Here is a 288,358-nt window from a genome sequence, read left to right as displayed (position 1 = left end):
TATAAAATAATACTTATTTAACCCGAGTGATCATCAAAAGACCTTCAAAAGCGATACAGAAGGTTACATGGATGTAAAAACCTTAACCCTTTTAACGGTCAGGTTTTCTAAGTACTCAACCTAATAAAGACAATGCTGGAATTATGTTGATAAAATGGAAAATCTGTGTGTGTGTTTTTTAGGCCAGTTACCAAAAAGGTAAAGAAGAACCTCCTGTACTGTGTCTGCTTCTCCTTATGGGAAGCCGGTTTAGATAACTGGGAGTCAAACCTGATGAAAAAGATATTTGAATTTAATTAGCCACAGGAAGAGTGTGTCTAGGGCTATGTGTATACACTACATTAAGGAATGTAAACAAGAAAACTAGTACCTTGAGGAGGGAAATAATAGCTCTTAGTAACAGCATGAGAAGTCCCCTGGGTACATGGAACAAGTCAGACATATCAGGAAAAGACAAGATTACAGAATCAAGTTATACTGGAAGAAAACATTGCTTTTTCTAGACCTTCAAGATAAAACATTTCTGTGTCAGGCCACAACAGCAGAGTTAGAGCCAGAGGAAAAAAAGCTCCAGGAGTTGACAAAAATAAGGAGACAGTTATTCCAGCCAAGCCAAAAGATAGACCTTTTCAAAGGGAAACAGAACAGAAGGCAATGATGTATGACCTGCAAGTCACATGCGGTGAGGTACAGTAAAAGTTGAACTTCTGAGATATAAATCTGATGCACTGGGTTGTGAGTGGGGTTAGCCCTAGGGAAATGGTTAAATGGGGGATGGGGTCTGCATCACCTCCCCCCACTGAGGCTCTTGGGTCCACTGAACATTTACCCCCATCCCAAATTTAGAGGCATGCCGTGTTGGACAGAGCCTTGTACAATCAAATGATATTCTGCCTGGCTGGTGCAGTGGCAGGCGGATCACCTGAGGTCGGGAGTTTGAGACCAGCCTGGCCAACATGGTGAAACCCCATCTCTACTAGAAATACAAAAATTAGCCAGGCGTAGTGGCACACGCCTGTAATTCCAGCCACTCAGGAGACTGAAGGACGAGAATAAGAGGTGGAGGCAGGAGGCGGAGGTTGCAGTCAGCCGAGATCACACCACTGCACTCCAGCCTGGGTGACAGAGCGAGACACCAAGACACCGAGACACTGTCTCAAAAGAAAAAAACAAATGAACAAACAAAAGACCTCTTCTGCATGACCCAAGCTGAATCCTCCCCACTTGCAGCCCTACCCCCAGTTACCAGCCCCATAGGATGGAGACAAGGCCTTGAGGCAAAGGGTACCAACATGTGTGGGTCTCCTCAGGGCACACTCCTTATTTCGTCTGACCATGGTGTGTGTTTACAGTCTGGGGTGAAGATGTGCCCCTAGAAGCACTAATGGTGAGGTTTCAGGACTATTGCAACCTGGCCTTGCTCTAGGCTACAAAGTTACACCTTGAGGACAGCCATCAATCAAGACGCTAGAAGGGATCTACCCTGTCTCTAAAAAAAAAAAAGAATAGAAATATGTTAGCCAGGCATGATGGAGTGCGCCTGTAGTACCAGCTACTTGGGAGGCTGAGGTGGGAGGATAGCTTGAACCCAGGAGGTCAAGGCTGCAATGAGCTACTTGTGCCATTGCACTCCAGCCTGGGCAAGAGAGCAAGACCCTGTCTCAAAACACAACATCACTGAGAGAGAAAAATATCTGGACTTTTGCAACAGGAATAATACCATGGTATGCAGGGCTGCACACACAGAGAATGAGTCAAATGACCACAACAGGTTTTTTCATGGCAAGAAAGGGGCTACCTCAGAGGCAAACTCAAGGGTGACAGTTCCCCTTGAGCCCCACAGTTCAAGAAGGAGGGACCCCTCCCCTAGTTCCCAGGCTCTCAACTCCTCATGTGCTAGATCTGCCACTGTCTTGGCGTTTATGCAGCCTAGACTTCCTCTAGCATGGCCCCTCACCCTCAGGGAGATGGTCCAGGAGCAAGGCAGAGCATGGCCAAATGCACAGAGAAGGGTCCACTCCGTGAGGGTCAGGGAGTCAAGAAAGGCTTTGCTGGGAGAGGCACTGGTGTTGGCCTCCAGGGACAGGTGGGATTGGATGGGGAGAGACTGGCACAACAAGTTTGTTTTTTTTTTTTTCATGCCAACTACTTTGGTCAAACAAAACATTTTAGAAAAACATTTTGTGAACTGTTATCTGCTAGGCAGTGTGCTAAGTACTTTATATAAGTTGTCTCATTGGTTCTCACAACAACACTCTGAGGTAGGAGCGATTCCTTTTTTACCAGTGAGGGAACAGAGGCCCAGAGGAGTTAAGTTTGTCCAAGGCCACACAGCTAGTTAGTGATATAGCCAGGACTTGAAGTCCGGTTCCTGATGACACAGCTCATACTTTTAACACCTCAGTTAGATATAAGAGCGGTGGAGTGGACACCCCATTCCTGTGCCCTATACTTTTGTGAGTCCCCCAAGAAGGGCACAGAGGGCTCTCTGGGCTGCAGGGCTGCTGAGAGGTGATGAAGGCCACACCTCAGCCTCCAGCCAGACCTGCACCTCCAAATCGGAGGCATTTGGGCAGCAGTCTTGTTGCTGAGCCTCCAGGAAAGTAGGTCCACAATTCAAAAGCGGGCCTTGCAGACATAGAGTTATTCTGCCATTAGAGGGTCCCATGGCTGAATGAACTTGGCGACACTAGTTTGAACAAAGCTTATTAGGTTTACTTCCCACAGGACTTCCCAGAACCTGCATCTGCTAATGGGCCTTGTCAATCTCCAAGAGGACATAGAATAGTGTATTTCCCTACCTCCTCCGACCACCAGAGCCCTTCAAGCCATGTCCTTTCCTTAGGAGTACTTATTTCTTTTGGTTCTGCCTTTGAGTGGTATGTCAACCCCCTTAATAATTACAGCCAGCTGTGGGCGTGCTGGGGAGGATCACTTTAAGGCCAGAACCTTAAAGGGAAACCAGGCCCCCTGGGAGGATGTCATGCTGGCAGCAGTGGCTGGAGAGAAGCCCTTGAAGGAAAAGTGGAACTCAAGGAACCAGAGACAGGAATACCTGGGGAGTCTCCTTCATTGCATCTCTTCTGTCCCAGCACCCCTTCTCCAGCCTCCTTCTGGTGTCAGACTTGTGCACACCTTCCCTTCACTGTGGAAGGCCCTGCTGTGAGGAGCCACGCTTCAAAGAGGCCCTAACCTTTGCCTTTTCAGAGGTATTTGCATATTTAAACTTAGCTGGAACTGCGGACTGAGAGCCTTTGCCCTGCAAGCAGAGCAGCAGCTGAAAGGAAGGAAGGAGAGGCAGTCCTTGCAGGTGCTCTCAAAAGCCCTCTTCGCAGGCAACCAATGGTTTTCAATCCACTAACACAGCCCTTCTCAACCTGACTGTACATAAGACACACTTGAGACCCTTTAAAAACGACCTCTGACCCTGTAACCACCTCGAATTAAATTAGAATCTCTGGTCCCAAGAATCAGTAGTTTGTGAAATCTCCCCAAGTGATTCTAATGTGCTGCCAGGGAGGCAAACTGCTGCTAGAGCCCAGCTCCTCAAAATGCAGCCTGGGCCCAGCAGCCCCCAGGTGTGGTTAGCAATGCCTCCAGGCCTATTGAATCAGAGCCTGAATTTTAATGACCTCCCTGCCCCTTGACTCATATTCCCATTAGAGTTCTAGGGTCTTGTTACCATCACCTGTGTCAGCATCCAGCTGCAGTGGCAAGCGTGCTGGGGCACGCCTTAACCCTTTCTTGCCCCTTCCTACTGATCACCCCAGGAAGCTCGATGGCCCTTGCTCTGTGCCTTGGTTTCCTTGCCTGTTGTAAGGAACATGGCTGTGCTTTGGTCAAGGATAGACCGAGGTGGGATGTTTACATCCCACGTGACTCAGCATAGACCGCAGGCGTATAACTCTACTTGTTATCACAGCCATGTAGCTACAACATGGGAAGGCCAACACTTGGCTCTACGCCACTGTTGTCTGTAAAAGGTACAATTGCCCTGTTGACACTGCGCAGGTGCGCTGGTGCCCAGAGAAAGAGAGAGAGAGAGAGAGCCAGAGATGTCTGTTTTTGCAGAAGGATGGGGAAACCCGGGACACAGTTTGGTCCCCTTGTGCCCAAAGAGAGAAAGAGTTAAGCTGCCGACCCTGAAGGCAGGGGAGAGCTGACCATGCAGCTGTATGTGGTAGCTGCCAGCTCAAGCAGCCCAGACAAGGCAGACAGTGTGAGAAAGCTGTTGAAGTGAGCTGCTGCTGAATAAAATCATTCACCTGCCTACAGCCCCCCTGACTGTTCTTTCTGCTCATCCTCCCACTCCTTCTGGACCTCAACATGACCTTTGGCATAGTCATGAACTTGACATCTGTTATATGTAGACGTTGGACAAAGTGAGTCCTAGCTCTGCTGTCACCACCACCATCATCATCACCTCTCATTGAGGGCCTACTATGTGCAGCCAGGCTCTGAACTAGGTCTGTCCATGCTCTGCCTGAGTCTCTTCAGCTGTCCAGTGGGGACACAGGCATGCCTTGCTCAGCACTGTCCTCGTACACAGAGCTCATGGCACTGAGGCTGAACCATGCAGTGTGAACTGTGCACTTCCCAACCTTGCCCTTTTCCCTTTGTTACATCTTTCATTCAACATCTCGTGCTTCTACTGAAGGTCTTTGTTTCCCAGCAAATATTTTGCAAAAGACAAACAGAGCATTATTTCATGGTTTAAAGGGGCGACTATGAAAGTGCAAGGGCTATGAGTTTCAAGTGAATGTGGGAGTGTGCTCTAGGTCTCACATCCACTTGAAACCACCTCCCTGCCTTTAGCCCCATGGGAAAGAATGGCGGGAAGAGGGGATTGTCAACAATCCCCTAATGGTATGCTAATCATGAGCAATGAGTGACAATGTCAGGACACAGCCTCACAGAAGTCCCAATATAAAGATCTCAGTAGCCCTGATTCATGGAAAGCCCCCTCCCCCAGCATCCTTCAATTAAGTAGGATAAGCTTATCATAACCCAAACCCCAAGGTGGTCGTGCAAGCTGGTTGTAGACAGTTGCCCCTTTCTTCCCTACATCCAATCCAGCTTCCATAGGATTGAAGATTCCTTCTCTAGAACTCTTTACGGGCACATTGTAGGCTGAAAAGGTCACCCACTTTTTTCCACCTCCCTGATAGTCAGGGTGCCAGCTATGATCCAGGCCTTACTTATCAGGGATATGGGCAGGAGGGTTATTAATTCTGGAGCAAGTAATATAAAAGAGCAGGCACAGAGGAGGCCCCTTGGGCCCATGAGGTGGCTGAGGGGGGAATGGGATGACAGTTTGCGGTGACAGGTCATCTGGCATTGACAGGTATCCAACATGGGAGGTGGCCAGGCTGCCCTTGGTGAGATTCAGTGTCTGAAGCTGTGTGGTCCTCACCTCTCCTCATTCCTAGCAAATGATTTGTGCTTCTGGCTGCCTTGTCTTCCCTTGGTTCCCACCTGGTTTCTGAGCTTCACGCTTCAAATTTAAGGCAATTCTGTGAGCTACTCACCCTCCCCAAATACTTACTAGATTGCTTTTTCTGATTAAATCTGCCGAAACGAAGACTCTGACGGAAGCACACATTAACTGAGAAAGTGTATGAGAAAGCACTTTGTAAAGTACCTGGAAAATGTTCTTTGTCAATATCCAAGACCTCCCTCTAGGCAGAAAATCCTCATAGACACCTACCCTCTCCACCTGGCCCTGGTAGTGCCACAGCAACCCTCCTCCACCCTCTGGATCTGCAGGGCCAGGGCCCATAGATCTGTCTGCCCCGCTCTATTAATAAATACAATGTGATTGCTACTAGAGGCATGGTTTGCAGTAAGCTCTCCAAGGGATTAACATACTGTCTCAGGAAGGGTGAGTGACTTGGCACTGTTTCATGGAGCAGAGCTGGAGCTAGGACCCAGGCTTGCCATCCCCGGCACCAGTCCACCCCGAGGGGCCTCGACACAGACCTCGCACCAGGAAAGGCTTCAGCCTGTGGCAGGTTTAATAGCAGCGTAAAAATTATATGGTCTTTTGAATCACATTAGAGTTAATGTGCTGCGGTGGTAACTACCACATCAAAGTGGGTTTCACATTTCCACCTGCATGCACCATCAAGCACGTATCATCTTAAAATAAACCAGCCAGGTCCTTGGAAGCTGTGCCATGTAGTCCAGGGCCTGAAAGCCTGGAAATTTTGTGCCAGAGTAAGGGGAAGCCCAGATATGCCACTTCTAGCAATTATCCTTATAGATTTCTTCCCACACACATATGACCTGAGCATACACAGTTATTCATTGCCACAGGGAACATAGGGAAACAGTCTATGTATCCATCAGTAGGGGACTGGATAATGCTCACACAGCAATAGATTATCAACTGGAGTATCAATAGCTGTTTCTGCAGCTTAATACAAATACAGTCAGGCTGTGTTTGGCTGATATGGAAAGACCCTTGAATATATTGTGAGGTGAAAACAGCAAGTTACAAAACTAGGTATAGTAGCCGTCATTTATGCAGAGAAGAAGGGGCAAAGAAAATTATGACTGTACATGTATCTCTGGAGAATACAAGATACTGGAAGCTGAAATATTTGTGGTTTCTGGGGAGCTAAACCAGGTGGTTGAGAGAAAGAGTGGGAGGGAGAATTTTCACAGAATATCCTTTTGTTCCTTTCGAATCTGGAACTATGAGAATGTAATACCTGTTCAAATAAAAATAAATGCATGTGATCATTTGTGGGGTGTCTTTGGGGTTTGGTTTTGTTTTGTTTTTGCAAATGACATTTAAAAAAATAAAAATAAGAACAAAAATACATGGATTTCAGATGGCCAGATTTCAGCCCTCAGTTCGAGGGATATTTGGGGAACTGGGGACCCACTTGGATTTGCAGGCTGCTGTCTTGTGAGCAAATAGGAAAGTCAAGAGCGGAAGTCCTTTCCAGAGCCAGGGGAGCCCCTTACACACCCAATTCCAGGTGGGCCAGAACCACTGGTGGGGCACTCAACTGATCGGCACCCTGCCTCAGAGGAAGAAGGGCTTCAACAGAGCCCTGCAGGAAGCAGACAGAGGCACAGGAGCCCCCCGACTAGGAGGACCATGCTGGTGACCCTCTCCTGTTCACACAGCTGCACAGGGCATGGCTGGTTCTCCAAGAGCAGCAAGATAACCAGGAAGACACTGGCCAGAAAATATCACCATACCTAATAATCTACCATGTGGGTGATGTCATCTTTGGTTAGGGTGTTTCCCTGTCCTGAGACCCGCTTTCAAAATATACACCCCTTGACCATGGATGAAGGTGTATCCCACATACTATCTCTCCCAGTAGCTTATTAAATCTTTTCTCCCAGACAGGAGGAGTCCGGGTAACATGGTAGCCCCTGCAGTGGGTTGAATCGTGGTCCTCCCCAAAATTATATCCATCCACCTCAGGATGTTATCGTATTGAGAAAAAGGGTCTCTGCAGATGCAGTAAGGATCTCAAGGTGGGAACAGCCTGGATTCGAGTGGGTTCTAAATCCAATGACAGACGGGTGTAGTGGCTCACACCTGTAATCTCAGCACTTTGTGAGGCCGAGGCGGGTGGATCACCTGAGGACAGGAGCTTGAGACCTGCCTGGCCAACATGGCAAAACCCCGTTTCTATTAAAAACACAAAAATTAGCTGGGCATGGTGGCATGCGCCTGTAGTCCCAGCTACTTGGGAGGCCGAGGCAGGAGAATCTCTTGAACTCGGGAGGCAGAGGTTGCACTGAGTCAAGATCATGCCACTGCACTCCAGCCTGGGGGATAGGGTGAGACTCTATCTCAAAAAAAGAAGAAAAAAAAAGAGAGAGACAGGAAAGGAGGCACAGAGAGTAAAGGCATGTGATGCTGAAGGAGACTGGAGCAATATACCTGCAGGCTAGGGAGCCCCAAGGATTGGTGGAGCCACAGGGAGCTGGGAGATGGGAATGGAAAGAACCAGGCCTGCAGACACCTTAATTTTGAAGCTCTGGTCTCTACGGCTGAGAGAAAACAAGTTTCTGTCGTTGTGAGCCGCCTAATCTGTGGTATTTTGTTATGGCCGCCCCAAAACCTTTGCTGAGGAAGAAGAGGGTTCTTGGGGCACTGAGGGTCACTTCAAGGACTTCATAAATCAATTAAGGATTGCCCTGCTGCCACGTGGCCCTGGGAAGGGAGAATAGGGTGTCCTGTTTGGTTGCAGAAAAATGCCCAGGGAAGGCTGGGCCACACTTGTGGTCTGGGGCGGCTCCTTCCCAGTTCCCTGGGTGAGAGCCTTCCCTGCAGTTGCCCAGGGAATGTTTTTCTCCACCAGGGAAGGTGTGCGTTTTTCTGCACCGAGAAAGGTGTGTGGCCCTGTCGCTAGGAAACAGGGAGCCAGGCCTGTGGGCTCCCAGTCTGGAGCAAGGCAGATGGTGACAAGATTAAATAGTGCCTTTCATTTCAACATAGGAAATGTTTTCAATTCTCCTCTCTTCATGTCTCTAAAAAAAGGCAAGTGGCGGAAACGTCCCACTGGAAATTTATTAACAAAAGCCCAGCAGCCCAAAAAAGCCAACTTTTTTCTTTTCACACATCTCTCCAACCAGCCTAGAGGCACTTTGAGTGGAGGGCCCTGCCCCATTGCCAGGACCCTCCAGGCACCCCAGGGAGCCTCAGCCAATCCTCACAGCTACTCACAGAGGTAAGGCTTATTGCTATCCCATTTCATAGATGAGGAGACCAAGGCCTGCAGAACAAAGTAATTGGTTGGCAAGTTGGGAAGCTGGGATTTCAACCCATGCACAACAGTGCTATCCTGTGCTATACATGCCCTCATGATAATGTTTGTGAAAGTATTGGAAATGACGAGGACAGTACAAATCCAGAATCTCATCATGGTTAACAGGTCTCAGTCCATTCAGGCTGCTGTAACAGAATACCATGGCCTGGGTAGCTTAGAACCAACAAAATTGATTTCTCAGAGTTCTAGGGACTGCGAAGCCCAAGATCAAGGCACCAGCAGATTCAGTGTCTGGTGAGAGCCTGTAACCTGGTTCACAGATGGCTGTCTTTTCACTGTGTCCTCACATGGCGGAGGGAGGTGAGGGAGCTCTCTGGGGTCTCTTCTATAGGGCCACCAATTTCATTCATGAGGGCTCTGCCCTCGTGACCTAATCACCTCCCAAAGGCCTCACCTCAACAGCATCACCTTGGGGATTAGGTTTCAACATGTGAATTTGTGGGGGACACAGACAAACATTCAGTGTAAAGCATAACAGCACAGGACAGTGCAGGATGACCACAGTGAAGAGGAGACAGCTTTATTTTCAGCGCATATTAACTCTGGCAAGGAACTGACTGGGTTAGGAGAGATTAGACAGATGTGAAGATTAAGACACTGCATGTCAGAGCCCACCAGTTGGGTCAGTGTCTCCTGACTAGGCCATTTCTGGTACAGCTTCAGGCCCCACATGACCCAGTCTCCCAAGCTGCGCAGCCAATAGCAGTAACTGGCCAGAGCTAGCCAGGGCAAACACTCCCCAGCACAGTCTTCTAACTATTGTGTGCTTGTAGTAGACTAGAATGAAAAAGAACATTTCAGATCCCTAAGATACCTGGAGTCAAGTGCCCAGACTGAAGCTGGGTCACTGGGAGAAAGGTGGGCAAACACTAAGAAAAGGGGGAAGATTTGTGTTAGGTTTGAGATCCATCAGGTTGGAAGGTTACAGGGAGGAGGAGCTGGGCAGACATGTTCACAGATATGCCCTATTCTTCCCCAAACCCTACCTCCCTCAGTCCTAAAATAAGTACTACCTACAAGTGAATCATTCAAATAACAATAATCCCTTTGGTGTTTAAAACTTCTCTCTTATCCAAGTGGTTTCATAGTCATTGTCTCATGTGATGTTCAACTCAGTTCCAGGAGGTGAACACAGCAAGTGCTGCTCCTCTGTTCTGACCATGGAGAAAGTGAGTTTCAATCCACCTTCTTATCCCAGCCTCCAGGTCCCAGTCTTTTGGGGGTAGTGTCAATTCTTCCTTTGTAATAACACTTAAAACTCTGCCTCCTTTTCCATTTTTTTTTTTTTTTTTTTTTTTTTTTTCCTTTTTGAGACAGAGTCTAACTTTGTCACCAAGCCTGGAGTGCAGTGACATGATCTCAGCTCACTGCAACCTCCACCTTCCAGGTTGAAGTGATTCTCATCCCTCAGGCTTCCTAGTAGCTGGAACTACAGGCGCCCGCCACCACGCCCAGCTGATTTTTATAGTTTTAGTAGGGATAGGGTTTCAACATGTTGGCCAGGCTGGTCTTGAATTCCTGGCCTTGAGTGACCAGGCTGCCTCAGCCTCCCAAAGTGCTGGGATTACAGGCATGAGCCACACGCCCCACTCCTTTTCCATTCTTAATTCCAGTATCTTAATTCAGCTTCTCATAAGGTCAAGGCTCATGCCTCTGCCTTTAGTCTCTCCCCAGGCTGAGCTGTCTACATGCTGTCCCTAGATTATGCTTCCTGAAGCACCGCTTTCATCATCGTGACCATTGTAGCACTCACCATTGACCCTTAACAACCCATCAAAACTGAATGCCGCTGCCTGGCTTCCAAAGCCCTCTTAACTTTGATGTCACCCAACTCCAATGTGTATTACCTTTACTTTACTACATACACTTGCTGCTCCAGCCAATCCACTCTCCTCTCTGATTAACAATTCATGATGCCCGTTGCTGCCTCTATGCCTTTGCTCATGCTGTGCTCCCTCCTGGCTTGACTTCCCTTCATCCATGGACAACTCTCCAGTTGCTACTTATCTTTCAGGATACAGAGCAAATCAACCTCTTTCATTAAACAAATCCTAATTATCCCAGAGACTGTTCCCTCCTCTGAATTCATACTTATATACAGAGCATGACACCTGAGGCCTTGGTAGCCAGCTTCTAGGATGGCCCCCCAGTGATCCTCACCTCATGGGCCTCATACCACTGCAGAGGCCTCTCCCTCATTGAGTAGAGTCCATCTGTGTAACCAATAGGATGTAGAGCGAACTGAATTCCAAGGCTAGGTCATATAAGACATTGTGATTTCTAGTTTGTGCTCTCTTGCATTGCCTGCTCTGGAGGAATATAGCCACCGCGTCTGGAGGACACTTAGCTCTATGGCATTTATGTGGTGATGAACTGAGGCTGCTAGGCAGCAACCAGCACTAACCTGGCAGGCATGGGAGTGAGCCATCTTGGAAGTGGATGTTCCCCACCCCCAACATGATGCCTTCTGCTATGTTATGATGCAGCAAGAAGGCACTTGCCAGATGTAAGCCCCCTAATCTTGGACTTCCCAACCTCCAGAATTGTATTATAATAAATCTCTGTTCTTTATAAATTACCCAGTCTCAGGCATTCTGTTACAGTAGCACAAAACGGACTAAGACATACCCCTTCCTGTGACCAATAACCCCACCTCCACTTCCCAGCAACTCCCACTGATTCCAAGTGGTCCTGTTAACATCTGCTCAGAAGCTGTGCCTGACTTCTGTGTGCCTCACGAGGTAGGTAAGAATATCCATTGTTAGGCCAGGCATGGTGGCTCATGCCTGTAATGCCAACAGTTTGGGAGGCCGAGGCAGGTGGATCACTTGAGGTCAGGAGTTCAAGCCAGCGTGACCAACATGGTGAAACCCCATCTCTACTAAAAATACAAAATTAGCCGGGTGTGGTGGCACACGCCTATAATCCCAGCTACTTGGGAGGCCGAGGTAGCAGAATTGCTTGAACTCAGAAGGTGGACATTGCAGTGAGCCAAGATCATGTCATTGCACTCCAGCCTAGGCAACAAGAGTGAAACTCCATCTCAAAAAGAAAAGAAAACACACACACACGCACACACACACACACACACACAAGAATATCCATTGTTGCTCAATGCTGTGTGGCCAAGGCTAAGTCCAATGCCTAGGGCAGAGTAGGTGCTCAGTTAATATTGGATGAATGAATGCACAGTGATTAAGTGACCATATATCTTCCCTGGGCTTCTGAAGGCTAGGAAGTTCAAGAGTGAGGGGCTGCCATCTGGCAAGGGCCTTCTTTCTGTACCATCCCATGGTGAAACGCAGAAGGTCAAGAGAAGGCATGAGAGTGAACCCCTAGAGTCAAGTCCTTTTTATTTATTTTTATTTTTTATTTTATTATTATTTTTTTTGAGCGGAGTCTCGCTCTGTTGCTCAGGCTGGAATACAATGGCGTGATCTTGGCTCTGCCTCCCAGGTTCAAGCAATTCTCCTGCCTCAGCCTCCCGAGCAACTGGGATTACAGGCATCTGCCACCAGCCTGGCTAATTTTTGTATTTTTAGTAAAGACGGAGTTTCACCATGTTGGCCAGGCTGGTCTCGAACTCCTGATCTCAAGTGATCCGCCCGCCTCAGCCTCCCAAAGTGCTGGGATTACAGGCATGAGCCACTGCACCCAGCTCAAGTCCTTTTTATAATCAGCATTAATCCATTCATGAGGAACCCTCATGACCTAAACACATCCCACTTAAGCCCCACCTCCCAATATTGCTCCACTGGGGATTAAGTTTCCAACATATGATTTTTGGGAGACAAATTCAAACCATAGCGTTTCTGCAGGCCTTTACAAAGCCAGTAGGTCCAGTGCATGGTGCCCATAAAGAGGCACAGTGCCACCTGAGGCAGCTTTTCCAAAGCCTTCCAGGGTAGAAGGGGAGGCACCTGGCCATGGGAACTTCCACGTTGCCACAAAAGCCCTTGGGAGTCATCCTGACATGCTGCAGTGGTGAGCACCGTAGTGCTGGGCTCAGCATGGTAGATTCCACCTGCCACCTAGGCACTAAATATAGCCCATAACAAAGCCTTCTTTGCCTGGAACCTGCAGAGTTGGCTTAATTGGCTGGAATTGCTACAGAGAGAAGTTCTGTTAAAACGAATTGAGAACTGGCTTCTCCCCACAATTCTAGGATGCCGAGATTCATAATTAGACAATGGATCTTTCCTGCCAGCAACACAACATTGCTGGCCTTAGTCACTGATGAATCTTCCAGCTTGGTTGCTTCAGGTGTTGAGGAGAGGCCTGGTGTAGGTGTCCAGAGAATACTCGCATTTTCCAGTGTCCCAACAAAGTAGGACTTTTCTCCCCAGTGTTCTGTTCCTTAATTATGGACTGACTGTTTGTGTCCTCCCACTGGGACACATATGTTGAAGCCTTAACCCCCAGGGTGACTGTAATTGGAGACAGGGCCTCTAAGGAAGTAATTAAGGTTACATGAGGTTCTAAGAGTGGAGGTTAAATGAGGTTCTAAGGGTAGGGCTGTGATCTGATAGGATTTGCGTCCTTATGAGACCAGAGAGTTCACCCTGTCTCCTCACTTGCACAAGAAAGAGGCTATATGAGCCCACAACAAGATGGTGGCTGCCTACAAGCGAAGAGGAGAGGCCTCATAATAAATACTACCTTGCTGGCACCTTGGTCTTGGACTTCTAGCCTCCATAACTGTGAGAAATAAATTTCTGTTGGTTAAGCCACCAGACTATGGTATTTTGTTATGTCTGAGCTGACAAATATACTTAGCGCCTTCCTTATCTGGTCTTTGAACCAGCATTACCAAGTCCAACTCCGGGCTTCCCCAACCAGAGTCTGCACCGCAACAAGATGCCCAGATAATTCAGAAGCACTGCTTACGAAAAGGTGTTGGGCTCCTGGGAGGGTCTGATTGGGCTAGCAGTCATTTACCCTTCAATGTGAATCAGGGAGCCTAAGCAGAGGCGCTGAACACTTCAAGCTGGGAAAAGAGAATACTGTGGAACTAAAAATAGCTGGCCTTTCAGCTTTGCTAAAGAGGAGTCTTGCATGACTCGACTTATGGGTAGTCCAGGGCTCTGAACTCAGTTGGTCTAGCTGTGTATATATGGTGGTGGGAAAGTCTTTTAACGTCCTTCAGTTGATATAGGGATATGATCTGTCCCAAAGGAGGGGTAGTGATGCATCCTGCATTGTTGAAGAATTGATAACGGATTTAGACTTCTCTACTTTTCATATCCACATGCCTTGGGTAACTGTTGGCTTTGGAGAATTTAATTCCATTTACCAACTCTAATCAACTGATAATGGCCACTTGGAATGCTGCGCAGAGAAAGCGTCTAAGGCCTCCACTGGTATCAGTGAAAAATAGAACCTTGATGAGTTAGCAATGTTGGCCAAGAGCATGGGATGAGGGTTGGGGGACTACCTGGTATCTGTTAATTCCACTCTGAGGCAAAAGGCACTTACAATTGGTGCATTAAATAATTAACCAAGTAATTAGGTCTGATTCTGCCTATTATTATCATTTATTTATTTGCCTTTTTTTGGTCATCTATTTATATAAATAACATTCCCTGACTTTACTCATAAAGTGAAAATAAGCAAAAATAACTAGAAAAAATTTTGGAAAAGAAGAGTAAGTAGAGGGAATTAGCCCAACCAGAGAGTACCATAATTCACTGATTCCGTTTCCTGTTTGTTGTTGTTGTTGTTTTTACAATTAAACATCTCTGAAATTGAGGTGTGTCTTACATCCCTGTCATCGAGGTGACAGTCATGACGCAGTTGTCCTCACCTATCCATATACACAGCACTAGCCAAGATTGTTGGAAGCTTGGAAGAAGCCCTGGAGACAATAGTAGGGCACTCTTTAAATAAATGCTGTACCATCAAACTAGCACTCTTGAAGGCACAGAGAACAACGTTGTTTGGAAAAACAAGAACATCAATGGTCAGAATCAAAATAAAATTCAGAAGAGATAAGCTCTGAATTTGAAGAAATTTTAGGACTACTGTAACCAATTCATTTTGCTCACATTTTTAGGTTTTTGGTTTTTTTTTTTGAGACAGACTCTCGTTCTGTCGCCCAGGCTGGAGTGCAGTGGCGTGATCTTGGCTCACTGCAAGCTCCGACTCTTGGGTTTACGCCATTCTCCTGCCTCAGCCTCCCGAGTAGCTGGGACTACAGGTGCCCACCGCCACGCCTGGCTAATTTTTTTTGTATTTTTAGTAGAGATGGGGTTTCACCGTATTAGCCAGGATGGTCTCGATCTCCTGACCTCGTGATCCGCCCACCTCGACCTCCCAAAGTGCTGGGATTACAGGCTTGAGCCACCGCGCCCAGCCTTGTTTTTTGTTTTTAGCAGAGTCTTGCTCTGTCACCCAGGCTGGAGTGCAGTGGTGCAATCTCAGTTCGCTGCAACCTCTACCTCCCAGACTCAAGCGGTCCTCATGCCTCAACCTCAGCTGGCATTGCAGGTGCACACCACCAGGCCAGGCTAATTTTTGTATTTTCAGTAGATTACAGCTGGGATTACAGGTGTGAGTCAAAGTGCCCACCTTCATTTTGCTTACATGTTTAAATGTATGTCCAAGTGTCATATATGATCAACTTCTGTGTCTACATAAGTCTAAAGCTTATGTAAGTCTTATAGAAGTTTAAGTCTATAGGTTTATATACAGTTATTCAAGGAAGGTGTATTGGTAGAGACAGGAGTCCTCCTGTGTGTTCAAGGAACAGAAAGACCAGAGTGCCCAGCAAGAGTGGATTCATGGAAGAGGATAAAGATCCAAGAGTTAGCTGCGGACCATGTCAGGTAGGCTTTAGGGGCTTCTGTGGGACTTTGGGAACCACTGCAGGTTTTGCACAGAGGAGGACATGATCAGACTTACATTTTAAAAGCATCGTTCTGGCTGATGAGGGGAGAGTGGACCTGGGGTTAGGGGGTGAAATCAGGGATGCCACAGAAAGATGGGTTAGGAAGCTATTTCCATAGCCCAGGGGAGAGACAGATGATGGGACAGGGAGCTGGTTTAATTCTGGGTGTATTTGAGAACAGAGCTGACAGGACTTGATAGGCATGGATGTCGCAAAGAAGAGAGGAGTCAGCCGGGTGTGGTGGCTCATGCCTGTAATCCCAGAACTTTGGGAGCCTAAGACTGGCAGATCACCTGAGGTCAGGAGTTCGAGACCAGCCTGGCCAACATGGTGAAACCCTGTCTCTACTACAAATACAAAAATTAGCCAGGCATGGTGGCAGGTGCCTGTAATCCCAGCTACTTGGGAGGCTGAGGCAGGAGAATTGCTTGAACCTGGGATGGGGAGGTTGCAGTGAGCCGAGACTGCACCGCTGCACTCCAGCCTGGGCAACAAGAGCAAAATTCCATTTCGAAAAAAAAAAAAGAGAGAGAGAGGAGTCATCAGAGACATGGAGTCTTGACTCGAGCTATAGAGACAATGGAGCTACTGTTTCCTGAGAATTTTGTGGCGGCAGCAGGTTCTGGGGAGCAGCAGGAGTTTGGGTTAGGAAGTGTTATTTTCAAAATGTAGATTAAGCTTCCAAGTAGAGCCCCTGAGAGGACAGTGGCTCCATGAGTCTGTAGTTCAGGAGAGGGTGCCAGGCTACAGATACAAATGCCACATTAGTTTCAGCCCAAGCTGGTATGGAAGCCCTGAAGCCGATGAAATCAGCGTGGGACAGAGAAGGAAAATGTGTCATGATAGAACAGGAGTGGACACCATGACAAAGAGGAGGGGAGGGGAAGCCAGGAGAGGCCAGAAAAGGAGGCTGAGAAGGAGTGGCCAGAGACACAGGGGAGAGAGAGTGAGAGATCCATGGACCAGAACAGAAATCCCAGAAATAGGCTCAAATGCAGAAGTTATAGGAATGTAATGTGCAGGAAAGGCAGCATTTCAAACCAGGAAGGAATGAGGAATGATTCAATATATGGGGTTGCCCTCTGGGAAAAAAATGAAGTTAGATTAGTATACGTTTCAAATGTGTCCAGTATCTAAATGTAAAAATAAACAAAATTTAAAAGCACGTACTAGAAGAAACCATAAGAAAATGATTTTTAATCATCTTTTGTTGGTGTAAAATAACCCAGAAAGCTATAAAACAGTGGTACATGTGATTACATAACAAAGACTAGCTGCATGGCAAACTATCGTCAAAAAAGTCAATAGACAAAGGACAAATTGGGTAAAATATTTACGACTCATATAGGGCTAAGTGCCATCACATTTAGAGGTTCTATATCAACAATGATCATGATAATAACAAGAATGAAAGAACAATAAGCCAATAAAAAGATGGGTAAAGACTGTGCACCAACCACTCAAGGAAAGAGAAATACAACCAGCTTTAAGTCTCTGAAAAGATGCTCAAACCCACTCACAGTAAGAGAAATGCAAATTAAAACTACACAAGAAAGCAGCTTTCACCAACAATTTTTTTTTTTTTTTTTTAAGAAGGCAGACCACTCAGGCTGCATCTTCTCCGTCTTACTTTGCTGGAGGGAAATGAACGCCCATCAATGCCAAATGGCAATTGCAAAGTAACACCAAGACCAGCTTCACGTTCAGGAGAGAATGTGCCTCCTCCTGGTGGTTTTCGGTGCTCTACCTGCACAGAGAAACTTCTCTAGTTTCTTCTAGAACTTCTATAGAAATGATCCCTGAAAGTAAAGTCTTCAACTGAAGTGTGTTTTTTTTTAAAATTAAAGTCTTATAAAACATCATGTTGGGGAGAGTAAGGCTTCTCGTTCACTCCAGGTGGGGGTTATGTAAATTGTAAAATCACTGTGGAGGGCAGTTTGGGCAACAGCCATCAGGATTATAAACGGGCCAGGCGAGATGGCTCACACTTGTAATCCCAGAACTTTGTGTTTTTCTTTCTTTCTTTTGTTTTTTTTTTTGAGATGGAATCTTGCTTTGTCACCCAGGCTGGAGTGCAGTGGTGAGATCTCAGCTCACTGCAACCTCCCCTCCAGGTTCAAGCTATTCTTGTGCCTCAGCCTCCCAAGTAACTGGGATTACAGGCACATGCCACTGTGTCTGGCTTTTTAATATTTTTAATAGAGACAGGGTTTCACCATATTGGCCAGACGGGTCTTGAACTCCTGGCTTCAAGTGATCTGCCCACTACAGCCTCCCAAAATGCTGGAATTACAGCCTTGAACCACCTGCCTGGCCTAATCTCTGCACTTTGGGAGACCAAAACCAGAGGATATCTTGAGCCCAGGAGTTTGAGACCAGTCTGGGCAACATAGAGAGACCCCCATCTCTACAAAAAATTTAAAAATTAGCTGAGCATGATGGTGCATGCCTGTGGTCCCAGCTATTTGGGAGACTGAGGAGGGAGGATCTCTTGAGAGTTTGAAGAAGCAGTGAGCCATGATTGTGCCACTGCACTCCAGCCTGGGCAACAGAGAAAGACCCTGTCTCCAGAAACAAAACAAAACTACAAATGGACAGGTCTTTTGATGAAGCATTTCTCCTTCTAGTAATTTACCTGCCCAGGTAAGGAAGTGACACATGTATGAGGTTATTTGTTTTAGGATTTTGTTTGTTTTTAATAAATTCTATTTTGAAAAATCTGAACCTTACAGAAAAGTTGCCAATATGGTTCAAATAACTTTTTTTTTCCTGAATTATTTGAGAGTAAATTGCTGACCTCATACCCCTCACTGGGTAAATATTTTAGTGTATATTTCTTCCAAATAAGGCATTATCCTTTACAAACACAGCCATTAAAATCAGGAAACGGACAAATACGGTAAAGGAGAAAACTAGAATAAAACCTGGGGTGTTTAACTGGAATTGGGGCTACAAGTGTGAACTCATGATTTCCCATATGCAGTGAGATAGAAATAAATGTAGATATAAATGTGTGTGTGCACATGTGTGTTCCCCAGCTCTGTCCCCTGAGAACACCTATAAACAGTGACATCCTAGTAGCAGTGAGCACATCTAGGAACCAGGTCTTGGCTTTTGAATACCATTTTTCATAAAAGGAATGAGAGCTCCTTGGAGAAATGGCTGATTCCATGGCTAGATCAAGACAAGTATAAGATGAGCCCAGAATCTTTCTTTAAGATTATAATGATGTTTTGAAGCTACTACTAGTTCATTCAGTTCTTCACCAGTATTAAAATTATTTTTCCCGGCACTTTGGGAAGCCAAGGTGGGAGGATCGCTTGAGTCCAAGAGTTCGAGACCATCCCGGGCAATACCACAAGACCCCGTCTCTTTAAAAAATATAAAAAAATAAGATACACTGTTTTTAAAAAATAACAACACTTAACCGTAAACTTAGTGTTTACTATGTGTTAGGCACTTTTTGACATGATTTTGATTAATCCTTACAATAACTTTAAGAAGTAGATTATCCTACCTTATATGTAAGAAAACTGAGGCTTACCAGTAACTTGACCTAGTATAGCTGACCCATCTTGGATTCGTCACCTGCCTCACACTGACTTCCCTTTCCCAACTGTGTACCCCATCCTCCGGCGCCCCAGCAGCCTACCCTGTACCAGGTAACTGTACCCTGTAGCCTTAGCTGGTTGGCCAGCGAAGGAATTTTTTTTTTTGAGGCGGAGTTTTGTTCTCGTTGCTCAGGCTGGAGTGCAGTGGCAAAATCTTGGCTCACTGCAACCTCAACGTTTTGGGTTCAAGTGATTCTCCTGCCTCAGCCCCCCAAGTAGTTGGGATTACGGGCACCTGCCACCACGCCTGGCTAATGTTTGTATTTTTAGTAGAGACGGGGTTTCATCATGTTGGCCAGGCTGGTCTCGAACTCCTGGCCTCAGGTGATCCACCCGCTTCAGCCTCCCAGAGTGCTGGGATTACAGGTGTGAGCCACTGCACCTGGCCCGACCAAGGAATTTGATACTTGAACCAAGCTGGGTCAGTCTTGCGACAGACGAAGGTGTAAGACTTAAAACTAGAAGCCGGGCACAGTGGCTCACGCCTGTAATCCCAGCATTTTGGGAGGCCGAAGAGGGTGGATCACCTGAGGTCAGGAGTTCAAGACCAACATGGTGAAACCCCATCTCTACTAAAAAATACACAATTAGCCAGGGGTGGTGGTGCATGCCTGTAATCCCAGCTGTAATCTCAGCTACTCAGGAGGCTGAGGCAGGAGAATCACTTGAACCCAGGAGACGAATGTTGTGGTGAGCTGAGATTGTTCCATTGCACTTCAGCCTTGGCAACAAGAGCGAAACTCCGTCTCAAAAAAAAAAAAGGACTTTAAAGAATGAAAGAGAGACACAAAGAAATCATTGAGGTTGAGAAAGGTTAGTAGCAACACTCTGGAAAAAAGGCTGCTAACTCCTACTGCTGAGGCATGGTTGTCAACCCTTCCATGTGATCTGTAATAGTTAGTTTTATGTGTTAACTTGACTGGGCTATGAGATAGCTGGTAAAACATTATTTCTGGCTGTGTCTGTGAGAGTGTTTCCAGAAGAGATTAGCATTTGAATTGGCAGACTAAGAAAGATCTTCCTCACCAATGCAGGTAGGCACAATCAAATCTGCTGAGGGCCTGAATGGAATAAAAAAGCAGGGAAGGGCATATTTTCTTGCTGTCTGAGCTGAGACATCTAGGTTTGCCTGCTCTTGGGTATCTGTGCTCCTGATTCTTGGACCTTCTGACTGAGACTAGATCTTATATCCTACCCATCCCCTTCACCTCCCACCCCCACTCCCTAGTTCTCCAGCTTTGGGGTTTGGACTGGAATTGCACCACTGGCTTTCTTGGGCCTCCAGCTTACAGATGGCAGATCGTGAGATTCTTCAGCCTTCATAATTATGTGAGCCAATCCCTCCTGGTAAATCTCTCTCTCTCTCTCTCTCTCTCTCTCTCTCTCACTCTCTCTCTCTCTCTATCTCTATATATATCTATATATCTATTTATATATATTTCCATCCTGTGGATTCTGTTTTTCTGAAGAACCCTGACTAATACATTCTAATAAATTCCCCCTTTTTGGCTTAAGTTTGCCAGAATTCATTTCTATTGTTAGTAACCAAAGTAGCCTTAATGAATAAGCAAGAATCATACATGGTAGAGATGGGATTTGAACTTTGGACTCCAAAGTCCTGTTCTTTTTCAGTATACTACACCATCACTCCTGGAAACCATTTATTCACACTAACAAATATACATATCCAATATTCACAGCTCTCTAGTCTAACAAAGCTTTTAATGGGATAATTCCAGCCCCAAATCAGTGTGGTCATCTTGCTGGAGAGACCATTTGAAGAACCCACTGGGAGAGTGAGCCCTGTGGTGACACAGAGAGGCCCAGCTATCCCAGGTGAGATGTTCCTGCCATGATGGCAGACATGTGAGTGAAGCCATCTTGAATGTTTCTGCCCCAGATGCCATCTCACTGTGAACACCTGACAAGCAAGACCAGCAGAAGAACCATCCTGCTAAGCCCCAGGCAACTCACAGAATTACAAGAAATAAGATGGTTGTTGTTTTAAATCACTATGTTTTGGGATGGTTTGTTTTGCAGCAAAAGATAACTAAAATTGATGGCTTCTTTGGAAAGGTAGCATGTGAGATGAGAACTAAAAGACTGAGGGGAGGGGGCGCTGGGGGATGGCAAATCAAGGCAGAGGTGTCAGGAAGGAGCTTGGTACATCTGAGGAGCTGAAAAGGCCAGTGTGGCTCCAGCGTAGAGCAGTGGGGAGGGTGGTACCAGATCAGGGGAGAGAGATTATGCAGGACCCTGTGCATCTCAGAAGGAGCCTGGACTTTATCTAACTGCAACAGACACCATTGAAGGAATTTTTGTTTTTAAATTTTTTGTAGAGACGAAGTCTCACTGTGTTGCCCAGACTGGTCTTGAGCTCCTGGACTCAAATGATCCTCCCATCTCAGCCTTCCAAAGTGCTAGATTACAGATATGGGCCACCACGCCCAGCCCATTGAAGGATTTTAAGCAGGGGAATGACTTGGTCAGATGTTGAGTTTTCAGGTGTCTCTCTGGCTGTTGGGTGGGAGGATGGCAGGTAACATGGAAGCAGGAAGAGTAGTTAGAGGGCATTTGTAATAGTCCCATGAGAGATGATGGCAGCTTCAATGAGGGTGGTGGATATGACGGTGGAGAGGAATAGAGGAGTTCAATGAATATTTTGGAGGTGGAATAAACAGAACTTGGTGATGGATTGGATGTGAGGTGTGAATGAGAAGGAAATGCCAGGAATGACACCCAGATTCCTGACTTGACAACTGGGTGGAGGCTGGTGCCATTTACTGAGATGGGGAAAATGGTGGGAGGATAAGATTTGGGTTAGGGGGTCCAGATCAAGGGTTCACTTTTACACATATGAAGTTGGAGATGTCAGGGAGACAGCAAGTGGAGATGTGAGTAGGCAGCTGAATACCCAAGCTCTCATTTTAGAAAAGTGATCTGGGCTAGGCATATACACTTGAGAGTCATCAGCCTAAAGATGTTATTTAAAGTCATGAGAAGAAATGAGATTGCCTAGAGAGAGAGGAAGAAAAGAGTCTCCGCTAACATTAATGCCTCTGCTAACATTTGCCTGGCAAATCCTGAACATCATAGAACTTCCCTTAAGAGCCACAGGAAGCAAGTTCAAGGTGCTTCTACCTAACAGCTCTTTGGATATTTGATGACAAGGGGTATTGTCCACCTCTAGATTACACCTTCCAAGTTCCCTCTGTCATTCCTTGTAAGGCATAATTTAAAGTTCTTCACCATATGGGTCATTCTCCTCTTAAAGTTCCTTTTTTGAACTGAGTGTAATGCTCCAGCCCCAGGTAGAAAGGGACCAGCTGAGCCATTTATCACTATCCCCATTTAGTGATAAATAGTAAACAGGGGGCAGCATCAGGACAGCGAGGACAGATGAGTCCTGCTCAGTTGTTGCTAAGAGATTTTTCATTGCTTTTCCCATCCGTAGGAAAGGGCTAAGGATTTCAGAGAAAGCCTCATAAACAATTGAATGAGCTCAGGCACTCTGTTACTGCCTGACAGCCTCAGTGGCAGAGACCTAGATTGTTTCCCAGGGGAAAAAATAAATAGTGTAAAACTTTCAAGATGCGCCTGTCAAAGGGCTGCTTGTCTGCTTTACGGTGAGAGCTCAAGATGGATGGTTTGGGAACAGCCGAAACCTATAAACACAGAGCAGAAAAGTTCTTCATCTTTTGCTCATTTATTCCACGAACTTTTTCATTGCTGAGATGCCAAGGCCTAAATAAATACGCAAGCTATGCCATTGTTCCGCTCTGAGTCCCGGCTGGAATAGGAGACCTACGTTCTTCATTAATGCTGTTCAGATTCACAGGATGAATGCTCTGCTTTGGTTACTGCACATGGTGCCCAGAAATCTAAGGAACAAAAACTCATATATGTGTGTGTCTCATGTGTGCATTCACACACACACACACACACACACACACACACACACATCCCATGTACATATCCTAAGCCTTCCGGATGTGGAGTTTGAAAAGACGTGCTCAATATTACCCTGGCAAGAAAGGGTTCTTCATTTCTCACTTCCTTCTTTCCTTTCTCCCTGGAGTGGGTGAAGTATTTGCCAACATAGAGACTTGGTCTGCATAACAACGCAGAGATTCACCCAGGAGAGGCCCTCAGTGTTACTGAGACCCAGGTAGGTGCTCCCACTCTGAAGAGGGAGGGAGCACAGAGAGAGAACGGAGCCCCATGAGATGATCCGGTGTCTGTTCTGTCAAAGGCTTGGCCTTTCTTCTGGCCCTAGGGAGGGAGTGTGTATCATCATTCTAGAGCAGCGATTCTCAAAATGTGGTTCCCCCAGGCATCCCAGACCTCCTGAATGAGAAACTCCGGAGCAAGCTGTCTTTTAAGAAGCCTGGAGGTGATTCTGATGCAGGCTCATGCTACAGTCTACCAGTACGACTTTCTTTCTTGCAATACACTCTACCTTTATACTCTTTCAAGTATTGTGTGCATATAATTTTATATTTGGAAAATAAGGAGAAAATCTTATTTTTGTGACACAAACTGCAGGATATTTGGGGAAGATATGAAGAGAGGAGAACGTGGCATATTAAAATCCCAGAGATAGACTTTTGTGTTCACCAAAGTGGGGCAAGGGTTAAAAAATATTTCAAAACACTGATTTAGAGAAAAGAAAGGTCTCTCTGAGGCAGGAGACTCAGGTTATGGGGGGTTTATGCAGCAGGATGATGGGGTTCAGAACAGACTATCCCAATATGGCACTCTGGCATCGGAGGAAGCAGCAGAAACAAGAAGGTATCTCTGACCCTCTTCCTCCTAAAGCAGGCCATAAAAAAATTCCTTGATCTTGTTTTGAAGTAGGTGATAAGACTTTTGCATGAGGTGCCCATTCTATACCAACAAGAAAAGAATGTTCTTATCTCAGGGACACAGAGAAGATTTTGAACAGGCCTTGCTAAGTTCCCGCCAGTTTATTATCATTGGAATAGTAATAGTGTATTACCCACTTTGTCCACGTCTGCACGACTGGTCACTCTTTATCAAACCTTGGCATAAAAACACACAGGTTTTCCTGTTTCTTTAGGTGTTCATTTCTGAAGGCTCCTGTGTCATGTGAAACCTAGATATTAAATAAATGTGTATGCTTTTTTCTTGTTAATCTGTCTTTTACTATGGGTGCCTCAGCCATAAACCTGGTGATGGGTGAGGGAGAGAAATCTTTCCCCCCCAACAAGGGCCTGTGAGAGAAGATCAGGAGCTCACCATGCCCCATGAAGCCAGGTTTGGAACTGGCTTTTCTGAAAGTCTGTTGGTTTCCCAGCAGACCTCCTGAGAGAGTAGTGTGTGCATGTGGATGTGTGTATGCACCTGTGTGTGTGCAGGTGGGGGCTGGGCAGGAGAACAGGCGGTCATGGGGAACATTTCTCTCACACCACCCCTACCACAAGCTCCCAGTATCTGGCTCTCAGCCTGGGGGAGAGCTGGTCTGCAATAAACCAGAGACTTTAGAATGTAAAGGAGGTTGATTTCTAGTTTCCAGGGACTCCCAAGGTCCTTCCTGTGTGGCCTCCTCATTTGCAGTGGGTCTCAAATTCAGTAGAGCCCACCCCCAAGAGATTCTGATTACATTGGCTTGCTGTAGGGCCAAGAAATAGGCTTTTTTTTTTTTTTTTTTGAGACAGAGTCTCTCTCTGTCCCCCAGGCTGGAGTGCAGTGGTGTGATCTTGGCTCACTGAAACCCTCTGCCTCCCGGGTTCAAGCAATTCTCTTGTCTCAGCCTCCTGAGTAGCTGGGGCTACAGGTTCACACCACGACACCCAGCTAATTTTTGTATTTTTAGTAGAGATGGGGTTTCACCATATTGGCCAGGCCAGTCTCAGACTCCTGACCTCAGGTGATCCACCTGCCTCAGCCTCCCAAAGTGCTGGGATTACAGGTGTGAGCTACCGCGCCCAGCCAAAATCTGCATTTTAAACAAGACTCTTCCTTCCAAGTAATTCTAATACAGAAGCTTCATGGACTACAGCAAGGATATCAAGGCAGTTTTATTTTTGGTGATGGTGATGCTTGGGAGGAGGGGGGCGTGACACTGAGGAGTAGGGAAGGGAATGTTCTTGGTCATTGGAGCCCCGGAAGGGTCTCTTCTTCCAAATTCAACCAGTGACTAAGAAGCAGCAGTGAGGCAGAAGGGCAGCCTCGTTGAGAAGTGTCCACTGGACAGGGAGAAGCATTAGTTTGGGCAGAAAATGTCAGGTAGCTAGTTGATACTGGGGACCCTTGCAGGTCATCTGGTCAACCTGGTTGTCAGAGGCATGCTACCTGTTCTTTCTAGAAGGGAGACCTCACAAGGCCACACAGCTACTTCCACTGGTTAAGAAAGAAGCTTGGGAGAGTCTGTAGGGCAAACACACCCACTGAACATCTACCATTAGGTAGGAAAGGCATTTAGGCAACATGGGTAGACAGCTCGGTATAAAGGGGACCCATAAATCCTGCCAAGAGAGCCCTGTGGTGACGGAGGTGTTCTGGACCCGTGCTGTTCAGTGAGGCAGCCACCAGTCACATGTGGCTCGTGAGCACTTAAAATGTGGCTATTGTGGATGAGGAACTGGTTTTTAAACTTTATTTAATTTTAATTAATTTAAATTCAAGTTTAAATAGCCGCATGTGGCTGTGACTGCGGTGTTGGGTAGCCAGCCTTAGTGAGAATCTCACATTACCAACCACATCCCAGTGCTGGGATGGAGGCAGCTCTAGGTGACACGGTTGCTCTGTCTAGTCCTGAGGGAGGTCTGGCTGCTTTGTAAGTCACAGGCCAGGGATCTGAGGCTTCCTGACTCCTTCCAGCCTCTTCACTGCTCTGGGAGGATGTCTCCGAGTTATTTCACAGCAGCACTCCTGCTGCAGGGCTGTCAGCCTTGCCCAGTTCAAGGTCAAAGGCCCCGTCTGCGGCTTGAATACAAGCTCAGCTCTATAGCTCTGGAAGGATTACAGGGGAAAACCAGGGGCGAAGGAATCTCATGTCCCTAACTTGGAGCATAGGCAAGCTTCACAATTGTCCCCTCATACTGGTCTCCCATTTCCCACTTAAAAGATAAAAAGGAAGATAAAATGCCGGGCACGGTTGCTCACGCCTGTAATCCAAGTACTTTGGGAGTCTGAGGCAGGCAGATCACAAGGTCAGGAGATCGAGACCATCCTGGCTAACACGGTGAAACCCTGTCTCTACTAAAAATACAAAAAATTAGCCGGGTGTGGTGGCGGGTGCCTGTAGTCCCAGCTACTCAGGAGGCTGAAGCAGGAGAATGGCGTGAACCCAGGAGGCGGAGCTTGCAGTGAGCCGAGATCATGCCACTGCACTCCAGCCTGGGCGACAGAGTGAGACTCCATCTCAAAAAAAAAAAAAAAAAAAAAAAAAAGGAAGATAAAACATATAATAAAAGAAAGCTATTCTAAATGAGGACATTTTTAAAAAGCAAGAGCACAGATACTGTCAACATTCAATTGTGGGAAAACATAGGAACCCTCAGCTAGCCAAACAGGGCTGCCCCAAATGGTCCAGCAGAATCCCTGGGAATACAAATCCCTCCCACAGGCACCAATAACCTTCAATTATTTTGACACATTCAGTACCTCTCTGCCAAGGTTGACAAAAGACATCCAATCTCAGCTTCTGCCCAGGCTGCCCTGGGCAAGGCTGAAGGCCTGAGGCACCGGCCCCAACCTCCAGCCTGCCTGAGGCCAGGGCATCAATCAGGTGTAGGAGCAGATCTAGGGTAGGGGGCTAGGCTGGGCTGGGTGAGGGTCAAGACTCAGCTGAGGAAAAAGGGGGGCACTAACTCCAGCCCCAGGAAGATCTGGAAGGGTAGGAGGAGACCAAACAGTGATGCAAACCTCAGACTGGCTCCCTTGAAAGTGGGTCCCAGAGGGAGAGGAAGGCATGTGGCTGTTCTAAGCCTGAGTGGCCCCTTACCCAGCCCTCCAGGCAGGACATGGTTAGCCTGGGTCAGATCATAGAGCATCCACAGGTGTCATGGAAAGAGGTCTGCATTTCACCCTGTAGAAAATGGAATTTGCGAGAGTGTTAGGCAGATTTGTCAATGGCTGGCTTTTCAGGCGTCCTGAAGAGCTGTCTATGTCCTCCAGGGGCTGGCGGTCTGGATCTTCTCTGAACATTAGGAAAGACCTCGTCTCTGGGAAGACAATCTCCTGTATGGGCCATGGGTTACATTTGAGGGAGAGCAAGAACAAATTGAGGCCTTGGGGAAAAGCAGGTTGCTGAGAAGGTAGTAATAAATCTCGTTCCTCCCTCCCACTTCACACACCAGCCTGGCTGTCTAAAACAGAGAATGGTCACATCGGGCAGCTCTGAAGGTCAGAATGCTCTGGTTACTATGGTCCAGAATGATAACTGAGTGGCTATGGCCCTTAAGGTCAGAAGTAGAGCTTCTGATAGTCTAAGGATATAGAGTGGCAGAAGAGCTATGAACAGAGGTGTCTCTGCCATGTAACTTTGCAAAGGGTGGTGATAAGGGATGACAAAGCTCTTAAGCCCAAGGATCCAGCAAGAAGCAATCCTGACATTCTGAACTCCCAGCGCCCGCCTCCTCCTTCCCTCTCCTAGAGAGGCTGGGTGCTGCCAGGTCAGTGTTTCCGAGTGTGACTCATGTCTCAGCCGCCCTGCCTGGGACACTGGCAGCCACCCCCGCCCTTGCAGGCCTGCTTGAGACATGACTGCTCACTCCTTTTATTTATTCCCTGTTCCTCAACCACCTCGCCTCAGCCCACCCCGTGACTAATGGGTTCCCACCACCCACCCCAAGGCATGCTGAGAGGGCATCACCAGCACTGCAATTATCTGGATCATTCAGGCCCAAAGACTCTCTCCATCCCCAGCCCCCAGCACCAACTTTGCCCTGAAATTATCTGCATCACCCCAGCGATTCCAACGCATTGTCTACACGTGACATGAATCCACAGCCTCTGGTTTTAAAGGCCAGTGCTGGGCTGGCCAGTGATTCCTTCACACCAGCCATGTCACCAACTTCTCATGCCTCAGAAACATGGTCATTTTAGAGCTAATGGGATCTTAGAAATGACTTAAGCCAGTGATCCACACCAGAAGCACCAAGCATCTTTAAACATCCAGACATGTCCAGGCCACATCCCCAGAGATACCCCAGAACTAGCTCTAGACGTGTGTGTGTGCGTGCGTGTTTAAAACACCTCTGTCCTCCTGGTTGGGAACCTCTGCTGTGATTCCCCCCACCTGCCCATCTGACCCAGAGGGAGAAGTATCTTGCCCAAGGCTCAGGCTGATCAGTGGCAAAGCCAGGATTGGGTGTGCCTGCCTCCCTTCCATTGCGCACAGAAGGGCTTAACTCACTGGACAGGCATTCAAGTCTCCCGACCCCCTCAGCTTGCCCATCATCTATGTTCCTGAGCTCTCCCATCAGCCTTCTGGTTCTATCATTACTCCAGCAAGAAATTTCCTCACCACCCCTCATGTCCTTTTCCTCCCGGAAGCATCTCCATCCATTCCCCATCTCCATCCATCCCCAGTTCCCAGCCTAACTCACAGGGAGCCTTTTTTTTTTTTTAACACTGAGTCTCGCTCTGTTGCCCAGGCTGAAGTGCAGTGATACCATCTCGGCTCACTGCAACCTCTGTTTCGTGGGTTCAAACGATTCTCCCTGCTTCAGCCTCCCAAGTACCTGGGATTATAGGCATGCACCATCAGGCCTGACTGATTTTTGTATTTTTAGTAGAGACGGGGGTCTCACCATGTTGGCCAGGCTGGTCTCGAACTCCTGATCTCAGGTGATCCACCCGCCTTGGCCTCCCAAAGTGCTGGGATTACAGGCGTGAGCCACTGTGCCCAGCCCACTAAACCTTTTTTGTCCATGCCTGGGGCAAGTTGCCTCTGCCTGACAGTTCAGTTCGCCACAGCACTGTGACACTGACTCTAGGATTTTACAAGTTGTAAGTTTGTCTTTTTCTTTTGGAAGCTCTGGAAGGTCAGGGAGCCTTCCCCAACCTCTTGCCCACAGAGGTGCTAAGTGAATGTGGAGATGTGAGTTGATGTGACATTGTAATGTCCCACACCCAGAGGAAGGATGCTCACCTTTAGATGTTTCCTTTTGGATCTTTGCAATCTGGGCTCCCTTTACAGATTAAACACTGACATTTTCCATTTGTGTAAACATTCACAATGAGACAGGCCTCCAGGCAGGCCAGCGAGGACCAGGGACCGGTAAGTGCTAGGGTCCAAGGGAGGAGGCAATCTGTGCACTGCAGGCTGACCAACACCATTTGGGAGCACTAAGAGGTGATAAGCAAGGACAACTGGTGTCACCCAGCAGACCAGGAAACATCAAAGTTGTGATTTTAAAAACATTAGGGAGCCAACTAGGAGCGAGCTCCTTCTTTCTGCTAGTTTCATCTGCAAGAACACAGGCTGGAGACAAGTGAGGTTGTCAAGCGTGGATACCTAGGAGGGTGGATACTGGCTTGTGGGCTCCTGCCAACTCCTGCACACTTGAAAGGGCACTGCCAGTCCAGTGCACTGCCCAGCTGGGAGGGCAGGACTAGCCATCTGCCTACCCTCGAGGGGTGCAGGCAAATCTCTGTTGGTGGCAAAGGAGGGTTCAGCCCAGAAACCAGCCCTGACAAGGACTCTGTCCTCAGAAGTGCTTGTCCAGGAGAGTAGGTGAGGAGGTGGCTGGCCTCTGATGCAGCTGCAGGCAACTCAGTGGTGTGGGGTGGGCAGCTCCCTGCAGGGAGCTGCAATCCAAAGCAAAGCAGTCGTGACTGACAGTTCAGGGCAGCCCCAGGTAAACGTGGGTTGGGAGCAGCTGTGTGCTCAGGACCATATCTCTCTTCCACTCTCTGTGCTGCTGTGGTCACCAGGACTTCACTTACCTTAAAACTTGCCCTCTGCCTACAATGTCAGGCTCTTTTCTCCCTCCCTTGCTTCACTTCCTGGCATTTCCTTGCCTCCCCCACCCTCATGCCTATTGTCTTCTCCTCTTCCGCAGTGAATGCCTTCCAGTCCACTACACAAGCCTCTCTGGGACTCAGTGCTTTTGCTTTTATCATTTCCTCTACAGTAAACAGTACCCTTTCCCTGATACCTGGCGAACTCCTAGGCATGCCTCAAGACCCAGCTTAAATGTCACTTTCCTGGTGAAATGCTACCAGACTCCATGAGACAGAATGGGTTCCTCCATCTGTGCACTTGGCCTTGCTGTTTTATGGTGCTTATTGCATTGTTTGGTGACTTTTTGTTTACATGTCTCCTTTTTGTTCTCTTTTAGATAATGAGGTCCTTGAAGATTTATTTGCCTAAATCTACCATGGAACATAGTGTCTAGTACACAGAAGCTGTCAATAAATATTTGTTGAATGAATGAACGAATGAATACAAATTCCTTCACCCTCCACCTCCTGCTTCATAACCCTTAATGCTGTCCTCTTACGTGGAGACAAAATCAGTTCAGTGCACCACAGCATTCTACATGTTGTCTGTACACATCATAATTACCCCCATGTTTGGCATTATGGAGAAATGCAAAAATGTAAAAGAAAGTGTCTCCACCCTGAGTTCCAAAGAGTAAGTGAGGCAAGAACTCGGATGAAACCATGAAGGAGGCAGTGGGGACCACAGTGGCGTTCTGGATGAAGGGAGCTTTGCCTCCAGCAGGGAGAATCCAGGACTGTCTCCTGGGGGCATCAGGTCATGGTTGAGTCAGCTCTGAAGACTGGGTAGATTTTTTTTTTTTTTTTGAGATGGAGTCTTGCTCTTGTTGCCCAGGCTGGAGTGCAGTGGCGCGATCTCAGCTCACTGCAACCTCTGCCTTCTGGGTTCAAGCGATTCTCCCTGCCTCAGCCTCCCCAAGTAGCTGGGATTACAGGCATGCACCGCTACGCCCGGCTAATTTTTGTATTTTTAGCAGAGACGGGGTTTCACCATGTTGACCAAGATGTTCTCGGTCTCCTGACCTTGTGATCCACCTGCCTCAGCCTCGCAAAGTGCTGGGATTACAGGCGCTCATGCGCTGGTGGTTCACCACCACGCGCAGCCACGTGGGTAGATTTTTATAGACATAGGAGTAGGGGCAATGAGGATACGGAAAAAGGGCTTTACTGGTCCCAAAGGCAAACATGTTCAGGATGTGTTCAGAATGTAGCTGGAGCAAAGGTCACATGGAGGGGAACAGCAGAAGGTGAAGGTGGACAGGGCTTGTCCAAGGACAGCCAGGGTGTGGCTCTTGTCAGCAGGGTGGGTTCCAAAAGGTCTCCCTCAGAGCCAGGCAGCCACACTGCCTCTGAGGAGGCCCTGAAAGGGAGAGGCCTGCAAACTCACTCCAGCTGTCACAGCCCATGCAAGGGGTGAAGGAAGTGGAGCAGCGTGGGCCAGTTACGAAAACAGGGAATGTTTTAGAGTTTTCTTACCTCTCTACATTTCCTAAATCCCATACCTAGTAGGGACTTGGTCCAAGGGTGCCTCTTAATCCACCAGCCTCCAGTAAGATAAATTACAGAGCTTCTCCCACCTTCTCTCCCCTCAGTAGGTTGGGGCCTATGAATCTCTCAACCATGGGACAGGTAAATATTTCTTAGGCACCATCTACCTGAAAGATAGCAAGGGAAGAACGGTGGGAAATACGCGAGATTAGAGGCCACAGACCTCTAGTGATTAACCACATACGGCATGAAACACCCACAGAACCAAGCCAGGCCAGGGGTGGCAAGTGTTAGGTGAATACAGGGAGTGACTGATCTACCCTTTTTAGGGTGACTATATTAATTATTGTTCAAACTTGGCAAGGCACAGTGGCTCATGCCTGTAGTCCTACCACTTTGGGAGGCTAAGGTAGCTGTGAGCTCAAGACTAGTCTGGGCAACACAGTGAGACCCCATCTCCACAAAACAAAACAAAATATTGCTCAAACTGGAAAAGTGAAAGAGGGAACAATTAATAAATATTCTGTAACATAGGCATGAACAGGGGCTGTGCCTGCATCCAGGATGGGGTCATCCTATCCATAAGATTCTTATAATTCCAACATTTCCATCCCCAGACCAGTCTTGGCCCTGAGATCCAGATTCAGATTCAACTGCCTGCTGAGTATTCCATTTAAATGTCTTATAGGCCACTCAACTTCCATGCATCAAAAACTGCAGTCAGCACCTCCTTCACTCCCCACTCCTTCACCACTGGCTTCTCCTCTGTATTGCCCATCTGGAGAAACAGCACTGGCCTCTAGTCACGTGTTCCTGGCCAGACCCTGGGAGTTGTCCTGAATCCTCCCCACCTCACTACACCCAGGCAGTCACTCCAAAAGCTAGTCATTCTACGTCCTTCTGGCCCCTCTCACCTGTTCAGGCCTCCTTGTCTTTGTCCTGGACCATAGCTGGTTTTCCCTTCCATCCCTCCCTCAGGACCTCGAAAATCCCTCTTCATCATGGTAGCAGAGAGATCTTTAAAATGCACACAACTGGACGGGCGTGGTGGCTCACACATACCTGTAATCCTAGCACATTGGGAGGCTGAGGTGGGCAGATCACTTGAGGCCAGGAGTTCGAGACCAGCCTGGCCAACATGCTGAAACCCCAACTCTACTAAAAATACAAAAATTAGCTGGACATGGTTACGTTTACCTGTGATCCCAGCTGCTTGGGAGGCTGAAGCATGAGAATTGCTTGAACCTCCAGAGGCAGAGGTTGCAGTGAGCCAAGATCATGCCTCTGCACTCCAGCCTGGGTGATAGAGCAAGACTCTGTATCAAAATAAAATAAAATAAAATGCACAAAACTGCTCATGTTACTCCTCTCAGTCGCTCCCTGTATTATTAGTCTGTTCTTGCACTGCTATAAAGAAATACCTGAGACTGGGTAATTTACAGAGGTTTAACTGGTTCACAATTCCACAAGCTATACAGGAAACATGGCAGCATCTGCTGGGATTCTGGGGAGGCCTCAGGAAACACACAATCATGGCAGAAAGGGAAGGGGAAATCAGCAGTTCACATGGCCAGAGCGAGATGAAGAGAGGGGGGCGAGGAGGTGCCACACACTTTTAAACAACCAGATCTCACAAGACCTCACCATTATAAGAACAGCACCGAGAGGATGGTGCTAACCGCTTTATCAGAACTCTGCCCCCGTGATCCAATCACCTCCCACAAGGTCCCACCTCCAACGCTGGGGATTATAACTCAACATGAGATTTGGTGGAGACACAGATCTAAACCAGATCACTCCCCTTACACTTTGTCACTTTTGGGTTGTAGCTGAGACTTTTGGGAATCTCCCTAGTTCCAGGATCATCTCCACCTTCCCTCCCACACCCTGCTGGCCAGATCTATAACCTCCTTGAAGTTCTGTGCTGCCCACCCTCTGAGCCTTTGCTTACACTGACTGCTTTCTGCCTGTGACGTCCGTCTGCTCCTGGTTCCCCTCCAGCCACCCACTGGACCTCAGATAGTGCCCACTGTATGACCCACCTTGCCCTTTAAGGACTGGCCTTTCTGCCACTCCAGCCATTCATTTATTCAGCACAGTGTTAGGTGATGAGGGGTGACATACATAGAACCACATGGAGACAGCACATGTGGCAAAATGATCCTACTCAATCCATCTAGGTGAAAGAAATTTGGGTGTTGATTGTAAAGGTACACCATTCTTGCAACTTTTCTGTGGGTTTTAAGTTTTTCAAAATGGAAAATCAAGTAAAAAAATGAACAGACTCCAATTAGAAAAAGGGTAAAAGATCTGAATAGATATTTCTCAAAGGAAGATATACAAATGGCCAAAAGGTATAGGAAAATTTGCTGGACATCACTAATCATTGGGGAAATTCATATCAAAATCACAGTGAGGTATTATCTCTCACTTGTTAAAATGGTGTTATCAAAAAACAAAAGACAGCAAATGATGATGCAAATGTGGAGAAAGGGGAACCCTCCTACGCTATTGGTGGGAATGTAAATTAGTACAGCCATTATGGAAAACGGTATGGAGGTTTCTCAAAAAATTAAAAATAGAACTACCACATGATCCAGCAATCCCACTACTGGATATATATCCAAAGGAAAGGAAGTCAGTGTGTCAAAGAGATATGTGTGCTCCCAAGTTCATTGCAGCTCTACTCACAATAGCCAAGATATGGAATCAACCTAAGTGTCCATCAATGGACAAATGGATAAAGAAAATATGATACATATACACAATGAAATACTCTTCAGCCTTAGAAAAGAAAGAAATCCTGTCATTCATGGCAACAAGGATGAACCTAGAGAGCATTATGTTAAGTGAAATAAGCCATGCACAGAAAGACACATATCACATGATCTCACTCATATTTGGAATCTAAAGAAGTTGATCTCATAGAAGTAGAGAGTAGAATAGTGATCATTAGAAGTTTGGGAGGAGATGAGAGAGGCAGGGGCAGGGAAAAGTTGGTCAGTGAGTACAAAGTCACACTTAGAGAGAAGGGACAGGCTCACATCTAATAACATACTGAATGGGGAAAAACTGAAAGCTTTTCTTCTAAGATCTGGAACATGATAAGGATGCCCACTTTCACCACTGTTATTCAACATAGTACCTGGAAGTCCTAGCTAGAGCAATCAGACAAGAGAAAGAAATAAAGGGCATCCAAACTGGAAAGGAAGAAGTCAAACTATCCTTGTTTGCAGATGACAGGATCTTATATTTGGAAAAACCTAAAGACTCTGCCAAAAAACTATTAAAACTTGTGAACAAATTAAGTAAAGTTGCAGGATACAAAATCAACATACAAAAATCACTAGCATTTCTATATGCCAAAAGTAAACAATCTGAAAAAGAAATGAAAAAAGTAATTCCATTAAAAGGGCCACAAATAAAATTAAATAGCTAGGAATTAACCAAAGAAGTGAAAAATCTCTACAATGAAAACTCTAAAACACTGATGAAAGAAATTGAAAAGAACACCAAAAATGGAAAGATATTCCATGTTCACGAATTGAAAGAATCAATATTGTTAAAATGTCCACACTACCCAATCTACAGATTCAATGCAATCCCTATCAAAATACTGACATTCTTCACAGAAATAGAAAAAAAAAAAAAAAAATACACAAAAGACCCAGAATAGCCAAAGTTATCTTAAGCAAAAAGCAAAAACAAAAACAAACCCAAAAATCTGGAGGAATCACATTACCTGACTTTAAACTACACGACAGAGCTTTGTTAACCAGCATGGTACTGGCATAAAAACAAACATACAGACCAATGAAACAGAATAGAGAACCCAGAAACAAATCCACACACCGACAGTGAGCTCATTTTCAACAAAGGTGCCAAGAACACATACTGGGGAAAAGACAGTCCCTTCAATAAATGGTGCTGGGAAAACTGAATATCCAAATGCAGAAGACTGAAACTCAACCCCAATCTCTTGCCATATACAAAAATTAAATCAAAATGAATTAAAGACTTAAATCTAAGACATCAAACTATTAAACTACTACAAGAAAACATTGGGGAAGCTCTCCAGGACACTGGTCTGGGCAAACATTTCTTGAGTAATACCCCACAAGCATAGGCCACCAAATCAGAAATGGACAAATGGGATCACATCAAGTTAAAATGCTTCTGCATAGTGAAGGAAACAATCAACAAAGTGAAGAGACAACCCACAGAATGGGGGAAAATATTTGCAAACTACTCATCTGACAAGGTATTAATTACCAGAATATATAAGGAGATTAAACAACTTTATACGAAAAAAAACTAATTTAATCTGGCTAAAAAATGGGCAAAAAATTTGAATAGACATTTCTCAAAAGAAGACATACAATGGCAAACAGACATATGAAAAGGTGCTTCCCATCATTGATCATCAGAGAAATGCAAATCAAAGCTACAGTCAAATCAAAGCTACAGTGAGGCTGCGCTCAGTGGCTCACACCTATAATCCTAGCAGTTTGGGAGGCTGAGGCAGACGGATCACTTGAGGTCAGGAGTTCAAGACCAGCCTGACCAACATGGTGAAACCTGTCTCTACTAAAAATACAAAAATTAGCTGGGCGTGGTGGTGCACCTGTAATCCCAGCTACTCAGGAGGCTGAGTGAGGAGAATTATTGAACCCAGGAGGTGGAGGCTGCAGTGAGCTGAGATTGTGCCACTGCACTCCAGCCTGGGCAACAGAGTGAGACTCTGTCTCAAAACAAAATGGAAAAAACTACAACGAGATATCATCTCACCCCAGTTAAAATGGCTTTCATCCAAAGACAGGCAGTAATACATGCTGGAGAGGATGTAGAGAAAAGGAAACCCTCATGCACTGTTGGTGGAAATGTAAATTAGTATGACCACTATGGAGAACAGTTTGGAGGTTCTCCCAAAAACTAAAAATAGAGTTACCCTACAATCCAGCAATTCCACTACTGGGTATATACCCAATAAAAAGGAAATCAGTATATCAAAGACATATCTGCTCTCCCATATTTGTTGCTGCACTGTTCACAAGAGCCAAGATTTGGAAGCACCCTTGGTGTCTATCAACAGATGAATAGATAAAGAAAATGTGCTACATATACACAATAGAGTACTATTCAGTCATAAAAAAGAATTAATCCTGTCGTTTGCAACAACATGCATGGAACTAGAGATCATTATGGTAAGTGAAATAAGCCAAGTACAGGGAAAAAAAAAAGCATTGCATGTTCTCACTCATTTGTGGGATCTAAAAATCAAAACAATTGCACTCACTGATATAGGGAAGGGAAGGACGGTTACTAGAGGCTGGGAAGGCTAGTGGAGGGGGTATAGGGGATAGACCGGGATGATTAACGGGTACAGAAAAAAATAGAATGAATAAGACCTAGTAATTGATAGGAAAACAGTGTGACTATAGTCAATAATAATTTAACTGTACATTTAGAAATAACTAAAAGAGTATAATTGGATTGTATGTAACCCAAAGCATAAATGTTTGAGTTGATGGATACCCCATTTCCCATGATACGATTATAACGCATTGCATGTCTGTATCAAAATATCTTATGTACCCCATAAATATATACACCTATTATATACCCACAAAAATTAAAAATTTAAAAATTTAAACAACTAATTAAATAGAAGAAATAAGTTCTGGCATTCTATTGCACAGTAGGGTGACTATGGTTAACAATATTGTATTGTATATTTCAAAATAGCTAGAAGAAAGGATCTCAAATGTTCGTACCACAAAGAAATGATAAATGTATGAAGAAAAGGATATGCTAATTACCCTGATTTGAATTTTATACACTGTATACATGTATTAGAACATCACATTATACCCCATAAATATGTACAATAATTATATGTCAATAAAAATAAAATAAAATTTTAAAATGTTTAAATGAGTCCAGGAGCAGTGGCTCTTGTCTGTAATCCCAGCACTTTGGGAGGCTGAAGAGGGCAGATCAGAATTCGAGACCAGCCAGGCCAACATGGCGAAACCCCATCTCTACTAAAAATACAGAAAATTAGCTGGGCGTGGTGGCAGGCACTTGTAATCCCACTTACTTGAGAGGCTGAGGCAGGAGAATCGTTTGAACCCAGGAGACAGAGGTTGCAATGAGCCAAGATCGAGCCACTGCACTCCAGCCTGGGTGGCAGAGCAAGACTCTGTCTCAGGGGAAAAAAAAAAAAGGTTTAAATAAATAGAATATGGGTCTGCACAGAAATTCATTCAAATGTTAAGTTTATTGGAACCGATTGAGAGACCAGTATCCACTGAAATTCAGGGCCAGGGTTTGCTGTTACAGCTCCACACTTAACAGTAAATTTGCTGTAGTATTTAAATTTATTTATAAATTTAAACATGTATGTATTTGTTTTCTTTTCCTTTTTAAAAAAATTTCTCCCACTTGAAGAGCTGATATACATGTTTAATTTGGAAGAAAAGTTAGGATTAAAAAAAAATAAGTAGATAAAAGAAATACAAAATGGATTATACTACACACAGTTTTTGTTACTCCACAATATATTATAAACACCTTTTCACGTTAATAAATACGTTGGCATTGTAATAGCTGCATTACTTTCCATGGAATAGATCCTGCATGATTTATGTAACTCCAAGATTTTTTTCCCCTATACACACAAAAACAAGCTCCAGTTCCCTGATTCTGGCACCTTCCATGAGTCTAGCTCAAAAAGAAAAGTCAACTCCAATGCTGGCTTTTTGTTAAGAAAGGTAACATGTTGTTATTTGGGCTTCAAAGGAAAAAAATGAAAACTGACAGGTTAGAATTAATTGAGAAAAGCACCTCATCTCAAATGCCATGAGCACTTCAATAGATGGAGCCCAGTCTGCTCAGCAGTGCTGCCCTAGGAGGCCAACAGAGTTTCAGGCCACTCCTGGGCCACTGGCAAGATGGTGAGGAGCTAAAAATAGACCCAGAACTGAGCACTGAGACTTTCCTAAATTCATAGGCATAAATACTGCCCCAGAAGGACTCGCCTCTCCGACAGTTTCCAACCATGGCATGTCACACTGCCTAAAATTCTCAAGGATTATGATTTTGTAAAAGGCTTCTGTCGGGAAGTAGGCAGCTCTCTTGGGAGGAGGGCAGAGTGACTCTCCCATCAGGACAGAGTGGAGACAGCTGCAGCTTTGGAGTCAAATGGACTGGGGCTCGTTCCAGCTCTCCTCATCACCAGCTGTGTGACCTTGGGTCAATTCCTCAACCTCTCTGAGCTGCTGTGTTTTCATCTGTAACAAGGAGATAACAGGCCACTTCACAGAGTTATTGTAAGGATAAAATGGAATGTTGCCTGGAGCAGGGTATGGGAGGTGAACAAGTGGGGCGTATTACTATTACTGAGGACTTGAATTTGTTTCTCAGATTAGCCAGATGTGGTTTTGGGACAGCTGCGTTTTCATGGGGTTGGTGGTGTGCAGGAGAACTGTGCGGCAGAGCCCCCATGCATGACGCATGGAAAAGGAGGACAGGTCTGTACATCCAGGACCAACCAGGGCATTTAGGGTAGGATGAAGACGTGCTGGCATGTATCGGGATACCTCATTCATTGCCATAGCCTCAGCATTCACAGATGTAACATTCATAGAGTCAGATATTCTCTAGTCAACTCTGAAGGTTTGTGAACCTTTTATTTAAAGGTTTGTGACCTTTACTAATAACCTGCTGTTTTGCTGAGACATTAATCTGAAGCACATCAACTGTGAGTGAGACAGTGCATCTTATAGATTTCCCAGGGGTGGCCCCTAATGTGGCTTTGCAGAAGACATATTGAAAGCCTGGATTAGGGTTCAGGTCTATTAACCACCCTGACCCCAGAGGCCTGATCTCTGCCCAAGATCCCAGTGGGGCTCAACACACAGGTCCCCCCTTGTCCTGATGGTGACTAGGTTCCATCGAGGGCTTTTCAGGACTGGAATGACTGATGATGTGTTGGACCATCAACTGACTGTGCACAGACAACATAAATCCTGTTTAAATGGGTGCTGTGGAATGAAGCTGCTTTCACCTCTGTATTAGTTTTCTAGGGCTGCGGTAACAAAGCACCACAACGGGGTGGCTTAGAACAACAAAAATATATCATCTCCCAGTCCTGGAGGCTAGAAATCTGAAGTCACGATGTTGACAGGGCCATGCTCCCTCAGAAACCTGTAGGGGAGAATCCTTCCTTGCCTCTCTGGCTTCTGGTGCCTTTGGCATTCCTTGGCTTATAGAGAGATGTGTTGCTGCCACCTCTGCCTCCACTGTCAAATGGCTGTCTTTAGCCTGCATGACTCTGACCTCTTTTTTTATTTTATTTTGTTCTATTATTTATTTATTTATTTATTTATTGAGACAGAGTCTCGCTCTGTTGCCCAGGCTGGAGTGCAATGGCACGATCTTGGCTTACTGCAACCTCCACCCCCCAGGTTCAAGTGATTCTCCTGCCTCAGCCTCCTGAGTAGCTGGGATTACAGGCATGCACCACCAGGCCTGGGTAATTTTTACATTTTTAGTAGAGATGGGGTTTCTCCATGGTGGCCAGGCTGGTCTCAAATCTCCTGACTTCAGGTGATCCACCCACCTCGGCCTCCCAAAGTGCTGGGATTACAGCCATGAGCCATCATGCCCAGCCTGACCTCTTCTTTTAAAAATACCAGTCACATTAGGCTGGGCACAGTAGCTCACATCTGTAATCCCAGCACTTTGGGAGGCCAAGGTGGAGGACTGCTTGAGCCAGGAATTTGAGACCAGCCTGGACAACATAGCAAGACCCCATCTGTAAAAATTTTTTTTTAAATTAGCCAGTCGTCATGGTATGTCACAACAGTCTCAGCTACTCAGGAGGCTGAGATGGGAGGATCCCTTGAGCCCAGGAGTTCAAGGCTGCAGTGAGCTATGACCACACTACTACACTCCAGCCTGGGTGACAGGGTGAGACCATGCAAAAAAAAAAAAAAAATAGACACCACTCACATTAAATTAGGGACCATTCCTACTCCAGTGTGATCTCATCTTAACTAATTACATCCACGACAATGCTATTTCCAAGTGAGGTCACATTCTGAGGTACCAGGGGTTAGGACTTCAACATACCTTTTTGGAGGGAGATACAACTGAATCCATAAAAGCCTCCGAACTCATTTTGAGGCAAGCATTCTCTCTTCATGCCTGGGCTAAGATGAGAGAAACATCAGACATTCTCTCCACAGCCACAAGGAGAACTCCTAAGAGAACCTGGGCCCACCTCTTGTCTGTGCCCTCCAGCCTGTCTGAGGATGCATCAGAGGTGGGGGATGGAAACGGGCCCAGGGACACCCATGCGGATGGGCACCTCGCTCTCCCTACTCGGTCCATCCTCATGACTCTAGTCTTTATTATGCTACGTAGGGCACTCAGGGCGCTGGGATCCCAAAGTCTTCCCTATAAAACATTCAGTGAAGAAACAGAGAGAACAGAGGGAAGCCATGAACACCCCTCCTGGTTCAGATTGCTACAGCCCAGGCTATTTGGCCAGAGGAATGGCTTGAAGGGGACACAGCCCTACCTTCTTGCCCCATTTTGGGACTTCAGCTAGCTCTAGTGGTCTGCCAGGAGGAGAGGCAGGCGGGGACTTCCTGATCCAATTGCTCAGGTATGTTAGAAACGGAAAAGTGATGACAAAGCTCTTCACGCATTTCTTAATACATTTTAAAGTCCTTAACAAAACAAACGTCAGAGCCTGAATTGGCTCCCAGATGCTGGCCAAGGAACAAACCGGTTGGACAGTGTCCGGAGTCGGAGAGAGGACAGGCCAGGAGCAGGGTGAGTAAAGAGACTGCCCCTCACCTGGCACTAGGCAGCTTCTTAATGAGGTGCCTCTGGAACCTGGAGCTCCTGGAGCCCCCAGGCAGGGCAGGAGGGAGGGGCTCCTCTGCAAGAGCACTCCCTCCTCACCCAGCTGGTGCTTCCCTTCCCTTCCCCAGAAGCAGCACTGGGACACAGGCCTGTCAGCAAATTTTCCCTGGCACAGCTTGGGCCTCAGGCAATTTGGCACCCACTGAGATAGAGAAAGACAAGCACCGAAGCCTAGCCCCAACTCTCGCACCCGCTCAGGAAGAGAGCCAGTCTTGAAGTCACCTCCAGGGAGGCCATCGGCTCCAAGGCCAAAGAATGTGGCCTGTTGGGAGTAGAATTGAGGGGGGCTTTGCCTAACCCTCCCATCAGAGGTGTTTGGGAGGCAGTGGGTCACTCCCTCCTGGTGGAGATGGCCTCCCACGGCTTCTCCCCATCACTCAGCTCCCCAGCACAGCCCTTGCTTTCCCTCTGCCATTGGACACCCAGTGCAGATGCTGAGCAGACAGCTCAGAATTGAGTCTGCCGGCAGGGCTGCCAATGTAAACTCAGGACTTGGGGATAAGATTTATGGACCAAGAGGGGTTGGCCTTAGATAGAAAATAGAGACTGGGGTGAGGTGCAGTGGCCCCTGGTGGTATTGGTGAGAGATTGGAGAAGGAGTCTCCTCTAATGGTTTCTATTTTCTCCACGAAAAACAAGGCACCTGCAAGGGGCTGGAATGGAGAGGGAAAGTGGATGTGGGGGCTGGGTGGGAAGCTGTGCAGGAAAGGGAATTTCCTCAGGAGGCATGCAAGGCAAAAACTACCCCATGGTGTTGCCTGCACATTTGAGGCTTAGGGAAATAAACATCAAGTGAATTGGCCCAAATATAAGATTCTCTCTAGCAATGTTGGGCCTCTCAGGCACAGAATAGAGGAGACAAGGGCTTGTCAGAGTGGGAGGGAGGCAAACAAGTTGAGGGTGTTTGCAATAAAGTTATGACAAAGACGGATCGTGAACTCTAAGCCAGGGGGATGGTAGGGTCAGTATGATGTGACCCTGTGCCTGGGCCTTTGGCAAGACTTCCGGGACAGCCAAGTGTTATCTGCCCTATCCAGGTGCAATAAGCCAGCCCTCCCCCTCAGCACTATCAAACCCACACTGCTTGCCCCGCTCTCAAGTGGGGAGGGCACAGGCAAAATCAGACAACCACGTGCCTTGATCAGATGGAAGACTTTTACAAGTAATTTGTGACTAATAATAAAAAATTGAAACTTGGGAATCATTTTCTTTGACTGAGTCTGTTGAAGGTTATCTCTGTCATGTTACTTTATCTCACTTATGTCCAGCTAAGCTGTCTTGAATAGAGGAGAAATGACAAGTTGTGGCCAGCACAAGAGCATTGTGCAAAAACTGCAGTGCTGCTTTTCATGGACAGTCCCTAGTGAGTGATGCCTAAGTAGCTCTAGAAATATTTGTCCACATGAATGACAATGCTGTAGGGGTCTTTGTGCCCAGTAAATGGCTCACATCTGCGGCCCCATCTAATGAGCACTGCGGAACAGAGTCAGGGCTACACAAGTTCATATTCGGAGGTTGCCATGGAGACTCCTGGCCACCCACCACTCTCTCTTTTACTCTTCTTCCAAAGCAGCAGGTGTGGCCTACCAGGCTGCCCAGCTGCTGGATGTTTCCTAGCCTCCTTGTGTGGAGCCCCGTGACTATGTTTTAAGAAACAGTGAAGTGGTAGAAACGATGTGTGCCACTTCCAGGCCAATGTCTTAAGGCACAGTGTGTTTCCTCTACATTCTCTTTCCATTTCCCACAAACTGGAGCACAGAGGGGCCTGCAACCTGGCTTCAACCTGGGACAAAGTTGAAGGGATAATGAAGAACAAGATGGAAGAAAACTTGGGTCCCTCAATGACTAAGGGCAGCAAAGCTACCTGCCAACCAGTAACGCTTACCTTGACTGTATCTTAGATCAGTTGACTTGGAACAGACTCCCCAAGAGGTTTGTTGGGGAAAGCTCTCAGGAGCAGCACCTGTAAGTGGCAGGGCAGGAGAAACTGAACCACAGTGAAGTTGGGCAAGAGCCCTGCACTGATCCAGTGGGGAGTTCTAGATCTGGGATGGCCCTTCCAAGGTGTCCTAGGCTGAGGCAAGGGGATGGAAAATGTTTACGCCATACCTACTAGTCCTTTTTGGATGAAGGCTGCTCCCAAAAGGGGCACAACTTGGGTGAGGGAGTCCCCTTTATCCAAGGGCAATTCCCAGAGAGGGACTAAGCTAAGAGCCCTCAACAACCAATGTGCCCAGCAGCTGGGGAAATGGATGAAGAAAGGGTCTGGGTGGTACACCGCAACATCCACTGCAGACTGTCACCTAAGGGAGAAACTTTGGTCTTCTTTAAGCCACTGATTTATTGTAGGGTCTCTTTATTACAGCAGCTTCCCCCACTCCCATCTACTAAACCTCTCTGCTGGTTACAGGTACATATGCTGACCTCAACAGAGAGAAACTCCTTGAGATGGGCACTAACTCAAGTGGTTTGCAAAGTGTGGTCCCCTGATCGGCAGGGTTAGCATCACCCGGGAAATCATGAAGTTATAAATTTGACCCTTCCCTTTGGACCTACTGAGTCAGAAATTCTGGGGCTGGGGCCCAGCAATGTGTGTTTCAACAAGCTCCCTGACAAAACCCAAGATTGAGAACCACTACCTAGGTTTTCTCCTTTCTAGACTCAGAGCACCACCCACTGTACAGGGCACATGGTGGCCTTGAGGGTGGTTTGGAACAACCTCTCCTTGAAGCCCTGGAGCTGTGCATTAGGAGGCTCAGAGTCTGATGATGTTTCATCTACTGTCTGGATCCCATTCTTCCCTTCTGATACTATCAGCACCCTCCTCTCCTCTGCCTTGGAGGAGTGTAGGGCCATGAGATCCTCACTGCTTTGGGGCCAAGCAGACCTGGCTTCCAGTCCCAGCTGTGTCTACTCCCGGCTAACTGATCTTAGATAATTTGCTTGTCTGTGCCTCAGTTTCCTCATTTATACAATGAGGATAACCCCAACTATACATAGTTATTGTGAGACCAACGTGAGAAAATATACGTTTGTGTCTAATCCTGCCTGGTCCCCAGCAGCACTCCATTACCATAGCTAGCTTTGTCCTTCAATATCCTTCAGAGCTCACCTGGTTATTCCAATAAAAATTTCCAAGAATAGGTCTGGGACTCATTCACATTGCAAGGTAAATCACCAGAAACTCAAAGTACTGTGACCTTCCCATGGGAATTTGCATTTTAAACACAGCCCAAGGATCAGATTAGAACTATGTATATTTTTAAGTTGGGTGGTAGGGAGAGGAGGCTTCCTTCCTAGCCCCTGAAATTACACTGCACATCAGGCTCTCTCCCAGTCTGGACTCAAGGCCTTTGACCTTGAGAAGGCCTCATTCTAAAGTGCCCCTTTCAACAGAAAGCTTAGCGCACCATCTGGGTTTCAGCTGCTGGTGTTTACAGCTGTCAGATGAGCCTTGGGGCGCTGGGTGGCTCCCATTTCTACAGGGGTGGAGGAGGTGACACTTCTCTGTATTTGTTTCTTTCATCCGAAAGTGGAAAGTAATCTCTGAGACGTTTCACAGCCCAGATCTCAGGGTTCTCCAAGTTCAGCCTGACTCAGATAGAGAAACGGAAGAATTTTAAGGACACCACTGTAATCCGTCTGCCCCAAAAGATTATCCCTAACATGCTAGTTGAGGGCTGATGGTCTTCAACTTGGGAACAACGCCTTCCATTCTGCATTGAGAGTGCAGACACCCACAGGAGAAGGATCAAGTGACTTCTACTGACATCAGAGATGAAGTTACTGACTCACAGCAGGCCTTTCCTGAGAGTAGGTTCTGGTAGGTGGGAGCTCTGGGCAGCTGAAGAGGGAGAGGGCCCAGCTCAAATCAGTCACAAATTTGAGTTCTCTGATCATGTCTCAGCACCCAGTGCTATGTTGGTGTTTCATCCCAATTTTCACTTTTCTATGAGGTCTCCATTAATTCCATAAACCAGCTCTCTATATTCTGTGTTAGTGGCCAGTTACAGGAGGGATCCATCATACCCACCCAGATGGAATTCCCATACCCACAGACAGTCCACCCTCAACAGCACTGCTCGGAGATACTGTGTGCCTGAGAGGCTTGATGGATGCATTAAGAGGGTGAGGCTATAAAGCCTGTCCCCAGGGAAGCCCAGGGATCAACTGAGAATAGTCAATTCTGTCTTTAAGATCCTGCAGAGGACTCAGAACCTGATCTGTTCAATGTTCCAAACTGAGGAACCTGAAGCCCTGTGCTGAGCCAGTGCCACTTATGATTTTCTATATATGGACAGAAAGTTTTGTTTCGTCCAGGAGGAACCTCCTTCTTTTGGGTTCAAGCGACTCTTACACCTCAGCCTCCCAAGTAGCTGGGATCACAGGTGTGTGCCACCATGCCCGGCTAATTTTTGTATTTTTAGTAGAAATGGGGTTTTGCCATGTTGGCCAGGCTGGTTGGCCAGGCTGGTCTCAAACTCCTGGCCTCAAGCTCTCCATCCACCTTGACCTCCCAAAGTGCTGGGATTATAGCTGTGAACCACCACGCCCAGCCCAGACAGAGAGTTTTAGAACTCAGCAGTCTCTTTCTCATGCTATCTCATCTGGTCCACCTCCAGCCTGTGAGGATAGGTAGCCAGGCTTAGAGAGGCTAAGGGATTTGCCTCAGTTACATAGCTAGTAAGAGAGGAGTTGGGGCTTGTCCCCAGGTCTTGCATTTCCAAATCTGGTTTATTTTCCATTGCTCAAGGAGACAGCTGTAGCGACAAAGCCCAGAGCCCAACTGAAGGGTCCCATGGCCCCCACCAGAGAAGAAAAAAGAGAGAGCAGCTGGGCCAAGTATGACCCTGAGATCCAATGGAAAGTCTGCTGTATTTCTCCGGCGTTGGTGGTCCTTCTCCTTAGGTGCTACTCAGACATGCGTGTTGAGGTTGTACAATGGCTTTCTCTTATGGTTTGGGACCATTCATTATTTTTCCAAGGAGACAGAGGCCAGGAATTACATGAGCAATTTCCTCAAAGAAGGTACTTTGTATATTAAAAGTTCTCCATTAAAGACTCTGAGATGGACCAGGAGAAGAGAACCTTGATCTAGAAGAGAAATGGGCAGCATCTAGCCATGGAGGTCACAGACACAGGCCTGGGCCCTTAGAGAGGCTGGAGCCTGACCATCTCTAGAAACGCCCACTGGATGTTTCTGTAAGATCATGTGAGTGCCATGGCCCATCCAGTCCTCCTGGAAGGGGCTGGGAGGTGTGGATCACCTATTAAACAGCCAAGCACAAGTGACCCCTGAGTGTTCCTTTCCCTCTAAGTGTCTCTTCAGACCAGTCACGTCACCATTGCATGGAGGAAACTGAGGCAGCTTGGCAGGCTCATCTCCCTGTGATGTCAGAACTGGAGGTGGTAGACTCCTTAGGAGACCAGTTTTCAGAATAAAGGATGTCTTCTGTGTCTAGAAATGGCTCCCACTCCTTCCCTGCTCTCTGTGAGGCCTCACTTCCTTCCTCAAAGCCACACTGTGATGGTGGAGGGGTTTAGGGCCTGTGAGGTTTTGGCAGTAAGAGAAAAATTTCTAGGTTTGGTATAGAGTGAAAATTTTTATAGTGGAAAATTCTATTCCATGGCACCGTCTTACCTAATATATTAAACACCCTGGCTTTAACAGCTAGGACATGTGCTCTTTAGCTACTTCATGCCCACCTTCCACCCTTCCACCCACTCACCCTTAGAAAAAAGATCTTGCCTATTGTTTTCTCAAGAGAAGCTAGTTCACCATACCCAAAATGCTACAGTCTTAGTATCCCAATAAAGATCTTTAAATGTATTTTGGTAGCTGTTATTTAAACAATATGTTCAGTGGATAAAGACTTCCTTATTTTGCGTGCATATGGGACCATGTGTAAAAACAAAATGATTGATTTACACTCTATGTTGGATCCAAACAAGTCATGGCTAAATGATGGCATGATTTAGTGGAGAGCCACTGGTCCATCCCCTCAGTGGGAAGAGACCAGAAATATTTGAGAGATGGACACACTGGGTCAGGCCAACTCTCAGTTACAACAGGGCACCAAGCTGATCTTGGGTTCACATTTTCTGTCACTTAATGTTTCCTAAAAGACTGAGATGTCAGGTTCCCTCTTCTCTGCCTTCTGTGATCACATGAGGGGATATAATTCACCTTGACTTCCTTTTTTTTTCTTTTTTAGAATCGAGCTCTCACTCTGTCATCCAGGCTGGAGTACAGTGGTATGATCACAGTTCACTGCAGCCTCTGACTCCTGAGATCAAGCAATTCTCTCATCTTAGCCTGTTTGTGCCACAGGCACATACCACCTGGCTAATTTTTAAAACTTTTTCATAGAGACTGGGTCTTGTTATGTTGCCCATAGCAAGGTCTTGAACTCCTGGCCTCAAGTGATCTCCTGCCTCTGCCTCCAAAAGAGCTGGAATTACAGGTGTGAACCACTACACCTGGGCCTGACTTCTGAACCACCAGTTTTTTTTTGGTTTTTTTTTTTTTTTAGATGGAGTCTCACTCTGTCTCCCAGGCTGGAGTGCAGTGGCGGGATCTCGGCTCACTGCAACCGCCGCCTCCTGGGTTCAAGCTATTCTCCTGCCTCAGCCTCCGGTAGCTGGAACTACAGGTGCCCACTACCATGCCTGGCTAATTTTTGTAATTTTCGTAGAGACAGGGTTTCACCATGTTGGCCAGGCTGGTCTGGAACTCCTGACCTCAAGTGATCTGCCTTCCTTGGCCTCCCAAAGTGCCGGGATTACAGGCATAAGCCACCATGCTGGGCCTAGTATTTTGTTTTACTATCCTGTAACAGACACTGCTGATGCTTCCCATAAGCCCTAAACCTACCCTTGAGTATTTCTGAGCATCTCTTCCTCAACTTCTATGTGCCTTTACTATGAACACCCCATACCAGTGACTATCTTTTTTTTTTTTGAGATGGAGTCTCGCTCTGTAGCCCAGGCTGGAGTGCAGTGGTGCAATCTCGGCTCACTGCAACCCCTGCCTCCTGGTTCAAGCGATTTTCTTGCCTCAGCTTCCTGAGTAGCTGGGACTACAGGTGCCTGCCACCGCGCCTGGCTAATTTTTTGTATTTTTAGTAGAGACTGGGTTTCACCCTGTTAGCCAGGATGGTCTTGATCTCCTGACCTCGTGATCTGAACTTGTGATCTGCCCGCCTTGGCCCCCCAAAGTGCTGGGATTACAGGCGTGAGTCACCACGCCCAGCCACCAGTGACTGTCTTAAGAAGAAAACCTTTCAGTTACTGGAGATCGTTTTCTTAGGTGAAAGCACCTGGGAGTTTTATTCACCCCCTACCACCCTCCACCCCAGGGTAGGTCATAGCCAATGACAGACCAGTACAAAAGTGTGACATATTACAGTTTCTCAAAATGGCCACATCTTGGTCCCACATGTTCTTCTAGAACATTGTTGCTCCCCAACCAAGAGGAAGAGTCTATTTTCCCTCCTTTTGAAATTGGGTGGGACTTCGTGACTACTTCTGTGCAGAATGTGGTGGAAGCAATGCTATGTAGTTCATGAATCTAGGCCATAACAGGAGCTACTGCTTATACCTGCCGCTCTCGGGATGCATGGCCTTGGAACCCAGCCACCATGGTGATAACAGGAGATATTGCTTATACCTGCCTCTCTCAGGATGCATGCCCTTGGAACCCAGACACGATGGTGTGAGGAAGCCCAGGCCACGTGGAGACGGTATGTATAGATTTGCTGGCTAAGGGCCCCAGCTAAGGTCCCAACCCACAGCCAGGACCAGCTGCCAGGCCTGTGAGTGATTGTGCCTCCAGAGGACCCAGGCCCCAGCCTTCAAGCTGCTCCAGCTGGTATGGTGTGGGGCAGAAATGAGCTACCCCCACCAAGCTCCCCACAAATTGAAGACCCGTGAGAAAAATTAGTTGTTTTGAGCCACTATGTTTGGGGATGGTTTATTGCTCAGCAATTAATGCTTGACATAGACTTAGATACCTGGAAATGGGACACTACCATAATGAAACCCAAACAATGCAGCTTGGGACTGGGTGGCAGATGGAGGCTGGAAGCACCTTGATGAAGGGGTTAATGAAAACGTAAAGGGCCTCAAAGTGACAGTCAGGGGAATCCGATGGCCCTGGAGGACCACTACAATATTTCCAGCCCCCTATGAAGAAGTGGGGCTTTATTTCTCCTCCCCTTGAAATGGGGCAGGCCTCAATTTTGCTACATAAAGAGAGCAAAATTAATGCTGTTGTTGTTTTAAGCACTGTAGGGGAGGGGTAGGAAAAGACTATCTCATGAGGTGAATCTATTAATTACTCTCAACAAGCCTTTAAAAACACCAAATATTTTTATTTGGTGGATTAATAATGGATTATTCCTAAACTTAATTTAAAAAAAACTAGTAATATTATGATTTTTATTTGCATTTTTATATCCATAATTAATTCTTTTTTTGTTTTGTTTTGAGATGGAGTCTTGCTCTGTTGCCCAGGCTAGAGTGCAGTGGCTCAATCTCAGCTCACTGCAACCTCCACCTCCTGGGTTCAGGCAATTCTTCTGCCTCAGCCTCCCGAGTAGCTCGGATTACAGGAACATGCCGCCATGCCCAGCTAATTTTTGTATTTTTAGTCGAGACAAGGGTTTTACCATGTTGGCCAGGCTGGTCTTGAACTCCTGGCCTCAAGTGATCCCCCTGTCTTGGCCTCTCAAAGGGCTGGGATTCCAGGCGTGAGCCACCAAGCCTGGCCTATATCCAAAATTAATTGTAAACTTCCCCTGGGTTAAAGACTAACTCACTAAGAAAAAATACATATTTTTACCATTCCAAGAAATTGGGATTAACATTCCAAGCAAATTGGATGACCCTCTTGTTAGGCTGGGTTGCTCTGAGACCATATTTTTGGCTGGGTCATGAGATCTGGAGCTATAGACACCTAGGGAGGTTTTTCTCATGACAACAACAAATAACTTGAACCTGATTATGTTGTGCCTAAACTTTGTGATTCCCAGTTCAAACCCTCCAAATGGGGTGGTCTCAGAGCCTGTGCTCTGGGTTATATCTTCCTTACTTTCTTCATCTTCCCCAATTATCAAGCCTGATTTGAGTTTACAAAACCAGCCCCTCACCAGCAACCCAGATCCTTCCCCTCTACATTAGAAGTCCTCTGTTGACTGCTTAATACTACTCTGAATTCTTTTCATGCTTTTCCAATCTGGCGGGGCCACACCTCTTGAATATATTTAAATCCAATTGGATTCTGAACATCCTTCCCTGTCTGTATAGCTCCCATTGAGGTTACTTCAATGACAGATGGAAGGCACAAAGATGATCATTGTAGCATCATTTATAACAGCCTAACAATTTGCAACAAATAAAATGGCCAGGAAAGAAACTGTTGAATCTCAGATCACATTCAGGGTAAGGTGGCAAGAGGGGAAATACAAGGTGGGCTTGGTGCCAGGCACCTGTAGTCCCAACTACTCAGGAAGCTGAGGCAGGAGGAGCTTGAGCCCAGGAATTCAAGGCTGCAGTGAGCTATAAGGGTGCCAGCGCACTCCAGCCTGGGTAATAGAGCAAGACCCCGAAAAAAAAAAAAAAAAAGAGAGGAAATCAGTCACTTATGTAGGACTATGAAAGCCTAAGGAACAAGCCAGGGGGTGTGAGACCCCAAGCCAATACTGTACTTGGGATCTGTACATGCACACATGTACACCCACTGCTGACCACAGTGAAGCAAAGTCTGAAAGCTGCCTGGAAGGGGTGAACAGCCTGCATGTTGCATGTGCACAGTGGCATGTAGGACAGAGATGAAAAATTTACCTCATATTCATGCCCAGAATTTGAGATGCAGAGACTCAGCAAGTAGAATGGGCCTGCAAGCTGTGCCTCCCGCAAAGGGAAAGGCCTGATCAATTCATTCATACAGAGGGGTGGTGTGGCTATGGAATGTCTATCTAGAAAGCATTTAGGGAGGGCAATTTGTTGGAAGGAGGACGATGGCGTATTCGGGTGGAAACAGTGCTAGTATTATAAAGTGTAGTGCTTTTATTTTGAAATGGAGGCCAGTCGCAGTGACTCACGCCTATAATCCCAGCACTTTGGGAGGCTGAGGCGGGTGGATCACAAGGTCAGGGGTTCAAGACCAACCTGGCCAAGATGGTGAAACCCTGTCTCTACTAAAAACTATAAAAATTAGCCAGGTACGGTGGCAGGTGCCTGTAATCCCAGTTACTTGGGAAGCGGAGGCAGGAGAATCGCTTGAACCCCGGCGGCGGAGACTGCAGTGAGCCGAGATCATGCCACTGCACTCCAGCCTGGGCAACAGAGTGAGACTCTCTCTCAAAAAAAGAAAAAAATAAAATAAAGAAATGGAGCTGGTAGCTAACCACCCTCCCAGCCACCCCTTGGCACTGCCTCTACCTGACACTAAAAAAACACAGAGAGGGTAATGCCTTGCTCTACCAAAAAGACTCTCTAAAGGTAAAGGCAGGGACTGAAAATTGGATTTGATGGAGGGGGGTCCCTTGAGAGCAGAAAGTAATGTTCAAATATCTTACAACAAAATACGTTCTCCGGCTTAGTGAAATAGACATGCTGGCAAGAGTGACTGGGAATTTCTTTCCAGGTAAGAAACCTGAAAGGGAAAATTACCATTGGGCAGGCAGGACTTTCTAGAATGCCTAAGGGCTTGTCCCCCGTTCCACCGACTGCTGAGTCAGCAGAGGACCTTGTGTTTATTTAATTCTGTATCTCGCCAGCTGTGTCTGTATCAACACTAGCCCCAGACTTAGATTTAATCAGCCTTCACATTTATAGGTGATGCTTTTTGCTGAGAAGTTGAGAGCAAAGGAGAGAACAGAAAGAAAATTCAAGCTTCTGTGGAGGGATTCTACTAGCTGGAAAACCCCAATTCAGGGTGGTCCAACCTTAGAGGGAGTACAAGTCCCAAGTCCTGCAGAACAGGCATGGGGGAAGTACTCAAGTTCCAATGCTGATATTCTGACCTGGAGATGGCTGAGCGGGTGCTGGAATTCAGCTGGAGTAGTGGAGGCAGTCCGAGTCCTGCCTGCTAGGCCCTCTCTGCTGAAGGAGGCCAGATGCCCTGCCGGTGCAGGCAGTTCAGCCAGCGCTAGTGAGAGCCCACACGTGCCCAGCTCTGTGTCACGGGTTGTGTGTTTGGAGTAGGGTCTGGAAGAAAAGCAAGAAGACAGACAGACCTCATGAAATAGAGGCAATTCAAGGCTATGGGTCAAACTTAAAGCACTGGGGCAGGCAGTGGGATGCATTTTCTTCACCAATAGGCATCAGAAAACCTGGATTCCAGGCTGAGCAACACCACAGCTGAGGTCTCTATAACAAAAGAGATCAACAAGAGAAAAGGTTCATTCCATTTTGATACAGCCACTTGACACATAATTTTACACAACCCAGATAAGCTATCTCAAGTGCAGCATTAAAATGGAAGGGCCCAGTGAAAGAACTAGATACACAAGGCCACATATCATATGATTTCACTTCTTTGAGCTGTCCAGAATGGGCACATCCATAGAGACACAGGTAAATGCATGGTTATTAGGGGCTGGGGGAGGAGGTAACGGGGAGGGACTGCTTAATGGGTACAACGTTTCCTTTCGAAGCGATGAAAATGTTTTGGCATTAGATAGTGAGGATGCTTGTACGGCATTGGGATTATACTATTGCCACCAAATTATTCACTTAAAAAGGTTAAAATAGTAAATTTTACATAGTGTTTTTCTATAGTTTTTTTTTTTAATGGAAAGACCCACTTTCCTTGTTTGGTTGCCATTTGCTCCTGTGTGTCCTTGAAGGGAGCAACCTCTCTGTGCTTCAGTTCTCTTCCCCTGCAGCTCAAGGCTCTTACCCTGCCTATCCTCCAGGGCCATGGGAGGCCATGTGAGAGCAGGAAGGGTGTGGGCATGGGCTCAAAGCCCACCCACAACCTCACTCGCTGTGGGATGTGAGCAAGTTACCTGGGTTCTCTGAACCTCCGTGTTGGCATCTACAAATAGAGTTTCTGAGAGTCCAGACTTTTGCTGTTTGAGTTAGAACAACTTTTATGAGGAACCAACATGTACAAACCAAGCAAAAAAAAGTACAAGTGTGTGTGTATATGTGTCGTGTGTATGTGGTGTCTAGCATAGATAGCCTTACTAAAAGGGAGCTAATAGAGCTAATAAATAGAACTAATAACTAATAAATAACTAATAGAACTAATAAAAGTGAAAGCAAATTATAAAATAAAACCTCTGATTAACCCTAAGGAACAGAAGATGGTGAAGTCAGCCATAGTTGTCGGTAATAGAAAAATAGGATTCGCGCTGACGTTTAAGGAGAGGTGAGATTTGGGCAGGTGGGTGTGGGGAGGGACAGGACAGGGCATACACGAGAAAGGCTTAGAGGTAGGAGCGTGCTGGGGACCACAAGAAAACTGGACTGGCTGGAGCAGAGTACTTGGGATACACAGGGAAGGACCAGGTGTTGGGCTTTCTCGAACATGAGGCCAAGAGTTTGGAACTCATCCTGAGGGCTTGGAGGAGTCATGGATGGTTCTTTTTTTTTTTTTTTTTTTTTTTTTTTTTGAGATGAAGTCTTGCTCCGTTGCCCAGGCTGGAGTGCAATGGTGCAATCTCGGCTCACTGCAATCTCCACCTCCCAGGTTGAAGCAATTCTCCTATCTCACCCTCCCAAGTAGCTGGGATTGCAGGTGCTTGCCACCATGCCTCGCTAATTTTTTTGTATTTTTAGTAGAGGCTGGTTTCCAACTCCTAACCTCAAGTGATCCACCTGCCTCAGCTTCCCAAAGTGCTAGGATTACAGGAGTGAGCTGCTGTGCCCAGCCATGGATCGTTCCTGAATAGGAAAGCAAGATGATGGATATTGTAACAGAAGATAATGAATCTGGCCCATACTGTGCAGCAATGCTTAAAGATAAGAGTCTAGAGGCAAGGAGATGAGCCTGGCATCTATGGCTTTAACCCAGCATGAGATAATGGGGCATGGGGGAGGGGAGTAGACCAATCTTAGAAACACCCAGTGGAAGATTCACAGAAGTTCTTCTGGGCTCCAGACTCACCCTGCCACCACTACTTCTTGGCTTTTGGCATCAACAACATTGGTCTAGCTATTTCTCATCTGTGGGTGTGTTCCTGGAAAAAGTTATAGTAGTAGCCAAGAAAATGATTCAAGGGACACAAGCAGAGCTGCATTGACGAGCCCATGTCAGGAAGCACAATGCCGTGTGGGAGGAAGGAGCTGGCTCTCTGCAAGATTGGCTTGACGGGGTTCAGGGCATGCTACCCCCAAATATGGTATCTTGGCATTTGCAAAACGGTGGAAGTAGGAACATCACTTTCACCTTCCCCTCTTCTGCCCTGAAGCAGGCCATCTGATCTAGGAAGGATTTTTCTGACCCTCCCCTACAGCAGATCAGAAGACCCTCATGTGAGAGGTAAGGAGCATCCTCATTTCTGAAGACAAAGGGTCACAGAGGGGATCCAAACAAATGGGCCTTGCTAAGTTCCCCTAGTTTGTTCGCATTAGATCATACTTTTAATTCAATCATACTTCACCACCGTCATTCACTTCTTCATCAAACCTAGCATTAAAAATCCACAGGTTTTACTGTTTCTTTATGTCTTCATTTCCTTATGAACTGTAATCAGTTTCATGTAAAACTTACTAAATACTTTTATGCTTTTCTCTTGTTGATCTTTTCTCTTATTGATCTGATAGATCTCTTGTTGATCTATGTTTTGTTATAGGGACCTCAGCTGTGAACCTAGCAATGGGTGAAGAAAAGCTATTCCTCTGCTATAGGGTTAACCTTGCTTCTTGGAATTGGATGCCATAAAGCTCCAAGGCACTTGGGCTGCTCTTGCCGGTCTGTAGGATGGCAGTCAGAAAGGCTCATCATTCCCTGTGGCAGCCACAGGGTACTCCCTGGCAGGGAGAGTAGGCAGTTGCTGATACCATGTATTAATAAGGATCTCCATGACTCCAGCAAGTTGCCCCAGGAGAAAATTTTTGCTGTATCAGTCAATTGGGTAACTTTTTTTTTTTTTTTTTTGAGACAGAGTTTCACTCTTATTGCCCAGGCTGGAGTGCAATGGCATGATCTTGGCTCACCGCAACCTCTGCCTCCCAGGTTCAAGAGATTCTCCTACCTCAGCCTCCTGAGTAACTGGGATTACAAGCATGAGCCACCATGCCTGGCTAATTTTGTATTTTTAGTAGAGATGTAGTTTCTCCATGTAGATCAGGCTGGTCTCGAACTCCCAACCTCAGGTGATCAGCCCGCCTTGGCCTCCCAAAGTGCTGGCATTACAGGCATGAGCCACGGTGCCCGGCAGGTAACTATTGCAACATGCCTTGAGCCCACCCAGGAGGTGGTGATTCCACTCCAGGGTATGTGGGAGCACAGATATCCTACAGAGATGCATGCTGGAAACCACAAAACATTGTTGAGAGGATTCTTAATAAAGAACTCTCTGAATTCGGTAATAAGAAAACATGAAACCCAACTTTAAAAAATGAGCAGAAGATTTAGACAGACACTTCTTTAAAGAAGATAAACAGATGGCAAATAAACATATGAAAAGATGCTCAACATCACCAGTCATTGAGAAATGCAAATTTAAATCATGATGAGATATCATTACATACCTATTAGAATGGTTACAATTTAAAAGATGGACCATTCCAAGTGCTGGATAAAAACTGCAAAAAAGTGACTAGTACTTTTATATACTGCTGGTGGGAGTATAAAATAATACAATCACTTTGGAAAACAGTTTGATAGTTTCTTATAAAGTTGAACATACATCCGCCATAAGATTCCACATGGAACAACCCTAATGTCCATCAACTGGGGAATGGATAGACAAATTGTGGCACATCCATGGAATGAACTACTAGTCAACAATAAAAAGAAATGAACTACTAATATAAGCAACAATATGGATGAACCTCAAAACAATTATGCCAAATTTTAAAAGCGACACTAAAAAGACCACATACTATTCCATTCTAGAAAATGCAACGAATCTGTAGTTTGCTCAATGGTTGACTGAGGATAGGTAGGTAGGGACAGGCAGGCAGGAGGGAGGAATTACCAAGCACTACAAGGAAGCTTTTGGGGGAAGATGTTCACTATCTTGATGGTGGTGATTGTTTCGTGGGTACATATACACACATCAAAACTCATGAAATTGTGTACTTTACTTGTGTATAGTTTATTGAGTTTTGTTTGTCAATTACATCTCAATAAACCTGTACAGAAAAAACAAATCTCCAAGTTATCGGCATCCTATTCAGGGTAAAAGCCAAAGTCCTCATAGTGGTGAAGCAACATGGCTGACTCACCATTCACCATTCTGCTGCCTTCCCAGCTTCCAGCACAGTGCCTGGAACATAAAAAGAGCTAAACAGGTCTTTGTTAAATGATTGCCCAGCAGGACCCCAGTTAATAGTAGAGTTGTTTGATGAGTGTTGTTAAGAACAAGGAGGAGGAAGCACTGACCCCATTTCTCTGGCATCTGTGTGTCCTGGAAAAAAATAATAATAATTTTTTAAAAAGAGCAAGAAGGAACTCCTCAAATGATGAAACATGGAGTTACTGTATGACCCAGCAATTCCACTCCTGGGTATGTTCCCAAGGGAAAGGAAAAATATGCCCACACAAAAGCTTGCTCATGGTAGCCAAAAGGTAGAAACAACCCACATGCCTGCCCATTAACTGATGAATTGATAAATAAAACATAGTATATCCATACAGTGGAATATAATTTGGCCATAAAAAGGAATTAAGTACTGATGACACATGCCAAAACATAAATGAACCTTGAAAACATTGTTTAAGTGAAAGAAGGCAGTCATAAAAGGCCATATATGATATTATTCCATTCACATAAAATGTCCAGAATAAGTCTCTGTAGGGACAGAAAGTAGATTAGTTTTTGCTTAGGACTGGCACGCACTGGGGAGATGGACAGGTGACAGCTAAAGGATATACAATTTCTTTTTGGGAGTGATGATAATGTTCTAAAATTGTGGTAATGGTTGTATATATCTGTGAATATACCAGAGACCATTGAATCATACACTTTATTTTTTATTTATTATTATTTTTTTTTGAGGCAGAGTTTCACTATTGTTGCCCAGCCTAGAGTGCAATGGCATGATTTCGGCTCACTGCAACCTCCACCGCCCGGGTTCAAGTGATTCTCCTGTCTCAGCCTCCCGAGCAGCTGGGATTATAGGCGCCTGCTACCACGCCCGGCTAAGTTTTTGTATTTTTGGTAGAGATGCAGTTTCACCATGTTGGCCAGGGTGGTCTTGAACTCCTGACCTCAGGTGATCCGCCCACCTCAGCCTCCCAAAGTGCTGAGATTACAGGCATGAGCCACCGCTCCCAGATGAATCATACACTTTAAATGGGTAAACTGTACACTATGTAAGTTGTACCTCAATATAACTGTTTAGAAAGAGTAAGGTGGTATATGAGGGAAGGCAAGGCTCTTGCTCAGAGTTTGAGTGGAGAATGGTAACCCCTTTCTACGGTTAGTTCACTGGTATAGTTACGACCCCATCGAGCACCCCCTGAGAATGAGGTGGCTCAATTTATCCAGCAGAGGAGGGGCTAAGGGACCAGAGAGAGCCCTGGAATGGAGGAAGGACTTTTTCTCCGGGACAAGTAAATGAAAGCAGTTCCTCGTAGCTCTGCAGCCCATGACTGGGGCTCTGGCTGCTGCCTTGCACTGTATTGAGCGACATGACGTCCCCCACTTGCCTTTTAATGATAATACCTTCTATTTATACCAAACACCTCTCCTCCCAGGAGAATGCTATGTTTTCCCAACATTGATTCAGTAAGCCAGCCAGACTGAATTGAATTAAAATTCACAGCAGCCACTCACACAAGCCTATCCCTTTCCCCTGCCTGCCCCCTCCTTCGCGCACTGCTGTGACGCTCACAGCAAAGAAGTCAAGAAGGTTGGACTTCTACACATCTGTCCCACTGAGGGACCCTGCCCCCACCCCGCTCTAGGCCTTGGGGGCAGCAGGAGTGGGGGCTAAGGGCCCTTCTCTCATGGGAGAAATACAGTGCCAAAGAGAAGGGTCTTCATGTGTGATATCCTCCCTCTCTCCAGAAACATATCCACTTGAATCCATTAAAACTCAAAGGTGAGAACTGCTGATAAGGGGATATCAGGCACAAAAGAGAACTACACTGAGAGGGGCATTGGAGTCTTTTCTGATTTTTACTATCTACCACACAGGCAGCTGTCTATTTTGCCTAGGCCAAAGGGCAACACAGGCTCCTGGTCAGCACCAGTGGAGAGTTCTCCATTGTGCAGACCCCCGGCTCACTGTCAGGCTCTGTTAGCCCTTTCTCCTTAGTACAGATTCCGCTGGCTCTGGCCAGTCTATATTCCTGGCCATTCCATATTCCTGGCCTGAGGGACAGAACATCAGGGGCCCAAGGAAGAGCCAGCCCTGGTCTGATTGGATTGATGGATGAATGTCCTCAAATGCACACAGCCACACACACAGCACCTCACCTTCTCTGTGCCTCTGTCCTGCTCTGCCCATCTGGCAGAATGCCTGGGGGCCAGTGGGGTAAGCACAGTGCTGGGGCAGGAGTCTCCAGCACCCATCCCCACTCCTCACATGCCACACAGCATCGATGAGTCAATCAAGAGTAAAGCCTTTTTGTGGCACTGTGTGCCTGCCTTGTGCCACCTTCTGCAGAGAAGACCACATACCCTGTCCTGGCTGGGGAGATGCAGATGGCTTGAGAGAGGAGGGCCTCAGGGTACCTCCCAGGGCAGGGTGAAACCATATGGCCCAAATCCTCAGGGGCTGCAGAGCTTTACTCACAGACCCTGGATCTCAGGGTAGGAACTACTTAGGTGTCATTTCATCGCCTCCTGCCCCTACCCCATCCTCCTCTGTCGCCTTCCTTCCCTTGCCAACATCAGCAGCACTTAAAAAGCAGGAACACCACTGCCTAAGTCTTCTCCACACAGGGCCTTGACCCCCTCACTGCCCTTCATTATGCAGGCCCCCCTTGGTGTTGCCTGTCGTCAAGACCCGTTAGCCCACCAATAGCCATAGTAACCTCAGCTCCTTGAGAGGACACCTAGGGATGGGGTATGGAGCCCCAGGGATCACACAGCACCCATCTTTCAATAAGGCATTGAATGGCCCTTCAAAAAGCAGGGGTCCATGACATGAACAGGATGTTATTCAAACCACAGCCTGCCCCACTCCCACAGAAAGGGCCCAAGTGTTGGCCTCTATCATGTCATATTTAAAATACCAGTCAAAGAGCATAGATTTCCCATGTGAATGAACATTCAAAGTTTGGGCATTGAGACTCCTCTTGAAATTGTAGTTAGGAGGTTGTCATTTGCATCTTTTGGATTTATAAGGATTGGGCAATTATAATAGCAATAATAACAAAGCACCTTATTCTGTTATAGCATTTTTTGGTATACCAAGTACACTTACATATGTTGTGAAAAAGTGAACATTTGATTAAAATGATGAAATATTAGAGAGGGGCATTCTTAGGTGTATGTAATAGGTAGAGGGCAAGGCTCATGATAGCTCTGTGTGTGTGTGTGTGTGTATGTGTGTACAAGAAAGACACAGAAAAGACACCCCAAATGTTGCTCAGCACTCCTGCACAGCTGCTGCAACAGGCGTTGAGGGCACTTAGAATGCTGCTGTTGGTGTAGATGAAATGGGTGTCTCCAGGACCGGCATTTAAACAGGAAGCTGCCTAGCCCAGGCAGTCCTGAGGAGTCCAACATCATTAACGGCCAGTTGTGGTGAGCACACCTCATTGTCTCTCCATCAGTGGTAACTGCTTTATCTACTGGGACAGCCACAGGAAGACACTGGTGCTGATCATGAATGCCCTCCAGGAGCTGCCTGGCACACAGCAGTAAGCATGTGAGCTCTGAGAGATGAGAAGAGACACCAGGGCAGGTGGTCCGGATTATCTCCATGGCCTCTGCCAGCTGCAAAATCCTAGACTTTTATGAAGATTCAGAGAGATGGGGAAAGCTTGGGAGCAGGATGGAGTGAGATGTGCCCAGGACCAGAGACTGTCAATGTCATCATTTAATAGACCCCTCTCATTTGTCACTTGAGAAACTGAAACCCAGAGAGAGGAAGCGACTTGCTTAATGCCACATACTGGATAGGTGGCAGGTGAAGCCCAAGTGTCCTGGTCTTGGTTCTCTCTCCATGGTTACGCCTCATCTTGGTCTATTCAGGCTGCCATAACAAAATACCATAAACTGGGCAGCTTATAAACAACAGAAATTTACTTCTTACCATCCTGGAGGCTGGGAAGTCCAAGATCAAGGCACTGGCAGATTTGGTGTCTGGTGAGGGATCCCATTGTCATAGATGGAACCTTCTCACACGGTGGAAGAGGCAAGGCCACTCTCTGGGGCCTCTTTTATAAGGGCACTAGTCCCATTCAGGAGGTCTCCACCCTTGTGACTTAATGACCTCCCAAAGACCCCCCCTCCTAATACCATCAACTTGGGAGTTAGGATATCAACACATGAATTTTGAGGGGACACAAACATTCAGAGAATAGCACCTATACTTGGCATTCCCATACCTGCTGATGGGTGGAAAAGGCCATCCAAAGGCCCGGATCTATGGAGAGAGAGACCATCCCACAGCCTTGCCCCTACCTGAAATTCAGCCCAAACCAGCCAGTGACCTCTCAGCACTGCTCTGTCGGAGGCCATCGAGGCAGAAGGCACAGACAGAATGATTGACAGCTACTGGCCAGACAGGCCTCCCCCAGCAGCTGAAAAGGGGCTGTTTTGGGGGCAAAGCTGCTTAGCTGTGGTCATTCCTGGGCTATGGTTTGCACCATCACAGTCACCAGCCCACGACCAATTCAAAACGAGTGAGGGACATTCTGCTGGAGGCCCTGGGGACAGTAAAGGTTTCAGTCTTGGCATGTAACAACAGAATTTGTTCAGTCAAATGGGACAATAAAAAAGGAATTTGTGCTCAGATGCTGTGAAAGAGTCCGGCAGTTCTTCAAAAGGTTAAACACAGAATTATCATGTGATCCAGAAATTCCATTCCTAGATATACACCCCCCAAAATTGAAAACAGGTGTTCAGACAAATACTTGCATATGAATTCTCATAGCAGTGCTGTTCACAATAGCCGAGAGGTGGAAACAACATAAACATCCATCAACAGATGAATGAATAAACAAAATGTGGTATGTTGGTGAGGCATAGTGGCTTATTCTTGTAATCCCAGCACTCTGGGAGCTGAAAGCAGGAGGACTGCTTGAGGCCAGAAGTTCAAGACCAGCCTGGGCAACATAGAGAGACCCTTCTCTCTACAAAGAAAAAAAATTTTTTTTTATTAGGCAAGCTATGATCACCCCACTGCACTCCAGCCTGGGTAAGAGTGAGGCCCTGGCTCTAAATAAGTAAATAATGTGGTATGTCCACACAAAGGAATAATATTAAGCCATATGATATGGTTTGAATCCATGTTCTTACCAAATATCATGTCAAATTGTAATCCCCAAAATTGGAGATGGGGCCTGGTGGGAGGTGATTGAATCATCGGGGTGGATTTCTCATGAATGGTTTAGTACTATCTCCTTGGTACTGTCCTCACAGTAGTGAGTGAGTTCTCATGAAATCTGGTTTTTAAAAGTGTATAGCACCTTCCCCCTTACTCTCTCTGGCTCCTGCTCGGCCACATGAAGTGTTGGCTCCCCCTTCACCATCTGCCATGACTGTAAGTTTCCTGAGGCCTCCCCAGAAGCCAAGCAGATGCCAGCGTCATGTTTTCTGTACAGCCTGTGGAATCACGAGCCAATTAAACCTCTTTTCTTTATAAATTACCCAGTCTCAGGTATTTCTTTATAGCAACCCAAGAATGGACTAATACACCATACAAGGAAATGAAGTACTGACCCATGCTATAAGGTGGATAAACTTCTAAAACATTATGCTAAGTGAAAGAAGCCAGTCACAAAAGATCACATATTGTATGATTCTGTTTATGTGAAATATTCAGAATAGGTAAACTCATAGAAGTAGAAAGTAGACTGGTGGTTGCCAGGGTTGACGGGAGGCAGAATAGGGAGTAACCGCTAAATGAGCACAGGGTTTTATTCTGGGGTGATGAAAGTGTTTTGGAGCTAGAGGTGGTGTTTGCACAACATTGGGAATGTACTAGATATCACAGATTTGTTCACTTTAAGGTGGTTATTTTTTTTAAAAGGAATTTATGGGCTTCCATGACCCCCAAATCCAGGCACTTGAAGAATCTCATCAGGACTTGGTCTCTCTCCCTCCGTCCTTCAATGCTGCTCCCTTGGCAGGCTTGGCCACATGCTGGCTTCTGGACTTTCCATCAGACATTATCCCTAGAGCTAGTGATCCCCACTGAAGGAGAGCTTCACTTTTCCCAGTGGATTCATCAAAAGGCCCTAATTTGAGTCTTGTTTACCTGAGCCAGTCCCTGAGGTCAGGCAGGTAAAATGCTCTAACTGGTCAAGGTGGGTCTTGGTCTGACCCTGTGGCAAGGGTCAGGGGTGAGCATCATAGGATCTGCCTCATCTAAACCAGAGGGGCCGACAAAGGGCAGGAGGTGTTCCCAAAGGCAATGGAGTATGGGTGGGCAGAAATAGCCAATGTCCACTCCAGGACTCTGGAAAGTGTAGCTTCTCTTTCTCCCTCCCTCTTCTTGTGCTGAGATACTTTTGAAGGCTGCAACACGAGGGGAAGATGTGTTCCTTGGCATAGCCCTGATCTCCACTCATCTGTCCCAATGCCACCAGTGTCTCAGCCCCACTAACTACATGTTCCTTCCCCTCATTATGCCTCCTGAGGTCATCTAACTGTCCTTGCCATGCCAGAACGAGCTGGCCCTCTGGAATTTTATTTTGATGATGAATAATGATTTTGGATCAGGAGAATAGAACTGGTAAGAAAGAGAAACATGCCCCTTCCCTCATGGGGAGCTGCCATTTCTCTCACACTTGAATCCAAGCCCTCTTTTTCTAAGATCTCCTTCCACAATCACTGTGCCCACCCCAGGTCTTCCTTCCCAGGACTCCCTGAGCCCACACAAGTAGGACCACTGTAGTGTTGATTGTAGACTTGGTGATGGATTGACCAAAGGGGTATGCCTGGATGAAGTCTTTTATTCCAGAAGGCTTCTGTCCTCTGCAGTTGGCAATGACCCACCCCAGAGACCCCAGCCCCCATTCCCACTCAGTTCCTGGGCCTGGATGAACTAGCACAGCTGCTGAGCTTCTCAGGAAGCCAGGAGGTGGAGTGGGGTGGGGCAGGGAGAAGGTGGGTGCTAGGTCTTTTGTCTGGGCCCAAGTCGGCAGGCATGCAACTTGTACTAAGAATTTGCTGAGTCTCTCCAATGCGCTTTTTAAATAATTTGGGCTTGCCCCTACATCAGGGAAGTACTGAAGCCCTCTCCTACTTACTTGAAAATTTATTTAACTATCTCTGTTTAGCACTTTGCTTAAGAAACAGGGCACTTTTCTCTAGAGAACAGGGAGGTGATTTGAGGTCTTTTTGAATGTGAAAGGAATCCAGTGTGCCAGGAGGCAGATGAAGAATGTTTCATCTTCATTTGAAGAATGTGCTGAGCACTATGTGAGTGTCTGCCTCCAAGGGGTTCAGTCCAGCCAGGGAATAGGACCTGCAGCAGCAGAATCACTCTGCCTGGGAGAGCCGATGGTGTTCTAGCATTTCCTTCACTATGTTGACAAAGGACAAGGAGTTGAAGCCATCTTCACAGGGTTAACAAGAATTCTGGACAGAAATATTGTTATAATTAAGCATTAATCAGGCTGCACTTTGAAATGCATTCAAATGAAGAATGCAGCCTCAGGGAGTGCTCTGTAGGATGGAGGGGCTGGATAATGAGGCTGACCCCACTTCCTCCACTCCCTTCCCCACCAGTGCCTGACCCCTTAATCTGGCCCACATGGCCAGTTCACAAACATATGAAAATAGTCCATGTAATCTGTTTCCTCTCTGGGGGAAAAAAAACAAACAAAAACTGCACAACAGAAGGCTTTTCACAATCACAAATAACTCTTCTGTGAAATCCTACTAAATGCAGATTTAATTTTGTGTGCTGTGTCCTGCACTGGGAGCCTTTCAGCCCAAATTGCATGCTTGCATGGATTGCCCATCTCACTAACCACACAGCCCTGTGGGCTCTGTTTGCTGAATGGACTCTGGAGCCATGTGGCCTGAGTTCAAATTCCAGCTCTGCCATTTGCTAGTTGTGTAACCTTGGGCAAATTACCTGTGCCTTGATTTCCTCACATGTAAAAAGGGGTAACAGTAATCTACTTACAGGGTTGCTGTATAGACTCGATGGGTTAGTCTATCAACAGCACTTAAAATAGTGCTTGCTGTAAGAGTTAAAGAAAGAAGAGAGGAAACACAAAAAAGCAGCTCAACAGTCAAAGATAGATTTATTTTGGAGAATAAACCTGAGAGAGGCTTTCGGCCGATTTTGGTCAGGAGCACTCTCTCTGACAGACTAAGAGTATTTAAGGGTTCAGGGTGAGAGAGCTTATCACAGGCTTGGAATGTTTCTGTGTGGAGGAGAAGTTTATTGTGGGGTTGGAATGTCTCTGGTTGGAGGGGAGATTATCTTGGGGCTGACATCTCTCCGGTCAAAGGGGAGGTTATCTTGGGGCTGGCATGTCTTTGGTTGGGTAGGGGTTTCTCTTAGGGTTGGAATGTTTCTGGTCAGAGATGTCAGTTGTGGTTTATGGTCATACTGACATTAACCATTAGGCTGATGCCCTTTGGGTTGGATTTAGGCGGTTTTTGATCAAGGGGAAGTTTAAAATGGCACTGCTTGTCCAAGATGGCAATGCTCCTGCTCTGTCACTGGCAACATCGTGTGTGCTATGAAAATGTTAGCTTACCACAAATAATAACATCATGTGTCTATAATGGGGTTGAAATTATCTTTGTGTAACATGAGTGGAGATTTTCTTATTAATCCAAGGGAAACTACTTACAAAAGTTTTCATAGAGTAACCGGTTCCCCAACTCCATTTATTTTCTATCATATCTTAAGTTTATCAGCTGAAAATTCTCTGGTCACAAGCATGTTTAGGACACCTTGGGGTGGAGGAGTCACTATAATTTACACTTAATGATGTGTCTCAGTTCTCTGGGGGTTGAAGATGGGAACTTGCGTTAATTGTCTGAAGTGGAGTTGTCATAGGTGACTTCATTAATTGGGACTTGTCTTTGCCATTTTCTCCTGAAGTGGCCACAGTGGGGCCTTCAATGCTTGTATGTCCTATTGTTTTCCAATGTTCCAGGTAGACTGGGCTCTACTCAGGAAATAATGAGAGTAACAGGTACAAGCCTCACGCAGAGAAAGCCCAACACATTCTCTCTCCTTATCCAGCAGAAATAACCAACAGGTCAGAAGAGCCCAGCTCACCCCCTCAGCCCACACACTAGTGAGGGCAGGTCAGAAGCTTTTTTTCTCCATCAAAAGGTACCCCCACTGCCCCGCACCAGTTTTCATGATGAATAAATGAACTTGTGTGTGTGTTTGTGAAAAGCTTTGAAGAGTTATTTTTGTCACAGTCAAACTACATTCCTAATGATGCCTTTTCTCCTTGCTGGTTTCTCTTTTGCAGGGATTAGTCCAAGTTTGGTCTCTAGCAAGGTGGACAGATGGATGTATTAGAGATGACATCCACCAGCTCTAGACAGCTTCTCTCCCTGCAGAGTTTCTACTTCAGCAGGAAAAGGACAAACAGCAAAAGTAACAGACACCATCAATACAAGACTGCTAATTGGTGTTTGATTACAATTCAGATGTGGTCTGTGATTGAGTAAACACTTTCATTTAGATTATAATGGTTGCATATGGGGGAGTAGCTGAAGAATGACAAAAAGGGTCTGGGATAAAAGCAAATTAGAAAATAAGAAAAAGTATTTTATTATTCCTTCATCTTTTCATCATTTCTGTCAAAAGACAAAATTCAAAATGACAACAAATTTAGTTAAATGATCGAATTGGCTTTTGTTTATAATTCATGAACTGGGGTGACATCTCCTCTAAAAATTTAGAAAATTCCTACGATGAACTGAGCAGAGGAGGTGGTTTTATAGGCAGAAAAGGCTGAGAAAATCAGAAACTGGGAACAAAAAGTGGATTGGTTAGCACAAGTTACTTTAGGTTCCTTTCCTCAGGGTTAAAGAAGAGGGGACTTCCTTATCGTGAGGGCTAACACTGGCTTGTTTGGGGATTGGCTTATTATCTCTCTCTTTCTTCTGATTGCTTGCAAGGTAAGATAAACAATTTAGTTTCGGTTTGGTGATGTGGGACTTTAGGACAAGTGATTCCATTTTGGCTTGGTCTATAGGGGCCTAGTGCAGGAGCTCAGTCTCAATCAATGGCCTCCTATAAATTTTATTCAACATTTTAAAAATAAAAATACTCAAATAAAATTAATCTACCACAAAATTCACCATTATAACCATTTTACAGTATACAATTCCATTGCTTTTAGTATATTCACAATATTGGGCAACCATTGCCACTATCTAATTCTAGACTATTTTCATTACCCCAGAAAGAAACCTCATACCTTCCAGTTCCCTCCTCCCCCTATCCCCTGGCAACCACTAATCTATTTTCTGTCTCTACGTATTTGTATACTCTGGAAATTTCACAAAAATGGGAGCGTATAACATGTGACTTCTCCTTTCATCATCCCTTGGGCATTCACCATAGGCCAGGTACTATGAGACTATCTGCCCTCAAGAGGTTCAGTCCAGCCAGGGAAAAGGACCTGCAGCAGCTGAATTATCCTGCCCGGGACAGCCAATGGTGTTCTGGCATTTCCTTCACCACGTTGACAGAGGAAGAGGAATTGAAGCCATCCTCACAGGATTAACAAGAATTTGGGACAGAAATACTGTTATAACTAAGCATTAATTAGGCTGCACTTTGACCCACTTCTTTGTTGCTAAAAGTCTCCTAGCATAGGATACCTGACCACTTGCGTACCCATTGTTTCTATAAAGAGGATTTCTGATATTTGAATCATAAGGCTTTTTTTAAGGATCGCTTAGGATGTTTTTCAGATCCCAAATTCCAGCAAAATAGCTGATGCCAGCCAGTTTGAAGACTCCCACAAAGAAATGGAATTAGCATGAGAATACAGTTTCTTCATTTCCCTGTCCCATGACTTTGCCTTGCACTATTTGACCAATCAATGGTCTCCACACTTTGGCCCACTCCAAAACCCTTAAAAACCCTAGCCCCAAACTTCTCAGGGAGATGGATTTGAGGTTCCCTCTCATCTCTTTTCTGGGCAACTCTACAATTAAATCTCTTGTCTCTGCTGCAGCCCAGTATCTTGGTGTATTGCCTTGCTGCACACATCAGACAACAAACCTATTATGGTTACAGTTTTGCAGTAAAAAGAGAGAAGGGGATTCTAGGAATAGAGAATGGCAGAGATGGTGTATTGTTTGGGGAAGGCTGAGACGGTCCTTGGGGCTGAAGCATCAGATGCACAGGGAAGGCAGGAAGATTTTGGGGAGAAAGGAGATAAGGCAACAGGTCAGTTAGGTCAGAAAAGCAGAGCCTTGAGGGCTCCTTAAATGAGACTGGGATTGCTCCTGGCTCTGGGGAGCCAGGCAAAGGTCAATGTGTGTTTTAGGAAGGAAACCAGCCATGGAGGGTGGGTTCAGAGGGAAGACTGTCAAGTGGAGGAATAGGAGGATGCAACAGTCCAGGTTTGAAAAGGCTAGGCTTCCCACTCTTGCAGAGGCAGTGGGCTCAGGAAGCAGGAAACATCTATTTGAGAGGAATTTCTAAGACTGAATGAACAGTGTCAGGCCTCCGAGCCCAAGTTAAGTCATCATATCCCCTGTGACCTGCACATATACATCCAGATGGCCTGAAGCAACTGAAGATCCACAAAAGGAGTGAAAATAGCCAGTTCCTGCCTTAACTGATGACATTCCACCATTGTGATTTGTTCCTGCCCCACCCTAACTGATCAATTGACTTTTTGACAATACACCCTCCCCACCCTTGAGAAGGTACTTTGTAATGTCCTCCCCCACCCTTGCAATAATGTACTTTGTGATATTCTCCCACCCTTAAGAAGGTACTTTGTAATATTCTCCTGGCCCTTAAGAATATACTTTGCAAGATCCACCCCCTGCCGGCAAAACATTGCTCCCAATTCCACCACCCATCCCAAACATATAAGAACTAATGATAATCTCACCACCTTTTGCTGACTCTCTTTTCAGACTCAGCCTGTCTGCACCCAGGTGATTAGAAAGCTTTATTGGTCACACAAAGCCTATTTGGTGGTTTCTTCACACAGACGCGTGTGACATTTGGTGCCAAAGACCCAGGACAGGAGGATTCCTTTGGGAGACCGGTCCCCTGTCCTCGCTCTCACTCTGTGAGGCGATCCACCTATGACCTTGGGTCCACAGATCAGCCAGCCCAAGGAACATCTCACCAATTTCAAATCGGGTAAGCAGTCTTTTCACTCTCTTCTCCAACCTCTCTCGCTATCCCTCCACCCTTCAATCTCTTTCTTCCTTAATTTCAGTTCCTTTCTTTTTCTGGTAGAGACAGAGGAGACGCATTTTATCCACGAACCCAAAATTCCAGCACTGGTCATGGACTCAGGAAGACAGTCTTACCTTGGTGTTTAGTCACTGCGGGGATGCCTGCCTGATTATTCACCCACATTTCAGAGGTGTCTGATCACCACGGGGACACCTGCCTTGATCCTTCACCTTGGTGGCAAGCACCACCTCCCCTGGGTGGCAAGTACCACCATTCCCTCTGTGTCTCTACCCTCTCTTTTCTCTGGGCTTGCCTCTTTCGCTATGGGCAATCTTCCACCCTCCATTCCTCCTTCTTCTCCCTTAGCCTGTGTTCTCAAGAACCTAAAACCTCTTCAACTCTCGCCTCACCTAAAACCTAAGCATCTTATTTTCTTCTGCAATACTGCCTGGCCCCAATACAAACCTGATAATGGCTCTAAATGGCCAGAAAATGGCACTTTCTATTTCTCCATCCTACAAGACCTAGATAATTTTTGTTGAAAAGTGGACAAGTGGTCTGAGGTGCCTTACATCCAGGCATTTTTCACACTTTGTTCCCTCCCTAGTCTCTGTTTCCAATGCGACTCATCCCAAATCCTCCTTCTTTCCCTCCCACCTGTCCCTTCAGTACCAACCCCAAGCATCGCTAAGTCTTTTGAATCTTCCTTTTCTACCAACCCATCTGACCTCTACCCTCCTCCCCAGACTGCTCCTCCTCAGGTTGCTCCCTGCCAGGCTGAATCAGGCTTCAACTCTTCTTCAGCCTCTGCTGCCCCACCCTACAACCCTTCTATCATCTCTCCTCCCCACACCCAGCCTGGCTTACAATTTCATTCCATGACTAGCTCTCCCCCACCTGCCCAACAATTTCCTCTTAGAGAGGTGGCTGGAGCTGAAGGCACAGTCATGGTACATATGCCTTTTTCTCTATTAGACCTTTCTGAAATCAGCCAGCATTTAGGCTCTTTCTCATCAGACCCCATTAAACATACACAGGAATTCCAATATCTAACTCTGTCCTACAATTTAACCTGGAGTGACTTAAATGTCATCCTAACTTCTACTCTCTCCCCAGACGAACAGGAAAGAGTTCTTTCTCTAGCCCAGTCTCACACTGACAACTGCTGGCTTTATGAGCCAGGCCTCCAGGAGGCATTAGAGCAGTTCCCTGAGAAGATCCCCAATGGAACTACCAGGCAGATTCCCCAGGTATAGCTAGGTGAGATTACATGATTTCTTGCCTAGTTGAAGGGCTTAAAAAGGCAGCATACAAATCTGTTAATTATGACAAACTTAAAGAAACTACCCAAGGAAAGGATGAAAACCCAGCCCAATTCCTGACTTGTTTAGCAGCAACCCTGAGATGCTTTACAGCCTTGGACCCAGAAGGGCCAGAAGGCCATCTTATTCTCAATATGCATTTTATCACTCAATCCACTCCTGACATTAGAAAGAAACTCCAAAAGTTAGACTTCAGACCTCAAACCCCACAACAGAACCTAATTAACCTCGCCTTCAAGGTGTACAATAATAGAGAAGAGGCAGCCAAGTGGCAACGTATTTCTGAGTTGCAATTACTTGCCTCCGCTGTGAGGGAAACCCCAGCCGCATCTCCAGCACACAAGAACTTCAAAGTGCCTAAACCGCAGCAGCCAGGCATTTCTCCAGGGACTCCTCCCCCAGGATCTTGCTTCAAGTGCCAGAAATCTGGTCACTGGGCCAAGGATTGCCCACAGCCCAGGATTCCTCCTAAGCTGTATCCCATCTGTGTGGGACCCCGCTGGAAATTAGACTGTCCAATTTGCCTGGCAGCCACTCCCAGAGCCCCTAAAGCTCTGGCTGACTCCCTCCCAGATCTGCTTAGCTTAGTGGCTGAAGACTGACACTACCCAATCGCCTCGGAGGCCCCCTGGACCATCACAGATGCTGAGCTTCGGGTAACTCTCACAGTGGAGGGTAAGTCTGTCCCCCTTTTCTATTTTATTCCAGAAATATTTTAATACAATCATAGTACAGTTATGAAGTCACATTCAATCCACTGAATATATTCAGGGTATTAATAAAAATATTATACATCTTTATTCGCTACCTTAATATAATTAAAGTATTTGGTTCTTATAGATGACACTAATTACGATATTCATTCATATGTGCACTGCTAGTCAAACAACATGGAAATAAATTTATGGATTATGATAGTGGGGCTTCAGTCCTTTTTGATCTGAAGTCTAAGTTTCAAAAGTGAATGTTTTCTTTTTTAAATGCCACAATATTTGAATCCTAGAAAGAATAGGCAACTAATTTAAGGCAAGATATCGAAACTTGCACAACTTTAATTTGAAAAAAGAAATGATCAAAGATCATACATGCCTTAGCATTTAGATACCTATAGATTCATATAAAGGCAGTAATAAAAATATCAGTGCAAGTTCTACATTGGGTTCCTCAGTAGAGAAAATAATAGGTTCTTTGAGTGAACCATTATCTTCAAATCCCAAAACACTGGCAAGAAGAAATAATTCTTCTGATGCAGGAAAACATGTAGCATAATTGTTTTTAATCAATAAAGGTGAGTAAAAAAATTGTGATTATCACGAGGTCAGGAGATCGAGACCATCCTGGCTAACACAGTGAAACCCCGTCTCTACTAAAAAATACAAAAAAACTAGCCGGGTGAGGTGGTGGGCGCCTGTAGTCCCAGCTACTCGGGAGGCTGAGGCAGGAGAATGACCTGAACCCGGGAGGTGGAGCTTGCAGTGAGCTGAGATCCGGCCACTGCACTCCAGCCAGGGGGACAGAGTGAGACTCCATCTCAAAAAAAAAAAATTGTGATTATACATAAAAATTAGTATCTTGGCCAGTTTGTTAACCTTTTGTTTTTCAGATTTACTTTAATGTCAGCTTTTTAAAAATGCTTAAAAATCCAACTGATTTAAAATTGATTGACAGTAGTAGTACAAAGAGGCTCCCCTCTTTTTTATTTTTTTGGTATGGGCTGAAGATTAGCATTTTTTAAAGAAATAAACTCTATGTAAAATGTATGTGTGTTTGAATGAGTAAAGAAGGCACAAAATGAGTTAAAGAGAAAACATTACCACTTGTTCTGAACTCTTTTTTTTTTTTTTTTTTTTTCTTTTTTGAGAGAGTCTCACTGTTACCTAGGCTGGAGTGGAGTGGTGTGATCTTGGTTCACTGCAACCTCCACCTCCTGGGTTCAAGCAATTCTCCTGTCTCAGCCTCCCGAGTAGTTGGGATTACAGGCTTGCGCTACCACACCCGGCTAATTTTTGTATTTTTTAGTAGAGACAGGGTTTCACCATGTTGGTCAAGCTGGTCTCGAACTCCTGACCTCATGATCTACCCACCTCAGCCTCCCAAAGTGCTGGGATTACAGGCGTGAGCCACCACACTTGGCTGAACTCTTAACTGTACAGTATTATAATATACACTTTTAGATATGAATCCTTACAAGATTTCTTATAATGGAAGTGACAGCACATTTTTTAGCTCTCCTATAGTCCATCCCCTTTTTAGTTGATATGGGGGCTACCCACTCCACATTACCTTCTTTTCAAGGGCCTGTTTCCCTTGCCCCCATAACTGTTGTGGGTATTGACAGCCAGGCTTCGAAACCTCTTAAAACTCCCAAACTTCGGTGCCAACTTGGACAACATTCTTTTACGTACTCCTTTTTAGTTATTCCCACCTGCCCAGTTCCCTTATTAGGTCGAGATGTTTTAACAAAATTATCCGCTACCCTGACTATCCCTGGACTACAGCCACATCTCATTGCTACCCTTCTCCCCAACCCAAAGCCTCCTTTGCATCTTCCTCTTGTATCCCCCTAGCTTAACCCACAAGTATGGGACACCTCTACTCCCTCCCTGGCAAACAATCACATGCCCATTATCCCATTAAAACCTAATCACCCTTACCCTGCTCAATGCCAGTATCCCATCCCAGAACAGGCTTTAAGGGGATTGAAGCCTGTTATCATTCGCCTGCTACAGCATGGGCTTCTAAAGCCTATAAACTTTCCTTACAATTCCCCCATTTTACCTGTCCAAAAACCAGACAAGTCTTACAGGTTAGTTCAGGATCTGCATCTTATCAACCAAATTATTTTGCCTATCCACCTTGTGGTGCCCAGCTCGTACACTCTTTCCTCAATACTTTTCTCCACAACTCACTATTCCATTCTTGATCTTAAAGATGCTCTTTTCACTATTCCCCTGCACCCCTCATCCCAGCCTCTCTTTGCTTTTACCTGGACTGACCCTGACACCCATCAGTCTCAGCAGCTTACCTGGGCTGTACTGCCACAAGGCTTCAGGGACAGTCCTCATTACTTCAACCAAGCTCTTTCTCATGATTTACTTTCTTTTCACCCCTCTGCTTCTCACCTTATTCAATATATTGATGACCTTCTACTTTGTAGCCCCTCCTTTGAATCTTCTCAACAAGACACCCTCCTGCTCCTTCAACATTTATTCTCCAAGGGACATCAGGTATCCCCCTCCAAAGCTCAAATTTCTTCTCCATCCATTACTTACCTCAGCATAATTCTTCATGAAAACACACATGCTCTCCCTGCCAATCATGTCTGGCCGATCTCTCAAACCCCAACCCCTTCAAAAAAAAACAACAACTTCCTGGGCATGGTTGGATACTATCACCTTTGGATACCTGGTTTTGCCATCCTAACAAAACCATTATATAAACTCACAAAGGGAAACCTAGTTGACACCATAGATCCTAAATCCTTTTACCACTCTTCTTTCTGTTCCTTGAAGACAGCTTTAGGTACTGCTCCCACACTAGCTCTCCCTGACTCATCCCAACCGTTTTCATTACACACAGCCAAAGTGCAGGGCTGTGCAGTTGGGATTCTTACACAAGGACTGGGACTGCACCCTGTAGCCTTTCATCCAAACAACTTGACCTTACCGTTTTAGGCTGGCCATCATGTCTCCGTGCAGCGGCTGCTGCCACCCTAATACTTTTAGAGGCCCTCAAAATCACAAACTATGCTCAACTCACTCTCTACAGTTCTCATAACTTCCAAAATCTATTTTCTTCCTCATACCTGACACATATAGTTTCTGCTCCCTGGCTCCTTCAGCTATACTCACTTTGTTGAGTCTCCCACAATTATCATTGTTCCTGACCCAGACTTCAATCCGGCCTCACACATTATTCCAGGTACCACATCTGACCCCCATCACTGTATCTCTCGGACCCACCTTACATTCACTCCACTTCCCCATATTTCCTTCTTTCCTGTTCCTCACCCTGATCACACTTGGTTTATTGATGGCAGTTCCACCAGGCCTAATCGCCACTCACCAGCAAAGGTAGGCTATGCTATAGTATCTTCCACATCTATCATTGAGGCTACTGCTCTACCCCCATCTACTACCTCTCAGCAAGCTGAATTCATTGCTTTAACTCAGGCCCTCACTCTTGCAAAGGGACTATGTGTCAATATTTATACTGTAAATACTGTCATATACTGTCATATCTAAATATGCCTTCCATATCCTGTATCACCATGCTGTTATATGGGCTGAAAGAGGTTTCCTCACTACACAAGTGTCCTCCATCATTAATGCCTCTTTAATAAAAACTCTTCTCAAGGCCACTTTACTTCCACAGGAAGCTGGAGTCTTTCACTGCAAGGGCCATCAAAAGGTACCAGATCCCATTGCTCAGGGCAATGCTTATGCTGGTAAGGTAGCTAAAGAAGCAGCTAGTGTTCCAACTTCTGTCCCTCATGGCCAGTTTTTCTCCTCATTGGTCACTCCCACCTACTCTCCACGGAAACTTCCATCTGTCAGTCTCTTCCCACACAAGGCAAATGGTTCTTGGACCAAGGAAAATATCTCCAGTTTCACAGGCCCATTCTATTCTGTCATCATTTCATAACCTCTTCCATGTAGGTTACAAGCCGCTAGCCCACCTCTTAGAACCTCTCACTTCCTTTCTTTTGTGGAAATCTATCCTCAAGGAAATCATTTCTCAGTGTTCCATCTGCTATTCTAGTACTCCTCAGGGATTGTTCAGTGAACACCCGCCCCCCACACACACACCTTCCCTACACGTCAAGCTCAGGGATTTGCCCCTGCCCAGGACTGGCAAATTGACTTTACTCACATGCCTTGAGTCAGGAAACTAAAATACCTCTTGGTCTGGGTAGACACTTCCACTGGATAGGTAGAGGCCTTTCCCACAGGGTCTAAGAAGGCCACCATGGTCATTTCTTACCTTCTGTCAGACATAATTCCTCAGTTTGGCCTTCCCACCTCCATACATTCCAATAATGGACCGGCCTTTATTATTCAAATCACCCAAGCAGTTTCTCAGGCTCTTGGTATTCAGTGGAACCTTCATACCCCTTACCGTCCTCAATCTTCAGGAAAGGTAGAATGGACTAATGGTCTTTTAAAGACACATCTCACCAAGGTCAGCCTCCAATTTTAAAAGGACTGGACAGTACTTTTACCTCTTGCCCTTCTCAGAATTAGAGCCTGTTCTCAAGATGCTACAGGGTACAGTCCATTTGAACTTTTATATGGACACACTTTCTTGCTTGGCCCCAACCTCATCCCAGACACCAGCCCTCTAGGCAACTATCTTCCAGTCATCCAGCAGGCTAGATAGGAAATTCGCCAGGCTGCTAATCTACTCCAGATTCCCAGCCATATGAAGACACCCTAGCTGGACGATCAGTTCTTGTTAAGAATCTGATCCCTCAAACTCTACAACCTCAATGGACTGGACCCTACTTAGGCATCTATAGTACCCCAACTGCTGTCCTCCTACAGGACCCTCCCCATTGGGTTCACCATTCCGGAATAAAGCTGTGCTCATCAGCCAGCCAGCCTGATCTTTCTTCTTCCTCCTGGAAGTCGCAAGTACTCTCCCCTACTTCCCTTAAACTCACTCGCATTTCTGAAGAGCAGTAATAACCCTTATGAGCCGAATACATCCTTTCATTCTATTAAGTCTATTCGTCCTTACCCTACTTTTTGCAACAGGGCTTTACGCAGTCACCCCCACTACTTGGACTGCACCCCAAAAACTTGTCATCCCTACTAGCTTCTGTCTAGTCATACTCCTATTCACCATTCTCAACTATTCGTAAATGCCACACTTTTCCTCCAAACCATCATAACTGGTATCTCCTAGTTTTACCTCAAACCGCCACCCCTAAGTCTCTCTTGAAGTGGATAGAAGATCTTCAGTGGCAAGGTACACTCCAATTCTTCTATCCTGATGAAGTCCTTTTTTTTGACTTTTCTACTCACTCTTATCCTTGCCCCCATTCTCCAGTCACTCTCTACCTCTCCCTAGTTACCTCTAGCATACTATCAATCTCACCCACTCTCTCCTCACTGCCTCCAATCCTTCTCTAGTAAAGAATTGTTGGCTATGAGTTTCCCTTTCTTCCTGCTCTTACGCAGCTGTCCCCACTCTACAAGCCGACTGGGCTACCTCTCCTGTCTTCCTGTAACCCCAAACCTCCTTTAATAGCCCTCATCTTTACCCACCTGAGGAACTTCTTTACTTTCTAGACAGATTTGGTGAGAAATCCCCAGACATTTTGCACCAAGAAGCTGCCACACTTCTCCGCATCTACTTACAGCACCTTTCTCCTTATGTCAATTCCACCCTCCTCCCATATTGGACCTCTAACCACACAAACAACTATCCCTGCTGCCGCTCCTCTCCCTCTACGCAGTTGCACCATCAATTACAACCTCTGACGGCTGCTGCCCTTGCTGGATCTCTAGGATTTTGGGTGCAGGACTCCTCTTTCAGTACACCCTCTCACCTTTTCACTTTACCTTTCCAGTTCTGCCTGACACAAGGTCTCTTCTTTTTATGTGGCTCTTCCACCTACATGTGCCTACCTGCCAACTGGATGGGCACATGTACTCTAGTCTTCCTTACCACCAAAATCCAGTTTGCAGATGGGAATGAACAACTGCTTGTCCCCTCATGACACCAACACAACAAAAAAGAGTCATCCCACTAATCCCTATACTTGTGGGTCTAGGACCTTCTGCCTCTACTATTGCACTTGGAACTGGAATAGCAGGCATATCAACCTCTGTCACAACATTCCACAGCCTCTCTAATGACTTCTCCGCTAGCATTACAGATATGTTACAAACTTTATCTGTCCTCCAAGCCCAGATTGACTCTTTAGCTGCAGTTGTCCTCCAGAACTGCTAAGGCCTCAATTTACTCACTGCTGAAAAAGGAGGACTCTGTATATTTTTAAATGAAGAGTGTTGTTTTTACCTAAATCAATCTACCCTGGTGTATAACAACATAAAAAAAACTCAAGGATAGAGCCCCAAAACTTGCCAACCAAGCAAATAATTATGCTGAACCCCCTTGGACACTCTCTAATTGGATGTCCTGGGTACTCCCCTCTTAGCCCTTTAATACCTATTTTTCTTCTTCTTTTATTTGGACCTTGTGTCTTCTGTTTAGTTTCTCAATTCATACAAAACCGCATCCAGGCCATCAGCAATCATTCTATACGACATATGCTCCTTCTAACAACCCCACAATATCACGCCTTACCCCAAAATCTTTCTTCAGTTTGATCTCTCCCATTCTAGGTTCCCACGTCACCCCAATCCCACTTGAAGCAGCCTTGAGAAACGTCACCCATTATCTCTCCATACCACTCCCAACAATTTTCGCCACCCCAACACTTCACCACTATTTTGATTTGTTTTTCTTATTAATATAAAAAGACAGGGATGTCAGGCCTCTGAGCCCAAGCTAAGTCATCATATACCCTGTGACCTGCACGTATACATCCAGATGGCCTGAAGCAACTGAAGATCCACAAAAGAAGTGAAAATACTCAGTTCCTTCCTTAACTGATGACATTCCACCATTGTGATTTGTTCCTGCCCCACCCTAACTGATCAATTGACTTTTTGACAATACACCCTCCCCACCCTTGAGAAGGTACTTTGTAATATCCTCCCCTTGCGATAATGTGCTTTGTGATATTCCCCCGCCCTGAAGAAGGTACTTTGTAATATTCTCCTGGCCCTTAAGAATGTACTTTGTAAGATCCACCACCCCTGCCGGCAAAACATTGCTCCCAACTCCACCCCATCCCAAACCTGTAAGAACTAATGATAATCCCACCACCTTTTGCTGACTCTCTTTTCGGACTCAGCCCGCTTGCACCCAGGTGATTAAAAAGCTTTATTGGTCACACAAAGCCTGTTTGGTGGTCTCTTCACAACGACGCGCGTGACAAACGGCAGTTGGGTATCCCTAGATGGGGCAAGCGCAAGAGAGAGGGAGTCAGGGCTCTGAACAGGCTTCTCTTGATGTACAGTAAGACCTTGAGTGAGGCAGAAGTAGCTGGTGAGTCCATCACCCTCTGCTTAGAACACCACAGCTTCCCCTTTTTCTTAGGAATTCTTATGGGGCTGTCAGAGGTGTTGCAACCAGAGAAACTCCATCTTGAATAGGAGCTGCATAAAATGAGGCTGAATCCTAGTGGGCAACATTCCCAGACAGTTAGGCATTCTAAGTCACAGGTTGAGGTAGGAGATCGGCACAAGATACAGGTCATAAAGACCTTGCTGGTAAAACAGCATGCAGTAAAGAAGCTGGCTAAAACTCACCAAAACCAAGATGGCGACAACAGTGACCTCTGGTCGTCCTCAATGCTACGTTCCCACCAATGCCCTGACAGTTTACAAATGCCATGGCAACATCAGGAAGTTACCCTATATGGTCTAAAACGGATAGCATACAATCAAGAAATAACCATAAAAATGGGCAACCAGCAGCCCCCAGGGCTGCTCTGTCTATGGAGTAGCCATTCTTTATTCTTTTACTTTCTTAATAAACTTACTTTCACTTTAGTCTATGAACTCGCTCTGAATTCTTTCTTGCATGAGATCCAAGAACCCTCTCTTGGGATCTGGATTGGGATCACTTTCCAGTAACAGGGCTTCCAAAGCCCTGTAGGATCAGGCCTCTGCCCAGCGCAAAATGCCCTCACAGTGGTCTTCCACAGTTCTCTCCTTCTGCCAACAGACTTGGCATGCCATTCCAAGCTGCACAGCTGCCCTCTGTCATTCACTCACTCTCTTCCTGGTCAATGCCTACCTGTCTCAGCCCTGCCTAGGTCAAATATCCCCATATGCATCTCCTGAAACAACATAGTTCTTCATAGCCATTGTCACCATGGTCATTTTTTGTTGACTTGTGTAACTTTTGATCCTGAAGCTCAATGAAGGCAGAAACCACGTCAATTTTGGCTCTTGTATCCAGCACCTAGCCACATATCTGGCATTTAATTGGTGTTCCGTAATACTTGATGGAGAAAGAAATTAGCAAACCAAACTGGAATCCTGCCAATGAGCCTGGAGCCCTTTGTGATGTAGCTTCTGTTAAGAGAATTGGGAAGAGAGGAGAGAGTCATTCAAATCCTGGCGTTTTCACTCGGTGGGGCCTCCTCCACCATAGCCTGAGGTTTTCTCCTGATAAAATCTGCTTATGAAGAATGCCAAGGATGGCTATAGCCTATCCCAGCATGAATCCTGCAAGTGCTTTGGCTGACTTATTACCTTCAGGTTACAGTATATTATGCTTTTTAAGTATAACATAATGAGGGCTCATACAATGAGACAACCACATGCAGATTGTAATCAATGTCTGAGAATGCATTTATTTAGCACTTTTCCTCCTGCTCAATATGCATGGAAAGATTTGAACTTTGCAACAAACCTTTCTTGAGCTGTTCTCTTCTCCAGCTTTTGTCTTCTGTCTCCCCTTTCATTCTCCATCTCCATCTGACAATTCTCCTCCAACTGTTCTACTATAAGGCTCTGAATTCTACTATAAGGCTGAACATTCTGAACAGAAAGGCCTGCATATTCAATAAAAGCCCCAAGGAACTTGCATGCAGGAGGGTCCAATACTATAAGGAGCTAGAATATTATCCACTTCAAGGCCAGCCAGCCCAGGGGATTGTTGGGTTGATGGAGACTGCAAATGCACTACTAAGTGAATGCCTCTGACTTCCCTTCAGGGCCTTAGCTTCCTTATCTGCTATTCCAACAGCCCCTAATGGTACTCCCACTCTCCCTCCTACCCAGTCATTAATATAAAGGCAATTTTAAATGAGTTAGGATCCTAAATAGCACAGTGCCTGGCACAGAATAGAGGTTTAAAAGTCGACGTGGGCAGATCACAAGGTCAGGAGATCGAGACCATCCTGGCTAACATGGTGAAACCCTGTCTCTACTAAAACATACAAAAAATTAGCCAGGCATTGTGGCAGGTGCCTATAGTCCCAGCTACTTGGGAGGCTGAGGCAGGAGAATGACGTGAACCCGGGAGGCAGAGCTTGCAGTGAGCCGAGATCACACCACTGCACTCCAGCCTGGGCAACAAAGCGAGACTCCATCTCGAAAAATAAATAAATAAATAAATAAATAAATAAATAAATAAATAAATAGTTATATAGGAGGAAGGAAGGGAGGGAGGGAGAAAAAGGGAAGCTGACTGACCACATTCATGTGCTCAACTATAAAGAAGACCTTCTATTCACAAGAAACATTCCTCCCTGTAGAAGCCCTATTGACCCATGTAATACCTGGAAAGCCATCCCCAAGACTCTTTTCCCCATCCCATCCCCAAACCTAATTCCACCAATGCTACCCCTCCAGACATTATCCCCTACTACACACCCCTCCTCCAATTTCCCCACTCACCAATGCTCATTTCTGGGCTATTACCAAGTAAAACAGTCACCCTCAGTTTGCTACGCATTTCTTTACATCAAACATCATGTTCTATGCTGTGATCCATTTTCAGCATTGCAGTTTTAATTAATGTCTAATGAACAAATCTCACCTTTGCATGTTTCACAACCCACAGACAAGTTAATAAATGAGAATGGTTTCATTATAAAAATCATTGCTTCCATAATCTATCTACTTCCAATGCCACCTTCCATTCTTTCCTCCTCTGGGTTTTATCCCCTTTTTAGAGTTGCCTAGCTAAAACAAATGCTCTAACTTTCTGAAAAGATCAGTTCAATATTCGTAGATTCCTGACTCATTCAAATGATGAAATATTAGCTATGGCAACCCTCCAGTATCTTTCTCCTAAGCCTTCCTCCCTTGCTTTGTTTTCACTCTTGGTTCTGACAGCCTATTGGTTTTGGATTAGAAAGTTATTCATATTTCATCTCTCCCAACTGCAAGAATATAGAGGAACCAAGTGGAAGGAAAAATCCCACAGGAAAGTCAATCATGATGAGAATACAAGGTACAAATACCTGAGAGAAGAGGGGAGATTGGGAGATGAGACGAAAAAATTGAAGCAAATGAAGGTCAGGCCTGTTGATGGTCTCACCACGTTTGAAGGTCTAAATTCCAATCTCAGACTCATTCAAGCAGGAACTTGTTCCTCCACACTGTGGCTTCCATCCTCAAAGTCACCTCATGATTCAAGAAGGCAGCTGGAGTTCCAGTCATCACATCTATATTCCAGGAAGCACGACTGAGGAAGGGGAAATGGTGGAAGGGCAAAAGGGCCCCCCTTCCTGTGGAATTAGCTTTCTTTTATGCAGCCTTCCTGGAAGTCCCACATAATATTTTGCTAGAATTAAAAAATACAGTCTCACCTTATAAGGGAGAATGGAAAATAGGGTCTTGTAACTGGTCACAGTGACATCTCAAATAAAATGAGTGTTCTATTGCTAAAAAAAAAAAAAAGATGTTGAACAGATATTTGAGTGGGAACTAGAAGTCTCATTGAGAAGCCAAACTCAAACACTTGCTGATATTTTAATAGGAGAAAAAAAAGAGTGATGAACTAAAGACAGAAGAGGGAAGAATAGGAAATCTTAAGAATCCAGCAATACCTACCAATGTGAAATTCAGCTAAAACTTTATTTTAGAGTACACTATGCCAACAAATGATATTTCACATGTATTTATTGACATGAAAGTAATATAAATTCCATGTTTATTGAACAGTCTCAGGTACCTTGAACAGTACTTGGCACATAGTAGGTTTAAATCAAAAGATGTCTTGAAAGATACATGATGTTAAATAAAAAAGTAAGTTTAAAGTAGTATGTAAAATATCCTATAACTTTACTAAAATCAAATATGTGTATGTATATGTAGATAGATAGATAGAGCCAGCCAACTAGGCAGTAAGATCATTAAAATGACTGATAACAGTAATTTTCTCTGCATAATATGATAGAATTGGGGTAATTTTTATTTTCTTATTTTTAGCTTTCGTGAATTTTCCAATTATTCTAAGTTAATTAGGCATTACTTTATATAGTTTTTAAAAGTCATATCAGAATTTAATTATGCATTACTTTATATAGTTTTTAAAAGTCATATCAGAATTTAATTATGCATTACTTATACAGTCTTAACAAGTTATATCAAAATCCATTTGAGACAAAAATCAATACATGTATAGCCTTTCCTAGAGAACAAAAAAATCTGGATTAGATTTTAAAATAAGAAAGAATTGAAATAGATATTTAAAAAACATTTTTTTTAAATCACTTCTTAATAAAGAGTGATTCAGCATTAGAAGACAGGGCTCCATAGAGACATTCAGACAAGGAACCCACAACTTTCTGGACAAGAGGATTAGGAAATAAGGAGTTGCCCTCAAAGCTTTAAGGCTCCTCTTCACTCTGGGATTCTTGTCTTCATTTCCAAACTCCCTGTCAACAGGCAGCAATTAGTGGCTTCATTAATCTTCAAATATTATGGTGACTTAAAGATGACATAGTGCATTCTTTACAAAGACAGATGTGGCAACTGAGTCCAGGGAGGTTTTAATACCAGAGCCCCCAACTTTGCACCCAATATGTTCCTCATTTGTTTTCCTTTTCCCCTGCAGACATAGCTTATGCCTTTCAGTGTGGCCATGTTTGTGGGGAAACAAAGTTTGCCATAAAATTGGCTTCATTAAGCCAGAGTCCACAGACATTATATATCTGACTCTCATTTTAGAAGGAAAAACTCACCTTTGAGTTTCACAGGATCAGTTAGTCTATGTCCTAAAGTTGTACTGAGAGGCTGAGAGGACACCAATGGAGGTCCTGGATTATGAGAAACAGACTCTTCCCTCTCCTCTCACCCATACTCAACATTAGCCCACCATAGTTCCTTGAATGCAATATGTTTTTTCTGGCTTCTATACGTGCACCCAGGTCAATACTCCTGGTTGGGGTGTTCCCTCCTTTTCAGTCAATCCAAACCTTACCCATCCTTTAGGACTTGCCCCCATTCTTCCTGATATCCAAAGCTTCCTCTGACTCCTGCAGCCCTTGTTACAGGCTCCCTTCTCTGACCTTCTGTGACCAGTACCACACAGTCAGCTCCTAACTGTATCTGCTATGTCATAGTCCTTATTGCTTCATACATGTGCATCTTATCACCTCAGCCAGACTCTAAGCTCTTGCAGGGAGAGTAAGGTTCATCACACACACACACACACACACACACACACAGATTATAGCACACTGCTTTATACCTGGTAGGTTCTCAATAAATATCTGTTCATCAGTTATTTGGAAATAACCAGAAAACAGCTGAACAATCACAAATTTTTAACAAGTTGAGTTATAAGACAGTCTCATGACACAACTATATGCTGTTTACAAGAAACTAACTTAAGATCTAAGGACAAATGGGTTGAAAATGAAAGAATGGAAAAAGATATTCCATGCAAATAGTAACCAAAAGAGACCTGGGTGGCTATACTAATATTAGAAAAAATGGACTCTAAGTCAAAAATTGTTGTAGGCGAGTTGCAGTGGATCATGCTTGTAATCCTAGCACTTTGAGAGACCAAGCCTGCACAACATAGTGAGACCCTATCTCTACAAAAAATAAGAAAATTAGCCAGGCATGGTGGTACATGTCTGTAGTCCCAGCTTCTTGGGAGGGTGAGGTGAGAGGATTGCTTGAGCCCAGGAGTTTTAGGTTGCAGTGAGCTATAATTGTGCCACTGCACTTCTGCCTGGATAACAGAGTGAGACCCTGTCTCAAAAAGAAAATTTATTATAAGAGACAAAAAAGGATATCATATACAGATGCTCCTCAAATTATGATAGGGTTACATCCAAATTTAATTTCATTATTTTCTCTATAGCACAGGTAAATTGTTTCCAATTTTCCCATTTTTTTATTTTAAAGAAATTACTTTCCTTGGGATAAATTCTTTTCTATTTCCACCATTAGTTGAAAATATCCTAAGTCTAAAATGTATATTAGCTTACAATTGGGCAAAATAGTCTAACACAAAGCTTATTTTATAATAAAGTGTTGAATATCTTATGTAATTTACTGAGTACTACACATTAAGTGAAAAGTGCAATGGTTTTACACCATCGTAAAGTCAAAAAGTTGTAAGTCAAACCATTGTAAATCAGATACCATCTCTATTAACAAAAGGGTAAATCCATCAAGAAGCTATAACAATTGTAACATATATACAGCAAGCAACAGAGCCTCAAAATATATGACAGCAGCACTGACATAATTGAAGGGAGAACTAGAGAGTTTTACTCTTGTAGTTGCAGACCTCAATATTTCACCTTCAATAATGGATAGAACATCTAGACACAAGAGCAATATGAAAACAGAGGCATGTTACCCATGTTTTTTTCCAGTCCAACAGGAACCCTGTCCTCCAAATGCCAATGGAAAGAAAAGGAGGACAGTATTGTAAGTGCTATTACAAATGTTATGGTTAAGTGCTGCTGTACATTTGAGACATGTCTTGCCTATCACCACTCAAGATGCACTTCATCATAAGGAACCACTTCAGGCGCCAAGGCTACTGTCTTCTCAGGTCACAAGTCCAGAGTCAACACTTGTCTTCAAATCCCACACAGTTCTAGAGAGATTGAACTACAGGGCATCCAGTATCAGTTACATCCTGTGTCACCAAAACACGTAGACCCTTGTCTAAGCCTCCAGTCAGACTCCTGCTTCCCCAGAATAATTTTATTTCAAGGGGCCTTTCTTCCAGCTCCTGGGCTGTGGCCAGACTCTCCCCATGCTTTCCTCAACAAGACTCCTTGACCTTAAATTCACAGAAGACAAATCACATGTCTTTCTCTTCCATTCTGGAAGGCCCTGGGTAAAACTGGTTCACTTCTTCCCAGCTACCAGCTCTGTGAAACATGGCATGACAAAACATGTGTCAAATGACTTAAAACATAAAAGGTTTTATTAAAACTTAATTCCAGGAAAATGGGGGGAGGAGGGCTATTGTATCTATACTACTAAGAAGGCAATTCAACTGACCCTTCACGGGATAGAGATAACCATCTTCTCCATACTAAAAAAAAAAAAAAAAGTATCCATTACACAGCTAATTGTCAATAAGTAATGCAGACAATGAGTACTAGAGGAATTCTGAGAACAAGAAGATCAAAGAGGTTTGAAGGCAACCAGAACATTTTGGATCTGCTACTACTTGAAATGCAAAACTTGTCACCAAAATTTTACCACCACAGATTAATTTTTAAGAGAAAGTATTTTGGAGCAAACTCCTTTATTCAAATTTAATTTCATAATTTTCTCTGTAACACAACTAAACTGTTTTAAATTTTCTCACTTCTAAAAGAAATTATTTTCCTTGGGATAAATTTCTATTTCCATTTTTTTGGATAAAGATTATCTTAATTCATATTTTTGTTTGTTTTTAGACGGAGTCTTGCTCTGTCACCCAAGCTAGAGTACAATGGTGCAGTGGCGCCATCTCAGCTCACAGCAACCTCTGACTCCCGGGTTCAAGCGATTCCTCTGCCTCAGCCTCCCAAGTAGCTGGGATTACAGGTGCCTGCCACCACACCCAGCTAATTTTTTTGTATTTTTAGTAGAGACAGGGTTTCACCGTATTAGCCAGGATGGTCTCGTTCTCCTGACCTCATGATCCACCTGCCTTAGCCTCCCAAAGTGCTGGGATTACAGGTGTGAGCCACCACGCTCAGCCCATTGTATTTGTTTTTTAACAGCTTTACTGAGATGTAACTCACATATCATACAATTCATTCATTTAAAGTGTACAATTTAATGCTTTTTAGTATATTTACAGAGCTGTCCAATCATCACCACAATTAACTTTAGAACATTTTTATCACTTCCAAAAGAAACCCCATCCCCATTAGCAGACACTCCCATTCTCCTGAACTCCCACCCCTAAGCAACCACTAAGTTGTTTTGTCTTTATAGATTTGTCTATTCTGGACATTTTATACAAATGGAATCGTACAATATGTGGTCCTTTGTGACTGGTTTCTTTCACTTAGTATATTTTCAAGATTTATGCACATTGTAGTATATATTAGTACTTCATTCCTTCTTATTGCCAAATATGTCATTGTATAAATATACTACATTTTATTTATTATTAATCAGATAATGGACTTACAGGTTGACCACTTTCTACTTTTTGGCTGTTATGAATGGTGCTGCTATGAATATTCATGTACAAGTTTTTGTGAAGGTACATTTTTGTTTATCTCCTTGGGTATATACCTAGGAGTGGAGTTGCCAATTGGTTCCATTTGACTTTACCTAATTTTCTTGGCTAACAGTCCTATATTGTGCTTGTGTGTGTGTGTATATATATACATATGGCAGAAAGACACAGAGACGGAAAAGAAAAAGAGAGGCTGTACTTGTTTGCATGTCTTATCTGAAATTTTTGCATGCATAGCAGATTCAATAACCATAGAGTTGAAAAGATGGCATCAAAATCATTGGCTTAAAATATCCTACAAAGGGAAAACTTTCTGGAAAAAATGTATAACCTGAGTTGAGCTGGTTTTTTTTAAAAAGAGCTGGAGAGGAGAAGAGAGAAGATAGTGCTGCAGTAGGGGCCACAGCACAAGTAAAGGCCTGGTGATTGGGCTGGATATAGAGTACTTGGAGAATAAGTAAAAGTTAGTAGATGAGGCTAGAATGATTTGTTAGGAATCACCTCATCAAGGTCTTTGAATGGCAGCCTCAAGGGTTTAAAAACTACATTTTTAGGCCGGGCGCTGTGGCTCACACCTGTAATCCCAGCACTTTGGGAGGCCGAGGCTGGCGGATCACAAGGTCAGGAGATCGAGACAATCCTGGCTAACACGGTGAAACCCTGTCTCTACTAAAAGTATAAAAAATTAGCCGGGCTCGGTGGCAGGCGCCTGTAGTCCCAGCTACTCGGGAGGCTGAGGCAGGAGAATGACGTGAACTCGGGAGGCGGAGCTTGCAGTGAGCTGAGATCCGGCCACTGCACTCCGGCCTGGGCTACAGAGCGAGACTCCGTCTCAAAAAAAAAAAAAAAAAAAAAAAACCTACATTTTTATAGCTTTAGGGGAGCCATTGGAGACTATGGTTTAAATACGTCAATCACATGATCAGATCAGATGGGCATGATTACAGCAATGACTGGCAGGTGCAGGCAGGCTGTACCTAAATGGGGAGACACGAAGCAAGCCCTCCTCCTTAGGAGTCTATTGCAGCAATTCAGGACTGAGGTAAAGGCTCTGAGCATAGCCAGCTGGAAGTCAGTAGCTTAAATATTGATTTAGTGGGCAAAAGCTGCATTCATCACGGGGCTGGTTCCCTAAAAACCCCGTGCGTATGTGCAGGGAACTCATCATTTCCCTATTACATAAATTGATTAGGTCATTCGGAGCCGAGATTGATGCCAGAGATTTACTGCTAATCAAGCTAGAATAGCAAGTTGGAGGACAAGACAGGCCTTCTGCCAACTGGGCAAGGAACTGGTCCCAGAAGCAGAGAACACTGCAGCGAAGCACCCTGTGTTTGCTTGGGGAGTCTGAGCAAAGATAGCCTCTGAGAGGCCTGGCAATGCCCTTCAGTTACATCTGGAGTCTCCAGGGCAACTCCTAGAATGACACTTCTCAGGGCTTCTGTCAAGAGCTGACCAGCCAAGTGGAATCCAGCCCCAAAGGTCCATGACAGGGCTGTCCTCACTGTGTGCTGAAGCTGTAAGAGTGGAGGTACTGGGGGAACAGGGCCTAGGGCAGCATCTGTGGAGAGTCCAGGGGAGCCAAAGCCTTGGAGGAAGAGTTTACTGTTTTGGCAATAATAACAATAGTCTGCAATAACAAAAATTTGTGTTTGTATACACCTTCTACAGTGCTCTAGAAAAAAGGGAGGTTGAGCTTTCTTGGTGGATAAGATATTCTCCCTCTCACACAAAGACACCCTAGCCCCATTCTAAGAAGAGCCCTGCAAAACTAGCCACATGCCATCCAGTGCCAGGAAGCCTGGTTCTGACATGGTGGTGGTGGAGTTTCTACCCATCTGTCCCTAACACAGAGGGAAGTGTACTTGGCTCCATCTATAAACTGAGGCAGCATATCTGGGAAGAACCAAATCTCCAGAGCACCCTGGTTTGGGACAGTCAACATCCCAAGTCAGATGTCTTTCAGCTTTCACAGCTCTCCTGTCTGCAGCCCACTTCTCATTCTGCGACCGGCCCTAGTTTCGAAGGCGTGAAATGCTCAGTGAGTAGTGGAGGGAACACTTTTAATACTATGACCCGTAATTGACGCTGCTGCCACCACTTTTGGTTGACCTTAGCCCCTAACTGGAAATGGGTGGGGGGGGGGGCAGGGGGCAGGGATCTGCTTTTTGCCACCGCTCACCCACCTGGGATATCTAAGTATAGTCACCATTATTATTATTATTTGCTGCCATCACATCATCACCAGGGTCTTGCTTCCCGCAGTCCATAGTAAGGGGGAGGACAGGGAAGGAACCGGCTGCCCGAAGAGGATGATTTTCCACCTGTACTGAGGGTGTTCCTCGCCAGAACTTTTGTGGCACCGGCAAAGCCGGCTTGTGTCCAGCAGAGAAGCACCCGCAGCCGCGCGGGGCATCCGTCGTCTTTTTCTGCCGCGGTGGGGCATAGGAGGGCAACCATTTGCCCGGGGTGTTCCATAGCACACCGTTCCCCGCGCCGGCCTCAGGGGAGCTGCTAGTGAGCTTCCCCTACACCTCCTCTATTCCTCTACTCTCTGCCGCAGCCAGGGTCTTATTCCCCGCCCCGGGCTAGAGGAGTCGGTGAGCTGGGGTGGCGAAAGGAGCCCGGCAGTCAGCCGGGCCTGGGCTCTTTTTCCCGGTGGCACCTTGGTCCCCCACCCGCGCTTGACTCCTCCCCCGTCTCTATTCCGCAGCGTCCCCGCCCTGTCAGCAGCCTGCTTCAGCGACCGCACCTGCCTCGGGTGGCGGGTAGGGGGTACACGCGGGAGGTAAAAAGGAAAACAGGGAGGGTTTGGGGTGCACAGCGCACCGGGGTGAGCAGCCTTGCCCGCGCCTCGGACCCCTGCAGCCCTAGCTGCGCCCGCCCGCGGCTGCGGCACCGATGCGCTGTCCGCGGTGCTGACGCCGGCCGCCGCTCGGTCGGGAGGGGGAGCAAAAGCCCTCGTTCCCGGGTCGCCCGGAGCCCAGCGACCGCCTCTCCCCGATTCCCCGTTTCCAATGGAACCCGCTGCGTCCTGGCGCTGCGGTTCGATCCAGGGCAAAGGAGTGAACGAAGGTAACTTAAACTTCGGACTAACGCCCGAGAACCCAGTGTCCGCGATTCGCGTCGCGCGGCCTCCAGCCCTGGAGACCTCAGAGCACCACCAAGTTGAACAAAGTTTCACCGCGGCATGAGATAAGAGAGGGATTCCAGAGGCGAAGCGCAGAGAGGAGCAAGACGAGGTTTCCCGGCGAGGTGGTAGCTCGCACCGCAGTCGGACACCTGCTCCGGTGCCCCGCATTAGTGCCGCCGGAGCCACCGGGAGGCGTCGCGGCAGCCCAACTCTCCACCTCCTCCCTCCTGTCCCTACTCACCCCTCCCCAACACCCCGCCCCGGGCGCCAGTGACTCCGCCTCTCCCTGCCGGGCGGCTCTTCGGCTGGAGCTGAGAAAGGAGCGCTTTCCCGGACTCGGCTCGGCTCCGAGGCTCCGAAGCCGACGCCGCCAGCTCAGCCCCGGGGTCGGGAGCAGGACTGCCAGCAGAGCCCGCACCTAGGAGCCGCCGAGCCCGAACGCCTCATGGGACGCCCCCGGGGGCTCTCTCCCCGCCCTGCTGCCGCGTCCCGGTCCTAGGCGCCCGGGCTCCACGGCCCACCCCGCCCGCAGCCCGCGGCCTGTCTGGAGAGGAGTATGAGGCCCGGGGCCCCGCGGACGCCGGCCACCGGGCGGCAGGGGCCTAGCTGCGAAGCCCCGCGCCCGAGGGCGGCGGGTAAGGAGCCGCGGGAGCCGGCGAGGCGTCGGGGCGCGGAGAGGAGCGCCCCTGCCCGGGCACCCGCTGGGCCACGGGACTCGCGTGTGGCCTGAGTGCCGGGGAGGAGGCGGAGGCGCCCCTCCGTCCGGGCTTTGGGAAGGCGGCGAGGGGCTCCGCGGCGGCCCCGGACCCCTGGCCACCATCCTCACGCTCCTGCTCCCGCCGGGGGGATGTCGCGGCCCGGGCCCCGAGCGCCGCCCCGGCCCCGGGGCTGAGCTCCGGACCATGTCCTCCCGCAGCCCCCGGCCCCCGCCCCGCCGTAGCCGCCGCCGCCTGCCGCGCCCCTCCTGCTGCTGCTGCTGCTGCCGCCGCTCGCACCTCAACGAGGACACCGGCCGCTTCGTGCTGCTGGCGGCGCTCATCGGCCTCTACCTGGTGGCGGGTGCCACAGTCTTTTCCGCGCTGGAGAGCCCCGGCGAGGCGGAGGCGCGGGCGCGCTGGGGCGCCACGCTGCGCAACTTCAGCGCTGCGCACGGCGTGGCCGAGCCGGAGCTGCGCGCCTTCCTCCGGCACTACGAGGCCGCGCTGGCCGCCGGCGTCCGCGCCGACGCGCTGCGCCCGCGCTGGGACTTCCCCGGCGCTTTCTACTTCGTGGGCACCGTGGTGTCAACCATAGGTGAGCGGCGCGCCCCCCCCGCGCGTCTTTCCTCTCTGTGCCTTTCACCTGCCGCCCTTTTCACTGCTCGGCCGCTCGGTCAGCGTCCCTCGGCTCTCCCTTCCCTTCTAATGTCCCTTTGCTTACTTTTGTCTCGCCCTCTCTTCTCCGCCGGACCCCGTTCTCTCTCTGTCTCCCTCTCGGCTTTCAGTGAGGGAGGAAAGCCCACCTCTGGCGCTCACCCCGCGGTGGCTTGCCTGGCAGTGTGGCCTAATGGGGGAGAATCCGGGCCGCCTGCGCTCCAACACTGGCCGGCTCCGTGACCTGACCTCTGTGAGCCTCCGTTTTCTCCTCTAAGAATACGTGCCAAGGGCTACCGGTTCTTTCCTATTTTCCACCCACAACCCCCGGGCCTCAGTTTCCTCTCCAGGATGATCTCAAAAGCCCCTTCTCTCTCCACCCTCAGCGCTTTTATTTCTTTTCATAGTCTCCCCCCTTTCTTCTTTTACCCTGTGTTTTCCTCCTCAGTGGCCTCTAACTCCTTTACCCTGGAGAGGGTGACCACTTGCCCCAGAATCACTTTCCCTAGATCTCCTTCCCACCTGCTTCTCCTACAATCTATACCGCCCCTTATCCACCCCCCAAAGTAAAACCCGTTAGCCTGAGGCCAGGACTTCAGCTGCTGTTCTGCCTCCCTTCCTTGTGTTCTCCCCCAACTCCCAGCCCCTTCTCCAATTTCTTGACCGTTTCTTTGTTCCCTTGCCACTTTTTCCAGCCATTAGTGGTACCAAGGGGAAGCTGGGAGCAGTGATAGTTCCCCTATTCTCTCCATCATGTCTTCTCCCTTTTTTTGGATATAAACAGTTCACGTTTTCTCAACCTTATGAAGAATGCTGTGTAAAGAGTCCTTCAAGCCCCCGCCCCTTTCTGTGTGGCCAGACTGCTGCCTCTGAGCTCCTGTGGAGAAATTCTGGAGCCACCCCTGCTCTCCATCCACCCCTTCATTCCTCTTTCTTCCTCTCCTTTCACTCGCTTTTCCCATCCCCCACTTTCCCTGGGTGTCATGTGAAACAAAGCCCCCCACCACCACCACTCACCTGTATAGAGTGCAGCAGAAATGCATGCTTATCACCTTGACAAGGCTTTGTGTGTCCCCAACTCCTGCTTTGAATCCCAGGATGGAAGAAGGCACTTGGCTGGTCACACCTCTAGTCACCCCAAGGCACTGTCTCCTGTGCAGTTTTGGAGGAGGGGGTTGAATTTGCTGGGCTTGAGAAGTGAGGGATTTCATAGACACACGTTCTGGAGTGGTTTGGTATGCCAGTTCAGATACAGAGGCATGGACTGTAACTGACCAGGATAAGCCATAGCAGATGGCTGGTTGGAGGCAGGGAGAGAGGCTGCCTCCATGTGCAGCATATGAGCAGCTAGAGATGTCTCTCTAAGTGTATATGTATAGTCTATGAAAGCACTTCCTTGCCTTCAATGATTTTTCATGTGTCATGCTTGATCTGATTATTTTAAATAGAAAAGGCAAATATGGCCCCCATCCAAGGCACACACAAATTGGATAAAAATATCCTTTAAAAAGCTATATCATGTTGTTATGGTGATAGAAGATATAAAATGACCCCCTCAAAAATCCCCTTTTAAGAGCTGCATCAAGTTGCTATAGCAACTAGAGTTTTTTTTTTTTTTTTTAAATGCTTTAAAAGTACTAAGGATGCTTAGTCCTGGAGGATGACATCATGCATCCATAGCTCATTGTTGACTTGTGCTCTTCCTCTTGTAAACACACCCTTTCCCTTTCTTCCACCTGGAGGCACCTGTGTACATATTGGGTGGCCACAACACTTTTTCCCAGTGACATGTTCTGACTTCCTAACGGAACCCACAGGCTAAAGGGAAAGCTGTTGGCAGTGTCCCTTTCCTTTTTAGGCCAGAGTCCATCCAAATAAAGCCCCATTCCAGTGGCCTGTGGTCTCTGTGCCTCTCTAATGGGCTCCATCAATCTGTCGTTCGGTACCCCTTTGGAGGCACTGATTCTGAGCCCAGCCACAGCTTCTAAAGCTTCTCTTTCAGTAATTTACACAAAATCAAGTCAGTGTGTTGGGAAATTGTTCCATGCCCCAGCCTTTAGTCTACTGGCAGGATTGGCTGTTCCTTAGTCAAGTGGAAAGGAACTATATTCTCTTTCTTGATTTGTGTTTTCAGATGTAGGCAAGCAATGTAGGAGGGCTACACTGAAGCATGTGGTTATGTTACGAGTGACCCAGCACGTTGCTTCCAAAATCTGCGGGGAAACATTCAAACCAGCCCGTGTACAGCCCTGGGTTGAAACAGCCCTCTGTGGGGATGCCAAGACAGCCCTACAGTGCTGGTTATTGCCGCTGCTGGGATATTCTGGGGTCAGTGGTTCAAATTGGTCACTTCCATCAGTCAGATAAGTTCTGCCGAATCCCCAAGTAGCGTATTGGCATTTCAGCTTTCTCTTTGCAAAATGCATTTGGATGAGGTTTAAGTAAAGATCTCCACAGGTCAGTTTCTCTTCTGCTTACATAGTTCCTTCCTTTTAAATGGCCTGAATCTTCAGAGACCATCATTATTATTATTGATGCTTTTATGGGTTCAACAGATCAGGGAGCCAAAGCTCAGTCCACAAAAAATGGGCAGTCAGAATTCTTTATCTGCTTCTTTATCCAGTGAAGAGGACAATTAGTATGTACTCTGTTTTATTTGATGAGTTTCACAGTGTATATGGCTCATACAGGGCTGTGGAATTCAGGGGAACAAAATGATTTGGTTTAGTTATTTATACTGCCTAATCGAAAGGACATATGTATGTGTGTGTGTGTGTGTGTTGTGTAGACCCAGATATATGGTTCATCTAGACTTTAGTATAGGAAATCTTTCCTTCCATTCATTCCATAACATGATTGTGTGTATCCGGCTGTATTTTGAAAGGTTAAAGCTTATGCTACATGGCAGAAATTAAGGCATATCCCAACATGGGCAGCTGGATCGCAGCATTTATGAGCAACATATCTTGGCCATCCTCACTGAAGATGATTAGAACAAGAAGGGGACCTTTGGTCCAATCTCATGTAGCACAGGGTTAGGGGACTTGTCAGTGGTCACACAGTTAATGAGGGGTTCAGCTAGGTCCAGAAACCAAGTTGTGCAATATCCACCAATTTCATGCATATAATTGGTGGGAACGTTCTTGTTTGAGATTGAAGTATTTAATAATGTCTGTCTATCTGAGTGTAAGAGTGTGTGTGTGTGTGTGTGTGTGTGTGTCCAGGGCAGGGACTAGTCTGCTGGTCTATTGGTCACGTCATCAACTGATTAAGTCCAGAGAAAACTTGAAGGATAAGACAGATGTTACAGACCAGACAAGTTAGAAGCATCTGGCAAGTCTTAAATAGCTAGACAGGCAAGAGCCAGCCTAAAGGGCAGAGATGGGGTACTAGCAAGTAGGAGAGCTTCTGGCAAACTGTGGTCTAAGGACAGAAGTCACTTTCTTTCTGCCCTTTTTTGCACCAGTGTGTGTATGTGTGTGGGCACGTGCACGGGCACGTGCACACACACACTCTTGAGAGCACATGTGTATAGAGGAGGGGAAGAAGGAACAGGAATGGGCTTTCACCTGGTGAAAGACGTAATGACATGTTTAGGTATGGCTGTGTGTACTCAAGGTTACATGGAACAGCACGATGAAGTAGAATGTTTGTCCTGACATTTGGTTTGAACAGGGCCCCATATCCACAGCTGGGCAGTTTGCAATCGTGTAGATACACGTGTGTCTACACAGTGCAATACCAGTGGAAAATTTTGCCTGTGATTATTCAGCAGCCGTTCAGGCTGTGTAGAAAGTTAATCTGAATAGCTCAAGCGAAATAAAAATCCACTTTGTAGTCTAAATTATTCATACTGATTGCTTACACAGAACTGAAATCCTAGGTAATTATTATTTCTCCCATTTATGCTATGTGACATATTCCCTAGGGGTTGAAATCAAGTTTGCTTTAATGTGAATGTATTCATTTATTCATTCCCCCAATTAATAAACATCTAAGACAAACATCACTCATCATAGATGCATGTGTGACCTCTGGCATGTTGTCTGCACCTCCTGTGATTGTATGAACTCCTGAAGATACCATCTTGTGTTCTTTTAGCACGAAACAATGTTCTTGAAGACAGTATTCCAGCTCAAAGATATTCCAAACAATCCAAAGAGAATTAACCCATCACCTTACATCCTAAAGGATGTTTATCAGTTAACTTTGAAAAGATTAAATGGAAACTCTCCACTGGGGTTTTAATTATGCATCTGCTGTCAGATTTACACATAGGAAAGAACATATTTTAAAATCTTTCTCAAATGGCAGCTTGATATAAACAGAAATATTTTTGCTTCCTTTTATTAGGTTTTCTGGCAGCGTTTTTTAGCCATAAAGCTAAAATCATGCCGCTGTAGACGGGATGGTGTAGGTATAAGAGTTGTCACTTTTGGCACTGCATAATTTAGCTTGCTACTTTCAGAATTAGGCACACTTAATTATTCAGCCACGAGATTAGTAACAAGTCCTAACTTTTTCCCTCTTTTTCAACATGGATTTTTAAAAACTCTTTTTGCTACTAAGGAAACTAAGACATTAAAAGCCCAAAATGTCACTACCACATTTACATTCAACTTTCTTCTAATATGTATGTAATCCAGCTGGAGATAGTTTTGATATCTGGAATGAAATACATTATCCAGAAGGAGAGGTGCACCCTTCCTTGCGTATTTCTGTCATCAACTTTTTTTTTAAAGAGACACAGTCTTTACTCCATTGCCCAGGCTCTAGTACAGAGGTGCGAATACAGCTTACCATAGTCTCAACCTCCTGGGTACAAGCAATCTTTCCACCACAGCCTCCCCAGAAGCTGGGACTACAGATACACATCACCACACCCTGGCTAATTTTTTTTTTTTTTTTTAAGAGACAGAGCCTCAATACATTGCCCAGGCTGATGTCAAACTCCCGGGCTCAAGCAGTCCTGCTATCCCAGCCTTTCAATGTGCTGAGATTACAACCGGGAGCCACCATGCCCAGTCTCATCAACTATTTTTTATTGAAAGATGGTGCTATGACAGCTTTGAAGGACATTTAGGAAGAAAATATCTTCTTAAATTTGAAACTCTGAGTGGAGAGCAAGAAATGTATTACCATTCACTGCTCCATCCTCAGCACCCAGCATCAGACCTAGCCCATAGTAAACAATAATTATTTACTGTATGAATAAGAGAACAAGTCATTCATGATACCACTGCACTAACACAACTCTTCATGTTTGCACATTCCCCTGCAGTTCCTTGTCATGCCTTTTGTAGGAAAGAGGAAGGAAACTAACTGATGTGTACTGAGTTGCTTCTGTTTTATTAACATTTTGTTACTGATGTTGTTTCTGTGTTTCCACATAGGCTGATTTTAGTGGGTGCATAATATTCCATCTAGTTGATGTTCTGTAATTTACTGCCCCTATTGCTGGATAGCTGGGTGTTTCCCAGTTTGGGGCTATTTTGAGTAATGCCACAGTGATCATCTTTATGCAAGATGACCTTTTCTTTCTGTGATATCTCCTTGGGATGACTTCCAGCTGGTGAAATTGCTGAGTCAGTGGGTACTGCTGTCTTCACGGTGCTTGTGGCCAGCCCCTTTGGAGTGAGAGACTGTCTGGTCTCTTTGTATCTGAGCCTATGCCTCTATAAAGTCTAGCAGCAATTGGACAGTTATCCAGCTAATTGCTCCATGGAAAGGGGCCACACATCCACTTGGTTTTCTCCAGGATTGCACTCAGTTCCAGGAGCTGAGCTGCCTCCCGAACAAGGCTGTGTCATTAGTGTCTTCAACCTCCCTTGTTTTAATGAGAGCAGCTTCCTTTGGGAAGTTCTGGGTGAGTGGAGAAAGGTAAGAAGAAAAAATAGGTGGGGGCACTGCCAGGTCATCAAAAACTGAGACAAGAAAGGTACCTGGACCCCCCTGTTCTCCCCTGGACTCCCAGGAATGGTCTGCCGCTATTCCTGGGCCAAGCCAGCTGAGAGAGAATGTATTTCCACTCAGTCTTGACTATGCCCAAGGGCCCCAGCATTGAACAGCTCAGAATTGTGCCTAATGGAGCAAAGGTACACTCCTAGAGTATTCTAGCTGGAAGCACCACAAAGATCCTTCAGAACTTTCCCCAGGCATGTGGACCATTTTGTCAACAAAAGTCAACAATCAGCCCATTATAGCAAATAGGAGCAGAGCTGCTGTAATTGGGGGTGGGGCCTGGAGTCCGGACCAGTGGGCCTTTCCTCAGATGACACCCGCTCCCTGAAGTCTTCTCTGAGGAGCCCTAGAGCATCTCCAAGACCAGCCTGAAGAGGTGAATTTAACCTCGTTCCTCATTTTACACAAAGCTCAGAGAGGAAGAGAGGTTGCCCAAGTTACCCAGCAAGTCAGGGGGGGATTCGCTGAGAGCTTGAGCTCTCATCCTCCCTGGAAGAGTTATATCAATATTGCCAAGGGTAGGTGTATCTCTCCCACCCTCCCACACCCTTTCTTACACACATAATTCTCACTCTCACAAATAGCACACACGAACACACACACACACTCCTCACATAGACAGGTAGAGAATCCAGCACAGTTCTGAGAGGGCACCAAGGCTTCCCAGAAGGGGTGAGTGTTGCGCTGCACACAGAGGGGAGGAGCTGGAGAGAAGGGTGGGCATCTGAGGAGCAGAATGCAGGCTGAGTGACTTGTTGGGGGGCTTCGGGTAAAAAGTCCTGCTTGATCTGGAGATGGTGGTGGTAGCCTTGGGTGAGTATTCAGTAAGTGTCCCCATCGCTGACACCTGGAGCAGTACTCCCTTGCCTTGCTTGGCTGCCTCAGATTCAGAGGATCTTGGAAACAACAAAAGGTCACCGGTCTATTCCTGTGGTCACCCCCAGCTCTGGAGTCCTCCCCAAGCTTTCTGGCCCTTCCATTTTTTCTGTCCAGTTCCACTGACTTTCCAGGGTCTGGGGCTCTGCATGGGGTCACCAGCCAGCAACCCAGAAAGTGTGTGGAGCCCAAGGTGGGTGCTTTGGGCAGAGTCCAGCCCTGATCATCACCAAAGTTTTTTAGGAGACACGGTCATACTCTCTGCAGAGCTTCTACACAGGGAGAGTTGGCGAGGAGCAGTGGGTGGAGGGACTTGAAACTGCAAGAAGCATAGCACTTTCCAAGAGGTTCGGGAGGTGCTGGTAGAAAATGAAGAAGGATACTGAAGCCCCTTGTCTCTCACCGCAAGCCAACTCTTGGCCGCCACCACTGCTGTGAGACTCTAGCCCCCGGAAGTTCTACCCCAAACCCTGCCATTCCCTAGCCACCTACCAGGTGACTCTAGGTCCCCTCTTCAGGCAGCCACTGGCTATGGTGGAGAATGCTCTGGACTCTCTCTGTGAGTGCTGCCTCCTCCCTGTGCTTGGCCAACCCCAAACTCAGGGCTAAGTTCCTGGCTTACTAGCAGGTCAGTAGTAATTGAGTTCTGGGGTTTCTCCTCCATCTGCTTCCTCCAGATCCCGGAGGATCTCATTCCAAGGTGACCTCAGGATGAAGCATCCAGAACCTTGTAATTGCAGATTTTACAATGTTCAAACACAGTGTCTTTATACTCACAGCAACAGATGTTACAGACCAGGAAGGTAGGGTAACATGCAGCAGTGCTTCTCAAACTGTAAGGTGCCTGGGAATCACCTGGGAATCTGCTTACCATGTAGTTTCTGTTGAGAAGGTCTGGGGTGGGATCTGACAGTCTGCATTCCTCGTGAGCTCCTGGCCATGCCTATGCTGATGCGCTTGGAGTCATTAGGGTAGAGAACAGCGGTGAGTCAGGCACTAGGAGTCTAGACCTGACTCTGCCACTAACTGGCTGCGTGGCTTTAGGCAGGACGTATCACCATTCAGTGCCTCAGTTTCTCCCTTACTAAAAGAAGGGAATGCCCAAGGTCCTTTGAGCCCCTTCTTAGCTCAGATGTTCTTATATCTGGGAAGACTATTGGTTCATATCCTTCCCGTATAGTTTAGTGTAGACTCTAAACACACCAGCACTGCAGCCAGCCTGCTTGCCTGGATTTACGTCCTGATTCTAACATATTCAAAACGTGTGGTCTCGGTGAGTGGATATACTTCTCCTTGCCTCAGTTGCCTCCTCTCTAAAGTGAAGACCATGCTGGTTCTTACCCCATGGGGTTACTTTAAAGACTGAAGGCTCTAACCCATGGGTGCAGTGCCTGGTAACCCTGAGTAGCATCTGCTCCCCAGATCTCGGCAACCCTGTTGGCGAGCCCTGCCCTGCCTCTCTGTGCAGGAGGGGAGGCCGAGGCACGTTTCCTTCCCTGTAGCCCACCCGGCCACACCACCCTGTGCATGGTCCAGTCCTCTGGGCCTCAGCCCCCCTGCAGTGTGGCACCTGCTGCAGTCTGGTTGGTCACTGCGTCTCGGGTGTGTTGTTGTGTCCTATGCTGTTACATAACTGGCCTGGAAGGGAACTTTTGAAAATGCATTTTCTTTGGGTCCTTAACTAGAATATCTTAATCATCCCTCATAGGCACAGTGCTCTTTAATCATCGTCAAGGACATAATTGGTGGATAACTGAATGAATGATTGAGTGGTGAGTTAGACCAGTGACATCAAGTGCTTCTCTGCCCCCCACACCGAGAGCAGAGCCCTGGGCAGTCACACCGCTGCCACCCTCCTTGTTTTCCAGGTGTGCTGGGGCCTCTTGGCAGTGCTTAGGCTGAGGAGGAGGTCATGGAGCTGAAGAATAGCAGGGAAGCCGGATGCTGGCTGAGGCCAGGTCCCGCCACACTTCTCTGGGTGGGTCCAGTGTCATGGCTGCTGTGTGGAGGTCGCTAAAGGAAGGCACTGCAGCAAATAGCCCCATGTGTGGGTGCTAGGCTGCTGCTCCCTGCATCCCGGGGCTACCATGGCTCCCTGCTGGGTGGAGAAAGCACCAGGACCCCCTTCCTAGACAGAAGCCTCCTGGGGCAGGACAGGATCTGGGGCCAGGGGAGGCCGCAGAGCCCACCAGCATCTCCCCTCTCCAAACTCTCCATCATGCCAGCAGCCAGTGCCTTTGTTCTAGGGAGTAAGGGGGATAATGGAGGCGTTGTTGGTCTCCCTAATTGACTCCCCTCCCTGCCACATGTCATGTTTGCCAGTTCACTGTGTTTTTATCTGCATTTACTCAGTAAGCTCCCAAAAATCCTAGGACAGCAAAGAAAATTATATCCCATTTCACAGATGACAGGCTCAGAGAGGTTAAGCAACTTTCTTGGCATCACACAGCAAGTCACTCAAGGCAGAATAGAGGATCTGGGGCTCCTGACTGCTCAAGATCTTCTCTGCTGTCTCTGAATTGTGCAGTTCCACAGATGGGGAAGAACCACAGCCCAGTCTGGGGTCTGCAGTGTTGTGTGGGTGGAGGAGGAGGATGAAGAGGCATCAGTGAGAGCTGAAGCACAGTTTGGGGACTCTGGGATTTGGCTGTGCTGTGCTTCTGGCAGTGTCAGTGGCTACACTAAAGCGAGGGCTGCCTGCTTCCTATCCTTCGCCACCTAGTACCTCTTTGTGAAGGAGGCTGCCAACCAGATGGGAGAGGGTAGAGCACGTGCTTCCCACAGAGCTCACCAGAACTCTGAGAACTTGTTGAAGAGGACTGAGCTCTCGCCCAGACCTGAGAACCCTCAGTCTTGCACTGGAAATAGCTGCAGTGGGCATGAACAGGCGGGACAGAAAACTAAAAAAACAGGAGGGCCTCCTTTAAGCACACCAGCAAGGAAAGCCTGGGGACATGGCCAGCTCAGAACTCGCCTCCTGAAGGATGGTTGGCTTGAGGGAGACTCTGCCTAAGGTCATGTCCTGGGACAGACCCTGCCCAGACCTTGCACTGAGCACCTGCCAGTGCTACCCTCCTCTCTAGCCATCCTTAACTTCTGTCCCCCTTACCTCGCACTTTAAGCCTCTAGGATGTTGCATATGCTGTTCTCTTCACCTGGAATGCCCTTCCCTTCCTCCCTATTTTCTACCAGGTGAAATCGGTCTTCAAGATCCAGCTCAAATGGTGCCACTAGAGAGGGACCTACTGTGAAGTCCCTCTTACTGCCCTCAGACCTATGACAATTAATTTGTTTCTATGCCAGCTTCCCCAGCTGCGAAGTAAGCCACTGTTCAGTGGGATAAAATGTGTCTAAAGCTGGCCCAGGACCCAGCACATAGTAGGTACGCAGAAAACTTACTTTCTTCTTTCTCCACCTCAGAAGCTACATCTTAGTAGTGCTTGTCTCTGTTACAATTAATAATATGATAATAACCATAATGGCAGCAGCTATGTATTGAATGACTACTTTGAAGTGCAGCAAAGAGGTAATTTCTGTCAATCATGGAGCATAATACTTGGCACAAAGTAGGTGATTAATCAACATATGTTGAGTGGATGGAATGAATGAGTAACTGAAAACCCTGGACTGCTGGAAATTAACGACAAAAAATAAAAACTGAGCAAGCTGGGCCCAGGCCAGGTTCTCAGAACCTCCCAGGGCCTCCCTGCCGGGCTCCCCAACCTTGCAGCTGGAGGGGCTGGCTGTGCATGAGCCCCTCTGCTGGGCCGTTGCTTTAATGCTCTCTCAGTGGCTGGCAGGTGTGCAGCAGGGCAGCCAGCTCATTCTGGAGCTCTTCTCCCTGGCAGTGCTGTTTCCGTGGCTCTCTGAGTCAGCTGGGTCCTTGTCCTGACCCTGCCCTGGACTGAAACCAAACTAGACAATTCTAAGCCTCAGCGCTTGTTATCTGCAGAAGGCAGTAGGAAAAGTTCAGTCCTGAACTAGGAGGGCTTCTGGTCCTAGTTTTCCCATTGACTCAGATTTCCTATCTGGCCCTGGCCTTGGCCACATCTCTTAGCCATAAGGAGGCCCTGCTCAATTCCACCTCTCAGTCCAGTGGTTCTACCTTTTCTCTTCACCTGCCCAGGACACATTCCTTAGAAACTGGATGTTGCTTCACAAATTTGACGGAAGTTTAATCAGTAATGAAATGCAATTCCACAAACCAGGAAAAGCCACCCCCACCCACACAGCCCAGCACCATCACAATGCCTCCAAAAATACTTGGGGAAGCTTTTATTGGAATCAGTTGTCCCAGCTTTCTGGAAAGTTTCAGTTGAGATAAACGCAAACTCCGAATCGCACTCCGCGTGACTCCTCTCTAATCCTTTCCAAATGGCCATGATCTCCTTCCCTGCTGCCAAGTGTTCTGAATTCTGAGCGTCTCGTGTGAGCCTGTTTAGCTGCTAACACCAGAACCTGCCAGGGATTCTGCAGGGACAGCCCAGGTGCGAGAGGGAAAGGTAGACACGGGCCTCTGCCTGTGCTGAGTGTGTTGGCACTTCCTAGGGGCAGGGTGCATTTTGGAGGCCATGCAGGTTTGGATTGTTGGGTTCTCTTCTAAAATGGAAGGTGGGGAAGGAAAGCTGAGATCACATGGGAGCTAATTCTGAAGGTCTGGCAGCCTCAGTGGCAGGCAGGGAAGAGGTCCTTGCCTGTGTCAGTGCAGAAGTGGGACTGCAGGGCCTGCCCCTGCCAGCACCCTCTTTGTCACTCCCCACACTTCCTGCTGATTTGGCATGGAATCACTTGTGTGACTGTGTGCTTAGTATCTGCTTCTCTTGCCAGATTCTGGGTTCCTGGAAGATGAGAACTCTATCTCTTCCATTCCCCTCCATGTCTCCAGTGCCTGGCACAGGGCATGGCACATGGGAGGGGCTACAGAAACATTTTCCGAATCAATGTAAATTTGAATGAATGGCTGTTTCCAAGATTCCCAACTCTACCTAGGTACCTGTTTTATAAAAAGTAAAATATGATGATCAGATGATGACCTGCTTTGTAAAAGAAAGCTTTGCTTCTCAAAGGGATTCATTCCAAAGCTTCTGTAAGCAGCAACATACCCCATTATATTTACAGAGAGATGTAACTTGTAATCAATGTCAGGAACGCAGCAGCTGCATGAAGTCCACCTTACTGCCATTTCTACCTTCACAGTCCCCAAATCCCTAAGGCATCTCAGTCCCTAACATCAAATTAGTGAGCAATATACATGACCCGGAAGGCAATTCAGAAGAGTATATAACAAGAGCTGAAGTGAGTCGTACACCTGTACTGATTGGAGTTGTTCAGGCCCCTTGGCACAGTCAAGCAGAGATTGGATTGTATGCCTAACAGACGGAAATTGCCTTACAAAGCTCCTTGATGTGCATTGTTCAGCCGGGCAGGTATGCATTATTCATGTATCCATTTTAAGAATGAAGAAATCTGCATTGCCAAGTGACAATTTGCAGTACAATGTAACGGTTAGGGAGAGAATGCTGGGGGCCCTGGTCTTGGGTTTGAATTTTAGCTTGTCTTGGTCTGTTTTCTGCTTCCATAACAGAATATCACAGACTGGGTAATTTATTTTAAAAAAAAAAAAAAAAAAAAAGTTTATTTAACTCACACTTCTGGAGACTGGGAAGTTTATGATAGAGGACTCCAGCATCTGGCAAGAGTCATCCATGTGGAAGGCATCACATGGTGAGCAAGTGCGGGACAAAATCAGCCCAAACTCATCCTTTTATCAGGAGCCCGCTCCTCCAATAACCAACCCACCCCAGTGATGATGACGTTAATCCATTCATAAGAACAGAGCCCACATGACCCAATTGCCTCTTAAAGTTCTCACCTTTTAAAAGTCTTACAATAGCCATTGGATTTCAACATAAGTTTTGGAGGAGACATTCAAACCATAGCAAGCTCTGTCATTGGGGTTGCCAGCATGCATCTCCTGCCCATTTACTGAAGTCTGCCTCACTGAGTTCCTCTCCAGCATTCTCCAGCCTCCCACAGATGATGCATCCAAGAACTGGGCTCCTTAACCATCTCATCTATAACCATATTTCTTTCCATCCCACCCCAGCAGGTCATTTGGTTATATCTGTGTCCTTGCTATTACTAGTAACTGCATTACTTTCAAAGTTTTTGACTCCAGACATCTCACCTCTGACCACTACCTCCCATGCTTCCAGCTCCCATCCTTTGATCTCACCCTATATGGGTGAGATCATAATCCTTTGGCTGTAAGACCTATAGGTCCTTTACACTCCCACTCTTATTTTTCCACCACCTTCTTTGAGCCTGCATTTCTTTTTTAACCCAGCTTGGATTCATTCCCTTTTCAGAGACCCTTAACTTCCTTGCCCCTCTCTCCCTATGTTGTACTCCTGTTAAAATACCAACTTTCCACTTACTTTTCATCTGCCCCCAAGCAGCTGAATATGGCTAAGAAACTATGCAGAGATGCTGACTGGTCCAACTTTAAATTAGTGACCCTTAGTACCAGCTGGACACTCCACACTGGCAGCACCCCCCCATCCCATTGTACTTCCTACTGTGTCCTCCGCTTATCCTCCCTCTTCTCACTTTTAGCCTCCCATTCCCCTCACTCTCTGCTAATTACCTTTTTTTCACACTCCATTGAGGAAATAATCAGAAGGGGACTTTCTTATCTTCACACCCCTAAATCCACCCACCATGTGGAGCTGCTTTCTCTCCTGTGACAGTGGATGAAGTGCCCACTTACAAATGCCAGTTTCACTGGGTCTCACTTCCTCTAACTTCCTCCTGGACTTAGTTCCTGCCATTACCCACTCCCCATGCATTGTTAATTTATATTCTATCGGTATGCAAACATATATATTCTTCCTTAATAGACCCTGCATCACCCTCCTGCTACTTTCCCATTTCTCTGCCCTCCTTTACAGGAAACCTTCTCAGAAGAGTAGTCAACATCTCCCTCACCTGCCCTTCTCCCCTGGATCCACATCAATCAGGAGTCCAGCTCCACTTTTCCAGTAATTATGTGATTGTAAAGTGCCTAGTGGCCCCCTTCCTAAAAAATCCAGTGATGACTTCCCTGTCCTCAGCATCTCAGCAACATTTGACATAGCTGACCATTTATCCTCAAACTCCTCTTTTCTCTTGGCTTCCAGAACATCATGCTGTCCTGGATCCTCACTGGCTGCTTTCCTTGGTCCTTTTTGCTGGATCTTCTCTATGTGACCTCTCAGTGTGAGAGGGCCCCATGCTCAGTCTTCACTCTGGACTGTCTCCAAACAATCTCTCACCTGTAGAGGAAAAGCTTTTCCCCTACATTTTCTTAGTTTCAGTGACTAGGGCCCTGAATTAAAAGACAGATTAACAGGAGAAAAGGTTTATTGGATATACATATGGAGGCCTTCATAGAAAAGTAATAACCTAAAAAGAAGTTATATACCGTTTTAACAAAGAGTGATAAACTGTGAAGTAATGATGAGATAAAAGGAGTTTGGACTTCTAGAAGTGGTAAATTATGGGAAGATAAATATAGGGGGGAAACTAATGGAGAATACGGTTTGGTTTTAGAAAGGTTTGTTATGCAGACTCAATCTCGTGCAATCTCTGGAGTGATAATGGGGTCCCCAGTGATTAAGAGTACAGAGAAGCAAAGGAGGACACCTTGGCAAAGGGAAATTTATGTCCTGCCTTTAGGCAGATAGGGGAGGATAAGGAGCTTTCTCTGCATCTGCTGCTTCCAAATTGCCTGCAGCTCAAAACAATCCTTATGCCAAAGTGACATATTTAGGGATGGCATACTCTGATCCCTTCACACCCTTTGGCTTTAAACCCATTTATCTATTGATGAATAACCCATCTTCTACACTAAGCTTCAGAGTCATGGGTCCAACTGCCCACTTGGCATCTTCACATGGATATTCAATATGTATCAAAACTTTTAAAAGCCCAAAATAGAACTCCTGATTCCTGCTGTATCCCACTCTTGACTATTCCCCTCACAAGCTGTTCCTGCTCCTTGGTACGCTGCTCCATGAGTCTTCATCTCAATAAATGTCATCCATATAAAGAGTTGTCCTGATTCCTCCTTTTTTCCTAAACTTTCATATCCAATTCATTATCAACTCTTGTCAGCTCAATCTGCAAAATACATTCTGATTCCATCCACTTGTCTCCCTGCCCATCACTACCAGTCTACTCCAACTGTTACCATCATTTCTTGCTGGGGCAACTAAGTTAGTGTTCTAACCAATCCTCTAACTTTCTCTATGCTCCTTGACAATCTGTTCTTCACACACAGCCAAAGAGATCTTTATAAGTGGAAGTCAGGCCAAGTCCTTTGCTTGTTTGAAATCCTTCAGTGACTTCCTGTTGCACAAAATCTGACTCTTCACCATGACATTCAAGGCCCTGCATAATCTGGCCCTGTCCTCCCTTAGCCTCACTGGTACTGCTTTCCCCTTCACTCAATGTACTACAGCCACACTGGACTTACCAGACCTCTGGGCATTTGCACTTGCTGTTCCTGCTGCCTGGCGCACTACTCTGTGAGTCATAGCATGGCTGACTTCTCTTAACCACATTCAAGCCTCATGTCTAAAGCTAAAACGTCACCCTTGAGGAGCCTTCCCTGGTCCCCCTGATTATAGTAGTGTCCCCCACTAACCCCTAGTGGCTGTCCCTCACACTATTCTGCCTTATCGTCCTTAGAACATGTACCATTTTTGGAAATCATCCTGTTCATGAACAAATACGTGTTTATGTGTTTGTTTGTTGCCTGACCTCTGCTCAATCCCTGCTCCATGAGACCAGGGTTCTTGTCTCTCTTGTCCACTATGATATTCCCATTGCCTAGCACAGTACCTTGTGTTTGTTGAATAGATGAACTTCCAAAGCTTCCATTTTAACATTTATAAAATGGGAATCATAATAACACCTGTATCCTGTGGTGGTTGGGAGAATTATATGAGACAGTGAATGCAGGTGCTTAGTCTTGCCCTGGTATTTCATAAGCACTCTAATGTGGGCCTATGTTTTTATTAATAGATAATCTGACTGAGTTCACATGTAAGTGGCAAAGCTAAACCCTGAGCTGAGTTCTCTGACCCCAGATCTTTTGTTCTTTCTAGTATGTCTGATGCCACCTCTCAGGTTGCAGGGTAGGCAGGTTTGAAAGAATAGTGTGAATGAGGTCAGGACCAGCCTGCCTTTAGCAAGTTAAGGAACAGTGACAGGTGAAACTGCTTCAATAGGTTAAGGTCATATTGGAGGGCTTTGAAAGCCAGGTGGAAACATTTAGACTTGGTATGGGGGCAACAGGAATCCACTGGAGTTGCTGAACAGGGGTGTAATGTGATCATGACTGTTTTAGAAGAAGATTCTGGTGCTTTAGTCACTATATAGTTATGCCATTAAGTCAGGCAATCTCGTTAGTCTAAATTGTTAGTCTCTAGACTGCCTTCAAACAACCAGATAATTGTGAAGTCCCTTGTTTTGGCTGTTCACCTCAAACATTAAATCAGTCCATTATCAACTGTCTCTTCACTTTATCAAGGGCTTACCACTGTATTTCTGCCTGGGTGACAGAGTGAAATCCTGTGTCCACCCCCTCCAAAAAAAAAAAAAAAAAAAAAGTGTATATCTCTATCAGTGATAAATCACTGAGGAATATGTGCTTAGTTTGTACATTCAGCTCTGAACTGCTATGTGATTCCAAACTCATTCAGGAGGACTGCCAACGTGAACTGTTTCTTTATGCACTCTAAGTGGTTCATAATCTATGAGTTATAATTTTATTTTATAACTACTGGTGTTCACACTTTAAACAAAGAGCAGAATTTGTCACATTAGACTGAAGAGCTATGCCCTCTCGCAATGAGGTCTACCTCACAGGGTCGTGGGGAGGACCCTTGCACAGCCTTAGAACCAGTAAATGTTTGCTCATTTGTTTATATAGCAGTTCAGGATGCTGAATATTTGTGGCAGGATGAATTGGGTAGAGGGGACTAGAGATAGGGACTGGGGAATCACGTGGCCTTTGGAAAGGAGCAAAAGAAAAGGGGTAAGAGATATTTGCAGGAGCCAAAGACAGAATTTGGTTATTGGCACTCAACAAGACTTAACATGACCTCTGCTGACCTTGGGTCTTCTTACTCTCTATTCCCCCCTCATTCCTTGACATCATGCCCACACGGGAAGATCTAGGGAAAGGGGCTGACCAGGGGCCTGGGGATTTCTTTTCTGGTTTTGTTTGTTTGTTTGTTTTTTGGGTTTGTTTTTTTTTTTTTGCGCGAGGGGAGCCAGAGTCTCACTCTGTCATCCAGGCTGGAGTGCAGTGGTGCAATCCCTGCTCACTGCAACCTCTGCCTCCCGGGTTCAAGTGATTCTTGTGCCTCAGCCTCCCAAGTAGCTGGGATTACAGACATGCACCACCATGTCCAGCTAATTTTTGTATTTTTAGTAGAGATGGGGTTTCATCATGTTGGCCAGGCTGGTCTTGAACTCCTGGCCTCAAGTAATCTACCCACCTCAGCCTCCCAAAGTGTTGGGATTACAGGCATGAGCCGCCATGCCCTACAGGGCCCTGGGGTTTCTAACAATGCTATCTGGAGATTTGTGGGCATGTCTCATAATGGGGGGAAGGCAGTTGAAGATGCTGCAGCCACACAGGAAGTGGGGAATGAAGCAGGCTGAGGCTGGAGGAAGATGCTTGTCCCCCAAAGCTGGACTCAGCAGGGCAGCCCTCCCCTCACTACTCAGAGATTGCTGAGGGCAGCCTCCTGTGCCCTGCAGGTGGGAAAGGCAGTACCGGTTGGTGGGGGCAGGGGTGCAGCAGAGGTTGGTGTGTAGCAATGACCTTAATTCATAGCATTTTTGTCCCTAGAGTCCCCTTGACTTCCATCTACATTCTTGCTTTATTTCTTTTTTAATGTTTTTTCCATAAAACTTATTCTTTTATAGCTGTAAAGGGCATCCTAGCTGCAGACTCGGAGCCTGTATGCTGATAAATTCTATCTCAGTTTCTGAGCTTCCCCCCACCACACCCCGTCCCCAGGGCCGAACAAGAAGGAAGGAGGTGATGCAGGCCCTTCAGGAAGAGGCCTAGCTCCTCTGGGTTGCAGGATTGAATGAGCCAGTATCTACAAGGCCCTGGTTCTACTCCCTTGTACCTTGTAATGTTTCCAGGCTTTCTCTGTAATGCCGCTGTAGTGAGACACATGTCATTCAGAACTCCATGTAGCCCCCTAGATTTATGCACCGGGCAGCCTGTGGCTAGAACTGAATCTTAAACCAATAATCTGCCTTCCCCAGGACTAGCACCAAAATATTTTTATGTGTCAAGGAGTCTAGAACTGGAGAGCTCCAGAAAAACATGGTGCTGTGCGGGGTAGGGGGTAATATTGATTTCACACACTGTATTTTCCAGAACACTTAGCAGGCCCTGTATTCTAATTTGGCATCCAGAAACCATGATCCCCATTCATCCATTTATTCAACAAATATTTCTTGAGCGCCCCACTATGTGCCAGCAACTTAAAATCCCCAGGGATACAGCAGTGAAAAAGTAGACAAAGTCCCTACTGTATGAAGCTAACATTCTAGTTGGGGGAGATAGACAATAAACATACAAATAAGTGTCAGGTGGTGGTAAATGCTGCAAAAAGAACAAAACCAGGCTGAGAATAAAGTGTTGGAAGTAGGGTGGTCTGAAAGGGTCTCTTGGATGATGTGACCCCTGAGTGGAGGCTTGGAATGAAGTAAGGGAGTGAGCCGTGTGGCTGCCTGGAGGAAGAGGGCTCCAGCCAGTGCCAAGGTCCCTTAGGAGGAGCTTGCAGGGTTTGCTGGAGGAGCCGGAAGGAGGCCAGTGTGTTTGGAGGAGGGGCAAGTGAGAGTTAGAATGTGACGTCAGAGCAGTAGCCAGAGACTAGGTCATGCAGGGTCTCCAGGCCACAGCAAGACCTTTGGGTTTTACTCTGAGTGAAATGGGGAGCCACAGGAGAGTTTTGAGAAGAAGCATGATTAGATCCTGAGGCAAAACTTAGGTTAAAATAAGCGGGGAGACAAAAGAGGCGTGACATGATCTGATTTATAAGATCACTCATTGCTGTTCAAAAAAACTGTACAGGGGAAATATAGAAGTGTGGGGACTCGTTAGCAGGCTTTTGAAATATTCCACGTGAGAAATGATGATGACTTGGACTAGGGCATGTTTGGTGGAGCCAGTGAGAAGTGATTATATCTTTCAGAATATCTTTCAGAAAAGAAATGCATATTTACTGAAGTGTGGGGTTTTTTCATTGTTTTGTTTTCCTGTTTCTTTTAGCACCTTAAAGATTGTTTTCTGGCTTGCAGTTTCTGATAAGAAGTTTGTGGCCAGGTGTGGTGGCTCACACCTGTAATCCCAACACTTTGGGAGGCCAAAGTGGGCAGGTCACTTGAGGTCAGCACTTTGAGACCAGCCTAGCCAGCATGGTGAAACCCCATCTCTACGAAAAGTACAAAAATTAGTCGGCCATGGTGGTGCATGCTTGTAATCCCAGATGGGAGGCTGAGGCAGGAGAATCACTTGAACCTGGGAGACAGAGGTTGCAGAGAGCCAAGATCGTGCCACCGCACTCCAGCCTGGGTGACAGAATAAGACTCCATCTCAAAAAGAAAAAAAAAGAAGTCTGTGAATATTTTTATCTCTGTCTATAAGTAATTGTGTCTCCTTTCTTTGGCTGCTGTTAAAGTTTCTCTTCATTCCTGACTCTCAACAAGTTGATTTTGATGTGCCTTTGTGTAGTTTCCCTTGTGTTTATGGAGCTCCTTGGAGCTGTGTGTTTATAAATTTTCTCAAATTTGGAAAGATTTTGACATTATTGCTTCAAATATTATTTTTGCTACCCTATCCTCTCTTTTTGAACTCCAGTTGCACATATGTTAGTCTTAATTTACATTGTTCTGCAGGTAGCTGAGACTCTTTTCAATCTTTTTTTAGTTACAGTGCTTTATTTTGAATAGTTCTATTGCTGTGTCTTCAAGTTCAACCTTTTTCAGCAGTCTCCAGTATGTTGTTAACTCTATTCAGTGAACCTTTCATTTCAGACATTATATTTTTCATCTCTAGAAATTCTACTTGGTTTTTAAAAAATTTTCCCATTTTTCTCATCGTTATGTTTCTCCTTTAAATCTTGAGCATATGTTACATATTTTAACAGATATTTAAATGCCTTTACTAATTCCATAATCTCTGGCATTTCTGGGTCTGTTTCTATTGACTATTTTTCTCTTATTTGTGGGTCACATCTTCCTGCTTCTTTGCATATCTGATTTTGTATTTGAGATCAGAACATTATGAACTTTACATTGTTGATGCTTGTTTTGTACTCTTTCAAGCAGGGTTGGACTTTGTTCTGCCAGATAGTTCTTCATAGATCAGTTGATATTTCCCAGATTTGTTTTTAAGCTTTTTAAAGGCAGGTCTAAAGGAGTCTTTTCTCTACAACTAGATGAGCCACACTATTAAAGAATAACCTTTCTAGGGTCTCTACTGAATGCCTTGTGGATTCAGTGAAACCTTTCCACCTTTGACTGGTAGGGACTCAGGTGGTTCCTGGCTTTGTGAGGGCTCTGGAAATTTTTGGTTTACAGCTCTCTGGAAGTTATTTCCTGGAAGTTGTTTTTCTTGGTCTTGTTTTTTTCTATGTTTTACCCTATACCTGCATAGATTGTTATTCAGACCTTTGTGAATAACAGAGAGGGACCCCTAGTAGATTTCTGGAGTTCTTTTTCATGATAGTTCCTTCCTCTCCAGTACTTCACAGTAGTTCTAGCAGTTAAGCAGTGACAGCTGCTTTATCCTCCGTGAACTTGAATTTCTCCCCTCAATTCAGCAAGAGTGCTGGGCTCTGTCTGGACCTCTCCCACTCCCATGGCTGTCTGAAAACTGCCACCGGGCAAAAACTAGGGCTTTTGAAGGGCTCACCTTGTTTGTTTCCCTTCTCTCAGGGACCATATCCTGAACTACCTGTTTTCCAGTGTCTGAAAATAATTATCTCATAGACTTTGTCCAGTTTCCTGGTTGATTATGATCTGAGGGAAGTCTGGATTCAGCTACGCCCTCGTGCCTGAAGCAAAAGTCAGTGGGTAGAATCTGGATAAGTGTTGACAGTAGGGTGGCATGATTTGTTCCTGGATCAGATGTAGGGTGTGAGAGAAAGTAAAAGAATAAAAAAGGACTCTAAGACTTTTGCCCTTAGCAACTGCAAGGGTGGATTTGCCATTTACTGAGATAGGGAAGGCTGAAGTAGAATCAAGGAGGGGCTGATTGGGAGGGAGAATCAAGAGCTTTGTTTTGGAAATGTTAATTTTGAAATGACTTTTCCACTTCCAAGCCAAATGCCAGCTAGACAGTGGATAGGCAAGTCTAGAACTCAAGGGACAGGTTGGCTTTGAGATACAAATTTGGGATTTGCCAGCCTATAGACCACTGGTTCTTAACCCTGGCTAAAACAATGTTATCATCACTGAAGAAGATACCTGCGAGTGGGTAATTTATAAAGAAAGGAAGATTAATAGGCTTTCAGTTCTGCAAGCTACAGGAAGCTTGGCAGGAGAGGCGTCAGGGAACTTACAATCATGTCAGGAGGCAAAGAGGAAGCAGACAGGTCCTTCATGGCTGCAGCAGTAGGGAGAGAGCGAAGGAGAAGGTGCTACACACTTTTAAACAACCAGATCTCATGAGAACTTACTATCACGAGAACAGCAAGGGGGAAATACACCCCCATGTTCCGATCACTTCCCACCAGGCCCCTCCTCCAACACTGGGGATTATAATTCAACATGAGTTTTGGGCAGGGACACAAATCCAAACCATATCAACTCTAATATGTAGCCAGGAGAGAGAACCACTCATATGTGTTAGGAGTTTGAGACCAGCCTGGCCAACATGGTGAAACCCCATCTGTACTAAAAATACAAATTAGCCAGGTATGGTGGCAGATGCCTGTAATCCTAGCTATTTGGGAGGCTGAGGCAGAGACTCATTTGAAACAGTGAGGCAGAAGTTGCAGTGAGCCAAGATCGTGCTACTGCACTCCAGCCTGGGCAACAGAGTGAGACTCCATCTCAAAAATAAATAAATAAATAAAGCCCTGCCAATATCAGCTAGGGGGCTCTGGAAGCTAAGGTAGGAGGATCACTTGAGGCCAGGAGTTCAAGGTTGCAGTGAGCTATGATTGTGCCATTGCACCGCAGCCTGGGCAATAGAGCCAGACCCAGACGCAAAAAGAAAAGATCTCCTAGAAGAGTGGTTCTCAACCCTGGATGCATATTCATTACCTGGGAGTTTTTAAGCCTTGATGCCCAGGTTGTGCCCTAACCAGTTGTATCATTCTCTCTGGAAGTGGGGGCTTACGAATTAGCATTTTGTAAAACTCCTCATGAGAGTAATTTCAATTGCTGTCAAAGTTGGAACCACAGTGTCCTAGGCGTGATCGTGGGAGCCAGAAGAAAAGAGATCTGAAGATTGAGCTGCAGTGCCCTTGAAGATGAAGGAGGCTGAGCTAGGAGGAGATGCAAGAGAGGGCTTGCAGGCTTTCCTCAAATGTCTGAATTGTGGCTGTCTACTCACATTTAAGAATTAAAAATAGAAAATTGGACTGGAAGCTTGGTGTGCCTAGGCGGGGCTTATGGACTGTGGGCTTTCTTTTTGGGTCAGGGGTTGGGCAGCCAGCCACTATCTATATGGCCTTTCCCACACCCAAGTCTCTTCAGGGTTCTTCCGGGCAGTTCCCCTGCTTCCCCTTCTCAGCTGTACTCCCTCTGAGCTGTGGGTTTCTCCACCTGCCTTCATCAATTACAGCTCTCTCAAGCTGTCCGTCTTGCACCAGCATGCTGAAACTTCTCGGGCCCTTCCACTGTAAACCCTCTGCCCATTCCCTGTGTTGTTGCTAGTTTATACCTTTATGTCCTTTTACCATCATTTAAATAGGGCCTTAAGAGGGAGAGTAGACAAATTGAGGTAATTAAATAATCATCTTGAACCAGAAGTCTCCCAACTATTTTTTTTTCCACTGAGAGTCTCCCTCTGTCACCCAGGCTGGAGTGCAGTGGCATGATCACAGCTCACTGCAGCCTCAACCTCCCTGGCTCAGAAGATCCTCCCACCTCAGCCTACCCGGTAGCTGGGACTACAGGTGCTCACTACCACACCTGTCTAATTTTTGTAGTTTTCATAGAGACAGGGTTTTGCCATTTTGCTCAGACTGCTCCCAACTTTTTAAACGTGAGGATCGCTTTAAATGCGAGGAATATTTTCACAGCACCTATATGATGGAAGTTACATATACTTTCAGTATCCATTAATTAATAGGGAAAATGCATATTGACACACACAGTCCTCTGGATTAATTCAGTAGCACTTCTAAGTGCATCTTCATCAGAAAACCATTTACATATTTTTGGAAAGTAATAGCATAACCATGTAAGAGAACGTTAAGGTTGCAAACAACCATTGATGACCAAGTAGGTTGATATGCCTTTGCAATAACTGCAGAGTTCCCAAAGGATTCCAAGCCAGATCATTGGGAGACACAGTTCTAGACCCTAAGAAGCCACTGGAGGTTTTTGAATAAGAGAGAGGGTGTTACTGAAGAACTTATGACACTTGCTTCATTTACAGCTTTTCCCTGTCCATAGTTGCCTCTTCGGAAGGTTAGTGCTGGATGGGTTCCTCCCTGAGGGAGAGAGCATGTAGATGATACTGGCTGCCCCAGCCCTGAGCAAATTATTTGAGAAGAAAAAAAAAAAAAAGCTTAAGTGCAATTCAGTGTTGGCTTTATATTCCACGACCTCCTCTTCTCTTTTTTTCTTATCTACTCTCTTTAGAAATTCTGTTCCTTGCTGTCCATCCCTTAGCACAAATGGCTTGCATTTCGAGGTGGTCATGCTATTAGCACTATGCTGAGCATTTTACACACTTCATCTCATTTAATCCTCATCAGCATCCTGTGGAGGTGAGCACAGTTCACATCTCATTTACAGATGAGGAAATTGAGGCAAAAAGAGGTTAAATGGCTGTCTCAGATCAAAAAGCCAGCAAGTGACAGAGCTGAGATTCTAGCCCAGGTGTCCCTGACTCCACAACTAGTCCCCCTACTCCCCACAAAATTGGTGCTGCACAAATGATGAGGAATTGAGAGACATATGAGCTACTTATGAATGACTGAATTGGGAAAAGACATCCATCTGTGTCCAGGCTTCCCAAAGGGTCCACTCTCTGGCAGCAGCCTTCCTGGTTTCTTTCAGGAGAAGCCACTTTGCATGTCAGTGATCCCCAGCCTTTCCATGCCCGAGTGTGGCTAATGCTGCCCTCACTGCAGCCTTTCCTCTAGCCAAACTAGTCAGCAAGACCCTGAATTGTCCCTCCGGTCTTCATTCATAGCATTCTCCCTGCATGGAGCATCCCTGCCTGTCCTGTCCCCTTCACATATCGAAGGCACACCCCCTCTGTGGAGCCCACCTTCATCATCCAGGCTTCATGGAGCCTTCTCCTTCGTTCGCCTTCTGCCAGTGATGATCTGACCTCCTAGCACCTTGCCATCTCCTCCCTTGTGTATGACTTCGCTCCCCACCCAGATGATGAGACCCTGCCTTTAAAAAATGATGACAAAACGAGTGGTCTTTAATTCACTCAAATAATAGATACTTCTTATAGAACATTTGAAAAAGAGAGAAGCATAAAAAAAGTGAGGGGAGAAAAGCCCTTAGCCTCATCACTAAAATAGTACTCCAGAGATTTTTTTGTCCTTGAGTCTGTTTTCTGGATGAATTTTGGGTTTTGTTTTTGTGTATTGGTATGTGATGTTGACATCAACTTTCTAAGCATCCCTCTTGTTGGATGCATAGTATTCCTCGGAGAGGATGTGCCATGGTTTGTCATAAGCGTGACTGCATCCTCCCCCACAGGACCTAGCCTGGGGGACCCACCCAGGAGGGCCCTGGTGAAGATTGTGTGAGTAATTGGGTTGTCTGCAGGGTAGGAAAAGGGTGGGTTACACCATGCGGTATTTAAGCTGCCAGGGGGCCATTTAGGAGGCTGGAAAATTACAGAGTGCTCATACTGAGCCTACATCTGCCAGAAAAGGGCACTTAAAACAAATCCCATGAAATTATAGCTTTTGCAGTCTATGAGTTAGACAGGAAAGTACACACGACCAGTGTGTTTCAGTAGGAACACCGGGAACAATGATGTTAGCCATCACTGGGGCCTGGGAAGGAAGGGTTTGAAAGAGAAAGGTCTTCCCAAGTGTGGTTCTCAGTAAACATTCTTTGTAATTCAGAGCTAATATGGTTTATGCCCTCAGCAGAGATGCCAGGGGTTCCCTTGCTGGAGGGACAGCTCTTCGAAAGGGAAGCGTTACAGGCTGAGGCTGTACCAAGCGTTGATATGGGAGGGTTTCTTTGGTGTAGCTTTATCCCTGAAACGCCACGTGTATGCCGAGGGGGAGTTGGGTAGTCCAAGGTGCTAGTGCTCGTGTGTCTGTGTGTCTGGCGTCAGGGTGAAAGGCTGTCTTTGTTGCTAATACTCTCTGCTGAAGCAGCAGTCACTCCAATAGAAACAGAGGAGACATGGGTGGTGGGCTTTCTAGAATGTTGGCCTTTGGGAGCCACCAAGAGTGGAGGGAAGGCAGGCCCTGGGTGCTTACCCCCACATCTGGGAGTCCCTGCTTCCAGGAGCAGTGACAGCTATCCTCCTGGCTCCTTGGTAGAAAGAACCTCAGTCCTCCTCCCATCAGTGGCAGAAGTAGCTATGAGGATTGAAGCTGGGTGGGCGATGTCTCAATCCTTGGCAGAAGGATGGGAAACAAAGACTTTAAACATGTTAAACATCCTTTTACAGATCTCCAGAATTATAGTGACAGCGGGGAGGAGGGAATGACCCATCCCCCATCCCCAGCTTGCTAGCCCAGCTCCCGGAAGATAAGCCTCTGGGCAGTGCCAGCCTGCATGACCGTCCTCATCCCCCACTCTGCCCTTTCTCCCAAAGAGCCAACAGAGCATATGTCTTGGAGAAGACACCCCGTCGCCTTCTAGGCTGTCCTGCCATAGAACAGGAGCGCCCAGCAATACAGCAGAGCTTCCCACAGGTTTCTGCAGTGTCGTCAGAGACCCGCAAGGAGGGTCAGCCTTTGTGGAGTCTCTGACTCAAATTCTGACATTCCCTCTATCACTTATTCACAAAGTGACCTTAGACTGCACTTTTCTGAGCCTCAGATTGTGCATCTAAAAACCGAGGATAGTGCTTACCTCACTAGGTGGTTGTGAAGAAATGTAAATAAACTGTGTGTGAAAATGATCTCTAAAACCAGAAGACCCCGCATAAGCCTCAGTGAGGAAAGCAACACAGTGTAGTAATCAGAGCTAAAAAAAAAAAAAAAAAAATAGTTGTCTATGCTTGTGGTGGTGGTTGTTGCTATTTATTGTGGTGATGGTGGTTGTGTCAGGGTCTGCAGTCTAATGCCCTGGTAGCTCCTTATTCACAGCTACATTGATACATCTGCTCAAGTAAATTAAAGTCCCCACCTCAAAAAATTCCTTTAAAAAGAACACGTTAGACAAGCACAGTAGTGCACACCTATAGTCCCAGCTACTCGGAGGCTGAGGTGGGAGGATCTCTTGAGCTCAGAGGTTTGAGGCTGTATCGTGCAATGATTGTGCCTGTGAGTAGCCACTGCACTCCAGCCTTGGGAACACAGCGAGGCCCCATCTCTAAACAAATTAATAAAAATAACTCATTCTCATGCCAGTGTGTGAATTGACCCATGTATTTGTTGACCCAGAAGTGTAAAATGTGTTTTCACTAGTCAGTGCGGAAAACCTGTAAGTTTCCCGTGTCTTTCTTGCTTGTCACTGTGCATGAGTGAGCTTCTCACACGCTCAAAGGCAGAAACTGTCTGAGTGCTCTCACCTGGCTTTGATACTCTCACCTCACGCCATCCCTGCTAAGGACCTTAAGGGTCACAGTGTGGCAGTGATTTCTCTGATAAAACAAAAATCTATGTACTGTGACCAGGGCCCAGGTGAAATATCTCATAGGCTCCTGAAAGCTCAACCTCGCTGCAAGACCCCAGAACAGGCCCAGGGTTGCTGGAACCCACCCCAGAGACCCTCCCCTCAGAGCTCCCATGAAGGGGAGCAAGAAGGGAGAATGGGTGGCAGAGGCATTTCACAGTTTATCTGAAAACTGAAAAAAAAAAAATTCCTTGTTGTTCTGTTTATTGAGCACCTAGTATTGCACTGAATCTCAGACTAGGACTGTGACTTGTTTGCAAAGGCTCCAGTCCCTGGGCTGTGCACGTGCCAGGGTGCTTGTGAGGAGCAGTCGGTCTCCGCGTCTGAGCATCCTCAGGAAGACCAGGCTGTGCGCCTGGGCCCAAGCCCGGTGTGGAGTGAGGAGAGCTGCGTCAGAGAGAGCCTCGACAGAAGTGGTATGATGAGAACCTGGAGGAGCCCAGCAGGCCTGATGGAAGCAGCTGGTTCCTTGGCTGCCCCCACCCGCCCAGGAGGTTATTTCTCTGGGTATAAACAGCCCCCTGCAGTTAGCAGGATAAATATAAACACAGCCTCCTGATCAGGGCTCAGAAACCAAGCTTTGCATCCTGGGCTCCCTGCTGCCGCCACTGCTGCTGCTGCTACAGAAAACAGAATGAGCCAGGGTGCAGCCACGTGGGGCTTCTGCAGCCAAGCAAACAGGCGGCCCCAGTCTCCTCCAGCTGCCATAACAAAGTACCACGGACTGGGGGACTTACACAATGGAAATGTATTTTCTCACAATTCTGGAGGCCAGCAGTCTAAGATCAAGGGGCTGGCAGGGTTGGTTTCTTCTGAGGACTCTCTCCTTGGCTTGCAGACAACCACCTTCTCTGTGTCTTCCCATGGTTTTCCTTGTGTAGGTCTGTGTCTTAATATTCTCTTCCTATAAGGACACCAGCCAGATTGGATTAGGGCTCACCCTAATGGCCTCATTTTACCTTGATTCCCTTTTTTAAAAAGTCCTTTCTACCAATGCAGTCACATTCTGAGGTACTGGAGTGTTAGGATCTCAACATGCATATTTATGGGGCATACAGTTCAGCCCAGAATAGGGTCCCGGGAGGTCACCGAGACCATCTCCCTGCCTTCAGACTGAAACTCATCAGAACATTCCTAGAGGGAGGAGAGTCGGCCCAAATTTTAAAGACCACCTTAAGGGAAGATATTTCATATATTTGGTGTGGCTTGGTGATTTTTAGAAATTGCTGTTGCTGGTGACTAAAAGCCAGCTTGCTTCCACAAAGGATTTGAATGAATATAAGTGCTGAAACTAGAATAACTGAACCACAAGCTCTAAGAGTGTAGGACCGTGTCCTAGCACAGCGCTTACCATAGCAGGCTCCTAACGGGCTTCCTGTGGACAAGAGGAGGACGAGGGAAAGAGAGAGGGTTGAAGGAAGCTAAAAATCATTGGAAAAGGGTGAGGGATGTATCAGGTACTGGGATGCAGCTCTACAGCAATGAATGGTCACAGTGGCTCTGTACTTCCCATTGGAACACTCAAAATGGGCAATAGGGCACTCAGGGTTCAATAAAAGGCAGCAAGTCACAAGCGCCCTCAGGAAACAAGCACCTCAGATTCTGAATTCTAGGAGGAAGGAATCTCACAGATCGATCTTATTGATGTAGAGACAGGGTCTCACTCTGTTGCCGAGGCTGGAGCGCAGTGGTAGAATCACAGCTCGCTGCAACCTTGACCTCCTGGGCTCAAACAATCCTGCCTCAGCCCCCTGAGTAGCTGGAACTGCAGGTGTGACCCACCAAGCCCAGCTTTTTTTTTTTTTTAATTGTTTGTAGAGATGGAGTCTCACCATGTTGCCCAGGCTGGTCCCAAACTCCTGGCCTCAAGCAATCCTCCTGCCTTGGCCTCCCAAAGTGCTGGGATGACAGGCATGAGCCACCGTGCCCAGCCTAACAGGTCTTTAAAGAGAGACATGGGCAGTGATGGTTTTTCTTTGGTTTTGCAGAAGGCACAGGGAGAGTCTTCAAATGGATGCTTCCACTGTCCCTGCAGAAAGGCAGAAGACGGAGCACTAAATCTGAGTGAAGGCACTTCTGTGGGCAGTGAGGGCACTATCGTTCACCTGCTATTTTCTGATCACCCATTTTAATGTAGAGATGGCATTTGAGAAGTCTTTACTGCTATGGTTACTAGGGTCTCATTTCAAACCCTGAGGAGGTGAGCCCATGCCCTCTCACATCCTGGGCTGGACACTCAGCCCCCTGGCACAGTGACTACACCTCATGGCCGGCACAGAGTAGGGAAGTGAGTAGCTGTGAGTACACATGAGAGGGAGGGGGCTGACGCTGTTGTGAAACTTTAGCACCATTGCTTGTATCTTCCCCAAGGTAGGTCTGCCCGGCGAGGCCTTCTCCTCCCTGCTTCGCCCTTTATGGAGGCCTAACCTTAAGAAGGAGCCGAAGAAGCGTATTTAGTGTTTCCTCTGTGCCAAGCACTCTGCTAAGTCCACCAACTGTCCCCTCCCCTCTGATCCTCACAACCACCTATAAGGCAGTGTTATCTATTTGATAGATGAGGAAACTGAGGCATAGCGCGTAGCTTGCTGATAGCCACCAGTGAGTAGCAGGGGCTGGATCAACCTAAACCCTTGACTCCAGGGCTTGTGATTTAGCCACTGTACTCACACGTGGGCAAGACACACAGCCTCTCTGAGATAAAGAAAATGCAGTGTCTGCCCTGCTCCTGAGCACTTCAGCTGTGGATGTCCTTGGCCTCCCTGGGAAGAGCTTTAACCACAGCCTCCCCTACTTGCTTCCATTTCTTCCCCTTTTGGCTCCTTTTGCAGCCCTCCGCAGTCTGGCATCCGTGCAGTGGTGCCCCCTTCTGTCCTGCACAGAGCCAGCTTCCTCCCAGTTGCCAAATCCCAGTAGAACTGTTAGGTTACCATCTTACTAGATTCTTCCAGAAATTTCTGACCCCTTGCCCCCTCATTCCTTCCTTCCTGAATGGCCTCTAGCTTCAGCAACTTTATCCTCTCCTGTGCTGTGGCCTCCCTTTGGCCTCTCTTCCTTAGTCCCCTTTTGGCTACTCCCCTAGTCTGGGCCACCCCACCTGTTTGACCCACAGCCTCTGAACTAGACTCGCTGATCTCACCCCTGCAGTCTGTCCCCAGTACTGCAGCCAGAGACACACTTTTTTTTTTTTTTTTTTTTTTTTTTGAGATGGAGTCTCGCTCTGTTGCCAGGCTGGAGTGCAGTGTTGCGATCTCGGCTCACTGCAACCTCTGTCTCCAGGGTTCAAGCGATTCTCCTGCCTCAGCCCCCCGAGTAGCTGGGATTACAGGCATGCGCCACCATGCCCAGCTAATTTTTGTATTTTTAGTAGAAACGGGGTTTCACCGTGTTGGTCAGGCTGGTCTCAAACTCCTGACCTCAGGTGATCCACCCGCCTTGGCCTCCCAAAGTGCTGGGATTACAGGCGTGAGCCACCGCGCCTGGCAAATTTTGTTTTTGTTTTTGTTTACTACCACCTCCTACAGATTTTTAATAAACAGTCATTGATTGAGAGCATATAAACACTATGAACAAAACACAAACTGATAACAAGTGTTTCCCTTGTTATAACTGAAAGATTATAGGCTTGAGAGATGAGGTTGAGAAATGGGAGATATAAATTCTAGCTCACACTTGAGGAAGATTGACGTCATGCAAGCTACATTATTTATCCTGGATTCCATTTCCCTGTCTACAAAATGGGAGCAATGATGGTATTGTCTTTACTGGGTTATGGTGATGACCACGTTAAATAAGACAAAAAATTTGCTCCACATTGCTTGCAGCTATTAAAGATGTTGATGGGTGTTCCTTTAATCTAATTTCCTTTTAAAATTGCATGAGATTCTGCTGACAGAGAAAAAGAAGACAGTTATCAAATATATTCAGCATATCTGCTGTCACTTGAAATCTACTTGAATATTATATTTATTTTTCTTTTTGTAAAATCACTAGTTTATCTGTTTCTCCCTCACATTCAAATCAAATGAAAGTCTTGGTTTTTCTCATTTCAGGGACATTTATTCACCTAATCTTTGCCCTGAAAGTGTGCAGGAGGGATTTGCTGGCTAATCTCTTTGTCTAGTGTTTTCTCTGTCACCCAGGCTAGAGTGCAGTGGTGCAATCTAGGCTCACTGCAACCTCTGCCTCCTGGGTTCAAACGATTCTCCTGCCTCAGCCTTCCAAGTAACTGGGATTACAGGCGTGCACCACCATGCCCAGCTAATTTTTGTATTTTTAGTAGAGACAGAGTTTCACCATGTTGGCCAGGCTGGTCTCGAACTCCTGATCCACCTGCCTCGGCCTCCCAAAGTGCTGGTCTCAAGTGATCCACCTGCCCCAGCCTCCCAAAGTGCTGGGATTACAGACATAAGCCACCATGCCCAGTCCTTTTTCACTCTTTTCTTCTCTGTTTCCAGCCCCTCTGCCTCAGGGCCTTTGCTTGGGCTGTTGACTAGCCTGGAACACTCTTACCCACATCCTTTATCAAACATCCATTCCTTAACGAGGCCTCCCTGGACACACGCCACTTAAAACCATGACCTGCCTCCTCCCCACCCGCACACTCCTCACCCTCTTAGCCTGCTCTGTTTTTTATTTTTCCGTAGCACTTGCCACTTTCTCACAGGCCACATAATTGTTTGTGGTTTATTATTCTGTCTCCCATACTGAAATGTAAGCTTCTTGAGGACAGGGGACTTGGTCTGTTTAGATCACTGTTGAATCCCAAGGCCCTAGCACAGTTCCCAGCACATAGTAGGCCCTCAATAAATGTTTGTTGAATGAATGCGGCCTCCTTCAGAGACTCCTCTTCTGTCCTTTAGATACTGGAGCTCCTCAGGGGCCTTAATTCTCATACCACACGTGCTCCCTGGAAAGTCTTATCCACACGACACCTGAACCCTTGAATGCCAACCTGGACCTTGCAGACCTTGTGCCCGACTGCCTCCATCGCCTGGCTAAGGCATCTTCACTACTCAGTTCCAATGGCACCTGCCTGGGACACCCTCCCAAACCTCTTCTCTTACTTCCCGGAATCCCCTGATATCTCCCTCGCTGTCATTTTCATACGGCATTGTGGTCATTGAGTATGAGGACAGGGATCATATCTTATTCATTTTTATTTATAAATTTAAATAACAATGTTTGTTGGGGGTGAACTTACGATTTCAAAAGTAGCAGCTATCCCATTTGCACCACAGAAAATGTGAAATAATTATAAAAGCATATAGAATAAACTTAAAATCACAGCCAGGCGCGGTGGCTCACACTTGTAATCCCAGCACTTTGGGAGGCCGAGGTGGGCGGATCATGAGGTCAGGAGATAGAGACCATCTTGGCCAACATGGTGAAACCCCGTCTCTATTAAAAATATAAAAATTAGCTGGGTATGGTGGCAGGAGCCTGTAGTCCCAGCTACTCGGGAGGCTGAGACAGGAGAATCGCTTGAACCTGGGAGGCGGAGGTTGTAGTGAGCCAAGATCATGCCATTGCACTCCAGCCTGGGCGACAGAGTGAGATGCCATCTCAAAAAAAAAAAAAGGAAAATCACCCATATTTTCACAACTGAGCGGTGTGCTCCATGTATGGAATTAAGTACGCATGTGTGCACACATGCACATACATAGCCAAGTAAATTAGAACACTTGGAAAGGATTTCATTTACAAAAAATAATGAATGGCATCCAATAAAATGCTATTATGGGCTGCTGAGCACAGCAGCATTTTGAGAAAGATGGAGGCAGCCCCTGAGCACCGAGAGCTGGCCTGGCACTCACCGCAGGGCTGGGAGGATCTTCCACGGAGCATAAGCATTTCATAGAAGCCCTGATCAGGCAAGGACGCCTTATGTCCACGACAGAGTGAGAGAAAAAACCATTCACCCCATAAGCATGTCCAAACACAAACCAAAACAGGAACATCGTCCAAACCACAAAAACACCAAACATCCCTCATCTGGTTAGTATGAGCAACTGCTGCTTCTTGGCCAGTCACAGCTTGGCCTCGCTATGTCGTTCTCATAGCTAAGAATTAAGACACCCAGTCAGAGAAGTACTCCCGCTCTTTGGCAGTATCCCATCCAGAGTGAAACCTGCTTCCTTAAGCCCTCCCTAAATCACCTAACTCAAGAACTCAAGCCCAGCTCCAAAAATTAGCCCTCTGATACCCTCTGACTGAGGTGCCCCAGAAGCCATGGTGGCCGGGATTCCTCATTGCAGTGAGCCAGTAAGCTCAATGTGTTTGACTACCGGTGTGTTCCTGGAGGTCTGTGGGCAATCTTATTCATCATAGTCTTCCTTCCCCTGCCCTCATGCCTGGCACACAGCAGGTCTCAAAAACATGTTGACTTAACTGAAACTAACATGGAGACTATGTTTTTGGTAGGGTCTGCTGGTGATCACTGGACAAACTGCCAGTTCTGTTGGGAATTTAGCAGCTGCTCCCTGAGGACCTGCATTCTGGCGGGTGGCAGGAAGTCCAAGACATGGGCCATGTCCTCATTGGCAAGCTACTGTAGAAAAACACAAAGGGTTAAATCTCTGGGACAATAGGACAGGGGCTGTCACAAGACAGCACACAGTTAAATGCCTGGTGAGCTGAAAGTGCTGCCAGATGATGGAAAGTATTCAGACAGGTGAAGAGAAAAGGAAATAAGTCATTCCTGAACTTGAAAGGTGGGTCTGGGGAGCTCAGGGCAGCTGAGCCGGAGAGTGATCTGGACAGAGCTGTGCCTCAACACCACCCACTGGGACAGCGCGCAGAATGAGCCAAAAGGAGAATGTTTCCAGAAACCAGGGAGTCTGGGTCCCAGGTCACATGAAGGGAGGGGGACAATAGGCAAGGCAAGGAGGTGGCAGGAAGGTAGATTTGAAATTGGGCAGATCTGAGTTGCAATCCTGGTTGTGCCATTTTCTGTGACCCTGACCTTCAAGGTCATTAACGTCTCTGAACCTCAGCCTCCATCTCCTTCTATCGCACAGGGTCTGACACAAAGTCATGCCACAGATCCAGGGCGGGCGTTTTGGCCACAGCAAGTACCCTGGTGCAGTATGATTGATGCTCATCTCAGGGAAAAATCACAGTCGCACTCTCTGAACCTAAGGCTGAGTCAGGCCTCAAGAGGTGGAGTGGAAAGAGCTGTGGGTGTGGGACTGGGACCTGTGCTGCCTCACTTCTCTGAGCCTTGGTTTCCTCACCAGCATAATGACACCTCCAGGAGTCGCTCTGGGGATTACACCTGTGAAAGCACCAGCAAAGTGCTTGGTCTGGGATAGGGGCTCCATAAATTCAGTCCCCACCACCCCTCACTTCCTGTGTGTGGGCCATCAACCTCTCCATCTGTCTGTGGCAGCCGAGAGTGGAATGTGCCTTTAGTTTCAGCCCCACCCCCATTAGAGGAGGGGTGTGCCCTACCCACCCCTGCAGTGTGCTGCAGTGTGACTGTGTGCCGCAGTCCAGTGGCCACAGCCAGGTCCTGACAGAGACCCTTGTGCTTTGACATTTGGGGCTGGATGAAAAGAGAGAGAGACCCTTGTGCTGAGGTGCTGTGGGCAGCCCCTTTACCAGCCCATAGGGCCGGCGCATGTCAGGGACTAGCAGAGCAGACACACAGCTCCCCGTGGGCCTCTGGAGCACCTCCCTGGCTGCAGCTGTAAGCTGTGGGTTTGTTTTCATCATGGCTCCTCGTCTTTATTCCTCCTTTGAAGCAGCCAACCAGGCTGGCTTCTATGGGAAGGTCAAGCATGGGGACACCTCAGTTGGAGGGAGCCAGGCCCTTAAGGAGTGGCCTCGGTGCATTGAGTCGTCCCCGAGGGCTCTGAGTGCCCCCTCAGCCTGGGCACTGAGCATCCCCAAATGTGGTTTGTAGCTCCATGGAAAGGACGAGACTGCTTCTCCAGGTGTATAAAACCGAATTCATTGAGAGGGCTTGGAACGATCCACTTGAGAGCAGGATTCTTTGCTTTACAAACCACCAGAAACTTCCTTTTAAAATCTCCTCCTGTTGAGGTAAAGTGATTGAATTGACATTGTCTTGATGCTCTGAGCAGCTTTTCCCCATGGCCGGCCAGTCTGTCTCCCTTCTGAGAGGTGGTGTGACCCCGGAGCTCTTCCCCACACAAGCCCCACATGGGCGCCCCGAGGTGGGTGGGAGGAGTGAGAGACGGGGTAGGTGAGCAGAGCTTTCCTCATCTCATTGCTCCTCACGCCGGGGGCCGGGTTCATCTGTCACGTCTTTGTCCCATCAAAGGCCTCCCTTGGTCTTGGATTTAGTCTTCTCCCAAAATTCTGGGCTGAGATGAGGGCTCTGCTCTTTCTGTGGGGGGCAGAAGGGGCGGTGATCTCATCCCTGGAAAGGATTAGTCATCAGGGAGACAGGGACAGATCTTGGGGAGGGGGGGCTGGAGACGGGCTGTATGTAAATGAGTCATCTTCCCGCCAGCCCGGGGCCGAGCTTGACAGCTGCTCCCCAGGAGAGGTTGTTAAACGGGAGCTACCCGGAGGCAGGAGTGGTTAACTGGCTTTTAATAACTCATTTTGCTGAATGATTTCTGGTGAGGAGAGAAAACCTTAATCCCAGAGATAAAGCACAGAGTGGTGGGGAGGGGGGAGGTTTGAAGTCAGCCCCGCTCACAAGGAAGGCTGCGCCGAGGTACAAAGCCGATTCAAGGAAGCCACTTGCATTTGCTCACAGTTAACCAAAACCTCTCTAATGTGAGAAATCACTGGCCTGAGCCTGTGGGGTTCATCCTCTGTCCCTAGCTCCCCTCCTCCTGCCACCTCAGCTGTCCCCACCTCCCATCTTGCTGTCATCAAATGAAGAAAGTCACCTCAAAGGTCCCCAGAGAACAAGACAAAAGCAAGCAGAACAGGGGCAGAGGGCCATTTTCTCTGTGCCTGGCTGACCGGAGCCTCTCTGTCCTGATTGCCGCGCACCCAGTGCGAGAGGGGTGCACTGCACGCTCCCACCCCACACCTGGCTTTGGGGGGAAGAAAACCAAGAGCTTCTGTCCTCAGGGAGCCGTCCATCCAGCTCTGCAAATCAGACAAACCAGCAAGTGCCAACAAATACAGCAGCCCACGGTCTCAGCTGTTTCACAACAGCCCCATTTTAAAATTTCCCTCCCACACAAACACACTGTCACTTTGGGGACTGGAAAAGATGGTACCCAACCTCTAGCCGGGCCTCCTACCCAGCACAGGGGCCAGAGCTGGAAGTGAGCCCAGAGGTGAGGAGATGGGGGCCCAGCGAGGTAGGAGAACGGCGAGTCAATGGTAGAGCCAGGCTACGGGGGCATTTTCCTGCCATGGAAATCCGTATGTCATGTCGTGATTTGCCTATTCCTTGCCTGCTCCACCTGAGCCGCTTTGCTGTGAAATAAGGTCCATGCCTCACCCTTTGTGCTTCCCAGCTAAGCTTGGTGCTTTTGGGGAGCTCACTATGTCCCAGGCACTGTGGGATGCATGTCCTCATTTAATCCTCACAGTGACATTCAGAGGTAGGGCAGTAGGCTGGGCACAGTGGCTCACACCTGTAATCCCAGCACTTTGGGAGGCCGAGGCAGGCAGATCACCTGAGGTCAGGAGTTGGAGACCAGCCTGGCCAACATGGTGAAACCCCTTCTCTACTAAAAATGCAAAACTTAGCCGGGTGTGGTGGTGGGCACCTGTAGTCCCAGCTACTTAGGAGGCTGAGGCAGGAGAATGGCTTGAACCTGGGAGGTAGAGGTTGCAGTGAGCCGAGATCATGCCACTGCACTCCAGCCTGAGCGACAGAGTGAGACTGTCCCAAAAAAACAATAAATAAATAAATAAATAAATAAATAAATAAATAAGGTAGGGCATTGGGTCATTTTTAGCGGGAGAAGCGAGGGTCAGAGAAAGTAAGGAATGTGTCCGTGTCACCCCCTCAGCAGGCGGAGGCGCTAGAGCCTGACACCACCACCCCTGTTCCTAGTTCTGCTCTCAGCTCTCCAAGAGAGGCCCTTCCCAAGCCTGCAGGAGTGAAGACTTGCTGAGTTTGTCTTCTGAGCATGAGGCTTACCAGAGCCTAGAAGTTTCTACAGAGCAGGGCACAATGTCAGGTGCTAGGCTTGGATGCTGCCACCTAAAAGTGCCAGGCAATGCTCACTCCACAAAGCTCCTGTAGGGTCAGCTTGAGTCCAAGGTAGCTAGGAGGTGCTCCCAATGTTACCAGATGGAAGGCCTTGACTGTGAGTTGTCTGGGTTCTTGGCATATTAAACAAAGAATAGAAAAAACCTTACAAAGCAACGAAAGAATAAAGCAATGAAAAACAAAGCAACAAAAGAACGGTTGTCAGGTGTGGTGGTGGGTGCCTGTAGTCCCAGCTACTCTGGAGGCTGAGGCAGGAGGATCACTTGAGCCCAGGGGACAGAGGTTGCAGTGAGCCAAGATCATGCCACTGCACTCCAGCCTGGGTGACAGAGCAAGATCTTGTCTCAAAGAATACACTTAAAAGAAAAAAAAAAAAAAAAAGCAGTAATGAAAGCACAGATTTATTGAGTACATTCCACAGAGTGGGAGCCGACTTAAGCAGGTGGCCCAAGAGCCTCTCTATTGCGGTGCTCCCCAGGGTTTTTGTGGGTTTTTCATGCTGTTTACAAATGTGTTTATTGTTATGGCCGGGCGCGGTGGCTCAAGCCTGTAATCCCAGCACTTTGGGAGGCCGAGATGGGCGGATCACGAGGTCAGGAGATCGAGACCATCCTGGCTAACACGGTGAAACCCCGTCTCTACTAAAAATACAAAAAACTAGCCGGGCGAGGTGGCGGGTGCCTGTAGTCCCAGCTACTCAGGAGGCTGAGGCAGGAGAATGGCGTAAACCCGGGAGGCAGAGCTTGCAGTGAGCTGAGATCCGGCCACTGCACTCCAGTCCGGGCTACAGAGCAAGACTCCGTCTCAAAAAAAAAAAAAAAAAAAAAACACAAATGTGTTTATTGTTACTAGAATGTGTGCTCCAGAATTGTCAATGTTGTCTGCTTTGTTTAAAGCTGTATCCCTAATGCCTATGACAGCCTGCTATCATGTGCAAATAAATGTTTGTTGAATGAATGAATATTGTTTTTTGTTTTTTGGGGGTTTTTTTTGAGACGGAGTGTCACTCTGTCACCCAGGCTGGAGTACAGTGACGTGATCTCAGCTCACTGCAACCTCCGCCTCTCCCCAGGGTTTTTATAAAGCTAAAAGAATTTGCTAGCACCCCTAGGTGCCCTTTAGAGGCCTAGGGTTAGTTACACCCTATGAAGGACTGGCCCGTGACCAATCAGAGGCTGAAGTGACCGCCTGGCCCACAGTCAGAGGCTGAAGTGACAGCTTGGCCCACAGTCAGTCAGAGGCTGAAGTGGAAACTTCTGTCTTGTTATCACAGGAGTGAGGATGTGGCCTGCGTGCTGCCTAATCTTGCCTAGAACTGGCTGCACCCACTGTTCTTATGCCTTAACCTTTGGTTACCCCAATTCCCTGTTCTCCTGCCTCACCAGCATTGTCCCTTGCCTTCTTCCACAGATTCCCCTGCTCCGTCAGCCAGAGTCACTGGACGTTTTCTATGGACCAGGCTTCACCAGCAGGCTGAACCCCCTCACCCTGCCCAATGGCCCTGGGCACTGCACTCTCCCAGTAGGGGACACCTTTCCCAAGCCTAGGCCTCTGCTCCCTGTCAATCTCTTGAAATCCCACCTAATTTTTTTTTTTTTTTTTTTTTTTTAAAGACAGGGTCTTGCTATGTCACCCAGGCTGGAGTGCAATAGTGCAGTCATGGCTCACTGCAGCCTTGACCTCCAGAACTCAAGCCATCCTCTCACTTCAGCCTCCTGAGTAGCTAGGACCACAGGCACACACCACCACGCCCAGCTGATTTTCACATTTTTTGTAGAAATGGGGTCCCACTATGCTGCCCAGGCTGGTCTTAAACTCCTGGTTCCAGTGATCCATCTGCCTCAGCCTCCTAAAGTGCTGGGATTACAGGTGTGAGCCACCGTGCCTGGCCCCACCCAATTGTTAAGACTAAACACAAGTATCTCATCTTCCATATGTCCTTCCTAATCATTCCACCAGGAAGGCCTCAGCTCTGATGTTGACCTAAACTGGTCTGGATGTACTCGGGGATTGGGGATTGGGGATTGTTTTCAGTTCCCCAGGTGATTCTATTGTGGAGCCAGAATTGAGAATTTCTGCTCTTGCCAAAAGCAACCTACCTCTCCTTCTTCCAAACTCTTCTATATTTGCTGCTTTCCTTTACCACACTGCACGCTCCTTCCTCTAGTTTCAAATCTCTGCCATGTGCTTTGCTTTGACCTTGGGCAAGTTACTGAACTTCAATGTCTTTATCTGTTAAATGCAACTCAGTTAACTAATCTCACAACTGGGGACAATAATCATCCCTACTGTAGTTCATCAAATCTAAGACACTATTGGTTATAAACACACCATCATGGTATGTACCATTAAGAATTTAAAATACTGCCAAATAAACAGGCCATTGACTGTAAGATGCATGATATCAGAGATATTAACATGAGGTGAGAAAAGCTGTGGCTTGGAATCAATGAAAACACGGAGCCTCATGTAGTTGTTGTGAGGATTAAATGAATCGATATGCTTGCAGCACTTGGCACGGTGCGTGGAAATAGTGAGGCTCGATAAACAGCAGCGGTTATTATCCCCCCTGCATTTTCAGTCCTCAGTAAGTGCTTTAATGACTTCTCCAGCCATTCTTTTAGTACCAGTTCTCCCAAAAGGTTCAGGGCTTGTCCAGGGTGGTCGGTTGTCCTCCCCGGGGGTGTGACATGGAGAAGGCTGACATGTGCAGCCCTGAGGTACCAGGGCTGGGGCACATGTCCCAGGGCAGTTTCTGGCCCGGTGCCCTCTCAAGTGTCTAGTCCTCCCCCATTGAGTCTGGCCAGAAGCCCCTCCTACTCCCGGAGAGGCGATGTCGCAGTTCCAGCCACAGAGCAGGCTGTTGGCAGCCCTGCCTTCTATCCCACAGCCCTCCCCACATCTCCCACTCCTCCCTGTTCAGAGAGAGAGGAACATGGGAAGGCCTGACTGCTGGCCTGGCTGGGCAGGGCTCAGCCTTGTGTGAGCCTTGGGTCCTTGATTATTAAAGTGAGGCTCTTAATCCCAACACTGGCCAGTCAGGAAGGATCAAATGAGAAAGGGATATTGGGAGAAGCTTCTCAGAGGAGTGTACCAAGCTGACAACTGGGGTCATGAGTAGGGTTGCCAGGTTTAGGAAATAAAAAGCATGCCCAGTGAAATTTGAATTTCAGATAATCAACTATATTTTAGCATAAGTATGTCCCATGCAATATTTGGGACTTATGCTTAAAAAATGGTTTCTTGTTTACCCAAAAGTCATATTTAACTGGGTGTTCTGTATTTTACCTGGTAATCCTAATGAGCCATGGGCCATGGCCAGTATTTCTGAGTCTTTTTCCATCCCTGCCCACTGAGTCCACGCCTCAGCCTTCCCATGGCTTCTCTGTAGCCATGAAAATGCTCTGCACTGATTGACTTAGGTCTACCCATCCTTGAGCCAATCATGGTAAGGAACTGGATTATCCTGATTGACCTAGACTAATAGAGCCCATTCCTGGAGTTGGGTCACTTCTTCAAGTAGCCTGGCTGCTGCTCAACATAGTACAGGTTGGGAGAATGAGTGGTAAGGAGAGAGCTGCAGTGCCCACCACAAAAATTTTAGGTCAATGGAAATTTAAATCAAAATATTTGTAGTTGGACAGATTCCAACCAATAGGGTCATCTGGAATACCTTATTAACATTATTTCTTAAAAGAATGGCATTCTTAAAGAAATATTCCACCTACATCAGATTTATCTGGGCACATTTGTTAAAATGAAATTCCTAGGCTTCTTTTCTGACCCACTAAATAAACCTCTGAGTGGGACCTGGCATGGAATCTGCATTTTTTTTTTTTTTTTTTGGAAACGGAGTCTCGCTCTGTCCCCCAGGCTGGAGTGCAGTGGCCGGATCTCAGCTCACTACAAGCTCCGCCTCCCGGGTTCACGCCATTCTCCTGCCTCAGCCTCCCGTGTAGCTGGGACTACAGGCGCCCGCCACCTCGCCCGGCTAGTTTTTTTGTATTTTTTAGTAGAGACGGGGTTTCACCGTGTTAATCAGGATGATCTCGATCTCCTGACCTCGTGATCCGCCCATTTCAGCCTCCCAAAGTGCTGGGATTACAGGCTTGAGCCACGGCGCCCAGCCGGAATCTGCATTTTAATCATACGTCCCAGTTGCTTGGAACAGCCCTGGTTTATACATGCTGTCCTGGGGTAGTTACTAGTAGAGCCACTTTCACTCTCAGAAGTATCCCAGATTGGACTGTACAGTATGTTTTATTTCCCTCTCTCACAGTTGACAGTGCAGAGCCCAGCAGGAAAAGTTTCCAGTGGGTAATGAGTCAAGACTTCCCATCTGTCCAGCAAGTGGAAAGAGCATGCACTTCAGGGTCAGCTCAGCCACGTGCAAACTAACTTCAGTGAATGCGTCCCCTCCTTCAGCCCATTTCCTTGCCTGCATTGTTGGCGGTAATAGTGCCTCCCTCACAGGGTGGCTGGGGGCCTGGATGGGAGGAGTGTGTCAAGGGCCCAACTGAGGCTGCCGCCCAGGGCTGCACAATACAGATCAGTGCTGGCCTCTCCATCTCACTTCCATGCTCTCTGAGCTGAACTCCGAAGGCCCCGTCACCAGGGCCCCATTTGCGAAGGCGGCACCAGACAGGCTGTGGGAACGAGCTTCACAGCTTTTGTCAAAGTGGCATAATAAAGCCCCCAAGTGTCTGCTCTTTGCAAACTGGGATGGCAGATCAATTGTGGCATAAACAAAATAGCAGGCTTGGTGCGAACCCAGGGACAGATTACGCCTCTGCAGGGTGTGATTGAGGGGGAGGAGGAGATTCTCAGGGTGGCTGGGTTTGCCTTTTCTCTGGCTAAAGCTTTGAGGCCCCCCTCCAGAGCAGCTTGGCTCCCCACAAATGGCAAGAGCTTGGGAGACTGCTCTTCTACCCCAGGAGGCAACTGGCTAGGCAGTGGCACAAGCATAGGCCCTAGTGCCCTCAGCAGGAAGCCTGTCCCAGCATCCCCCAGCGCTCTGAACCTACTGACCTTGATGTGGAAGAAGATGGACCGTCCTCCACCCCCACTTTGTCTCCTAGGCTGAACTGAGTGTGCTCTGTAGGAAAGCGAAGGGCAGTAAAGCAGGCACAGAGAGACCTCAGGAACAGGACAGTAAGGACGCTTTCATTGGCTGCCCTCTGCGCTGTCAGAGACCCTTCTGGCCCGCCTGTCCCTTCATTCTGGGCAGATGGTGCTACACAGCCAGTCTAGTATTTAGCATCATTTGGGGCCTGCAGCACTCCCTGGCTAAGTTATGCTGAATGCAAGCTGAGTCAGGGCCATAAGAGGACCCCAGGACAAGTTCTGGCCCAGACTCTATGTGCCCTGTCCCAGGGGTGAGCCTGCTGGCAGCAAAGGGGACAGGATCTGTACAAAACTGCTAAGAAACCCAGTGAGGGGCCTCTAGGAGGGCATCCCAGAGACTATGAGGATGGGAACTGCATCTGTCTGGTTTTCCACCATATTCCTGAGCCTAGCATGATGCTGCCAACCTGATGCTGTCCACAGTAAATGTTTGCTGAAGGAATGAATAGGTGGATGTTAGTCTTACCAGCTTCATGTCTGGTGTTGGTTGCCTTGCTGAGGCCCTTGGATAAAGCCACAGCCCTGTGAGGACGGAGCATGAGGCTGTTCTCACTAGGTTTGGTCATCCAGGAAAAAGGCAGATCCTCAACTGGAAACCCAAACTCTAATAGATGGCCTTGGGCAGAAGCCAGGAGAAGAGTTTAGAGGAGTCAGAAGAGGCCCCCAGAGAGGGCAGGAGATGGCCTCAGCCTCACGAAAGTAGGTCAGGCAGGGCAGGCCTGTGGGGGCGCCAAGAGGCCAATAAGTACCCCGGCTGCAGTCAACCAGGCAGACTGTCACCCAGAAGCAGGAGTCTCCTCTGCACCTCATTCCTCCTGCTGTCCCCAAGCCCTGGGTCAAGTCTTATGTAAATAGCCCAGCTTGTCTGAGCTGTGCCATGGGAAGGTCACGAGTCTACCTTGGCAGACTCTTTAGGGGACAGGCCATGGCCTCTCTCCCCCTGTGAAGGGGGCAGCAATGATCAGTAGAAAGGGGGCCAGAGAGGACAGAGGACTCTTAAGGAAGGGAGTCACAACTCTGAGCAGCAGCCGCTCTCCCACGAAGATGCTCCCTGGCTGTGGCCCTGGAGGACTGCAATTTGGTTTTTACGAAAAATGGAGCTTCCTTGGTGCCCTCAGAATACAGTCTAGTGTGGTAGAAACTTTAGATGTAGCATGAACTTCAGATGATAGCACACCTGGGTTTCAATCTCAGCTCCACCATTTGCAAGCTGTAGGGCCTTCGCAACTGCTTCACCCTTTGACCTGCAGTTTCCACATGTGTTGAATGGAGCTGGCCTCCCCCACAGGTTGTCATGATGACATGCGATGATGCACTGTTAGGTGGTGGCTTTCACCACAGTGAAGAGAAAATCCAGGTGGAACCAGTTTATTAAATGGGCCAACACCGGAAATGGCTTTGTCTCATCTATTGTCCTCAGGAACTCCTTTTTAGATTCCTTAACATCTTGGGTAGATGCTAGAGTTTTCCAAATAGTTGGTTTTTATGTCTTTTTGTGTTTTGGGTTTTTTTGGTTTTTTTTTGAGACAGAGTTTCGCTCTGTCGCCCAGGTTAGAGGGCAGTGGCGCAATCTTGGCTCATTGCAATTCAAGCGATTCTCATGCCTCAGCCTCCCAAGTAGCTGGGATTACAAGCACACACCACCATGCCCAGCTAATTTTTGTACTTTTAGGAGAGACGGGGTTTCGCCAAATTGCCCAGGCTGGTCTCGAACTCCTGGCTTCAAGTGATCCGCCTACCTTGGCCTCCCAAAGTGCTGGTATTACAGGTGTGAGCCACCACACTCAGCCAGTTTCTTTCTTTTCTTTTCTTTCTTTTTTTTTTTTTTTGGAGACGTAGTTTCACTCTTGTTGCCCAGGTTGGAGGGTAGTGGTGTGATCTCGGCTCACCACAACCTCTGCCTCCCAGATTCAAGCAATTCTCCTGCCTCAGCCTCCTGAGTAGCTGGGATTACAGGCATGCACCACCATGCCCAGCTAATTTTTTGTATTTTTAGTAGAGATGGGGTTTTTCCATGTTGGTCAGGCTGGTCTCGAACTCCCGACTTCAGGTGACCTGCCCACCTTGGCCTCCCAAAGTGCTCAGATTACAGGCGTGAGCCACCACACCCAGCCTCTTTTGTTGTTGTTAAGTACCAGTTTTAAGATTGAGACATTCTCAGATGTTTAATCAAATCTTCAAATTCACTTCTAATCAGAGTTTAGCCTCCCCCTCTAGCTCCAGGCTGACACATGGCTCAGGAGACCTGCAGTGGATGGGGCATGGGGGTGATCTTGCATCACTGGAGCCACTATCATTACTTCTTAACTTTTGCTGGTGGGGTTGCAAGGCTCCCTGTTAGAACAGGCATATGTGCTTTCATGGCACCTATTTATGGGTCCTTGGGAGCCCTGCACAGGGACCACTCCCTGCCCCATTCCCTGAGCAGGCACTGCCCTCTCCATCCTTCCTCCTGTGACTCCTTCTCATGCCATCCCCAGCCCTCTGCCCCTCAGCCTCTTCTTGCTAGGGCCCCCTTGCTCCAGCAGGCAGTCCTCTTGAGCAGTCTCTTCAGATCTCTTCCTCTCAGTATCCACTTGTCACTCTCTAGTGACCCATGTCACCCTCACGCCTCCTGATGCAGCAAGCCCTTGAAGTGCAGATGGCTCCCGTGACTGCCCTCTTCCTCCCGTGCCTGTGGGGGCTACCCCAGTCAGCCTCCCAGCCAGAGAACTCTCGAGCACAGTTCTGGACTCCAGGGGACACTGCTGGGTTCTCCCAGGACTCTCACCATGCTCCATTCTAGGTGGGCCTGTAAGCGACTGTGCCCAGCCAGCTGGGAAGTGAGCTGCTGGGCTTTCTTCTTGCTGAAGCTCCATAAGTCCTCTTTTTTTTTTTGAGCCGGAGTCTCGCTCTCTCACCCACGCTGGAGTGTAGTGGCGCGATCTCGGCTCACTGCAATCTCCGCCTCCCAGGTTCACATCCCAGGTTCATGCCATTCTCCTGCCTCGGCCTGCCCAGTGGCTAGGACTACAGGCGCACGCCGCCATGCCAGGCTAATTTTTTGTATTTTTTAGTAGAGACGGGGTTTCACTGTGTTAGCCAGGATGGTCTCGATCTCCTGACCTCATGATCCGTCTGCCTCAGCCTCCCAAAGTGCTGGGATTACAGGCGTGAGCCACGGTGCCCGGACCCATTAGTCCTTTTGACCTTCCCTGCTCCAACCATCCCCTGGCCTGGGGGTGAGTGAAAGAATCCACAGCACTCCCCACTGCCACAACTCCCCACAATGACTTCCCAGTTGATGGAAGATTCCATCAATCCCTAGCCTTTCCATATAGCCTGGAGGTAGGGGTGTGGGGGGTTGCCAGCCCCAGACCTGTTTCGCTGTTTTAGTGAGTCCAGCATGGATGTGTCTGGAACTTCTCTTTAGAATGGGCAGAAATGTACACATACTGTTCTCAGCTTTGAGGCTTTAGCTGAAAAATCCAATTCAACATTTTCTTAGACAAAGTATTAGTTTTCCAGGCCCAGGATTTTCAATTACCTTAGAAATTTAACAGAGTTACCCTTCTATAAGAGATTTTGTTTTCCCTCAGTGAGTAGATGCAGTGTTCTGTATACTGGTCTATGTACCAGGCTTGAAGCCAGGACAAAGAGATGGGAGTCTGTCCCCAAGATGCAGGTCACAGCCCCTCAGCCCCTACTCCCTCACCTGTACAGTGAGGGGTACGTCAGAATTGGGTATCTGAGAGTTCTAACAGTCTAGAAATTTAAAATTTTTTTCTCATTATGAGTACAAAAAAACTCACAAAACATACAATTTTATAAATTATTATACAGCTAACACACATGTAACTACCACCCAGGTCAACAGAAACATTTCTAGCACCCCAGAGGTCCCCTGTGTCCCCTCTCAGCTACTACCCCCTGCCATGCTCTAGAGGAAGTCCCAGTTCTGACTTTTATCAAAATTACTTCCTTGCTTTCCCTTATAATTTTACCAACCATGCATGCCTCCCTAAAAAAGGCTGTACTTTGGCCTGATTTTGAATTTTATATTAATGGAATAATGCAGAATGTATTCTTTTGTGTCCAGCTTATTTTGTTCAACATTCTTTTTGTGAGATTTATCCATGTTGTTGCAAGTAGCTATGGTTCATGCTTTTTTTTTTTTTTTTTTCTGAGACGGAGTCTCGCTCTGTCGCCCAGGCTGGAGTGCAGTGGCGCAATCTCAGCTCACTGCAAGCTCCGCCTCTCGGGTTCCCGCCATTCTCCTGCCTCAGCCTCCAGAGTAGCTGGGACTACAGGCGCCCGCCACCTCACCCAACTAGTTTTTTGTATTTTTTAGTAGAGACGGAGTTTCACTGTGTTAGCCAGGATGATCTCGATCTCCTGACCTCGTGATCCGCCCATCTCGGCCTCCCAAAGTGCTGGGATTACAGGCTTGAGCCACCACGCCCGGCCGGTTCATGCTTTTTAATTGCTGTATAGTTTTCATGAATAGACAATCATTTAGTTGTGTTGTTAGACATTCAGGTTATTGGTCTAAAACATTTTATAAATATACACATATACTCCCACTCCACTTATAGCCATGTAAATTCAGAGTTGATTTCTTTATAAACTCAAGAACTTGAGTGTGGCTTTAAAATATAGCAAAATCCCTCTATCAAGTTCTTGGTTACACAGCTACTTTAGTTTTTTTCACTTTCTGTGAATCTAGGGACATAATTCATCTTCCTCAACATGGGTAACATAAGATTTTTCCCTACCCTGAGTCATTAAGCGTAAGATGAACACCACGCTCAGGCAACTGGGCATTTTCTTCAGTCTAGAAAAGGATTAAGCCTATGTGCATAGGCTTAAAGAATGTACTCTGAAAGTATTACAAGAAATATTTTCTATAGTCTGTTTAGAGAACTAGAAAGCCACATAAGACAAACTCTTCTCCACTTTCCCAGGGCTGGCCCCGCCCCACTGGCAGGGCACAGGTAGCCTTTCTGCCATAGGGCACAAATTAAACAGGGATGCCCCTGATCGCTGCCAGAGGTGTTGACCGGTACCATGGTGCTGCTCAGACAAACGATCCATTGTTTTCAGCTGACTCAAAGCAGTAAGTGAATCTTTCCACTGAGAGATGAAACCCCCTCCCATAGCCAGAGTCAGGCAACCATGGGTCCCACAGACCACAGCCAGCACTGGGCAGGGAGCTCAATCTGGAGAGGCAGAGCTGCCACTCTGCACTGCCCTGGATGGCATGGCACACTGGCAGGCAGCCACACCTTCTGCAGAAATCAATTGATAAAGACACCCTTAAAGTCTGTGCTTTGAACAAGTGGTAAGTTAACAACGATAAGAGCCTGAAGCAATATGCAGTTGTGTAGACCTCCCAAAACAAAGCAATTTTAGACATACCAGCAGCACAGGACCCAGCTGGGCCAGAGCCTTTCTTTGGCCACAAGTGTGAGCAAGGATGATTGATGGTGACCCTTGGTTGAGAAGGGGCCAGCACCCAATGGCAGAGCCATGCTCAGTCTCTGAAGGGTGTGGGTTGACTACTCTCAAACAATCCTTTTGTCAGCCTCACAAAGCTCTTTTCAGAGACCATTAACTCTAGCTACCTGGTTACACTCTACCTGGTCCCAGAGTAAGCAATCCCAATTAAGGCAAAGCCCTATTAATGCTTCCCTAACAAGGCTGTCCGCCCAGGTGTGCTACAGGTTACATTTAAAAACCAGGCTTTTGGAGAAAGACTCATAGTCAACAGTTGTTCAGCTTGGATTCATTCCAATTCCAAATAACTTACTTGAGGAAAGAAGAGGAGCTGCAGTTGACTTTTGAGCATTGACACTTAATTTTGGGGTCCTTTCGTTAGTAGGCAGAGTTGGTAAACCGATTTTTTTTTAATAACAGGGAGGGACTGAAAATCTATGGCACACTTGGGAAAAAAATTGGGCACATATGACAACTCTTTAAAAACTGCCCTTTAAACAGAAAAGCCTGCTATTCTAGTGTGAAAGACTTTGGAGTCATCTGGGAATTGATTTGAAATGCACATTCTCTTGTCACCCCATATTCACATTGTAAGAACTAGGGAAGTGACGGACTACCCACTTGGCCTTATGCCCAATTCCAGAGGCATGAAATGTTGGCAGACTAAGAAAATATGATCCTTTCTCCGCCGCTAGAAAAAATAACAAAGAATTTGCTGGACATGGTGGCATACACCTGCAGTCCTATCACTTGGGAGGCTGAGGCAGGAGGATCACCTGAGCCCAGGAGTTTAAGGCTGCAGTGAGCTATGACTATCTCACTGCATCCAGCCTGGGTGACAAAGAACCTGTCCCCCCCCGCCCCGCCAAAAAGAAAATATGATCCTTTGAGCAAAGGCCTTTTCGAAGTGCCTGTGAAGTGAAAATTAGTCACAGCACTAAGATTACTCGGCTTTTTTCATCATTCTCAAGTAGGCAGTGGAGTTTCCAAGTAACGAGACTGGTATAAAAAGTGCACAAGCACATAAGAAGCTAGATATCTTTGAAGAGATCTATGTTGGTTTTGATTTCTAATGTAAATATTTGTAATTCACCCAACAAAACTCACCTACTCTAGTATATTAACGTATTTATGAACTAAATGACAGTTTTTAAACAATTTGGAGGAGTGGGAGAGCAGGTGTCCCTGGTTGGCTTTGTGGGTATCTCAGTGGTTTGCACCTGTGCAGCAGTGGTTTCTATTTTTTGTCATGATGGGTCCTTCCTAGTGACTACCTGCCCCACCCACTTGGGTTTATAGGTCCCCAAGATGAAGGGCCATGTCTCCTCCATCAGTTTAGGGGCTGCCAAGATCAAGAACCCTATCAGGTGCCACCAAGGGAGAGAAATGACTAAGTGCTGTTTTTCCTCCACCTGAGTGGTGCCACTGGAGATAGGAGCCATGCAAGCACCTGCATGCCCCCGCCCCCGTCCCCCCTGACGCCCAGTGAGCACCACCTGCGCGGCCAGGACCGCGCTGACCCTGCCCTGTCTCCACAGGTTTCGGCATGACCACCCCCGCGACGGTGGGCGGGAAGGCCTTCCTCATCGCCTACGGGCTGTTCGGCTGCGCCGGGACCATCCTGTTCTTCAACCTCTTCCTGGAGCGCATCATCTCACTGCTGGCCTTCATCATGCGCGCCTGCCGGGAGCGCCAGCTGCGCCGCAGCGGCCTGCTGCCCGCCACCTTCCGCCGTGGCTCCGCGCTCTCGGAGGCCGACAGCCTGGCGGGCTGGAAGCCCTCGGTGTACCACGTGCTGCTCATCCTGGGCCTGTTTGCCGTGCTGCTGTCGTGCTGCGCCTCGGCCATGTACACCAGCGTGGAGGGTTGGGACTACGTGGACTCGCTCTACTTCTGCTTCGTCACCTTCAGCACCATCGGCTTCGGGGACCTGGTGAGCAGCCAGCACGCCGCCTACCGGAACCAGGGGCTCTACCGCCTGGGCAACTTCCTCTTCATCCTGCTCGGCGTGTGCTGCATTTACTCGCTCTTCAACGTCATCTCCATCCTCATCAAGCAGGTGCTCAACTGGATGCTGCGCAAGCTGAGCTGCCGCTGCTGCGCGCGCTGCTGCCCGGCGCCCGGCGCGCCCCTGTCCCGGCGCAATGCCATCACCCCGGGCTCCCGGCTGCGCCGCCGCCTGGCTGCGCTTGGCGCCGACCCCGCGGCCCGCGACAGCGACGCCGAGGGCCGCCGCCTCTCGGGCGAGCTCATCTCCATGCGCGACCTCACGGCCTCCAACAAGGTGTCGCTGGCGCTGCTGCAGAAGCAGCTGTCGGAGACGGCCAACGGCTACCCGCGCAGCGTGTGCGTCAACACGCGCCAGAACGGCTTCTCGGGCGGCGTGGGCGCCCTGGGCATCATGAACAACCGGCTGGCCGAGACCAGCGCCTCCAGGTAGACCGCCTGTCCGCCCGCGCCAGGGACCCTCTCCAGGCCGCGGGGCCGCCGGGCGTGGTTTGCTTCCCTTCTCTCAGTCACTGCTGGCGCTTTCTTAATCTTTATCCAATAAAATGAAACAAAAAAAAATTTTTTTTAAAGAAATACTATTTGGCCAGGCCTGATGTTATCAAGGGCAGGTTTTGGGGACGCCTGTGTTCCTTGTGAGTTCCCTTTTCGAGAACCGTGGCCCCCAGCAGATTCTCCTTCAGGGAGAGAAAACGTGGCCCCCCCAGGTCCCCACCCAGGGCATACCGCAGCGAGGAGGGTTTTGCAGACTGGCACTAAACCCCGTCCCCATGCACAGAAGCAGCCGGCAACCCCAAAGCATATGGTGCAACTTTTCGTGGCTCTGAATTACCTCCTCAGCATTTAGAATCCTGGCCCAGCCTAGCAGCTTCCTTCTGGTCGTCAGAAGTGATATAGTCACAGTTTTGACAGGTGGGGGTAGGGACAGCCATATGTTGCCTCCCGATGTATATATATAGAACAGCCACTACACACAGAGAATGGTGTAGTATTATGCAATGAGATGAAACATAGCACCAACTTGCGGACTGTGGCATTTCCCCCAGATTTGGAAATTGCAGTGGTGAGGGGCTTAGCTGGCCTTTCTCAGCCCAGAGTTAGTCCATTTAGCACAGAGCACAGGGCAGCTACTTCTAATGGCGGGCAGTCCAGGGCACCTGTGAGGAGGTGAGCCCTGAGGCTGCAGGAGCCCTGCTGGGCTTTAGCTGGCTAATCTCCAGGCTCGGATGGGCAGATCTTGAATCCCCCAACCGTCCTTTCTTTCACAAGCTCATCCACAGCAGGGCTTTTCAATATTAACCAGGAATATCTGAGTCTCCTCAGACAAGATATTTCTTTGTTGGTGTGGATTTTTTTTTTTTTTTCTTAACTACTGTTGATCAGTTCAACTTTTCCCCCTTTGAGAGATCATGGGGTTGCTGGGCGCAGCCCTGCAGCTTCTCCTCCTCCTCTGAAGGAGGCAGCTCTGCCAGCTGCGTTCTTGGGAACCAGGGCCTGCAGCACCAGGAACCGAAAAGAAGCCATCTTGCAAATGTCAGCGTGTTTGGTTCCACAGGCCATGATGTGTTTGGGGTCAGGAAAGACAGAATCCCTTTCTAAATATTGTTTATCAAGAGGATTTGTCTTCTCCATGCACAGCCTGTTGGAGGTAGAGGAAGGCAGGAGAGAGGGAGCTGGTGAAACTGGTGGATGGAAGTAATGTTAGGATTAAAGTTTTGCTCTCAGGCGAGGGACAGATTCTCCCAGACTTGCCTTCTGCAGCACGGGGGCCCCTGACCTGGAGGAAGGCCAGATACCCAGGCTTCATTGAAAGGATGGTGGTCTGGGGCTGTAAACAAACACTCTCTCTGGCCATTTTTCTCATCTATGATGAGGGCAAGGACAGGTGCCAGAGTTTATACAGGCACGGCGTGACCCACCAGTAGGCAGAGCTTCTGATAGGAAGTCTTAGAAAAGCACCGCCTCACCGCCTCCAGCTCGAGCCATGCTGTGAAATCTCTCTCCCTGGCAAATGTGCCTGGAACACACACATACACAAACATGCACGCATGCGCTCACGCATACAGCATTTGAGTCAAACTTGAATGTCAAACTCTTCTTTCCCCTTCTAGTTCATGGCAGGAAGGGAAAACTTACCTGAGATCTCAGTGACTCTCCAGCTATTTTGGGTAATTTCTGGTTTGAGTTGGGATTAGTTTTTAAACATGGGCCCTAATCTGGGGTGAAGCCAGTGAAGCAGCGCTGGCCAGGAGAGAGATCAGTCTTGCTAAATACTGAATGGTGGGCTCCTGTGAAAACCATGCTTTCAGGATTCACTGTGACTGTCAGGCCAGCCCAGCGAGTGACCCCACATCCAAGCCATGGTTGCAGTCACAGTGAAGGGATTGCCCACTCAGAGGGGCACATGTTCTCTAGGGCAGGGCCCTCTGACAGGACCTGGAAATAAAATCCACGTTTATCCCTTTAAAAAAGGGAACAATTAAAAGGCATTCAATTAGAGGTGTTACCTAGGCAACAGGAAATAACTTGGGGATCAGAGCCATCCAGAAAGGGAAGAAGAGATCCCCATGATAGAGGCATCTAGATAGTGAGGACTTGATCTGGGGGCAAAATAACAGCCTACCCACAAGAAGCGAGCCCCAGCAACAGTCCAGCAACCTAAAAGCCAAGCATCAAGACTGTGTGAGCTAGACAGGCCTAAAGAGACCTTCAGGCAATCCCCCGCCCAGCGTGCAGCACTACACAGAATCCTGGTCTCCATGGGAGGAACCAGGACCCACCTCCAGAGAAGAAAAACTCGAAACATTTCTTGGCAGTCTTCTCTGTTGGCGGTGCTTCCTAGACTCTATCCCAAGTTGCTTATGCTGCAGCCTCAGCTGTTTTTACTTCTTTTCTTATGCTTTGGTTTTGGAAAGAGGCAATTTAAGGCAGCTTGAGCAATCTTCTAAAGGAATCGTAAGCATGGTTTCAAGGGGCAGGAAAATGAGACCCTTCCCCTTCCCACCCCCCAACTTCCCAGAGAAACGCCAGTCCTCCAAGGTACAATGGCAGCTCAGGATCCAGTGGCACATGTTTATTTTTGCCTATGTTCCCCTGTCCCCATCCCCCAACCCAGTCTCAGTCACATGATGCCATGATACGTCAAGCTATCGTCCTTCATCTCAGGCCAAAGGGCTCAGTGCCCCAGACACCAGGGGCTGCTTCACTGAAGCAGGCATGTGGTTCTCCCATCATTTCAGGAACAGGGGAATGCCTTTCTTTGGTGCAGGTTCTTCTAGACCTCAGACCAAAAAAGAGCTCCATTCCCTCAGATGCTGTGGCCTCTCTCCCTATCCTGGGGGTCTCGTTTTTCCCACCACTGGTAGCTCACTGTAGCCTACAATTTCCTCACGCTCCCGGAGTTGCTTCCTAACCTTAGGCCTGAACTTACCCATCATGCCGGCGCTGTGGGGCTCCCTTAAAGGTGGAATGAGCTCCAAGAAGCCCTCACCATATGGCTGTGGCCACATAGAAGCCAGAGTCTTGGTGAGCAGCCTTCTCAGAGCTGAGCAGAAAGGTAAAGAAGCCACCCTGGGTGTCCTAGCTTGCTAAAGCAAGGTGGTCAGGCCTTTGTGTCCTCTGAATGAAGCAGTGCCTCCAGGCCTGGAGAAGGCATCAGAAGGCTTAGGCAACCTCAGGCTCTCATTTTGTGGAAAATGCCAGGCAGCCCTGGGCATTTGCACAGTATCATGCATATATATACACACACACACACACATACACACCAGCCTTACAAAGAGCTACTATCCCTTTTCCCCAAGGAAAAGTCTCAGTCTGGGCCACTTTAAGAAGAAAGATTTCCCATTTTAACTCCCTAGAAATGTACCAGGGCCTGGAAAATCCCTCTCTGCCTTGGGGGAGTTTTATGTACACTTTGCATGTATTCAGGTTTCACACAGAAGCCAGCATCCAAACCCAAGCCAAACCCTGGAAAACAGCTGCTGAATTGACCCAGGATCCTCCGTCCTTCAGACAGGCCTCCCAGCAAACCCCCTCTTCCTGTGGGCTCTGGGGTGAGGGGTGACTGAGCCCTCATGGCCAAAAGAAAAGCTTCTGGGGAACTGAGGCAGACGGCAGCCCAGCCAGGCAGAGACCATAGGAGCGACGGGCCCTGTGGTTCGATCTTACTGTAACTTTTTACATTCTTAAAAAACAAAAAGCACAATTCCACATGCACACTGTCTGGAAGGCACAGCCAGACAGCCAGCCTAGGGCACTTCTGAGTCCAGAAGAGGCGCTGGGGCTTTATCTGTTGCAGGGTTGTTGTTTTGTTGTATAATGTGCTGGTGGTGACTCTGAAGGCTCCTCACTTTGTAGGGTGGAGAGGGAGGGAGGGAGGGCCTGCTGAGGCCATTCCTGACCCCCAGGGTGGGCTCATCAGCATGGACTTGGGGCCTGGACTGTTGCCCCTGGAGCAGCTCTGGCACCTTCAGGCACCCCAGAGCACAATTGCTACATCTTCCACGCTAGTCTCATGCATTGAGGATTTCTGCACTCGGACCTGGCCCGAGACCCTCTTACCCTTCCCCTTCTTTCCTAAGGAAGTTCCCCATTGCTTTACAAATCATTTTTTATGCTATATGTTCTCTCAGGAGGGGGCTAGAGCATGCGGGACAAGCCTGCAGGGTTTCTCAAACAATACATCTATTTTTCTGAGCAGCACTCCAAGAGAGGACTTAAAGGGTGTTTAAATTAACGATGAATAAAATGCAGCCTGCCACTCCTCTGAGCTGTTTGCTTTCTGTCTGTCAGAGCCGCCTGCCTCCCCATCTTCCAGTTCACACCTCCTCTCTGGAGGGTCTGGGGGACTTCAGCTGTTAGGATGGGGCCCAGTGGCAGCTCCACTGGGAAGTTACTCTACAAAACAACAGTGAAACAGAGCCCAGGGCACCAAGGGACCTCCTGGGATCCAACTTGACTGTGCACGAGGCTCTGCAAATGGAGCTTTAAAGGATCCTGAGGCCCGGGCCCTACTCCCAGGACTCTGATTTCATTGGTCTAAGGAGCAACTCAGGCCAGCCCTGGAATTTTTTGGGGGGGATTCTAATGGGCAGTCATGAACTTGAATATACCCTGTAAACACAGAGCACTCACATTATGGTGTAGAAGGAGCGTTCACTAAGAAACTAGGAGTTCTGAATTCTAGTTTTGGATCTGGCAGTCATTTAGCTCACTCCAATCCTGTTTCCCCATCTCCAAATTGGGATAATGATACCATCCCCCCAACCTCCCAGAAGTCTTACGAGAAATAAATGAGGGGCTGGAAACTCTGAAAAGTGTAAAGTCCTCCACGATTGCCAGATGTCACAATTATAAGAGGCATTTCATGAGGATATGGGACCAGGTTGCCCTATTGCTTCTGCATGGGGTCCTTCCCACAGTGTCAGCTGCGGATGACGTTCTTCCAGCAGGTTGCTTTTGCCCAGGTTGCCCTTGCAAACCCCTTCTTTTCAGAAGCAGCTTACTTGCCCTAATAATAGTGCAAACTCTACTGAGGCCTTCTCTCCCCTCTACATCCCCCTCCTTCTTTTCCTTCAGTCTTCCCTAGAAATGAGAAGTAATTGACCATCAGGCTCACACTGGCCTCACCTACCTCTATCTACAAGATCACTCCCCACTCCCCTGGGCTCCCCACCCTGTTGAGCATGACCACTCAGAAGCACAAGCTCCCCCATCTTCTATCTACAGCAGGGACTTTCATGACATCAAATGATAAAACAAGAAGTTTTATACAACTATACTATACAGATCTTGCACTATTTTTCATTCTGGTATTGTTTTGTTTTGTTTTAACCCATTTATGCTGGAGGTTGCAAAATTTTGTGTAAAAAATCAGACCTTGGCGATGACCTTAAGCAGTGGGATGTAAATAACTCCCACAGGCTTAGTGTTCCAATAATGGAACGCTAGGCATAAGTGGGTTAATGCTGGTCAAAGCTATTAAACTAATTTCATGATCTTCCTATGAATTACACCCAGCAATCTGAGAAACACTGGCTTATAGTGTTTCTGGAAAGAGGCCTTCCTGTTAGCTTCCAGCCAAGACCCATTAGCTAGGCTGCCAAGGTGCAGAGGCCTGAGTTCTGGTCACCCATCAGCTCTCCTCTCTGTTGGGGTCTCCAGCTGTGCCCCAGTTGTGTGATGGGCACAGGTGGCTGTTTTACCTGCATGAAGTAGTCTAGATGGTCCTTGGGTTCCTTTCAAGTTCTAAGGCTTGTGATTCCTATAACATTTCATATGACACTCCAGTGATCCCTGGATGGACTGCCGTTCCTCTCCCTTCTGTGGCCAGTTACCTTTCTATGAGCATATCTAACAAGCAGATTTTAAAAAGGAACTTTTAGCTGGGCATGGTGGCTCATGCCTATAATCCCAGTACTTTGGGAGGCTGAGACAAGTGGATCACTTGAGCTTAGGAGTTTGAGACCAGCCTAGGCAACATGTCAAAACCCTGTCTTTACTAAAAATACAAAAAATTAGCCAATCATAGTGGTGCACACCTGTAGTCCCAGAGACTCAGGAGGCTGAGGTGGGAGGATCATCTGGGCCCAGGAAGTCGATGTTTCAGTGAGTCGTGATCATGCCGCTGCACTCCAGCCTTGGTGACAGAGTAAGACCCTGTCTCAAAAAGAAAGAAAAAAAAAAGAAAAAGAGAAGAAAAAAGAACTTTATATTTACCAAGCCAGGCCCCTGGACAAGAGACTTGCATATTTATCTTATTTAATCCCCTGGCCAATCTGGAAATTTAACACTTTCCTCCCATTTTGTCTTGGGTCAGAGAGGTCAAATAACTCATCTAGTTTGGGGTCAGGTATCCCCTGTGTTAGGGGCTGGAGAGACAAGGGTGAGAAAGACAGGATGGCCCTTGCTGTCCCTGGACTCCAGGCTCCTGGAGGCTGATGGGGGCAGAGCGCTGCAGTACAGCCTGCTGAGGGCTCCCTGTCCACCAGGCATTCTGGGCTGCCATGGGCACACCAAAGAGAGGCAGCCACCCAGCCTGGGTAGGCAGAAAAGGCTCTCAGAAGCAGCTGTCCATGCTGAGCCTGAGAGCGGCAAGCCTGCTGACAAGGAGCAGGAAGAGTGGCCCGGGCAGAGCAGTGTGTGGGGAGAGCAGAGCAGGGACTTGTTGGGGGAACCGTATGTAGTTCTGCAGGACTGGAACACGCAGAGCAAGGGAGGTAATGGGGTGGGGGGTGGGGGCAGATAGCGAAGGGCCTTGTAAAACAAAGCAAAGACTTTTTGCCTAATCCTAAGGACACTGGCAAGCCAGTGGAGGGGTTTTAAGGATGCGTGTGCTGCCGAAAATGACTCAGAATGCAGGAGTGGAGGAGGAAAGCAGATGGCAGGGTGGACCGAGGTAGTGCTAGTGAGAACAGAGAGAAGTGGAGATATTTGAGGGACACCTGAAAGGGTAGGTCCACAGAATCAATGCTTTGCCTGGATGGGGATGATAAGACTGAGAGAGAGGAATTGGGATGGAGCCAGGTCTCAGGCTAAGCAGGCAGGTAGACAGTGGTGCCACCACTGAGCCTGGGAACCCAGGAGGAGGAATAGAAGAGGTGATGAGTTCAGCGAAGGAGAAGTTGGACTTGAGGGGCCCATGAGATAATCATGGGGGAGGGGTTTCCACCAAGCAATTGGCCTTGTGAGTCTAGAGCTCTTAACAATGATCCAGGCTAGACCAACATTTTGGAAGTTCTTAGCATCAAGACGATGTGAATCACTCAGGCTGTGCGTGTGTAGAATGAGATAAAAAGAGGATCACAACCAGCATTTAAGGGACAGGAGGAAGAAGAAAAAAGACTAAGGAAAGAGGGTCAGAGATGTGGGAGAAAACCGAGAGCATGGGATGCCACAGAGCCAGGGAAAACAAGGGTTTCAAGAAGGAATGAGTGCCAAGTGCCACTGAGTGATTAAGACAAGGACTGAAGAAAACACCCACAAGATTTATCGAAGGGAGATATCAGTGACCTTGGCAGAAGCAGCTTCAGGGGGGTGTCAGCTTCTTTAGAACTGGTGCTGCCTGGCTAATTTTCATGGGTCACACATTAGGGATACTAGTTAGGATACAGATTCAAGCCACTCTAACAGAGGTTCAAAATAATACTGGCTTCTGTGGGTAAAAGTTCATGTCTCTCTCTTAAGAGTGAGTGCAAGCATAATCTATGTAGTATCAGGCACCCAGCTACTTCTATCTGTACACATCATTTGTGTTCCTTTGCCATTGGCCAGAACTTTGTCACATGACCTAATATAGCTGCAAGAGAATCCAGAAAAGGCACCTTTTATTCAAAGTGGCCGTGTACCAAGTGGGGCTGGTGCTCCTAAGAAGAGTATTGTTCATCTCATGTTCAGGTCAGCAAGGGGACATTTGGCAGCTGCAGTGGGACCTCTGAGGGGTGACAATGAGGGTAGTATGATAGCTGCCTGTTGTTACTGGATTGATTTAGACTTCAGTTGGAAACAGAAAGTGAGTCCCTTCCTCTCTCCTCCCTCTTCCTGCCCTCCCCCACCAACAAGCTCTCCCAGTGGTAAACCTGTTTGGAAGGAATCCAGCAAGGAATTCTGGGAAATGTAGTTTGCTCAGCAATGCAGAGCAGAGTTCAGAGGCAGTGGGTGTACAAGAACACATCATCCCATTAGCACACTTTAGCCATTGTGAAGTTCCCAGAAGGTGCTTTCTCACTGTAACTCCTGGAATCTGGGCAGAGAAAGTTATATTCCTGACTCCTTTGTGGTCCATTTTTGAGAGCTTCCTACTCCACTTTTAGGGAGATGTTTACAGAAGGGATGTTTGTAGAGTTACAAGTGAAAAACTTAACCAGAAGGCAACAGACACCAGGTCATGAGAGCTCACTGCTGCACCTATTCTGTCTCTCTGGCTGACTGCAAGCAGATGTCTTTCCCCCACGAAGTTTTCTTTTCCATGTCAGCAAAATGAGGCACTGGTCTTTTGGCTCTATTGCTCTGAGGTTCTGAAAGGAAGGAGAAGAGAGGAGAAAATGTAGGAGTTCCACGGGGATTTCCATCAAGAATGATACGCAGCAAACATCTGCCGAGTACCTGACCCAGCTTAGACAGTTTGTTTCAATTCTTTTTTCTCCATGGACTGGGAGGAGCAGGACCAGCCACCTGGATGCAGGATGGAAGGAAATGTCCTCCACTAAGGACTGGCCAGCTTCCTGCTGAAGGTGCAGCTTTAACACACATACCCCACCCCATGAGAACCTTCATGAGCTCCAGATCCTCATTTTCATTTGTTTCTTCTTCCTCAAGGACAAATAAAGTACCATTCTCCAGAATTGCATAGTCCAATAGGTAGCCACAAGCCACACACACAGCTATGTAAATGTAAGTGAATTTAAATTAAATTTTCAGCTCATCAATTGCACTAATCCCATTTCAAGTGTTCAATAGCCACATGTAACTTGTGGCTACCATATTGGATAGCACAGATATAGAACATTTCTGTCATTGCAGAAAAGTCTACAACATAGGGCTGCTCTGCCTCACTGTGGTCTCCTCTGCCTCGAAGTGGCCTCGTCTTCCTCATACCCTATGGAAAGACCCCCACCTGCTGTTCACCGTACACCCATCCCTCTCCCACCCCCAGGGCAAAAGCATGTGGTTACCCTGGGACGTCACACCTGTGCGGGTAACATCATGCACTGTAGGCATCTCTCTGTAATATGGAAGTCCCTCCCGTCACAGACACCACAGATGCTGGGGTTCTGAACATATTTCTTTGGGATACATGTATTTGCGCACATGAGAGCATTGGTCCAAATACATATATGCAGGCGCAGGCACACAAATATTTATATTAAAAGCCTAATTCCACAAATGGCTGTAATTAAGACACAAAGCAAAACCTCATGAGGTTGCTCCCTTCAACTTGCACATTTATTCTGCCATGCTTTGACAGCAGGTGAACAAACAATGGATGATTTGTTTGACTCTGCAGAGAGAGGGAAATGAGGCTCAGTAAGGAGGCCACACAGCAATTCACTAGCTAATTCAAGCAAAAGCCAGATGTCCTTCCTGCTAGCCCACAGCTCTGTCCTGTCCATTCATTTGGTGTTGTGTTCATTCACTCAACAAACATATGTGAGAACCTACTGTGTGCATGCTCTGTGCTGGGCCACACAGAGATTACACAATCAATGAGACATGAATCCAGCTCTGTATGGTCTAGGAGCTAGGACCTGTCGGTTGGCAACTATAGAAGCAGTGATATCCCAGTCATATCGCCAGGGGCAGACTCAGAGAAGTCCTGGAGAGGCTGCTTCAGATCTGAGTTCCATGCCAAGCACTGGGTTGCTCTGTGCTTCACCCAGCTCTACTTCTCCAGCCCTTCATTCCTTTTCTATCTTCAACCTGGCAAAGAATAAGCTATTCTTTGTTTATTCTGGGCAGCCAGTTAATATTAATACCAGGGTTAATAGATCTGTTTCTCCCATATGCCATCTTGTCTTCTCCTCCACCTAAAATTGCTCTAAGATAAGTTCTTAAAAATCCTTCTTCTCATGGGCAGGTCACAGTGCTGCTGTGTTCCACTGAATAAAGACAAACCACAAGAGCTGGTCATATTCATAGCTGACCAACTACCTGCAGTGAGAGTGTAGGGGTGTTGAGATACCCCCAGGGCTGATCCTGGAGCCTTGACTTTTGTGTACCCAGGATGCTTTCCTGTCCCTTTCTTCTAGGGACACGATCTCTGTTCTTGTAGATAACTCCACCCATCTCCATGCAGTCTAGTGGACCTGCCAATCACAGGGTCCCTCCTGTATCAGTTATGAAAGCATTCAACTGCAATGAACAGAAAACCCATTGAAGGGTAGTTTTAAGGAATAAAAATCAAGGTTTATTTCATGACCATAACCAGAACTCTGGAGCAGGTGGTCTGGGGCTAGCACAGTGACAGTGATGCCATCAGTAAGGCTGGCTCCTCCTTCCCGCTCTGCCATCCTTTCCATGATGGCTTGCCACCCCAGGTGCCAGATGGTAGCTACCCCTCCAAGGCTCACATCCATGTTACTAGTAGCAAGAAGTAGCAGGGAGAAGGTAAAAAATGTTCTCTCCCAACAGGACTTTTCCTAGGCCTCCCTAGGACTTTCTGCTGCATCTCATTGACCAGAAGAGAGTCACATGATCGTCACCACCTATAAGGGAGGGAGGCAGAGAATGTTGTGTTTTCAGTCCCCTGTACAAGAGGACAGCATAGGGGAGGGGATTGGGATGGGTGTGAAGTGAGAATGCGCACAGTTCCTGCTGCCTCCCCACCAAGGCTGGATTAATCACGGTTCCGAATTCTCAGAGATACAGCCATTGCTCTAAGGGAGGGTGCATGCCTCAGGTCGGGGGGTAGGGGGAAAGTCCCCTGGCCTAACACAAACTGGAGGTGGTGGAGTACCCCTTTCTTGTCTTGGTTTATAAATTAGGCCTGGCGGCATGAGTCAGGGTCAAGTTAACACAATAGAATCCAGTCCAGCTGATTTAAGCAGAAAAAGACCTATCATTGGCGATCAACTCCAACCTGGCCACCTAGTTCTCTGACACTGACAACCTGACTGGGTGACAGAATTGTGACTCCAGCACATCACGCCACAGTCCTCAGGCAGGGTCTTACGTGCTAAGGAGAGACACCTGGACACCACAATCCTGCACCAGGTACCATCTGCACACAGCAGGCCACCTCCAGCCAGCTAATACTGATACAACTGACGTGTTGGCAGCCAGCCGACATCACTCAGAGACTGTGCTTTCCTGCTATGGGACAGAGAATTTGCAATCTGTTGGTTTTCAAAGACCTACCCCATTTCTCCTCCCCCGTCTCATCCTGAACAACCTTCCAAGACCCTGGCCTGAATCAGGTTTTCTGTTTGGCAATAAAACTTTTTCACTCAGTGCTCAACGTTTGTTCTCTAATGGGCTTTATTTTCTCTTTAACTCGGACTGTTAAATGCACCCCCATCCCTGGGAAGCCTGAAGAGACTCTAGGCTTGAGCTCTAGGTTGAGCTCTGGGATTAACTCTCAGGAGAGACATACCTACAGAACCAGGTCACTGAGGAGGTTGTTATCTCTCTGATCAAGAAAGAGCCTTTTTCAGATGCTACCATGATAAAGCCACTCCAGAAAAAACAGAACCCCTCACTTGCCCCCAAAAAAACCAGCAGAAGCATGGGCTCCTTCTCCAATCTGCCTTTGAAAATCTTGCTGAAGTGCCTCTAATGTGTAGAACCTAAATCTCATCCAGATTGGTAGCTGCAAGAGAGACTGGCTGCTGCTGGAGCAGAGGGAGGGGAAAGTCTTGGCTCCTGGGAGATGGAGATGGGAATCCCACCAACAAGATAAAGGTCCCAGAAAAGGCAATGCCATAAATCGACCTTGCTAACTTTTGCCGTCAGAGGATGGAGGCTGAACATAAGCCCTAACATACTTTCCCTTAAAAACAAGTTTTCTGCCATTCCCGCTTACATTTCTAACAAATGCTCAGTCTCCAGTGTTGACTTAATGTTTATGTGACAGGGTCTCTGCCAGCCCAACTTCTAATATTATTCACAAAACACCCCAACATTTCACAGCAGTCCCTCAATCTGTCTCCCTTTTCTGGGTTCCAACTTCCCTTGATTCTCTTCTAAGCACTAGAGCTTGGGGCAAAAGAGTTGGAGGGAAGTTTCTACTGGCTAGAGAGTCCAAGAGAGAGTCACTGTTTCAGAAACTTGGAACGTTCGCTTCTCCCCACCCCACATATCCTCACCCTTACCCTCCCTAATAAGGAATTTTCCTTCTCATTGGCTAAAAAATCAAAACAATAAAAAGGAAAAAAATCTTATTCTGACAATGTTTTAATCCTACACAAGTTAACAGGAAAGATGCAAAAGCACTGGAGGCTGGCTGCGCAGAGGCTCACGCGTGTACCCCCAGCACTTCAGGAGACCGAGTTGGAAGGATTTCTTGGGCCCAGGAGTTCAAGACCAGCCTGGACAAGATAGCAAGACCTCATCTCTACAAAAAATTTAAAAATTAGCCAGGCATGGTGGCACATGCCTGTGGTCCCAGGTACTCGGGAGGCTGAGGCAGGAGAATTGCTTGAACCCGGGAGGTGGAGGCTGCAATGAGCCATGATCACACAACAGTACTCCAGCCTAGGCCACATAGCAAGATGCGGTATCCTTTTTTTTTTTTTTGAAATAGAGTCTCGTTCTGTTACCCAGGCTAGAGTGCAGTAGTGCAATCTTGGCTTACTGCAAACTCCACCTGCTGGGTTCAAACGATTCTCCTGCCTCAGCCTCCTGAGTAGCTAGGATTACAGGCATCTGCCACCACGCCTGGCTAATTTTTGTGTTTTTAGTAGAGATGGGTTTCACAGGGTTGCCCAGCCTGGTCTCAAAATCCTAGCCTCATGTGATCCACCCACCTCAGCCTCCTAAAGTGCTGGGATTACAGGCATTAGCCACTGTGCCCAGCTACGAGACCCAGTCTTTTTTTTTTTTTGAGACAGAGTCTCGCTCTGTCGCCCAGGCTGGAGTGCAGTGGCCGGTTCTCGGCTCACTGCAAGCTCCGCCTCCCGGGTTCACGCCATTCTCCTGCCTCAGCTTCCCGAGTAGCTGGGACTACAGGCGCCCGCCACCTCGCCCGGCTAGATTTTTGTATTTTTTAGTAGAGACGGGGTTTCACCGTGTTAGCCAGGATGGTCTTGATCTCCTGACCTCGTCATTCGCCCGTCTCGGCCTCCCAAAGTGCTGGGATTACAGGCTTGAGCCACCACGCCCGGCGAGACCCAGTCTTAAAAAAAAAAAAAAAAAAAAAAAAAGAAGGAAAGAAATCTAAAAGAAAGCACTAGAGGTGCAATCAAGCTTCTAGCCCCAAGATTTCCAAAGTCTAGTTGTCTCCTGGGTATTCCTCTTTGACTCCTTTCCCTGAAGGTATTAAGGCCCTCTCCCCAGCGCCACCCCTACCTCTCTCCTCCTGAAGTCTGCAGGCAGCGAGCTTCCCCTGCTCCTCTCTGTACCATGCCTATGGGTGCAGGCCTGGCTGCTCCTGCACCCATGTGCTTTAGGTGCTTTGCTCCCACTGAAGAAACTCCAGAGAGATTTGCCACAGCTGCCACTGTCCCCCAAAGGCAGTGGTAAAACTGTCCGGAGCTGCCTGGCCCGGCCATAGCGATCATAACTGACGACTGACGCCTGAGCTCTATACATTTCCACTTTTTGCCTCCTCCCTAGGTTTACTTTCTTCCTTGTTCTGCTGTCTCATACGCCAGTACAAAATGGCGCTCTTCCGGGTTCTTCATCACCCATTTTCCTGCGCCCGGGAAAATGATCAACTTACAGCGCAGGCGCCATCCCGCGCCCGGGAAAATTACCAACCGAGGGTGCAGGCGCAACATGACCTCCGACGAAGAAACCGATACCTACCTGGCCACGCCCACCGCAGGGCCACCATCATCGCCCTGGCCCAACCTCCACCCCTGCTGGTCTATATAAGACATTACACTGCCACCAATAAACGAGACTTGATCAGGATACTGTCTTGTCTCCATTTCTCGTGTCTCTTGTCCCCCCGAGTTCCCACTCCCTCTTCTAGGGCCTACATTGACGATCCCGCAGGACGGGACATAAAACAAGCCAGCTGGCCACAGAGGGAGCAAGCCAAGCTCCACTGGCATGTCCTCCTTACTCTAGTTCACTCACTGCACACAACGGAGGCTTTTTATACGGGAGAAGCCTGGATTGGAAGCAGATTTGCCGGGACCAGGACTTTTTCCACCACACCAAGTCGTAGCCATGGAAAGCATTACCTTGACCCCTACCTGCAAAAAGGCACTGCACTCCCACTGCTTGTGAGTTCCTTCTCTTCTAACATGTCCTCTCCATTACCCACTTCAAGGCCCAACACCAGGTGATCCAAGCCCACCTGGAGAGTCCCACAGACAGTTGCCTGGAGAGTTATCCTGATCCCCAGCATATTTGTATAAAGGAGAAATAAACCTCCTTAATGTTCCACCACTGAGATCCAGGGATTGTTTATTACTGCAGCTTAGCCTTGCCTATCCGGACTGATACACACCTGTTCACTTGCTGCTCTATAGCTGTTCTCATCATGGCTCCTGAGGGCTTATGATTTCCCCTGGGAGTGCAAAATCTCCCAAGGAACAAGGGCCATCATGTCTTCCCTTGTACAAGTCATCACCTTGTTGAGGATTGCTTTTCTCACTATAAATGGAACTTAAAATGTCAGCACATATTTCATGAAGGTTTTGTGAGAATCGAAAGAGACAAATCATGGAAACACCTCAATTTTTTTAAGTTTTAAATCATTTTACTCCCCATTTCTCCATCATCAACCCTTACCCCTATCTTTTCCAGTGCCCATGTTAGGGCCAGGCCACAAGCAGCTGATAATAAAGTGACCAGCACATCACCTGTCTCAAATACTTGTACCCAGAAGGTATTCAAGGGAAAACCCTCAGGCAAATCAGAGGTTGCCTATAAGGTGAGATTTCAGGGCATCTTCCCCCAACTTCATCTCTCTCCCCAATTTCACTTTTAAACAAACCCACTCCTCACCAGCTTCTTGATGCTGAAAGTTGGTAAGACAGCCTGCTATAGGACCTTTGAAACAACAGGAGGTTCAGGTCCAGACATCTTTTGTGAGAGGTCCCCAAGACCACCTGGGATTTAATGATTCACTAGAAAGACTCACAGAACTCAGAAAAGCTGTTCTGCTCATAGTTGTAGATTACTACAGTGAAAGAATACAGATTAAAATTAACAAAGGAAAAAAGCATACAGAGCAGAATCCAGGAGAAGCCAGGTGCAAGCTTCCAGTTATCCTCTCCCAGTGGATTCATGTGGACAGTGCTTAATTCTCCCAGTAATGATGTGACAACACGTGTGAATGAAGTACAGATCCTCCTCCACTTATGATGGGTTATGTCCCAATAAACCCATTGTAGAGTGCAAAACTCACAAGTTGAACCATTGTAAATTGGGACCGGCTGGATTGCTCACTTGAGCCTTGATGTTCAGGGTTTTTATTGGTGGTTGGTCACATAGGCCTGGAGCATCTGCATGACTGATCTTAGCTTCTCATTCTCTGTCCCTCTAGGGCTCAAACTGATACAGTGTGGCCCAGGGCCCCAGGGGAACAAAGACAAGTGTTCATCATAAATTGCACTATTAGCATACATTTTCTAGAGTGGTTCTAAGTTCAGCATTCAAAGATACTCTTTGAATACAAAGCAGGATATTCTCAGGGCTTAGAGATTATTTCTGAGGCTCAGGCTGAGGGCCAGTCTTTTCTTCAGAATGTGAGGGGTATGAGTACCTCAAGTCAGCTAAGCTAACCCTTTACTGCATACACTTGCACTCCACACAGTTCCTCATCTGCAGGTAGCCTCTGCCTCCCCAGTTCATGCCAACAGAGGCCAGTAACCAAAGTGGATAAGAAGAACAGTGGAAGCCACAGCTGGTCTTGACTCCCTGCCCCTCCCAGCAGAACAAGCACCAAAGTTCCCAGACTCAAAGACCCTCCTTCCTTTTGGGGGGACCCAAGCGGCTGATGCGCTCCCCAGGTGGCTTGGTGTGCCCACGGAAGCTACATCGTGCCCCATCCCTTCTGCTTTGTGAGTCTCCCTGGCAAGTGGGAGTGGCCCCGGCATACACCTCTGTAACCACATTGTTGATGACATTCCACTTTCATCCCTCCACACATGTCTCATTTTCAGCTCTTTTGGTGGGTTGGGGGAATTCTCTCCCCACCAATGCTACAGCCTCTAATAGCGTCCCAAAAAGTGGGCCTGGCTGTCTTTCTTTCCTGTAGCCCTCTTGCTCAAGGATTCAGGGCCAAACTGGGTCAAATGGCACTCAGGTGGCACTATACAGTGTCATACCCAAGAGTGCCTCTCCCCAGGGAACTCCAAGGTCCGATGCAAGTGCCAGAAGTCCCTGCAAGCTCACAGGAAGTTTCTTCTCCACCTTGTCACCACCCTGGTGGATGGGAAGGGGTGATCTCGGCCCTCCATCTTAGGGATGAGTTCCAGGGCCCAAGTACCCACTCCAAGGCCCCCTCAAGGGTTCTTGCACAACCATGTACCAGACTGCCTGGTTCTTCCAGAGCCTGTCAAGAAGCAAGTGAGCCTCCCACAGGGAAGCAAGTGAAGCAGGGTTATGCGAATCCATCCCCAGAAGATGACATATGTGAAAAAATCATGTCAACGATTGAAAGCCATACAAATAGAAATGAGGAGGATTCCTGAGATTTTTGCTGACAGAAATTTTCTCTCCACAATATGACTTGAAGTATAAATAACTGGGGAGGAAGGCGATTCTGTGGTTTCCACTTATACTACAATGCAAATGACTGGTAACAGAACTCTTGCGGAGGGCTGCTTATGGCCAGGCTGAGGCAGAAATAAGCCTCAGTGGTACCTCGAGGCCATGGAGAGAGAGGGCTCCTAGTGAGAGGTGGGCAGGCAGTGCACAAAGGCTCACCCACATAGTGGCTTGTCAGAAGCCTGACCTGAGAGGACAGAGCGGTTAGGGTGGCTTGTTCCATCAGGAAGGGGGCTGACCAATAGGGGCCTCACCTCCCAAGTCACCTAGACAAGGCTTTGTGGGAGAGAGGCCCGCAGCCCCGGGCTGACAGGCTTTGGGAACCAGGATGCCAGCAAGGTGGACCACAATCGTGCTGGGAATTCGGCTTCCAAAACTGAATGACAGTCTGGGCTCCTGAACTCCTGGGCCCACTCACTCCCCAGACCTGTCTTCTCTGATAGTGATGTCAGCTTGAACCCAAGTTTGGCAAATGTGGCTCCTGGGAGGCCCCAGCTCCCACAGTGAGGCCTCTTCTCTCCCCTTCTCTAAAGCCTGCCCACCCCTCAACCCCCAGGTAGCTCCTGCTCTCAGCTCTTATACTCCAGAATAAGCATTGAGAAGAGTGTCATCTGCAGCGTGTGGGGGAGGCAAGGCTGGAAGACATGGGAGGGGAGAAGGGCCACAGCAGGCAGGGCCAGATGGCCTTGGCGTAGGCCCCACCTGCCCCAGCACACAGCGTTTTCAAATCGTTTTTCTGGGGCTTCAACCACAACTGTCCTGAAACTCCTCTCCAATTAAGGAGGGGAATGGGCTTCAGAGGCTGACAGTTGAGTCACCCAGGCCTTGGGGAGGCCAGCTCTTTCCTCAGCTCCTCTTGCAGATGCTCAGTCATGGCTGAGCCTGCTCCACCTTAATCCTGCATCCACATGCTTTCTGACTCAATGTTTCTGGGAAACAACATCACAAAAATCAATGTTTTAGTGTCTACTTGGTGCTAGGCTGACTTTAAGAGTCTGGTAGGTCTTTCTATTCAGACTCATCTAGATGAGGGTCCCATTAAGCAAATTCTTTAACCTCTCTGAGAATCAGTTTCAACATCTTGAAATGGGGAAACAAGCAATCCACCTTATTGCACTGTTGTGAGGATTAACTAAAATGATTATAAAGTGCCAGACATACTGTCTAGCACAGACGTTCAGTGACTATCACTTCCTCTTTTTGCCTCCTCTCCCACAAGTTCAACTTTTATGCGAACATGACTATCAGGGCCCATGCATCCATCCACTCATCCATCCATCCATCCATCCATCCATCCATCCATCCATCCATCTATCCATCCATCCATCTATCCATCCATCCATCCATCCATCTATCCATCCATCCATCCATCCACTCATCCACTCATCCGTCTGTCCATCCACCCATCTATCCATTCACTCACCTATCCATCCATTCAGCAATTCATCCATGTATTTATATTATGTCATTTATTGAATACATACTATGCACAAACTGCTGTAAGTTGTCCACAGAAGTAAAAGTGGAAATATATAATCTAGAAGCAAAAATTAACTATAAGGCTATAATATAAATAACTTGGCAAAAAGTGAAAAGTGTCATAAAAGAGGTACAGGGAAAGTGCCAGATTAAACACTCCAGGCCTCTAAGCCTCAGTTGAAGTCAACTGCCATGATTACACTTTATTTGATAAAACACTTCTGTTTCCCTGATGAAGACCACCAGAACGTTTGTTTCCTTTTACACAGGAAGGTGACTCAAATTCTAATTATCCTAACCCAGGAAAGGACTTTGTCTTGCCTTTCATTTTACTGTATTCAGTTCTTAGTTGCTCCATGAGGACACTCTACAGAGCCCAGGTTTCTTCCAAGATTTTAATTGGACCTTCCAAGAGGGATTCCGAAACCCACAAAATGAACTAAATGAAGAGATGACAGATACATTACAAGAAGCCTGCTTGGGCCAGACATTCCCTACATAGTCATGTGCAGGTGAGTCAATCAGCTGAGAGCTCTGCAGTGTCAGCAGCCCACCTCCACCCCTTCAAAGACCCCTCTCTCTCCACCTCCTGGATCCTGCCCACATTTCAAGTCACCCCAGGAAGAATAGGAGGAAAAAGATCTCCCAATGAAAGTGCCTGACCAACAGTGTTTGTAACTGATGAAAGACAAAAATCTCACACCTTTTGTTGCCACAGTAAAAAAAAGATCCATCCATATGTTGAAACACTCGACTCACAGAACTCTCTGCAGGCTGCCACTCACCCCTGCAGAAGGAATTGACCACAAGGTTCCTGCAAAGATGTTGCTGGGAAAATGCTGCCAGTTGAGTTGTTTGGTGTGGTGGATTTAGAGACAGAAGACCTAACTCTGCCACTTACCAAGTGTGTGAGTTTGGGTAAGGCCCTTTAGCTCTTTAAATCTCCGTGTAGGCAGGGCACAGTGGCTCACACTTGTACTCCCAGTACTTTGGGAGGTTAAGGTAGGAGGATCATTTGAGTCCAGGAGTTTGAGACCAGCCTGGCCAACATGACAAAACTCCGTCTCTACTAAAAATACAAAAATTAGCCAGGTGTGGTGGCACATGCCTGTAGTCCCAGCTATTCAGGAGGCTGAGGTAGGAGAATCACACGAACCAGGGAGGCAGTGAGCCAAGATCGTGCCACTGCACTCCAGCCTGGGTGACAGAGCAAGACTCCATCTCCAAAAAAATAAAAAATAAAAAATAAAAAATAAAAAATTAGCTGGATGTGGTGGCGTGTGCCTGTAGTCCAAGCTACCTGGGGGACTGACGCGGGAGGATCAGTTGGGCCTGGGAGGTTGAGGCTGCAGTGAGCCATGACTGCACCACTGCACTCCAGCCTGGATGAGAGAGGAGATTCTGTCTCAAAATAAATAAATACATACATTCATCTCTGTGTATTATCTTACTTGGCTGTAAGTGAGGACTTCACACACCTTGCCTACACAACCAGCTTGTCTGAGTGCCAGAGTGACAATGATCGTGACTGTTCTCTCTGTGAGCCACTCCCAGGAGGTGAGGAGGCACAGTGGAAGCCAATCTTCCTTCCTTCCATCCAGTCAGCATCCTTGAGTGAATAACTTTCCTTTTCTGAGCCTCCTTGTTGTTTGTGAGCATTACCGGTTGTGTACAGATGAAATTAGATCATCCTTGACTGGGCGCAGTGGCTCACGCCTGTAATGCCAGCACTTTGGGAGGCCAAGGCGGGCAGATTACGAGGTCAGGAGATTGAGACCATCCTGGCTAACATGGTGAAATCCCGTCTCTACTAAAAATACAAAAAAATTAGCTGGGTGTGGTGGTGGATGCCTGTAGTCCCAGCTACTCGGGAGGCTGAGGCAGAAGAATGGTGTGAACCCGGGAAGCGGAGCTTGCAGTGAGCCAAGATCGCGCCACTGGACTCCAGCCTGGGCAACAGAGAAAGACTCCGTCTAAAAAAAAAAAAGAGAAACTAGATCATCCATGCGGAGTGTGGAGCAAAAACCAAGTGTGCAATAGATTTTAGTTCCCTTCTGAGAGATGTTTGCCATCCCCACTCAACAGAGCCTCCCTCAGCCAAGCAAAGGATCTGCCTGGATCCCCAAGCTCAAACCAACAGAATATTGTTAGATGCCCACCTCTTCTGATGCCTGGGGCTGATTCTGTTGCCAAAACACCAGGGTTTCAGTCTAGGTCCTGCTGCTCACTGCACAGAAAGCAGATTTCTGAGACAAGGAACACTGCTAGGGAAGAAGGCTTTATTTGGGTGCTGCAGCCAAGGAAATGGGAGATCAGTCTTAAATCCATCTCCTGGACCAGCTGAATTTAGGAGTTCATATGGCAGGGAAGAATTTTAACTACATGTGGGAAAACAGGAATTAGGGAGAGGTAAGGAAAAGGAGTTGGTTCAAACAACAGATGGTTACTTAGGCAATCATGATGCATGAGGGGTCTGGCGTCTCATTGTCCTGATGTGGTGATCTGGTAAGTTTCAGTTCCTAATACCATCTGCCAGGCCTGAGGGTCAGTTTTCTGAGGAAGGAACTCAGATAAGACAAATGTAAGTTTCAACCTTTCAGAGCTGGAGGGTCCATTTCTGTTTATGAAAGAAAGAAAAAAAAAAAAAACACCACTAAATATCAGTTCTATAGAACAATTGGGCCAGTTTCAGTTCCCACTTAGAAAGCCATCCAGGCTCAGCAGCTTCTCAGAAATGATTTTCCAAAATCTTTTTTCATTTCACTACACCATCAGTTGCAAATTGTGCTCCAATTCAGCAATCTGTTATGAGACATTAAAATCATTTCCCCACCTCTGGCCTTTGGTAAGCAAAGGGACTTAGTTCTTCATACCTTAGTTCAAGGAGATTCTCTTTTTCCCAGGACCATTGAGAGCTCCTACAGTGCCTTAGCATGAAGTAGAACGAGGCACCCCTCTGAGCAGACAAACCACACACACCCCAGCATGCAGTAGCTTGCAGGCTGGAGTGCAGTTCCTCTGGGCTACATGCTGGCCGCTCTCATCAAAGCAGAGGGTGACTAACTCCTGGCTGCCCATCCCACCTCCTCTCCTCATCACCATTGCCACCATCATTGTGGCAGGAACTGACATTGGTCGAGGGTTTGCTGGGAGCCAGACACTGTGCTCAGCTTTCCTCATGTCTGTTCTCCTAGAATCGTCACAAATCTCCTATAAAGAAATGTGCAGATGGCTGGGTGCGGTGGCTCATGCCTGTAACCCCAGCACTTTGGGAGGCCAAGATGGGTGGATCACTTGAGGTCAGGAGTTCGAGACCAGCCTGGCCAACATGATGAAACCCCATCTCTACTAAAAACACAAAAATTAGCTAGACATGGTGACATGTGCCTGTAGTCCCAGCTACTCAGGAAGCTGAGGCAGGAGAATCGCTTGAACCAGGAGGCAAAAGTTTCAGTGAGCTGAGATCATGCCATTGCCCTCCAGCCCAGGCAACAGAGTGAGACTCCACCTCCAAAAAAAAAAAATATATATGTGCAGATATGAGCTGTTTTTCTCAGACTGTCAACCCTTCATTTTTTTGGAGGGGGATATCTTATTTTATTGTTTTTGTTTGTTTTGAGATAGGGTCTCACTCTGTCACCCAGGCTGGAGTGCAGTGGCATCATCACAGCTCTCTGCAGCCTCAAACTTCTGGGCTCAGGTGATCCTCCTACCTCAACCTCCCGAGTAGCTGGGACTACAGGTACACACCACCACACCCCATTAATTTTTGCATTTTTTGTAGAGGGTTTCGCTATGTTGCCCAGGCTGTTCTTGACCTCCTGGGCTCAAATGATCTTCCTGCTTCAGTCTCCCAAAGTGCTCGGATTACAGGTGTGAGCCACTGTGCCCAGCCTCGAGGGGAGTATTGTTAAAGAAAAAATTATTCATGACACTTGTTATGGATAGTAAGGCAGATGACACAAGGCGGGCCATGGTCAGAGGAACGAGGAGGACTGCAGTGGGATCTTGCAGTTGTGGGGAGAGATTGCACTCAATTCTGACTATAGCATGGGCAAATGGGGATTTGCAGCCATGGGCAGGGTGGTCAGTGAATGGAAAATCAGGGAGAGGGGAATCCTGTTAAACCAACCCAATAAGACTCTTTTTGAAGGCAGGCCAGGCTGATAAGGCTGGAGGCGTTTCCCTGCCCTGACTTGGCAAGATTCTTGCTCAAACTAGATTCTGCAAGAACATAGGCTGGGCCTGGTCACAAAGGTCTCAGACAAGCCTCATTAAAGTTTTGGTCAAAAGAGAGTATCCGTCCCTACTTCCTCTTGGTTCGGGTAGAGTTGCCCTGGTGGTCTCTGCCTCTGGTCCGGGTGATCAGAATCCTTCCGGGATCTTAGGTGGCCCCGAAGACAGAGGCCTTCTTTCCCTCTGAGAAAATACGGTAAGGGCTGGGCGCAGTGGCTCATGCCTGTAATCCCAGCACTTTGAAAGGCCAAAGCGGGCGGATCACCTGAGGTCAGAAGTTTGAGACCATCCTGACCAACATGGTGAAACCCCATCTCTACTAAAAGTACAAAAATTAGCCAGGAATGATGGCAGGCGCCTGTAATCCTAGCTATTCAGGAAGCTGAGGCAGGAGAATCATCTGAACCCGAGAGGCAGAGGTTGCAGTGAGCCAAGATCACACCACTGCACTCTAGCCAAGGCGAGAGAGCAAGACTCTGTCACACACACAAAAAAAATTAGCTGGGTGTGGTGGTGTGTGCGGGGGCTGAGGCAGGAGAATCGTGTGAACTCAGGAGGCAGAGGTTGCAGTGAGCTGAGATCATGCCATTGCACTCCAGTGCGGGCAACAGTGTGAACCCCCATCTCAAATAAATAAATAAATAAATAAGAAAAGAAAAAGAAAATACTGTAAGGATCTGACCCTGTTGCTGTCAGTGGACATGTCCCTGTCACATGAAGGAACCCAAAGACAAAGATGACACTCAGGATGAGAGAGGAAGCAAGGGAGGAGGAGGCTGCACGCCCCCCTCCAATTTTAGAACTCAGCTGGGCCTGGGCTCAGCACTCCTAACCTCAGATGGTTCTGGGTTAGAAGGTGGTCTGGGTTGCATTTCTCTCACCTGAAAGCAAAAGAGTTCTGATTATTAGTAGATAGGTAAATTACATAGATTCGATTGCTACCCTCTTTCTACAAATGAGGTTAAAGTTCTGAGGTGCAGAGGCAAAGCTGGGACCCTTGGGTGAATTTATTTCATCCTACTTGAGCACCCATGCTGGACGCTGTACACATAGAACAACACAGAAGTGGTTATTTTTCTCTCTGAAGCAACAACCTATGAAAGAGGCGTAGTCGCATGTTACTGATAGAACTTCACTTCAATCAAACCCATGTGTGCAAGGCTACATTTATGGTCCGCATGAGGCCACAAAACAATTAGAATTGCCTTCAACAGCGGTGTCTTTGATGCATTTGGAATCTGAGTAGTTCACAGAACACGAGGTCCATTAGGAGTTGGTTGTCATGGGTTTTCATTCTGGTTCATTTAGTGCCTGAACCATCCAGGGACCCTTTGGTCACAGGCAACAGAAACTGCACTCAGAGTATTTCTGGTATAATACAAAATTTGTTTGGTGTTTGTCTCTCCATTTCCTAGCACAGAATTTCCTGAATGATGGAAGTGTATTTTCTTATTTATAATGAGCCCCTTTCAACTATACTTGAGTTTATGCTAATAAGGTGACCCTAGATAGCTTCAAAACAGGGTTTGGTAGCCAGAAGAATCAACCCTGAGTGTAGAGGGTTGGAACTTTCAGCCCCACCCTCCAATCTCAAAAGAGAGCAACCTCCTCAGCTCCTCCCACCTCAGCCTCCCAGGTAGCTGAGACCACAAGTACGCATCACCATGCCTGGTTAATTTTTTTCTTTTTTGTCAAGATTGAGTCTTGCTGTGTTGGCTAGCCTGGTCTCAAACTCCTGACCTCAAGCAATCCTCCTGCCTTAGCTTCCCAAAGTTCTGGGATTACACGTGGGAGCCACCACACCTAGCCTGGAGTTTGAGTTCAATCACCAATGTCCAGTGATTTCATCAATCATGCCTACTTAATGGAATCTCAAAAAAAAAAAAAAAAAAAAAATCCTAAACAAAGAGGTTCAGGGGGCTTACAGGTTGCTGAGCATGTCAAGGTGCTGGGAGGGTGATGCATCCCAAGAAGGCATGGTAGCTCTGAGCCACCCCTACTCCCACCCCCATACCTTGCCCTATGCAACTCTTCCATTTGGCTCTTCCTGAGTTTTAGCCTTTATAATAAACCAATAATAGTAAGTAAAGTGCTTTCCTGAGTTCAGTGAGTTGTTCTAGCAAATTATCAAACAAGAGGAGGGCTGGTGGGAACCCCCCAATTTATAGTCAATTGGGCAGAAATGTAGGTAGCCTGGGCACCTTCTTTGCAGCTGATGTCTGAAGTGGGGACGGTCTTGTGGACCAAGCCCTTAACTTAACTATGCCGTCTGGATAGTTATTGTCAGGATTGGGTTGCATTGTTGGATACCCAGTTGGTGTAGGAGAATGAGAGAGCAGCTTAAGCCAAAAGGGAATTGGTTGGCTTGGTGACCTAGAGACTCCCTGATGTAGCCCAGGGACTCCAATAATGTGCTCAGCTCACTTCTGCTCCACCATGCCCCTTTCCCCATCAACATAGAATAGTTCATCTCTCTACATTGATCTCATTCTTTCCCACTGCTGATAGGCTCCCTGGGATGGCTGGGTGGGGCACACAAAGATGAGAAGAGGTGGAGGTGGGGTATGTCCACAGACGGCTATAGCGGCATATAAGCTCAATAATCATGGAGGAAGGAGAGCTTCTCGTTCCCAGAATCCAAAGCTGATGGCATGGCTTGAGTCATTGGTCCTCTTCTGTGGCCAGGACAATGGGCCATGTGATTGGTAGCAGCAGCAACCAGCAAAGACAGGGAGGGACTGGGGAACAAACAAGACATCAGGCATCTCCTCACTGTCAAAGCAGATTTGAGTTTGTGGAAGGCTTAGTGGTGGTCATCCAGTCCAGCTGCCATAGATACTCAGGATGGGGCACACAACTGCTCACCCCTCCTTTCCTGGCAATGGCCACCTCACACTACCTGTGTGGCCTTGGGTCGGTGGTTTCCTCACCTTTAAATCAAGGGTTTGAACTTGATACAGTTGTTTGAAGCCCCTCCCAGCTCGGATCATCCAAGGACTGTCACAGCTACATGAGATGAAGACTGCTTGGGGAAGGGCCACGGCTTGAGCCTCAACCTGTGCAGGAGCTGGTGCTCTGGCTGTTGAAGCAGGGCTGGCCAGAGGCAGGCAGGCGGAAGGGCTGAAGCCAGGACAAGAGGAGAGCAGGCCAAACAGAGCCACCGGTCAGGATGTAGCTGGGCAGGGGCATAAATGGAAGATCAAATTGCTCACGGTGAGTGGCCCAGGCCCGGAAGAACTGATGTCAGCATATTCGAAGTGGTGAGGGTGCTGTCACAGAACTCAGCCCTCGGGCTGCCTGGATCACTGGGGTGAATAGGGTGGCAGAGATCTGGAAGTTCCAGGAGAGGGACCAGGGAGAGGAAAACCTGTATGTGGAATGGAAGCAACTCAGCTTTAGGCCAGGAGGTTGTGCCTCTCCTCACATAGCTACTGGGCTTCCAGGGCCCAGGTGGGATATACAGGAGAATATAAAGCCAATGAATGGCCAAGTCCCCAAGGCTCCCAGGAAATGGTGCCCTCTCTGAACCATCACCTGAAACCTCTGGTGACCACAGAAACTGGGAGGAGTCACCACGGGACTAGCTCCAGGGGAGATTGTGATGCCTGGCTTACCAAGTACCCGAAAACATGCAGGTAGAGTGCTCACGAATCCAGGGAAGACTCGAAGGAAGGGCTGCTTTTGAACTGCAGGAGAGGCCAGTTCAAACAGGAGTCTCCTTCATAGAAGGAGGAACCCAAAGAAAGATGTGGATGGAATCCAAGCAGGTCGGAGAGAGAATGTTATTAAAAGAGCCATAGATGTCTACTGAGGAAAGTTAGAAGAAAGCAGTACTGGCGTCAGAAAGCCCCATGAGATGACCCTGGGGCCTGTGTCAGCAAGGTTCTTGGAAGGAAGGAGTTCGGCCAACGACCGCGATGGAAGTCCTGAGCCAGCCATTCTTTCCCTGGCGTTGCTCTCAGTGAGGGGTCCTTGAAGCACAATTTCTTCCCTGAAGGGAGCAGAGTACTTACAGCACTGCCCTTTAGAAATGTGACACAACTCCTAGAAAAAAAAAAAGGGCTCTCTTCTCCAACTCATTTATGTTCTGGTTTGTCGGTTCTCACGACAAAAGGGAGAAACTGGTGGGAGTGGAGGAGAGAAAAGGATTCTTTTAGAAAGTATTACGGTCTTCCGAAAGTCTATAAACAAGGTACCAGCTCAGTAATTATCGCTTAGATCTGGTGCTCAAAAAATCAGTTCCGGTTCATTACTTCCAGCTAAGTTAATCAACCCCAAGAGGAGGGGAGGAGAGAAACAATTTCCGCTTACATAAAAATTTATTATCCGTTCCTATTTTACTTAATATAGTTGTGTGGTGAGTCTCTGTCTGGAAATCGGTGTTTGGGAAGCTCCGGGTGAGAGGAGGCGCCTGAGGGTCAGGAGGCCAGGCTCCAGGCCAGCTCTGCCTCCAGCCAGCTGGGAGACTGCCCTGCCCTCTGGCTCTACCTGTCTGTCCTTGGGAGGGGCGTTTTGTTCCAGCCATGCCAACGTTCGAGCGCTCCGCTACCCTTCATTACATATAGGGGGAGAGTATGCCCATTTGGGCACAGCAGAGTCCCTGCTCAAGGATGTTGATAATTCACATCCCCCAAAGAGCCTACATTCCATGCATGAGTGTTTCCTGAGAGCCTAGCACTGTGCCTAGCACTGTGAACGAGGCAGACAAGGTACTGAGGGTTTAGCTGGATTCAGTGGAAACAGCTATTACAGAATATAGTCCAAAAAAGCTATGAGAGAAAGAGAAGGAAGACCAGAGGCCAAATGAAGCTTTGAGCAGAATAAATATGAAAGACTAGGTGAGGCTGTGAAGATGGAGGGCACAAGAGACATCATCATCTCAAAGCATTTATCAAGCACCAAACTGGAAACTCCATGTCATTCACAAAATGCGAATGCTTTTCAAAATGAGTTTTGGGAGTGAAGACTCCATTTCCTACGCTCCAACAGTGTAGACGTGTGACTCAATTCTCCCATGGAAGATGCAAGTGGAAGCACTGTGTACTTTTGTTTCTTTAAAGGTGGAACGAGAATCTTTGCACTCTCATCCTTCCCGCTGCCTAAAATGTGGATACACTGGTTGGAGCCCTGGCAGTCATCTTGGGCCATGAGGTGACCTTGAGAGGAGAAGCCATGCACAGTGGAGAAACCAACTCAAAGGTTCCAGGGTCTCTGCTGCATAATCGTGGAGCCACCTTACTAGCCCTAGACAGCCCACCTCCAGACTTCTTTTACATGAAAGAAAAACAACTTCTAATCTATTCATGTCTGATGGTCTCAAGAAAGTCACTTAGCTCCTCTATGCCCCAGTTTCATTTATAAAATGGAATAATAGTATCTACCTTAGAGATTGTTGAATGTTTGCCACAGACCTTGCTGGACTGAACAAAGGAGGATAAACGTGGGAATAAAGACAAAGACAAAAGAGTGTATTTGGAAGAAGGGGTCAGGGGGCTCCTTGCTTCTAGGGAACAACGGCCCTAAGCTTCTAGAGCCCTTTGTATTTACTGAGTAAAGGAGATAGGGAGAAGGGGGTGGTTATCAGGAATGCTGAGTTGGTCACAACCCTCAGGCCTTTGGCTCCTGACAAATGTTGGCTATTATTACATCTTATTTATGCTACTATTTTTTAAACAGCTTTACTGGGATATGATTTATATGCCATAATAGTTTGCCCACTTAAATGTGCAATTCAGTGGTTTCTAATATATTTATAGTTTTGCAATTATCACAACTTAATTTTAGAACGTTTTTATCATCTCTCAAAGAAACCTTAACAGTCACTCTCCATTTCCCTTCTATTCCTCCCCAGACCTAGGTATATATTTTTTAAACAATAAATTATCTTTAATCACAATTTAAAGGGCGCTAGAAGGTACTTTATGATCACAGGTACTCCTTAAGACAGATTTTTCCATCAGTTTAGATTCTCCCCAAGAGAATGACCTTACATTACAATGCAATTTATTTGGGGTAAGAGTATGACATTGCGTTGGATTTTTCTTAAGGTGTCAATGTGCAAAGTGAATGTCACTGTTTAAATATACTTTTAGACAGTTTTTTTTTTCCGTATTCACTTTCAGTATTGATTTTCATGAACACAAATCTTTAAAAAAATCAAATAGGATCATCGTTAGGTTTATGATGAAAAATGGCAGCTCCCTTCTGAATGCTGCTCTGTTCACTGTCCCAGAGGTAGCCACTTTCAGAATCTTCTATCACTTACCTCTACATTTTTAAATAACATGCTGATACCACTATTTATTTTCCAATTTTAGACATCATCGTACAGAAAGAGCAGATTTATACCCTTCCCTCATCCCAATATAATTTTTTAGAAACAGGGTCTTGCTCTGTCACCCAGGCTGGAGTGCAGTGATCACATCACAGCTCACTTAACTCTTGGGCTCAAGTGAACCTCCTTACCTCAGCCTCCCAAGTAGCTGGGACTACAGGTGTGCACCACCATGCCCAGTTTTTGTTTTTGTTTTTTTTAATCGTTTTTTTAGAGATGGGGGTCTCACTATGTTGCCTAGGCTGGTCTTGAATTCCTGGCCTCAGCGATCCTTTCACCTCAGCCTCCTGAGTAGCTGGGATTATAGGCATGAGCCATCATACCCGGCTACAGTTATTTTATTATTTTTCTTAAACACTTGTTGGTGTTTAAGTTAAAAGTAAATGAATAAAATTTACAATTGGCTGGGCGTGGTGGCTCATGCCTGTAATCCCAGCACTTTGGGAGGCCGAGGCGGGTGGATCACAAGGTCAGGAGTTCGAGACCAGCCTGGCCAACATACTGAAACCCCATCTCTACTAAAAATACAAAAAACTAGCCGGGCATAGTGGCAGGTGCCTGTAATGCCAGCTACTTGGGAGACTGAGGCAGTAGAAGCGCTTGAACCCAGGAGGCGGAGGTTGCAGTGAGCCGAGACCACGCCATTGCACTCCAGCCCGGACAACAGTGCGAGACTCCATCTAAAAAATAAATAAAATAAAATAAAATTTTACAGTTGAGGTAGGCAGTATACTATCATGACATTCACTCTTTAAAAAAAAAAAGTTTGATATTACTAGGCCTAATAGTCCCCTGACCCTTTCTTCCCAATTGCTTTGTGGATGTTTTGTAGTTATTAATTCAACCCCAAACTCCTCTCAGTACCCTCAAACACATCAGGTCCATTCATTGCAGGTTTTTCCTTGCATACCTCCTTCCTGGTGGCCCTGTCCTCCAACTGGTTCGTCTCTAGACTTGCTTCAAGCTACTATTATTCAATCTTTAAAGTTATTTGAGGCCAGGCACAGTGACTCACACCTGTAATCCCAGCACTTTGGGATCACCTGAGGTCAGGAGTTCCAGACCAGCCTGGCCAAGATGGTGAAGCTTTGTCTCTACTAAAACTATAAAAATTAGCCGAAAGTGGTGGTGGGGGCCTATAATCCCAGTTAGTTGGGAGGCTGAGGCCGGAGAATCACTAGGAGGTGGAGGTTGCAGTGAGCTGAGATCACGCCATTGCACTCCAGCCTAGGCAACAGTGAGACTGTCTCAAAAAAAAAAAAGTTATTTGAGTCTTACCCAATTCTGAAAGATACAGCTTACTTTATTTGTTCACTCTCACTAAGATAGGCGCTCCCCAAAACCTAGACTTATGTTCATTAAGCTGGAAAAGCCTTGGAAGTGTTGCTTTCATCCAACCACCTTGCGTTTTCTCAGGCAACCACAAGTTGTTCAATGCCTCTTCCCCGGCTTTGTCGGCTTGGAATTCACAGGGTCCTTTTTCTCCAGTTCTGGTTCCAGTTTAGCAGTCACCAAACGAGCTTCAGGGAAAAACATCATTGATGAGTATCTCTAAGCCTTAGCATACTTGGGCTGCTAAGATCACACCTAACAATAAAAAGTAAAGTAGCAAAGTGCTCTACTGCTGATTAGATAATTATGAGCTAGATTATTAACATGGTACTTAAAGAGGGAGGGAAGAAGTGGAGACCTACATGGGGTGGCTATTTGGATGTGGCCAGACTGACTGCAACAGAGGCGTGAGCTCCTTTTTAGTATGTATGGAAAAATCCTTTCATATCATCATGAAAATGTTAGAGAGCACCCCAAAGGGCATAAACTTGTGACCCTTGGCCAAATTCAGATTTAAAGACATATTTGTTTGGTCCATGTTTTTAAATTTTTGAGTGATTTTACATTGAGGTGTTCACTTTAACCCACTATTCTCCACATCTTGCACCTGGCCTTGAAGGTATGGCATTTGAGAACTCTAATAATCCAACCCCCTTAAGTTACAGAAGGGAGGCAGGAGGAAAAACAGTGATGTTTAAAGTCACACAGCTAGGTGGTGAAGCAAGGATTAGAACCCGAGTCAAGCAGTCTTCCTAATACACCACATTGCTGCTTACTTGAACTCAATTGCACATTCAGGCCTGTAAACCTTAGTCATGCGAAATTTACTCCATAAGCACATACTTAAGAGCAGAGTAACAAAGAGAATCTCCAGGGTTATTCCCTAGAGCTTGGATAAAACATTCCTGGCCCTTGATGGAACATATACATCCTCCAAGTGACCGGATTTCAGGGCACCAGCCCTCAGCAACCTGCTTCAAACACTGCTGACATTTTATTCTAACTCATTTGCCACACTTCTGGCTGATCATCTCTTTTCATTTAAACACAATCTTTCATCCAGACAGGGTACAATGCAATCACTTGGTTGGATGCCAGCATTTGGTGACTAGTCAACTTCCAAAAAGATGCAGCTTCCTAGCTGCTCACTTTCCTTTGTGTGAAAAAGTCACAGGAGAGCAGCCTTGGTTGCAGCGAACCAGGTGGGCAGCAGGGGCCCAGGGGGATGCCTCTGGCTGTGTCTGTGGCAAGCCTTACACGGGAGTGCCAGGGCCCACAATAGAAATAGAAATATTTTATATCTGTACCACACTGTTCTTAATCCTGGTGCATTACCCACACCACCTGCTTTGACACTTAATAATTTGAGAAAGATTAAATTTATCACATATACATCTCAGATTTGTTGGAGATAGGGTACTGGGGTTCAACTCCCAGCTCTGCCACTTACTGGCTGTGTGACCTGGGCAAGTTCCTAAATCTCTGTACATAGGTTTCCTCATCTGGAATCTGTAGATAATAAAAGCACCTGCCTTTCAGGATTAAGAGGAGGAGCCTTTGGGGAGCCAAGCACAGTACTTCACACTTTTCAGATACTGACAAAGTATTTAATGTTGCCAAAGTTTGGTTTTTTTTTTTTTTTTTTTTTTTTTGCCGCCCAGGCTGGAGTGCAGTGGCGCAATCTTGGCTCACTGCAAGCTCTACCTCCCGGGTTTATGCCATTCTCCTGCCTTAGCCTCCCAAGTAGCTGGGGATACAGGAATCCGCCACCACGCCTGGCTTTCTGTATTTTTAGTAGAGAAGGGTTTTCACCGTGTTAGCCAGGATGATCTCGATCGGACCTTGTGATCCACCTGCCTCGGCCTCCCAAAGCGCTGGGATTACAGGTGTGAGCCACCAAGCCCGGCCAAATGTTGCCAAATTGTTAATCCACATTGTGATGTTAAAGATTCACCATGGAGTCATTTTCGTGATTGATTTGGCTGAGTCTGATAACGTTTAGCAATGAAACACATTGGAATTGACAATAAATATTAAGTTTTAATCATGTGAAAAAAACGGACAAAATGTATCTTGCTGGATGGACAAGGCATATTAAAATTGCAGGTCAGTGGTTGAATTTTAAAAAGTTGCATTGTCTTAGATTTAATTATACTGAATATGTCATTTACCTATCTATTCATAAAATTTTTATAACATTTATTGGACTAATTCTGTCAACAAAATTCCAGGAAATAAACAATTGTGATAGTGATAGGTTAATTGCTAAAGTTATGTTTACTGGTTGATTCTGAACACAAAGGAATTCATTACTGTTGTTTTTTTGTTAGACATAAGAAATTGCCCACTGACAGAACTTTTTCTTGTTTCTAAATTTAACCATTTAAGTTTCGAATTTTTCTTTCCCTCTTTGAGGTGAACCCAGGGCAGCAAGCAACAGTGTGATCTTCTACTCACCAAGTCCAGAAGTAAGACCAGGGCAGTCCTGTTAAGGCTGCCCAACACCTGCCATCTCCATATGGTTCACTCCACTGCTGAATTTCCCACATGGCTGGACCAGAGACATGTATGGGCACTTCCGTTTGGATAAACCACGCACCAAAGCAAGTGTGTACTGACATACATTGAATTCGAGCACGTTCTGAATGTTGTCTAACACCATGAAATACTGTTCTTCCAGGGAAGTCAAGGAAACGGCTGTAGCAAATGCAAGGCAAGGGCTTCCCATTGTCTTCCTTAGAACAGGAGGCGTTGATGACTCCCAGCAACAAGACATTGTCAACAAGGGATTATTTCCTCTGTGATATCCTAGCACTGCACCATAGAGGTTAACTTCTGAAGCAGAATAAGAGGAAGTAGTAGATTTATCAATCAAGATAAGTGGTGTGGGTGTGAAGACAGGGCAACATTGGGCAGAAAACTATTAAACTGGGCTTCCACTTCGTTTCAGTGTAAAAATACGTGTAACATTCTGGACATTTTCATCATTTTCTCTAGCCGCACCCTATCTCCTTAACCCAAATACACTGAATCCAGAAAGACAATAACAGAGATTTCCTTTGTATACGAAAATTCTCTTTACTCATTTGTTCTTCCCCATAAGCTAATTAACATTGTTTAATTTATTTCAGACCAGGGACTGGTTTTTCCTGACTATTCTGTATACCATTTTAATCAGCAGAATGTAACTAACAAGCTTAAAGAGCCACTCAATACTGAATCAGCAGCTCATACCATATGCTGTGGGTAAAAACATACTTCCCAAAAAAGCTAAATGCAGAAAGACCAAGGATAGAAGATGTATTTAATACTCAAGAAGTCTAACAGGATGTGGAATATTGAGATTTTAAGGGGGAAAAGTTATTCTTTAAATACATCTACCCTAGTCACCGGGCTAGCTTAGTCAATAGAGTATGAGACAAGACTTAAATATATCTACCCTAAAACATCTTTCTTATACCACTTTTGCTACAACTTTTAACTCCAAAACAGTATTTTAAGGAAAAAAAAATCAAATTACAAAAACAACTTCATCTTAGCTTCTTAGTGCTAATTTTTTTAAAGATGCAAAAAATCATGTATTTTCTCAGAAACATGGTTATGTGGTCAACAGATTTCTTAACAATAGAGTTCTAAATTTTGGATAATATTTATATATTCAGCTTTATTCTGGTATTACCCAAATTCATGTTTGAGTGGGAAAGAAAAACCAAACCACATTATAAATTTAAATTTTAAGAAAAAAACCTTTGACAGGTCAGAAATTAGTTTATATTTTGCTTTACATACACCATTCTAAAAGGAAGGAAACGCTAATTGAAGGCCTGGTTTTACATTAGCATATTCATGTAATAAGCACAGATTAAGTTTTAAACTTCTTAAGTAGATCTATTATGTATTTTCTCATTTTTGAAAACATCTTAGAACGCTGTCTATTTTAGAGAAATGAAAGCAGCCTGATAGACTACATGTTTTCTTGGAATCAAGTCTCCCCCAATTTCTTGTAGCCCTAACAACTAAAACCATGAGCTGATTTCCATGTTAAACATGCTTCTGTGCAGCAATCTAAAAACATTCTTTCACAACTAACCACGGGATGAAATATTTCATTGGAATTTAAAATTTGCTTTTTGAATTTTATGAAAGCTTTTCATGTATAAGTGATTAGAATGATTTGTAAACCAATAAATATTTCCACATTTAAAATCTTCCTCTGTAAGTTTGCCTTTTTCCTAAGCTTTTGGTAGCCAGAAAAGAAAAACTGATGTAACCCACTCTAAATTAACAACAACGAGGAAAAAGAACTTGGTAAACTGAGTATGTGGAAGGATTCATTGGCCATACATTTGTTCTCATACCAAACTTTAACTGAATTAAAAGAAAAAAATTGCAGTTAACTATAAAGCAAGCACCTGCAAAACCACTACTCAGGTTAAAAACCGGAACTGTGGCCCTCCAGAAACCCTAAAGTGCCCCCACCCCATCAGCACCCCATTTCCCTAAAGACAATCACTCTCCTGATTGACACAATCACTTTTTCTTTATAGTTGCCATCCCAAAGACTGCATCCCTAAACAATACCACCTATTCTTAAATTTCACATAAATGAGAAAAAACTACCATTTTTGTATCATTTCTTTTACTAAACGTTTTAAGATTCCATCTATGTTATTTTGTGTAGCTGTAGTTCATTTTCACTGCTGAGTTGTTTCCAGTGTGGGGGTATTAGGAACATTCCTGTATACATCTCGCAGCACAATGGGCAAAAGCATCTCTAGAGTATGCAGCTAAGAGCAGAATTGCTGGGTCCCACGCATCTTTTCAATTTCACCAGATAATCTGAACACCCCTAGCTGTGTTATTCCACATCCTCACCAACAGCTGGAACTGCTACACTTGAAATGCTTGTCACTATGGTGGTGGGAGGTGGGGAGGTTGGAGGTGGCCTGGCGTGGTTTTCATTTTCATTTTTCTGACTGGTGATTAAAGACCTTTTCATGTTTATGGACCACTTAGATTTCCTCTTGGGTGAAGTGTCTGAATTTTTTAAAATAGCTTTATTAAAAAATAATTCCTACACAATTCATCCATTTAATGTGTACAATTCAACGGTTTTTAGTATATTCACAGACATGTATAAACATCACCAATTTTAGAACTTCCATCTCACAAAGAAACATCGTATCCTTTAGCTTTCACCCCACCTACCCCCTATTCCCTGGCACCAACCCTGAACAACTGCTACTTTGTCTCTACTGCTGTCTCTATTCTGAACTTTCACATGAATGAAATTGTATGTGTAGACTCTTGTAACCAGCTTCTTTCATTTAGCACAATGTTTTCAAGGTTTATCCAAGCTGTACCATGTAGCAGTACTTCATTCCTTTAATGACTCAATAATAGACTCCATTGTATGGATAGACCGCATTTTGTTTATGCATTCATCTGCTGATGGACATTCGGGTTGTTTCCACCTTTTGGCTATTATGAATAATCCTGCTATAAACATTTGTGTACAAGTTTTGTGGGGACATATGTTTTGATTCCACTTGGATATACGTTGGAGTGGAATTGTCTGAGGAACTGCCAGACTGTTTTCCAAAGCAGCTGCACCATTTTACATTCCCACCAACAGTGCATGAGAGTTTCAATTTCTCCACTTCCTTGCCAGTACTTACCATCTGACTTTTTGATTTTAACTATCGTAATCAGTGTGAAGTTGTAGCTCATTGTGGTTTCAACTTGCATTTCCCTGATCTGCATCTTTTCATGTGCTTACTGTCCATTTGCATATCTTCCTTGGAAAAATATTCAGATTCTTTTTGTTAATGAGATTCTTAAGTGACCCCTTTTCTTAGTGTTTTTATAGGAGTTCTTTATTCCAGGTATTAAAAAAAAGAAGAAAAGAAAGGCAGTCTTGCTATATTGCCCAGGCTGGACTTGAACTGCTGGGCTCAAGTGATCCTCCTGCCTCAGCCTCCTGGGACTACAAGCATGGGACACCATGCCCAGCTCTTTGATATTTTATATGGTACCAGTATGTTCTTCCATTATAAATCAGGTCTTTTCACTTGTGGTGCCTTTTAATAGAAGTTGTTAATTTCAATTAGCTAAATAAGTCAAACTTTATGGATGATGTTTTTCTGTGACTTAAATTCTTCCCAAAGTCAAGGACATAAAAATACTTTCCTATGTTATCTTCTGAAGAACTACAAAACACTAAAACCTTGATACTGTTACCTTGTACATTTGGTCTAAAAATCACTGAAGGTGATTTTTTTTGGTTTTTTTTTTTGTTTGAGACACAGTATCGCTGTATTGCCCAGGATGGTATGCAGTGGAATGATCACAGCTCATTGCAACCTCAACCTCTCCCAGCTCAGGTGATCCTCCCACCACAGCTGTCTGAGTGGCTGGGACTACAGGCACGCACCACTATGCCTGGCTAATTTTTGCATTTTCTTGTAGAGATGGGGTTTTGTCATGTTGTCCAGGATGGTCTTGATCTCCTAAGCTCAAGTGATTGCCTGCCTTGGCCTCCCAAAGTGGAGGTGATTTTTATATATGACATGAATTAGGGGTCCAATTTCATTTCTTCCTATATGGATACACCACCAGTCCACTGCATTTATTAAAAGGACTGTCTTTTTTCCCTCACATTGCGTAGGATTAGCTGCTAATTCTTAACCCCTTCATCTCTTTATTGTAAAACAGAAGAAGTAGACTAAATCAGGGTTCTCAACCTGAAAGGTTTTGTTAAAATGCAGATTTCTAAGTCTTATCATAGACCAGGGATGGGAGAATGGCAGACGGGATGGAGGCTCACTGTAGGACTCTGGATGTATAATAAGCTCCTTAGCTAATGCGTATGCAGCCAACCTGGCTCCTGCCAACAGATGGACACTCTGGGGGAGTCACTGGCAAAGATCTCCATGGAGCCCTCCAGTTTAAGATCTTTTACAAGGTCTCTGGACTATTTGTTTCTTCCAACATATTTGGGAACAAATGTGTATAGAAGTCACACTGCAAAGAACTACAATGCATCTCAAATTCCACAAACTACATGATTTTATTTATAAAATTCAGCACATCACTTATTATTGCCTATGTCAACTGCAAACAGTCCTCAGTTACAGCTCTCATTTTTCAAAATAAAGATCTTTGAAAATGTCCTCAGAGACAAATATTACTAAATATCTTATTAAGTTGATAGCCCATGGGCACTGACAGTTAACACTATGGAAAAAGAATTAATATAAAACAACATAAAAGTATCACAGACAATTAGCTTATCAATATTACCTTCATTCCATTACTGGGATTTTTCACGTAGTAACTTTTATTCGTGAAATGATTTCATTTACAAAGCTATTATTCTTTGCTATTACTTCAGCTTTTAGCTGTTTTAACTTTATTGTGATGTTTTCTTCTGACATTTCAGTAAAGGGCATTTGTTTCACCTTGGACAGGAACTCCTGAATAATTTTTTCACCTTGCTGAAAAACATGTGAATGTACCATTAGTAATTAAAATATCTTTTCTAAAAGTCTTGTTAGACCGTGACAAATTGTTTCATTTCCATCTAAACACATCACCCATTTTTAGAAATTTTTTTTATTTTTCATACTTTTAGAGACAAGGGTCTCACTATGTTGCCTAGGCTGGTCTCAAACTCCTCCCACGTTAGCCCACCCAATATTTGAAGAACGTATTTATTATTTATGTGTGCACTGTCTAGTTCCCAAATTCCTTCACCTTTATAACTGATAAACTTTAATCCTCTATGAAAAAAATAATTCAAGGTTTACAAAGAATACTGGAAGGCAGAAACTGTCACTGAAAAGTTAACACATACAGATGATGTTTCTTTTTTATTTTATTGCCAAGTTATTGCTGCTTCAGAGAGCATGAATATTACTTGCTATGTGACTCTTGGGCAAATTCCTTAACACACATTCCTCATTCACAAAATGGGAATAATGTTACCAACCTCACAGGGCTCAAAATACATTGTAATTAATGTTATCAAAAGTACACAACGTCTATTTTAATTGGAAACAAGGGATTACATAAGAGTCGGCCTAATCCTGGATCACCGAAAGCTACGATTTCAACACATTAAAGTGCAAATACAAAGACCACTTCATATTTGGGATGGCAGCCTGCCATACCTAAAATTATTAACAAATTATATTTCTCCTGCTTGTATAGGTACAGCAGATAAAACTATACTTTTCAGGCTCAAAAACCATACACGTCATCTATTATTATTGTAGCAACTATCTATCCTTCACATAAGAACAATAAGAAATTCACAGGTAAAAGCGAAAAACATAACAAGTAAAAAGTTGTCACAATGTATACTGCAGTAAATGTTTCCAGGACCAGGCAGTGAAATAAGATTCTTTTATTTTTATAATTGAGGAGAACTAGTAATCCTCTAATTTAAAAAAAAAAAAAAAAGGGCTGGGCGTGGTGGCTCACACCTGTAATCCCAGCACTTTGGGAGACTGAGGCAGGCGGATCACGAAGTCAGGAGATCGAGATCATCCTGGCTAACACAGTGAAACCTCGTCTCTACTAAAAAACACAAAATATTAGCCGGGTGTGGTGGTGGGCTCCTGTAGTCCCAGCTACTCGGGAGGCTGAGGCAGGAGAATGGCGTGAACCCGGGAGGCAGAGCTTGCAGTGAGCCAAGATCACACCACTGCACTCCAGCCTGGGCAACAGAGAGAGACTCCATCACAAAGAAAATAAACTAATTAATTTAAAAATTAGGCACATGTTTGGGTCTTTCTGTGTGAACACCCAAATATGACCCATACTCAAAGAAAAGCCACCATAAAATCCACTTCTCCTATGAGAACTGAAACATCCCATCCATAATGGTTTCTTTGAATAAATATTTGTCATATGCCACTTTATTCTCTGTGTCACATTCGTTACTCTTATCTCCCCAACTAAATTCTAAACAAATAGAGGGCAGGAATTATGAATCATGCTTTCTTATTTGTCCTTTTCTTACCTAATATGTAATTTAATAACTGAACTTGATATATTCATTCATGAACAAAGATGTACCTAGCTATAGTCTATAATAACTAATTTTAGTGAAATGACTAATTTTAAACCTATTCCTTTACTATATTCCTTTATTCCTACTTTGGTACTTGAAATCGAATCTTGATCATGCAGAAATCAAAATGACACAGAAATGGATTCTTTGCCATCAAACAAATTGATTTAAAAATAAGCACTAGAAACACAGAGGGGGGAAAAAAACACCAAAAAACCTTCATCTTAGTGTCCTGTTTATGTAATAATACAGAAGCTAAGTTAAACTATGAAAACAAACTGACAAACCTCTCTTTCCAGATAGCACTTCTTTGCTGCTGGTTCCATATCATATCCTTGTGATTCTCCAATATACTGAAACTCTTCGAGTTCCAGGGCTTTCTGTTTAGCACACTCTATTACATGCTTAGGGAAATTAGCAAGCTCTGCAACATGAATCCCAAAACTTTGATCACAGACACCTATAAGAAATTTGGGGGAAGCGTGAGGAGACAGCATGAGAAGAGACAGCAATTTATGTAAATGGAATTTATCCTTCTCACCTTGTCATTAGAAAACTTAATTTTGGATTACTTCAAATACATTAGCCAAATGTATCAGAGTAACAGTTAAAGGAATTTTGATTAAGTCTCAAAAGAAAAGTGATTATGACTTGGCACACAGTGCTGTATTTTATCCTTGACAAACGTAGAAAAAATAAAAATAGGAGATGAAAAAGCTCAACAGATAAATCTTAAAGGCTTAGATAAATATCTAAAGAAAAATTAATCAAGCCAATATCTCTGAGGCTTTCTCATTTCATGGGAAGGGAAGGGAAGGGAGGAGAGGAGAGGGGGAGGGGAAAGGGAGGGAGAAGGGAAGAGGGAAGGAAAGGGGAAGTGAAGGGTAAGGGAAAGGGAAGGGGCAAGAGGAGGGAAGGGAAGGGACAAAGAAAGGGAAGGGGGAAGGGAAGGGAAGAGGGAAGAGGGAAGGGAGAAAGGGAGAAGGGGGAAAGGGGGAAGGGGAAAAGGGGTGAAGAGAGAAGGGGAGGGAGAAAGAAAGACATGTAAAAGTGTCACTAATTTGGAGTAGCATTTAATTAAAAATATTGATTTATTATTTGCAGGAAATAATTAAAACTGAGTCAAGACTTTTTAAGCATTTAATCAAATGATGATTGCAAAGTTATTATAGAGCTGTTTTTGCCACAATTATTTATCAACTGCAAAAAATTTTTTGGCTTTGTCATGTATCTCATGCATTCTAGAACTGGACACTTTGCACGACTAAAGGAAGCAAACAAAAATAAAGTAGAAGCAAATGTTTGTTAAACATCCACAGTGAAGGATGAAGTTTTTTTTTTTTTTTTTTCACAACTTTGTATTTTATTTTATTTTATTTATTTTTATTTTTTATTATACTTTAAGTTCTAGGGTACATGTGCATAACGTGCAGGTGTGTTACATATGTATACTTGTGCCATGTTGCTGTGCTGCACCCATCAACTCGTCAGCACCCATCAACTCATCATTTACATCAGGTATAACTCCCAGTGCAGTCCCTCCCCCCTCCCCCCAGGATGAAGTTTTTCTATCTTCACACTTCATCTGGCCTTTTAAAAAACATTCTGAACACATTTCCATAGCTTACAAAACACAAGCAATGATTTAAAAGCAAATTTCATGCTAACTGCCAGATCTACTAAAAGTTCCTGAATTCTACAGCAATAATAATAATGACACAAATACAGTAACTCAAAAGGATTCCCAATGAAGTATAAATAACAAAGGATAAAGAACCAAGATTATCTCACTCATGTGTAACCAACTGATGCAGAAAAACGTGTTCGTGGAAAATCAGAGCGCCATCTGAAAAAGTTATTCTGGTGACTAATGAAATCAATCCTTATAGTATGATTTTTAAAACCTTTGAAAGCCTTATATTATGTTAATCTCATCAATACAGGGATCTGACTAGATCCCAAGCCCACGAATAACAAACTTTCCTGAAAGGATGAAATAACAATAGATAAGTCACTCTGCATGTGATAACTACTATTTTAAGATTTCTGGAACCCCCAGTTTTAAATGAACCTGTTTTTATAACACTCTTGAGCATAAAATAAGCTAATTATAATGAAGATTTTGTTAAACAATAACAGCTAGAACTTTGGAACTTGAAAGCATATTGTTTGTTATCCTAATTCAACAAGAAAACGTACTGAAATGGGAGGTGGCAGAAAATCCCTCCATGGTGACATTCAAGAGTACAGATAATTCTGGCCGGGCGCGGTGGCTCGCGCCTGTAATCCCAGCACTTTGGGAGGCCAAGAGGGGTGGATAGCCTGATGTTGGGAGTTCGAGACCAGCCTGGCCAGCATGGTGAAACCCCGTCTCTACTAAAAATACAAAAATTAGCCAGGCTTGGTGGCAGGCGCCTGTAATCCCAGCTACTCGGGAAGCTGAGGCAGGAGAATCGCTTGAACCCGGGAGGCGGAGGTTGCAGTGAGCAGAGAATCGTACTCCAGCCTGGGCAACAGACCTAGATTCTGTCTCAAAAAAACAAAAACAAAAACAAAAACAGATAATTCTTTCTGTGAATGCTTTAGAATGAGTGGTCCTACTACGAGATACAGAAATATGTACATGTTCCTGTCCCCAGACTGTGAATTAAGGGGTAAATGGGTTCTATAAAAACATCAACAATTTACACTAACTTAGAATAAGGCAATTACTGAGGATTTCAAGGGTAGTAAGTTTCACATTACCAAGTTCTGAATTTAGAGTACTCCAATAGTACATACCTTTCTTCACCTGATAAAGCATAGTTAAGGTGTCTTCAGTGGTGAGTGCTGTGACATGTAGATTATTAACGGTTGGTATCTGATTGGCCAAGGCAGTTAGCTCATGAAAATGAGTTGCAAACATGCAAAAAGCACCAATCTTTGTTGCAATGTATTCTGATATAGCCCATGCTAACCCAAATCCATCGTAGGTAGAAGTTCCTCTTCCCAATTCATCTATGATTATTAATGAATCTTTGGTTGCTGACCTGAAGCACATAATTACATGAAATTTCCCATCACATAAAATGTGGTAACATACACATACAAAAACAAAATTAAGACAATACATTGGGAAGGATATGCCACAAACATAGTAGATTAATTATCTTAATATATAAACAAAGTCAATAAAAAGCACTAAAACTTCAACAGAAAAATGGGCATGGGCCAGGCATGGTGGCTCACGTCTATAATCCCAGCACTTTGGAAGGTCAAGGTGGGAGGATCACTTGAACCCAGACCAGCTTGAGCAACATAGTGAGACCTTGCCTCAAAAAAAAAAAAAAAAAAAAAAAAATTAAAAACTAGTCAGGTATGGTAGCACATACCTGTGTATGTGGGGGAGGGAGGGTGGGAGGAAGGGGAAGGCAGGAAGGCAGGAAGGAAGGAAGGAGAAAAGGAAAAAACGGGCATGAACATGAATAAACAATGGATGAAAGGGAAAACAGATTTTGAATAAATATTGTTTTACATTGTCAAGCACACTAGTAGTAATCAAAGGAATTCCAAATAAGGCAGCTATCATTCATTTCGTGCCAATCAAATCGGCCGAGATTAAAAAAATAAAAATAAAACTGAATGAAGATGAGACCAGGGTGTGGTGACATAGATACTTGCATATACTTTTGGTGGTTATGTAAATTGTGTGCCTGCCACAGTCCTACCAATACCAGCTATTACCATTCTTCTCTCATTTTTAACCAAATATATGTAAGGGGGTGAAACTTACATACATTTGCTACTTTTTCATGTGCTCATGTGCTCATTGGCAATTTAATTCTTTTTCTGTGAGTTGCCAGCTAACATGCTTTATTTCTTTAATCTTTTAATTCATGAATATTAACCTGTTGCTTAATTACTACACAAACATTTGTATTGCTTTTATAATTCTTCACAAACAACAGAACCTCAAAGAAGTTAAATCAACACATAATTTACTAGGCACCTACTATATTCAAAGTACTTTAGAAGATACTAAGAAACAAGGAGGATCACAGTGGTTCATGCCTGTAATCCCAGCACTTCGGGAAGCCAAGGCAGGAAGATCACCTGAGCCCAGGAGTTCGAGACCAGCCTGGCAACAGAGTAAGACTCTGTCTCTCTAAAAAACTTTAAAAAAAAGAAACCAAGAAATAGAAGGTATAGTCCCTACCTTCAAGGAAGCTCCTAAAAAGTGAAATAAAGACAAAACATTTCAGTAATGTCTAAAATATAAATGTGGTTTAAGTTACAGGCATCTCAAAGAGGAGTTCAGAGAAAAACACCCATGACCTTAGGGTCGTATGATGAGAAAAATCACTACAGAAGTAGCATTTCCATCATCAGGGACTTAAAAATTAGAAAGAAGTTGGATAAAGGGCAAGAAGGACCATTCCAGGAAGTGTGAACAGTGCAAGTGAAAACATGGTAGTGGAGATTTATAAGGTGAGCTAGTACCAGTAGCTTATAAACTGTCTACTTAAAGAGACAACTTTAAAAATCAAAGTTTTCCATAGCTATCATCAATCACTCTTTTAAGATAATACAAAGTATATAAAGTCCACAGGAAAACAACTATTAAACTAAGACAAACATTCTCAGATGTTTTTACATGAGAATCTGCAAATATACCTCTCCTTCTCACAGGACAGAGACATACATTTCTATCTTCAAGGGACTAGGAGATGCACTTACCTGAGAATAGAAGCAGTTTCCAACATTTCAGCCATGAATGTGGAGACTCCTTTCAACTGACTGTCACCAGCCCCTACCCGGGCCAAGATGCAGTCCACAATGGACACTTCTGCAGACTCACATGGCACAAAACACCCAATTTGGGCCATGAGTACTATCACCCCAGTTTGTCGAATATATGTAGATTTACCTCCCATATTGGGGCCTACAAAACAAATTATATCAGAAATCAAGATTTTAAATTTCTTTCTGCTACTAATAAATGGACTGTTAGTCCTAAGCTGTACAATGATGACTAATCATGTAGGTTCACACTGACGTGGCATACAAAAGCAGAACCACAGGCTGCCCAAAGATGTGGACAAAGTTACTGCCCATATTACCCCCAAAAGCAATGCTATTATTTCTTCAGACAAACTGATACTGGGCCTTTCATCAAGAGAAGCCATGAAAAATATACCTGTAATTTGACTCTGGCCTAGAAAGACCATATACACATTTCCCATGGCTCACAAGGCTGTCTGTGGGATAATTTATTGATTTCCAGAAAAGTAGTGCAGGCCTAACTGATTAACTCAAAACTGTTACTCATTAGTAAATGAGGTTACTAGTGAGTGTATCAGTATGGTCAAATCTTTCGAACCACTTAAACCCCACACAAAAACCTGAAGACAGGATCCTTCTTTTGAAAAACAGGCGATTTATTTGTTGGGGTTAGATTATATGAACAACTTGAAAATCCATTTGGGGAAAGAAAATACAATCAACCGTTTCCCAAATATATTTGCCCCAAAACTCCTACTTCCTTTTTTGTTTTCTAGATCTAGTTAAGACCTCTCAAACATCTCAGCGGAGACATGATACATGAGTCTATATGCAAGGCTAGTTTTTTCGAGTTTCACATGAATATAGCGCCGTGTTTTAAAATAATTCGTACCCTAACCTGAGGTCCTCCCATAGCCAATTCGGCCTGACTTTCAAAGACCTCAGTATTGGAGGACTGGCTCAAAGGTAAGCTTTGAGTGTGAAGGGATATTTGTTTCTAAATGTTCTGAACCTGTGGAACAAGTTTCAAGGAATACATTATTCTCTTATAAGCTTTTATCTCACCTTCTAAATCTTCCCTCTAATCCAAATGTGAGTAGATTACTAACTGGTAAGAATAATATGTTCTCTTTCTCATGTTAAGAAGTGGGAATTTTCTCCATCAAGTTTAAATATATTTCTACTCCAAGATTAAAAACAAACAAACAAACAAACAAAAAACATGTTACCCCCACAAAGGCCAAAAACCAGGTTTTTTACCAGTAATGATGTGGAACATCTGTTTATCTTTTTCAAAGTATATATCATTAGGAATAAACGTGATTTCATCTTGAACTTCAACACAAGCATGCCTGGATGCTTTTAATATAATTCTTCCTTGTCCTTTCTCCAAAATGGCTGGTCGTACATATGGAACAGGTGCTCCATTTGACACATGAGCAAAGCTGACAACAGCATCTAGCTGAGCTAATACATCATTGAGTGTTTGCATTGGTTCTACATAGCCTGTATAAAAATAAAAACAGAAAATGTACACAGGAATACTGAATAATAAACAGATATAAGCTGTAAGAATACATTTAATCCCCCCATTTGGGAATTCAAAACACATTTCCTAACTTACACTTTTTAAAAAAAATTAACAAAAATAGCCTTAACAAAATTTGAAAGGAACCCCCCTAAAACTCAACATAGGGTTAAAATGTGTTGCTACATCCTTCCCCATTGTGAATAGCTATCAAAAACAGAGTACTGGCTGGGTTGAGGGCTCACACCTATCATCCCAGCACTTTGGAAGGCCGAGGCGGGCAGATCGCATGAGACTGGGGATCACATGAGGACAGAAATTCAAGACCAGCCTGGCTAACATGGCAAAACCCCATCTCTACCAAAAATATAAAAATTAGCCAGGTATGGTAGTGCATATCTGTAATCCCAGATACTCGGTAGGCTGAGGCACCAGAATTGCATGAACCCAGGAGGTGGAAGTTGCAGTAAGCTGAGATTGCACCACAGCACTCCAGCCTGGGCAACTCTGTCTCAAAAACAAACAAAAACACACAAAAAACAAAAGTAGAGTACCTTCCCTTATCACTAAAATATAAAACTATACAGCTGTTTATAAAGAAATGTGTAGAGCTTTAAAAAAGAAAACTAACAAGGAGACACTTTGATAATATATTGATTAGGTTAAGAGAAACGGTGCAGTGATATCTAAGACATTCTCTCAATTTTAAGACACACCTTTTTCTATATTTTAAGTATCTGAGAAACCAGAATGGCACCTCAAAATCATCGTAAGACACATGTAAGCAAAAAGGTAGCATGTTGAAATGTGACCATCAAGGCCTGGTATATTGTACAAACTGACCGTAAGACAGTTTGGCTTTCTTTAGTATCACATGCAGAGAATGTCAGCATAAATTTAAATCTCTAATTGTCACTTAAAACATTTCCAAGATTCTACTGTTCTAGAGTATTAAAACTAAACACTATTAATAGGTACATTAAAAAAATCTCTGACACATGCTAGACAAAAAACATGAAGAAAATTAACAATGCTTTAATTTTTCTGAAAAGATTCTAAATGTTAACAGATTGGAGGGGCTGGTACATGACCCACATGTCATTCAGACTATCATACAGCTGTCAATCATGTCAAAAGCTTCACAGAACATTCAAGATAAAAGCGTTTAATTCTAGGAAAACCAAAAATTATTAGTTTAATCAAGGGGCTGGAAATTTAACTCATTTTTTATTCCCTTGTTCCCCGTAACAGCAATCAAATGTTTCCAAAATAAAAATCAACTTAACAATGGGGCCAAGCAGAAATAATTATCTTCCTCTGTTTCAGTATATCTTTTTTTTTTTTTGGAGACAGAGTCTTGCTCTTGCTCTGTCGCCCAGGCTGGAGTGCAATGGTGTGATCTCGGCTCAGTGCAACCTCCGCCTCCTGGGTTCAAACGATTCTCCTGCCTCAGCCTCCCGAGTAGTTGGGATTACAGGCACCTGCCGCCACACCCAGCTAATTTTTGTACTTTTATAGAGACAGGGTTTCACCATGTTGCTTAGGCCCGTCTCGAACTCCTGACCTCAGGTGATCCACCCGCCTCAGCCTCCCAAAGTGCTGGGATTATAGGTGTGAGCACCTGGCCTCAATATACTTTTAAAATTTATTACTTTTACCGAATACATTTTTCTAAAGAAAAAGAAAGGAAGAATTCACACTACCCTATTATATAGCAATATAAGCCTTTAAGAATTAAACATGAGTGAAGTACTTGCTATAACTACTTTAAAACTTGTAAAATTGCTAGCATACTGACAAGAATAAGTTTATAGTAAAAAAAGAAAACTAGGCTGGGCAGGGTGGCTCACGCCTGTAATCCCAATACTTTGGGAGGCCAAGGTAGGAAGATTGCTTGAGTCCGGCTTGGGCAACATAGTGAGACCTCATCTCTACAAAAGATAATTTTTAAAAAATTAACCAGGTGTGGTGGCACATGCCTGTAGTCCCAAGCTACTTGGGAGACTGAGTGGGGAGAATTGCTTGCACCTAGGAGGTTGAAGCTGCAGTGAATCACGATCACACCACTGCACTAAAGCCTGGGCAACATGTTAAGACCCCATCAAATACATACATACATACATATATACCAAAAGCAAACCAAAGCATCTTAATTAAGAGTCTATACTTGGCATGTCACATAACTGGCTCTTAACCTTTTGTGACTTAATTGTATGATAGAAAATTATAAAAGTGATCCATTACACTTTTTGAGATGGAGTCTTGCTCTGTTGCCCAGGCTGGAGTGCAGTGACGTGATCTCAGCTCACTGCAACCTCTGCTCTGTTGCCCAGGCTGAAGTAGCATAATTATGGCTCACCGCAGCCTTGACTTCCTGGGTTCAAGTGATTCTCCTGCCTCAGCCTCCTGAGTAGCTGGGACTACAGGCATGCACCACCACACCTGGCTAATTTTGGGGGGATTTTTTTGTAGAGTCAGGGTCCCCCTATGTTGGCTAGGCTGGTCTCAAACTCCTGGGCTCAAGCAATCCTCCTAGCTCAGCCTCCCAAAGTGCTGGGATTACAGGTGTGAACCACCATGTCCAGCCTCCATTATATTTTTAAATACAAATATTTCGTAATATGTAATATCAAACCAAGAAGAAGTTTCATTTAAATTCAGGTTGACTTCTAATATAAAATCTTCAATTTAAATGTTAAAATCTAAAAACTTTGCCCTGCTAAGTGCTTAATAAATATTATTTTTTAAGGAAGATCCATAGTTCAAATAAATGGTATTTATAGGGTTCTTTAAAATGCAATCTAGCCTAAGAAACATAATTCAGCTAGAAGATTATTATGTCACTGCTTTCTGATACAAACAAGCAAAAATGTAATCTTTACAAATCAATTCCATTCATTTCAACAATACATAAAGTGTATTAAAATAAAACCTTTTGAGTTTTATGTTTCCTTTTGATTTATTATGACAATTCATAATAGCAACACAATTTACAGAATTATTCATGCACATAACCTTTCAAAAAAATATTTACCCTTAAATAATTTAGCATGCATATCCTGAGAACAAGGACATTCTCCTAATCATAAGACTACCATTTCACACAAGAAATCTGACGCTAACACCATATTGTCTCATATTAAACTTTCTCAATTCGCCCCAATAGTGTCCTCTATAGCTATTCCTCAGCTCCAACCTCTAAATTGGGGTCTAATCAACAACTGTCTACTGCGTTTGGCTGCCCTGTCTCTTTAAGACCTTTTGATTTCTTTTTTGCAGCCATGACATGGACATTTATTAAAGTTCAGGCCTTGAATGCACCACAATCTAAATTTATTTGAATTTTTACTTGTTTAAAATCAGGTTAAATATTTTGGTCAAGAATACCATATAGGTGATACTGTGTCCTTCCTTCTATATTACACCAGGAAGTACAGGTCATTTGTCCCATGACTGGTAATTTTAACTTTAATTACTTGGGTAAGGTAGTTCTTGAGTATATTTTTTAAAGGCACAATAAAGGTTACAGTCAACATACACACCATGATCGGCAAAGCCTTCCAACTTAACACATCACCACCTACTTTGTGCTAAACATATACTCATTCCATTCTAAGGGCAATAACAGTGTCAGGTTGCTGTGTTCCTTTAATTACATGAAAATGATCTCAAGTGGTGCCACTAGAATGAACTCAAAATCTACAAAATGACACACAGAACTCAAAAAAGCCTGCCTCGTGTGTAATTAATATTTGCTTTTCAGTGGTATTTACTTCCATAACCTAGAGCCTCATGAGCCCATAGATGACCCAAGACATTAGTATGTTGTAGGCCCTAGTGTTTCCTGTCCTTGTTACAACTATAGTAAGTTTTGTGCTTTTCTGCTATGTTTTGTTTCTATGTACAAGAGTAATTTCCAGTTATGTGTCCTACTGTAACATACCATGCCTCATTTTATATAGGAAACCTAACATATTAAAGTCAAAATGTAATGGTTTTAGAAAATAACAAAACACACTTCAAATATCATGATTTTTTTTTCTATTACCAAAAGCCAGGCAACATTCAGAACATTACTATTTCTATTAAGTTTACCTGAAGAAATATTGACAATTTCTTTAACAATGGCATCCTGGGCTTCTTCATATTCTGTTTTATTTTTGGTATACTCTTCATTTAAAGAAGTCAATTTGCTGCAAATCAAGATAACAGTTTTATTAAAAATATTAAAATGTGTACTAGAAGCAATGTGTACTACATGAAACATATCCAAAGTATCCTATGAAACATCAAAACAATAATTAAAATGGAAATACAAGTGGAAAACAGACAACTCCTTAGGGACAAATGCGGTTAGAATTCAATTTATTAACATTCTTTTATGCTGTTTGGAATAGCGCAATGGCACAATTCCTGCTATAACTATATTCCCCTGAGTAAAAATATGACCTGTGCCCTTTTACAAAATATTTAAATGGAATCCTTATTTAAGATTGAAGTCGGCCGGGCATGGTGGCTCACGCCTGTAATCCCAGTACTTTGGGAGGCTGAGGCGGGTGGATCACCCGAGGTTGGGAGTTCGAAACCAGCCTGACCAACATGGAGAAACCCCGTCTCTGCTAAAAATACAAAAATTAGCCAGGCATGATGGTGCGTGCCTGTAATCCCAGCTACTCAGGAGGCTGAGGCAGGAGAATTGCTTGAACCCAGGAGATGGAAGTTACGGTGAACCAAGAATACGCCATTGCATTCCAGCCTGGGCAACAAGAGGGAAACTCCGTCTCAGAGAAAGAAAAAAAAAATTAAAGCCATTAGCCCTTTTAAAACACAAACACAGGCAGGGTGCCTGTAATCCCAGCACTTTGGGAGGCTGAGGCAGGTGGATCACCTGAGGTCGGGAGCTTGAGACCAGCCTGACCAACATGGAGAAAACCCGTCTCTACTAAAAATACAAAATTAGTCAGGTGTGGTGGTGCATGCCTGTAATCCCAGCTACTCAGGAGGCTGAGACAGGAGAATCACTTGAACCCGGGAGGCAGAGGTTGTGGTGAGCTGAGATAGCGCCATTGCACTACAGCCTGGGCAACAGGAGCAAAACTCTGTCTCTAAAAAAAAAAAAAAAAAAAAAAAAAAAAAAAAAAGGAAAGCAAAGAAAAAACAAAAAAACCCACAAACGAACACACAAACAGTACTTCTCATTACTGTAGCAAAAATATCTTTCAATACTATAAGTTTTCGAAATAAGAAAAATGGGTTTGGTTTTGTTTGTTTTGTTTTTTTGAGACGTAGTCTGACTGTTGCCCAGGCTGGAGTTCAGTGGTATGATTGACTCACTGTAACCTCTGCTTCCCAGGTTCAAGCGATTCTCATGCCTCGGACTCCACAGTAGCTAAGATTACAAGCATGTGCCACCACACCCGGCTAATTTTTGTATTTTTTAGTAGAGATGGCGTTTCACCATGTTGGCCAGGCTGGTCTCGAACTCTTGACCTTAAGTGATCCACCCGCCTCGGTCTCCCAAAGTGTTGGAATTATAGGCGTAAGCCATCATGCACAGCCAGGAAAATGTCTTGAAACTAAATCTTGTTGAGCAATTTGAAGAGAAAATTAAAATTAGAGGTTGAGCCGGGCACAACGTCTGTAATCCTGTAATCCCAGCACTTTGGGAGGCCAAGGCAGGTGGATTGCTTGAGCCCAGGAGTTCAAGATCAGTCTGAGCAACATGGGGAAATCCTGTCTCTATTAAAAATACAGAGTAGTGGGGCACACCTGTAGTCCCAGTTACTTGGGAGGCTGAGGTGGGAGGATGGCTTGAGCCCAGGAGGTGGAGGTTGCAGTGGGCCGATATTGTGCAACTGCACTCCAGCCTGAGCGACAAAGCCAAATCCTTCACCAAAAAAAAGAAAAAAAAGAAAACAAAAAATAGAGGTTGACATAAAAAATACTCAAGGAAGATGAGAATAAGAAAAAAATATTAACTGGAATCAAGAAGGGAATGAAACTAAGAACAAAAAGAGGTGATGTAAAGGAGAAAGAAAGGAGAGAAGTAATTATCAGCAGTGGGAGAAAATCAGTTCATCAAGATGATAATTGTGGCCTTGATGGAATCACTCAATGGCACAGCAGACATGTATAGCTCAAGAACAGTACAGGGGCAAGTAGCAGCACAAACAGACTACTATGAAACAGGAAAAAAAAAAAAATTAAAGAAATGCATGAGGGAAAGACATTATAAAAGTGAGACCACTGTGTGAAGGACAAGTTGCAAAATATAAAAGCAGAGGCAGGCAGGGACCAGATTCTACAGGTCATAACCTAGTGAGTGACTTTTTCACTTTTGGCATCATATGGCCGGCCATTCAGTCCAATCTTTTTTCATATGTTATAACTAACCCACAAAAAACTTGAAGATGATTAGAACACCCCAAAAGTTGTATCTTATACCAGCTAAAATATATACATTTCTTGAACCAGGAGGATTCTAGTGTGCTGGAAAAACAACACACCTAGATTTGGCAACAGAAGATCTAAGTTTAGGCACCCACCAGCACTAGCCGTCTAACTGAGGAAAAGTGAAGTTTTAGCTTCTTCACCTATAAAATGAGAAATATACATGTCTTCTTTACTGAGAGTTATGAAGAACAAACTAATTACTAGGGTGTCTGAACACCTAGAATGTCTGCATATAACAGACACTCAAAGTACTTGTTAAATAAACAGATGACAGAGGATCATATATATATAAGCTACCTGTAAAGTTCTGGGAAAATTCAGGAGGGAAGGGAGTAGTTTCCAGAACAGTACAAAAGGAGAAAGGCTTTAGCCTCCCCCCACCATAAGCCACAGAAGATTTTAAATATAATTTTAAAAATTTTTAATTAATTTAAAATATTTTTTTTTTACTTAGCAATAATTTGCTTCACGGACTTCCTAAGATCAGTTAGAAAAATGGCAAGAAAAAACTGCTAAGATTTGTTTCAACATGAAACAAGATTAAAAAAAAAAAAAAAAAAAAAAAGCTAGAATCTAGTGAATGGCCTCATATTTCCCTAAACTAATTTAAACACCCAACTGAAATACCAGAATAATTTTTTTAACTTGATAAATGATAGCAGTTTTCTTACAAAAAATAAGCATGTGGGTCAGGCACGTTGGCTCACACCTGTAATCTCAGCACTTTCGGAAGCTGAGGCAGTTGGATTACTCGAGGCCAAGAGTTCGAGACCAGCCTGTCCAACATGGTGAGAACTCATTGCTACTAAAAATAAAAAAATGAACCAGGTGTGGTGGTACAGGCCTATAATCCCAGCTACTCAGTAAGCTGAAGCATGAGAATCGCTTGAATCCGGGAGGTGGAGGTTGTAGTGAGTCAAGACTGCATGCCACTGCACTCCAGCCTGGGCAACATAGCAAGACTCCGTCTCAGGGGGAAAAAAAAAAAAAAGATAAAAGAAACATGAAAATAAAGCCGAGATATGAGCGGGAACTAGCTCTAACAGATATGGTAACACAGAATAAGTGATAAAATATATTTTGCGTAGACAAAAGAATGGTGAGACAAGGTAAAAGTAGACTCTTTAAAACAGACCCAAAGTACCACTTCAGTGAGTGGGGAACAGATGGATTATTTAACAAATGGTATTGGGACAGCTGACTGCTATTTGGAAGAAAGCTTGACTCTTACCTGATGACTACATTAGTAAAACTTCCTTATCATAGAACATTCACATCATGTTAGAGCATTCAGGGAATTAATAAAGGGTTAAAAATATAATAATGACTTGCAAACCTGTTGGTAAATTTAACACCGTTCTTCTGGATATCTACAGTACTAAAGTTTTTATTGTTACGAAGGACTTTTTCTTCCTTACAGGTTACACGAAAGTAATATCCAAACTGTGTACTGGAATCCAGTTTAATCTGTTTGCCAGGGTCCAAGCCTTGATAATCAAGAAGAAAAGAAAAAGTATTCCATAAATACCTACAGCCATTTTTCAATGTAACTCTAAAATTATTTAAATAATGAAAAACATATTGTTATTATATGACAACACATCACAATTATTATCTAACCAGAAAAGATTCAAATACTACTTATTGAAAACTACATGAATTATGGATATCTATTTATAAAATCCTCAACTCCCTTATGAAGTTAGTTTCTGACTTGAAAGCTGCTTTCTGGGTAAACCTATCCAAGGCTGCAGAACACCAGCACTGGGCAACACATTTGCCCCAGTTGTTATGAGCACATGAGGATGGATTAAGGTATAACCCCACCCTTGTGGAGTTATGCATGAGAATTATTTTCTTAACCAAAGTTATTTCTTTGGAACTAATAGAGTATAATTAATGTGACCAAATACAATTTCCAAACAAAAACTTGAGACTCTGACAATGAAACTCTAGGAAAACTAGTGCACATATTTTCTGTTAAGCATAGGAAACTTCACAAACCAAATGATCTGATTGATATGTGAACGGAAAATAAATCTCAGAACCCGAAAATCACTAAGCCGAGGGAAAAGTAAAGCTGGGAACTATGTCAGACAAACCTGCCTCCCATCTTATTCCTAAATAAGATAGCAACAAAGATTAAAAAGCTACATACCTCCCTCACAGTTTGCCCACAAGGAAATTCCTTGTGAGCCTCCAGATGTTCACTCTCAAACAACTCTGTTGAACTTCACCCTAGCAATGTAAACTGATAGCTTATCTTCACAGGTGAGGGACAGAAAGTCATCCCTCTGCTCACCTGACACAAATGCATTTCTGATTGCTTCCTCTGCCCTAATGTTTATGTAAAAATGCAGATTCACTGAGCCAGACTATTCAGTGAAAGGTCAATCAAGGACTCAAAAGAATGCAACCTTTTGTCTCTTATCTACTTATTACCTGAAAGCCCCTTGCTTCGAGTTGTCCTGCCTTTCCGGTTCGAACCAATGTACATCTTACACATGTTGACTGATGTCTCATGTCTCCCTAAAATGTATAAAAGCAAGCTGTACCCTAACCACCTTGCACACGTTGCACACGTGTCATCAGAAACTTGTGAGACTATGTCATAGATGTGTTCTTAACCTTGGCAAAATAAACTTTCTAAATTGGTTGAGACCTGTCTCAGGTATTTTGGGTTCACAATCAGCTAGACTTTCTGCATCAAGAATTTCTGGGTTTTTATAAATATGTTCCCTCTTCATAATTTCATTAACCAATATGATCTCTAGACTGCAAACTAAGAGAGAGGGAGAGAGTATTTACAAATGTACTTGCTGAAGTATGGCCTTCAAATGTTAGTAGTAGCAAACAACTAAAGACAGACCTCGCTTGACCAGTGAGGAAAGGGAAAGTAGAGACCAATCCAGAAATAAAATTGGACTGATCTGAACAAAGGAACCTCTCAAAACATTCAAAGGGAAAGAGTAGTTCCACAATGAAAGACTGCAAACAACCAGTGATCAAAGTTTCAAAACAAAGGATCATGTTCATGAGTTCGTAACGTAGTTTGCTTATATATGCATTTCACTGCAGTGTTAACAACAGCAACATCACCAAACATGAAAGACAATGGTATTTATAGAATACTGTTTATTTAACACATGTAAACTGAGGCTGCCATGAGGATCACAACTTTATTTAAAATGAGGCTCACATCCTCAAAGTGCAATGGCATTTCTGATGACACTAAGGTCTAAGAATTAAAGACCAAAGTAGGTCTAAGAATGAAAACAATGAATCCAACATGTTAATGCTACAGTAGAATGTGGTTAAAAGCAGAGAAATTACATAATTTGTAAAGAGCTTCAGAAAAAATTTCCAAGCTGAAACTAGAACTCATGTTTCCCAACTCCCAGCCTAATGTTTCTTATACTACAGTTACAATGTTTCTGTCTCAATTTGAGTGCTATTTATGTTGCTTTCAACATACTTTTTAATAAAACAAATTTACTTAATTTTAAATGAAATTAAACTTAATTTATACCGTAAAAAACAAGTTTTTGCCATTAATTTTCTCATTAGCACTCAATAAAATAGATCAAAAAATAGGCAATAATTTAATGTATACTATGAAGCATTCATTTTTTTTCTTTTTTTAAAGACAAGGTGTCACTCTCACTCTGTCCCTCAGGCTGGATGGAATACAGTGGTACTATCATGGCTCACTGTAGCCTCAACCTCCCAAGCTAAAGCAATCCTCCCACCTCAGCCTCCTAAGTAGCTAGGACCACAGGTGTGCATCACCACACCTAGCAAATTTTTTTCCTTTTAATTTGGTAGAAATGTGGTCTATGTTGCACAGGCTAGTCTTGAACTCCTGGGCTGAAGTGATCCTCCTAAGTATTGGGACTATAGGCGTGAGCCACTGTGCCTGGCCAATGATGCATTATCTTTTCTTATTTTGAGATAGGATCTCACCCTGTCACCCAGGCTGAGTGTAGTAGTGCAGTTATGACTCACTGTAGCCTCGACCTTCCTGGCTCGAGTGATCCTCCCACCTCAGCCTCCTGAGTAGCTGGGACCACAGGTGCATGCCATCATGTCGGGCTAATTTTTGTATTTTTTGTAGAGACAGGGTTTCATCATGTTGCCCAGGTTGATCTCGAACTCCTGGACTCAAGCAATCTGCCCACCTTGGTCTCTCTCAAAGTGCTAGGATTACTACAGGTGTGAGCCACCATGCCCAGTCCACTGATGCATTCTTAACAGGATTCTTCCCTCATAAAACCAATTATCAGCAGAAAAACTTCCAGCCAAACAAGTTAACATATGGTAAAACACAGAAATCTGCAGGTACTTTACCTTTCTATTAAGTCAAAAATTATTAAGGAAATACAAAATAACTTTAACTCCAGATACATAGACTCTCTAAGCCTTAATATCCTTAGCTATGAAATGAGGAAGATGGACTTTAATGCAAAAGTTCTTAATTAGGGATCTAGTCCATGTTTGGACTCTCTACAGAAACTATTTGCAAATTTTTTATATATGTAGGTATGGGCATCAGATTATCCGGAAGTTTATTACTGCTTAAATACACTGTTTTGTTCTGGATTTCTAAACTTCTTTGTACTGAGCACCTTACACATGTTTGATGAAAATCCAGAGGAGAAAAAAGTGTGAACCCATAGGGAATTAATAAGCTGGTATGGAAGATAGACTTTTTCCAAAAATTGGCATTAATGAAGTGCTTGGAAACCCCAAAGCCAAATCAATGCACTACTCCTAGGAGAATCGGGTTTGGTGATCCTCCTAGGAGTATCCTGTTATCAGTGGAGGTGACATTTAAAATAGGGCTTGTTTAAATGACATCATACAAGGGCCTGTAGGGCGATTTCTGTTTGACAAGAATGTGGAGTCATCATCTTGGGGACGGGAAACTTATAAAATAATTCTGGCATCAATATAGACAGACACTGTATAGACAAAAGAACTATTCCAACCTCCAATGACCCATTCTTACCAAGATCTCTGGCTGCACTTATTAATGTTGACTGCATCTTCTTTTCCAAGTCATTCATTATTTCTCTTAATTCACTGAGATTAGGATCAAATGAAGGTTTTACAAGGAATTCATGGTTTTCTACCTGCAAACAGAACAAAGTGACAAAATCCTATAAATAATCGGTAAAGACAGAAATTATAAAGCAAATATTTCCTCCCACTTAAATTTTACTGTTTTCAGTTAAATAATTTGCTATCCATAAGTTATTCAGTCACAACTATTAAGGAGTTTCTATTTATTGAGATGGAAAATTCTGTTCATTAGGACTTCAGAGTTCTATATGTATAAAAATGATTCATATGAAACAGATACAGTGCTGATAATGTATATGTCCCTAATAGTATTCTACATTTTATTTATATTTTTCCTAAATATTTAAAATGTTCTCCCTAAAAATTACTAAGTAATGTTCAATGTGCAAAACTTGTAATAGTTGTATGTTGTCCAAACCAAGGATATACCCTAGAAACGTCAAAAAGCTCTAAGAAACGAAAGAATTTTATTTCTTAAAAGTTAATCAAAATCTCACAATTTAAAAACATACTCATAAGTACTTTGTTTCACTAAATTCTTACCAGTAATAACAGCAAGAAACCACAACGAAAAATAGATCTCATTTACAATAGCAAAAACTACATAAAATATTCAGAAACAAAGTCTTGATTATATAGGACCTTTATAAAGATAATTGCCTATTGGAAGATTTAAAAGAAGAATATAAATGTTAAACTCAACTGATTAAAAAACTACAAGAATTGGACCGGTGCCACGGCTCATGCCTGTAATCCCAGCACTTTGGGAGGCCAAGGCAGGTGGATCACTTGAGGTCAGGAGTTTGAGACCAGCCTGGTCAACATGGTGAAACCCCATCTCTACTACAAATACAAAATGAGCTGGGTGTAGCAGTGTGCACCTGTAGTCCCAGCTACTTGGGAGGCTGAGGCAGGAGAATCACTCAAACATGGGAGGTGGAGATTGCAGTGAGCCAAGATCATGCCACTGTACTGCAGCCTGGGTGACAGAGTGTGACTCAGTTAAAGAAAGACAGAAAGACAGAAGAAAGAAAGAGGTAAACTATGAAAAGAGAAAACTAGATCTAATATTAATAAGCTATGTATTTCCACAGATTGTCCAATAGGAATTCTTTTTTGAAACAAAACAACTAAAATTTACATGAAATTGTGAAAGAACATCTAAAAAAAGAATGAAGTGTATCCTTACTAGGCATTACAATTAAGCAGGCAATTATGTATAGAAGCTTAATATAACAGAGTGAGTCCGTTCTCTTGATTTAAATTATTCAATAAATGACGTTGAGATAAATTGTTCCTAATTACTATCCACTTAGAGAGTACACTTTCACATACCAGAAGCAAACTATGCAAGGAATAAGGAATTAAAATCAAATTACAGAAAGCTAACAAAAAAGAGAATATACACAAAATAACTTTCTCAATTTAAACCAACCAAAAGAAATTCAATATAATATTAAAATTTAAAATTCTGGCCAGGCTCGGTGGCTCACGCCTGTAATCCCAGCACTTTGGGAGGCCAAGGCAGGCAGATCACAAGGTCAGGAGATCAACACCATCCTGGCTAACATGGTGAAACCCTGTCTCTACTAAAAATACAAAAACTTAGTCAGGCGTGGCAGCGGGCCTATAATCCCAGCTACTAGGGAGGCTGAGGCAGGAGAATCTCTTGAACCTGGGAAGCAGAGGCTGCAGTGAGCCGAGATTGCGCCACTGCACTCCAGCCTGGGTGACAGAGTGAGACTTCATCTCACCAAAAAAAAAAAAAAAAAAAAAAAAAAAAAAATTAAATTTAAAAGTACATAAAATCCAGTTATAAGCTTTATTTTGCTTAAACTTATGGTTAAAAAAACCTCACAAAAAAATGAAAAAATATATACCGTATTAAAAAGTGTTTTAAAAAGTACTCTGACATAGCTCTCTTACAATGAGACAAAATGTAAGGCAAAAAACCATTATTAATTAAGGATAGAGTCCCTAAAGAATGATGAAGATTCAATTCACCACAAAAAACAACAGCTCTGTGCCTCACATATTAACCAAAAACAGACCTAGATGGAGAAACCCACATCTTTCTCAGTAACCCAGCAGATCAAAAATTAGCGAGCACATATAGACAATGAAATGAAAAAACAATCCCAAAAGTAGAGTACACATCCAAATTTTAAATACATGGGGAACTTTCATGAAACGGATACACACCAAGCTTGGAAATTTAAAAATACACTTCTAAATAATTAACAAACCAAAGAACAAATGATAATAGAAATAAAATACTTGGAGTTGAGTAAGAAATTATACCTCTCTAAACTCACACTTGTAACCTGCAACTTTGGGAAGCCAAGACAGGAGGATTGCTTGAGCCCAGGAGTTCAAAGCCAGTCTGGTCAACATAGCAAAAACCCTGTCTCTACTAAAAAATAAAAAAATTAGCCACGTGTGGTGGCACACGCCTATAACCTCAGGTACTCAGGAGGCTGAGGTGGGAGGATCACTGGAGCCCAGGAATTCAAGGCCTGCAATGAGCTATGATCAAACCACTGCACTCCAGTCTCGGCAACAGAGTAGGATCCTGTTAATCAATCAATAAATTAATAATTAATGTGGTATGTCCATAAGGGAATACTATTCAGCTATATGAGGAGATATGATCTGGATATGCGCCCCCACCCAAATGTCATGTTGAATTGGAATTGGAATCCCCAGTGTTGGAGGTGGAGCCTGGTGAGAGGTGACTGGATCATGAGGGTGGTTTCCCCTGGGTACTCTTCTCATGACAGTGACTGACTTGTACTGAGATCTAGTTGTTTAAAAGTGTGTAGCACCTCCCCCTTCTCTCTCTTGCTCCTGCCCATCATGTAAGACGTGCACTACAAGAGAACTATTCTTGATCACCATAGACTCTTAAATCACTGGAGATGGCACCTTGATTTGGGTATGCAAAACAAACCTTACTAAAACAACCTTTATCTTCCATTAGTTTGCCCCACATATTTACCTTCCCACAATTTACCACCCCTCGAAGCTCAAACCTCTTTTCTTCAATCTTGTTGGCTCTCCACAATTTATTATCTGATATGGTTTGGCTGTGTCTCCACCCAAATCTCATCTTGAGTTGTAGCTCCCATAATCCCCATGTGACATGGGAGGGACCCGGTGGGAAGTAATTGAATCATGGCGGCAGGTTTTTTATTTCTATCATCTCTACAGATAATTTAAAAATCAGCCAGGTGTGGTGGTGCACATCTATGGTTCCAACTACTTGGGAGGCTGAAGTGGGAGGATCACTTGAGCCCAGATTCAAGGCTGCAGTGAACCATGATCGTACCACTGCACTCCAGCCTGGGTGACAGAATAAAACTCTGTCTCATTTTTTAAAAAGGGTGTGGGGGCAGGGACGCAGTGGCTTACGCATGCAATCCCAGCACTTTGGGAGGCTGAGGTGGGCTGATCACCTGAGGTTGGAAGTTTGAGACCAGCCTGACCAACATGGAGAAACCCCATTTCTACTAAAAATACGAAATTAGCCGGGTGTGGTGGCACATTCCTGTAATTCCAGCTATTTGGGAGGCTGAGGCAGGAGAATTGCTTGAACCCAGGAGAAGGAGGTTGACGTGTATCGAGATAGCGCCCTTGCACTCCAGCCTGGGCAAAAAGTGTGAAACTCCATCTCAAAAAAAAAAAAAAAAAAAAACAGGAATGCAAAGAATCTAACTTAAACTAGCAAACCAAACGGTTACCCTAATATGAATAATGCAAGCATATATTAGTGCATGACCATTTTAACAGGGAATTTAACTTAGAAAAATTTCAAAATACTATTTTTAAAGTCTTGCAAATTAAAAACACTATATTCGGGCCGGGCATGGTGGCTCACACCTGTAATCCCAGCACTTGAGAGGCCGAGGCAGATGGATCACCTGAGGTCAGGAGTTCAAGACCAGCCTGGACAACATGGTGAAACCCTGTCTCTACTAAAAATACAAAAATTAGCCGGGTTTGGTGGCAGGCGCCTATAATCCCAGCTACTCGGGAGGCTGAGGCAGGAGAATCGCTTGAACCCAGGAGGCAGAGGTTGCAGTGAGTCAAGATCACGCCATTGCACATCAGCCTGGGGACAAGAGTGAGACTTCATCTCGGGGGGGGGGGGGGGGAACCCACTATATTCAATGAGCTCACCATAGTAAACTGGTAAACTTGTTCATATAAACAAATTTTTAACAGATTCAAAACAAAGCATTACCATGTCATAAACTGTGCTTTAAAATTCACTTTCATGTAAGGATATTTTCAACTATTTCACAAACTGTTCTCACTTTACATACAGTTATCGCTCAAAATTGTTAAAGACATGAGATATACAAATCACTTAAACCCTAAATGTTCTCAATTAACAAGAAATTTTAGAAGTAAATAGTATTTAGAGTCCTGGTTAACTTTTTAGTTATATTCAACAACTATTTAGGAGATGCATACATATTCTAACCTCCCCCTGCAAAGAACTCTCTACATGGAAAAGAAATAGAAGTGGCCCAGCAAGGTGGCTTATATCTGAAATCCCAGCATTTTGGGAGGCTAAGACCGAGGCAGGAGGATAGCTTGAGGCCAGAGTTTTGAGACCAGTTTGGGCAACACAGCGAGAGTTCATGTCTATAAAAAAGTTTTTAAAAAAGTAGCCAGGCATGGTGGTACACAGCTGTATTTACAGCTACTAAGGCTAAGGCAGGAGGATTACTTGAACCCAGAAGTTTGAGGGGTTAGTGAACTATGACAGTGTCACTGCACTTAAGCCTAGGTAACAGACGGAGACCCAGTCTCAAAAGAAAAACAAGAAAACAAACAAAATGAAAGTTTTCTTGTGTGTCCTATGTTTACCTCTAACTTCTCTTTCCTTTTCCAGTGACTATAATTTTCCTTCTCTTTGAAAATAAAATGCAGTTGCATTTATGAAATTTTTCATTTATGAGATTGTCTTTAACCAGGACAGTTATGCCCAATATTCATTTCCTCTGCTAATCTGTATTTCATCCACTGAAACAGTTGCTATTTTTTAAAAAAATCCTTTTCCCATCTGTCACTTCATCTTATGTCCACTGTCTACAAAGGTGCTACAATTAGATACTAAAAAGAAAAATCTACACACTTTCTTAATGTGGCCTTTGTTTTTTAAAAATATCTACCGTTTAAATTAAAAAGTATATTGCATACCTGATCCATATCTAAAGTTGTTTCTATCATTTCCTGAAACTTGGAGAAATCAGAACGAAGATCAGTAAGAGGAGTCACAAAAACTGCCAACAGTAATTTCTGGTGTTTTCCTAAAAGAAAGTAGTAAAACAAACAAATAAAAAGATCTCATTTTTACAAAATGCAAATCATAAAAATGTGACTGAGATAAACAAGCATCATTTGATCCAAAAGTTACAAATAGTACAGTAGGTCTCCAAAGTTACTATTTACTCAGGTGTTTTAATTCAAATTGTTTAGTACAAGTTATTTTATAGAAAGGGAAATGATGTAGCACTCAAAGCTTCCCACTAATAATACATTACCTCCCTTGTCTGTAAATCCAACAAGAATACAGATGCAGAAACATGACATTAATTATGACTAAATGAATTTCATTTCTTATAGATTTAATAACCCAAAGTCATTAAAATAAAACCTCTAGCTTACGTCATATTCCTAATTTCCATTAATAACAGTGTTCCAATTAACAGATTAAATCAAGCCAAGCTTTTACACAATGGAACTGTACTTGATGGTATTTAAGGGTACATGATGGGGACGCCAGGCATGGTGGCTCATGCCTATAATCCCAGCACTTTCGGAGGCTGAGGCGGGCAGATCACTTGAGCTCAGGAGTTTGAGACCAGCCTGACCAACAAGGTGAAACCTCATCTCTGCTCAAAATACAAAAATTAGCCTGGTGTGGTAACACAGGCTTACAGTCCCAGCTACTCGGGAGGTTGAAGCAGGAGAATTGCTTGAACGCAGGAGGTGGAGGATGCAGTTAGCCCAAGATCACACTACTGCCCTCCAGCCTGGGCAACAGAACCAGATTCTATCTCAAAAAAAAAAAAGAGCATACGCTGGGGAATCACGTATGAAGGAGTAAGTGAAACAATGGAGTATATACTGTGAAAAAGTAGGCAGGACTAGAGACCTGGGTAATGATCCCAGCTCTGCTACCCATTGGCTCTTTTATCTGGAGCATGATACTTTGAGCCTCGTTTTCCCTTTTTGTGTAAAGGAATAATAATAGCTACCCAGAAATAATAAATGAGATAACTATACACCATACTTATACAGTCCTTGACACTTAACAGAAGCTCAACAAGTTACTTTGTATTACTACTGGTATAACGCAAGGATTTTTTTTTAATCGCCAATAAATTCCCTTAGAAGAATTCCGCAAGTGATATCTAACACACTGCATTTCACTCCAAAGCAACAGTTCCCAAACTTCTCCAGAAATTTTAGCAGTTATTGAGAAAATGATGAAAAACTACTATGAAGTCAGCAAAATTGTTTTAAGAATTCATGTTTTATTATTAATCACAACAGCATCTATACATATTTAGAAAATATGTACATACGTGTGAAGCATTATTTAGACAGAATAAAAACAACACTTTGCCCACACAATGTCTGCCGTGCTACAATGCATAGTTCTTTATTCCAAATTAGCTCACGCACTATTGGTAAATAAGGGAATCGTGGCAGCAAAATTCAGAGGTGGCATTGGTTTATGAATGATTTTTTTCCCAGCCCATTAATGTTTTAAAGGGATCAAGGTTAAGCTCTCACACAATTAAGAGTAAGCCTTAGCAGTGAAGACCTCAGAGTAGTTGGCTTAACAGCCACTGTACTTTCCACTCACTATGTTAAGATATGTGGGTAAGCTCAAGGGTACAAAACATTTGCCAGTGTTTTCGAAAAAGAAAAAAAAAAAAAGAATTCTATTTCATACCATGGTTCAGATTTTTAATTCTGACGAAACTAGCCTCTATTAGAAGCAAATGCCCTCAAGGACCTACATCTCAAAGGAGAAAACAACAGCCACAGATCTAAGGCTTCAAAGAGTTGGCTAATGCTGGTGCTTGGGTGCAAATGCCAGGAAGGCCACAGTTTTTATTACAGTTTGTTATGCTTCTGTTAGAAGTGGTTTTTAAAAATTCATGTATTTTCAGGTCTGCTTCAACCCTGTTTTTTCCATAAGCTGTTATTTTTCTAGGACATGACTGAAAAAGGTTTTCCAAGAATCCATACTGCATAAATATCTGTATGAACTTCAGAACCTATGTCACCCTCAACATGTCCTCTGGCTCCTCAAGCACATGAGCCCACTTTGCTGCAGCCCTTCTCAGTTTATAAACTTCCTTACGAGTTCTCCTGCTCCCTTATCCTCCAAGCTTTCACTAGCATCTTAAATTCTTTCCCTTCCTTGTAACTTGTACCAAACCCCAGTTGCCAATTTCCAACTAGATTTTGTAAAGCTACATTCTCCACCAGTGATCACAGGCTGGAAAGCCCTACACAAGCTATCCTGAGGTCTTAACCAAAGGACTCCTGGTATTCATAGCAGTACATAAACAAAGAAGAAAATTCTAGTTTTATTTCCTCTAGCCTCTAGCTGAAATTTAGCGTTTGCTTTCATTATTAATGTAGGCAATAAGCCATGGCAGTATTACCAGTACCTGTGTCTTTGTTACTAATTAAATCACCAGCTATATTTTCATATCATATTAGTTTTGAGATATTTTAAAGCATTATTTAACCTCACTCTTACTTCCGAAGTCAAGTAGTAGGCTTTCTGTCAGGTATTTTTCAATGCATTAATAAAAAGGATATTCTTACATCAAGAATTTGTTTCATATTTTGATAAGTATATTTCAATACAATTGGTTTCCTTTGTAACTCTGCGTTTTATTTTATGTATTTAAAAACACTACTAATGGGCTTCAACAGTAGCCAAGAAGGTCCACAGCACAAAAAAAAGTTAAAAATCTCAGACAGGCCTCTAGTCTCAACTCCCACCAACCTCGTCATAATTCTCTACCTCTATGCTTAACCACTTTAGGTTTCCTTCGCTCCTGCAACAAGGTAAGACCACATCAGCCTTATGTCTTTGCACTGGCTGATCCCACTAGCCTCCCCTCTTCCCTCAATTTTTTTTTTTTTTTTTTAAAAGATGAGGTCTCACTCTAACACCCTGGATGAAGTGCAGTGGCGCAATCATGGCTCACTGTAGCCTTGACTTCCCGGGCTCAGGCAATCCTCCAACCTCAGCCTCCTGAGTAGCTGGACTACAGGTGCATTTCACCATGCCTGAGTAATTTTTGTATTTTTTGTACAGATGAGATTTCGCCATGTTGCCCAGGTTGGTATCAAACTCCTGGGCTCAAGTGATCTGTCCACCTCCGCCTCCCGAAGTGCTGGGATTACAGGTATGAGCCACCATGCCCGGACTCCTGCCTCTCTCCCCTCCAATTCTTAACAGCTGGCTCCGTTTTATGGTTCAAGTCTCACCTTAGATAGCAATTACTTAAAGAGGCCTTCTTTGGCCACAGGATCTGTTGTCTCCCTGGCTCCTTGCCAAGTCACTGTATCATACCAACACATTATGTTTTCTTTATTGTACCTAATACTATTTTAAATTCTTGTCCATTTATTTCCCTATTGTCTGTCTCCCTCCACTCTTTCACTATTATGGAAACTCTACAAAACAGGGACTTCATCTATCAGAACTCCTAAAAAATGTTTGGCACAAAGTAGCCAGTTGATGATATTTGTTGAACGAATGACTTTATGAAGGAAGGGAACAAGAAACTGAGAAGGTAACCAATTTATTTAGTAAGAATCTCAAAGATCACACAGGGAAATGATTTGTTAGCTTCTTAAGTGTATCAAAATGTAAAATGCTCAAATAATCAAGTCATTAAATAACTTTTGTTAGGAACTCCAGATTAATTGTCAGCAAGATTCACTTAAAACTCCGTGAAGCTTTCATTTTCAAGAACACAACTGTGTACCTCATGAACTACTGCAATGCTTAGGTCAGTAAGTGTAAGTATTGGGAGGCATGGTGGCTCACGCCTATAATCCCAACACTTTGGGAGGCTGAGGCAGGTGGATTACCTGAGGTCAGGAGTTTGAGGCCAGCCTGGCCAACAGGGGAAACTACTCACATCTCTAATAAAAACACAAAAATAAGCCGGGCATGGTGGCATGTGCCTGAAATCCCAGCTACTCAGGAGGCTGAGGCAGAACTGCTTGAACTCGGGGGGTGGCGACTGCAGTAAGCCAAGATCGTGCTACTGCACTCCAGCCTGGGCAAGAGAGTGAGACTCCATCTCAAAAAAGCATAAGTATTAACGTTTCTATAACAACCCTAAACATAAGCTAATCACTATTAAATCATCACTATAATAAAAAAATGTAAAATATCAGGATAAACTGAAAGCCCATCAAGAATAAGTGATTCAGGCTAGGTGTGGTGGCTCATGCCTATAATCCCGGCACTTTGGGAGGCCAAGGCGGGTGGATTGCTTGAGGTCAGGAGTTTGAGACTAGGCTGACCAACATGGTGAAATCCCATCTCTACTAAAAATACAAAAATTGAGCCAGGCATGGTGGTACATGCCTGTAATCGCAGTTACTCGGGAGGCTGAGTCAAGAGAATCACTTGAACCCAGGAGGCAGAAGTTGCAGTGAGCTGAGACCATGCCACTACACTCCACCTTGAGTGACAGAGCAAGACTCTCTGTCTCAAAAAAAAAAAAAAAAAGAATAAGTGGTTTAGGTCAGGGCTCACACCTGCAATCCCAACACTTTGGGAGGCAAAGGTGGGGTGAATTGCTTGAGGTCAGCAGTTCAAGACAAGCCTGGCCAACATGGTAAAACCCTGTCTCTACTAAAAATACAAAAATTAGCCAGGCATGGTGGTGGGCACCTGTAATCCCAGCTACTCAGGAGGCTGAGGCAGGAGAAATCACTTGAACCTGGGAGGCAGAGGTTGCAGTGAGGCGAGATTGCACCATTGCACTCCAGCCTGGGCAACACAGTGAGACACTGCCTCAAAAAAATAAAGAATAAGTGGTTTAGGCCAAGCATGGTAACTCACGCCTGTAATCCTAGCACTTTGGGAAGCTGAGGCAGAAGGATCACCTGAGTCCAGGAGTTCAAGACCAGCCTGGACAACATGGCAAGACTCCCTCTTGGGGGAAGTAAAAAAAAAAAAGAGTAAGTGGGCTGGGTGCAGTGGCTCACACCTGTAATCCCAGCAGTTTGGGAGGCCGAGGCGGGCAGATCATGAGGTCAGGAGATCAAGACCATCCTGGCTAACACAGTGAAACACTGTCTCTACTAAAAATATAAAAAATTAGCCAGGCGTGCTGGCAGGCACCTGTAGTCCCAGCTACTCAGGAGGCTGAGGTAGGAGAATGGCATGAATCCGGGAGGCAGAGCTTGCAATGAACCGAGATTGTGCCACTGCACTCCAGCCTGGGTGACAGAGTGAGACTCCATTTCAAAAAAAAAAAAAAGAATAAGTGGTTCACTAAGATATACTTCTGTAGAACTTACCTGTGGAGAAAAGGAAAGAGAGGGAAAGAGAGAAGAAGAGAGAGAAAGAGAAAGAAAGAGAGAGAGAGAGAGAGAGAGAGACAGACAGAGACAGAAAGAGACAGAGATACACTGATACACTTCCGGCCAGACACCATGGCTCATGCCTATAATCCCAGCACTTTGGGAAGCCTAGGCAGGTGGATCACTTGAGGTCAGGAGTTTGAGACCAGCCTGGCCAACATGGCAAAACCCTATCTCTACTAAAAATACAAAAGAAATTAGTCAAATGTGGTGACACACACCTATAATCCAAGAAGTCTGGGATTATGTTAAATGACCAAACCTAAGAATAACTGGCATTCTGGAGGAAGAAGGGAAATCTAGAAGTATGGAAAACATACTGGGGGAATAATCGAGGAAAACCTCCCCAGCCTTGCTAGAGACCTAGACATCTAAATACAAGAACCTCAAAGAACACCTGGGAAATTCATTACAAAAAGATCATCACCTAAGTACACTGTCATCAGGTTATCCAAAGTTAAGATGAAGGAAAGAATCTTAAGAGCTGTGAGGCAAAAGCACCAGGTAACCTATAAAGAAAACCTATCAGATCAACAGCAGATTTCTCAGCAGAAACCCTACAAACCAGAGAAATTAGGGTCCTATCTTCAGCCTCCTCAAACAAAACAATTATCAGCCAAGAATTTTGTATCCAGGGAAATTAAGCTTCATAAATGAAAGAGTCTTTTTCAGACAAAAATTGCTGAGAGAATTCACTAGTACAAAGCCAGAACTACAAAGCATCAATCTTACAGGACCTAAAACAAAAATACAATTTAAAAAAACACAAAAGGAATACGGTATACAGGCAACAAATACCACAATAAATGGAATGATACCTCACATCTCAATGCTAACGTTGAATGTAAATAGCCTAAATGCTCCATGTAAAAGATACAGAACTGAGGGCCGGGAGCGGTGGCTCACGCCTGTAATCCCAACACTTTGGGAGGCTGAGGAGGGCAGATCACAAGGTCAGGAGTTCAAGACCAGCCCGACCAACATGGTGAAACTCCATCTCTACTAAAAACGCAAACATTTAGCTGGATGTGGTGGCACACGCCTGTAATCCCAGCTACTTGAGAGGCTGAGGCAGGAGAATCACTTGAACCTAGGGGGCAGAGGTTGCGATGAGCCAAGACCATGCCACTGTACTCCAGCCTGGACGACAAAGCAAGACTCCATCTCAAAAAAAAAAAAAAAAAAAAAAGATACAGAATTGCAGAATGGATAAGAACTCACCAACCATCTGCTGCCTTCAAGAGACTCACTTAAGAATGCACATAAATAGGCCGGGCGCGGTGGCTCAAGCCTGTAATCCCAGCACTTTGGGAGGCCGAGATGGGCAGATCATGAGGTCAGGAGATCGAGACCATCCTGGCTAACATGGTGAAACCCCATCTTTACTAAAAAATACAAAAAACTAGCCGGGCGAGGTGGCGGGCGCCTGTAGTCCCAGCTACTCGGGAGGCTGAGGCAGGAGAATGGCGGGAACCCGGGAGGCGGAGCTTGCAGTGAGCCGAGATCTGGCCACTGCACCCCAGCCTGGGCGACAGAGCGAGACTCCGCCTCAAAAAAAAAAAAAAAAAAAAAAAAAAAAAGAATGCACATAAATTTAAGGTAAAGGGGTGGAAAAAGATATTCCATGCAAATGGACACCAAAAGCAAGCGAGAATAGTTAATTCTTATATCAGACAAAACAATCCTTAAAGCAACTGTGTTAGAAAAGACAAAGAAGGACATTATATAATGATAAAAGGCCTTGTCCAACAGGAAAACATCACTATCCTAAACATATACGCACCTAGCACTGGAGCTCCCAAAATTGTAAAACAATTACGGCCAGGTGCGGTGGCTCACTCCTGTAATCCTAGCACTTTGGGAGGCCGAGGCGTGCGATCACCTGAGGTCAGGAGTAGGAGACCAGCCTGACCAACATGGAGAAACTCTGTCCCTACTAAAAATACAAAATTAGCAGGGCATGGTGACGCATGCCTGTAATCCCAGCTACTCGGGAGGCTGAGGCAGGTGAGCTGAGATCGCACCATTGCACTCCAGCCTGGGCAACAAGAGCAAAACTTGTCTAAAACACACACACACACACACACACACACACACACACACAAACAATTACTAATAGACCTAAAAAATGAGATAGACAGCAAATCAGTTAATAGTGGGAGACTTCAATACTCCACTGACAACACTAGGCAGGTCATCAAGACAGAAAGTCCACAAAGAATCAATGGATTTAAACAATACCCTGGAACAAATGGACTTAACAGATATATACAGAATATTCTACCAAACAAATGCAGAATAAACATTCTATTCAACAGCACATGGAAGTTTCTCCAATGGAAGTTTGTGGCATACGATAGGCCACAAAATGAGCCTCAATATATTTAAGAAAATTAAAATTATATCAAGCACTCTCTCAGACCACAGTGGAATAAAACTGGAAATCAACTACAAAAGGAACCTCCAAAACTGTGCAAATACATAGAAATTAAATAACCTGCTCCTGAGGCTGGGCGCAGTGGTTCACGCCTGTAATCCCAACACTTCGGGAGCCTAAGGCAGGTGGATCACCTCAGGTCAGAAGTTCAAGACCAGCCTGGCCAACATGGTAAAACCCTGTCTCTACTAAAACTACAAAAAATTAGCCAGGCGTGGTGGCAGGCACCTCTAATCCCAGCTACTAGGGAGACTAAGGCAGAAGAATTGCATGAACCCGGGAGGCAGAGGTTGCAGTGAGGCAAGATCATGCCATTGAACTCCAGCCTGGGCAGCAAGAGCGAAACTCCGTCTCAAAAACAAAAACAAAAAAACCCCTGCTCCTGAATGATCATTGGGTCAAAAATGAAATCAAGGTGGAAATAAAAAAATTCTTCAAACTGAACAATAGTGACACAACCTATCAAAACCTCTGTGATACAGCAAAGGTGGTGCTAGTACTGTTCATGGCCCTAAACGCCTACATCAAAAAGTTTCAAAGAGTACAAACATACAATCTAAGGTCACACCTCAAGGAACTAGAGAAACAAGAACAAACCAAACCCAAACCCAGCTGAAGAAAGGAAATAACCAAGATCAGACCAGAACTAAATGAAATTGAAACAAACAAAAAGAATTCAAAAGATAAATGAAACAAAAAGCTGGTTATTTGAAAAGATAAATAAAAAGACCATTAGCAAGATTAACCAAGAAAATAGGAGAGAAAATCCAAATAAGCTCAAATTGGAAACGAAACAGGAGCTATTACAACTGACACCACAGAAATACAAAAGATCATTCAAGGTTACTAAGAACACCTTTACACACATAAACTAGAAAACCTAGAGGAGGTGGATAAATTCCTGGAAAGATACAACCCTCCTGGCTTTAATCAGGAAGAATTAGCCTGAGCAGAGCAGTAACAAGCAGCAAGATAAAAATGGTAATTTAAAAATTACCAACAAAAAAAAGTCCAGGACCAGACAGATTCACAGTAGAATTCTACCAGACATTCAAAGAATTAGTATCAACACTATTGACACTATCCCACAAGATAGAGAAAGAGGGAACCCTCCTGAAATCATTCTATGAAGCCAGTATCACCCTAATACCAAAACCAAGAAAGGACATGATCAAAAAACTACAGACCAATATTCCAGATGAACATAGATGCCAAAATCATTAACAAAATACTAGCTAATCAAATCCAACAACATATCAAAAAGATAATGCATCATGATTAAGTGGGTTTTATACCAGCGACATAGGAATGATTTAACATACCCAAGTCAGTAAATGTGATACATCACATAAACAGAATTAAAAACAAAAATCACATGATCATCTCAACAGGTTCAGAAAAAGCATTGGACAAAATCCAGCATCCCTTTATCATTAAAACTCTCAGCAAAATCAGCGTACAAGGCACACACCTCAATGTAATAAAAGCCATCTTGACAAACCCACAGCCAACAATAATAGTGAACACGGAAAAGTTGAAAGCATTCCCTCTAAGAACTGGAACAAGATAAGGATGCCTGCTCTCACCACTCCTCTTCAACATAGTACTGGAAGTCCTAGCCAGAGCAATCAGACAAGGAAAAGAAATAAAGGACATCCAAATCAGTAAAGAGGAAGTCAAACTGTCGCTGTATACTGATGATATGATTGTATACCTAGAAAACCCTAAAAACTCCTCCAGAAAGCTCCTAGAACTGATAAAAGAATTCACCAAAGTTTCTGCATACAAAATTAATGTACACAAATCAGTAGCTCTTCTATACACCAACAGTGACTAAGCTGAAAATCAAATCAAGAACTCAACCCCTTTTACAATATTTGCAATAGTTACAATAGTTGCAAAAAAAATAAAATACTTAGGAAATACCTAACCAAGGAGTTGAAAGACCTCTACAAGGAAAACTACAAAACACTGCTGAAAGAAATTACAGATGACACAAACAAATGGAAACACATCCCATGCCCATGGATGGGTAGAATTAATACTGTGAAAATAACCACACTGCCAAAAGCAATCTACAAATTCAACACCATTCCCATTAAAATACCACCAAAGAATTAGAAAAACCAATTCTAAAACTCATACAGAAAAAAAAAAGAGTCCGCATACCAAAGCAAGACTAAGAAAAAAAAACAAATCTGAAGGCACCAAATTATCTGATTTCAAACTATAAGGCCGACAAACACAGCATGGTACTGGTATAAAAATAGGCACATAGACCAGTGGAACAGAATAGAGACTCCAGATATAAACTCAAATACTTACAGTCAACTGATATTTGACAAAGCAAAAACATAAAGTGGGGAAAGAACACCCTATCCAACAAATGGTGTTGGGATAATTGGCAAGCCACATATAGGAGAAAGAAACTGGATCCTCATCTCTCACCTTATACAAAAATCAACTCAAGATGAGTCAAGTACTTAAATCTAAGAACCTGAAACTATAAAGATTCTAGAAGATAACAATTGGAAAAATCCTTCTAGACACTGCCTTAGGCAAGGACTTCATGACCAAGAACCCAAAAGCAAATACAATAAAAACAAAAACTAGCTGGAACTTAATTAAACTAAAGAGCTTTTGCAGCTGGGCATGGTGGTTCACACCTGTAATCCCAACACTTTGGGAGGCCAAGGTGGGTGGACTACCTGAGGTCAGCAGTTCCAGACCAGCCTGGCAAACATGGTGAAAAAATACAAAAATTAGCCAGGCATGGTGGCACACACCTGTAATCCCAGCTACCTGGGAGGCTGAGGCAGGAGAACTGCTTGAGCCCAGGAGGCAGAGGTTGCAGTGAGCCAAGATCATGCCACTGCACTCCAGTCTGGCCGACAGAGCGAGACTCTGTCTCAAAGAAAAAAGAAAAAAAAAAAAAGAGCTTTTGCATGGCAAAAGGAACAGTCAGCAGAAGAAAACAGACAACCCACAGAGTGGGAGAAAATCTTCACAATCTATACATCTGACAAAGGACTAATATCCACAATCTACAACGAGCTCAAACAAAAAAACAAACAATCCCATCAAAAAGTGGGCTAAGGACATGAATAGACAATTCTCAAGAAAAGATATACAAATGGCCAACATAAAAAAATGCTCAACATCACTAACGATCAGGGAAATGCAAATCAAAACAACAATGCAATACCACCTTACTCCTGCAAGAGTGGCCATAAACAAAAAATAAAAAAAGAATAGATGCTGGTGTGGATGCAGTGAACAGGGAACACTTCTACACTGCTGGTGGGAATGTAAACCAGTACAACCACTAAGGAAAACAGTGTGGAGACTCCTTAAAGAACTAAAAGTAGAACTATCAGTTGATCCAGCAATCCCACTACTGCATATCTACCCAGGGGAAAAGATATCATTATACAAAAAAGATACTTGCACACGCATATTTATAGCAGCAAAATTCACAATTGCAAAAACTTGGAACCAACCCAAATGCCCATGAATCAACAAGTGGATAAAGAAACTGTGATACTACTCAGCCATAAAAAGGAATGGATTGGCCAGGCTCAGTGGCTCACACCTGTAATCCCAGCAATTTGGGAGGCCGAGGCAGGTGGATCACAAGGTCAGGAGTTCAACACCAGCCTAGCCAACACGGTAAAACCTCATCTCTACCAAAAATACAAAAATTAGCCAGGCGTGGTGATGGGCACCTATAATCCCAGCTACTCAGGAGGCTGAGGCAGGAGAATGGCTTGAACTCAGGAGGAGAAGGTTGCAGTGAGCCAAGATGGTATCACTGCACTCCAGCCTGAGAAACAGAGCAAGACACCGTCTCAAAAAAAAAAAAAAAAAAAATTAACACTGGTTACTCTGCTAGAGTTAAACTGGGAGTTGACTTCTTTTTACATTATTACCTTTATAATTAAAAGAAAAAACACGGAGTCAGGAGCTGTGGCTCACACCATAATCCCAGCACTTTGGGAGGCCAAGGCAGGCGGATCACTTCAAGCCAGGAGTTTGAGACCAGCCTGGCCAACATGGTGAAACTCCATCTGTACTGAAAATACAAAAATTAGCTGGGCATTGAGGCACGGACCTGTAATTCCAGCTACTCGGGAGGCTGGGGCACGAGAATCATCTGAACCCAGAAACCAAGGTTGTAGTGAGCCGAGACTGCACCACTGCACTCCAGCCTGGGTGACAGAGCAAAACTCTTGTCTCAAAAATAAAATAAAATAAAATAAAAAATATAGAAGCTAAACAATGGGTACATATGGACATACAGAGAGAATTAACAGATACTGGGAACTCCAAAAGGGCAGAGGCAGAGAGAGGGATGAGAATTGAAAAATTACCACCTACTGGGTACGATGTTCATGAGCACAATAGAAGTACAAAGCTCACCATTACACAATATATCCATGGCACAAACCTGCACATATACCCCGAATCTATAAAAATAAAATAATAAGGCCAGGAGCAGTGGCTTACACCTATAATCCCAGCAGTGGCTTACACCATAATCCTAGCACTTTGGGAGGCTGAGGCAGGCAGACTGCCTGAGCTCAGGAGTTCGAGAACGGCCTGGGCAACACAGTGAAACTCCACCTCTACTAAAAATACAAAAAACTTGCCAGGCATGGTGGCGTGCGCCTGTAGTCCCAGCTACTCAGGATCCTGAGGCAGGATAATTGCTTGAACCCAGGAGGCGAGATAGCACCACTATACTCCAGCCTGGGCGACAGAGCAAGACTCCATCTCCAAAAAAATAAAAAACAAAAAATAAACAGCCTGGCCTAGAAAGCAGTTTTAGAAAATTACTCACAGAAAAAGAAAAAAAAAAAATCAAAACACCAGAGAAGTACACAGACCTTTAAAGTTTCTTCATAATAATTTCCTGGAATGTTAAAATAACAATAGATGTTAGCTAAATATCAATTATAATACGTAACTGTTAATATTTAAATTGTCAAAAAGCCGGCCGGGCGTGGTGGCTCATGAGGTCAGGAGTTCAAGACCAGCCCGACCAATATGGGGAAACCCCATCTCTACTAAAAATGCAAAAATTAGCCGTGCGTGGTGGCGCACGCCTGTAATCCTAGCTACTCAGGAGGCTGAGGCAGGAGAATTGCTTGAACCCGGGAGGTGGAGGTTGCAGTGAGCCAAGATCATGCCACTGCACTGCAGCCTGGGAGACAAAGCAAGATTCCGTCTCAAAAAAAAAAAAAAAAGGTCAAAAACTGTCAAACATCCTCAGGAGGTTGAGGCAAGAGGATTGCTTGAGCCCAGGAGTTCAAGACCAGCCTGGGTAATATAGCAAGGCCTCATCTCAAAAAAAAAAAAAAAGTTAAAAGTCAAACAATATTAGTTAAATTATGGCAATTGACAATTAGTACTATATACATCATTACCCTATCAATGTTTTCTATTAGACTTTTGCATCCAGCCAGTTCTGCTATATAATGCAGTGTATGTATTCCTAAAAATCAGAACACTACGCAGTAAAAACCAGAGCCGGCCGGGTGTGGTGAGGCACCTCTGCAATCCCAGCACTTTGGGAGGTGAAGGCGGGCTGATTACTTGAGCTCAGGAGTTCCAAAGCAGCCTGGTAACATAGAAAAACTGTCTCCACAAAAGTATAAAAATTATCTGGGCAATGGCTCATGCCTGCAGTCCCAGTGACTTGGGAGGCTAAGGTGGGAGGATAGCTTAAGCTGAGAGGCCAAGGCTGCAGAGACCACACCACTGCACCCCAGCCTGGGGAGCAGAATAAGGCCATTTCAAAAAAACAACAAAAAACAGCGCTTACGAGAAAACTGGAATTCAAGCCATAACTCTCAGAACCTTCATCAGTGACATGTTAAAAAAATAAAGACAGGAACCTCATAAAAGTAGTAGCAGTTTTATACACGTGAAATGGTTAAGAAATACATAACTATTAAAACAAATAAGTCACCTTGCAAAAGATAAGCAGTTTGCTTGTGGAGTGGCCTTTTTTTTTTTTTTAATTTTTTGAGATGGAGTCTTGCTCTGTTGCCCAGGCTGGAGTGCAGTGGTGCGATCTCGGCTCACTGCAAGCTCTGCTTTCCGGGTTCACAACATTCTCCTGCCTCGACCTCCCGAGTAGCTGGGACCACAAGTGCCCGCCACCACGCCCAGCTAGTTTTTTCTAGTTTTTTTAGAAGAGACGGGGTTTCACCATGTTAGCCAGGTGGTCTCGATCTCCTGACCTCGTGATGTACCTGCCTCGGCCTCCCAGAGGAAGTGCTGGGATTACAGGCATGAGCCACAGTGGAGTGGACTTCTAAAGGGCTGCAGCTTCTGAGTTACTGCAAAATGGTCAAAGGAGTACTGTCCGAAATGGGTGGCAAAGTTGTAACACCAGATGTGAATGGGTATGGTTCATAACATATACAGGAAAACGAGGTAGGTATTTCAAGAGCATCTGTATGTGTATCTTTTGTATATTTCTACACTGCTCAGTTCAGCTGGATGCATTTTTCTGCATTCACCTAGTGTTTCCTAGGGATTTGTGCATAAGCAAACTCAAAATTTACATTATGCTCAAATCGTTCCCTAATATACCACCCACACTGGAACAAATCTGTTTTCAAAACAAGTGTTACAGCAGAACTGTGTATAATTTGCTTTAAAGACTGAAACAACCTATATCAAAACAATAATGACTATATCTGGACAGCATGATAATGATCTACAAAGGACTTATATTGCTTTTATAAACTGATGAAGATGAGATTTAAAGAACATATTTCCAACATACAAAATCCAACCAAACCTTAAATAGTAGCCTCCATAGGCTAAGGGTTTTTAAAAAAGGCTAAATAAGTAACACAGATTCCTTTTATCATCTCCCTTTCCAGAAATGCCAAATAAATCACTTTTATATTCTTATTCTCCATTTAGAAGGAAACCACACAATCAGGTATAAAATGTGATTATTATACTAATGTACTATGTTATTTAGGGTCAAGGGCAATGGAGATAAGCACTTCTACTCTGCATGAGAAGAACAGAGAAGCTCACAGAAAAGGTGACATTTCAGTTCAATCTTGGAAAAATGAGTAGGGGTTCATCACATGGACAAGGACATTAAAGACAGGAAAACACGCATAAAAGCATAAAAAGGCATGGCATGTCTGGAGACTAGCAGCACTACACTGAGACAGAGGGTGTAGGTGAAGGACTGTGGGGGAAGCTGAACAGGGAGGGGGAAGCTGAACAGGGACAGGGAAGCAATGGCCAAGCCATGTGAAGAAATGGGGCCTTGTCCTGAAGATTATGGGAAGCAATTAATGTGTTTTAAACTGAAGAGGCAACATATTCTGAATTGATGACATGATCAGATGAGCTAACAAAGACTACTACCAGTTCAATGAAGAAGATGCATAGACCATGCGGGGGTGGGGGAACGGCAAATGTGAGGTACTTAAGGAGTGTATTAAACAGAAACAGATGGTAACTGGGTATCAGGAAAGGGAAGGGTTATGCATCTCAGTATTGTAGCTGTTATAAAATTCATCACAAAAAAAAATCTGAGGCTGGGAGCAGTGGCTCACACCTATAACCTTGCAGTTTGGGAGGCCGAGGTAGGCAGATTGCTTGAGCCCAGGAGTTGTAGACCAGCCTGGGAACATGATGAAACCCCCATCTCTACAAAAAATTCTAAAACATTAGTTGAGCATGATGGTGCATGCCTATAGTCCCAGCTACTTGGGAGACGAAGGTGAGAGGATCACTTGAGCTGAGCCCAGGAGGTCAAGGCTCCAGCACTCCAGCCTGGGTGACAGAGTGAAACCCTGCCTCAAAACAAAATAAAGATACCCGGGTAAATTGTTTTAAGCACTATCAGAAATTTGCCCTAACAGTAGAATATTGTTATTTTAAGTTTTGTCCCAGCTTTTTCAGGTTTGAGAGACATAAGGAATATGGGAGGCCAAGTATACCTTTTCGGAAATTAGCTATCTCTTAGTGGAGAAAGATTTAAAAGAGCCGAAATCACTCAAAGTGAATCTACTTTCTAGACGGCTACTGCCCTCTACTGTCTCTCTGAATTCACTTTATTTATTTATTTGGAATAACATTAAGCTTAGAGTTAATCAAAAACCAAAAAAAATCACACGGTAGCAGGAGAGCATACTCAATTTCTAGCAATATATTAACATATTAAGAAAAAGAAAAACTTCTAAGCCATGATTTTGTCTTTAAACATAGTACCTTTGGTCTATTTTCTTTACAAATTAGCCTCACTTTTTACTTTCTCCTTGCAGTCAGTATGCTAAAGAGCTACACTGAGTTCTGCAAAATGCCATTTTGTTTTGTTTTGTTTTTTTAAAAAAAACCTCACAGAGATCCTTTAGGGAGTTCCCAATGACCAGAGTACACCTAAAATTCAACAAATTTCAAACATTTTGTGTAAAAGAAAAGAACACAGCTCTGAGCACAACACATGGAAAACAGATTTTCCCCTGTAACATTTTCCAGGCTAAGACACTTCAAATACCTAAACTGGACATCAGCTGCAAGACCTATAATGTGAAGCATCTGATTTAGATAATGTTATGATCACTCACAGGTCTATATAACTTAAATCTAACACCAGAAAAGTAGGAAATTGTTGACTTGTTGCAAACTGTCATCAAGTTTATTAGACTGTGCCTATGCAGGGAGGTTGAGGAAGGAAGCCAAGTTACCCTCAACCCCAATTCCTAACTTCCTTAATTATCCCAGGGAGTGAGAAAGATCACCCAAGGAATGTGCAGAGCAGTACTTCTTACCTTCTAGGGGGAGAGGAGGGTATTTATATACATTTTTTGTTACTTCCCTCTCTACCAGGAAAGACATATATCCCTTGGAGTATCTGATGAAAGTTACAAATCCCCAGCCTGGCCAACATAATGAAACCCCGTCTCTACTAAAAGTACAAAACTTAGCTGGGCATGGTGGCACATGCCTGTAATCCCAGGTACTTGGGAGCCTGAGGCAGGAGAATCCCTTGAACCAGGAGGCAGAAGTTGCAGAGAGCTGAGATCACATCACTGCACTCCTCCCTGAGCCACAGAGTGAGACTCTGTCTCAAAAAACAGAAAGTTACAAATCCTTTCTCCAGAAAATATACACATACACAAAATGTTGCACAAAGTTTCAGGAAGCCTCTAAGAACTCATTCAAAGAATCCCAGCTTAGCCAGGCACAATGGGTCAAATTGGTAATCCCAGCACTTTGGGAGGCCCAGGCAGGCAGATTACTTGAAGTCAGGAGTTCAAGACCAGCCTGGCCAACATAGTGAAACCCCCATCTCTATTAAAAATACAAAAATTAGCCAGGTGTGGTGGCACACCTCTGTAACCCCAGCTACACGGGAGGCTGAGGCACAAGAATAGCTTGAACCCAGAAGCGACTGGAGTTGGAGTGAGCTGAGATTGTACCACTGCACTCCAGCTTGGGAAACAAAGTAAGACTCTGTCTCCACAAAAAAAAAAAAAAAAAAAAAAAAAAAAATCCCAGCTTTTCCTGTTATTAAGTGAAATGAGAGCCAAAAATAGAATTTGATAGGGTAAAGGAACACTTAGGAAAGCTAAAAACAAGGATAAAGAGAACCCATGGAACAAAAAGAAAATCAGGAATACAAAAATGTTTAACATAACCTTAGAAAGGAGAGTTTCAAGGATGGGCATGGTGGCTCACGCCCGTAATCCTAGTACTCTGGGAGGTCGAGGCGGGTAGATCACAAGGTCAGGAGTTCGAGACCAGCCTGGCCAACATAGTGAAACCCCATCTCTACTAAAAATATATTAAAAATTAGCCGGGCATGGTAGTGGGCAACTGTAATCCTAGCTACTCGGGAGGCTGAGACAGGGGAATCACTTGAACCTGGGAAGCAGAGGTTGCAGTGAGCCGAGATTGTGCCACTGCACTCCAGCCTGGGTGACAGAGAAAGACTCCATCTTGAAAAAAAAAGAGAGTTTCAAGATCAAAATTGTCAAAATCAGTGAAGCTTTGTTAAAGACTTTACTGAGGCTGGGCACAGTGGCTCACACCTGTAATCCCAGCACTCTGGGAGGCAGAGGTAAGGCGGATCACCTCAGGTTGGGAGTTCGGGACCACCCTGACCAACGTGAAGAAAACCCATCTCTATTAAAAATACAAAATTAGCCAGGTGTGGTGGCAGGTGTCTGTAATCCAGCTACTTGGGAGGCTGAGGCAGGAGAATCGCTTGAACCCGGGAGGCACAGGTTGCAGTGAGCTGAGATTGCACCATTGCACTCCAGCCTTGGCAACAAGAGCAAAACTCCGTCTTAAAAAACTAAAAAAGGAAAGAAAAAAGCGGGGGGGACTATCCCGCATTCACTGGACTTAGCAAAAAATAAAGGTCACCTAGCAAATACCCTTTCAGTACTGTGGTCAGGGCTGGAAACCAGATGAATGAATGGAAGATGGGAAGTGCAGGCTTTCAGAAACCCAGCTGGGAATGGAAAGAGGGAGAGAGAGATATTAATAGATGGTATTGGAAGAGGACCCAGGAACAAGGGTGCTTTTTTTAAAAAATAGATGTGTGCATCTAAAAATATGCAGTGGTAAAGAGCCAGTAAAGAATAAAAGCAAGTAGAAAGTAAGGAGTAAGAAGTGCGGGTGGGGTGATGGGGGAAAAAAATTAAGAGGGTTCTTAACTTAAGGCCAATACTCCCTCTTGAAAATAAAAGGATATTATTTACTATGTGATGCTAAAGATATATGAGAAAAAAAAAATGATCAAACAGCTGATTTAAACGGTGAGAGTGAATTGTTTAGAGAGCCTATCTCCATAATTGTACCCTGATTCCATCCCTAATACTGGTCAATCACCTTCTGTTTCTAGCTGGTCCTACTGGAATAAAACAAGAGGTATGGAATCAGAAAAGCACAGCAGTGGAAGACACTCATTGACAGAATGGAAAAATAGAGGCACAAGGTGGATACATGGCTGCCTACACCACACTAAAAGAGTATGAAAACAGCAAAGTATAAAGACTCATTTTCTTTTTCTATTGTTCTTTTTTTTGAGATAGAGAGTTTCGCTTTTGTTGCCCAGGCTGGAGTGCAATGGCACGATCTCTGCTCACCGCAACCTCCACCTCCCGGGTTCGGGCGATTCTCCTGCCTCAGCCTCCCGAATAGCTGCGATTACAGGCAAGTGCGACCACACCTGGCTAATTTTGTATTTTTAGTAGAAATGGGGTTTCTCGGCTGGGCACGGTGGCTCAAGCCTGTAATCCCAGCTCTTTGGGAGGCCGAGATGGGCAGATCACAAGGTCAGGAGATCGAGACCATCCTGGCTAACACAGTGAAACCCTGTCTCTACTGAAAAATACAAAAAACTAGCCGGGCAAGGTGGCAGGCGCCTGTAGTCCCAGCTACTCGGGAGGCTGAGGCAGAAGAATGGCGTAAACCCAGGAGGCGGAGCTTGCAGTGAGCTGAGATCCAGCCACTGCACTCCAGCCTGGGCGACAGAGTGAGACTCCATCTCAAAAATAAATAATACTTATACTAATAATAAAGAAATGGGGTTTCTCCATATCGGTCAGGCTGGTCTCCAATGCCCGACCTCAGGTGATCTGCCCATCTCCGCCTCCCAAAGTGCTGGGATTACAGGCGTGAGCCACTGTGCCCAGCCAGTAGAGACTCATTTTCTTTCTTTTTTTTTTTTTTTTTGTTGCCCAAGCTGGAGCGTAGTGATGCAATCTCAGCTCACTGCAACCTCCACCTCCTGGATTCAAGTGATTCTCCTGCCTCAGCCTCCTGAGTAGGTGGGACTACAGACAACTGCCACCACACCCAGCTAATTTTTTGTAATTTCAGCTAATGTTTTTGTAACGGGGTTTCACCATGTTAGCCAGGATGGTCTCAATCTCCTGACCTCGTGATCCGCCCACCTTGGCCTCCCAAAGTGCTGGGATTACAGATGTGAGCCACCCCGCCTGGCCAAAGTTGTATTTCTTTAAGTCTGTCTACAAAGAAACAACAAAGCTTCCCCATAATATCAAAAGGTATGTTTTAATAGTTCTAAGCAATCATGATTAAGTAAAATTTTAAATGCTTTATGTTAAAAAAAATTGTTTTAATTACTTTGGACCCTAAATTGCTTAAAATTTTTTTTAAAAAGTAAAAAATGCTTTACGTATTAGACACAACAATGTAATTACTAAAATTACTGGAGAAACATGGTTAAAATTTAAAACTATGCTTATTAGAGAAAGGTGATTTTATCCACCAATATTGTATTAATATGTGTCTGCTCACTTTACTCTGGTAACTTCACTTTGAATTCAACTGTTAGAGACCACCAAGACCCTCTATCTTAACTCTCTCATAGGTGTGCTGTGTGAGTTAATTCCAACAATTCTAATATTAGCCTGTACTGTTTTGTTAAAGTTCCTGCGTGGCAATGACCCCTGATCAAGGCATGAAAAATGATGATTGAATGGTGGTGTTTTGTATTTGTGGGTCGGGGGATATTCAGGTGGTTTACTATCAGCATTGTTTAATGTGATTGATGAGTTGCACTTGGTCTCAATGAAGCTCTTCCTCTGACCTCCACTGAAGAGGCTAGAGAACAGGAACATGTCCGCTTGACAAGAAAAGTATTAAAAAGCCCAGTGAAGACTCTATTTTGGGCTCCTACGTTCCAAGGGGTCCTCTGCATACATCCTGCTCTGAGAAAGAAAATGCACCCCATCACAGACTTTACACAACAAAGGACAACTGGAACTTGCACCCGAACTCTCTGGATGACTTGCTATGACAGTCTTTGACTGTGATGCACATCCTTACTATAATGCTGCTACTGGATTGTATCCTTTTCCTGTAATAAACTGTAGATGCATAATCATTGCCATTCTAGGCCCTGTGAGTCTTCTTTGGCAGTCAAACCCTTTTTCACTGCCTCTGTCAGTGCAATAGGCCTTAACTCTAACATTCATTTCCAAAAAGCAAAAATTTCTAACCTGTTACATGTCTCTTGGCTTCTGGCATGAAGTTAAGAGTCAATACAAACCTGTTATTATAAGTCTGGGCCAGGCGCGGTGGCTCACGCCTGTAATCTCAGCACTTTGGGAGGCCAAGGCAAGTGGATCACAAGGTCAGGAGATCGAGACCATCCTGGCTAATAAGGTGAAACCCTTTCTCTACTAAAAATACAAAAATTAGCCGGGCATGGTGGCGGGCACCTGAAGTCCCAGCTACTCGGGAGGCTGAGGGAGGAGAATAGTGTGAACCTGGGAGGTGGAGCTTGCAGTGAGCCGAGACTGCACTCCAGCCTGGGCAACAGAGCGAGACTCCGTCTAGAAACAGAGAAAGAGAGAAAGAAAGAAACAAAGAAACAGAGAGAGAGAGAGAGAGAAAGAAAGAAGGAAAGAAAGGAAAGGAGGAGAGGAGAGGAGAGGAGAGGAGAGGAGAGGAGAGGAGAGGAGAGAGGAGAGGAGAGGAGAGGAGGAAAAGAAAAAGAAAAGAAGGAAAGAAAGAAATCTGAACGTGGCCAGGTTCTGTGGCTCACGCCTGTACTCCCAGCACTTTGGAAGGCCGAGGCAGGCAGATCACCTGAGATTGGGAGTTCGAGACCAGCCTGGCCAAAATGGTAAAACTAAAAGTACAAAAATTAGCTGGGCATGGTGGCACATGCCTGTAATGCCAGCCACTCAGGAAGCTGAGGCAGGAGAATCACTTGAACCCAGCAGGCAGAGGCTACAGTGAGCCAAGATTGCGCCACTGCACTCTAGCCTTGGCAACAGAGCAAGACTCCATCTCAAAAAGAAACAAAAACAAAAACAAAAAAAAAGAAATCTGAATGTGTACTAAGAGTGAGTCACCACCATCAACTTCATGAGGACAGCACATTGCCAAGTCTATATTGTATGAGTTGAAGGAAAACAAAAAACAAAATCATTTGTTACCTTCATGTTTTTCCAGAGCCTGTATAACATTGGGTAGTTGATTTATACCCTGATAGAGTCGGTAACAATCTTGTAAGTTTGCTGCTTGTCTTTGAAACTTCTTGGCAAGTCGGTTAAGATCTGGGAATCGACGCAGTAAATCTTCTTGTAAAGTCTGCCTCAATTCTGCATCTTCTACAAAAGCTTCCACTAAATTCAATCTGAAATAAATTAACTTGAATTAATCTAAAATATTTTAGTATAAAATTAAAATTTGTCAACTAAGCACATAAGTCTCAACTAAGTGAGCTCAAAATTCCATTTAAGAAGCTTGAATCCACCTGGAGCGGTGGTTCACACCTATAATCCCAGCACTTTGAGAGGCCGAGGCAGGCGGATCACCTGAGTTCGGGAGTTCGAGACTAGCCTGACCAACATGGAGAAACCCCATCTGTACAAAAAATACAAAATTAGCCGGGCATGGTGGCTCATGCCTGTAATACCACCTACTCGGGAGGCTGAGGCAGGAGAGTCACTGGAACCCGAGAGGCAGAGGTTGCGGTGCACTTAGATCACACCATTGCACTCCAGCCTGGGCAACAAGAGCAAGACTCTGTCTCAAAAAAAAAAAAAAGAAAAAAAAAGAAGAAGCTTGAATCTAGGCTGGGTGCAGTGGCTCACACCTGTAATCCCAGCACTTTGGGAGGCCGAGGTGGGCAGATCTCAAGGTCAGGAGTTTGAGACAAGCTTGGCCAGCATGCTGAAACCCCGTCTCTACTAAAAATACAAAAAAATTAGCTGGGCATGGTGGCGCACGCCTGTAATCCAGGCTACTTGGGAGGGTGAGGCAGGAGAATTGCTTGAACCCAGGAGGCAGAGGTTGCAGTGAGCCGAGACAGCGCCACTGTACTCCAGCCTGGGCGACAGAGCGAGACTCCGCCTCAAAAAAAAAAAAAAAAAAAAAGAAAGAAGCTTGAATCTATTCTGAAACGTTAGCTTTTTTAGAAGGTGGAAAGCTCTGTAAGACTATGAGGCAAACATTTCCTGATTAGCTAAGAGTCAAATTAATGTTTAGTTAAGCAGTATCATAAGACACTGATATATACCCAATTTTGTTTGACTTTCATCAAACAGAAATGCCTTAAATAGGAGAAAGAATTTCATTACTGGGACATTGTTATGGACACACTGTTGCACATGTAAATAGTGATGTTTAATGAAACAGAACTACAGTTCAAGAATGTTGCCCAATCCAATACTTAGTGTATCTCTTATACATTTTTAGAATGCTTTTTTTTTTTTTTTTTTTTTTTTTTTGAGACGGAGTCTTGCTCTGTCACCCAGGCCGGAGTGCAGTGGCCAGATCTCGGCTCACTGCAAGCTCCGCCTCCCGGGTTCACGCCATTCTCCTGCCTCGGCCTCCCGAGTAGCTGGGACTACAGGCGCCCGCCACCTCGCCCAGCTAGTTTTTTTTGTATTTTTTAGTAGAGACGGGGTTTCACCGTGTTAGCCAGGATGGTCTCGATCTCCTGACCTCGTGATCCACCCGTCTCGGCCTCCCAAAGTGCTGGGATTACAGGCTTGAGCCACCGCGCCCTTACCTCTTGACGGTACAAAGCCAAAAACTGTTAATTAAAAAACTAAAATAATTTTACTGCTTCCCAAAGTCAATAACATCTCAGCTTGTTTCAAGAACGATAGAATATGCAGTTCATATTGCTTCTGTAAGTTATTGGAAATCAGTGACTTTTCATTTTTTTCAGTGTAACCACAGCAAGAAATGTCTTTACATCACAATCCAGCACATGCATATACAGATCTATGATTAAAATAGGTTTCACAAATCAATACTTATATTCCAATTATGTGATACACTCTGCTATTTTCTTTTTTTTTTTTTTGAAACAGAGTCTCATTCTGTCGCCCAGGCTGGAGTGCAGTAGTGCAATCTCGGCTCACTGCAACCTCCAGTTCCCGGGTTCAAGTGATTCTCGTGCCTCAGCCTCCTGAGTAGCTGGGACTACAGGCGCATGCCACCACACCCGGCTAATTTTTTGTATTTTTAGTAGAAACGGGATTTCACATTAGCCAGCATGGTCTCAACCTCCTGACCTCGTGATCCTCTGCCTCAGCCTCCCAAAGTGCTGGGATTACAGGCGTGAGCCACCGCGCCTGGCCCTAAATTTCTTAACTATTTACTGACATCACTAGCATTTACAATTCCTGTGTTACCAAAATGTTTATCAAGCATGTTATAAGAGGAAAAACACATTATCTCCAGAGTACACACAAAATGGCCACATATAAAAACACATTTAAAGCATAATTTCTCAATCTTGGCAACACTGCCATTTTAGGCTACATAAATACTTGTTGTAAGGGGCTGTTCCATGCTTGTTTAACAGCAACCCTGGATTCTACCCACTATACACTCTCTTCCTCAGCATGACAACCAAAAATGTCTCTAGACATTGCTGAATGTCCCCTGGAGGGAAAAACTGCCCCAGCTTGAGACTGCTGGCTTAAAGGAACTTGAATTAAAATTCACTTTTTAAGAGAAAAGTAACCTAAACCATGTCCAGCTAATGTCTAGGCAGCTAACAACAGATACATGTTTTTTATGGAAAATGCCAAATTAGTGGGAACACAATTTGCTGCCAAGTTTACAGCCCCGTCAATGGGGCTATAAACAAACATCGAGATTAATTAGGATGCCTACTGCTCCAGAAAAGATTTTTGTGGCATATACTCTACATTTGAAAAAAGAAACAATGGATGTAGTCAAATTACACAATTCAAAACAGCGAACTTTGGGGGCTTTCCTAGCTAAGCGTCTGGATCTAATTGGGCTTCATCAAGTCTGGTCCAAGGATCACCAGCATCAAAATCACTTGGAGGTAGATAATACAAAATCCCTGGGAGTGGGGCCCAGCTGTGAAATCCCATGCAATTATTATGCACACAGCTTGATTCTTATGCACATAGAAGTCTGAATCCTAACAATCACAGAAATCCCTTAGTTATCTTAACAAAGCATGTAGGCCAGGTGCGGTGGCTCACACCTGTAAGCCCAGCTCTTTCAGAGGTCGAGGAGGGCGGATCACGAGGTCAAGAGATCCAGACCATCCTGGCCAATCAACATGGTGAAACTCTATCTCTACTAAAAATACAAAAATTAGCTGGGCATAGTGGCACACGCCTGTAGTCCCAACTACTCTGGAGGCTGAGGCAGGAGAATCACTAGACCTGGGAGGCGCAGGTTGTAGTGGGCCGAGATCGCGCCACTGCACTCCAGCCCAGGCAACAGAGTGCAATTCCATCTCAAAAAAAATAAAAATAAAGCAGGGAAGGAGGTATGAAGGGGCAAGAAAAGATTGACAAAGTCTAATGCTGGCTGACCTACACCCTCACCTTTCCTTTTCTCTTCTTTGCATAAAACTCCCGTATCCTTGTGGGTGACACTGAGGTCAATGGTAAAAAACATCACAGAGACTATATTTCTGATAAAATAATCTTATGCTTCTTCTCTGTTTCCAGTATCTTATCATTTAATTTCATCACTTAATCAAACTGACCAGAAAATAAATCGCAAGTAATCAACAGAGTTGAAGAGCCCACAAGCACACATATCCTTTCCTCTCCTCAGTGGAAGAGGTGGCTGTGCATCCCTACCTGTGAACTGAAAGGAGTCTGTGCAAAGTCAGCCAATTTTGTACCTCTGAAAAACTGATTTTCTACTGAATTTTATACTATATGATGTCTCACCTATTCAAGAGAAATTATTAGAAATAAAAAATGTATAAATATATAGTGAAATGAAAAAAACTATAAATACTGTCGGGAAGAAATACAAATTATAGTCATAATATGACCCCATATTGTTTTTAAGTGTTATCTATGTTTTTAAAAATGTATATATCTGTATAAATAAACAAACAAAAAAAAACCCTGGAAGGGTAAGAACACAAACTAAACTGTTAACACTGATTACCACCACAGACTAGGACTGGAGGTAAAGTAGAAGTAGGGGTGTTTACCCTCTAGATTTTTTAAAAACATGACCTGACCCTGTAGAGCTTTTCAAATAAAGTTAAATTATTTTTAAAAAAACACAAATTAGGCCGGGCGCGGTGGCTCAAGCCTGTAATCCCGGCACTTTGGGAGGCCGAGACGGGTGGATCACAAGGTCAGGAGATCGAGACCATCCTGGCTAACTCGGTGAAACCCCGTCTCTACTAAAAAATACAAAAAACTAGCCGCCAGGCGAGGTGGCGGGCGCCTGTAGTCCCAGCTACTCCGGAGGCTGAGGCAGGAGAATGGCGTAAACCCGGGAGGCGGAGCTTGCAGTGAGCTGAGATCCGGCCACTGCACTCCAGCCTGGGCGACAGAGCGAGACTCCGCCTCAAAAAAAAAAAAAAAAAAAAACACACAAATTATGAGATATAGCAATGATAAAACACAAATGAGAAGCCACAAATGCACACTTTTGTTGTACTTTTACAAATTGTTTGCCAACAAATTGTAAAACAGCTTTCTCTCAAGCAACAAGTTACACTTCCTATTTGCTCTTCATATCCCTTTCACATCCTACAAAGGATAAACCAAGAATAAAGCAAACTTGGTAAGAGAGAACCAATGGGGTTTTGTTGTAAAGAACAAGGTGGACAGATGCACTACTGCTAAGTGCTGTAGAGTAAGAACAGAACACTCCAAATTTAAAAAATCAAAACATCTGTTTTTCTTTCTCTCTTCTTTTATGAGACGAATTTGTGCTCGTTGCCCAGGCTGGAGTGCAATGGCTCTGGTCTTGACTCCTGACCTCAGGTGATCTGCTGTCCTCAGCCTCCCAAAGTGCTGGGATTATAGGCGTGAGCCACCGCACCCGGCAAAACATCTCTTTCCTTTTTGTCTTATTTCTCCAAAGTCCATGAAGAGAGCTGATACCTCTAGTTCATCCTTACTGGTTTTAAAAGATACTCAAACAGGCCGGACACGAGCTTACACCTGAAATCCCAGTACTTTAGGTGGCCAAGGCGGGCAGATCACGAGATCAGGAGTTTGAGACCAGCCTGACCAACATGGTGAAACACCATCTCTACTAAAAATACAAAACTTAGGCCGGGCACAGTGGCTCACACCTGTAATCCTAGCATTTTGGGAGGCCAAGCAGGTGGATCACCTGAGGTCAGGAGTTTGAGACCAGCCTGGCCAACATAGCAAAATCCCTTCTCTACTAAAATTAGAGAAATTAGCCAGACGTGGTGGCACAGGCCTGTAATCCCAGCTACTCTGGAGGCAGAGGAAGGAGAATCGCTTAATCGCTTGAAACCGGGAGGTGGAGGTTGCAGTGAACCGAGATCGCACCAGTGCACTCCAGCCCGCACAATAGGAGCAAGATTACATCTCAAAAAAAAAAAAAAAAAATTAGCTGGGGATGATGGCCCACACCTGTAATCCCAGCTACCTGGGAGGCTGAGGAAGGAGAATTGCTTGAACCCGGGAGGTGGAGGATGCAGTGAGCCAAGATTGTGCCACTACATCCAGCCTGGATCACAGAGCAAGACTCTGTCTCAAAAAAAAAAAGATACTCAAACCACTTCCAAATGGAATGCCTTATCTAGATCAAATCTTTATTAATTTTTCCTTATCAATGGACATATTCTCTCCAAACTGGATTTCATATATAGTATATCAACATAATTTTCAGAAAATTCAGAAACAACCATAGGGCTTCTTTCCCTTCCTAAGCCCCCCAATTTAAACCCAAATAACAACTGCAATATTCAAAAGATTAAAATGTCAACCGTTCATTAATTTCCCAAAAATTAACTTTAATAAAAATGAAATTTAAGTTATTTCACAATTTTCACCTACAAAGTAGCATTAAGGACTGGGTGCAGTGGCTCACACCTGTAATCTCAGCACTTCGGGAGTGTCGAGGCAGGCGGATCACCTGAGATCAGGAGCTCAAGATCAGCCTGGCCAACATGGCAAAACCCCATCTCTACTAAAAATACAAAAATTAGCTGGGCGTGGTGGCGGATGCCTGTAATCCCAGTTACTTAGCAGGCTGAGGCTGGAGAATCATTTGAACCCGGGAGGCAGAGGTTGCAGTGAGCAGAGATTGCACCACTCCACTCCAGCCTGGGGGACAAAGAAAGACTCCATCTCAAAAAAAAAATGAAAGAAGTAAAATGGCAAAGAAAGGACAAGCTTCTAAAAAAACAAAGCACAAAGCAACATAAACACAGCACAGCTCCCTCAACCTTTGGTCCAGATATCATTAAAGGCCTAATAAATTGCTAGTTTCACAAGTCTATTCAACATACAACTTCAGTAACAATTACAGTTTCAGTTTATGTTTCTGGTTAAAAGAAGCTTAAAGAAAAACACAACTACTCTGCTGTTTCTGTGACAATGTCAATTTTAAATCACAATTTTAGAAGTATCACAGTTATCGTTGGCATAACAGTATACCTATCAATCCTACTCAATAAAATGACTCAGCTGTATGCAGTTCTGCCAGTCAACATGCAAATTAATATTGTATTAAATTGCATACAGCTGAGTCATTTTGGGGCTCAGTTAACCCCTAAAATTCCAATAGAATTAACCAAATTCTTGCGGCTTTTTTTTTTTTTTTTGAGACAGAGTCTCACTCTGTCGCCCAGGCTGGAGTGCAGTGGTGCAATCTCAGCTCACTGCAACCTCTGCCTCCCAGGTTCAAGCAATTCTCCTGCCTCAGCCTCCCGAGTTACTGGGACCACAGGTGCACGCTACCACACCCAGCTAATTTTTTATATTTTACTAGAGATGGGTTTTCGCCGTGTTGCCCAGGCTGGTCTCGAACTCCTGAGCTCACACGTATAATCCCAGCACTTTGCGAGGTCGAGGCAGGCCAAGGCAATCTGGCCGCCTTGGCCTCCCAAAGTGCTGGGGTTACGGCCACTGCGCCCGGCCAAATTACTGGTATTTTAAAATCAACATTCTGTCCCCTCTTTAACCCTACCATTTCTAAGCTTTCATTATAAGAGCTGACTGGAATTGGTTGGGCATGGTGGCTCACGCCTGTAATCCCAGCACTTTGGGAGGCTGAGGCGGGTAGATGGCTTGAGCCTAGGAGTTCAAGAACAGCCTAGAAAACATGACGAAATCCTGTCTCTAACAAAAAAACAAAAGCTAGCTAGTCTTATAACTCATTCTCTAGACAGATAGAGACAGGTTTTTTTCAAAAGAGCTGACTAGAATTGCCCGACAGCTAATTTAAAAGGCTGAGAGCAAATATGGTTCCTAAAGAACTGTAATTATAAGTTTATAATTCCTTTTTTCATCTGTCCTACATATGGATTAAAGAAGTCAGAACCACCCATTTGATACATTAAATAGCAAATACTGGGCAGGCCTAAAGATTTTTTAAAAGCGTAAGTCCCAAGAGTCCTTATGTTTACACATGCACTTGGAGTGTTGTTCTTTATCCTTTTAAGCTTTTTCTTTTGTCCATTTATGGATTCATCTGAAGCTTTAGTAATTTTTTCTTTTTAATGTCAGAATTCTGTAAGGAACATTGAACATATGTTAGCATATAAAATAGTTTATTCTTGTGAAAATGCTGACAAAATAATTTGTGTATTGAATTTGGTATTTTTATTGCCTTCTAGTTTAATATTGACTATTTCTTTTTATATAAAATAAGATTAACATAGCAATCTTTTTTTTTTGAGATGGAGTTTTGCTCTTGTTGCACAGGCTGCAATGCAAGGGTGCGATCTTGGCTCACCACAACCTCCGCCTGACAGGTTCAAGCGATTCTCCTGCCTCAGCCTCCTGAGTAGTTGGGATCATAGGCATATGCCACCACACTCGGCTTATTTTGTATTTTTACTAAAGGGAGGGTTTCTCCATGTTGGTCAGGCTGGTCTTGAACTCCCGACCTCAGGTGATCTGTCCACCATGGCCTCCCAAAGTGCTGGGATTACAGGCGTGAGTCATTGTGCCCAGCCAGAGACATATTTCTTATTAAGATTGCTACTTTAGGGCTGGGTGCGGTGGCTCACGCCTGTAATCCCAGCACTTTACAAGGCTGAGGCGGGCAGATTTTGAGGTGAGGAGTTAGAGACCAGCCTGGCCAACATGATGAAACCCTGTCTCTACTAAAAACCCAAAAATCGTTCGGGCATGGTGGTGCTCGCTTGTAATCCCAGGTACTCAGCAGGCTGAGGCAGGAGAATCGCTTGAACCTGGGAGGTGGAGGTTGCATTGAGTGGAAATTGCACCACTGCACTCCAGCCTGGGCAACAGAGACTCCACTGAAACAAAAAAACAAGAAAGAAAGAAAGATGTCTCCAAGTAAAGTATGGAAAAGTTGGCTTTGTGAGAAGAAAGAAATAAAAGTGTTATTTTTTCTTCTGAGAAAGAGCCAGAGAGTAAAAGAGTGAAAATACAGATAAATTTTGAGGTTTTAACTGTTAAGGAAGAAATCATCTCCTTAGAGGTGGGAGATAGCTGAAGGCTTAAGGGAAAGTAAAAAACTGGGGGTTGGTCACTATAATGAGTCAGACAATAAAAGTAACATCCAGCTATCACTGAAAGCTAGAAAGCATGAAAGCACAGTGGGACTTATCAGCATTGTATGACCTTCTCCAGCAAATTTTTTTCTTTTTCAAAGACTGGGGATAGGGAAGGTTCTCACTATTTTCCCAGTCTAGACTTGAACCTGTGATCCTCCTGCCTCAGCTTCCCAAGTAGCTGGGACTACAGGCACAAGCCACCACGCCTTGCTTATCATAAATAATTTTGGCTGGGCATGGTGGCTCACACCTATAATTCCAGTACTTTGGGAGGCCAAGGAGAGTGGATCATCTGGGGTCAGGAGTTCAAGACCAGCCTGGCCAACATAGTGAAACCCTGTCTCTATTAAGAATATAAAAAATGGCCAGGCAAGGTGGCTCAAGCCTGTAATCCCAGCACTTTGGGAGGCCGAGAAGGGCAGATCACAAGGTCAGGAGATCGAGACCATCCTGGCTAACACGGTGAAACCCCGTCTCTACTAAAAAATACAAAAAACTAGCCGGGCGAGGTGGCAGGCACCTGTAGTCCCAGCTACTCGGGAGGCTGAGGCAGGAGAATGGCGTGAACCCGAAAGGCGGAGCTTGCAGTGAGCTGAGATCCGGCCACTGCACTCCAGTTTGGGCGACAGAGCGAGACTCCGTCTCAAAAAAAAAAAAATTAAAAGAGTAGAGAGAATAGACATACTTGTTCTGCTTGTATAGGCCCAGACTCTGCTTGGAAGGATGTTCAATAAACACACACTGTTGCTCCCAGGACAGGTGGTGGCAAAATACAATAGGAAATGTGACCCTGCAGCCACGCAAGACAAAGGCTCTTTATGGAACTGACAGAGAAGGGTGGGTGACTTATCACTGTATATCCACCTGTTCTTTTTCAATTTTGACACATATAAATGTAACTACTTATTCACAAATAATAAAAATTACAAATTGTAAATTGCCTTAATTACTTGCAAATTACCCAGTCCTTCCAATCTCTTTTTTTATTGATACCTCATAATTGTACACATTTGGGGGTTTGCATGTATACAATGTATAATACTCAAATCAGGGTAACTGAGATATCCATCACCTGAAATGTTTGGGAATCCAATCATTCCAATATTGTTTTTGTTGTTGTTGATTTTAGGTGTCTTTTTTTGTTTGTTTGTTTTTGATACACAATCTCGTTTGTGGCCCAAGTTAGAATGCAGTGGCACAATCTCGGCTCACTGCAACCTTTGCCTCCCAACTCAAGCGATTCTCATGCCTCAGCCTCCAGAGTAGCTGGGATTATAGGCACACACCACCACGCTCATCTAATTTTGTATTTTTAGTAGAGATGGAGTTTCACCATGTTGGCCGGGATAGTCTCGAACTCTTGACCTCAAGTAATCCACCTGCCGCGGCCTCCCAAAGTGTTGGGATTACAGGGGTGAGCCACCACATCTGGCTGTTGATTTTTGTTTGAGACAGTGTCTCACTATGTCACCCAGGCTGGAGTGCTGGGACATGAATATGGCTCTTTGCAGCCTCGACCTCCTGGGCTCAAACAATCCTCCAGCCTTAGCCTCCCATATAGCTGGGACCACAGGCACATGCCACCATGCCCAGCTAAATTTTTAAAAATTTTTTTGGTAGAAATGGGGTGTCATTTTGTTGCCCAGACTGGTCTCAAACTCCTGGGCTCAAGCAATTATCCTGCCTCAACCTCCCAAAGTGCTGGATTATATGTGTGAGCCACCGTGCCCAGCCTCAATTTCTTTCTTTTTTTTTTGAGACAGGGTTTCACTCGATCGCCCAGGCTGGAGTTCAGTGGCACAATCATAGCTCACTGCAGCCTCAAACTTCTGGGCCCAGGTGATATTCCCACCTCAGCTTCCCGAGTAGCTCAGGCTACAGGTACATGTCACTACACTGAGCTAATTTTTTTTTTCTTTTGTAGAGATGGTGTCTCACTGTGTTGCCCAGGCTGGTCTTGAACTCCGAGGCACAAACAACCCTCCCATTACGGCCTCCCAAAGTGCTGGAATTACAGGCACGAGCCATCGCACCCAGCCCCAACTTCTGGTTCTGAATCACTAAATCCCACTCCTCTTCCCCAACAAACCTGGCTTCAGAAATCACCTTAAATTCATCAAGCAGTACCTACCTATATTACACTTCACTTAAGTTTTAAAACTTGTATCTAAAAGAAAAGACTGAAATAAAATATATTGAAATACTAGTAATTTTTGGATAACAGAATTATATAACCTTTTATTTCCACAATTTTAAAGATTTTCTGACATATATGTTTAGGTCACCTTAAATCTTTTCTAGAATAAAGAGTTAAGTGCTGGCCGGGCGCGGTGGCTCAAGCCTGTAATCCCAGCACTTTGGGAGGCCGAGACGGGCGGATCACGAGGTCAGGAGATCGAGACCATCCTGGCTAACACGGTGAAACCCCGTCTCTACTAAAAAATACAAAAAAACTAGCCGGGCGAGATGGCGGGCGCCTGTAGTCCCAGCTACTCGGGAGGCCGAGGCAGGAGAATGGCGTAAACCCGGGAGGCGGAGCTTGCAGTGAGCTGAGATCCGGCCACTGCACTCCAGCCTGGGCGACAGAGCAAGACTCCGTCTCAAAAAAAAAAAAAAAAAGAGTTAAGTGCTTCCTATATATCAGACCTTAAGTATTTTATGTATATTAAATCATCTCATGCTTATAATCCTATGAAGTAGCTGTTTTATTAATGTCATTTTAAAGGTGAAGAAACTATGACATAAAGGTTGAGTAATTTGCCCAAGATTACACACAATATGAACAAAGGTACACTGGCTCCCAAGCACATATTCAATACATACCATCTCAAATAAAAGAAGCTTTTTTTAATAGTGAAAAAAACTTATTAAAAAAAAATGAGTTATTTAATCAATCTAAATCATTACTACTCTATTACTATGTAGCTGTCTGTACAGTTAAATGGTAAGATATACTTGCAAAACTGTGTATTACAATAAGTGGTATAATCATGTGGATAACTGCAGGTTACATAAAACTAACAAAAGTATAAACTAGTAACATACCTCTCCTCTATTCTGTTTTTATCCATGAGAGGCTGCTTAATCCACTGGTTAACAAGTCTTTGTCCTTGAGGGGTTTTACACTTATTCAGCAAGGCAGCCAGAGACTGAGAGCCAGTGGTATCTTCAACAGAACCCTAGTAAACAAAAAATAAAATAGAAAGAATGGCACACTCATTAGTGAAAACCTTACTATGCCATGAAAAACAGAGAAACAATAACATAATATTCTTCAAATATTAAGAAATTTCCACAAAAAGTTCCTCTTCCTAAGACCAACTTTCAACTTCTTAATCCGTATGTTCAGCTGTACATTTCTCCCCTAGCCAAAACCACTTTATAATTACTACAGTTTTATTTTTTATTTGTTGAGACAGGGTCTCACTCTACTGCCCAGACTGGAGTGCAGTGGTGCCATCCTGGCTCACGGCAAGCCAGAACTCTTGGGCTCAAGGAATCCTCCCACTTTAGCCTTTCAAGTAGCTGAGACTACAGGCGCATGCCACTAAGCCCTGCTAATTTTTTCTCATTATGTTGCCCAGGCTGGTCTCAACTCCTGGCCTCAAGTGATCCTCCCAGCCTGGGCTCCCAAAGTGTTGGGATTACAGGCATGAGCCATGTTACCCAGCCACTTACTGCAGTTTTAGACATAAAGCTTCTTAGAATGTCATTTTAAATTGCTAGGCCAGGCGCAGTGGCTTACGCCTACAATCCCATCACTTTGGGAGGCTGAGGCAGGCAGATCACCTGAGGTCAGGAGTTAGAGACCAGCCTAGCCAACAAGGTGAAACCCCATCTCTACTAAAAATACAAAAATCAGCTGGGCATGGTGGCAGGCACCTCTAATCCCAGCTAATTGCCCAAACCCGAGAGGCAGAGGTTGCAGTGAACTGAAATCACACCACTGCACTCCAGCCTGGGCAACAAGAGACTCCGTCTCAAAAAAAAAAAAAAAAAAAAAAAGAATTGCTATTAGTAGTAATACACAAAATTATTCATAAAGTAAGGACTAATACTACATAGATAGCTTGGGAAAAAAAAAAAAAAGCAATTCGAGAGCAAGGCACAGAGGCGCACCTGCAGTCCCAGCTACTTTGGAGACTATGATACAACTGCTTGAGCCCAGGAGTTCGAAGATGTAGTACACTCTGATGGCACTTCCTGTGAATAGCCACTGCACTCCAGCCTAGGGAGCATACACAGTGACACCAGTCTCTTGGGAAAAAAAAAAAAAAAAAAACTCTTGAAAAAAAATAGCAGAGCATGGTGGTTCATGCCTGTAATCCGAGCCACTACTCCAGAGGCTAAGGCAGAAGAATCACTTCAAGCCAGGAGTGAGTGAACATCCTGGGCAACACTGTGAAACTCCAACTCTGAAAAAATGTTAAAATTAAGCAAGCATGGTGGCTTGTGCCTGTAAACCCAGCTACTTATGAGGTTGAGGCAGGAGGATAGCTTGAGCCCAGGAGTTCAATACTGCAGTGAGCTATGATTTTGCCACTTCACTCCACACTGGGTGACAGAATAAAGCCCAGTCTCTAAAAAAGTAAAAAGTAGGCCAGGCGCGATGGCTCAAGCCTGTAATCCTAGCACTTTGGGAAGCCGAGGTGGGAGGATCACCTGAGATCAGAAATTTGAGATCAGCCTGGCCAACATGGTAAAACCCTGTCCCCCTGTCCCTACTAAAAATATAAAAATTAACCAGGCATGGTGGCAGGCAACTGTAATCCCAGCTACTTGGGAGGTGGAGGTTGCAGTGGGCCGAGATTGTGCCACTGCACTCTAGCCTAGGGGACAAGTGAGACTGTCTTTTAAAAAAAAAAAAAAGTTAAAAAGTGGAGTGGGGGAGGGGAGAGAAGAGAAAATATAGCCATTTGAAGCTACTTACCTAATCCAAGTATAATAATATTTCAAAATATTTTAGCTCCCTAATAAAATTCTTCAGTATATGTCAATGAAAACATTTTTAAACCATTCAACATTTTTAACCCTTTTTTTTTTTTTTTTTTACCTGAAAAAGGTTAAGGGCTCTGACTGCTGCAATATCCAATTTCATGTACTGGCTGAAGTCAAAAGTAGTCAGTTCAAACTGTCCAAAATTGGAATCATCTGATAAGAGTTCTAAAAACTTGATTACCGCAGACAATGATGAAACTGCAACCTAAAATTAAGAATTTAAAATCAAAGATTTCTATACCACTGGATCCAGTTCTAAAGATTTTCAAAAACAAATGCAAAATGAAAATAAATTCTGAACTCCATCATTTTCCTTGGTGTTCCTTCCCAGTCCAAACCAAGAAAACCAACGGTTAATCTCTTGAGATTTGAAAATGGTTTTTACAAGGTGAAAATTAATGGTAATCACAGCATTATTTATAATAGCCAAAAAAGAAAATTACCCAAATGTCCATCAAAACTAAAATGGGGGCCAGGCGTGGTGGCACATGCTGTAATCCAAGCACTTAGGGAGGATGAGGCGGGCACATGACTCGAGGCTAGGAGTGTGAGACCAGCTTAGCCAACATAGTGAAACCCCATCTCTATTAAAAATACAAAAATTAGGCCCTTTCAACCTTGTGAGGTTAGAGTGAGAAAATGGTTATCTATGAGAAAGTGGGCCCTCACTGGACAACAGATCAGCCAGTGCCTTAATTTTGAACTCCCAGTGTCCAGAACTGTGAAATAAAAATACAAAAATTAGCTGGGCATGGTGGCACATGCCTGTAAACCCCAGATACTCAGGAGATGAGAAAGAAGAATTGTTTGAAACCAGAAGACGAAGGTTGCAGTGGGCTGAGATCACACCATTGCACTCCAGCCTGAGCAACAAGAGCGAAGCTCCGTCCCAAAAAAAAAAAAAGAACTGTGAAAATTAACTGTAATCGCAGGAGTATTTGTAACAGCCAAAAATGAAAATTACCCAAATGTCCATCAAAATTAAAATGGGGGTTGGGCACAGTGGCTCACACCTGTAATCACAGCACTCTGGGAGGCCGAGGTGGTGGATCACCTGAGGTCAGGAGTTCGAGACCAGCCTGGCCAACATAGCAAAACTCTCTCTCTACTGAAAATACAAAAATTAGCCAGGCACGGTGGCATGCAGCTGAACCCAGAGGCAGAGGTTGCAGTGAGCTGAGACCGCACCACGGAACTCCAGCCTGGACGACAGAGCAAGATTCTGAGACTCCATCTCAAAAAAACAAAAAAAAAGGTTAAAATGGGGAGAGTAGCAGCGGCAGGGGGAAGGGAAGTAAAATGGATAAATTCTGATGTTTGTGCTATGAAATATGAACGCAAAAATCCATAACCTCACTCAATGATATGCATAAGTCTTACAAACATTGAATGAAAGAAGCTAGGGAAAATATATGATATAATTCCATGTATATAAACTATAAAAACAGGCCGGAGGCGGTGGCTCATGCCTGTAATCTCAGCGCTTTGGAAGGCCAAGGCGGGCGGATCACCTGAGGTTCAGGAGTTTGAGACCAGCCTGACCAACATAGAGAAACTCCATCTCTACTAAGAATACAAAAAAAGATTAGCCAGGCGTGGTGGCATATGCCTGTAATCCCAGCTACTTGGGAGGCTAAGGCAGGAGGATCACTTGAACCCCGGAGGCAGAGGTTGCGGTGAGCCAAGATTACGCCATTGTACTCCAGCCTGGGCAACAAGAGCGAAACTCTGTCTCAAAAAAAAAAAAGCTTACTATCATTGATACACAGCTTAGGTTTTAAGACAAATATGACAAATATCCTTCTAAAAAGTCACTACAATTTACATATTATTTATATTATATATTTACATTATATATATTGTAATTCACATTTATAATCCATATACCTGATTCTCCATTTCTGGCAATACAGCACTATTCATCTGTTCTCCCTTTTTGCCTTTCAACAGCCGGTTGAGGTCCTGATAAATGTCTTTCGTGGAAAAGTCAGCTTTTTTTCTTTCTGTGATCAGAATCCCTCCTCTTTGAATAATCTATTTTGAAATAAATAGTTTAAACTACTATGAAAAAAGGAATAAGAAAAGCAATAATGAAAATGATAACATTGATAATTATAGTGATAACAGATTAACCTACATTAAATGTTTACACAATGTGCAAGACATTGATAATATGATGTACTGACACACTTTTTACATCAATAAACTAAATTTTCATCAAAATATAAAATTACATTCACATAAAGCTTTCAGAAAATAGTCCCAACTGTAACAACTCTTTTTTTGTTTTGAGACAGAGTCTCACTGTCGCCCAGGATGGAATGTGGTGACACAATCTTGGCTCACTGCTACCTCTGCCTCTCAGGTTCAAGCAATTCTCCTGCCTCAGCCTCCCAAGTAGCTGGGATTATAGGAGCAAGCCACCATGCTTGACTAGTTTTTTTTCCTTCTTTGCATTTTTATTAGAGACACTGGACAGGCTGGTCTCGAATCCCTGACCTCAGGTGATCCGCCCGCCTCAGCTTCCCAAAGCGCCAGGATTACAGGTGTGAGCCACCGCCCCCGGCCACAAATAACAACCCTTAACAGAACTATTACTTGTGGAAAGTTGCTTAGATACAATCTAAGCTAAAAATGTCCATCACATGTGTTATCTCCAGCGGTGCTTATGGTACTTGAAGACCACAAAAAGTAAAGAATCCTTGGGAGATACATACCTTAAGAAATATCTAGGCCAGGTGCTGTGGCTCATGCCTGTAATTCCAGCACTTTGGGAGGCTGAGGTGGGGGGATCACCTGAGGCCAGGAGTTCAAGATCAGCCTGACCAACATGGTAGAACACTGTCTCTACTAAAAATACAAAATTGGCCAGGTGTGGTGGGGAATGCCTGTAATCCCAGCTACTCGGGATGCTGAGGTAGGAGAATCGCTTGAACCCAGGATGTGGAGGGTGCAGTGAGCTGAGATCATGTCATTACACTCCAGCCTGGGCACCAAGAGTGAAACTCCACCTCAAAGAAAAAAAAAAAAAGAAGTATCTAAATAATAAACTACATGCCTATAACAAATGACACAATCAAAGCCAAGCATGGTGGCTCACGCCTGTAATCCCAGCACTTTGGGAGTCCGAGGCGGGTGGATCACAAGGTAAGGAGTTCAAGACCAGCCTGGCCAAGATGGTGGAGCCTCATCTCTACTAAAAATATAAAAATTAGCTGCATGTGGTGGTGCACACCTGTAATCCCAGCTACTCAGGAGGCTGAGGCAGAAGAATTGCTTGAACCTGGGAGGTGGACATTGCAGTGAGCCAAGATCGCACCACTGCACTCCAGCCTGGGTGACAGAGACTTGGTCTCAAAAAAAAAAAAAAAAAAAAAAAAAAAAATCACACAATCAGAATTTAGTTAAAATAAATAGCAAAATAACAGGCTAAAGTTCCACTCAAACTATCAAAACATGCTAAAGAACTGCATCTTATTTGATAAAACCATAATTATAGTGATATTTACTGTAATAATTACTCTTTCGGAACACAAGACAGAAAGGAAAGGGGGGAGAAAAGATCTGAGGTAAAATAAATCTTACACAAGAAACAGTTTGTTTTAATGTCCAATTAAATATACAGTTTCTGTCAATGTAAACATCAAAACATTATTTTAATTAGATACAAAAAAATACAGTTTTTTATTATTTTTCCTTAAATAAAACAGTATCATATCAATTAAAGAGCCTTTCCTAGGCCTGGAATCTCCTCTATCACTAGACTCAATCTGCTTACCTGTCTTAGTTTCCCCATGTCTCCAGCAGTCTCTCCTCCAGGTAAAACACATTCCTTTGGTCCAATCTGGATGAGGAGAGCCTCAAGATTGGAGAACTGATCATTATCAGGGAATTCACACAGTCCTAGCTTCCTCTGTGTGGAATCCACATACCCAACTCCAACCTGTCTCTGGCCATCAACTGTGGACATTTTAACACCCACAACACCAATTGAAGCTGACATATCATTGTTACCAAAGAGAATGTCTTCAAACTGAGATAGATTGCCAGGAGAAGCCTAAGTAAAAACAAAATTTCAAAAATTTAACAAACTCTTCAATGTACTTTAAAATTTTACTAGCAAAAAGGAAAAATCCAAACTCAACGAACCTTATTAATAAAATGCTTTCTTTTTTTTTTGAGATGAAGTCTTGCTCTGTCACCCAGGCTGGAGTGCAATGGTACAATCTCAACTCACTGCAACCTCTGCCTCAAGGTTTCAAGCAATTCTCCTGCCTCAGCCTCCCGAGTAGCTGGGATTACAGGCGCACACCACCACGGCCAGCTAATTTTTGTATTTTTAGTAGAGATGGGGTTTCACCATGTTGGCCAGGCTGGTCTCAAACTCCTGACCTCGTGATCTGCCTGCCTCGGCCTCACAAAGTGCTGGGATTACAGGTGTGAGCCACCGCACCTGGCCAATAAATTGTTTTCTTATAAAAATAACTGGCCGAGTGCAGTGGCTCATGCCTGTAATCCCAGCACTTTGGGAGGCCAAGGCAGGCAAATCATGAGGTCAGGAGATCAAGATGATCCTGGCCAACATGGTGAAACCCCGTCTCTACTAAAAATACAAAAATTAGCCAGGTGTGGTGGCACGCACCTGTAATCCCAGCTACTTGGGAGGCTGAGGCAGAAGAATCACTTGAATCAGGGAGTCAGAGGTTGCAGTGAGCCAAGATGGCGCCACTGCACTCCAGCCTGGCAACACAGCAAGACTCTGTCTCAAAATAAATAAACAAATAACTGCTTGTGGTTGGGCACAGTGGCTCACACCTGTAATCTCAGCACTCTGGGAGGCCAAGGCAGGCAGATCACTTGAGGTCAGAAGTTCAAGATCAGCCTGGCCAACATGGTGAAACCCCGTCTCTACTAAAAATACAAATCTGTAGTACTCATTTGTGGCCAGCCTTACCTATTATAAGGATCTTACAAATACTTGTCTCTATTATGACCTTAGTACTGGCCCTGCCCTCCCCTTCCCTGGCCCTCCCCCCTCCTTTTCCCATCCCCTCCCCTCAGAAATTATCTATCTAATCTATCCCTCTATAAAGATGGGATCTTCCTACATTGCCCAGGGTGGTCTCAAACTCCTGAACTCATGCAATCCTCCTGCCTTGGCCTCTGAAAGTTAAACCGTAACCTCAACCTCCTGGGCTCAAGTGATCCTCTCACCTCAGCCTCTTGATTAGCTGGAACCACAGGTGTGTGCCAACGGCCCCAGCTAATTTTTTTTAATTTTTTTATCTTCAACAGAGATGAGGTTTTACCATGTTGGGCAGGCTGGTCTTGAACTCCTGGGCTCAGGCAATCTGCCTGCCTCAGCCTCCCAAAATACTGGGATTACAAGCAAGAGCCACTGGGCCCAGCCAAACTGCAACTTTTTAAAAACCACATGCTAGCCGGTCGCGGTGGCTCAAGCCTGTAATCCCGGCACTTTGGGAGACAGAGACTGGTGGATCACGAGGTCAGGAGATCGAGACCATCCTGGCTAACACGGTGAAACCCCGTCTCTCTAAAAAATACAAAAAACTAGCTGGGCAAGGTGGCGGGCGCCTGTAGTCCCAGCTACTCGGGAGGCTGAGGCAGGAGAATGGCGTGAACCTGGGAGGCAGAGCTTGCAGTGAGCCGAGATCCGGCCACTGCACTCCAGCCTGGGCGACAGAGCGAGACTCTGTCTCAAAAAAAAAAAAAAAAAAAACCACATGCTAATTGCTACTAAAGTGTCTCAAAGCATTCTATTATCACAATCTACTTAAAATACTAAAACACAATTAAATTCTTCACATTTTTATTTTTCTCTTAAAAAAATAAGTAAATTAAAAAGGAAGATAATTACCTTATATGCCAAATACCAATCATTCTCCTTGGATGCCTTATTTCCAGCTCTGTTCTTATAAACTTCAACTCTATACTGACGAACCAGAAGAAGATCTTTTACAAAAGATTCAAAATTCATTTTACTAAGAACAACACTCTGCAGATTCTTTGCTCCTTAAAAAAAAAAAAAAAGTACATTACAGATTTGAGATATTACATGTTCAAGCACTGTATTAGTTGGACTTCACACTGCTGATAAAGACATACCAGAGTCTGGGAAGAAAAAGAGGTTTACTGGACTTATAGTTTCACATAACTGGGGAGGTCTCACAATCATGGCAGAAGGCAAGGAGGAGCAAGTCATGTCTTACATGGATGGCAGCAGGCAAAGAAAGAGCTTGTGCAGGTAGACTTCTGTTTTTAAAACCATCAGATCTCATGAGACTTATTCACTATCACGACAACAGCATGGGACAGATCCATCCTCATGATTCAATTATCTCCCACCAGGTCCCTCCCACAACACATGGGAATTCGAGATGGGATTTGGGTGGGACACAGCCAAACCATATCATTCTGCCCCATCCCTCCCAAATCTCATGTCCTCACATTTTAAAACTAATCATGTCTTCCCAACAGTCCCCCAAAGTCTTTACTCATTTCAGCATTAACTCAAAATACCACAGTCTAAAGTCTCATCCAGGCCAGGCGCGGTGGCTCAAGCCTGTAATCCCAGCACTTTGGGAGGCCGAGACGGGTGGATCACGAGGTCAGAAGATCAAGACCATCCTGGCTAACACGGTGAAACCCCATGTCTACTAAAAAATACAAAAAACTAGCCGCCAGGCGAGGTGGCGGGCGCCTATAGTCCCAGCTACTCGGGAGGCGGAGGCAGGAGAATGGCGTAAACCCAGGAGGCGGAGCTTGCAGTGAGCTGAGATCCGGCCACGGCACCCCAGCCTGGGCGACAGAGCCAGACTCCGTCTCAAAAAAAACAAAAAAAAACAAAATAAATAAATAAATAAATAAATAAAAGTCTCATCCAACACAAGGTAAGTCCTTTCCACCTATGAGCCTGTCAAAGCAAAAGCAAGGTAGTTACTTCCCAGATACGATGGGGTACAGGCATTGGATAAATACAGCCATTCCAAATGGGAGAAATTGGCCGAAACAAAGGGGCTACAAGCCCCATGCAAGTCCAAAACCCAGCATGGCAGTCAAATCTTTTTTTTTTTTTTTTTTTTTTTTGAGACGGAGTCTTGCTCTGTCACCCGGGCTGGAGTGCAGTGGCCGAATGTCAGCTCACTGCAAGCTCCGCCTCCCGGGTTTACGCCATTCTCTTGCCTCAGCCTCCCGAGTAGCTGGGACTACAGGCGCCCGCCACCTCGCCCGGCTAATTTTTTGTATTTTTAGTAGAGACGGGGTTTCACCGTGTTAGCCAGGATGGTCTCGATCTCCTGACCTTGTGATCCGCCCATCTCGGCAGTCAAATCTTAAAGCTCCAAAATGATCTCCTTTGACTCTATGTCTCACGTCCAGGTCACGCGGATGCAAGAGGTGGGCAACCACAGCCTTGGACAGCACTGCCCCTGTGGCTTTGCAGGGTACAGCACCCCTCCTGGTTGCTTTCATGGGTTGGCGTTAAGTGTCTACAGCTTTTCCAGGCACATGGTGAAAGCTGTCTGTGGATCTACCATTCTGGGGTCTGGAGAATCATAGCCCTCTTTTCACAGCTCCACTAGGTGGTGCCCAAGTAGGGACTCTGTGTAGGGGCTCTGACCCCACATTTCCCATCTGCATTGCCCTAGCAGAGGAACTCATGAGCACCCCACCCCTGCAGCAAACTTCCGCCTGGATATGCAGGCGTTTCCATACATCCTTGAAACATAGGCAGAGGTTCCCAAACCTCAATTATTGATTTCTGTGCACCTGCAGGTTCAACACCACCTGGAAGCTGTCAAGGCTTCAGGCTTGCACCCTCTGAAGCCATGGCCTGAGCTCTACTTTGGCCCCTTTCAGCCATGGCTGGAGCAGCAGGCCACCAAGCTGCTAGGCTGCACACAGCATGGGAACCGTGGGCTGGCCCATGAAACAACTTTTCTCCTAGGCCTCTAGGCTTGTGATGAGAGGGGCTGCCATGAAAACCTCTGACATGCCCTGGAGACATTTTTCCCATTGTCTTGGGGATTAACATTGGGATCCTCATTACTTATGCAAATTTCTGCAGCTAGCTTGAATTTCTCCTCAGAAAATGCGATTTTCTTTTTCTATCACATTGTCAGGCTGCAAATTTTCCAAACTTTCATGCTGTTTCCCTTTTAAAACGGAATGCCTTTAACAGCATCCAAGTCACCTCTTGAAAGCTTTGCTGCTTAGAAATTTCTCCCGCCAGATACCCAAAAGAATTTCTCTCAAGTTCAAAGTTCCACAAATCTCTAGGGTGGGGCAAAATGCCACCAGTCTTTTTACTAAAACATAACAAGTGTCACCTTTGCTCCAGTTCCCAACAAGTTCCTCATCTCCATCTGAGACCACCTCAGCCTGGATTTCATTGTCCATATCATTATCAGGATTTTGGTCAAAGGCATTCAACAAGTCTCCAGGAAGTTCCAAACTTTCCCACATTTTCTGGTCTTCTTCTGAGCCCTCTAAACTGTTCCAACCTCTGCCTGTTACCCAGCTCCAAAGTCACTTCCATATTTTTGGGTATCTTTTCAGCTGCACTCCACTCTACTGGTACCAGTTTACTGTTTTGGTCCATTTTCACACTGCTAATAAAGACATACCCAGGTGGGTGTCGTGGCTCATGCCTGTAATCCCAGCATTTTGGGAGGCCGAGGTGGGCACATCACGAGGTCAAGAGATCAAGACTATCCTGGCCAACATGGTGAAACCCTGTCTCTATTAAAAATATAAAAATTAGCTGGGCGTGGTGGCATGCACCTATAGTCCCAGCTACTTGGGAGGCTGAGGCAGGAGAATCGCTTGAACCCGGGAGGCAGAGGTTGCAGTGAGTCGAGATTGCGCCACTGCAGTCCAGCCTAGCAACAGAGCAAGACTCTGTCTCAAAAAAAAAAAAAAAAGACATAGCTGGCACTGGGCAATTTACAAAAGAACAAAGTCTAACGGACTTATGGTTCCACATGGCTGAGGAGGCCTCACAATAAATGAGGAAGGCAAGGATGAACAAGTTACATCTTACATGGATGGCAGCAGGCAAACAGAGAGAGGTTGTGCAGGGAAACTCCCGTTTTTAAAACCATCAGATCTTGTGAGGCTTATTCACTACCAGGAGAACAGCACAGGAGTGACCCACCCACATGATTCAATTATGTCCCACCAGGTACCTCCCACAACACATGGGAATTCAAGATAAGGGTGGGAACACAGCCAAACCATATCAAGCACCTAACACAATGCTAACCCAAAAACTTCGTGTTTTCTCGGTAATTTATTCATTTAATAAATTGTTTACGAAGCACTATTATATGTGCAGGGACTATGGAAGGTAACAGATATAAAATAGTGAATAAGCATAGACCCTCTGCTTATATGGAGTCTACACATAAAAATCAAAAGTTCTAAAGATGATAACTTTTTAATTTTTTTGTAGAGATGGGTCTCGCTGTGTTACACAGGCTGCTCTTCAACTCCTAGCATCAAGTTATCCTCCCACCTTGGCATCCCTAAGTGCTGAGATTATAGGCACGAACCACTGCACTTGGTCTGTCCTTTCTTATAATTTGTTTTAAAGTCTTTTTTTTTTTTTTTTTTTTTTTTTTTTTTGAGATGGAGACTCACTCTGTTGCCCAGGCTGGAGTGCAGTGGCAGTATCCCCAGCTTACTGCAAGCTCTGCCTCCCGGGTTCATGCAATTCTCCTGCCTCAGCCTCCTAAGCAGCTGGGGCTATAGGCACCTGCCACCACACCCGGCTAATCTTTTGTATTTTTAGTAGAGATGAGGTTTCACTGTGCTAGCCAGGTCGGTCTCGATCTCCTGACCTCGTGATCCGCCCACCTCAGCCTCCCAAAGTGCTGTGATTTTTGTATTTTTAGTAGAGGCGGGGTTTCACCGTGTTAGCCAGGATGGTCTTGATCTCCTGACCTCGTGATCCACCCACCTTGGCCTCCCAAAGTGCTGGGATTACAGGCAAGTGCCACTGCATCTGACCTGTTTTAAAGTCTTATGTAAAATCTATGTATGTCAGGTGCACATGGGAGGATCACTTGAGGTCAGGAGTTTGAGACCAGCCTGGCCAACATGGTGAAACCCCATCTCTACTAAAAATACAAAAAATTAGCTAGGTGTGGTGGCACGCACCCTTAATCCCAGCTACTTGGGTGGCTGAGGCAGGAGAATCGCTTGAACCCAGGAGGTGGAGGTTGCAGTGAGCCAAGATTATGCCACTAAACTCCAGCCTGGGCAATAGAGTAAGACTCCGTCTAAAAAAAAAAAAAAAAAAAAAAAATTCAGACTTTTAATTGCCTACAGCATAAAATTCTAACAGCTCAACACAACATGAAAAACCTTTTGTCATCTAACCCCACCCACCTGGGCCAGTCTCCACACCTTCCTTTTCTACACCACCAACGCCAATCTACCTCCCTTCAAGCCTTCTCCCTAGCAAACCTCTAGTCCACCAAGACTCAACGTGGACTTTGGTGTCTCATATAACGCCTCTTCCGAGGTCTCCAGTTTTTGGCGATCCTGCCTCGGCGTCTCTTGCAACCTCTTGCAAGCTCACATCCATAAGCCTCCAACTTGAATTGTAATGATTTCTGCCTTGCTCTCCGATAGTGATTTCTATGACAGTAGAGGTATTTCTTTTTCATCTAGGGTCCATAACCCTGCCTAACACATTTCTATCTAACGAATGAAACCTTTTGCATCAGGAGCACAGCATTTGCACTAGTCCTCTAGTCAGGACTAGAACCCACAACTCTACTCCCCCTAGGATGCTCTTTTCATTAGCATAACTACATAGCTGCAAGAAAGGGCAAAGAAAACAGGTAGAAAAGAGGTTAACTAGGCCTATCCAGAACATTTGGCCCACATAGGGTGAGACGTTTGTAGCTTTCCAGGGAGAGAGAATGCTGGATAGATGGGGTCGGGTGACGGAGAGCACTGAATGCTGAGCTAAAGGAGATAGCGTCCACGACTAGCCCAAGGTCACACGTTAATAAGCAGCGGGGGTAGCGACTTGATCCCAAGCAGCCCAGCTCCAGAGTCCGTTGGTCCTGACCACTTCATCATACTGGCCCTCAACGGCGCTCCATTACCAGCCCCTTAGCTGGACCGGCAGTATAAATGGGAGCGTCGTGGGAGCAGAATTACGTGGGTGGCATAAACGGGTCTCCTAAACCCTCTCTATTTTAAATCTCACTCCCGGCTGCTGTTTGTAATAAGAGATTCTGGCCGTGTTTGTAATGAGCGCTACATGTAGGGCCACGGCGAGGAATGCGACTGCTGGAAAATGAACTAGAACAATGCATTAAAACGCCTGGCACGACGTAAACACTCTGTGATCACAAGTTCAGATCCGGGACGGCTGAAGAGGCACGGGTTTCAGGGCTGAGGGGGGCGTCCCTCCGGAGCCAAGCAGAACCTGGAGACGGCAGAATTCCCACCAGCACAACGTTCCGCCCCCGTGCCCCCGCGCTGGAGAGGCTGCTCATCACCCACTTTCTGAGGCGAGAATGGAGCCGCGCCACAGGGCCCCGGGTCCCCCCACAGCACGCGCCGTCCTCGCCCTCACCTGCCGGCCCCATATACTTGATCACCCCCTGGGTCTTGAACACCTCCCGGGCTGCCAGCAGCGCGTCCTCGCCGTGAGCCGTATAGAAGTCGCCCCGGTCGAAAAGGCGCACCGTGGTGGTCGGTTTCTCCGGCATGCTCTGAAAGAAACGCACGAAGCCGACTTCGGCCGCGCTCTCCAGCTGCAGCGTCTCCTTAGGTTGCACCGCCATGTCGGAACCTCCTCACCTCCTGGCAGAAGGAACTGCGCGACCCCACACCCACTATGCTGTTTCCCGCCTCCCCTCCCACGTCCCCCGAGCGGCGTCCGGTCACGGCGGCCACACCCAATCAGCTTCCAGGGCTGCGTTTCGGTGGGTGGGAGTCTGCCGCGGCAACCAATCATAAGCAGACGCTGCCCAGTTTCCCGCGCACACTGGGGACTTTAGCTACTGCGCATGCCTGCGCCTAGGTCGCGCGGAGCCCCGCAGACCTGCATCCTTGGTAGAAAGCAGTTCTCAAGTGTTTTCTCAGGTCCAAGGCTTGGAGCCCCTAGGTGGGTGGATGCAAGGGTAGGCAGCCACCAGGTGGGAGATTTCCGGCAGGTACTGAGCTCGTAATGTGCCCGGAAGCATGGGAGTAACATCAGAAGGAAACTTGAAAACAAAACAAAACAAAACAACTAGCCTTCCTCCTCCCAGTATTTTGTTCAAACGTGTGCTCCTCTCCAACTGTCCCTCCCTTTTTCTTTTTAAGCAAACTGCCAACATCGGGATTACGGGTTTATTCTACACAGCCTCCTTAACTGCTGCCTTTTAGCCACATTATCGTTTCGTCCACTCGTTGACGATTCACTCATCAAAAACATTTATATGGCCTGCTACGTCCCAGACTGCTCTTGGCTTGAGGATCACCAGTAAAAAGAAAAATCACTGCCTTTATTCTGCTTACATTCTAATATGAGAAGATTCAGATAATGAATATAGCAAGTAAATGAAATGGTACGTTAGAAGATAAGCGTTTGTGGCCCGGCGCGGTAGCTCACGCCTATAATCCCAGCACTTTGGGATGCGGAGGTGGGCGGATCACTTGAGCCCAGGAGATTGACACCACCCTGGACAACATGGTAAAACCCATGTCTGTGATCCCAGGTATTACCGGGGCTCAGGCGAGAGGATCACCTGAGCCCGGGAGGTCGAGGCTGCGGTGAGCCGTAAATTGTGCCACTGCACTCCAGCCTGGGCGACAGAGTGAAGACCCTGTCTCAAAAAATACAAAATAAAATAAATAAAAAGAAGACAAACGTTTGACGCCGGGCGTGGTGTCACACGCCATAATCCCAGTACTTTGGAAGTCCAAGCCAGGAGGATCGTTTGAGCCCAGGAGGTCGTCTGCCCTCAGCTATGTTCACGCCACTGCTCTGCAGCTGTGGCGACAAAGCGAGAGAACCCGTCTTGAGTGGGGGAGGGGAAGACCAGTTAAGGAAGAGGAAGGTTGACATTTTAAAATGTTAGCAAACAGCGAGGCGCAGTGGCTCACGCCTATAATCCCAGCATATTGGGAGGACGAGGCGGGTGGATCACCTGAGGCCAGGAGTTTGAGACCAGCCTGGCCAACATGGCGAAACTCCCTCTCTACTAAAAATACAAAAATTACTGGGCATAGTGGTGGGCGCCTGTAATCACAGCTACTGGAGAGGCTGAGGCAGGAGAATCGCTTAAACCTGGGAGGTGGAGGTGGCAGTGAGCCAAGATCACTCCACTACATGCCAGCCTCGGTGACAGAGCCAGACTCTGTCTCAAAAAATAAATAAAATGTTAGCAAACACCTGAAGGAGATCAGGATCCATCCTGCAAAATTAACTCTTAGAAAAGGTTTCTGCTGACTGGTCGCCGTGGCTCACGCTTGTAATCCCAGCATTTTGGGAGGCAGAGGTGGGCAGATCACCTGAGGTCAGGAGTTCGAGACCAGCCTGAATAGCAGATCACCTGAGGTCAGGAGTTCAGGACCAGCCTGAATAACATAGTGAAACTCCGTCTCTACTAAAAATACAAAAAAAAATTAGCCGGGTGTAGTGGTGGGCACCTGTAATCCCAGCTACTCTGAAGGCTGAGGCAGGAGAATCCCTTGAACCCAGGAGGCGGAGGTTGCAGTGAGCCGAGATCACGCCATTGCACTCCAGCCTGGGCAACAGGGCAAGAGTCTGTCTTAACAACAAAAAAAAAGATTTTTGCATTCTCCGGTTTAGTTTACCCTTCCCCCATGGAAGTGGTTCCGAAACCTAATTCAGCAGCAGAATCACCTGGGGGGATTTAAACATATTCCTGTGCCCGACCCACACATAATGGGTCTTAATTTCTGGAGTGGGGCCTTGGAATCTTTTTTCTTTTTTTTCTTTTTTTTTTTTTTTTTTGAGACGGAGTCTCGCTCTGTCACCCAGGCTGGCGTGCAGTGGCCGGATCTCAGCTCACTGCAACCTCTGCCTCCCGGGTTCACGCCATTCTCCTGCCTCAGCCTCCCGAGTAGCTGGGACTACAGGGGCCTGCCACCACGCCCGGCTAATTTTTTGTATTTTTAGTAGAGACGGGGTTTCACCGTGTTAGCCAGGATGGTCTCGATCTCCTGACCTCGTGATCCACCCGCCTCAGCCTCCCAAAGTGCTGGGATTACAGGCGTGAGCCACCACACCTGCCCTTTTTTTTTTTTTTTTTTTTTTTCCTGAGATGAAGTCTGGCTCTGTCGCCACACTGGAGTGCAGTGGCGCAATCTTGGCTCACTGCCTCCTGGGTTCAGGTGATCCTCCTACCTCAGCTTCCCGAGTAGCTATTGTAGCAGGACGAGCCGAAGACAAAACTCCTCAGACACCAGATTAAAGAAGGAAGAGGTTTTTTATTCGGCCGGGAGCGTCGGCAGACTCGCGTCTTAAGACCCGAGCTCCCCCAGAAATACTCGGCCTTTTTAAAGGCTTACAACTTTAAGGGGTCCATGTGAAAGTGTCGTGATAAATCAAGCAAGCATGGGAAACGTGACTGGGGGCTACATGCATCAGCTAACAGAACAGAAAGTTTTACAGTGCTTTTTTCATACAGTGTCTGGAATTTACAGATAACACAAGTAGTTTAGGCCAGGGGTTGATGTTATTATTATTACTTTGTTTAACTCCTAGGGCCGGGTGGTGGTGCCAAGGTTGTCTGGCTATTTACCTTACTTTTGTTTCTTTTTCACTTTCCTCCTGTCTTGTGAACTAGGCAAGGTGGGGGGAGGAGGGCAGCAGGAGTAGTAGTGGTCTCCTTCCTTACTATGAGTACAGACACACACTACCACTCCCAGCTAATTTTTGTATTTTTAATAGAGATGGGGTTTCACTGTGTTGGCCAGGATGGTCTCGTCTCGATCTCTTGACCTCCTGTTCCGCCCGCCTTGGCCTCCCAAAGTGCTGGGATTACAGGCGTGAGCCACCGCGCCCAACCTGTAATCTTTTTTATTATTATTATTATTATTTTTTTTTGAGACGGAGTTTCGCTCTTGTTGCCCAGGGTGGAGTGTAATGGTGCGATCTTGGCTTACTGCCACCTCCGCCTCCTGGGTTCAACCAATTCTCCTGCCTCAGCCTCCCAAGTAGCTGGGATTACAGGCATGCACCACCACGCCGGCTAATTTTTGTATTTTTAGTAGAGATGGGGTTTCTCCAAGTTGGTCAGGCTCGTCTCAAACTCCCAACCTCCTGTGATCCACCCACCTCGGCTTCCCCAAGTGCTGGGATTACAGGCGTGAGCCACGGCGCCCAGCCTCAGCCTGGAATCATTTTTGAAAGCTCCCTGGATGTTCCTGACAATCAGCTCGATTTAGAAATCTGGCGGGCGCTGTGGCTCACGCCTGTAATCCCAGCACTTTGGGAGGCCGAGGCAGGCAGATCACGAGATCAGCAGGTCAAGATCAGCCTGACCAACATGGTGAAACACTGTCTCTATTAAAAATACAAAAATCAGCCGGGCGTTGTGACGGGCGCTGGTAATCCCAGCTACTCAGGAGACTGAGGCAGGAGAATCGCTTGAACCCAGGAGGCAGAGGTTGGAGTGAGCCGAGACCACACCATTACACTCCACCCTGGGCGATAGAGCAAGACTCCCTCTCAAAAGGAAGGAAGGAAGGAAGGAAGGAAGGGAGGGAGGGAGGGAGGGAGGGAGGGAGGGAGGAAGGAAGGAAGGAAGGAAGGAAGGAAGGAAGGAAGGAAGGAAGGAAGGAAGGAAGGAAGGAAGGAAGGAAGGAAGGAAGGAAGGAAGGAAGGAAGGAAGGAAGGAAGGAAGGTCAATCTTGGGCCTACGGGTTAAAATTCAAATGCCTGACCTGTGCCAGATCACAGAGCTAGTAAGTGATAGATCTAGAATCCAGTCTTCTTCCAGATTCTGTATGCTTAACCATCTGTGTGCTTACAGAATCTGCAGCAAGACTGTATACTGAGAAAGATGTGTTTCTGACCTGAGTTTTATTGATTTTTATTTATTTATTTATTTATTTTTTGAGACAGAGTCTCACTCTGTCTCCCAAACTAGAGTGCAGTGGCACAATCTCAGCTGACTGCAACCTCCACCCCCTCTGGTTTCAAGTGATTCTCCTGCCTCAGCCTCCCAAATAGCTGGGACTACAGGTGCACACCACCACACCCGGCTAATTTTTGTAGAGATGGAGTTTCACAATATTGGCCAGGCTGGTCTGGAACTCCTGATTTCAAGTGATCCGCCCACCTTGGCCTCCCAAAGTGCTGGGATTACAGGCATGAGCCCCCACGCCCGGCCTCAAACGTGAGTATTATAGTCTGGTGTCATGTGCTACTCCTTTAGAAAAGCTCCTACCATTTCTGATAGACTTTAATGGGTTGGCCAGGCATGGTGCCTCATGCCTGTAGTAACAGCATTTTAGGAGACTTGAGGCCAGAGGATCACTTGAGCCCAGGAGTTGAAGACCAGCCTGGGCAACAGAGCAAGATCTCATCTCTATAAAAAACTGTAAGGCAGGTACAGTGGCTCATGCCTGTAATACCAGCACTTTGGTAGGCTGAGGTGGGAGGATCACTTAAGCTCAGGAGTTCAAGACCAGCCTGAGTTCAAGACCAGCCTGAGCAACATGGTGAAACCTTGTCTCTACTAAAAATGCAAAAATTAGCCAGGCCTGGTGGCACATGCCTGTAGTTCTAGTTACCTGGGAGGTTGAGGCAGGAGGATAGCTTGAGCCCAGGAGGTGGGGGTTGCAGTGAGCCAAGATCACACCACCTCACTCCAGTGGGGACAACAGAGCAAGACTCTGTCTCAAAATAATAATACTAATAATAATAATAATAATAATAATAATTTTGTTTAAAAAACTAGCCAGGCGCGTGCCTGTAGTCCTTGGGAGGCCAAGGTGGAAAAATTCCTTGAGCCCAGGTGTTCAAGGCTGCATTGAATTATGATCGCACCACTGCACTCCTGCCTGGGCAACAGAGCAAGACCCTGTCTCAAAAAAAAACAGTTCATCTAGCTCACTGTCAGCCTTGGCACAGGATAGTTGCCTTTAACCAGACTTAGAAGATAGCTAATGATTCCAGACATTGTTTGCTTTCTCCAGGCTAATATTAATGATTCTAACATGCTTCTTTCCTACAAAATGTCTAAGAGGACTATTTAGCCTGCTTGGAAAGGAAACAAGCTTAAAATTAAAATTTGATATGCACTTGTAATCAATTTGTCTAAGAAACTGTTTTAACAGTATCCTTTGTTTCCAACCATGTGCATATATTAACTGTTCATGATACATTCTTTTTTTAATTTATTTTTTATTTTTTTGAGACAGGGTGTGTCACCGAGGCTGGATTGCAGTGGTATGATCAGAGCTCAGTGAAGCCTCTGCTTCCCCAGGTTCAGGTGAGTCTCTCACCTCAGCCTCTCAAGTAGCTGAAACTACAGGTGCAGGCCACCATGCCCCGCTAATTTTTTAATTTTTAGAAGAGACAGGATTTCACCATGTTAAACTGGTCTTGAACTCCTGGGCTTAAGCAGTCCACCTGCCTAGACCCTTCCACAGTGGGATTACAGGAGTGAGTCACTGAGCCTGGCTGATAAATTCTTATTTAAAGTATATCAGGCCAGGGCCGGGCACAGTGGCTTGCCCCTGTAATCCAAGCACTTTAGGAGGCCAAGGCGAGTGAATCATTTGAAGTCATGAGTTCAAGACCAGCCTGGTCAACATGGTGAAACCCCATTTGTACTGAAATTGCAAAAATTAGGCCAGGTGCGGTGGCTCAGGCCTGTAATCCCAGCACTTTGGGAGGCCGAGGCGGGTGGATCACGAAGTTAGGAGTTCAAGACCAGTCTTGCTAAGATGGTGAAACCGTCTCTACTAAAAATACAAAAATTAGCCGGATGCAGTGGCAGGTGCCTATAATCCCAACTACTGGGGAGGCTGAGGCAGGAGAATCACTTGAACCCAGGAGGCAGAGGTTGCAGTGAGCTAAGATCATGCCACTGCACTCCAGCCAGGGCAACAGAGCAAGACTCTGTCTCAAAAATAAATAAATAATTATTTTTTACTTGTTTGAGACAGTTTTGCTCTTGTTGCCCACGCTGGAGTGCAATGACGTGATCTCAGTTCACCGCAACCTCTGCCTCCTGGGTTCAAGCAATTCTCCTGCCGCAGCCTCCCAAGTAGCTGGGATTACAGGCATGCGCCACCACACCTGGCTAATTTTGTATTTTTAGTAGAGATGTGGTTTCTCCATGTTGGTCAGGCTAGTCTTGATCTCCCAACCTCAGGTGATCTGCCCACCTTGGCCTCCCAAGGTGGTGGGATCATAGGCCTAAGCCACTGCACCTGGCCTTTCTTTTCTTTTTTTTTTTTTTTGAGACAGAGTTTTGCTCTTGTTGCCCAGGCTAGAGTGCAGTGGCTTAATCTTGGCTCACTGTGACCTTCGCCTCTCGGGTGCAAACAATTCACCTACCTCGGCCTCCCAAGTACCTGGGATTAGAGGCACGCACCACCACGCCAACCTAATTTTTATTTTTATTTTTTTTGAGACAGAGTTTTGCTCCTATCACCCAGGCTGGAGTGGAATGGCGTGATCTCCAGTCACTGCAATCTCTGCCTCCTGGGTTCAAGCGATTCTCCAGCCTCAGCCTCCCAAGTAGCTGGGATTACAGGCACCTGCCATCACGTCTGGCTAATTTTTGTATTTTCAGTAGAGACGGGGTTTCACCATGTTGGCCAGGCTGGTATCAAACTCCTGACCTCAGGTGATCCACCTGCCTCAGCCTCCCAAAGAGCTGGGGTTACAGGCATGAGCCACTACACCTGGTCAATAAATAAATATTTTACTTATTTTTTTTAGACGGAGTCTCACTGTGTTGCCCAAGCTGGAGTGCAGTGGTGTGATCTCGGCTCATTTCAAGCTCCGCCTCCCAGGTTCATACCATTCTCCTGCCTCAGCCTCCGGAGTAGCTGGGACTACAGGCGCCCGCCACCACACCCAGCTAATTTTATTTTTTGTATTTTAAGTATAGACAGGGTTTCACCGTGTTAGCCAGGATGGTCTCAATCTCCTGACCTCATGATCTGCCCCCCTCGGCCTCCCAAAGTGCTGGGATTACAAGCATGAGCCACCACGTCCGGCCTAAATAAATATTTTAAAACACAAAGTATATCAAAGAGTTGTGATACCGGGGGACTAGGGGAGATCCCATGATTCCAGTGGGACTTTGACCCCAGCCAGTGTCCAGGCTGTTGACACCAAATGAAAAGGAATTCAGGGACGAATTGGAAAATAGTGAAAGTACAGAGATTTACTGCAAATAGAGAAGTACGCACTCAAGAAAGGGGAGTGTTAACATACTCGAGAATGTCATGCTACGGGGTTTGAGGTTTCTATCTTTATGGGTTTTTGTTTTTCTGTATTTATTTATTTATTTATTTATTATTTATTATTTTTATTTTTTTGAGACAGTGTCTCATTCTGCTGCCTAGGCTAGATTGCAGTGGAGCGATCACGGCTCAATGCAGCCTTAACCACTGGGGCTCAAGCAATCTACCCACCTTGGCCTCCCAAAGTACTGGGATTGTAGACGTGAACCACTGCATCTGGCCTCTTTATTTATGGGCTTAGCCAAGGAGTGGAATATTCATGAAGATTTCTAGAAAAAGGTGAAGATTTCTTGGAACTGTGGTGCACCCATTTTTACACCAAATACAGGTGTTCTCGGAACTGTCATGTTGCCGAGGGGGTGTGACTATGTTAATGAGCGAACAACGAGGTTCCAGGTGAAATCTAGGTCAAATCCAGTGCCATGTTACATCCAGTGGGACCTAGCCAGCTTGGCCCACATCCTGGTTCTCAGGGTCTAATCACCCTCTAGCTTATGCAGCTATTTCAACAGTTTCCTTTTTGCTAGTCATATGAAATGCCTGTCTGGAATTTTCTTTTTTGTTTGTTTTTGAGACAGAGTCTCGCTGTGTTGCCCAGGCTGGAGTGCAGGGGTGCGATCTCAGCTCACAGCAACCTCCGCCTCCTGGGTTCAAGCAATTCTCCTACCTCAGCCTCCCGAGTAGCTGGGATTATATGTGTGCACCACCACGCCCGACTAAAATCTTTGTATTTTCCGTAGAGACAAGGTTTCACCATGTTGGCCAGGCTGATCTCAAACTCCCGACCTCAGGTGATCTACCTGCCTCAGCTTCCAAAGAGCCGGGATTACAGGTATGAGCTACCATGCCCGGCTTCCTGCCTGGAATTTTCTGTTCTCCCACAACAACCCTGTATTATTCATGTCTCAGTTGTCTTACATATATTTTATATACTTTCCATTCCCACATGGGAAACTGAATTTCTGAAAATAAGAGAAATTTTGCAAAAATATAACTGGAAGGCATAGCATGATTGATAGAATCCAGTAAAAATTATCACCCCAATATATTTTTTTTTTTTTTTTTTTTTGAGACAGAGTCTCGCTCTGTCACCCAGGATGGAGTGCAATGGCTCAATCTCAGTTCACTGCAACCTCTGCCTCCCAGGTTCAAGCTATTCTCCTGTCTCAGCATCCCAAAGAGCTGGGATTACAGGCTCGCACCACCACGCCCAGCTTATTTTTGTATTTTTTTAGTAGAGACAGGGTTTTGTCATGTTGGCCAAGCTGGTCGAAATCCTGACTTCAGGTGATCTGCCCGCCTCAGCCTCCCAAAGTGCTGGGATTACAGGCATGGGCCACTGTGCCCAGCCTTTTAACATATGTTTAACTGTAATACTTATGTTAAACTACAACCCATATGATTAACATTTTGAATAACTGCCAAAATATTTTCCAAAATAATTGCAACATTTTAGTTTCTCATCAGCAATGTATGAGGGTTCCAACTTCTCCAAAGTCTCTCCAACGCTTGTTATTATATTGTGTTTTTGATTATTGCTATCCTAGTGTGTGGAAAATGGTATCTTACTGTGTTCTGATTTGCATTTCCCTAATGACTAATAATGTTGAGTATCTTTTCATGTTCTCTGTATTTTCTTGGAGAAATTATTTCCATTTATTCCTGCCCTCCCCCTGCACCAGCTGGTGTTGAAACTGATGTATTTACTTATTTATTTATCTGAGAAATTCTGTTTTGTTTTGTTTTGTTTTGTTTTTGAGACTGAGTCTTGCTCTGTCACGTAGGCTGGAGTGCAACGGCACAATCTTGGCTCACTGCAACCTCTGCCTCCCGGGTTCAAGCGATTCTCCTACCTCAGTCTCCTGAGTAGTTAAGATTACAGGCGTGTACCACCACGCCCAGCTAATTTTTGTATTTTAGTAGAGAAAGGGTTTCACCATGTTGGCCAGGCTGGTCTCAAACTCCTGACCTCAAGCGATCTGCCTGCCTTGGCCTCCCAAAGTGTTGGGATTACAGGCGTGAGCCACTGCACCCAGCCAAGAAATTATTTTCAAAACTTATACTTGATAATAGACTTGTAGGCTGGGCGTGGTGGCTCACACCTGTAATCCCAGCACTTTGGGAGGCCGAGGCAGGTGGATCACGAGGTCAGGAGATTGAGACCATCCTGGCTAACATCGTGAAACCCTGTCTCTACTAAAAAATACAAAAAAATTAGCCAGGCATGGTGGCGGGCACCTGCAGTCCCAGCTACTCAGGAGGCTGAGGCAGGAGAACGGCGTGAACCCAGGAGGCGGAGCTTGCAGTGAGCCGAGATCACGCCACTGCACTCCAGCCTGGGCGACAGAGCGAGACTGTCTCAAAAAAAAAAAAATTGACTTGTGTATCCAGAACATATACATCTTACATCTTAATAATAGAAAGATAAAGAACTCAATTTAAAAATGGACAAAGCAGCTGGGCACAGTGGCTCAACCCTGTAATCCCAGCACTTTGGGAGTCCGACGCAGCGGATCACCGGAGATCAGGCGTTCAAGACCAGCCTGACCAACATGGTAAAACACCATCTCTACTAAAAAAAAATACAAAAAATTAGCCAGCTATGGTGGCAGGTGCCTGTAATCCCAGCTACTTGGGAGACTGAGGCAGGAGAATGGCTTGAACCCAGGAGGCGGAGAATGCAATGAGCCAAGATCGCGCCACTGCACTCCAGCCTGGACAGTGCGAGACCCTGTCTCTAAATAAATAAAATAAAATAAAAAGTAAAAATGGACAAAGGATCTGATTTTTTTTTTTTTTGAGATGGAGTTTCGCTCTTGTTTCCCCGGCTGGAGTGCAATGGGCAATCTCAGCTCACCACAACCTCTGCTTTCTGGGTTCAAGCAATTCTTCTGCCTCAGCCTCCTGAGTAGCTGAGTTTACAGGTATGTGCCACCACGTCCAGTTAATTTTGTATTTTTAGTAGAGGCGGGGTTTCTCCATGTTGGTCAGGCTAGTTTCGAACTCCCAATCTCAGGTGATCCACCCATCTCGGCCTCCCAAAGTGCTGGGATTACAGGTGTGAGCCACTGCGCATTTTTTGAGAAAGCTCTTTGGTTGGTTGACATTGGGAATGGAAACTCTACAGGTTGAACAGTTCATTCTGAAAGCAGAATGGGCTAGTTCCCTTTTAAAGTTTGATAAGAAAGGGTCCGGGCATAGTGGTTCATGCCTGTAATCCCAGCTATTTGGGAGGCCGAGGTGGGTAGATCACCTGAGGTCAGAAGTTCAAGACTAGCCTGGCCAACATGGTGAAACCCCGTCTCTACTAAAATACAAAAAAAAAAAAAAAAAACGGCCCGACGTGGTAGTGGGTTCCTGTAGTCTCCCAATTACTTGGGAGGCTGAGGTAGGAGGGTGGCTTAAGCCTGGGAGGCAGAGTGAGACAGAATGGCTGGGCTACTGGCCAAATCCCAAACCTAAGCCTCCAACTATGGCCCTAAGTGAAAACAGCTGACCCCATTTTTCTGCCCAAATGTTACCTTTTTGGCCTGCCATGCCCCTATCTTGTGCCCATAATGACTTCAGCTGGCAGAGCAACATAAGCAGCTGAGTAGCAAGCAAAGAAGCTACTGAGTGTCAGAGACTGCAGACAGATGCAGCTAACTTCGGAGGGTACGGCTTCAGGGAAAGACCTTCTTCCTGTACCACCCCCATTCCAGCTGCCAACCCACTGAGGGCCATTTCCATCACCCAGTAAAATCCTCCGCATACACTACCCTTTCAATCCATTCATTTGTCCTGATTCTTTCCAGATGCCAGACAAGAACCTGGGTGCCAAAAGGGCAGGGGCTTGGATGCTGCTGCCAGGGCCGTACAGAGCCTGCTCCCACCAGAGAGGATCGACCAACTGGTTCCAGCATGCGTTCACTCTGGTTCCCACACTGCTTGTTCACATATTCCCTCTTCCAAAAAGTGGCCAGCAGTGGGCTGAAAGGAGCCACTCCAGTTCCTGCCCACGAAAGGGGTCAAGGTCAAGGGAATTATCCCATCTCAGGAGGTTGCCATGAGCCAACTTGCGCCACTGCACTCCAGCCTGGGCAACAGGCTGAGACTCCATTTCAAAAATAAATAAAAAATAAAGTTTGATAAGAAGGAAAAAAGACAGATGGGAATGGTAGATTGTTAGAAGGCTAAGATTAGTGGGAATTTTTATTTATTTATTTATTTTTTTTAGAGATGGGGCATCTTGTCATGTAATCCTAGCTACTTGGTAGGCTGAGGCAGGAGAATGGCTTCAACACTGCAGTGAGCCAAGATCGTGCCACTGCACTCCAGCCTAGGCTACAGGGCGAGATCCTGTCTCAAAAAAAAAAAGAAAAAACAAAAAACAAAAACAAAAAAACAAAGAGGCTGGGCACGGTGGCTCACGCCTATAATCCCAGCACTTGGGGAGGTAGAGGTGGGCGGATCATGAGGTCAGGAGTTTGAGACCAGCGTGGCCAATATGGTGAAACTTCGTCTCTACTAAAAATACAAAAATTAGTCCGGCATGGTGGTGGGCACCTGTAGTCCCAGCTACTCGGGAGGCTGAGGCAGAAGAATCGCTTGAACCTAGGAGGTGGAGGTTGCAGTGAGCGGACATTGCGCCACTGCACTCCAGCCTGGGCGACAAAGTAGGACTCCGTCTCAAAAAAAAAAAAAAAGAACAAGAACAAGAAGAAATTTGAAATGTCAAAGTTAAGAAATTCAGTTTAAAATGTTTTATTTCATAGCTCATAAAAAAGTATGTATGTACAAGACTCAAGTAAATAGAAAGACAGCTTTCAATCACAAATCAGATAGTTTTTCAAACTCTACTGTGGAAGCATATTTAATGCACACATTTGAACGTTACACATAAAAAGTTTTAACTATGCAGTCCAAGTTCTGGATTTTACATTAGATCTGCATATATAAGACACTTGTGGTCAAATTTCAAGATTGGTAAAGCCAATTTCAAGCTGCTTATAATTTGAGTACAGGTTTCACTATTACAAATATATCATGTTAAACCAACAAACTCATGACCTTCAAAGATGTCTTCGTCCCATGCGCGTACATTTGTAATTTGCGTCCATTTGATATTTCCCTTCTTTTATAATCTTCAAATTATAGTAGTTACGCATTGAGTTCCCTATGTATCTCACCCATCTCCTTTATCTGAAACAGGAAAAAGTACAGGAAAAAATTCTAAATAATTTTTCAATCTTTTGTTCACTCTGAAAACAGTATTAAATAATAAAGTTAAAGGAACACAAGATGATTTTTTTCCACACTTATAAGACTTATTTAAATAAAAAAAGAAAAAGTTATACTGCAAGGAAACACACATTTAAGTGTTTTCAAGCTTCTATTTAGCAACAAGATCGCCAAAGTGACTAGGGCAAGTTGAAGGTAAGCTAGATCTTTAAGAATAAGATTTTTATTAAGTGCATACTATTTTTAAGGCTAGGAAAACATTGATTTACTTTGTATTATCAATCTTTCATTTTATATGTGGGGAAACTCAAGTTCAAAATTAGTGTTTGTCTCAGATCACACAACCAGTTACAGGCAAACTGAGACGATGATAATGACTACTACTACTCTGTTGACAAATATTTTCTTATGTGGCAAGCATGGGACCAACACTTTACACCGATTATGTTTAATCCTTGCAACAGGTCCATACTATCTATTATCCTCATTTTACAGATGAGGAAACACGGAGGCTTAAACAAGTTATACAACTTTGCCCAGCCAAACCCAGGTCTGTACTGCTCTGCACCGCAACACTACATTGTCTTTCTGCCTGTCTGTTACAGTTCAATTCAGGTTAGTCTTCTAGACTTGTGGTCACCAAACCAAATAAGCCAGATGACCTACTACGGAATGGGAAAAAAATGCTAGAACTTTCTGGTTCTATTAGATTTTTTCCAATATTCCTTTACGTTTCTATTTTTATTACTTGTTAAAATATTAGTAAGTGGCCCATATACAAAGATACACAAAAATTGATAGATATATGAAAAATGTTAATGATAGGGTTCAAGGACAAGCGTTCATATTCAGTTCCAAGGGCCTGAAACACACCAACAATCTGACACTTTGACCTTATACTAGTATAGATGACTAGTTAGTACACAATAGATTTATTATGACAAATTAAGTTCATATTAAATGATTATTTCACTGGCATAAAGATAACAGATCATTAGTCACAATGAGTTTCTCCAAGGTGAATCCACTGGAGTATGCCTTTAGAAGATTCTGTTAGATGTTGACACTTTGTAAAATAAAAACCATAGGCTTCCCATTCCACTCTTCTATGAGGCAAAAATCAATAGATGGCGATCTGCCATGGAACTCACACAAGAAGATTTAGGTAACAGCACATTCTAAGACTGAACCTAAGACCCTAAAGAAAACAGTATAAAGGGACTCCAGTATAAATGAAATGCATCAGTGTGTAGGAAGGTAGAGTGACTAGGAGTAACAGATTCAACAGGGCCTTTCTATTTAGGTAAGTAATCCATTTACCTCAGCCTTCTCATACTTTGCCATTCTCTTCTTTCTGGAAATAACCTGAGTGGAAGAAAGACAATTACTGTTTTAGGACTGCTACTCAAAAAAAGGTTATCTAAATTGACATATATGCTTTTAATGGACATAATTTTGATCTGAAAAAAAAATTAATTTTAACATCTATCCATAAACATTTACTGTTTCTTAAATTAAAAATGTCATGCCAGTGCAGGGGCTCATGCCTGTAATCCCAGCACTCTGGGAGGCCGAAGTGGGAGGATCATCTGAGGTCAGGAGTTTCAGACCAGCCTAGCCAACATGGTGAAACCCCATTTCCACTAAAAATACAAAAATTAGCCAGGTGTCATGGCACGCACCTGTAATCTCAGCTACTCAGGAAGCTGAGGCACCATAATTGCTTGAACCCGGGAGGCAGAGGTTGCAGTGAGTGGAGATTGCACTGCTGCACTCCAGCCTGGGCTACAGAGTAAGACCTTGTCTCTTAGAAATAAATAAGGTGAGCCAGGTGTGGTGGCTCATGCCTGTAATCCCAGCACTTTGTGGGGCCAAGGCGGGAGGATCACTTGAGGTCAGGTGTTCAAGACCAGCCTGGCCAACATGATGAAACCTCGACTCTACTAAAAATACAAAAAAATTAGCCAGGCGTGGTGGCAGTCGCCTATAGTCCCAGCTACTCGGGAGGCTGAGGCAGGAAAATCACTTGAACCCAAGAGGCGGAGGTTGCAGTAAGCTGAGATGGTGCCATTGCACTCCAGCCTGGATAACAGAGCAAGACTCCATCTCTAAAAATACATACATACATACATACATAAAATAGGCCAGGCACGGTGGCTCATGCCTGTAATCCTACCACTTTCAGAGGCCGAAGTGGGTGGATCACTTTAGGTCAGGAGTTTAAGACCACCCTGGCAAATACAGTGAAACCCCATCTCTACTAAAAATACAAAAATTAGCCAGGCGTGGTGGCATATGCCTGTAATCCCAGCTAGTCGGGAGGCTGAGGCAGGAGAATAGCTTGAACCCGGGAAGCAGAGGTTGCAGTGAGCCAAGATCGTGCACCATTGCACTCCAGCCTGGGCAACAGACGGAGACTCTGTCCCAAAAATAATAAAATAGTGGCCGGGCACGGTGGCTCATGCCTGTAATCCCAGCACTTTGGGAGGCAAAGGTGGGCAAATCACGAGGTTAGGAGATCAAGACCATCCTGGCTAACACAGTGAAACCCCATCTCTACTAAAAATACAAAAAATTAGCCGGGCGTGGTGGCGGGCGCCTGTAGTCCCAGCTACTCTGGAGTCTAAGGCAGGAGAATGGCGTGAACCCAGGAGGCGGAGCTTGCAGTGAGCCGAGATTGCGCCACTACACTCCAGCCTGGGCAACAGAGCAAGACTCCGTCTCAAAAATAATAATAATAATAATAAAATAAAATTTTCACTACTAAACAAAAACAAAGTCTACCATGACAAGTGAAACCAAAATAAATAAATAAATAAAAAACGATGCTGGATCCAATGGGAGAACAAGGGAGGAAGGGGAGGGAGGGGAGGAAGGGGAGGGAGGGAGGGAGGAAGGGAGGAAGGAAGGAAGGAAGGAAGGAAGGAAGGAAGGAAGGAAGGAAGGAAGGAAGGAAGGAAGGGAAAAAAGGAAACAATGAATAATCTTTTTTTTTTTGAGACGGAGTCTTGCTCTATCACCCAGGCTGGAGTACAGTGGCGTAATTTTGGCTCACTGCAACTTCCGTCTCCCAGGTTCAAGCAGTTCTCCTGCCTCAGCCTCCTGAGTAGCTGGGATTACAGGCATGCTCCACCACACCCAGTTAATTTTTGTATTTTTAGTAGAGACGGGGTTTCACCGTGTTGGTCAGGCTGGTCTCGAACTCCTGACCTCGTGATCCACCCACCTCGGCCTCCCAAAGTGCTGGGATTACAGGCGTGAGCCACTGTGCCCGGCCACAATGAATAATCTTTAAAGAAATTTAACAGTTTAGGCCAGGCACGGTGGCTCATGCCTATAATCCCAGCACTTTGGGAGGCCGAAGTGAGTAGATCACCTGACATCAGGAGTTCGAGATCAGCCTGGCCAACATGGTGAAACCCCATCTCTACCAGAAATACAAAACAATTAGCTAGGCATGGTGTGCACGCCTGTAGTCCCAGATACTTGGGAAGCTGAGGCAGGAAAATGGCTTGAACCTGGGAGGCAGAGGTTGCAGTGAGCCGAGATCACGCCGCCGCACTCCAGCCTGGGTGACAGACTCCGTCTTGGAAAAAAGAAAAAAAAAGAAAGAAAAAGAAAAAAGAAGCCAGGCACAGTGGCTCATGCCTGTAATCCTAGCACTTTGAGAGGCCGAGGCAGGTGGATCACAAGGTCAGGAGTTCGATACCAGCCTGGCCAATAAGGTGAAACCCCATCTCTACTAAAAATACAATAATTAGCCAGACATGGTGGCCGGCTACTTGGGAGCTGAGGCAGGAGAATCACTTGAACCCGGGAGGCAGAGGTTGCAGTGAGCCGAGATCATGACACTGCACTCCAGCCAGGGCGACACAGCAAGACTCCATTTCTTTTTTTTTTTTTTTTGAGACAGAGTCTCACTCTGTCGTCCAGGCTGGAGTGCAGTGGCGCGATCTTGGCTCACTGCAAGCTCCGCCTCCCAGGTTCACGCCATTCTCCTGCCTCAGCCTTCTGAGTAGCTGGGACTACAGGTGCCCGCCACCACGCCCGGCTAATTTTTTGTATTTTTAGTAGAGACGGGGTTTCACCGTGTTAGCCAGGATGGTCTCGATCTCCTGACCTTGTGATCCGCCCGTCTCGGCCTCCCAAAGTGCTGGGATTACAGACCTGAGCCACCACTCCCGGCCAGCGAGACTCCATTTCAAAAAAAAAAGAAAGAAATTTAACAGTTTGGTGTGCATTCTTCCACATCCTCCTTTTCCACACCAATACAAATATCATATATATATATACATGCATCTAAGTTTTGGGGTCTAAAAATGGGATCATGCAGTATCACCACCACCTGTGCACAGCCCGTATCAACATCATAGCAACCATTCCAGATTCAAAGATAAAGATCGAACTCATTCATTCACATTATTCCCTATCGTAGATACAATAAATACAATTTACTCTCTTACTGATACACACTCAGGCTATTTTTCAGATTCATTTTTTGTTTGTTTTTATTCTTTTTTTGAGATGGAGTTTCGCTCTTGTTGCCCAGGCTGGAGTGCAACGACGTGATCTCAGCTCACTACAACCTCTGCCTCCTGGGTTCAAGCGACTCTCCTGCCTCAGCCTCCTGAGTAGCTGGGACTATAGGCATGCACCACCATGCCTGGCTAATTTTGTATTTTTAGTAGAGACGGGGTTTCTCCATGTTGGTCAGGCTGGTCTTGGACTCCTGACCTCAGGTGATCCACCCACCTCGGCCTCCCAAAGTGCTGGGATTATAGGTGTGAGCCACCACGCCTGACCAGATTCACCCTTACAAGCAAGGCTATGATACAATAACTGAATGTGCTTCCTTATTGCACTTGTGTTTTCATTTATTTCTACCGGATAATTAGACTTCCAGCATTAACCACTCGTGTTCATTTGCCATCTGAAATTTCTATTAACTGTCTATCCCTACCTGTTGTAATTCTTTCTTTAGGTTTCCTCATCAATTTGTAAGAACTCTTTGTGTATTATGTATAATATCCATTCTTGCTTTATGCACCATATTTTTTTCATGCCCATCATTAACATTTTTTACTTTACAGTTTCTTTGCCATATAAAATGTTTGGTTTTAATGAAGCCAAAATATATATATATATTAAGGACTAGGTGCAATGGCTCATGCCTGTAATCCCAGCAGTTTGGGAGACTAAGCCAGAAGAATTGCTTGAGCCCAGGAGTTCAAGACCAGCCTCGGCAGCCATAGCAAGACCTGGTCTCTACTAAAAGTTAAAAAATTAGCCAGGTATGGTGGCAGGTACCTGTAGTCCTTGCTACTTGGGAGGCTGGGTCAGGAGGGTTACTTAAGTCCAGGAACTGGAGGTTGCAGTAAGCTATAATCATGCCACTGCACTCCAGGGATTCCAGATTTCTTGCCTTACATGGTTTCCCCTACCACAAGGTTGTACAAACATTCCATCAATTAATTTTCTTGGGAATTGTTTTACTTTTTTATATTTTTAAAAATGTAAATGTCTTTGAACACGGATACACTGCCCAACTCCTTTCCTACTGCTGTGCTCTGGACATACCACCCTCACACAGCTGGGCAATATGGCCAGCCTGGTGGAGTGAAATAGGAATTCAACTTTTGTTTTGTTCCAGATGGATAGCCAAACATGGTTGATTGAACTGGAAATCTCAGTTTCCAAATACCCTCAAACCTGTTTCTGAATTCTGTTGTGTTAGTAAGATATCTCTCTCTCTCTCTCTCTCTCTCTTTCTCTCTCTTTCTTTTTGAGACGGAGTTTCGCTCGTTTCCCAGGCTGGAGAACAATGGCGTGATCTCAGCCACAAACTCTGCCTCCTGGGTTCAAACGATTCTCCTGCCTCAGCCTCCTGAGTAGCTGGGATTATAGGCATGCGCCACCATGCCCGGCTAATTTTGTATTTTTAGTAGAGACCAGGTTTCTCCATGTTGGTCAGGCTGGTCTCAAACTCCCGACCTCAGGTGATCCACCCACCTCAGCCTCCCAAACTGTTGGGATTACAGGCGTGAGCCACGGTGCCTGGCCCCTTTTATTTATTTATTTATTTTTTTGAGACAGGGTCCTGCTCTGTTGCCCAGGCTGGAGTGCAATGGTGTGATCACGGCTCACTGCAGCTTTGATCTCCTGGGCTCAACTGACCACTCCCACGTCAGCCTCCTAAGTAGATAGAACCACAGGTGCAAGCCATCACGTCTGGCTAAGTTTTGTATTTTTGGTACAGATAAGGTTTTGCCATGTTGCCCAGCCTGGTCTCAAACTCCTGGGCTCAAGTGATCCACCTGTCTCAGCCTCCCAAAGTGTAGTGATTATAGGTGTGAGCCACCGCACCCAGCCATTATTACTTTTCCTTGAAAAAATATACCCTTAAATGAAATTTTACTTGTTCTGTACTCACCAGCACAACAATTCCAGCAACAACTGCTATCACCACAACCACAATAACAGCAATAACACCAGCTTTTAGACCCTGCATTGAGAATTCAGGTGCTTTTTCATCGACATAATAAATTAAAGTTTGACCAGGATCCAGATCCAGTTGTTCCCCATTTACTCTCAGGTCCATTTTCTTAGAATGAAACAAGGATTCACCTTTAACCTGTATTGAAAAGGAGAAAAGGAATTAAAAATATTTAAGAAAACAAACCATGGTCACATATAATTACATACAAATTGTATGCCAAAAGAACTGCTGCCAAGAATCTTTACGGTTTTAGTGATAACAATCTCATCTATTGGAACTTTAAAAAACTGTTTATTACAGGAACCTTTCAACATACACGGAAGTAGAAAGAGAAGTGCAATGACGCCCACGTACCTATCACCCAGATGCAAGGATATCAACACACAGCCTCTCTTACTTCATCTTTTCTTCCTTTTATCCCTTCACCCCCACCCAGATTATTTTGAAGCAAACCTCATATTTCAGCAGAAAATACTTCACTATAAGTTTAAACAAAATATTTTAATCATACCAGTTACACAGTCTTTTTAAACAGACTCTTATTTGTGTAAATTATAAATATCATAGGGGAGCATCTATGTACAAACTAAGTAACTACCAAGCAGATAATAAATAAGAATTATAAGAAACAGGAGACATTTTAGGCAGAACTATTTGATAAGAGGCATAAATACACAAACAAGTAAGATGCATGTGAGAGACAGGGAGGACAAAATTAATGGCAGCAGCAGAACCATTTGGTTGATCTATAAGTGGAGAAAAAGGTGATGAAATACATTTAACTCATTGAGGCATGATAGACTACATTCCTGAACACATGAATAGAATAAAGAAGATTATACTCACATCTTTTTCAAAATAATAAGCCACATCAGCTATGTCCACATCATTCTGAGTTTTTTGAGAAGAATTTTGAACCAGATCAATAGTGATAACATTATCCTCATACTGGGGAAAAAAATTTGAATAATACAAATTAATACTAATATAGTCAAAATCATTTGAAAATAACATTATTTGAGAATCAGAATAGTCAGTGTGGCCGGGCGCGGTGGCTCAAGCCTGTAATCCCAGCACTTTGGGAGGCCGAGACGGGCGGATCACGAGGTCAGGAGATCGAGACCATCCTGGCTAACACGGTGAAACCCCGTCTCTATTAAAATACAAAAAAAATTAGCCGGGCGAGGTGGCGGGCGCCTGTACTCCCAGCTACTTGGGAGGCTGAGGCAGGAGAATGGCGTGAACCCGGGAGGCGGGGCTTGCAGTGAGCTGAGATCCGGCCACTGCACTCCAGCCTGGGCAACAGAGCCAGACTCCGTCTCAAAAAAAAAAAAAAGAATAGTCAGTGTTTGATTTTCTGTAATCTACATGCATCGCTGTTCCTTTCCATTAGTGGATAATTAAGTTGATCATTAATCGAGAAATCTTTGGGAGGTCTCTAAATCTATCAAAGGGAAATAAGACAGCCATGAAACCAAACATAATTACAATGCACAATTTTTCCTAAGAGAATTTTCTTATGTTGAAAAGGTTTTTAAGTAAGATATGAAAGTATTTTATTTGGATTAGAACTACTTTAAAACTAAAATACTAGGCCGGACGCGGTGGCTCAAGCCTGTAATCCCAGCACTTTGGGAGGCCGAGATGGGTGGATCACGAGGTCAGGAGATCAAGACCATCCTGGCTAACACGGTGAAACCCTGTCTCTACTAAAAAATACAAAAAAAACTAGCCGGGCGAGGTGGCGGGCGCCTGTAGTCCCAGGTACTCGGGAGGCTGTGGCAGGAGAATGGCGTAAACCCGGGAGGCGGAGCTTGCAGTGAGCTGAGATCCGGCCACTGCACTCCAGCCTGGGTGACAGAGCAAGACTCCGTCTCAAAAAAAAAAAAAAAAAAGAAAGAAAAAAAAACCCAAAATACTAAAGAAATGCAAGGTAAGGCCGGGCGCGGTGGCTCATGCCTGTAATCCCAGCACTTTGGGAGGCCAAGGCAGGCGGATCACCTGAAGTCGGGAGTTCAAGACCAGCCTGACCAATATGGAGAAACCCCATCTCTACCAAAAAGACAAAATTAGCCAGGCATGGTGGCACATGCCTGTAATCCCAGCTACTAGGGAAGCTGAGGCTGCAGAATCACTTGAACCTGGGAAGTGGAGGTTGTGGTGAGCTGAGACCACGCCATTGCACTCCAGCCTGGGCAACAAGACCAAAACTCCGTCTCAAAAAAAAAAAAAAAAGAAAAAGAAATGCAAGGTAAAACGCAGTATGCATTTACCATGTTGTTTTTAAAGAGTAAAAAAAGTATATTCTGGCCGGGCGCGGTGGCTCAAGCCTGTAATCCCAGCACTTTGGGAGGCCGAGACGGGCGGATCACGAGGTCAGGAGATCGAGACCATCCTGGCTAACACGGTGAAACCCCGTCTCTACTAAAAAATACAAAAAACTAGCCAGGCGAGGTGGCGGGCGCCTATAGTCCCAGCTACTCGGGAGGCTGAGGCAGGAGAATGGCGTAAACCCGGGAGGCGGAGCTTGCAGTGAGCTGAGATCCGGCCACTGCACTCCAGCCTGGGCGACAGAGCGAGACTCCGTCTCAAAAAAAAAAAAAAAAAAAAAAAAAAGTATATTCTTTCTAAAGAGTCTTGAATAAACTCATACCGCCTTTAAAGAGTTTCATCACACTATTCAAGTTTCTTTTTTTAAAAAACCAGAGTTTGAAGAGTTAAATAAGGGCTAACTGGTTAAGGACCAGTTCCTGAAAGCAGAGAAGATGGGAGCTCCAGTAACATCCTAAAGTAAATATGCACCAAAACCATATTTACTGAAAGTTATTTTGGTGCATATTTACTTTAAGATGTTACTGGAGCTCATCCACAGGGACAGGTTCTCCAGGAAAAGAAAACTCAAATGTTTTAGGGATACTAAGAGATACTACATTTTCTTTAGGAGTAAAACTAGGCTTTTCAAAGGCTACGGAAGGAAAACAACGATAACCGAAAACAACGGGCTGGGCTTTGTAGCTCACACCGGTAATCCCAACACTTTGAGAGGCTGAGGTAGGCAGATAACTTGAGGCCAGGAGTTCGAGACCAGCCTGGCCAACATAGCAAAACCCCGTTGACACTAAAAATACAAAAATTAGCTGGGCATGGTGGCGCGTGCCTGCAGTCCCAGTTCCTCAGGAGGCTGAGGCACGAGAATTGCTTGAACCTTGGAGGCAGAGGTTACAGTGAGCAGAGATCTTGCCACCACACTCCAGCCTGGGGAACAGAGCAATAGTCTGTCTTAAAGAAACAAACAAACAAAAACAGTAACAGGAAATTCACATTAAGTACCCAAGATCTGAAACTGTTGCTCTAGTAAGTGTATTTAACCACCACTTATATCACTGGCTGTCCTTATACTCAAAACATACTGTCTCACCAACTACCTGCTAAAGCTCACTTATTAAAAAATCATACCAAAATATTTGTGATAAATTTTGGATCCAGTTGATAACGCGTTTTGATCGCCTCCTCAAGTGCACTGTAAAGAATTTAAAATCTGTATTAAAAAAAAAATGTTTGTACCACACAACAGTAAGAAGCACTACTCTTTAAGCAGATAGCTCATGGTGTAGAATTGTCATTAAAGTTAAAATTTTTCTGCCATTTTGCAACTATCATAATCATAATTGATTCAGGCTAGAATCATCCATTGATATTCAAACTGCTGGGTGCCAGTTTAATTAGAAAAAGAACATTTACTTAATATCCAAGTATCTGCCCATAGATTACTTACGGATTACAAAGGGAGAATGGTAACTTCACAGTGGAAAAACCTGGTGGATACCACTTTAACCAAAGTTTACATTACTAGTAAAGGGACAAGCTGACATCATGCAACTCCTAATGTGAAGTACTACAAAGGATACAAGATAGCGTAAGTAGTTTTCCTGTCAAAAATGCATAATCTGTTTTTAGTTAAGAGGAAACATCAAGGCCCGGGTGAGGTGGCTCATGCCTGTAATCCCAGCACTTTGAGAGGCTGAGGTGGGCGGATCACCTGAGGTCGGGAGTTCAAGACTAGCCTGACCAACATGGAGAAACCCCATCTCTACTAAAATTACAAAAAAAATTAGCCAGGCATGGTGCCGCATGCCTGCAATCCCAGCTACTCGGGAGGCTGAGGCAGGAGAATCGCTTGAACCTGGGAGGCAGAGGTTGCGGTGAGCCATGACTGCGCCATTGCATTCCAGCCTGGGCAACTTTGTTGAGAAACTCCAACTCAAAAAAAAAGAGGAAACATCAGACAAATCACAATTTGAGGGACATTATATATAACGACTTGCCCATGCTCTTCAAAAATAGCAAGTTCATGGAAGACAAAGAAAGGCCAAGAAACTGTTCAATATTAAAAGAGACTAAAGAGTCATGACAACTAAATGTGATACATGATCTTGGACTGGGTTCTGAATCAAAGGGGAAAAATTACCACAAAGGACAATATTGGGAAAATGGGTATAACGTGATACAATGTTAAATTTCCTGGCCGGGTGCGGTGGCTCACACCTGTGATCCCAGTACTTTAGGAGGTGGAGGTGGGAGGATCACAAGTTCGGGAGTTCGAGACCAGCCTGGCCAATATGGTAAAACCCCGTTTCTACTAAAAATACAAAAATTAGCTGGGCGTGGTGGCAGGCGCCTGTAGTCCCAGCTACTTGGGAGGCTGAGGCAGGAGAATCGCTTGAACCCAGGAGGCAAAGGTTGCAGTAAGCTGAGATCATGCCACTGCACGCCAGCCTGGGTGACAGAGCGAGACTCCGTCTAAAAAAAAAATTCCTAAATTTGATTGTTGTATAGTGGTTTATATAAGAGAATGCCTTTTGTTCTTAGGAAAAGACACACTAAAGTACTTAGGGATAATGGGGCCTGATATCTACAACTTGCTTTCATGTGCTTCTGGGAAAAATATTTATACATGCATAGATACACTGATATAAAGCACACACACATATTCATCCATACATACATATATAAAAAGTAAATATGCCAAAATGTTAATTGGTGAATCTGAGTGAAGTGTATTCCTGGAATCTCTGTGCTATTCTTGTAACTCTATTTCAAGTAACTTTGTTTTTCAGAAATATGAAAAAGCATTTAGACTTGGCTTTTCAAACGGTGTAGGACGGAAGATTTGAGCCACTAATTGCACAAGAATAATATGATGCATTTCATCGCACTTACGTCCGCAAACTTTGAACATCATAAGGTTTTTCTCTTGCTTTGTGTTTTAATTCAATGATGATCCAGCTATAAAGTAAAAAGACAATGTCAGCTGACTATAACTCAGTCTTTTATACTATTTTCCTAATAAGCTAATACTAAAATTCTTGAATTATAAGGACTAAGAGAAAAAAAATTTATGCAGTAGCTAGTCCCATAATTTATTCCCTTATACATCCTTCATAAAGGACACACCCAGGAGGGAACACCCTTTCTAATACTGACCCTCTGTTCTCTGGACACAATACATAAGGTTACATGAAGTCTAGGTTTAGCTGGCAGTGTTGTGCCCTGTTCAACTGAAAAGATGAAAAGGCATGAAAGGGCCAGGCATGGTGGCTCACACCTGTAATCCAGCACTTTGGGAGGTGGAGGTGGGTGGATTGCCTGAGGTCAGGAGTTGGAGACCAGCCTGGCCAACACGGTGAAACCCCCTCTCTAGTAAAATACAAAAATTAGTCAGGTGTGGTACAGCTGCAGTCCCAGCTACTCAGGAGGCTAAGGCAAGAGAGTTGCTTTAACCCAGGAGGCCGAGGCTGCAGTGAGCTGAGATTGTGCCGCTGCACTCCAACCTGGGCAACAAGAGTGAAACTCTGTCTCAAAAAAAAAAAAGAAAAGAAAGGGCATAAAGAGAAAATTGACAAGGAGGCTCCAGAAGACCAAAATAGAAAAACAGGAAGTGCCCACTTTGGACCTGACATCCTTTCCAGTTTCTAGTGCCTTCCAATGAAGTCTTTTTTTACTTAAGCTAGCGTGAGTAGGTTTCTGTTCCTTTTCATTAAACAATCCCTAAAGCATATCTCACTTTTAAAGCACAATAAATGAGCAAATACATAGGTTAAATTACATACATTTAATACTAATGCAACTATGAAATACTGAATAATGTTAAGTAAAGATATAAAAGAAAAATTATACCTAGTATGCTACCGTTTACGTAAAAATAATAAAACAGATACATAACACATTCATCAACTATCTCTGGAAGGTTATAGAACAATCAATAACATCAATTCTATGGAGGTCCACTGGGTAGCAGTGGGGACTGGAATAAGAAGGAAGCTTTTCACCGGACACTCTTATCTTCTGAATTCTAAACCATGAAATCGTATTACATAATCAAAAATAAATTTAATTAAATGAATCTGAACAGCATGAAAACAAGTAGTATAGGCAGCCCCACTCACTAGGTTCTCACTCGCTCAGAGCAGGTTATTTCAGTGTCCTTGTCAGTTCTTCTGACCCCAGCAGTGTTCACACACCAGCACGTGGAGGTGCCGTTGCACTGCTTGGCCTTAAAGAGCCCGCTCTCATCGCAGTCAGGATCGTAAAGGCCATCATTGTTCTGGATAGCCCCTTCAGGTTTCGCTCTTCTCCCAAGTTTTGAGCCGTTCATTTCTGCCTTCATTACCAAACATTTGGCAGCCACTGAAAAAGAAACCTTAATGCCAAACTGAAAAATAACCGATTTCATGACTACAGGAAAAAAAAAAATAACTATAAAGTTCCAGGGTCAAAGATTATTTGAAACTTATGTGTTCCCACACTTACTTTATAACATGATTCAGATTTAAGCCAATAAAACTCTTTCCAACTCAAGGCACATCAATTAAAGAAGTATTAAGTCAAAATAAAGCTTACAGGTAATAAGGATATTTTACTCACGCTTTGAGCAAAGGACAGTATTTTGTGCACCAATTGAAGTACACTGGCATTGACCATTATCATTCAAAAAGCAGTTTACGGCCAGCTTGTAGTTTTCACAGATACATTCTAGAAAATTAAAAAAAAACAAAAAAACTACTTTAAAATATGGATCTATTAACTCTCATGTCCCAGCTAAGTTATATTGCAATAATAATGTCTTAAAGTTACAAGGACACAAAACCTTAAAAAGTGGTCCTGAATGTTTTATTTTTCAGCTATAGACTACTTTCCTAAGTGCCTGGCACTTGCAAAAGTCTGCATACTGTATACAGACACATAGTTTAATCTACATGCATTCCTGCTTTGATTTTTTTTTTTTTTTTTTTCTTTTTGAGATAGGGTCTCACTCTGTGGCCCAGGCTGGAATGCAGTGGCACAATCTTGGCTTACTGCAGCCTGGACCTACTGGACTCAAGTGATCCTCCCCCATCTCAGCCTCCCAAGTAGCTGGGACTACAGGCATGCACCACCATGCCTGGCTAATTTTTTACTTTTTGTAGAGTCGGGGTTTTGCCATATTGCCCAGGCTGGTTTTGAACTCCTGGCCTCAAGCAATCCTCCCACCTCAGCCTCCCAAAGTGCTGGGATTATAGGCATGAGCCACTGTGCCTGGCCTCCTGTTACAATTTTTTAAAACAAGAACACAGCTCTCCAAACATCATTTATAGCTTTGTCTTTGTGAAACTCCCAGTCTTAGCTCTTTCCTCACTCCTGTCCTGCTAAATAACATCCCTGTTAGTCACTGCCTTTTTTTGTTTTTCTTCTTGAGACAGAGTCGCCCAGGCTGGAGTGCAGTATGATCTCAGTTCACTGCAACTTCCATCTTCCAGGATCAAGCGATTCTCCTGCCTCAGCCTCCTGAGTAGCTGGGACTACAGGGGTCCACAACCACGCCTGGCTAATTTCTGTATTTTTAGTAGAGATGGGGTTTCAGCATAATGGCCAGGCTGATCTCAAACTCCTGACCTCGTGATCCGCCCGCCTCGGCCTCCCAAAGTGCTGGGATTACAGGTGTGAGCCACCGCGCCCGGCCTTTTTTTGTATTTTTAGTAGAGATGGAGTTTCACCATGTTGGTCAGGCTGGTCTAGCATTCCTGACCTCAGGTAATCCACCCACCTCAGCCTCCCAAAGTGCTGGGGTTACAGGCGTGAGCCACCATGGCCAGCTGTTACTGACTCTTTTACAAAAAAATCAACAATTCAATTCCAGGATCTGCAAATCCTCACCTTCTGTTGCTCTCCCACCCCATTTTCTTAAATGAGGGATGTTTCCTTTGGGGCTTAACAAGAATATATTCAATCTTTAAACCATTTTATATCTTAGAAAAATTACACTTTCAACTGCAGTTATAGTCATCCCTGTAAGTGAGTTTCCTAACTAAATTAAATCCTAGTATCTGATTTGGAGAGTGATACTAAGCAGCCTATTCTGGGTTATTGATGTCAGTTTAATAGTTTTGTCCTTAACTACCTCAAAAGTTCATTTAACTGCGAATTGGCAAGACTATCTAATTCCTTTTGTCTAGTTAAAAGAGCACAATCATTAAAACAAAAACTATCTCCTCAGTTCAACTGAAGAGGGAAAAAAAGAGAAAGATAGCACGACAAACCAGAGTTTTTATATTGATCCTTCGTATCCCAAGTACTCTAAGTTGACTCCAACTTTTCCCTGTTCAAGTTATAATCGATATGAACCACCTTTAATCTGCCCAACACTAAATTCAACACTGGGGTCACAAAAGGGGAAAATACAGCACTTGCTCTCAAGGGTTTAAGTCTTCTGCAGCCCCATCCTGTACATGTTTGAAACACATTGTTCATCCCTAAGGGGCGTGAAATTTAAATCAGACCAGTCAGGTGCAGACTTCGAGAACAAACCTGTAGTAGCTATGACCACTTTAAAGCAATTTAACATTAAGTATGTAGTCCCAGATTGAAGCTAGAAAAACATGAGTTGACTAAACTGCATTACTTTGAGAGTATAATTACTGAATTTAAGCCACTCTGTTGGTGAAAGTATAAAAGCCCTTCCAGAGAGCTTTGGCAAACGCCACTCCACTTCTAGGCACCATCTTACAAATAAATCAAGAGATGCCGGACCTGTGGCTCATGCCTGTAATCCCAGCACTTTGGGAGGTCCAGGTAAGAGCATCATTTGAGCCCAGGAGATGGAGGTTGCAGTGAGCTGTAAATGTGCCACTGCACTCCAGGCTGAACCACAGACCAAGACACCGTTTCCAAAAAAAAAAAAAGAGAGAGAGAGCGCGCGAACCAGCAGCCAAGTTGTTTATTCCACAGTTAAGCCAAACTACATGTCTAACATTTGAATAATGGTGCAACACACCAGTCACCATTTTAAATCTTGTTTTTAAGGCCGAATGTGGCGACTCATGCCTGTAATCCCAGCACTCTGGGAGGCCCAAACCGAGTGATCACTTCAGCCCCGGAGTTCAAGACCAGCCTGGGCGACATAGTGAGGTCTCGTCTCTACAAATACAAATACTCGGCGGGCGCAGTGGCTCACATCTGTAATCCCAGCACTTTGGGAGGCCAAGGTGGGTGGATCAGCTGAGATCAGGAGTTCGAGACCAGCCTGGCCAACATGGAGAAATCCTGTCTCTACTAAAAATACAAATTAGCCGACCGTGGTGGTGCATGCCTGTAGTCCCAGCTACTCAGGGGGCTGAGGCAGGAGAATCATCTGAACCCAGGAGGTGGAGGTTGCAGTGAGAGGAGATCGCTCCGTTGCACTCCAGCCTGGGCAACGAGCGAAACTCTGTCTCAATAATAATATGTAATAATAAATAAGCACAAAAATTAGCCGGGCATAAAGGCTGAGGCAGACTGATGGTCTGAGGTCAGGAGGCAGAGTCTATAATGGGTCAAGATCGTGCCCTTGCACTCCAGCCTGGGCGACAGAACAAGGCTGTTTCAAATAAAAAAATAAAATAGGCCGGGCGCGGTGGCTCAGGCCTGTAATCCCAGCACTTTGGGAGGCCGAGGCGGGCGGATCATGAGCTCAGGAGTTCGAGACCAGCCTGACCAACATGGAGAAATCCCGTTTCTACTAAAACTACAAAAATTAGCCCGGGGTGGTGGCCCGCGCCTGTAATCCCAGCTACTCTACTCAGGAGGCTGAGGCAGGAGAATCGCTTGAACCCGGGAGGCGGAGGTTGCAGTGAGCTGAGATCGTCAAGCCTGGGCGACAGGGCGAGACTCAGTCTCAAAACATAAAATAAAACAAAAAAATAAAAAGAAAGATATACCTAATTATTAATTATGGGATTCTCAAAATTCTGGGATTATAGGTTTTTACTCTTTACGGTTGTTATTTCTGCGTTCCCTACAATAAGCTTGGCATTACTCATATGATCCTTAGAAAAGGGAAAACACCCACACGCCCTGTGTAGTCCAGGCCGCCTGGCGCGCGCAGGTGCATAGCGGCCCTGGAGGCCTCCCTGCGGGCACCTGTCCCCGCCTGAGGCCCACATCCGGGGCCCGCTGTCAGTGACAAGGACAAGGGCGGGCCAGCTGGTCCCTGCCGCAGAGACTCTGCCACCGGCTGGGGCTGTTTTGGAACCCCAAGTCCGCCCCGAACGGAGGAGGTGGGTGCGCCAGGGCGCGAGGCACCGGTTCGGTGGCCGCAGGAAACCCTGGACGTGGCCACTCCGTTCGCCACCTGTCCCCCGCCTCCGCCCCGGTCCATTTCCCTATCGAGGCGAGCAAAGCTGCAAAGTGAGGCTGCTCCCCCGGACGGCGCGAGTGAGCGCCCCCTCGCCACTTCCTACGCGCGGAGGGCCTGGGCCGGTGCACGGCCGCGCCGTCCGGTCTCCAGGCTGGAAAGCGCGGCCTCTTGGTCCCCTCCCGATTATTCCCGTTTCGGGGGCCGCGCGCCGCTGCCCCCCAGCCCAGCCCAACTCCATAACTCTGCTCCAAGTCCGCGCCTCACCTTTCTGAGCTGCGGCAAAACTCGCCGTCGCCGCCGCAAGCAGAAGCCCGAACGCGAGGACCTGCGGGGGCGCCATGCTGCGCGCACGCCGAGAAGAGGGGCGCAGGAGGAGCCGGGGACTCGCGGGAGGGCGTGCGCCGGGAGTGGGGCGCCAGGAGCCGACCGGGCAGCGCGAGGCCTGGGGCGTGCGGGTCCGCGTCGGGAGGACAGCGACTAGGAGGTCCCCGGACCGCGTCAAGGGTGCTCACTCGCCGAAGGTCTAGCGCTCTGTGCGCGCGGCAGGGCGGAGCGCAGACCTGCCCGACCTGGCGGCCCCGCCTCTCGGCCCCTTCCCGGGACTGCTCATCTCTGGCCGCCGGTGGTTGGCTATGAGTCACCGCCCCGGAGCGGGGAGTGAGTAGCTCCCTCCCCCAGCCCCGTCGCGGCCGTTGGGGCACCGCCCCCTCCACAGGTGTAGGCCAGCGCGCCCCGCCCCGCCCCAGGTGCTTCGTCTCCATGGCGGTGTTAGGGACCTTTGGTGGCCTCCGAGGAGGTTTGAAGATTCTGTGCTGAGACTTCCTTTTAACCAGAGGAGCGATATTCTGAATCCTTGAAGAACGGGGCCTGGGGGAAAGAGTGCGGGGACTGCATAGAGGAAGGTGGAGGCTAAAGGGAATACAAACACAAGCAGAGAACCTTCCAAAACACTGTGTAAAAGACCTTTGAGCTTTTACCTGGCAATTTAATTATACTCCTTTGAAATTAGAAAAAAAAAAAAAAAGAAAAGAAAGAAAGAAGAGGAAGGAAGAAATCTCCTTGGCGCTCTTGGGAAGAAAATGAGTGTTTCTTTATAATTACTCTTAATAATTCTTTTCTCGTTTTCATAAGCATTTCTGGCACTTGAAGATGTAAGAAAAGGTGTTCCCAGGCCGGGCGCGGTGGCTCACGCCTGTAATCCCAGCACTTTGGGAGGCCGAGGCGGGCGGATCACCTGAGGTTGAAGGTTCGAGACCAACCTGACCAACATGGAGAACCCCTGTCTCTACTAAAAATACAAAATTAGCCGGACGTGGTGACACATGTCTGTAATCCCAGCTACTCGGGAGGTTGAGGCATGAGAATAGCTTGAACCTGGGAGGCGGAGGTTGCAGTGCGCTGAGATCATGCCATTACACTCCAGCCTGGGCGACAAGAGCAAGACTCCGTCTCAAAAAAAAGAGAGAGAGAGAGAAAAGGTGTTCCTATAGAGTCAAATACTAAGAACCGAGATTATTTCGGGTTTTGGATACTATTAAAGAACAATGTTGATGAGGCCTTTGGAAAGAAAATATAGGGAAATAGAAACAAAGGACAGTAATCGATTTCCGTGCAAATGAATTCAAATCACAACACACTATATTATTACAATATTAAAATAATTATAAAGACTTCATATATATACTATTTAGCGAGGTGGGCAGATCACGAGGTCAGGAGTTCAAGACCAGCCTGGCCAACATGGCGAAACCCCGTCTCTACTAAAAATACAAAAAAAATTTAACCAGGCGTGGTGGCGCATGCCTGTAATCCCAGCTACTCGGGAGGCTGAGGCAGGAGAATCACCGGAACCCCAGAGGAAGAGGCTGCAGTGAGCCAAGGTCGTGCCATTGCACTCCAGCCTGGGTGACAGAGCAAGACTCCATCTCAAAAAAAAAAAAAAAAAAAAAAAAAGCCTGGCACAGTGGCTCATGCCTGTAATTCCAGCACTTTGAGAGACCGAGACTAGCAGATCACGAGGTCAGGAGATCGAGACCATCCTGGCCAACATGGTGAAACCCGTCTCAACTAAAAATACAAAAAGTAGCCAGGTGTGGTGGCAGACGCCTGTAATCCCAGCTACTCAGGAGGCTGAGGCAGGAGAATCGTTTGAACCAGAGAGTCAGAGGTTGCAGTGAGCTGAGATCCAAATGCTGCACTCCAGCCTGGCAACAGAGTGACGCTCCATCTCAAAAAAAAAAAAAAAAAAAAGGAAAAGAAAGGTATAAAAGCAATTTTCAGATTTAGCTAGGTTTGATTAATTTCTACAAGTATATGTCAAATCAAAGCTTATGTTTATATTAATCATTTCTATGTTGTATTCTGTTGAAGTGTAGGCAAGTTGATTAATGTAAATAGTCATACTGTTATAAGTACCTCTACAATTTGTTTTGTATAATTTACTTTTTTTTTTTTTCTTTTGAGACAGAGTCTCGCTCATCGCCCAGGCTGGAGTGCAGTGGTGTGATCTCGGCTCACTGCAGGCTCCGCCTCCCGGGTTCACACCATTCTCCTGCCTCAGCCTCCCGAGTAGCTGGGACTACAGGCACCTGCCACCATGCCCGGCTAATTTTTTGTATTTTTAGTAGAGATGGGGTTTCACCGTGTTACCCAGGATGGTCTCGATCTCCTGACCTTGTGATCCGCCCGCCTTGGCCTCCCAAAGTGCTGGGATTACAGGGGTGAGCACCACGCCGAGCCTTTGTATAATTTAAATTTCACTTGGTATATGAAATAAGCTATTTAGGCCAGGTACAGTGGCTCACACCTGTAATCCCAGCACTTTGGGAGGCCGAGGTGGGCGGATCACCTAAGGTCAGGAGTTTGAGACCAGCCTGGCCAACATGGTGAAACCCCATCTCTACTAAAAATACAAAAAGCCAGGCGTGGTGGTGGGCACCTATAATCCCAGCTACACAGGAGACTGAGGCGGGAGAATCACTTGAACCTGGGAAGTGGAGGTTGCAGTGAACCAAGATTGCGCCATTGCACTCCAGCCTGGGCAACAAGAGCGAAACGCCGTCTCAAAAAAAAAAAAAAAAAAAAAAAAAAAAAAATTGTACTCACAATTCAGGGACAAGTTAACCAGATTTTTGTTGTCTGCTGAATTTTGGATGTTTTCAGGAAGTTTTCCTTTCTCCAAATTACACGTACTTTTCCCAAGAATAATCTAACTGGTTATTGTGGCTTTATTGGCAAAATGTTCCATTTCGAGATCTAAATCTGTTCACCTAATCTGAAGAATTTCATCTTCTTACAACTGGACAGCTATTTATTGTTAATTGCAATAAAGTGAATTGAGTAAGCATAATTATTAAATAAATGACAAATACCAGACTAGTCTCTGACTCATTCTATCTGAGTATATATCCAGGCTATTTTTTCTTTTTCTTTTTCTTTTTCCTTTTTTCTTTCTTTTTTTTTTTTTTTTTTTTTTTTTTTGAGATGGGGTCTTGCTCTGTCACCCAAGCTGGAGTGCAGTGGCATGATCTTGGCTCACTGCAACCTCTGCCTCCTAGGTTCAAGCGATTCTTCTGCCTCAGCCTCCTGAGTAGCTGGGATTACAGGTGCCCATCACCACACCTGGCTACTTTTTGTATTTTTAGTTGAGACAGGGTTTCACCATGTTGGCCAGGATGGTCTCGATCTCCTAACTTTGTGATCCTCCCGCCTTGGCCTCCCAAAGTTCTGGGATGACAGGCGCAAGCCACCGCGTCTGCCTTTTTTTTTTTTTTTTTTTTAAAGATGGAGTTTCAGTCTTGTCACCCAGGCTGGAGTATAATGGCGTGTTCTCAGCTCACTGCAACCTCCACCTCCTGGGTTCAAGCAATTCTCCTGTCTCAGCCTCCCGAGTAGCTGTGAATATAGGCGCCTGCCACCTCGCCCAGCTAATTTTTGTATTTTTAGTGGAGACGGGGTTTCACCACATTGGCCAGGCTGGTCTCGAACTCCTGACCTCAGGTGATCCACCTGCCTCAGCTTCCCAAAGTGCTGGGATTATAGGCATGAGCCACTGCGCCGGCCAGTATTGTTTATTTTAATACCTCTTTAACACCTTCTCAATTTGTCATTCACTGCTCAAAATTACTCATTTTATGTTTTAATTGTGAATCTTTTGTAGTTCTAGTGCCATATTTAAGCACATTTATTAATATATTCAGGCTGGGCTCAGTGGCTCATGCCTGTTATCCCAGCACTTTGGGAGGCCAAGGTGGGTGGATCACTTAAGGTCGGGAGTTTGAGACCAGCCTGGGCAACCTGGTGAAAACCTGTCTCTACTAAAAATACAAAAATTAGCTGGACATGGTGGCATGCACCTGTAATTCCAGCTACTTGGGAGACTGAGGCAGGAGAATCACTTGAATCCGGGAGGCGGAGGTTGTGGTGAGCCGAGATCACGCCATTGCACTCCAGCCTCGGCAACAAGAGCAAAACTCCGTCTAAAAATATATATATATATACACACACACACACACACACACACATAAAAATATATAAAATAGACTACCACTTCTAAAAGTTTTTGTCATCCCATGAGTAATAGATGAGTAGAAAACAAAAGTCCTTGGCCAGGCACGGTGGCTCAAGCCTGTAATCCCAGCACTTTGGGAGGCCGAGACAGGCGGATCACGAGGTCAGGAGATCGAGACCATCCTGGCTAACACGGTGAAACCCCGTCTCTCCAAAAAAAAAAAATACAAAAAACCAGCCGGGCGAGGTGGCGGGCGCCTGTAGTCCCAGCTACTCAGGAAACAAAAGTCCTTTATATAGAATGAAGAGTAAAAGTCTTTAACCACTACATAGCAAATCTCTCTCTATTCTAGATCTTCTTTGTTAATAGTTTTATATTTATGCTACTTGTTCATTAATTTTTCTCACATATCCCAAAGAACCTGGGTTCATAGGATATACACCACAGAGTGGGGGATAATATTTAGTTGGTTTAAGTTTATAACAATAGTTTGCATTTGTACAAAGTTCACCTTAATATATATATAAATGTGTATGTATAATTTCTACCATGTCATTATATATCATTAAAAATTAACTTTTTTTTTTAGACGGAGCCTCACTCTGTTGCCCAAGCTGGAGTGCTATGGCATGATCTCGGCTCACTGCAACCTCTGCCTCCTGGGTTCAAGCAATTCTCCTGCTTCAGCCTCCCAAGTAGCTGGGATTACAGGCGCATGCCACCAGGCCCAGCTAATTTTTGTATTTTTAGTAGAGATGGGAGTTTCCCCAGGTTGGCCAGGCTGGTCTGGAACCCCTGACCTCAAGTGATCTGCCACCTCAGTCTCCCAAAGTGCTAGGATTACAGGCGTGAGCCACAACGCCCAGCCAACTTTTTTTTTTTTTCTTTTGACATTGAGTCTCGCTCTGTCACCCAGGATGGAGTGCAGTGTCAGGATCTCGGCTCACTGCAACCTCCTCCTCCCAGGTTCAAGCAATTCTCATGTCTCAGTCTCCTGAGTAGCTGGGATTACAGGCATACACCACTACGCCCAGCTAATTTTTGTATTTTTAGTAGACATGGGTTTTTGCCATGTTGATCAGCCTGGTCTCAAACTCCTGACCTCAAGTGATCTGCCGGCCTCAGCCTCCCAAAATGCTGGGATTAGAGGCGTAAGCCACTACACCCAGCCTAAAAATTAGCTTTGTCTCCAAAAGCAAAACTTCTAGCCCTTTACCATGAAAAAAAACCCTTTTTCATATCTTTTTCCACTTTAAATTATTTTGTAAAATATAAAGCACTGTATAATAAGCACTTAAACATAATGTTTAGTTAATTAATATGTAGATGCTTATTAAGTGATATCTATTACAATTAAATGCAAGGCTGGGTGCGGTGGCTCACACTTGTAATCCCAGCACTCTGGGAGGCCGAGGCAGGTAGATCACCTGAAGTTAGGCGTTCGAGACCAACATGGTGAAACCCCGTCTCTACTAAAAATACAAAATTAGCTGGATGTGGTGGCGCATGCCTGTAATCCCAGTTACTCAGGAGGCTGCGGCAGAAGAATCATTTGAACCCAGGAGGTGGAGGTTGCAGTGAACTGAGTTCTTGCCATTGCACTCCAGCCTGGGCAACAAGAGTGAAATTCCGTCTCAACAACAACAACGTAATGCAGCAAATTAGCCAAATGTAGGATGTTTCCAATTTGGCTTTATTATGAATAAAGTTGTTATGAACATTCTTACACAAGTCTTTTTGTGGACATAAGAATGTTTTGCACTAAATGTCTCTACGTGGAGTACTATTGGAATTTTAGATAGGATATTCTTCATAACGTTTCATGGAGATTAACCTCTACCCATTCAATCCCCTTTGTCATTTTGACAATCCTCAAAAAAGCCTCCACACATTTCCCAGCCCCCTGAGAATGGCAATATCACTTTGGACTGAGAGCTACTGCTTTAAATAATAGCCTACCTTGATTTCAGGAACACATTTGACCTAATGTCTCACATTGCTATGGATAAGATGGACAAGGTATGCTGGAAGAACAGAAAGGAGGTCAATGGGGCTGGAGTTTGGTGATTGAGAGAAGACAGGTGTGAGCTTACACAACACCTTACGGAATGGTTAGGAGTTTGAGTGTTATTTATTTATTTGTTTTTTTAATGTAGTTGGAGGTCTTCCCATCTTGCTCTGGTTGGTCTTGAACTTCCGGAATCAAGTAATCCTCCCATCTCTGCCTCCCAAAGTGCAGGCTTACAGGTGTGAGCCACTGCACCTGGTCAACTCAGCATATTTGTAAGATTTATGTCAATTAGTGTGGAACACTGATAGAATATAGCAATAATTATAACTGCCACTCATGGAGCATATATTAAGTGCCAGGCATTGGGCACCAAGCATTGTTGACAGGTGCTTTATTTTCACCAGGTTTTTCTTGTTTTGTTTTGTTTTGTTTTTGAGACAGAGTCACACTCTGTCACCCAGGCTGGAGTGCAGTGGTGTGATCTTGGCTCACTGCAACCTCCGCCTCTCAGGTTTAAGCAATTCTCCTGCTTCAGCCTCCCAAGTAGCTGGGACTACAGGCACATGCCACCACACCTGGCTAATTTTTTTATTTTTAGGAGAGATGGGTTTCACCATGTTGGCCAAGCTGGTCTCAAACTCCTTACCTCAGGTGATCCG

General features: G+C 45.2%; 3 protein-coding genes and 1 non-coding gene across 5 annotated transcripts; 1 reads left to right on the top strand and 3 right to left on the bottom strand.

The window, feature by feature from the left end:
• Window positions 1–17,284: 17,284 nt before the first annotated feature.
• On the bottom strand, window positions 17,285–17,499 carry LOC119627481 (small nucleolar RNA U3). Its single transcript, XR_005243667.2, has one exon. It is a non-coding gene; the product is annotated as a small nucleolar RNA U3 (small nucleolar RNA).
• Window positions 17,500–90,632: 73,133 nt separating this feature from the next.
• Window positions 90,633–141,613, top strand: KCNK12 (potassium two pore domain channel subfamily K member 12). Its single transcript, XM_007970711.3, has 2 exons — window positions 90,633–91,349; window positions 140,609–141,613. Exons 1-2 carry the CDS (start codon window positions 90,959–90,961, stop codon window positions 141,508–141,510), a joined length of 1,293 nt encoding a protein of 430 aa, XP_007968902.1. The 5' UTR covers window positions 90,633–90,958; the 3' UTR covers window positions 141,511–141,613.
• An 8,331-nt stretch (window positions 141,614–149,944) lies between these two features.
• On the bottom strand, window positions 149,945–251,229 carry MSH2 (mutS homolog 2). 2 transcript variants are annotated; one of them, XM_073022953.1, is made up of 16 exons: window positions 250,944–251,229; window positions 245,208–245,362; window positions 243,108–243,386; window positions 241,217–241,363; window positions 239,385–239,534; window positions 237,377–237,510; window positions 225,786–225,985; window positions 203,946–204,055; window positions 198,664–198,787; window positions 194,992–195,142; window positions 191,298–191,395; window positions 186,935–187,180; window positions 185,630–185,834; window positions 183,695–183,942; window positions 181,201–181,373; window positions 149,945–150,091 (listed from the first exon to the last, which is right to left on the bottom strand). In XM_073022953.1, exons 1-16 carry the CDS (start codon window positions 251,152–251,154, stop codon window positions 149,960–149,962), a joined length of 2,763 nt encoding a protein of 920 aa, XP_072879054.1. In that variant the 5' UTR covers window positions 251,155–251,229; the 3' UTR covers window positions 149,945–149,959. The 2 variants fall into 2 exon arrangements, with proteins under 2 accessions (XP_072879054.1, XP_007968903.3); XM_007970712.3 differs by lacking the exon at window positions 149,945–150,091 and adding an exon at window positions 178,883–179,333 and having other exon boundaries at window positions 250,944–251,227.
• A 12,309-nt stretch (window positions 251,230–263,538) lies between these two features.
• Window positions 263,539–281,809, bottom strand: EPCAM (epithelial cell adhesion molecule). Its single transcript, XM_007970713.3, has 9 exons — window positions 281,443–281,809; window positions 277,452–277,559; window positions 276,974–277,214; window positions 275,748–275,813; window positions 273,984–274,047; window positions 271,374–271,475; window positions 270,462–270,662; window positions 265,352–265,396; window positions 263,539–263,992 (listed from the first exon to the last, which is right to left on the bottom strand). Exons 1-9 carry the CDS (start codon window positions 281,516–281,518, stop codon window positions 263,951–263,953), a joined length of 945 nt encoding a protein of 314 aa, XP_007968904.1. The 5' UTR covers window positions 281,519–281,809; the 3' UTR covers window positions 263,539–263,950.
• Window positions 281,810–288,358: the final 6,549 nt, after the last annotated feature.

Source organism: Chlorocebus sabaeus, chromosome 14 (genome assembly GCF_047675955.1).
Source record: "Chlorocebus sabaeus isolate Y175 chromosome 14, mChlSab1.0.hap1, whole genome shotgun sequence".
NCBI lineage: Eukaryota > Metazoa > Chordata > Mammalia > Primates > Cercopithecidae > Chlorocebus > Chlorocebus sabaeus.
The sequence above is the reverse complement of the archived record's forward strand: the minus strand, read 5'-3'. Positions and strand labels throughout refer to the sequence as shown.

Bases quoted from the DNA above. Each gene is read 5' to 3' on its own strand.
- EPCAM (XM_007970713.3), bottom strand. From the start codon at position 281,518: ATGGCGCCCCCGCAGGTCCTCGCGTTCGGGCTTCTGCTTGCGGCGGCG. The intron at 270,663-271,373 runs GTGAGTATAATC...TTTTCAATACAG, and splicing joins CTTATTATTTTGAAAAAGAT to GTTAAAGGTGAATCCTTGTT. The intron at 265,397-270,461 runs GTGAGTACAGAA...TCTTCCACTCAG, and splicing joins TTGCTGGAATTGTTGTGCTG to GTTATTTCCAGAAAGAAGAG.
- KCNK12 (XM_007970711.3), top strand. From the start codon at position 90,959: ATGTCCTCCCGCAGCCCCCGGCCCCCGCCCCGCCGTAGCCGCCGCCGC. The intron at 91,350-140,608 runs GTGAGCGGCGCG...CTGTCTCCACAG, and splicing joins CACCGTGGTGTCAACCATAG to GTTTCGGCATGACCACCCCC.
- MSH2 (XM_007970712.3), bottom strand. From the start codon at position 251,154: ATGGCGGTGCAACCTAAGGAGACGCTGCAGCTGGAGAGCGCGGCCGAA. The intron at 243,387-245,207 runs GTAATTATCTTC...GTTTTTACTTAG, and splicing joins ATTGGTATTTGGCATATAAG to GCTTCTCCTGGCAATCTATC. The intron at 191,396-194,991 runs GTTTGCAAGTCA...CTTGATTTGCAG, and splicing joins GGTGTTAAATTTACCAACAG to CAAATTGACTTCTTTAAATG.